At 36.9% G+C, this 288,358-nt stretch overlaps 11 protein-coding genes, 2 long non-coding RNA genes and 1 other non-coding gene across 31 annotated transcripts; 7 read left to right on the top strand and 7 right to left on the bottom strand.

Moving 5' to 3' along the window:
* The first annotated feature begins 45,228 nt into the window (after nucleotides 1-45,228).
* On the top strand, nucleotides 45,229-45,864 carry LOC124642813 (phospholipid scramblase 2-like). Its single transcript, XM_047181478.1, has one exon. The coding sequence runs from the start codon at nucleotides 45,229-45,231 to the stop codon at nucleotides 45,862-45,864; it is 636 nt and encodes a 211-aa protein (XP_047037434.1).
* An 801-nt stretch (nucleotides 45,865-46,665) lies between these two features.
* Nucleotides 46,666-47,592, bottom strand: LOC124642780 (protein lethal(2)essential for life-like). The gene is made up of 2 exons (XM_047181418.1): nucleotides 46,850-47,592; nucleotides 46,666-46,747 (listed from the first exon to the last, which is right to left on the bottom strand). The coding sequence occupies exon 1, from the start codon at nucleotides 47,469-47,471 to the stop codon at nucleotides 46,896-46,898; it is 576 nt and encodes a 191-aa protein (XP_047037374.1). The 5' UTR covers nucleotides 47,472-47,592; the 3' UTR covers nucleotides 46,666-46,747; nucleotides 46,850-46,895.
* A 3,535-nt stretch (nucleotides 47,593-51,127) lies between these two features.
* On the top strand, nucleotides 51,128-53,589 carry LOC124642625 (heat shock protein 83). The gene has a single exon (XM_047181141.1). The coding sequence runs from the start codon at nucleotides 51,300-51,302 to the stop codon at nucleotides 53,451-53,453; it is 2,154 nt and encodes a 717-aa protein (XP_047037097.1). The 5' UTR covers nucleotides 51,128-51,299; the 3' UTR covers nucleotides 53,454-53,589.
* A 1,335-nt stretch (nucleotides 53,590-54,924) lies between these two features.
* Nucleotides 54,925-56,284, top strand: LOC124642630. Its single transcript, XR_006985797.1, has 2 exons — nucleotides 54,925-55,030; nucleotides 56,156-56,284. It is a non-coding gene; the product is annotated as an uncharacterized LOC124642630 (long non-coding RNA).
* On the bottom strand, nucleotides 56,000-57,742 carry LOC124642629. Of its 2 annotated transcripts, XM_047181144.1 has the most exons (3): nucleotides 57,434-57,742; nucleotides 57,164-57,214; nucleotides 56,000-57,067 (listed from the first exon to the last, which is right to left on the bottom strand). In XM_047181144.1, exons 1-3 carry the CDS (start codon nucleotides 57,612-57,614, stop codon nucleotides 56,004-56,006), a joined length of 1,296 nt encoding a protein of 431 aa, XP_047037100.1. In that variant the 5' UTR covers nucleotides 57,615-57,742; the 3' UTR covers nucleotides 56,000-56,003. The 2 variants fall into 2 exon arrangements, with proteins under 2 accessions (XP_047037100.1, XP_047037101.1); XM_047181145.1 differs by lacking the exon at nucleotides 57,164-57,214.
* Nucleotides 57,743-61,411: 3,669 nt separating this feature from the next.
* LOC124642627 (major heat shock 70 kDa protein Ba-like) lies at nucleotides 61,412-81,638 on the top strand. Its single transcript, XM_047181143.1, has 2 exons — nucleotides 61,412-61,449; nucleotides 79,476-81,638. The coding sequence occupies exon 2, from the start codon at nucleotides 79,554-79,556 to the stop codon at nucleotides 81,471-81,473; it is 1,920 nt and encodes a 639-aa protein (XP_047037099.1). The 5' UTR covers nucleotides 61,412-61,449; nucleotides 79,476-79,553; the 3' UTR covers nucleotides 81,474-81,638.
* On the top strand, nucleotides 61,437-63,633 carry LOC124642626 (major heat shock 70 kDa protein Ba-like). Its single transcript, XM_047181142.1, has one exon. It carries the CDS (start codon nucleotides 61,530-61,532, stop codon nucleotides 63,447-63,449), a length of 1,920 nt encoding a protein of 639 aa, XP_047037098.1. The 5' UTR covers nucleotides 61,437-61,529; the 3' UTR covers nucleotides 63,450-63,633.
* A 6,824-nt stretch (nucleotides 81,639-88,462) lies between the features above and the next one.
* Nucleotides 88,463-88,624, bottom strand: LOC124642838. Its single transcript, XR_006985827.1, has one exon. It is a non-coding gene; the product is annotated as a U1 spliceosomal RNA (small nuclear RNA).
* Nucleotides 88,625-88,970: 346 nt separating this feature from the next.
* LOC124642619 (facilitated trehalose transporter Tret1-like) lies at nucleotides 88,971-99,518 on the top strand. The gene is made up of 3 exons (XM_047181129.1): nucleotides 88,971-89,647; nucleotides 97,458-97,593; nucleotides 97,985-99,518. The coding sequence occupies exons 1-3, from the start codon at nucleotides 89,591-89,593 to the stop codon at nucleotides 99,307-99,309; spliced, it is 1,518 nt and encodes a 505-aa protein (XP_047037085.1). The 5' UTR covers nucleotides 88,971-89,590; the 3' UTR covers nucleotides 99,310-99,518.
* LOC124642620 (facilitated trehalose transporter Tret1-like) lies at nucleotides 99,509-134,860 on the bottom strand. The gene is made up of 5 exons (XM_047181130.1): nucleotides 134,697-134,860; nucleotides 110,143-110,244; nucleotides 105,950-106,085; nucleotides 101,639-101,811; nucleotides 99,509-100,909 (listed from the first exon to the last, which is right to left on the bottom strand). The coding sequence occupies exons 2-5, from the start codon at nucleotides 110,185-110,187 to the stop codon at nucleotides 99,800-99,802; spliced, it is 1,464 nt and encodes a 487-aa protein (XP_047037086.1). The 5' UTR covers nucleotides 110,188-110,244; nucleotides 134,697-134,860; the 3' UTR covers nucleotides 99,509-99,799.
* A 3,180-nt stretch (nucleotides 134,861-138,040) lies between these two features.
* Nucleotides 138,041-158,055, bottom strand: LOC124642653. Of its 11 annotated transcripts, none has more exons than XM_047181216.1 (6): nucleotides 157,997-158,055; nucleotides 152,496-152,787; nucleotides 143,311-143,367; nucleotides 142,206-142,320; nucleotides 140,042-140,224; nucleotides 138,041-139,216 (listed from the first exon to the last, which is right to left on the bottom strand). In XM_047181216.1, the coding sequence occupies exons 2-6, from the start codon at nucleotides 152,718-152,720 to the stop codon at nucleotides 138,843-138,845; spliced, it is 954 nt and encodes a 317-aa protein (XP_047037172.1). In that variant the 5' UTR covers nucleotides 152,721-152,787; nucleotides 157,997-158,055; the 3' UTR covers nucleotides 138,041-138,842. The 11 variants fall into 11 exon arrangements, with proteins under 11 accessions (XP_047037172.1, XP_047037174.1, XP_047037169.1 ...); XM_047181218.1 differs by having other exon boundaries at nucleotides 157,950-158,054; XM_047181213.1 differs by having other exon boundaries at nucleotides 152,496-153,154; nucleotides 157,997-158,047.
* Nucleotides 158,056-165,629: 7,574 nt separating this feature from the next.
* On the bottom strand, nucleotides 165,630-198,606 carry LOC124642820 (guanine nucleotide-binding protein G(I)/G(S)/G(T) subunit beta-1). 3 transcript variants are annotated; one of them, XR_006985824.1, is made up of 9 exons: nucleotides 198,366-198,606; nucleotides 179,748-179,887; nucleotides 179,101-179,246; nucleotides 173,483-173,653; nucleotides 172,043-172,165; nucleotides 168,845-169,046; nucleotides 168,066-168,282; nucleotides 166,494-167,548; nucleotides 165,630-166,070 (listed from the first exon to the last, which is right to left on the bottom strand). XR_006985824.1 is itself a non-coding variant. In XM_047181487.1 (8 exons), exons 2-8 carry the CDS (start codon nucleotides 179,802-179,804, stop codon nucleotides 167,442-167,444), a joined length of 1,023 nt encoding a protein of 340 aa, XP_047037443.1. In that variant the 5' UTR covers nucleotides 179,805-179,887; nucleotides 198,336-198,606; the 3' UTR covers nucleotides 165,630-167,441. The 3 variants fall into 3 exon arrangements, 2 of the variants coding, with proteins under 2 accessions (XP_047037443.1, XP_047037442.1); XM_047181487.1 differs by having other exon boundaries at nucleotides 165,630-167,548; nucleotides 198,336-198,606; XM_047181486.1 differs by having other exon boundaries at nucleotides 165,630-167,548.
* A 992-nt stretch (nucleotides 198,607-199,598) lies between these two features.
* On the top strand, nucleotides 199,599-275,417 carry LOC124642591 (ATP-binding cassette sub-family D member). Of its 5 annotated transcripts, XM_047181051.1 has the most exons (17): nucleotides 199,599-199,811; nucleotides 225,014-225,044; nucleotides 245,334-245,390; nucleotides 262,845-263,147; nucleotides 263,579-263,710; nucleotides 264,227-264,428; nucleotides 264,915-265,146; nucleotides 265,982-266,121; nucleotides 266,595-266,767; nucleotides 267,533-267,713; nucleotides 268,166-268,263; nucleotides 268,585-268,741; nucleotides 269,238-269,391; nucleotides 269,896-270,048; nucleotides 270,385-270,609; nucleotides 271,533-271,658; nucleotides 272,903-275,417. In XM_047181051.1, exons 4-17 carry the CDS (start codon nucleotides 262,989-262,991, stop codon nucleotides 273,048-273,050), a joined length of 2,280 nt encoding a protein of 759 aa, XP_047037007.1. In that variant the 5' UTR covers nucleotides 199,599-199,811; nucleotides 225,014-225,044; nucleotides 245,334-245,390; nucleotides 262,845-262,988; the 3' UTR covers nucleotides 273,051-275,417. The 5 variants fall into 5 exon arrangements, 2 of the variants coding, with proteins under 2 accessions (XP_047037007.1, XP_047037006.1); XR_006985789.1 differs by lacking the exons at nucleotides 199,599-199,811; nucleotides 225,014-225,044; nucleotides 272,903-275,417 and adding exons at nucleotides 236,989-237,122; nucleotides 270,684-271,025 and having other exon boundaries at nucleotides 270,385-270,579; nucleotides 271,533-271,663; XM_047181050.1 differs by lacking the exons at nucleotides 199,599-199,811; nucleotides 225,014-225,044 and adding an exon at nucleotides 236,989-237,122.
* Nucleotides 263,358-264,300, bottom strand: LOC124642592. The gene is made up of 2 exons (XR_006985791.1): nucleotides 264,211-264,300; nucleotides 263,358-263,690 (listed from the first exon to the last, which is right to left on the bottom strand). It is a non-coding gene; the product is annotated as an uncharacterized LOC124642592 (long non-coding RNA).
* Nucleotides 275,418-288,358: the final 12,941 nt, after the last annotated feature.

Here is a 288,358-nt window from a genome sequence, read left to right as displayed (position 1 = left end):
CATCATCAAATACAAAGATCAGCCGGTATCAGAGCGACTGAAAAGTTTGATCAGAATCACGTTATTGCCTACACCCTAGAAGGCTATAATTATGATGATATTAAAAAGTTGAGTAATCAGTCCTCATTAGCATAACTAATGTGTATAATTAGTACCTAAAAAATACAAACCACTGAATGGACCGCCAAAAGTTTGTTACTTTCCTTCCCTGAAGCATTGTGAATAGTGCAAAATAAAGGGGACATCGAAAGGTCGAGGACGTAGGAAAATGGGTACTTTTACAAATAACGGGATAGGAAATATAGGTAATTAGTCACTGGTTTTACAGTTACCTAACTGATTAAACAGTCATAGATACCTACCTACTCACTATCATGTGTACAAATACATTATGCTCATTGTTATATAGTAAAATTACGTACAAAGAAGTCCATCAGTGACAAAATAGTCTGTTTTATGTCGGTGTTGAAAATGACACTTAGCTCGTTGAAAATGACAGTTCTGGTTTTTGCATTTGTCAATGTCAACATTGTAAGTTCTGTAAAAGCGTTCCCAGAAAAGACAGCCCCTGAAATAGTACTTTAAAAAAATAATAAGAAGTGTGGATCAATGCATATTTTTTTTTCTAACTTCTAAACAACAAAGTAACGAACCAATCTAATCTCAAAGTAAAATTTCCTGGTTTTCCCGTCAAAACCATAAAAAACACACTCATTATTGAAAGTCATACAAAAGGCAACAATTTACCTTTTTACCATATCTTCCCGATCACAAGGAAATCGTTTGCAGGATGTCAACACACATATATACCATTAAATGTCCAATTACGTCACCATGGTTATGGAGGAAAACCCATAGATGTTCAATGTTCATGGGTGCCATCGATAAAAAGCAGCAACTTATGTAATAGGACAGGTACTATTTTGATGACGAAGAATTTGATTTCAAAATCAAATTCTTGGAAAATAATTGAAGAATGGATTGTACTTGTTTGACCATGTTAAGTGTGTTTTTCTAACATGCAATAGAAAGGTTAAAAATTATTGAAACAGTTATAGTTCGGCCATTCAGAGAATGCGTTCCTGACACGTCGCGATTGAACTGACGACGTAACTACATTCATTGATTATTGATATAATAATGTTGTTTTAATGCTCCTCAATTGTTAAAACGGTAAACAACCAGCAAAAATATTTTTATCGTAACTGCAACGCCATTGCAAAGTTACGTCGTCAGTTCAATCGCGACGTGTCAGGAACGCATTCTCTGAATGGCCGAACTATAAAAGAACCACCATTAGCAAATAAACTTAGTTTTAACCAATATAACAAAGAATTCTTCTTATTCAGGAACTACACATTATATTGTTCTTTAGGAGACATTTATTTCTTAATATTCAATACATGTATCTAAATGGTATTCCAGAGAAATACATAGGTCCCAAAAATCCCAAAAAATACACTTTCGAGAAAATCCACGAATCGTCACTGTAAATCTCCTCCGTGCCTCGGTATCTATCTACGTTGATTTTGTTCCATCCTGATCATAAATCCAAAGATACTAAAATACTAATGAGCCTAATAGAAGCTACTTGACTTGAAACTTTACTGTAACGAGAGCATATCGCCGCATGTGAGTGATACGTACGTGTTTGTCATACATAAGCGTGTACTACGTAAGCACTGTCGACTAAATACAAATGGCTATTTTCCCCAATTTTCCTGGATATTTTCCCAATAGTTGGCACACACACATCTGTATCCTCGTGTGTGTTCCAATGAGGGTGTTTGGGGGAGTTTGGGCCCGGGTGGGGGAGAACGAACACTGTTAAACTAATTATTGTGAGCGAAGGGGGAGCCACTAAGATTTTTCTACAGAGATGTGACTGTGTGCGTGCTGTATATACATGTATGTAATCGAGATTAATATTTTGCAATAAAGCGAGTGCTGGTAAGTTATTGATTAACTGGTGGTCATTGGTTTCCTTGTTGGAAAATGAATCCTGAAACGATGATTGAAGATTCTGAAATCATCTTGGCTAGCTGTATAATGTATGGTCAGCTATTGTCATGAATAAGAAACTAATGCCACCTTACCAAACGCGGTATTAATAAAAAGTTCCGACATTAGTACCAGGATCAAAACATCATAGCACTAAAGAATGTACTTTCCTAGCTTTTGCCAACTGGACAGTAGTCACTACAGTATTAAAGCTAAGGCTCAGCTGTAGACTTTTTTGGAATTTGAGGCAAACAGAGGTTTAGAACATGTTTGAACATTTCAGCTTCCTTCACATAGAGCTACAGAAAAAAAACGTCCACCAGCTTTAAGACTACTGGACTAAACCTTTGTCTTCTCCCTATCTATGGATGCCCTTGTAGATACTCCTATGTCTCGAGTATCTCTCGCGTCTGAAAGAGCCCTTATTGTATGTTGATTGCTTTTCTTCTTCTGTGTGAATTAAACACTTAGGAATAGTCCGAGGTTCGATTGAAGTATCGGTCAGTACGGCAATTTAAAAAACAGTTTTATTTTTATTTATTTGAAGTAGTGTACTTACGTATATATTATACTAATCGGTACAAGATTCATGAGCTTTTATAAGTCTTATACTAAAATTAGGGACTTTTGTGTTTTCTATTCAAAAGCACTGTATTGCTTGAAATTCTCTACACATTTGAACAAGTTATTACAAAAAAAAAGTATTAAAAGATTTTACCAACCGAAGCGTATAAAATCTAATATCACACTAGGTACAAGTAATTTAGTCAAAGAATTAGGCACAATTTCAATGAAATTACAATAAGTTGAAATATTTAGTAGTAATAACGAGTGGCTAGATGTAAACCCATGTTCATTGGTCGATATTATGTCAATCACCGACACGCAAACTTAATGAAACCACTGAAGAACTAAATTCCTGAAAACATGAATTTATGTTTTCATTTTTTATAGTCACCAACATTAATTCAGTACGTTAAACTGTGGTTACTGGTGGTTATTTTAACAGAAGCTATAAAGTCTGTCAACCAGCCCTACCAAGGGGTCTCGGGTCGTGAAGGTAACCGGTGTTACTAAAACGTGTGGAATCGTGGCATCCGGCAGATTTTTGGTAATGATAGATGGCAATGTATGTCCGGAATAAATCGTATTTTTTGTAATAAAAACTATCCTATGTCCTTCTACTGGCTCTAAACTACCTCCCTGCCAATTTTCAGCTAAATCGGTTCAGCCGTTCTTGAGTTATAAGTGGAGTAACTAACACGACTTTCTTTTATATATATAGATACTTAGATTATATTCGTCGTTGTCCCGCGAAATGGACCAAGATTTGGGACTAGTCGTCATAGTAAAAAAAAAATGCCTTGTCAAGACCTACGCAATGGTAATATACACTGTTGGAGAGGGTACCAAAACGCACATCGTCCTTAAACTATTTTCACCTTTATAGAGTTTTCCTGCTTTCTTTCTCCTTAATTTCACACAAACAGACATGTTTTTAAAATAAACACGAAAAATAAATGACGGGAAAAGTAAAATTATATGTACGATTCGTTATCGACTAATTATAGTAATGGATAGGTAAAAATCACCTGAAATCTGAAAACCCATAGTTATTAACATACACAGTTTTATGAAATCCCCACCACGATAAGGCACGTGCCTATAATTCTTTGTTACATAATATTAAGTCAATAAATTATGATTGTAATATTTTTAGGGTTCCTTACAGGTAAAAGGGCCTATACTGAGACTTATCGCTGTCCGTCTGATCGTCCGTCTATCACCAAGCAGAGTTAGACAGTTAAAATTTTCACAGATGGTGTATTATGCTTGCCTATACTACAACAATTAGTGAAAACTACAATAAAATAAATATTTTGCAGGGTTACTATAGACCTTTTGGTAGACCATTATGGTACGGGACCCTTCGTACACGACCGCACTTGACCGGATTTTTGGTCAAGGAAGGAAGGAAACTTTAGTCTTTTTAATGTAGTTACGATATTATATTTTATAAAATATTACAAATACTGTTACTTAATGGCTTTATGAAAAAAACTTGCTATTTTCTGTGGATTCACTTGCATAAACAAAAACGTATTTTACGGCGTTTCTCGACATAATATGAAATATGTTACCCATAGTTCTTGAACTGCTGGCGCAGTATTACCTTTACCAATATTGGCTATAAAATAGCATGAACCAACTACCTATTTAGTAAGAAATCCGTAATATTATTAATTTCAATGATTCAAATGGCTAATTTCAGAGAGACACAATTATTTAACTAGAACAGACACAAAATGAATTATTTATTAATAAGGGAGCGAAACAGATGAACGAATTTTAGTAAAAGATATGGATATAAATAATTATTAATACATACTAACTGTAGTACATTTTACCACCACATTCGTCGCGAAGTACCGCGACTTCAATTGAATTTTCCCTATACAAGTCTTCCCCGTTCGTAGGGGAAATCTCTGTAGTCTTATCGTCGTCTGCGCAGGCGCCGCTCAAATGGCGCGCGTCACATTTGACCCGTATGCAAGAGTTGAATCATTTACAACGTAACAATTACGTGCGTTGATTAATCAATTACTGAGTATGAAGGAGTATTTTTAACAAGTTTAGTAGAAGTCTAAATTAAGTCACGAATTCGTGGTTATCTATTTGTTGTATTAAATAGACTTTTTGGTTTAAGGAAAATATTTAAGACAAATAATTTAGGAAGAAGAAGTGATTTTGTGTTTTTTTTTTTTTTAAGTTATGTCTCCTATGCAATTTACAATTAGTATATATTGAAAGATTAGACAGTTAGTAACAAAAAAATCAGACTAAACGAAATATAGGAAAGTCTAGTATTAATTTAAAATAAAGAAAATTCATAACTGGAAAACCTAACATATCGCGTCTGGATTTTCCTTAAGATAACAGAGCCAGATATCGAAATTTAAATAGTAAATATTAGAAAGTAAAACATTACAACTAATAATATTTTGTTTGTTTGTGTGTGTTTAAGTTATCTACTTGTCTGACCTATTAACAAGAATGACTGTCCGGTTCAATTAAATAAACTGCACTTATATTAGATTATAGTTGTTACTAATTATAATGTTTATGCATTTACTTTTCCTCGATAAATGCAATGCATTCCGGTATTTCCCTTTTTTAATCTGAAGTATTCACGTGCTTACAGCCTAATCTGTGAATACCTATAAAATTGTCCTTTTGGAAAAATAGCTACTTGTGCTGGGGAGTACTTATTGTAGTATGATTGAGCTTTAAATAAAATAAAACCAGATTACTACAGTAATTTTACACGCGTCCCGTAAGACCTATTTCGTGCACGTGGATAAAAAGTGTAGTCTTAGAGCCTACCTCGATAAATGGGTTATTTATCTAAAACTTAAATAATTTGCCAAATCGGACCTTCTTCTTTGAGGTGTTCCTGAGAAAATTGCATTCAAGCGAACAATATATTCTCCGACTTTTAATATTGACGTAAATTGCAACGCAAAAAATACATGTCCTACTTACTATAGTAACATTCGGTACAGACTACAATCCTTTTTCCTATCCTAAACAAAAAAAAAAAACAACATCCAAAGTCCTAAAGGTCAAAACTACAGTTTTTGTCTCTAGTCAGGGGGTAAGGACCCAGTAATAACCGGGACCTATCGTAAATATTAATACCCCGTCATTATACCTCACACATCATAGCTAGGCTACTATAAATAAACTACAGCTGATACCCTGCTCCGCCTGTTTTTGAAACCTGTTTTATAAACTTACGTCAAGCCTCGTGGTAATACAGATAAGTCTAGGTCTGACTATTTAAAATAAAAACCAGGAGTATAATTATAGTATTTTATCTTTAGTAACAAATAACTGAAAGAACTACATTTCCTTTGAACATAGATGGTCCAGTAACATCAACCAAGCTCCCCAATGCCAGAAAAAAAAAATTAAATAAACAAACCGACACATCTTTTAACAATACCTTTACATTCTTCCAATATACACGAAAACCTTACCAAATAAAAATAGATTAAAAAAAAAGATACCTAACTATCATACAAAAAAAAACTTGTATCTATAGTCTATAGTAGCCTAAACCCCCCCCCTCCTCCCCGTGATGACGTCAGTAACCCCCTCCGTCGCCCAATTTCCTGGCTTGCCAAGCCTCACACAATAAACTAGAATTGCACTTTTATAGGTTTACCATTCAAGTGATAACCGAGTTCTATTTACTTAATTTTTATTGCCCCATCATTGGCCGTGTCAAATTCTACCGAATTGGTAGCTATCAAAATTATAGTTTTGTAGTTCTGTAGGTACCTCTAACCCTCGTATTTTAAACTACGCGAGAACAAAAATGTCTGACGATCTGACTGTCTTTTGCTGTCTCTTGAATTCTGACTTAAACTAATACAAACAAAACAAGCTTTAGTATTGTCCTGCCCAACGTAACACAATTTAGATAATTATTTGTAATATGTCTTTATTTTTTTTATTATTTTTTTTACAGCACACCGTTATTAAGAAAGGGGATGCCCAAAGAAAGGATAAAAACATTGTGCAAAAACGATATACTTAACTAGAAAGAATCTAACATGCTAGATGACATCAGATGGAGGAGTATGAAAGAAGAAATGAATGCGGGTGAAGAAAAGAAGAAAGAAGAATGAAGAAAAGAAGAAGTGAATGCGGGTGGCTGAAGATCGAGCAAAGTAGCGAACCTTGGGGGAGGCAGCAGACCAGCAGTGGACGTCCTTCAGCTGACACGGCCACGACGTGTAACCGACTGGAGGATGATGAGTAAATGACAAAATAACCATGTGTCACACTACAATTTCCCAGCAAGAACACATAGGAAGTGGTGAAGGGTGGGCGTTTTGGGGGCTGTCTTTTGTAAATTGACTTTTCAAAAGTGTTATTTTGCAGCCAAGTTTGAATAAATGTTTTTTTTTATTTCAACTTCTACATATTCCATAGGCAGACAAACTTGACTTGTTATCTAGTTAAACAAACCAGTTTTCTATAAATAAAGTTAATCTTATAGACTTTAACGTAATCTCTCACTGTAGACAACTACTATTAGTAACTGTTTTAAATATTCATCACACGTGTTCAATCTCGGTACCTACTTTCCGCACCTGGAGATGCAACGTAAGTAGATCACGAAAATTCCATGTTAGGTATTAACATTATTATCTGCCAAGCCTTGTCCCATCTATGTTGGGGTCGGCTTCTAGTCTAACTAGATGCAGTGATTTACAAGGAGCGATGGGTTTGTTAGTTATACAAATGTGGTAAGTATAAAATCCCACCCAAAACAAAAATGTAAAATCCTTCGCCTATAAAAGAAGTGAGATCTGAATAAGTACCAAGTTCCATACACATACCACAGTTAAAAATAGTTACTTTTTAATGATGTTACTTGGCAAGTTTTCACACACCTTCTTATAAACCTACTAAACGCAATGAATCAAGTATTTAATTTTCTATTAAAACTTGTCGTGTCTAGATTAGTTTTAAATAATTGCCATCATAGATTTTTAATAACAGACTGCCCATAAAGAAGGAGGATTTCAATTGAAACGCGTATTTTATTTATTTATAATTTATGTACCATACATTGGCGGACTTAATACCACAAAGCATTCTCTATCAGCCTACCATCGGGTTAAAGGGAAATTAAAAACAGGTTTTTTTACTTTTATTCCTAACTATTTAAAGCGTTAGTAGAATAAACACAATGGTCCATTTTGCATGGAATTCTCAAACCTGAAAGTCCCTTGACCACAAAATGATCTCAAAAAAGGTCCAAAACCAAAAACTATGGAAAGAATGGCACATACTGCAAACTAAACAGTCGGCCGACTGTTCACCCGGTTGGTAGGAAAAAAACTTTTTTTTGGAAAATCCTGAATTGAATCAAAGTTTTAAGTCGGTCTGATGTGGTCGGTCGGACAAATACCTGATCGTTGTTACGTATGTACTTCCATTCGTCTTCATACTGATTCCTGAGCCCAAACTAACTAGCGGCCGACTATAAGTTTTTAGTATGCGTGTACTCTGACAATCAAAATGCATGCAGTTCTCGAAACTGGCCAAAACTAAATTAGGTCGGATATTAAGGTTTTCGAAATGCATTTTGGAAGACCTGTTTCTTATTTGGGATCAGAAATCTTTGGCGTTAGTCATTTCCTGAAACCCGAATACCTGGTCAATTTTGAATATTTCTGTAAAATTTGTATTTTTAAGACGTATGTTTAACTTTGGAAACTTTCAGGCAACACATGTTTTTGTCAATTGATAACCGAGACCTTTTTCACAGCATTTTCGTTTATGAAACTTGTAAAGAACCTATAAACCTAGAAAAAAATACACACAGGAACGAGTTGTACACCAAAAATTATTCAAATGTCAAAGTTCACACAACTTGGTTCTGCCGTATTACAGTTTGGTTTACAAATGTGGTGCAATGGAAGTATATCAGACTTATATAGATAATTTAAAAGACAGTTGAGGCTTTATAATTTAATCAAATCAGATTTAAAAGCTCTGATTGTTTTATTGGGAATTAAGAAATGTTAAGAAACTAGACGACTACCACGACGAAAAGATAAGCATTTCAAACCGTATTTTACAGATCGAAAACTGAAATATTAACAGATTATTTTTAAACAGTATCCTTACTAAAAATAAGCTTAGCAACAAAAAAAAATATTCTAAAAAAATAACCTGAGCAAAATCGAGACACAAATAAAATAATGTGACATATTATGTACTAGCAATACCTATACATAATTATACAAAATATTGATTTGTACTAGTCGCCATAATGTAACAAATTCAGAGTTACTGGCATATTTCGGAGAAATATTTTGATATCATTAGATGAACGGGTCTGTATAAGAAATAATTTAATATAATTTGTCTTGCCGGCAGGAGGCGGCAATTTGTAAAAAAATATATCAATACAAAATATTTTCTCTTTTTATCGTAGGTACTATATGAGAACACTCCGGCGATTCTCGACTTCTTTTATTAGTATAACAACAAAAATCTGATTTCTGATAAAACAAAAATGTTTCTCAAAATATATTTGTTATTTACAGCGCGTAACCACAATTCAGCACCGCAAAAACAACTTTTGACTAGCCCAACAACAAATCACTTGAACTATGAAAAACCGAATAATTCTAAGTAAGTCGTACATTAAAATTAAACTTACAATTGTACAAACCAGTCAATGACGTATTCCAATTAAATATAAACAATATTACCGAACGCACAAACTACTTTGATAACTGAGCCGTCGTGACTCAGTAGTACGTATATAAGAGCGCGCCTATAGGATTTCAACCATTCCAGTAGCGAGCTTCGCATCGTCAAGTCAACATGGCCGGCAAACTCTTCTGTCTCCTCGCCCTCCTCGCCGTCGCCGCAGTCGCGAGCGCAGACAACGACTGCAACTGTGAACCCCTCAGTGAGCTCGAGAACTCAGCCCTATGGGAGTTCTTCACCAAGCTATCTAAAGAAGTCGACCCTAACGACAAGACGAACCAGGACCTACACGCCGTCCTCCCTGGAGAACTGTCGCCACTACTAGACTGCAACTGCTTAGAGAAGAACAGGAAGAAGCGCAGGATCTTGCCAGAGTCTGCTGAAGAGGCTAAAGAGATTGCTGACTTCCTGGACGAAGCTGATGACTCCCTGGTCGGTCTCCGCACCCCCAAGTGTCCTCAAGGCCGCGTCTGGATGGGCATCATGTGCGTCGACGAGAAATATGTGTCCGACAAGTGAGGGGTGGGAACTTCGCCCTTACATGATCTCCTAATGTGAACTCCCACTGGCAATTCAGGGTATTATAGTTTTTAGTTCAACACTGTTTTAAGTGTTCAAAGAATCGCATTTAATTTGTGTATGTGAAGTGCATTAGAAAATTAACTGTTTTATGTGGAATCGGTGCAATGACAAAATGTTGTAGGTATTGTAAATTAATTTGTTGATGCAATTTTTTATCCAAATATTGAGTTAATTTATGACAACAGTACTAGTCGCTTTAATTAATGTAAGACTGCCCTCTGGGGTTGTGGCAATCCAAGTATTCTAGTTAATTTTAGAAAATAAATGTTTTTAAGAATATGAAAATGACCTTTTGAAATTATTTATTTCCTTACAAACACGAACACACATTATGTAAGCAAACACAAATGTGTTTATTGACAATCACATCCATTGTTTCGAATAATTTAACTGTAACTACAATAACCAAGATAACGTTAATATTAGATCAAACAAAACTACAAAATACCAAGGGTTTGTATTAGCATTCCAGACGGCATTTAGTGCTGGCATAGAGTTGATGAGTCAACCTTAATGGCCATACGTCACAAATTAATGGCGCCTTCTATCACATAGACAAGAATCTATGACACACTAACTTTTGTTTTTTGACGCATTCGCAACTGAACTTTTAAAAAATATTTACGTAGGTATATGGGTACGTAAAGATAAATATTTTTATAGGTTAATCAATTATATTATTCGTCTTTTCATAATTGATGTAACAGACTTAATTTAATTGGCAAATAAACGGTTACATGGGTAATAATTCTAATATATTTGTTAGTAATTCTAGTATTTTTGTTAGACTTCAATTTTTTTATATACCTACATACCTACATTTTGGGGTCAACTAGATGGTTCGTGTACCTATGTGGGTAGAATGTTGGTGAAACCTCAGAAATGGCTTGACCGTTATTATGCTGGTCACATACGTACTCATCTTTTTCTAATATGCGTCATGATTACAATGCAAATAAAGTTTTCATGTAATTTCATCATCTAAAAGCCTATGGAATCATCTTTACTAATGTCTAAAATAAATAACAGTTGTATTTATGTAAAAAGAGAGATACTATTTGTAATAATCTCTTATTTACATATAATGCATGCAATTGCATAATTACATGCAATTTGCAAATTACTTCATTATACTCAATGATGGGGGTGATAAAACCACCAGTCTTACCGAGGGTATTGGGTTGCCCGGGTAACTGGGTTGAAGAGGTCAGATAGGCAGTCGCTACTTGTACCTGGTACCCAGCTGCATCCGGTTAGACCCCAACATACATAGTTAGGAAAGGATGACGAAAAAGCTAACTTCTTTTTGAAGCCTAATTTTCTATAACACTCATCAATTATTATGAAAAGCTTCACTATTTAACTCATTTTCTTTTAAAATATCCATATATACAGTTTTGTGACTAGGATATGTTCAGTACGTTAACTTACCTTACGAAACACAACAAATGGTTACTTCATACAACACTCATAGTTTTGGGAAATACCAACCAAATGAGCGTCTACGAAAAATATTCGGAACTTATGAGTCATTTCGTTTTGCTATAATTTTTTGAATTGCCACTTAATTTGTAACGAAGATTTTCCCAGACCTTGATGGTGTTACAATATAAGGAAAATATGTATATTCTAATACATAATATATTGTAAATACGCAAATGTACCGTTTTGCGTCGGTGTAACAGGAAAAAGGGGTCAGCAGAGATGTAAGGTACCTTTATGGGGATTCCAAGAACTAGTAACGCGCGGGAAATAAATAATATAAAAATATTATATTGTAATAATAGATAAACAAAGTTATTTAGGGAACTTAGCTGGATCTTTGTTCAGCTAATTTATTCGCCTATTTGACAAATGAGGTAGTACTATTTTTTTTTAATATTTTGTGCAATTATTTATTTAGTACATAGTCCAGTAAAAATAATTCGATCATGGAATCTTTATTGAATACGTAAATACGATTCCCACTTAAATAGTGGGTAATTTCTGTAGTATTTACATAGTAAGGGACTTTTTTTATTCTCATTACGCATTGCAATATGATATATGCATAAAATATCTATAACAATAAATGTATGTTATCAGTAGCCCGTATGTTATACTTTTTTAATTGTTCATATACCCTCGACACTGATAGTGTCAAGCCAAGTGGGGCTGATAGACGGAACCGGTCCGTAGACGAGTGACCATCTTGTCCACCGCCTTGCTATGGACGGCACGTTAAATTAATATGGTAGTCAAAGCCAGAAAGAATATCTGACATCCACGAGGTGACAATCAAGGAGTTGCCGAGGTTTAGAATTTAAGAGTTTAAATCGTTTATTTCTTCACTTTGTATAATTTTTCTTTTTTACAATACTTTTGCTTAATTCTGAAGAAGTGCAGATGCATGATTTTTTTCTTGCCTTTTAGTTGCCGAGGTGACTAGGTTCAGGAGGTCAAATAGGCATCCGATTACACGGGAAGCTGATTAACTGAGAGTTAGTTGGGAAAAGGCTAGGCAGATGATCATGTTGCTTTGACATTTTAAAGTTCTAAAATCATTTTATATTCACACAATTGAATTCAACCCTGAACCAAGTATTTCTATCACTCAGCCGGTAGTTTAACAATAATCATATGAATCACCTACTTGAGAACAATTAAAAGTGGTGGTCTTCAGTGAAATAATTACATCAATCATCATTAATTAGTACGGGATGCTGACTATTAGCGAAACGCGATGTACTAACCTAGTGTAACTAGTTTGTTTGTTAAGGTCTTTATTTATCATAATCATCTTCTTCTTGATTTATCATTAGCCTTTTTATCGTCCAACAGACCTCCTCTCATACGGAGAAGGATTGAGGTTAATCACCACGCGTGATTTCTGACTTTATAGTCCAGGCTTCCACGATATTTATTCCTTCACCCTTAATTAGGCACTGGTGTCCAAGATATGCTTACTTATAAGGCGAGCTGTCTTTACCCCCATTTTATTTTACACTCCTCTAACTGACGGCATCTCACAAGTAAGTTTTTCTAGCCATATCCTAACCCTTCCTCTTTTTATATACACATTCATACTTCTTCATTACAAACATAATGTTTTTGAATTATTTATATAGAACCACAGACATGATGACCAAGATTTGATGGAAAGACAATAAGAAAAAAAAAGTAAATAAGCTCATCATTTATGTAACCTTGTCCACACATGTAAGGGTCAACTTTTGACCGGATGCAGATGAAATTCCATATAATAATAGAGCGTCTACCTGACCTCTACAAACTTAAACATTATATGTATAAAAAATACGTAAGCTCTCATAATACTTAAGTCTAGTTGTACCTACAACCTTCAGTAAGTTTTTTTTTGAGCATTATAACAGTCCAAAGTTCATGATGATATTAATAGACTAAAGTACTCTTGCTACGGTGCAACATAGGCAATAAATATTCAAATTCAATCATTCAATTATGTTGTACTCAAATGCTGTACACCCATTTGCGATTTTCAGGCATCCCGGGAAACTACTTCAAGATGTTTCAATGTAAACCTCTAAGTTTTAACCACTTAACAATAACTTACAGATTTCGTCAAATAACTTTACCTCTCTGAAGTAAGCAATTTGATGCCTTGCGCATACGCACAGATTATAGAATAGTTACTACGTAACAGATAAATCACTCCATACAAAAAAGTCCATACCTACTGTTATAAGCACCTTCAAGTTCCCCAACTACCTACAAATTCCTAGCTGCGTTATAAAATGAACCTTAAAAGCTCGAGCGCTTGAGTGTTATTCCAATGCGATAGCGCACAGTTCAGTGACCGCAACCGTGCCGTGGCCGTGCTTAGGGTTGCTTCTTACAATTTATTAATATTTAAGTAGGAAAACAAAGTTGCGCTTATTTTAAGATAGCCTTTTTTAAAACTGAGTTTTTAAATAAAAATTAATATCAAGAATATTTTTCTTTAGTTAACTATTGTATTGCCTTCTAAAATGGAGTATGAGTACATATTACAAAATATTACCTAATACATAAGCATAGGGTAAGTACTTAAGTAAAGCTTTCGTCAAAATCAAAGGCGGTTTTCAACTATTTTTCGAGCACAAGTGCCCCATATGGTACAACAACTCCGTCGAGTGTTGATACATGGTACCTAAAATTGGTTTCTGCGTAGCGACACGCGTAATGTTCCGAGTCGGCATTAAGTTGGACCAGAACTATACCTACTTACACTCGAGATGTGTTTTGAGCTACAAAACTCACAATACAGTTCATATAACTAAGTAGGTATCTAAAGTAAAATAAGTACCTAATGATCTCTGTTGTTAAAATCATAAAGTAGATAAGTATTAATATATTAAAAAAAATAGAATTAGGTACTAGATAAGTTCATAAATATAAAATGTTTCTAAATCTTACAATAGTCGCATATAAACCAACACAATTCAATATAATCCATCAGTTTGTTAGGTAGCTTAAAAAACCTAATAAAAACCAACAGCAAAACAGGTCACGAAATAAAAATAATAATATTGGAACGCGCGCGGCGCGTGTGACTGTTGAAAGCCCTGAGCCGCGTGGGGTTACCGGTAACCCAGCGAGCGGTAGGCATTTATCGCGCGCAAGTACGTCGAGTGACAGAGGCCTGGCATACGCATATATGAACTACCGTGAAGTTACTACAAGCCAGCTTAGTAGTAGCAAAGTTAAGAGTAGAACTATAAGTTTAAAATTGTTTAAAATTACGTAAAGCTTTTGGTGTCGGTGACCTTGCAAGGTCACGTTTTGTAGCTTTTCGTCACGACAATACGTCGGTAGCTATCCTTGCGACTAAATTCTAGAGAAGGCCTATGTATTCATTATTTTCGTGTCCAAGATTTTTTTCGCAATGTCAGCAATTGCTACAAATATTATCTAATGTTTGTAATAGTTCGCGACACTTTTAATCGTGATATAAATAGATACTTAGTTAAAACTGCAAAATTAAAGGGTCAAAATAAAGTATTTAAGTGTGTAAAGACATATGGGAATTAATAAAAAAGTGTATTATTAAGTCTCATAAATTCTTGTAGTGATTTCTTGAGAAAGTATAAAGGAAATACTTCAAATAAATAACTAAAAAAAGTATGTTTAACTATCTCCAAGAACTCGCGTTCCGGTTTGAAGGGCTCGGGGAAATACTGTAGAAAGGTGAGATGACGGTGTCAGTTTATGGGAAAACTGCATTGAAAGTATAGTTTCATAACTTAAAAAAAAAGTATAATTTTAAACAAAAATTATCATGTACCTCCCCACTCAGAGTCATTTAATGGTAACTTAAGCCATTCCTTAGTGAAGGATTTGTATGATATTCCGTCACTAAGGAGTGACTTAAGTAATCATTAAGTAGTCTCTGAGTGGGGAGGTTAGACCTTTGGGAAAACATTTTATCAAGTGAGAGCAGACTGCAGACTAAACAGTCGGCCGACAGTTGACCCAATAGTTGGCAATTTTTAGGGTTCCGTACCTCAAAAGGAAAAAACGGAACCCTTATAGGATCACTTTGTTGTCCGTCTGTCTGTCTGTCTGTCAAGACCCTTTATCTCAAGAACGCGTGGACGTATCAAGATGAAATTCACATGAAATGCTCAGGTCTGTTGTCCCTTTAAGCTGTGAAAATATCAAACATCTTAGCCAAGCCAATCCAAAGATACAGCCGATTATGTCGATATTTTCAACAAATGACAATGGGCACTTTGTATGGGATTTGGTACCCACTCCAACAGTAACGTATGATATATCATTAGAAAGGTATTTACGTGAAGAATAATAAAAACTATGGGGCTTGCCTCAATTAGCTGTCCGATCCGAGTAACGATAAAAATTGAATCGACATAGAAACAATTATGTCATCCATATATGCAAATTCACTAAGAGGCATATGTCGTCAGTGTAATAATTTTAAACTCAGTTATTAGACATCTTACATTGTTTGAGATACACTCTATTATAATCTAAAAGTTGTGATAGTCTATGGGGTCATACTACGGAAACACAATCGTCATCTGATTTGACAAAAGTTCAAAACATTTCTATTCATCTTTTTTTAAAAAGAAATTCATCATTATCTCAGCACCTCTTGAGGAGCAAGATTAAGTGGTAATATGTACTATGTTAACATCGTCCCCTGACTTTGCAACCTTAATTGATTGTAAATACTGAAAGACTTTCATCAAATACATAATCTAGTTCTGCGTGAACTGCAAAGGATTGCACAGTCTTTTTTTAAAGCAGTGGGCAGGCAAACATTTTAAGAAGGCCAAATTCCTGTTTTTTTGTTGCTTTACCAGTTTTTATTCAATACAGTTGGATTTAAGAACTACATCTACGTTGACGATTTATGAACATTACACATTCTGTTAGTCGATGTCACGTGAAATGGACAAGGATTTGGAACTAGTCCTCATAGTAATTTTTTTTTGTCTTGCCAAGACCTACGCAACGGTACTAGAATCAGTACTGTTGGACAGGGTACCAAAACGCCCATCGTCCTTTTCGACACTCGCAAAGGAATCAAAACCTGCAGGATACTTCCCGTAAACTCAGAGTCTTGAAATTTGGCATGAAGCATTGTCATGTAATGCAAATACAAGCTGTTGATTTGCATCCGTGCCATATTCAAGGAGGTAATTATGCTAATGATTCTCGACCCAAATCAATAAAAAAATTGGTACGTAATTTTTTTTCTTTAATTTTTTTTCCGAATTCTGCAAATGTCATCTAGCCTTATTTAAACTTGGCGCGTGTGTTAATGACCTTAAAACCGTGCTGCGCCCTCACACAAACGCAAACACAAAGCATACGCAACGATCACTCATAAATTTCATTCATAAAATTGGATTACTTCTGAAATACCACGACATTACAATGACAAAAAAAGCAGTGCATATTAGTTATTTCCCATCTACTGTAATTCCAATCGATTATTTACGTATTGTATGTCCTCCTCCTGAACTATGGCACAAATGCAAATCAACAGCTTGTATAGGAAAAATTACGAAAATCTCATTTTTTTAGTTAAATAATATAAAAAAAATATTTTAATAAAATGAAACTTACTACCTTATTTCTCACGAACGAATAAAGGTATCAAATTGAAATTTATACCAAATACCTAGGTCTATTGTCCCTTTAGGCAGTGAAAAAATCAAACTTCTAAGTTAACGCGATCAAAAGATACAGCAGTTATACCGACACCTTAGACGAATTTCCGTCACACGCTAGGGAATCAAAACCTACAAGGTACTTCCCGTGAACTCAGAATCCTGAAATTCGGCACGAAGCAACGTTATATAGTACAGATAAAGGAAAAATTGCGAAAATGATAAATTTGAAGTTACATAAAATATTAAAATATTATTTTGCGCTTACATGACATAAAATATTTTTTTAATAATTATAAACTTACTACCTACCCTTTTTCACATGAACGCGTAGAGATATTAAAGTTGAAATTCATATCAAACACTTCCTAAATATAATTGCCTCTAAACTGTGAAAAATTTTAAATCATTCAAAGGTCATTGGGCTCCTTAGTATGGAAACCATACCCACGGCGAATACGAACGAAATATAGCACAGTATAATGATAAAGGCTTTGATTTACTATGGCATTAGTCGCATCAATGTGAACCATGGGAATCTAGAGAAAATCAGGTGTAAACATCAAATATTTTCCTCATTAATAATGGGGAATTTAAACGATCAAGTTTGACGGATTTGAGAAATCATTTCTTTGTAGTGAAAGAGTATACTCTTCGTTTATTTCCATTGTTATCAGGTCAGGATCTGATGATGGAAATCCTGAGAAATCGAGGGCAACTATCAGAAATTGTAGGCATGCTTAGGATTACAACTTGATTCTCAGATGTATGTCTGGTAATACTATTAAACAGTGAAGGTTTAGAGCTTACCTGATGATGGAGACGTGAGAAAATCGAGAGAACTCCTCAACGGTATGTTTTAGTTACGTCGTGTTTGGGCTTATATTATTCGTATTGACGAGAACTTTTCACAAAAGTTAAAAATAAAAACAACTTCTAAAAACAACAAGAAAACTGTTTATATGCATCGGTCTAGATCTCGGTGATTAAATAAATATAGATGCATCCTCTAGACACCGACTTCTAGACCGATGCACCTAACATCTTTTTAATTTCTTTCTTGCTTTTTTATATGTTTGAAGTTGGATTTGTTTGTAAAATGCTACAAAATAAAATAAAGCCGACTTTATAAAACAAAGAAAGGGACAGAACTACACTTTTGTCAAGGCTCTAGAAACGTAAAGCCAGCAGCCCCGAATCCTACTCTCTAGCAGTCGTTGTTACAATTCGACAGTTACAAGTCGTCAGGCAGTTTCGAACAAAACCTGAAACTGGGGCTCATTAGGTGATTAATCCCTCAAAAATAAAAGATCCCATTAGTAGTGAATTCTCATCACCTAAAATAAAATAAGCTCCAACACAAGGTTACGTTATAAATTGTAAAGGAGTTCCCATAACTATATCTGATCTTTGCTATCGATCCCACAATGGCAGTCAAACCTATCTATGTGGAAAGTCTTCGCCAATACCTACGAATACGAATAAAATAAGCCCAAACACATGGTAGTTGCAACATACCGTTCAGGAGTTCCCTCGACTCTCTGTAGTCTCCATAATCAAATCAGCTCCAAACCTTCACTGTTTACCAGTACCCTCAAAAACACACTCACATGTCTGGTTTTAACTCGATGCGTGCCTACAATATTCAAGAGTTGCCCTCGATTTCTCAGGGTTTCCAGATCCTCATCAGATCCTGGTCATTCGATTTGGCATCTTCCTTCTTTATGAAAAGTCTTTAACAATAAAAACTAGCATTGCAACCTGTACAATCCTCTGAAACTGCCTGTCTTTTATATTTTTCAAACGATCCTGGACATTCGTCTCCATGGAATTTTAATAAAATATTTATATTCAAAAAAACGTCATACCATTCTCCACGATTTAAAACTACTTTGATTCATGTCCGCCACTTTTTACAAAGCGGGTCAGATATGCCCAATAACCTTTAAGACATAATTAGTTATTTTCAATCAGATTTCTGAATGATGACTATAAAATGTTGTATATTGTTGTATATGTTGTATAACTTTAATAAAATAACTTTTACAAGGTACTGGCCTACTATTTTAGTTATATTATAAAATAAAAAATATTAACTATTTTGACTCTCACGAAATTACCATAACTATGATTGTTCTAAACTGAACGGTTGGCGCGAGACTCACTTTTTATCCATACAGGATTTGTACGGAACCCTTGGTGCGCGAGTCCGACTCGCACTTGGCCGGTTTTTTATTTTCAAAGAAAATGTTGATTCCAACCAAGGTTTTCAGTCGGTCTGATAGGGGCTAAGTACCTGATCTTTGTAATGTGCGTGCTACCATTCATCTTCATACTGATTTATAATCCCGAACAAACTATCAGCCGTTTAAAAGTTTGCAATGTACTCTTATTTAATAAAATATGTTTGACGTTTTAGCAGAGAAATCAGCCCTAAAACGACTTCTAAATACATAAATGCTATATAATAATTAAATAAATTAACGGTTCGGTGGAGACATACAGAATTAAATAACAGTAAAATTCAAATTAAATGTCAACAACTAAATTCTTATTAGAACAATTACTTCTGGCTACGACAAACTATAGTCATCAATGAGTAACAACTTTATGAATGAAAACCTCTTATTTGGCCCTTGACCATAATAAATTGTAAGAGAATCGAATGAGTCACTTCTAAGATCACAAACAATTCCAGTAGGAATATTTTCTCATAGTACGCGTAATATTTGCAATGAAATGGGCTGAATTTTAAATAACTCGGTAATCTTTGTGATTTTCTACAGTTTCACTAAAATTTCTAGTACATTACCGCAGTTTATATATATTCTCTTGTAAACAGTTGTGAACGTACCTACCTACTATATAACGTTTGTAAAAATGTCACTCACTCACGCATGTGCATCGGCGAGCTTACAAGATAAAAAATATACTGTGGTATTACTGAACCCATTTCAAGAAACGCTTAGGGACAAATTGAAAATGAAATAATTGATAGTAGTGGGCCTCCAGATCTCGTTAGGGAAACCAGGGAACTATTAGCAACGGAAAACCAACCAACTGATTCAAATTTTAAAGGAAAATATCTAAAATTCTTACAATTGGGAAGGAAAAATTCTGTAAATTTCCCACCATATGACTGCTATTAAAATGATTAAGACAACGGTGAAACCAGGTATGAATCATCGAATAACTTTGATAGATTTTTCCCCATCTTCATCTTCCTTAAACTACATGCTTGCCCAAAATCGTTGATATGTTTGTCACACCATGTCATGTAGATTTTAGTCACCATTGACGAAGAAACCCAGAGTACAACACTTTTCTTTATTGTGCTATGTGAGTTGGTGCACGTAAGTATTGTATAGGTATACTGAGTAACACTTATTAAGTAATCAAGTGTAAACAAATTCATCATCATCTGCCGAGCCTTTGCCCAACTATGTTGGGGTCGGCTTCCAGTCTAAAGGGATGCAGCTGACTACCAGTGTTTTACAAGGAGCGACTGCCTATCTTATCTCCTATGTTAATGCATGACAATTATAATTATAGAGTACAATTCTCAGAAAGAAAAATGTTTAATAAATCCTTCCCTCTTATGATGTAGAGGAAAATACTGTATTGGCTGTGTCAGAGGTCCTAAATTTTTAGGATGCAACACTTTAAGCGATTTTGACAAAAGGTATGGGGAAAGCTTGAAACCTAGGTAAATGACTGAATGAAAACCTAATAACAATGTTATAACCTATAAAAAACCAATAACCTTATATGTACCATATTTTTTTGATAAAATGAAGATCTTGTAAAGGCCTAGGCGGATCCTTGACATTCAAACTCCAGGCACGTCCGTTACTGATCAATTAACCTATTGCCATCAACCGGACACTGTCTACATATCGAGTTCTAAGAAATCATTATTTCAATAATGTCAAATGCAAGCAGTATCCGTTTCCCAAACCATTTCGAAATCTTACTAACGTCACGACACCCATAGACGATCTGACATTTCATCTTAGACTCAATACCGGTCCAGCATCCGATCTCGCAATATAACCGCAAACATACGTCATATATTATAATGTAATATATTATACGAGTATTATAATATATTGTAGTGCTTTTTCCTCCACCATTGACGCTTGAACTTAACGTGATAAGAATTTATATAAGTCATTTATTTACGTCAGAATTCGTCTATTATTGAGACGGTTTAACCAACTTCTCAAAAAGGAGCTAGGTTCTCAATTGTTCAGATTTTAGTTTCTTAAAGGGCTAGAAATATCTTTAATATACTTATTAGTGTTTAGAATTTCTTAATGTATTAACGGAGAAAGGTCAGGTAACTGAATTAATTATTTGGCTAGTCCACGTGTGACATTGTTAAAAATTAGTCCGATTTAGTCTGACCTGTCAAACTGCTCCGACCACTAACTTTAGTTAACACGTCTGACAAGTATTCTTGGGCTGACACAGTTCGTCTGTATATATTTCTCACCGATTAACATTCTTAAGACTCACTGATAATTAATAAATAAACAAAATAAATGTTGCTGTTAAGTGGGGCAGCACCTTTGGTTTTTATTAATTGCCATGTAATTGAGCACCGTGATTTCCAAGATAAATAATTCAAAATTGTTACTGACGGGCATTTTTCATCTCAGAAATGGCACCAGGCTCAGGATTATCCAACAAAATGGGAGAAGAACCTTATTACTGGATGTTAGTGTAGGAGGCTAGCTCGTGGTAGGAATTATATAGTGGAAAATGCTAGGGGAGGTCAAAATCCAGAGACACACTGAGTTAAACATCTTTTATTTATTTATTTATTTATCTATAGGAACATACACCTTGACCTTCCTTCTTTAATTCAATCCCCATAAATAACTAAAAGAAAACCCCAAAATAAATATTCTCATCACTACTACGAAGTATTTCTTATTAAACTTTGGACTTCTTCACAAGATCTTTTAAAAAGCAAAACACTTTTAAAACCACTTGTACCGCGAATCAAAGGTTACCAAAAAAAATTCAAAGACACCCACAGCTTCCCCGTCATACATAGATCTCGTAATACTCACAAACCCACGGTTACTACACTATAGTAAATGATACCGGTTTCGATGTCGACCTTGACGGCCGTATGACACAGTACTGAATGAGTTGTGATAAGTAGGCAACTCAACGTTATACAATATATGAGTAATCTTTGATCTTTGAGCATAGAAGTTTGCTTTAAAAAAATCATCCTGACCTACGGAAATAATATGTACTTAAGTAGAGATCTGTGTTAGGTAAATATTCTGTAGAAACTCTTGTGCAATTACATTTTTAAGTTTTCTATATTATCTAGCTCGTGGATATATAACAGCCACATACGGATCGATCAATCAAAAGGTTAAGCAATGATTGGTGCCGTCGTTTTGTAAATGGGTGAAACTCTTGGTGTGGTCGGTCTGTGAATGGTTGACCATCTTGTCATGACGAGTTCATTTCCGTTCAGTTTAGGAAAGCACTTTAAATCTCGGTCTCAACTATCATATGAATATCTTTGGCAGTCGTTACGAGTACTCGGAAGCCCGAAACTCTGAAAACCAGTCTTACCGAGCCTTGTTGGGTTGCCCAGATAACAGGGTTGAGAAGTTCGGATAGGCAGTCGCTTCTTGTAATACACTGGTATTTAGGTGCATCAGGTTAGACTGGAAGCCGACTCCAACGTAGTTGGGAAAAGGCTACGTAGACTGACTATGTTAGTAGCTATAGCAACATATATTTTAAAAAGCAACATTACTTTAAAAAAGCGCACAAGATAATAAATTACTTTTGCAAGATTTACAAGATATTTCATGTGTGTAAAAACGGGAGACGTTATTCTTGTATACATATCTATCTTTACAATCAAGGACATGAAAATTTCAGTTACGAAGGCTGGAGCATAAAAAATAGTCTGAGGGAGTGTACAATACAAATGTATGAGGGTCGTTCAGAGTTCAACGACCCGTAGGTTTGAACTTCATTTGTTCAAAATAGTTTTTATATCACTAGGTTTATTCTAATAATAAATGTATTTTTTTATGTTTTAAAATACGTCTAATTTTGAAACTGATTACATTAGGAATTAAAAAAAAAACAATTAAATACAGAAAATACCCCGTTTACTTTGTATGTATAATTTGCTTCTTATTTGTAACATTGGGGCAGATTTTTTTTACACAAAAAATATTTATTATCTGAATTAACACGTTATATAGCCTACTTTTTACCAAAATATCTAGGTATCCAGCGATGTCACGATCAAAAAATTGATGCAATATTTTTTCATTTAAAAGTAGGTAATAGAAAAATACAAATTATTGATTAATTGCAAGCAATTATGATATATTTTTATAATCAGTTCCATTCGTAGTGTGGGAAGCCCCCAGCCTCGAGCCGAGCGTCTGTCGTTTGTCACAGTGACCTCGGGAAATACTCGGTCACGCATCGTATGCTTTCACCGACTCACAGTTCATTGTTTTGCGAAAATATTTCTTTTAGTTTGTCTTTTGTTTGAGTACTCGTTATGTAATTTAAAATTATCTAAGTACAAAATTATGAGTAGGTAAGCATTTACTCCGAGGTTTTTTTACTTTCTTTAATATGAAATAATAAAATATATATTTTATTTTTATGCGAGTTTAAAATAAAGATCTATTTTTATTAAGGTTAAGTGTTTTACAGGTTTTATAAGTTTTTACATAGGTATGCGATTTATGCACGAGCAATATCTAATATTTTGACTACCAGGTAGATCAAAACAAATTGGCTCATTAAATCACACTAGAATCATAAAGGTTCCAACAATATACTACGGTAGACAGATGTCAACAACACACTCATTCCAATTTCAAACGAAGTCGATGACGTCACAATTGACTCCCATCGTGCAGAATTTCTTAATGAGTTCATTTAGCACCTACTTATAAATAAAAAAACACATGCTGAAACAAGCCAGCCCTTGAAATAGCGGACAAACCCGCATTAGTAGAAGTTTGCGCACGCGCAGGGATACGACAGAAGATATGGGCAGAAGGACCACTTTCTATGACGTGCTGTATTGGTAAGAGCGAAATGTGTACATTTTGTCCAGCTTTTTAAATAGAAATTAGAGGGTTTATGACTGTCTTTTTTTACTTTTTCAAGAACTGGTAATTTTTTTTAAGAATCCATAGATAATTGAAAATTACTGCGACAAAAATTATCACAACTAAAGTTTCCGTTTTCATCTACATTCGTAAATTTTACTTCATTTATGAACATTAATTTCTATAGATACATTTTCTTACGATTTTTTCGCCAATTTCTTAATAAATTGTGCAAACCTACAAATAAATATTAATATTTTTTTTGGTACTATAAAGTATAATAGGCCTTGTAAACTTGAACTTCTGCACATTCCCACATACAACACAACAGTGACGTATTTCCCGCATGCCATAACGAAGTGCCTATGTCTCCTTCGTCACAACTCCGTCATTGATCATTTACTATGGTTTCGGTCATCAGTGACGTTCACAATGATGATCACCTTTTGGGGATCAAAGGTTTGTTTCTGTCATTATAGTTAAATGTTTTAAAATTAGTTAGGTTTTGTCATGATGATGTTCGAACTTTGTATTTGTGTGTACGTTTTGTAATTTTGCGCAAGATTGTTTTTTTTTTTTTGTTTTGTAATAATTATTTGTTGCAGTTGTGTAATCTTTGGTCATAAGTAAAAAAATAACTTACTAACTAATAATAATAAATGAATTGTGAATCTTGGATTGAAGTCTAAACTGGAAAGTCTTTAGAATAAGAAGATTGTCATGGACGAATATAAAATCACTGTATTTATCTCAAAAATTATAAAAGAATCTTAAGGGAGTATGTATTTTATTAGCTATTCCCTGCTTACAACCGTGACCCAAGAGAACTGCTTCCTGCGCCTAGATAGTCTAGTCTAGACCGTGAGAAGTAACATCTCTTCTCATGCTTTGGACTATCTGTATTTTTAATTTTAATCGTATAATAAATAAAGCAATATGCACTTGTTAGGTGACCACATTAATTAAAATGACCGCAACTTGTACGAAAGTGTGCCAAGCAATCGGATGTAGGAGCAAGCACAGACTTGTCTATGCCTCGACATTTAGTCATCTGTGAGCTTGTCTAAAGGGCAGGCCGTGTGGGTATATCGACCTCGAGTTAGGACATCAGTATAAGAACTAGGTATAGTGCCCAATGCGCCCGCGCCGCGTAAAAAAATAATATAATAGCAGCTAATTTTAGGCAAAAACTGAAATACATTATTTTCAGTTTTAGGGATTCATTAGAAATATTTGATAAGTTCTAGATGGTTTAGTATCTTTTCATAAATACGTAATGACGTAGGTACTTGGTAACATTGAGAACATCTTTTGCACACACCTGAGAACATTTTTTTGATTCTGAATTATGGCAGTTATATTTTACTAGATTTTACTATCAAGTTTATTTTACTAGATCAAGAACACATTAGATATTTTCCCAAGAAAAATTATCATTAGGTTACATAAATCCAAAGCCATTACTAGCAGGTGACAACGCACTGGCAACACACACCTATAAATCATTCTGTCTGCAAAAGGACAGCAGACGTATTATGGCAACACAAAAGGCATGTCGGTCGTGACCACGACTGCACTGTATGCATGCTTTGCTAATGCAAGTACATCATGCATTCAGAGCTAGGTATAAGTTTACAAGATGGGATCTTCACTTTCAAGTGTAGACTGGAACAAAACGTAATTACATTAAAGTATTTTTTGCCCTTTTCTTTGTAAATGTGTATGTAGATTTAATTTGTAACATAGGTTGTAGGAATGTAAATACCATTTTTTTTGCTCTCAATACGCAATACTCATTTTTCTAATTCTTGTCCTGATGCTGGCGTTGGAATCGGATTTTTATAATAGATCAACTGCCTAGCTATCTCAACCCATTTGCAGATAAAAACCGTGGTAGGACTGGTCCGAATTTCTCGCTTTACACTACCATCTGCCTAGTCCTTTCCCAACTATGTTGGTGTCGGCTTCCAGTCTAAACGGATGCATCTGAGTATACCGATACTTTACAAGGAGCTGAAGGAGCGACTGACCTGCTCAACCCAGTTAGTCGGGAAACCCGATACTCCTTGGTAAGATTGGTTGGTTGATTGATTGGTTACCCGTAACGACTGCCAAAGATGTTCATATGACAGCCGGGACCTACATTTCATCGTGCCTTCCGAAACAATCATACTTATAGACGAAAACTCACCCTTTATACAGTCGCTTAAAAACCAAAGAATTAAACAAAAAGTTACTAATTTGTATGTTTGCCTGTAATTACAAAAAACTTGGATTATCGCTTAACACAAGTTAGCTTTGTAATTTTCCTGTCAATGGAACCAGAGAAAGACGGTTGAACTTTGAAAAGTTTATTTTAGGGTTACGTTATAAATATTTTAAACCTGAACTTAGTTTTAGAGTGGGTAGGAACAACATTACACCCACACTTCTAGTAAATCTAATCAGTTTGTACAGGTACACTAGGTATTCATATTCATAAGTTTCCAAATAATTTAACGTTTCATATTAATTCCTGTTTCCTACAAAAGGATAGCAGTAGTTTCCTTAGTCCTTACACATTGATTTTCTAAATTAATATTATGAAGAAGAATATTTTTATTTGCACATACTCCAAAAATGCTGAACCAATATGTAAAAATATTTCACATACACTAAGTGACATAGGCTGTATTGTGTTCGGGTACCTACGGTAAAAATATTCCCCAAGGGTGAAAAAGCGAGAAACAAATGTTAAATATACTGTTTTGAATTGCACTTTACTTCAAGCTATGACTGAAACCTAAAATCTACGCAGAAATCCATAACCGTCAGACTCAAATTCGCTCGTAAAATTGACGAAAAAACTACATACGTAATAAAACTTATGTAAAATCAATGATTAGTCATAAGATATCCCAGACGGGACGGATGTCTGTCTGCACGTGTCCACCGAACCTGAAATACTATGCTCACCAAATATATTTTTTTAGGGTTCCGAGTTTAGTATAGAGAAGCCGCCATTGCTACATTATTTTTTATTTATTCATTTGGTTTCTGTATATTTTTCACACCTACTCGTTAGGGGCTACAGTAAATTTTCACGTTATAATTTACTTATTCTTCAGTGGTTACAATGAGATTTTATTAAACAAAAACTTGAACTTCCTGGATTGAAAGAAAATATTTAATATCAGTCATGAAACTTCATATTTATATCCTTAGGGACTTCTCTGTCTGAAAATATTTTGTTATTTATTTATATGCGCGTAACTAAAATTAAATACGGAACCCGTGACATAAGGTTTGTGCTCGTGCTTAAAATTTAGAATGAGCAATAAGCTAGCACTTGCAGCTAGATCCGTTTGTGTTTCTACGAATGCCCAATACTCGTGGGAATTAGAACAGATGCAGTGCTCATGATAAGATAGTGCAATTTGAAGGTTTCTATGTTGTTGTACTATGTACCCAATTATTATTCGTCTGCCTTTTATAATGTATCCTTTTATTTCTCGCCCGTATTTTATGTATTTGTATTCCATTTAATTAATTATATTTCCAATATAGTATTTTAAGAAAAAACTACTGAACCCAAAAAATAAAATGTTAATTTTTAGGATAAAAAAAAATAATGAAAGTTCCTAATCAATGTGGTAAACATTAAGGCACTTAAAAATAGTGAGATGTTCACTCACAACAGACGGACATATATTGTCTTTAATTATAGAGGCTGACTTTGTAGTCTAAAGCGCCTGCATTGACCCGAGTCAATCTATTATGTATTTTTGTTAGAGAAGTATTTTGAACATTTTGTATAAAATTATAAAATGGTCAATTACATGATAAATTATAAAGTGGTTTGTTGGTTTGTTTAATTATTTTTTTAAATCTAGTAAGAGACGCATGTGTGCTATTGTTGTATTGATATTATATTGATATAGGTTTTCTTTATTACAAGATTACAATATGTCAGCTTTCATCCTTTGGAACTGTAGAAGACCGAGGAACTGTAGGTGGATGATGGTGATACAAAAACCTCTTAAGAAACTACTTCTGAAGGATGCATTAATATACTTATACATACATTTCAGATAGAGAAGCAATAAAGTACAAGTAAATATGTATATGTTTCCTGTACAGAACCTTCGGTGCGTCAGTCCGACTCACACATGACCGTTTTATAAATGTATGCAGAATTAATATATTAATATATATGCAGTAATCGGTAAAGAGTTAAGGATTTCAGTAATTACAGCTAATTATAAATATATAAATGATGTAATTAACGGCAACTTGATGCAAGTCCGCTAAGCTAATTTTGATTAAAAAAATATATATTTTAAATTATCTGTATAAAAATAATAATTGTATCTGGTATTTATAAACAATAAATTCTCGTTTGTAAAAGTTTTGGTTTAAAGAGAGTTATTTTTGATAAAGTTACCAAAATTACTATTGGCGCCCAACAAGGACCTTGTGCTTATTTATACCTAAAGGTTGATTTTATTTTGAAATGATAAAATGTAGATTTGAATTAAGCGCAGATTGGTATCATATATATATTCGCAGATGTTCAAAGTTCCTAGGACCAATTAATCAAGCTTGCGGTTATGCAAAATTAAAAAAAATATATGTGTGACAGGAGAATTCCTAGATGCTAAAAAAATATACCTATAAAAAATACAATGAACAATTTAAAGCAAGTTATCTCAAACATTTTGAAATGATTGTTCAACTTTTCAAAATCTTAGAATAACATCTCAATACTTTGTCGGTCATTAACAGCCACACTCAGAAATGTCACTTAAATATAAAAAGGGATACCTTTAAAGGGCCGAATATATTGCGAAAGTTTAGAAATAACTTTCTTTGTGACTATAATTTTATAGTGACATCTCTGTGTGCGGCAGTAAGAATGACCAACAAAAATACTACTCATAAGGGCGCCGTCATAAATGCCAGTCGTGACGTCACAGTGGTCAATCAATACTAACTTGTACATCTTTAAACATATAGATCAAGTATCTTTACCTTTTCCCCACAAATAGGAGCCGCAGTATCTAATGACCAAGCAGTACTCGTTACCAAAAATAAAACTTTATTTTAGCAATAAAACATGTGGTCGCTACCCGGAAGTGACGAACAATTACTGTACTACAAATTCAAAACTACCCTCGGGTACAAATTGAATTCCACACACTTCCGGGTGCGTCACACATCGCTGCATTTCGTCGAACATGGCCAAACCACGCCGTACTAACAAGGCAATCGAACGCAAACTATTACAAAAGTTCGTAGATAAAGTAGAGTTTCTTAGCTCCACAATGGGTGTCGCGGGCATTCGCACACGTCATCGCGCCGTGTCCGGTCTCTCCCCCAATAAATGAAATTTAACAGAATGAGGGAAAAAAATCAATACGAACACTAGTCAGTGGATATCGGCCACTATCGCAGCCCCTCTAATTTACTACCTCCGATAAAAACAATCCGGTGCTGTGTGCGTGCGGCGCCCTCGCAACCTATCATATTAACTGCTACAATATTCATGCGACATTATGAACGCGCCCTTATGTAATATATCGCACATCAATAATTCTAGACGCGATTGATCCACAACATGTAGTACTCACGGATACAGCAGCCGTCAAATGTTATGGAAGTTGAGCATCCTACTGGCCGGCGAGGTCGTCGAACTCGCCCCGCACGATGACAAACACACAGTCCGCCATGTTGTTTCTCAAAAACGTTATTTTTTAAATTTTCCAATCGGCGAACTGTCAAACTCGGGCCGGCCGAAACTTGCTCGAACTTCAACCGCCTAATACGCGAACAATTCCCTCCGTTTAATTTTGTCTCTCGTTTGGTGTACAAACTTTATGTTTACGTTGTAATTACGCCTATCTATAAACACTTTATTATTGTATAAAACGGTATAAAAATATTAAAATTATGAACGATGGAAAACTTGTAAATTAAAACGAAATATAAATATATATTAATAATAATATAAACGTACTAGCGGCTCAGAGTGCGAGCGCCTACTGACTTAAAATTTTTGGGTATAAAAACATGCTACAATAGCCTCCTACAGGACCCAACTGCCTTGATACTTTCCCCGCCCGGAAAAATCGCACGCGTGAGGGACACGCGCAAACTATGAACCACTGCGAGACAATTTGAGCCTTAAGAATTGCGACTTAAGATATATTGTATTCACTTGAGGAAGTTCGTTTCAATTTCAACCAAGAAAAAAAAATAAGGTTAATTTTCTTGCAATTTATGTAATATCAATTCAAATACAATTTCCCAGAAAAGATTTTTTGTTTTTTTTATAACTCAAGTTAAAGCTCTTGCTAAACTTCAAAAAAATTTAACATCTGTTTATAACTTTGTATATTTTTCATATGCAGAATGAATACGCACAAAGCTTTAATCAACACAATTAAACGTTTCAATAAAAAAAAATCAAATGAAAAAATTATTTTTTCTGGAGCTTTTTTATTTTTTATGAAATAACCGTAAACGATAGCATTTTAAAATAAAACTATTTACAACCCTATTCATTCAAATGGTTACTTCACCTTCACAGAACACTACACCAAAAATAAAACACTGAAAACAGACCACTTTTAATTTCATCCAAAACGAAAAAGAAAGCAAAACTGATAGTGAAAGTACAACGAATCAAGACTCGTCGAGCGCACTATAGACTCGCGTGTGTGCGTGTGAGGGGGCTCGCGGGGGTTGCGGGCGGCGCCGCGGGGAGAGGGGGGGGCGAAATTTTTCGTTTTTCGCCCACTTTTCCGTCCCGCTCTAGTTTTTCGTCTCCCTCATTTTTTCTTCGCCCGCTTTCTTCTTCCTTGTGCCCCACCACATGTGTGCGTCGCAGAACACGCGAAACTTTCAGATAAAACTAAGAACATTTCCGGTTTCATCTGGTTGTTGTTTTTGAGTTTTTGTTCTTGTTATCTCTGCTGTTGTATGCTGGTGCGTGATTGCTGTTATCTTTATAATCTCCAGCCTAACTGCTGACGGTTTTGGACTAATATGTGTTGTTTTTCTCGTGTCGAAATTACAGGAGTTTTTGTTGATTGAATGTAATTTACAACATTTCTATCACGCCTAAAAATGAACGCTTAGAAATGATTACTTACTCACGACCCTAAATAAATAGGTTAACCTATTCACGCGTAAAATAGTTACTCAAGACATCGGACTACGACGTTGCTTCTTTTAGAGAGCTTTTGAAAACGTAAAATTTTATTTAAGGAACTCTATTTTTCAGTACAAACCCCAGTAACAATACTACCAAACACCCACATTAATTACCAATTCTACACAAAAAAATCCCTTAACATTATTATTTCACTTCCTACTTAGAAACTCGCACATTTGTTCTGTTTTCCTTCCATATACGTGAGCGAGTTCGCGGGCGCCCAACCTCCTTCCTCCGCGGCGCCTTACGAATATACATCGTGTTGCCTACACGAGCCATTTTTATTTTAATTAATTGTAATTTATTGCTTCTCTTGTCATGGCTGAATGTTGGAAGTAGAGATAGGATTTGTAGTTCGATATGTTTGATAGAAATTGGCAGTAGTTTCGTGGTAATGAGATGCAACTTACAATGTTCCAGGGAAATTTTGATGGAAGTCTAAATTCATGTCAGTATCTTAATCTCATTTGCCATATTCGTACACCTACATTAACTACCAGCATGTTACATTATAAGAGATGAAATCTGCAGTACCCAACATCATTTCTCAATTACCAAAATAGGACTCAAAAACCATATATAAGCATCTCAAAACCTACCATCACAAGACAATCTACAATCGTCATCTTTATCAGGCACGCTCACAAATCACTAAGCAACAACGTTCTCACACAGCACACCCTGTATCCCCAGCAGAACTAGGAAACGAGGGAGTAAGTACACACTCCCCCTCCCCCCTGGGGGAGTACATGGCAAATACGCGAAAGCAATAGGACTTTTAAAAATTCTCCAGAAATATGATTTATGTGTTGACGGCAACGCGTTTCCCCCTCTCAAGGCCGGGGGACTGATTCGATTTTTAAACCACCCTGTGTAAGCTGTAGGTTTTTGAATAAAAAAAAAATTATATTGTTTTTTTTCGGCGTCTTTTTTAAAATTGAATTCGGATTGGTTCCGTTTTGTGTGGTACTAACTTTAAGGGTAGGCTGTATTCCAAGTAAAACATTCAAATTCCTTAAACATCAATATATCATAGTGCATCGGTAATACTCAAAAGACACATCTTTAAACGTGCCTATAAGTCATAGTACACAAATACATATGAACAAAGCATTTTCTTGTTCTTCCCACATAATACTCGCACATTTCGCGCAATAAAACATGATTTGACATTCCTCGCCTAAACTATATAATGTACTCGTAAATATTGAAAAATTCTTCAATATTCTGTTTACGAGATCTTTCATGAATTCGTTATTTGACGTTGACCATAGTATAGAAAATGTGATGTCACACAATCTCTTTTCTCAGTATTATTTTTATCATAACCCAACTTCATAACATGAAGCTCAAATATCTACATAGTACCTTCACTAGCAAAACACGTTATGTATACACATAAAAACGTTCTGTGAAGAAACATCAATTGTAAGGTATTTTTATTGACACCACACTCAAATTATTCTTGTGACAAGTGTAACATAACATAAAAAACTATTTATCAATACAAAAATCTTTTTATGTACAATCAATCTCGAAAAGAAACTAATTCAGGATGTTGACAATACTGCAAATTATGGTTTTTGACCGCTAATTAGTTAGGACTTATCACATAAAACGACAAATATTTAATCAATAATCATCTATAAAAACACTCAGATATTTATAAAACAATCGGGATTTAAAATATTTATAATACTACCCGTATCTATAAAGGTCGATACCTTTATCCGAAGTTCCGGCCGAATTGCACCGACCGTGGTCAAAAGGTACCACTAGCCGTTTTCCCACGGTTTCACTCACGTCCCGTGGGCACTACTGCCTGTACTGGGATAAAATATAGCCTTCTGTTACTCGGGAAGAGTGTAGCGCCCCAACAGTGAAAGAATTTTTGGAATCGGTTCTGGAGTTCCGGAACCTTTAGGATACAAAGAAAAATAGAAAACATGTTTCCTCTTTATTACATTAGTATAAAATGATATCGTGTTTAAATCCCGATTGTTTTATAAATATGTGTATGGTCTTAAAAAAAATAATTTTATTGTGCTTTTGGGCACGATCCCCACTGACAACGATGCGGATGAATTTTTGATGCGTAGTTTTAATTTTTCCTTTGTTTATTTGTAAATGTGCAGATAAAATTTCTAAATAAAATTACAAAAATAAATGTATAAAGTAACTTTTTACATTAAAAACATTTTACGTAAGTTCCACAGTGGCGTAGCATCGCGTAGCGCTACGAGATCGCTACGCTCACTATCTCCGCTCGTGTACAACAAGCCTATACACGTAAAAAGGTTCCATTGTAACATCACAGATCAAACGAAGCCTTTTTATGTACAACTTGTCATTTTAATTGTTATGTTATATGTAAGAGATTTATTTAATAACATGTTTTTGAAATAATACATTTTTTGCGGTTCTTCGAAAAAAGATATGGTCCAGTTTCAAGTCATCATGATGGGCTCTGTAGTTTAAGCCTGAAATTGTAACATCCGTGACAGAAATATATATCTCACAGACAGAAACATTGTATATTATAAATTCACATTTACATAATTGCTTGTCTTCCCTAACATAAGGAGCCTCTAAAATTAACTTTAAATTTCATATTAAGTTTGTATGAACGTTAAGAAAATTACCAAAAAAAAAATAGTTGATATTTTCATATCCTTTAAAATACGGCATAAACGTACAAAATTAACACTAAGTATAAACTATAGTCAACTTTTAGTTTAAAAAACGAACAATAAAAACGAAAACATAGTAATTATTTATCGATTCGGTTAAAGAACTGAATATTTGACCCATGCACGTGGTTACTGATTATAATCATCAGTTTATTTTTACATCACACGTGTAACATGTAGGTATATAATAGTAAGTACTTATTACTTAAATTAAAATACTGATTTATTTTTATTGTTTTACTAGGATAGTTTTTTTTTTGTGTTGTAAATAACTATGTAAATAAAAAATTTTGTCCACTAGACAGATAAAAAATACTGATTATATCTTACACATAAGTTTTAACATGTATACAACAGATTTTGAAACGAATATATTTTTTAAATTCATTTATCAGCAAATCGTCTCTATTCGTCAACATACATACTTTATAAGATTTCAGAAATCAATCATATTTCTTCCCAAATCTTCAAATTGCTCTATTTTGCCATGTATAAGAATAGTGTGTGTTGTTTGTGTGTTGTCATTGCATGTAACGCGTTACCTCAACCGATGCTGACCTTGTTACAGATAAAAAGCGTGAAAATAAGTGTAATACGACGAGCCACGAGAACAGCGGAGAGTACTATACAAGAATATTAATGACAACTATGTAGAAGTACAGGATAAAAAGAAAATTAAAATCGTTTCCAGTATTATCTATCTCTATGCTAAATTGGTTCAGCCGTTTTACGTACAGTAACAAATGTACCTACTTTCGCATTTATGAAGGTTTTGTATGGATAAATCCTACTTCCTACTTATATTATAAATGTGAAAGTTTGTGAGAATGTATGGATGTATGTTTGTTATTCAATCACGCAAAAACGGCTGGACCGATTTAATTGAAATTTGGTATTTAGATAGGTGATACCCTGGATTAACACATAGGCTACTTTTATCAACACACCATGCGGGCGAAGCCGCTGGCGGAAGCTAGTGGTAAATAATGGCAAGCAAATATTTTTTGTGTCATCTTTCAGTGCTACTGTCAAATATAGATTTTATAATACATATGTCTATCAATTAATGTTCCAATGGGCTAGTTAGTGATAATAAAAGAATTCTCAATCAATAACTATAGTACATTACATTCATTCGGAAATTCAGAAAAATCTATCTCAAACTAAAAAATAAACTTTAAACTAAAAAAGATCTATATCTCTTTGACACTCACTATCACTGCCGCTTAAATAAACTTTAAATTGTTTACCACTTCTTCCGCAGTATTCGTGGCCACTCCGGGCTAGGGGCAGCCCCTTACAAAACGCGACCCTTTCGCTCCCAAGACGCTTATTTGACTCACTTTAAAAAATTCCTACTGGCCTATATTTTTTGGTGTACAGTCGACCCCAATTTTTTTTTTCGAAAGTTCCGATCGTCGTGGGGTGCGTTTTCTTTATGTTGCGATTTAATTTTATTTTTATTGAACTTTATTGATGGCTATAGTTCGGCCATTCAGAGAATGCGTTCCTGACACGTCGCGATTGAACTGACGACGTAATAACATTCATTGATTATTGATATAATAATGTTGTTTTAATGCTCCTCAATTGTTAAAACGGTAAACAACCAGCAAAAATATTTTTATCGTAACTGCAACGCCATTGCAAAGTTACGTCGTCAGTTCAATCGCGACGTGTCAGGAACGCATTCTCTGAATGGCCGAACTATAATTTGGGTTTTTATAGTGATTATTATTGATCGGTAAAGTTTGCGTGTTTTAATTTGGAAAAATGCTGAATTATTTTGTGTTTAACTCGCCAATTCCCCGCAGTTTCACCGCATTCCGTGGGAACTACTATACCGAGCCTGTACCGAGTTAAAATATAGATTATGTTACTCGGGAAAAGTGTAGCTTTTCAACAGTGAAAGAACTTTTCAAATCGTTTCAGTAGTTTCGGAGCCTTTGGAGCACAAACCAACAAAAATGTGTTACCTATTTACAGGACAGATTAACGTTTGTTTATACCAAAACTTATTTGATAGTTAAATAGTGTATTTTGAATATGCTTACTTCAAAAATATTTTATTACTCACCTCTTGCCTAAAATCTTTAGCATTTTTTCTATCCCAAAGCTATCAGTGTTACCAACGTTTAAAACGCAATCTAACTTCCTTGAAAAAAATCATGTAGTGTTAAGCTAACGTTGCTGACTGTACTTTTGGCGCCTGTCCGCCTACATTGGACTGTTAACTCATAAATATGTATGTGAATATTTGTTAAATGTATTAAATGTTTATTTCCTTACTGTTTTAGGAAGAGTAAACAAAACTGTGCTATTTTGTTTATCATGTACGAGCTATCTACGAATCTTGCTGAGTAGCTCGTTCTTTCATGAGATGAGATGCCATGATTATATCTGCTAATATTATTTACATATTTCAAGATAAACTACATAATAATGTTACTTTTAAAATACATATTCTTTGAATAAATTATCATTTTTTCCTATAGGAAAGTATAAAAGCGTAGCCGGATCGCGTAGTAACTCGTAGACGTACTACGATTTCGTAGCACGAATGTATCAAATTGATTTTACAAGGTTCTATCTATTTATCCTGATATGTTTTCAGGTATGCGAGTTTTCTAGGAATATCCGACTAATAATTTTAAGCTGGGTATTCTTTGATTTACCTAGTATGATTTCGAAAATTGGCGTGAATTTCATATGTGTTTTTTCGTTACTCAGTTACATCACCAAACTGTTGAATTATGATTTGAATTTAACATATAATATTATTTATTAACACAACTGTACATTTTTATCTTGATTTATATATCAGCTGTCCCCGCGGTTTCTCCCGGGCCAAGGAAACTATGATCTTCACGCACCCGGAAAAAAATAGCCTGTCTTTTCTTAGTTAGACTATCTGTGTAACTATGTACATTATATTATTTTGTCGTTTTACCGTAAAAGCTAAACAGACAGACAGAATTACTTTCTCGTTTATAATAATAGTAAAAATCAAGTCACAATCGTTTTGCGTAGTAAAACAAATCGATAAAGCAATTCTTTCTTTCATTGTTCAATATGAAATATACAAATCTACGTGTTCACCCTTCGTTCAACGACCCTTCTTCATATTCCCGTGTTTTGGACAAACACTTGTATGAGAAGTCGGACGACTTGTCCGGGCGGTGTCGCGCGATGTCTGACGGAATTAATCTGTGTTGCATCATTGTGAATTTCATCGTCTTTTATGGGTCATTGATATATATTTAATAAGTATTGTCAACAATAAATAAAAAATAATCTTTTTCAATCTCGTCATGTTGTTCGAGAAATATTATGTAGAATAGAGTTTATGTTGTATGTGTGATATCTGCAAATGCTACGCTAACTGTTTTACAGCGAAAACACCTGGAAAATTTAAACGCGAACAAAGTCAGGACGCTTGTTATTTTACGGCTTCTAATGTACTTCTGTAGTTGTTTATTCAAATAAATCCAATGCTTATGCATTATTATTTATGTTGGCAATATTGCGTTTTCAAATAAAAATAAGTGCATATTATTTCTACGTACTTGCGTACTAATACGCACTGGACAATAAAAATACGTTATCAAACCGCAAATTAAGTTGTTATTAAACAATTAAAGTTGTTTACGAATCGTGACATATAAAACACTGTTTACACTTTGTAAATATATGTCAATAGGAATAATAGTTTGTTGTGTAAAATATTCTAAGAAGACTTTTGAGCATAATCATTTAAAAATCGAATACAATGTCCATTGGATCTCTATGGATAAATAGAATCACGTAGGAAACACACAGGTTCACATCATTGCTAAGTTTTTCTTTATCATAATACCCTAACTTTCCTCGTACCTGTAGAAATCTTCATTCTGTGAATATCTGTAAACTTTGTTATAATATTGTATGTAGGTATGTAAATAATTTAATTCTGTTTTAATTCTGTATTCAGCTGCAAACTTAAAACGTTATTCTTTCATTGTTTGTTTAGCATAATTAAGTTGAAATTCAGTATTTTTTTGCGATTATGGGTACACGGAGATCTTATAGCTAAGTATATAACAAAATCTGCAGTGACCATATCCTACCATGAGGCATGCAAAAACTTAGGTAAGTTCTAAATGCTCAGTATAGAATAAAGTATTTCCATTTACATGTCTTCGCTTTACCTCTTCAATCACCAATTAAGCCTTACATAAGTACACAACCCACCCCTTTCTTACAACAACAAATGTCATTTTTTATTTCATTTAGATAAACCGTTTGTCATACAAACTACGGTTAGCGGCGGAGTCAAATGAGCCATTAACTTAACGACGACTACTTGACTGTCGTTAAAACCGCCGGTTACGTGTTCTCTATGTGATTCCCTTTGATTTGAACCGCATTCGAGTAAGTAATAAAATAAACATGAGCCAACATTTCTGGGGTTAAAAGTGGAACTTTTATGGTGGTTTTCGTAACGCGATTTCGTTCAAGTTTTCAGAATGTCAAATCAATAATGTGTTATATCTTCGTCATTTTTTTCAGCTGGTTTCGTAAGGAAAATCATCCATAGCTTTAAAATATATTACATTAAAGTTCTTCAGTTCTGCTAAAAGTTTGTATACTATCAAACTCTTCTTGAATCTGTAATAATCAGTGACGTATAGTATCATACCGTGCCCTCGCGACAACTGGTCGAAGTATAGGCATGAGCTCGACTCGTTTCAGCCGAACGTCTTCACAATTAACAATAACGCCAAATGAAGTGTACCAGCAAATTCATCGCAACAAACATATATAATATTTTCTTTCTCTAAAACTATCTACTATCTCATCCCCCCTAGAACCCCCTCTAATACGTCTGTGTGTGTGGAAAAATTCGTACTTGCTACCCTTATAGGGCCACCCCTCCCCCCGCCGCTTTCACGGTTCTAATTTTTGGGGAATTTGGGGCATATTCGTAAATATGAAATGGAAAAAATATTTCGCATGTATACGCAATTTGGACTTTTCGTGTAGGGTGTTAAGGTTGAATTTCCGGTGTTGCGGAGTTGGAAAAAAAATTACTTCATATGTCGTCCTTAAGACGGAGCGCGGCGCGCTTCGTATGTGTGTTGCGAACATAGGAGGCGTGGAGTCGCTCTTAATTATTGTAGCTGTACTATTTCTTTTAAATAATTAAATATTTTGTTGTTTAGTGTAGTGGCAGTTCAGGTGTCTGGTACAAAAGGAAAGCCACTTGACTTGTCACTGATTTTAATTAGTAACTATCTTTATCTAAAGATCGAGAGGTGTGGAGACAAAATGAAGGCCTTTGCCCAGCAGTGGGACAATTCAGGTAAAGAAAAAAAACTACCTTGTACCCGTGATATCATCCACTGCCTTCACGCGAAAAGTAGCATACCTATGTACCTTTGTGTTATTTTGATGTATAACCTCGTGTTCAGTAATTAAACCGTTATTGATGAACCAACACCCAAATCCACAAACTTTCTCATTTACAAATTTTAAAAAGTCCGATCCTCATAAAAACGTGAAGCCTATAACGTAAAAAATTAAATGTATTCCTATGTCTTTTTCTAGGCAAACAAGAGAGCTGAAATTGAATCCAAATATTCTTATGATACACTTTTCACCAGCTTTTAGACAATGTGATAATAAAATTGGTGAGCAGCCCTAATTCTAATCAGTTGCCAGATGCACCCTGCATCAAAATATCATGAAAATCTGAAACTTTAAGAACAGAATATATTCGTGAGCTACCAACTACCCGTTTCAAAAGGGCACTACGTAGATGGCTAATTGATAATCCTTTTTACTCAATAAAAGAATTTTTACAATATAAATTTCCAAAATATAAATAGTACCTAAACTTTATCACTTGCATGTTTATGTGTGTGTATAAACTAATTTGCATGTCATTATATAATAATAAGCCCCGCAGGGCATCTGAGGCGGATGACGGGGAGTAGCGACCCCGCGGGGCTATATATCCGAGTGCTCCAGGGAGAGTATACTGTCCCCCATCTCCGGCCTGCCGGAGTGAAGCATGACGTCTCATAGGTCTCCCTCCTCTTGGCTTGCCTTCATCGGCCGGTCAGAGTGGAGTCGCTAGAGTAGGGTTAGCAGCCCGCTCGGAGGGTAGGTGCCTCGTGGTAAGTGGCGAGTGGGCCGGTGATGCTGGACGCACAGGGAGCGCGTGATCTGCGTTTAAAGTCAGCCGAGGTATCCTCACCCTTCAGCCGCTCATGTACCTGTTGCCCCCTTGTTGCGATTTAGCGACTGATTCCCGGGGGCCCCAGTAAGTGAGTTGGCGAGTCTCCACCTGCCATTTTTACGTGTATTTATTACATTGTTATCGGCAGGTGCCATAGTTCCCGTAGTTTCCCCATTCCTAGTCCACTAGTATCCCATCACAATAGCCCAAGTAGTTTTCATCCATAGTTAGCAATAGTTTAGCACAGAACCGAGGATTGTCCTTGGGTAGTGTTGCCCAAATTCAGTCTTGGTCTTGCAGTCTTGGTCTTGTTCTTGCGTTTTTGCAAGACCAAGACCAAGAACAAGACCGCGTATTTTTAGCAAGACCAAGACCAAGACTGACCGTGCAAGACTTGAGCAAGAACAAGACTTAGCCTGCAAGACTCTTGCGTCTTGCAGCTAGGACTTAGCGCTATTTCACTGAGTAGTTAGGTGTAACAGTTCGGTGTATAGGTAGGTACGCTTAGGAATTCTATGAGACGCTAAAAACTGTATCAAAGAATATGAAAAACTGGACCTATGCGCATTACCACTAATACCATAAACATAGCGAATAAAAAAATATCTAAGTATTAAAATCAAACTGAGTGCATGCCTAGTTATGTTTTAACCATCGGCACTTTGATAATGCGGCATCAAAGGTTTTGTACTTACTTCTCAAAGAAATTTGCCGCTTTTCGGAAGTACATGGTTATGATACACGCGCCGGCGGCTTCTTTTGAAATCTACAACAATCGTTGCCGCCACGCCGAAATCATAACATTTGACACTATTTGATTGCCGCCATAGGGCGTACGTAATACGTATACTCATGCAAAATAATTTCCTAGTAGAGTACATACAGGTGTTCCAAAGAATAAATAAGTTTCAGAGTGCTTAGAATGAAAATGAATACATTATACTGATCAAGCAAGTAGTATTATGATTAGGATAAAATGGTAAGGATAGGTAGTAGATGTCATATTAATTCATTCTAGTAAGTATATATTATAATATTGATTACTTATATGGTTTTAAACTAATTACTTAGGTACTATTATTGTACATTTAGTCATTATATTTCTTAAGTTTTTACAAGAAAAAATAGCAAAAGTGTTCAAATATCACCCGTTTAATAAATATTGTAGCCACTTTTAAATACACCGCGACTTTTTAGTCGTCTTACAAAGGTGGTCCACTCAATGTATCCGACATAAAATACCACTAGGCACGATTATTATTTTTACAGCATTAATTAAGATAATAGGTGCAAAGAAAAATAATTAATACATTAGAAATAAGAAACATTCTGTTAATAATGTACGTATCAAACGGTAGAAAGTAGGTACCTTCCCAGCGCTCGAGTCGAGTGATCGTTCCATCTCCATTTTTTACGAGACAAAATATCGTAAGCCAATCTAGCACAGTCCACGTGGACTGTCATCCAATGAGATTCATTCCACGAGCGGCACGACGGCACCGCCAAAGACGACGACGGCACTTTTCAAAGAGTCCACGTGGACTTTGATAAATGCCGCCTTTTACTTAAAAATAGGTTTTAAAACGTCTTGCATGATGAGTGATAGGAACCGTCGCTACTCGAATATCGAGTACCTACAAATGGTACGCGTGTACGCAATAGCTGGTGACAATTTAAGGGTAGCAAGAAGATTGTACGCTGCGCCTAACAATCTAATAATGTTACGCAACCGAGGAGTGATCAACCCGCACGAAATAAAAATATTGTGTTGCGCGCGGCGCGTGTGACTGTTGTGCGCCCTGAGCCGCGTGGGGCTGCCGGTAACCCAGCGAGTGGTAGGCATTTATCGCGCGCAAGTACAGAGAGTGACAGAGGCCTGATAATACGTCATTGTCAACTTACATCACTTTGTTTCGGTTTTATTACGAAAAATGTTTCTGACGGTCCTAAGCCCGTAAAAGTATGAAGGAAGAATTGGAATTAAGTGTTTTCTTTTTTTTCTTAATTGGAATTAATTCTACAAAACTAATAAAATAATATAAAACGCGTAGGTACTTACCTACTATATAATAAAATAAAAAGCCTGCGATAAGAGTTTTGTATTACTTACCAGCCCGAATATCTATGAGAGAGATGATGAGAGTAAGTATTTCCTAGCTGTGCCCGCGACTTCGTCCACGAGGAATAGTAACTTTGGAGGTATGTGACGTTCAGGACTTATTTATTTATTTTAAAACTTCTGTCATCAAACATACAAACGAACTCTTCAGCTTTATAATATTAGTATAGATGTACTCCCAAACATTCACTTATATGTAAAAAATAAATGATAAATCGTAAAACACTTTTATTAAATTTCTTATAAGTCGAGGGTTCAATCTCTTTCTAGACAGATAAGTATTGTTCTTTAAAATACAGTCAAGTTATTGTAATTAATTTGTTTTTTTACATGTTTTAGCAAATGTAAGCTTATAAATCATAAATGTTTATTAAGAAACAGTTACTTCCATGGAAAACGACATGTAGGTCAGTTGATTTTTCGAATTTCTTATCAAATCTTCAGTTATTTAATAATCTGCTTGATCTTTACTATGGCTATGTTAATTCAAGCTCACAATGTTCCAATTCTAATAAGTTTTTCTAAGATTTAAAGTAAACTTTAATAAATAGTAATAGACTAATAGGTATTTGCAAGACTTGCAAGACTCTTGCTGCAAGACCAAGACCAAGACCAAGACTGGGAGCGCAAGACCAAGACCAAGACCAAGACCAGGTGTATTGGCGCAAGACCAAGACCAAGACTGGCTAAGTCTCGTCTTGTTCTTGCATTTGGGCAACACTATCCTTGGGTACATTTCTATAGTGTATACAGGGATAATCGTCGGTTTTGTGTCACCATTTCATTAAAGTTGTCTCAAAAGGGCTTCAGCGTGTTGGCTTCGGCCCCACGTTCGCCTCCCAAAAATCCGGGACTCTATAGTCCCGAGGTCTGGTAGAGACATACAAAATATAATAATTATTATTAATATGTGTGTGTTTAAACTAATTTGCATGTCATTATATTATGATTGAATACCGAACACACTGAAATTTTGTAACACCTTATGAACCTACTGTATTCATGTGCAAATAAATACTTTGACTTTGACTTTTCCTCAAAAATAAAAGACATCTGGGAAAAAATATTTAAAAAACTGCGTGCGACACTGCGACTCCACAGCCGTCGTATTCCATCACCGAGCAATATATATAGCTCAGGCCGTAGCTATACGAACAAATATATTATATTTTCCTATATGTTAGTTCCATCATTTATACTTTATTACTATACTACATATATACTAACTATTTATACATATACGCTATTGTGTTAGTGTGCGCACAATGGGGAGGAAACTCAATTAAACATTTCCTTAATAAGATTCTTGAAGATTTGCTAACGGTATTATTATTATTTTTTTTTGTCTTAGTGATGCAGGATTTCTGTCATATCTGGCCTTATGTGGAGCATTTGGTCGATTGAAACTTGAAACGTATTTGTGTTGGGTACTATTGCAGGTTTAGAAGTTTCAATTTCATAGAAATCTGGCATCCTTTCTGGTGAAAACTTAAGCATATCTAATACATGTTTGTAGGAGTGTACATGTATTTTCACTAAGCCGTGAAGGAGTAGATACAATTCTTGCCTGCAAAGATGAAGTGCTTCTTAGAAAGCAATTATATTCAAGGTAGCATTTTTTTAATCCCATTCTTCAAATTAAATTCAAATCGTTGCAAAACAGGTGAGAGAACCATATGTAAGCAACTTATTCAAATTAAGGATCAATAAAATAAATTGAAACATTAATCTACTCAAGTACCACCAACCTGTCTACAACAAAAGCACGTCCGGGAATCGAACTCCCGACCTATCCAGTGGCGATCTGAGAAACCGTCTTAATGTCAAATTCTAACTAAACTTAATGTCAGTCAGAATCTCCCCTTAGTTTCCGTACAATGGTGTTCCTGTGGGACCCCCTAGCTAAGGGGTCTTCATATCGCGTATTTGTTCATTAGAACAGTAAGATTACTGCCTGCCCTAGTCTGTAAGGAATGCTTTAAGTTTCATATTTGTATGGTTTCGAAAACCAATTGTCTATGGATTGTACTTTGGTTTATAAGTCTCTGTAGATACCTACTACTTCTAATAAAAATATTATTTTTTAATTCTATAATAACAGTGTAGGTAAATATGAATAATAAAATGTAAACATGAAAAGGTTTTATGAAAATAGATTATATGTATTTAAAAATTACTGGAGTACAGTAATTACTAAATGTACTAAGCTTCTACACATTAAATTCACTACATTATGTAGGAACGTATTAATGCGTAAGTAAACAAAGTACTTTTTAAAATATATGATAAAAGTATTCCCAGAGAGACAAACAAATACATATCAGATCAAATAATGCCTAAGTAAAAATAAAAATGAATTCTTCATCCTGTTTCTTTTCTTGAGGGGTCGAGCACAGTTCGAGGTCTTCGACTATAAAATTCAACTGGTAACCTAACGCCATCTAACGGTGAGTATCAGTAACACTAACAAACCGACATGTCATAGTGATAGCCATGTTTCACTACGGAGGAATCTGACGTTGTTCGAATTATATCCAAGAGATGGCGCTATTTAAAGAAAATAATAGGAAAATAAGTAAAATAAGCAATAACTATTCCTTTGGCTCAGAAAGAGTAATATAAATGTAGTAAATTGTTTTTTTTTTATTGCACTTTCCAAGAAAAAAACCGTAATGTCTTTGGTTATTTAATCAAAAAGAATACAAATTGTTGGTCATGAATGTCAATAGTAACGTCAATGTACATTCACCGAATTTGTAAAGAAAATGTAAATAAAAAATCATGAATGCCGTTTTAATGAACGACAGGCATATCAACCATTATAACGTATCATGAAGCCAGAACACATCGACGTAAAGACCAATGTAAATGCCAATAACGAATATTCAGAAAAACGAGGTCGAAGACATAACGCCTTGGATGACCTGTCCTAATGTCCCAGACGAAACTATCCCAGGACTAGCATTTGTCTATCCCCTGGACCAGCTCATCATTGCTGAGAAGAGAGATGTCCTACACGACTTGATAGGCACGAGCGGCATAGCATACACTATCTTCAACCGCGGAGGACAAAAAGTTTTCTTGGCAGTCCTAACAAAACGCTTCCAAGCCTTTAACGTAAAAATATTCAACAACTATGGCAACGAAGTAATTAACGTAGAAAAGCCTTTCAAGATATTTGCGAATAAAGTGTTAGTTTGGGCACCGCCGGGGAACTTCGTGGGGTCGGTTCAAAAATGTCTGTCTTGCATCGATACTTACAGCGTTAAGAACCAAGTCGGGAAAAAGGTTTTGAAGATTCGTGCTGAGGGCATGTTTCATTATGCTTACAAAGTGTTCTTGGTGTATGGCAATCGTTCCATAGGCGTGGTGCAAGATAAGTTACCCACAACCATGGTTTTTGACGTCAAAAACTTCGGAGTAACCTTCCCTCCCGAACTAGACGTTAAAGATAAAACAGTGTTGCTTGGAGCGAGTTTCCTAATAGCTTGTTCGAAATATTGAAAGAAATAACAATTGTTTACAGCTATTGCATTCTGAATTGTAACTTGAACGACCAATAAATCAATAATTTCGCTACATATATGTATTTTGTTTTAATATATCAAGCTCCTGTTTAAAACGCGTGAGCAATGAAACGATGGTTCGCGTTTCAGAATTCGGCGCGACGACGATAGGCGTACAATAATTCCAATTATTTATACAAATGTTGAAATTGTTGATAGTTGAAATATTTTTTTTGTCATCAGAAGTAGGTAACCATTTCTAGCAAAATTTAGCAATGGTCAGTACCTACATTGCAGCAGCATCTGGACTTCAGAACTCACTTCGAATTCATATTATAAGTAAATGAGGTCTACAGGCACTTAGTTAAAGCAGTAAATACTTTTTTGATATCTGACCTACAGCATACAGGCTACCAGAGTAAATTGCATTGCTTTGTCCTATTCAGATTGTGCTGGTAAATAATAAGCTTTCTTAGGGTCAATTCTCACTGAAAGAGCAGCGGCCGGCAGCGGCCGTAAGAGCACGGAAAATGTAAGAGCGCGGCGCCGCGCTGCCCGCCGCGCTCGCGCTCAATCCCTTGCAATTACGGCCGCTGCCGGCCGCTGCTCTTTCAGTGGGAATTGACCCTTAAAATAAATCTGATTGACATTCTCACAATTATCTACAGAATGTATTTTGAAAAAAAAAAAAAAAAAAAAGAAAACTATAGCGCCTGCTAAATCTTACTAAGCAATGTTTGTTTTACGAGTGTTTACCTACTGTAATTTTTTGCTAGGAGTTTGAAATAAAACAATGCAATTTTAGAGAAAAAAGTAAAAGGTATTTATTCAAATAATCTTAGAAATACTGAAATCAGTCTTATTTTAACTAACGGAGGTACAGTCAACTTCAGGTCAGTGGTAACAGTTTTATTGGAAAATCGTACTTATTACTATCGAGTTAAGGTGCATGACAGTTACCACTGATGTGCGGTCTACCGTACGTAGCGGTTACTTAACTATTTAAACTTAAACGAAATTTCTGATATTCTACTTCTTGCGTTTCTTTTGCGGGGTTTTCTCTATTGCTTCTTCTTCAGCACTGCCATTGATTTCTTGTTCTTCATGAGCCTTTCTTCTCACTGGTCCCGTCTGAGTGATGGGGATGGCCCTCTCATTCTTGCTCTCAGACACCTTCGGAGCCACTACAGTCAGCACACCATCGGAAGACAGCCTGGACTCCACAGTCTCTGGGTTACAACCTTCAGGCAGGGCATACCGACGCGTAAAGTGGCGGGACACATATCCATGCTCATCTTTCCTCTCCTCGTGTTTTCCTTCAATCACCACATAACCATCCGAAGTCTTGACAGAAATCTCCTCTGGGTCAAAGTGCTGAACATCCAAATTCACTTGGAACTTGTCCTTATCAGACTTGATGGTTGAACCAACGTCCCGGGCGACTGCGGCCAAATTCCTCCACGGACGAATGTACTTGCGCACGGAGAGCATCGGCCGGTCAACTATGTCAGCCAAGAAGTCGTCCGGAGACAGATCTAATCCAAACAGCTGATCTCGAATACGACGTGGGCGTAGATCGTCAAACAAATATGGTAGAAGCGCCATTTTTCAGTTTATAAATTATCGAAGTACCTACTTTTAAACTCACTCTTAGTTTTCTTGAAAGCAAATCTCACTTGAAATTCCGCTTGGAATCTCTCTCGCTATTCACTCGGAATCGCTTGCGTTTAGTTCAATACTGACGCCGATAGAGGCGCGCGCAACTTTTATATTTCCTGTCGACGAAAAAGACATTTTCGAGTAGCTTCGACAAGATTCCATTTAATTCTAGAACATGTGAACAGCGACATCTGTTAGGGAGTAGCGTAAATGTATTACAATGGAATGAAACTTTTAGTATCCATTCGACAATAGATGGCGCTTTGATAAAAATTATTATTTATTCTTGATTTAGATAAAATTACTTATCTTTTCAGATTCATTAGCCATTCTTTTAATTGTAAATCTAATTTGTGTTATTGTTAAAAGCACAAGATTAATTTTGTGCCCTAGAATCCTTGGGCACCAAAAAATATTATCTCTATATTCCGCTAGAGGGCAAACAATGATTCCACAACTTGCAAAACAGGATCTCCCGGTGCCAGAACATTGTGGAAAGATGCAATGGCTTGGGGGAATGATCGAGAAACTACAGATAATATGCATTAAAATACAAAATATATTCTATTCTATTTTTAGTTACTGAAATTGCACGGCATCAATATTTAACAAGTTGACTCATAGGTACTGCGTTAGAAAATGGTATTGTCATCGTTAGACTGATCTAAACAAAGGAAGAAAGGATAGCACAAGTATAGAATAAATTAACAAAAGTAACACTTTAATTACATTACACGCAGAATTATTGATTGATCCTTGCTAATTGACATTGATTTTATTCTATTAAAGTCATGTCATTGACCCGTCCGTCGCCTCGCACTATCAGCCCGTAGAAACTACCGACTACCGACTTCCGTAATTTTCTTGCAAGTTAAACCTATCTACCTAATGTAATGCAAAGTATTCTTGAATTAAAATGATATTAATCATTTCCACGTTATCATCTCGTGACTATTTTAAAAGCTTAAACATTTATTTTTTGTAAATTAACCTACAAATTATCACCACGTGTATGTCTGCTTAATCATCGGAACGCAGAGCGCGCGAATTTTTTTAGTCATCAATCTGACGACACACTATCGTATGTTGTAAAAGAGTTAACTGTGTATGTATAGGTAGGTATTACTTGTAAGTAGATTCATAGATTTACAAGACTCTGTTCAAACATCAATGAAATGCATTAATGTAGGTACCTAATTTGTAAATTGTAAGTCAGCCGTACTATTTTCCTACAATGTTGCAGGAATGCGAGCTGTGTACTTTTGAATGAACTAGGTAGATGAAAGTAGCTAGCAGAAAATATATTATAATTTTAAACATTGTATTCGCAAAACTCAATCATGCGGTACTTGATATTCATTTAAAATCTCTTATCACATTCCTAGTAGTGGGTTCGTATTAGTCATCTAATTTCAAGTACCTTACAAGAATGAAATTGAATCACGCCCTAGCAAGCGAGGCTTGAAAACGTTCTAGAAAACGCCGGCATCATATTGATTTTATGGAACCGACAGATGCAGACAATGCAAGTTAGCATGCGAGCTAAAAGGTGCATTTGAATAGGTACTTTTTTTTAACACCACGCTGCGTTAACTTTACAAATTGCATTAAGAACTTGTTATGTACAAAGTTACGCAGGTACCACGCACAGTGAGCTATGATTACGAACGAAAGAAATGGGTAACCCTACGTTAGTTTCTGCATGCGCTACTTGGGTAAAAATAAACGCTCAATAAGACAAGAACACGTGTAGGTCCATAACAATAAATCAGGTTATAATAAAGTTTATTAATATTCTTTGTTTCCCGTTTGTACAAAGAACTGTCTAGATAGAACCAAAACCGCATTGTTTCCGGCAGATACCGGCGTATCATTTACCCGGCAAATCTATGTAAGTTATAAACTGCATGTTATTTTGGAAAAGGTCAATTAGTATAAAATGCTATATATTTGGTGCATTCACATCATTGTGTTCTTGTATAGGGCGTAGATCTAAAATAAAACACCTGCAGAGTACCTAAAGTCATAATCAATACAGTTTCTAGACCTTGTGTTGCCAACATCTATAGAACGGAAAACGTAGATTTTTTATTTTATACTAATGCAATCTAGACTTTGAAATGAACTGCGAAATAAACAAAAAACGATGAAACATAAGTTAATAAAATAATATAATTAACACCTCAAAAGTAAACAAATGTGACGAGACTACTAGGTAACTATTACAGTAATCTCTGCTACTAGCACTGTGTTGTGAATTGAACTTTTTACTCGTTTTTTTATTTGCTAGAAATGCATCATTTTATAAAGGTAAGTATTCACTGGATTAGTTAGTGAGGATAATTAAACCTAAAGCTAATTAAAGCTAACAAGTAAAAAAAATCATTAAACACAGAATTTAGGATTTATTTTATAAACATTGAGAACTAATTAAGATTTAGATATAATACTTTTCTATGTATAAAATATCTCGTTAGATGCAAATCGCAGTAAAAGTTGTCCACTTGAAGATTCTGTCTGATAGAAAAAGACCAGTAAATGACAATATGTATAATAAAACAAATACGATTATTTTATTTTCTGGTATCACCAGACATTTCATTGAACTTGACATATATGTTACGGCGGATGACACTAGCGCTGACGGCGGGCAAAAGTCGAACTACACGCCGGATAAGGTTCGAAGGTTCTAGTAGAAACCAGCAAAGTAGTGAAAAATATATGTTCATCAATGTAACTAACAGAGATGTTGTTTGCTATAGGAATATTTCGATGTAAACTTCTAGTTTCGACTTATTTTGCCTGTACTTTCATACAAAATTATAAAGATTTCACTAAATTTTTGGAAGGATCTCGAAGTTTCTAGAATGTTCCACAGAAAATCTTTACCACGATACTAGCGCCGCCGCTCGACAAATAGAGAATTCATAAAACTCGTGGCAGATGCTGCAAACATTTTGTATATTCAAGTTTTGCATTTCATGCTTCCAGTGAGTGAAATAGTTAGATTTGGTATAAAATATTTATACAAAACAACAAACATAAAAAATATGATTCTGCTTTTGATGACGAGAACTTTATAGTTTTCTTATCCTACTTTACCTAAGATATTAATAATTTTAATTCGGTTATTTCTCTTTATCGACATATATTATTTACGGAATTTGGCGAATAGTGATAGAGTTTAATATAATGGAGAGTCCATTATATTAAACTGAAGAAGTCATGTCATAATTTTAAAGTATGGCTTCTTAGACTATAGTTTTTTTTTGTGGCCTAATGTGAATCATTATTATTAGTTAATGGTGAAGGCGGCCTGTTGACATTCAAATCAAGATATATTTGAAGGCGTATGGTGTATAACTATTTAAAAAAAAAACATTTAAATGTTTTGCTCCTCTCCTTAAAACTTTTTTCATCCCAATAACACTTTAGAATATCGACTTTCTTGCACAAACATGTACTTTCTGATAAATGTAAATATTCTTAAAGAAATATGTTCCTACTGTATTGAACCCCTGATGAGTAGCGCGCCAAATCTAGATATTTCCACTCGCTAACAGATGGCGCTTGCGTGTGGAGTCTATATAAGCAATCTGACATGCTGCCCGGCGTCATTTAAATCAAGAAACGCGAAGTGAGAGATACGCTGCGATTCCACGCGATCTTATAACACGTGTATAATATAACCGCGCTAGTCAAGTCAAGAAGTATTCTGTGCTACAAACGTTACTTTTAACCTGAGAACTCTTTATATTAAGTGAAACAGTTAAAATGCCCGAAGAAATGCAGACCGATGTCGCGGAGGTGGAGACCTTCGCCTTCCAGGCGGAGATCGCCCAGCTCATGTCCCTGATCATCAACACATTCTACTCCAACAAAGAAATCTTCCTCCGTGAGCTGATTTCCAACTCTTCTGACGCCTTGGACAAGATCCGGTATGAGTCACTCACCGACCCATCGAAGCTGGACAGCGGCAAGGAGCTGTACATCAAGATCATCCCCAACAAGAGCGAAGGTACACTTACAATTATTGATACCGGTATTGGTATGACCAAGGCTGACCTCGTCAATAACCTTGGTACCATCGCCAAGTCGGGAACCAAGGCCTTCATGGAGGCTCTTCAGGCAGGCGCTGACATCAGCATGATTGGTCAGTTCGGTGTGGGTTTCTACTCATGCTACTTGGTGGCTGACCGCGTGACTGTTCACTCGAAGCACAATGATGACGAGCAGTACATGTGGGAGTCATCAGCGGGAGGCTCATTCACAGTCCGCCCCGACCACGGCGAGCCCCTCGGTCGCGGTACCATGATCGTACTACACATCAAGGAAGACCTCACTGAGTATCTTGAAGAGCACAAGATCAAGGAAATCGTTAAGAAGCACTCACAGTTCATCGGCTACCCCATCAAACTGATGGTGGAGAAGGAACGCGAGAAGGAATTGTCTGATGACGAGGCCGAGGAGGAGAAGAAAGAGGACGAGAAGGAGGACGACAAACCCAAGATTGAGGATGTCGGCGAGGATGAGGAGGAGGACAAGAAGGATAAGAAGAAGAAGAAGACCATCAAGGAGAAGTACACGGAGGATGAGGAGCTTAACAAGACCAAGCCCATCTGGACCCGCAACGCTGATGACATCACACAGGAGGAGTATGGTGACTTCTACAAATCCCTCACCAACGACTGGGAAGACCACCTGGCCGTCAAGCACTTCTCTGTTGAAGGTCAGCTAGAGTTCAGAGCACTTCTGTTTGTGCCCCGCCGTGCTCCCTTCGACTTGTTTGAAAACAAGAAGCGCAAGAACAACATCAAGCTGTACGTGCGCAGGGTGTTCATCATGGACAACTGTGAGGACCTCATCCCTGAGTACCTGAACTTCATCAAGGGTGTGGTCGACAGTGAGGACCTGCCCCTCAACATCTCTCGTGAGATGCTCCAACAAAACAAAATCCTCAAAGTAATTAGGAAGAACTTAGTTAAGAAATGCTTAGAACTCTTCGAGGAGTTAGCTGAGGACAAGGAGAACTACAAGAAGTATTACGAACAGTTCAGCAAGAACCTGAAGCTTGGCATCCACGAGGACTCTCAGAACAGGTCCAAACTGGCTGACTTGCTCCGCTACCACACATCTGCCTCCGGTGATGAGGCATGCTCCCTCAAGGAGTATGTATCCCGCATGAAGGAGAACCAGAAACACATCTACTACATCACTGGTGAGAACCGTGACCAGGTAGCCAACTCTTCATTTGTTGAGCGAGTCAAGAAGCGTGGTTATGAAGTTGTCTACATGACTGAGCCCATTGATGAGTATGTAGTACAACAGATGAGGGAGTACGATGGCAAGACTCTTGTCTCAGTCACAAAGGAGGGACTGGAACTCCCTGAGGATGAGGAGGAAAAGAAGAAGCGTGAGGAAGACAAGGTCAAGTTCGAAGGCCTCTGCAAGGTGATGAAGAACATCCTTGACAACAAAGTCGAGAAGGTTGTTGTGTCCAACCGTCTGGTTGAGTCACCCTGCTGCATCGTCACTGCTCAGTATGGTTGGTCAGCCAACATGGAGCGTATTATGAAGGCCCAGGCTCTCCGTGACACATCCACCATGGGTTACATGGCAGCTAAGAAGCACCTTGAGATCAACCCTGACCATTCCATTGTCGAGACTCTGAGGCAGAAGGCGGAGGCTGACAAGAACGACAAGGCTGTGAAGGACTTGGTCATCCTGTTGTATGAGACTGCGTTGCTGTCGTCTGGCTTCACCCTGGACGAGCCACAAGTGCACGCGTCCCGCATCTACCGCATGATCAAGCTTGGTCTGGGCATCGACGAGGATGAGCCTATCCAGGTGGAGGAGTCGAGCGCCGGCGATGTGCCCCCGCTAGAGGGTGACGCTGATGACGCGTCGCGCATGGAGGAAGTAGATTAAATCTCAGCTTAGCCATGTTGTAATGGTGTTTCTTATGTGATTGTATCGCGAAGTTATTTTGTGCACTGGTGTACAGCCAAAGACTGATTTAGTTCAAATTCCATTATTCAAAATAAATGGTAACATTAACAAATTATTTACTTGTTTTATTCCCTTCCTCCTAGGACTTAAGATTAGGTACACACAAGAGACTGACACACACAGATACACCTACCTATCTACTTGGTAATATGAAGATATTGCACATAGTCCTTCATGTACAATCTTAATTAAATAGCTTGTGTAATAACATGTAACTTCAAAGGACATTGCAATATCTTTCATAGGGTTGGGTAGGTACCTAGTAATAGTTCTCACTGGGTAGGCCTATTCAACTAATTATATAATACTCTTATCACAAGTATGTCCATAATAGTAGGTATCTAACAGAGTAGATACATACTTTGTATTCTGAGTACACACACACAGATCTTTCCTATTCATGGTTATTTAGGTATTACTCGATCACGAGTTCATATCTCACGTATATAATTATACAATACATAGGTAGGTACTGTGCTATAATGCAACAAAGGTGTTGAATGCAGGGCCCTACTTAGCTATTTCTTAAGTAGGTTCATATAAATATGTACTTGCACATCCCACACAGCAGCTTATTTTGCTGAAATGCAGCGAAGATGCTGGATGCTGCACCCTGCATAAGATCTTTCACAAGTAGGTTCATAAATATGTAGGTACCTACTTGCACATCCCATACAGCATCTGATTTTTGTGCTGTTAGATAATGCATTGGAGATGTTGGCTGCTGTACCTTTCTGAGGACCCACTGTCTACAGTGCACCCACATCATTTTTCTATAATACTTAATCCTTGTATAGGCAGGTACTTAATTTTAGAACTAAATGAAGTAGGTACCTCCTTATAATACAAAATCAAACAATAGCTTTGTTTAAAGTTTCCACATTCAGGGGGTTTCCCAGACAGAGTAAAATAGTATGTTCTCCACTACATAAACCTTCCTTACTAATAAAATAAAGAGAAAACATTTATTTGTTTGTACCCTAAAATCTCTGAAGCTGAACCGTTAGAAAAATTATTTCATTGTTGGGAAGTTGCACTATCCCCCAGCAACCGGAATTTTTTTTATCCGGGTACAGGAAGTTCGCCCTGGACATAGGGAAACAGCTAAAAATATAATAAATCGTGTTTTGTTTGTTTAACCATGTCAAACAATCCAAATCGGTTCAGCCTTTATCCATCTCTTAGATTGAAAGATAAGTAAACAGAGTTACTTTCTCATCTATTCTGAATTAATTCGAAAGTTTGCTTGTATAAATAAATTGGTAAAACAAAGCCAGGGGAAATAGCTTATCTGGCTAATTTTATTTCGTTCCTATACATTTTTGGGGTATTCCCCAATCAATGTTAACCATGCCATATTTAGCTATAACATAATTCTGTTATCAAAACCGATAACAGCAGTTTTGAGCCTTCAACTAACAATCATTTAATTCAAAGACATGAAACACTATTCCCATTCTTCATCTTCCAAGGGAGATAGATACACTTAATAGACTGTAGGTAATGCTTGAGTACTTAGTCTTTATAGGTGTAAAACTGTGTGCTAGCCTACTTGTGTTAAGTTTGTATTGTTTTTTTCTTTCTTAATTTTTTATAATGGTTATCATGTGATAATGATATTTTTATTTCACTTGTTTTGTATACATTCTGGTTCTTCAAACCTTACAGACAGACATGTGTTGCTGGGGAGTTTGTTGCGCCACTTCTTCCCAGCAAAAACACATAGGAAGTGGTGAAGGGCGGGCGTTTTGGGGGCTGTCTTTTGTTTTTGACGTTCGAAAAGTGCTGATTTATCAGCCTAATTTGAATAAACGATTTTGAGTTTGAGTTTTTAACAGGTCATCGCCCTTTGAAATAACTAGGTACACACCTAATTAGTGTCAAAACATTACTTGGCGGTCTGCCCAGTAGGTGAAACTAATATTTCTGAGTTTAGGGTTCCGTGCCCAAAGGGTAAAACTGAGTCCGTCTGTCTGTTTGTCACCAGTGTTTGTATCTAATGAACTGCGATAGACAGTGCTCGTGAAGGGTTCCTTAACATTAACTTTAAACCATACAAACTTTATTTTGTTGATTGGCAGCCCTCGCACACCTATCTTAATTTTCAGTATTTGTTTTTGTAGTGGTAACATAGGTATCTGCGCGATAAACTGCCTGGCTAACATGGTTCATGAGATACAGCCTGGTGAAAGACGGACAGCAGTCTTAGAAATGTAGGTAGGTACTAGATTCGATTCCTGGTATGGTGATGATAGCGTTATGTGATGTTTGTTGGCTGGTAGGTCTGGTTGGTAGGTATAGTTAACAGTTATGTAGTAGTACAACAGTTGTGTTAGCACCCCTAGCAAGCTAATCAATACTTTGTTTCAAAAATAGTTGTACATGAGCATGCAGAGGCTTATTTATTTTTTGCTGGCACTAATTCTGATTGCTTCTCTACGTCTACTAGAAAGAAAACACATAGGTGATTTATGCAGTATTTTTACCAACAAAACCTTCCTTGAATCTACAAAGCATAACACAAATACAAAATATTTTTACAGACAAAGGGTTATAAGTCTGGTTTAGTGCACATGCTAATATTTTATATGTTTTTGTCATATCTATTAGTTTGTCCACAGGAACAGTCTTAGCAGCTTCATGGTTGACACTCTTCAATAAACCTTCTTCTTTACCCTCACCCGGTGTCAGGGACACAGGAGGCTCCAGTTGAGTGCAATAAATGGAGAGGCCCTCCGCAGAACATCCTACCAGGAACTTTAACTTATCCTTGAACCTGTATTGGCTAAATGATACCTTCACTGCATTATGTTGACTCTCCATTGTTATAGGAATCTCACTGGTCTTGCTGTCCACAATGCCAGTAGGACAACTGCCTCTAAACACAGAAGGCAAGTGTGTACTAGCCAAATGATGGCTAGGCCAGAAGCTAATTCTTCTCCAGTTATCACAAACAAAATTCACCCAAGTAATAAAGACATTACAGACATCACATTTGTTTACACCAAACATTTTACCTATTTCAAAGTCAGGCTTGCTACGCCTCAACTTAATAAGTAATATTAAAAATTGATCTTCAATGGACAAATTACATAAGTCACTTGACCTATACTTGATGTCACAGGCCATTGGCACAAGAGTTGACAGAAGAAGTGTGAATTGTGCATATGTGTCTAGCCCCGTGTAGAAATATACAGATTCATCATCGGTGACTAAATCTTTTGCAGAAAATAATCTCAAGCTGTTTGAGGTCTGCGTGCATTGAGCTCGCACCAGATATTTAGAGCAGCCGTGGCAGTGATGACTCTGTGCATGCGATCTAGTGCTGTTGCTACATTTGTCATGAGAATCATCAGCATCCATAGAGTCACGTTTTTGGCTATCACTGGAGATTCTTTCACGATATTTCCTGTGTCTGCGACCTTTTCGTCGCTTCAGCCTTGCGAGATTCAGTCTTGATAATGAACTTGAATTCCATTCGAAAATCGATGGCACCGCATTCTTCTTCAGGAACCTGTGGAGTGGCGCTCGCCCTGAAATATACAAATCGTAATTACAAATGTGCTCAGCGCTAGGCCTCACTTTAGGGCTGATTTATCTCAGTGTGGCGAATATTATCAACTTATTACCTGTGTAGATGCCCGCATTGTCGAATTCCTTCTTATTACCTGCGTATATGCCTGCATTGATAAATTCCTTCTTAGTACTTAGTCAGTGGGTCATTCCTAGAGCATTCTAGGTACTACTCTACATACATTAGGGCCTCCAGTAGACGTCTACGAGAGGTCAGGTCAAACCTCACCACCATTTGAAGGATATTCACCCATTATACCTTGTCGCAAGAGGCCGGACCCTGCTGCTCTAGGCAGCATTATAAGATTGAAATTACCGTTACTAACCAGGAAAGCCAACAGGCCTCATGTAGTCGGAATCATGAAAATGCTTTCGACAGACTCTTGCTCCTTTTGGAACAAAATCAACGCGCTTTATAGCCTCGAGCCATCGTCTTCTTAGTTCTGCGTCTTTCGGGAAACTATGGTTTGCCTTTTCCCTACACAGAGGAACGCTACATCGCGTCATTATTAAAATTTTTGTTATATCGTGTATTAATAATAACAATGGGTCACAAAAAACTCATAATATTATTTTAGAATTTTGGAAATAAAAATTTTTGATCCGTACCCTGAGCTAATTTGGCATTACTTTGACATTTCATCAGTGTTCGTTTGGTTCATTTATTTTGAATGAAAAACAAAATAGTAACTATAAGATATTTTATGAAAACGCCATCTAGTATCCAATAGCTAAGGTGAAATACTTGGACTAAGGAGTCTGCAATGTTCGAGAAATAACTTGAAAACGGAAGGTACGCCTACTTGCTTCGATTCTCTTTACTAACATTTTACTAAATGCTTTATATGATTTCCTTTTTGATGTTTCTAATAGTTATTATGGACACTATTCCGAGGTGCCTATGGCTAAAAACAGATACTCAAATCAATTACGTGAAACGTTAACTTTGCCCTGTTTATTTAGTTAGGAGTAGGAGACAATCCTTAGTTTTGATTCGAAACGAATTATTTCACACCTTCAAAAATAATCTGCCATCCTAATAATTTGCCCTTTAACGGCTTGCGCATCTAGGTTAGATAATATTGATTTCAGATGCATCTAGAAAAATGTTCGAGCTACAATCTGACGTCAGCCGCATCTGAATGACGTCAATATTGAAGAACAGAGAATGATGCGACAACTACATAGATACGTAGCTAGGTAGATCTAGATATGTCTGAAATATTTCCAGTTCTAGAGTTCTAGAAACACCTGTCTGTTACGTCAATTGGAAGCTAAGAGAACTATGCAAGTGAGAGAAGTAATTAAGATCAAGTCTATACTATGAGGATAAAAAGCTACACTCTTACGCCTATGATCCACAAAGTACTTCTCTCATGAAATAAGTATTTAAAGAATATTAGTCCAAAGCTACCGTTATTTACAGGCAGTCCAAGTTAAAAAAAGTTTATATTGTAAATAGGTAGGCTTAAATTAGCACTTTATTCAAGTCAAAATATTACAATTCCTAGTGTTACTGTTATTAGTTGCTAGTCTAGTTAGGTAATTCTCTTTTATCTAAGATTACAAGGTCTAGGTATTACCTATTATAAGACTATAAGCTCAGATCCAAGAAAAAGACTATAAGTAAGTACTTATTCAATCCCTAACCCTTATCTTTCAAAAAATTAAAAACGTAATTTATACATTCGTAAAAATTATATTGTAGAACAAAAATGCATTGTTAGAGCATACGAGAAGGTTCGTCGGTGACCAAGTTTCTCCGGGGCCGAGAGCAGGGCAGGGTGACTTTTCTCGAATGTTCGGGCAAAGCCCACACGTTGAGAAAGTACCTCATCATAAGAATGGAAGAGAAAGTTCTTTATTATAAACTGATTTCATAAGTACCTAGTAAGTTCTATTAGTTAAAATATTTCTATGGAGTGAATTCAAGTCTGAAAGAGAATGCTGAACATGAAAGCTGGTACAACCTGGCTGGTAACCTAATATATCGTAGAAATTATTAGTGATTTAAATTATTAGGTTCATTTTTTCAAGAAATCAATCGTTTGCGAGAATTTTGATCATATTGTACCTAGTTGTAGGTATGTATTTTAGAGTCTATAGGTTGATGTATGAGCATACAGCGCAATGTATCGAAAATTGGAACTAAGCATTACCCTTTTTTGTTTCACTTGCTCCTGCTCCACCTGCGTCTTAACGCGTAAAATTTTGGCGTTACACAGATGTGGCCAACGTTTTAATGGCATTTTATACAAATGGCATTATTAATAGCATTAAACGTTAATGCTACTGCTCCATCTGCGTTAGCGTTAACGTTAATTTCAATGGCCAACTACACGTTACATAGGGCATTAAAAATGCGTGTTGGCTACACTTAGGTTACAATTCCGCAAAGAGTTAATCCCTCATGAAGTCACGCGTTAACACACATTAAAGAGGTTAAACTCAGACACACAAAATAATTCTAAACACTAAAGCTTTCTCATTTGACCATTCCATTATCGTCAATATCGTGCTCGTAAAATGCAGTTACCGCTTAAACAAAGTATCTACACTCGTCCTTGCATGCGTGCAATGAGATGGCATTAATGTAGCCAACATCACTTAGTGCGCTAAGCTACGCACTAAAACCCTTTGATGTGTCCAAAAAACCGACACCCGAGTTATCGCTTATGCTCCTGCTCCACCTGCGTCTTAACGCGTAAAATTTTGGCGTTACACAGATGTGGCCAACGTTTTAATGGCATTTTATACAAATGGCATTATTAATAGCATTAAACGTTAAGCGATAACTCGGGTGTCGGTTTTTTGGACACATCAAAGGGTTTTAGTGCGTAGCTTAGAGCGCTAAGTGATGTTGGCTACATTAATGCCATCTCATTGCACGCATGCAAGGACGAGTGTAGATACTTTGTTTAAGCGGTAACTGCATTTTACGAGCACGATATTGACGATAATGGAATGGTCAAATGAGAAAGCTTTAGTGTTTAGAATTATTTTGTGTGTCTGAGTTTAACCTCTTTAATGTGTGTTAACGCGTGACTTCATGAGGGATTAACTCTTTGCGGAATTGTAACCTAAGTGTAGCCAACACGCATTTTTAATGCCCTATGTAACGTGTAGTTGGCCATTGAAATTAACGTTAACGCTAACGCAGATGGAGCAGTAGCAACTAAAATACTTCTAGAGTCCTGTTATAAGAATAACGTTATCGTCTCAGATCGAAGAATTGATCTGAGGTTATCGTATGACGCATTCTTAAAATTCTGTAAATAGTTGCAAATTAAAATATATGAAAGAGACGAGAATTTTATTTATCCCAGCACCCATATTCAAATGTAAACACATTTATCATTTTAAAATTCTAAAAATAAGTTATAAAAAGTAATAAATAAATAAAGGCAAAGCAATTTAGTCCAACCGTTATTTTCGCACGTAAACATGAGGGGTAGAAAATTCTAGGCGACCTTTTCTGGGCTTCGAGGGCGAGCCCCCGCAAAACAGCTGTGTTTGCATGTAAACAAACAAAATAGTACATAAATCTATTGCCATCTCTGTCACGCTTTGCGTCATTCATTGATTCATAGAACGGAATGGTACGCGCCGAATTCCCGCGCGTTTTCTAGAAAATTTTGTCTATTATTGCCAGTAGGTAAACTTCAATGTACCCATTTTTTACAATTTGCATGAACTAAGTTGTTTTTATTTTTTAGAAATATAACTCACTGACTTGAATGATTTATCTAAGGATAAAATGATATATTACCTAAAATATTTACAAGATTGTGTAATAAACATATATTTTTTTAATACCAAATCAATAATAAGCGTTTTTTTCTTATTTAATTATAATTGTTGTTTTAAAATGAAGTGTGTACATCTATATTTAAATAATAGTTTTTTTTATTAATTTCGCTAAACAATAAATAATACCGTAACGATATTAAAAACTGCAGTCAACTTCTTACTACATACAATCTTTTTTATTTTTATTTGTGATGTACGTTAAAAATATACGTATGCATAAAATTTTTACCAACATTGTTACTCTCACCACTGTGTCGGGGAGAATTTCTACAGTGACCATCCTTTTGAGATGGAAGATTGTTAGCTATCTCTTTCACACGAGCGCTGTGATTGGTCGGACAGCCGTGACCCTCTAGAACGTTCGCCCTATTCTGTTCATTGATTGGCTGTTTCCAGTGTCGTCTAGCGAGGAGTAGAAATATCTCGAATCCCATTTGTTGACTATATAAGCGGCGAGCGCTCGGCGCGAAGTCAGAATTAATTCAAAAGCGAAATAAAGCAGACGAAGAGAGTTCGGTGCAAACCGGAGGAGTTTACTAGACTCGCAAGCTACAAGTTCATTCAACGATCGTTATCAAGTGTGAAAGTAGATCGTTTGAGAAGAAAGACACAATGGCAGCTATTGGAATCGACCTCGGCACGACGTACTCGTGCGTCGGAGTGTGGCAGCACGGGAACGTGGAGATCATCGCCAACGACCAGGGCAACCGCACCACGCCATCGTATGTGGCGTTCACGGACACGGAGCGCCTCATCGGAGACGCAGCCAAGAACCAGGTGGCCCTGAACCCCAGCAACACAGTGTTCGACGCCAAGCGACTCATCGGCAGGAAGTTCGACGACCCCAAGATCCAGCAAGACATGAAGCACTGGCCCTTCAAGGTGGTGAGCGACTGCGGCAAGCCCAAGATCCAGGTGGAGTTCAAGGGTGAGACGAAGCGGTTCGCGCCCGAGGAGATCAGCAGCATGGTGCTGACTAAAATGAAGGAGACGGCGGAGGCGTACCTCGGCACGGGCGTCCGCGACGCGGTCATCACCGTGCCGGCGTACTTCAACGACTCGCAGCGCCAGGCCACCAAGGACGCGGGCGCCATCGCCGGGCTGAACGTGCTCAGGATCATCAACGAGCCCACGGCCGCCGCGCTCGCGTACGGCCTCGACAAGAACCTCAAGGGCGAGAGGAACGTGCTCATCTTCGACCTCGGCGGCGGCACGTTCGACGTGTCGATCCTCACCATCGACGAGGGCTCCCTGTTCGAGGTGCGCGCGACGGCGGGCGACACGCACCTCGGCGGCGAGGACTTCGACAACCGGCTGGTGAACCACCTCGCCGACGAGTTCCGGCGCAAGTACAAGAAGGACATGCGCGCCAACCCGCGCGCGCTGCGCCGCCTGCGCACGGCCGCCGAGCGCGCCAAGCGCACGCTGTCCTCCAGCACGGAGGCCAGCATCGAGATCGACGCGCTCTACGAGGGCATCGACTTCTACACGCGCGTGTCCCGCGCGCGCTTCGAGGAGCTCAACGCAGACCTGTTCCGCGGCACCCTCGAGCCCGTCGAGAAGGCGCTGCACGACGCCAAGATGGACAAGAGCCAGATCCACGACGTGGTGCTCGTCGGCGGCTCCACCAGGATCCCCAAGGTGCAGAGCCTGCTGCAGAACTTCTTCTGCGGCAAGAAGCTGAACCTGTCCATCAACCCCGACGAGGCGGTGGCGTACGGCGCGGCGGTGCAGGCCGCCATCCTGAGCGGCGCGCAGGACGCCAAGATCCAGGACGTGCTGCTGGTGGACGTGACGCCGCTGTCGCTCGGCATCGAGACCGCCGGCGGCGTCATGACCAAGATCATCGAGCGCAACTGCAAGATCCCGTGCAAGCAGTCGCAGACGTTCACCACGTACTCGGACAACCAGCCGGCGGTCACCATCCAGGTGTACGAGGGCGAGCGCGCGATGACCAAGGACAACAACCTGCTGGGCACCTTCGACCTGACCGGCATCCCGCCCGCGCCGCGCGGCGTGCCCAAGATCGACGTGACCTTCGACCTGGACGCGAACGGCATCCTGAACGTGTCCGCCAAGGAGAACAGCACCGGCCGCAGCAAGAACATCGTCATCAAGAACGACAAGGGCCGGCTGTCGCAGGCGGAGATCGAGCGCATGCTGGCCGAGGCGGAGCGCTACAAGGAGCAGGACGAGCAGCAGAGGCAGCGCGTGGCGGCGCGCAACCAGCTCGAGGCGTACGTGTTCAGCGTGAGGCAGGCGCTGGACGAGGCCGGCGACCGGCTCTCGGAGCAGGACAAGAGCGCGGGGCGCAGCGCGTGCGACGAGGCGCTGCGCTGGCTCGACAACAACGCGCTGGCCGAGCGCGACGAGTTCGAGCACCGGCTGCAGGAGCTGCAGCGCGCGTGCCAGCCGCTCATGACCAAGCTGCACCAGGGCGCCGGTGCCACCCCGGGTGGTGGCACCATGCCCGGCGGCATGCCTGGCGGCTACCAGCAAAGCAGCGGACCCACCGTCGAAGAAGTCGACTAAATCCAGGAATTCCTTAAAACTTCAGTTATTATCTGAATCCCTGATATTGTTTTATAAGACTGATTGTACTAATTTATTTTGCTAGCTAGCACATGATTTTCTGTAAAATCGTGTATATTTTAAGTTCCTACTTATTTGATCAGTTTTTGTAAATAACTGTAAATAAATGATCTCTATAGTGAAATGATATCTTTTATTTCATCTTAGAATCTAAGTTGTCCCTACACAAATTGTACCATAGTCTTCACATGGAATCACTCTCACTCCATAATTCTGAATCTACACCTTACATATTACTGATTGAGAGCAGCAGACTCACAAATCATGTAAATAATGTATAGTAACCCAGTCCAACCAATTTAGTTAACCCAGTCAATTAAGAAAATAAAATGGAGCTCAAATAACCAAAGAGTGATTTTTTTTGGAGATTTTATCGAGAGCGAGCTTCCGAAGATTTTCACGATCAGGTAACACGCTTATATTAGCTTCACTTATAATTATGTATAATCTTGGAATCTTAATTTGACCCCACTTCCCGGAATCCCGGCCTCCGATTAGTGTGAAATTTTGCCCATGCTCGGAGTGTTGATGACAAATAGGTACATGACTAGCTAAAAAACTAACAAACACGCTTTTGAAAAATAATTCGAACATTTTGTAAAATATTACAAAATAATAAGCTTGATCGAAGACAACGCTCCACGCTTTCTTTGATCAAATTTTGTAATTTTTAAAGCGTGCTTAAAAACGTAAAAACGTGTTTTTTTTATCCTAGCTCTGATTGTGCCAGTTGAAAGACCTATGAAGCACCTATCCGCCCATTTCCGTATGTATGTGGGTTTGTAACTTTCTGCCACTATTTAGACCAAAAACCTGCATCAATATCGATAAATAACAACGTCGTTTGATTTTTGAAAATCAAAATGGTCGATTTCGGTAACTATCAATCACGCCCCATAAAGGTACTAGATCGAGGGCCAGCGGCCGCTAGACGTATGAACTACCAGACGTAGGTATGTGTACTTTATAAAGGCTGAAACTTTGTGTGCACCAGCAATCGTTTATTTCGTACAGGAGAAAAGACATAGTAGAACATCAAAGTACGTATGTTCAAAGGCTAGCTCATATCTTTTCTCTCGTATAAGATGAATACCTAATTGCTGTCATACAAAAAGTGGTCTGTACTGATACAATATGTAATCTTTGATATAAAGGATATGACAGTAAAAAATCATATTGAGTTAGGTAAAGTATTTTTTTTAATATTTTCCAAAGCCACCGTCAGTCCAATTTCGTAATAGTCTATCGTTTATAGTGTAAGAGAGATACGTGACACACACCATCTTTTATGAAATAACGTACCAGGTCTGTTGGTCGCTGGTTCCTGGGCTATATGTATTCCCTCGAAATACATATAGAGATATGCTATCTAATTGCTATCAGGCTACCACTGTTGCTACCAATTGCTGCCCTCATGGTTTCGAGGTAACAGGGCGTAGAATATTAATATTATGCCTTGTTTAACTTCCGGTGACATATAATATAAACTTAGACAATGGCTCCTATTTGTATAAGTATTCCTGGCCTTGTGGAGTCCGCCACAAGGAGACACAAATTTATGCTATAGGAACTATTTGTCTGACATTCCAGCCGTTATCCAGCTGGCCAGCTTCAGCCAATGTGTTTGGCAACATTAGAATATTGGCGTTGACTCATTTATGAAAATAGCATTCCAAATCACGATCATAAACATTAAATTTTATTTCAACTAAGTATTAGAATTCCAGACGACGATGTGTGAAAGGATAAACTACACATTAGATGAAATCTGTAGATGAAAAAAAAACTACATTATTTTAAGCTTTCGAGAACTTTACTCAATGCGTTTGTATGGAATTGGAGAACCCTTCTGTCATTTTCGTTCACTAGCCCTACCAGACACCTCTCTTTTAATAATACAAGTAAGTAGGTACCGATTTTTTTAGTCGACCGGTACAGCCAAGTATAAAGATACACAATAATAACACTGGTTAACAAAATTAGACCAACTTCCAGCCACAGAAATGAGACTTCACTTTTTAGGAAGTTTTCAGTGCGCTCAATCCAAATTTGGCTTCAGAATTGTCCTGTTAGCTCGGGATTTTGAGATATTCTAACCTAAAAGTGCGAAAAACACTGTTTTTACCATTTTAAGGCCTATGTAGAGCGGCGAGTTCTTTCTTTAACCTGAAAAAGTATTCAAGGGGTCTCAAAGAACAAGTCTTTTTCTTTCAAATGGCGTTGAGCTTGCTCAAATATCATTTTTTTTTCACTGAGATATTGCGATTTGAAGTAAACAAGTTTTTATCTAGGTATATATTGAGTATTTCCAATTATATGGGATTTTTACTTGTATACTTACTTCAAATTGTAATATCTCAGTGAAAAAAATTGATATTTGAGCAAGTTCAACGCCATTTGAAAGAGAAAGACTTGTTCTTTGAGACCCCTTGAATACTTTTTCAGGTAAAAAAAAACTTGCCGGTCTACATAGACCTTAAGTGTCTAAACACACTATGCCGAGAATACGCGACGGAAGTTCGGCATGATTACGCCTGCAATGCTATTTGAATTACTGGCGACACATTATGCCGAAATTACGTTGCGTTATAGCGTACAGCCGAACTTTAGTCGGGCGTTCAGCGGAAATTCGGTGGCAACGTATTCTGTAGAACACACATTATACGCGACCGAAGTTCGGTTCGACTGTCGACGGAGATCGGGAGCGGGGAGCAGCGGGAGGCAGGCATGCCCCCGCCCGCGCCCCGCGTGTCCGCCCGTAGTGTTTATTTCGCCTTTGTTTGCGCACGAGATGCACATGCTTTCTTTTGTCATTAAAACGTAGACCGTGGAGTACCACGTTTGATTCAGAAAAATTAATTATCGCGACGACACGACAGCGCTCGAAACACTGAATATACACACAAAATTGCGCAACTGAATTTCTGCCGCTTAAGTTCGGCACTTATGGTGTGTCATATCAGGCGATTACGTTGGAACGTAAAATCAGCCGCGGAACTTCGGTCGCGTACGTTCGGCATAGTGTGTTTAGACACTAAAAATCCTCAAAATCAGTGTATTTCGCACTTTTAGGTTAGAATATCTCAAAATCCTGAGCTAATAGAACAATTCTGCAGTCAGATTTAGATTCAGCCAACCGAAATCTTTCAAAAAGTGTAGTCTGGTTTATGTGGCAAAAAACTTGTTGACCAGTGTAATCTGTTGAGAAGGTTCGCTACATTATGGTAACGGTGTCGAACAGTGAGGGGGAAGATTCTAGAACCGTGTAGATTTTAAGTTGCTGTAAATGGTGTCTCGTCGACTCTTGTTTCATAAAGAGATGGTTATGTATGTGTTATAGTCATCTGGTTGATTGAACGACTTGCACCTTTATTGAAACTGACTAGTGTGTCTCCCGAAGCCCGAGACACGTTACTCACACACATCATAAATTAGTAGGTATGTTATGTTCGATTGATGACACTTTAGTTGACCAATCGCCGGTAGCACATGATAGCGTTTTTTTCCTCCAATTCTTAGGTACTAATTGTATGGTCAGCGTTTTTTGAACAAAATTTTCAAAAGGGGCTAGCTACTTACGTCGAGGGCCATCATTTCAACAACACAAACGTAAAAATTAAATAAACATCCTAAACATTACAAAAATTGATGAATACTCTGGTATGTTATCGAGGACCCGGTATTAAGCAATTTTGAAAGTTTTTAGTTGAGCTATTTATGAAGCTGACTGTACCAACTATTAATTTTGTTGGTTACTTACTAAATTTAATGTACCTACCTCAAAAAGTGAATATCTAAATCATATATCTCAATCATGCGAGCATCTAAATCTTCGTAATTTGATACGGCTCAATCGGGCTCAACCACAAAAGAACCCTCAAATCGAGTCACATTTTAGGGCCAGACCATTGCAATAAGGGAAATGTTAAAACCGCTAGAATTATTTTTCTAACTTAGGTAGATATTTATTTAGTTTGTAGGGTCATTTCGCCTGTTCGCGTCCATTTAGTGCAGTTGGCAAGTTTGACGGCGATAATAAAAATGCCCCAGCACTCATTTCTGTGACAAATTCATTATATATATACTCTATTTTAAGATTAACTTTCAGTTGTATTAGAAATATCTTTCGTTTTCTATTTAAATAGGTAAACCTCAGAATTAGGCGTTTTACACGTAGTAACTATTATATAATCTGTGGTTTTACCCAGTTTGCGTCCACAAAATCCAAATCGCGTCCACCCATGGTCCAGTTCGCGTCCAGTAGCTTAGAAAAGGAATATAGGGGTGACATTTTTAAGAATTAATAAAGAAAGATTGTATTTGATCAATTTCTTCATTTAACAATAAACTTAATTATTAAAAATCAACATTATCATCATTTAAAATTCACTTTAAAAAATAAAAATAATTCTTCTCAACATTGGTTTAAGTAACTTAAAATAAGATTAAACAGTACATTTTTTATTAAGATATATCATCATCATCCCATCATCATCCTATCGCAGTCCACTGCTGGACATAGGCCTCTCCAAGTGCACGCCACTGAGATCGATTTTCGGCTTCTCGCATCCAGCTCCTGCCAGCCGCCTTGCGCAAGTCATCACTCCACCGTGCCTGAGGACGTCCTACACTACGTTTGCCGAGGCGTGGTCTCCACTCTAGGTTAAGATATATACGTGGTTATAATTAAATTATAATTATAATTTAAATATAATTTAATTATATATATAATTTAAATATTTAATTATAATTTCATTATAACCACGTATATAAGGTGCTTTATTATTACCTGCCAGGACTTAAATGGAGGGTAGTATTGCGTTTATAGATTACAATAGTAAATATAAATTATTGATTATTTGTCATTTTTTTTTCATACAAAAAATACGTATAAATTTGACTTAGTTTATTAGTTTAAAACCATCCAGTAGAGTTGCGCGTTGCCATTCGTGCAGAAAAGATAGAAAGAGATAGCAGTTGTTTTCATTAACGAAGCGACACTAAGCGCGTAATTTGTGAACCACGTTATGCAGAGTACAGCCAATGTTAATTTAACTTGTTTACTGTCTCAAATTGAATTGACTGTTCCGGGGAACGAAATTTCTTCACTATTGTAATCTATAAACGCAATACTACCCCCCATTCAAGTCCTGGCAGGTAATAATAAAGCACCTTATATATCTTAATAAAAAATAGAAAAAATATAATTTAATTAGAACCACGTATATATCTTCATAAAAAAAATATAATTTAATTATAACCACGTTTATATCTTAATAAAAAATGTACTGTTTAATCTTAATATATTAAATTCTTGACCGTTATTTGAAGCTTACTAGTTTGAGATAGGCACCTACGTGTTTTCCGCTTTTATCTCTGTCCTTTTCTACCCCATATCTTGCATCTCTCTCGCACACCGACCAGTTTCACTCCCCACCAGGCAGGAGGCGACGAGTGTTCTCGGCGGCCACAGTTCGTCATTGGCGTCTTGTTTTCCGCCCGAGAAGGTTGGTCTAACCAACCGCTGTAGTATTTCGTTGAAAAATAAACTCAGTGCTCTCGCAGAACACAGGTGAGTTTATAATATTTTATACAATTTGTTAACGGTTTTACCGTTCGATATTCGATTTTGCGAAATCAAGTGTTAATATTTTGTACATCTACCCCTTTTTTGTCACGAGTTTCTTCCGTGTACTTTTTTTTTTTTCAGTAATTTGTTTTCAGAATGAGTGACTTATAAAGCAGTAAATAATAAAGCTACCACAGCCCGTGCACGTGACTATGGAAAAGAAAGCAAGCCCGAAGTTCCTAAGGCACCTGTGGCCCTAGTTCAATCCTGCAAGGCGTTCAACTTTTTGACAAAAAAGAATGGTGTGAGGTGCGGTCCAACCAGCATCTCCTTAGTTCGGACTGGTCACTACCGCACTTGAAGAGGGCTGGTGGTGTCAAGAAAGCTTTTCGGCCTTGAAAGACTTGGTACGCTCCCCTCGGACTGCCAGTAAGTCTGTTAGCCACCCCCCATGGGGGTCGGCTCATTATCACGGCGTGTGATGGTTTTCGGCCTTGAAAGACTTGGTACGCTCCCCTCGGACTGCCAGTAAGTCTGTTAGCCACCCCCCATGGGGGTCGGCTCATTATCACGGCGTGTGATGGTTTTCGGCCTTGAAAGACTTGGTACGCTCCCCTCGGACTGCCAGTAAGTCTGTTAGCCACCCCCCGTAGGGGTCGGCTCATTATCACGGCGTGTGATGGTTTTCGGCCTTGAAAGACTTGGTACGCTCCGCCTAGGACTGCCAGTAAGTATACTAGCCACCCCCCGCAGGGGTCGGTTCATTATCACGGACCCGCGCAGGGTACCAATCTTGCATTTTGCGAGTCGCAGCATCATTACAAAGCAGGGACCAGTAAGTATACTAGCCACCCCCCGCAGGGGTCGGTTCATTATCACGGACCCGCGCAGGGTACCAATCTTGCATTTTGCGAGTCGCAGCATCATTACAAAGCAGGGACCAGTAAGTATACTAGCCACCCCCCGCAGGGGTCGGTTCATTATCACGGACCCGCGCAGGGTACCAATCTTGCATGTTGCGAGTAGCAGCATCATTACAAAGCAGGGACCAGTAAGTATACTAGCCATCCCCCGCAGGGGTCGGCTCATTATCACGGACCCTCGCAGGGTACCAATCATGCATGTTGCGGGTCGTACCATCATTGCAATCTACCCTCGCAGGGTGGCTTTTTGGATCGACTTTCGAAGAGTCGCCATTATAACCTTCCCTCGAAGGGAAATGGTAATCACACTCACGCTGAATGGCGTGTGACGCAAAACTCTAAAAGCTCCCTTGGGATATCACGAGTAAATTACAATAGGAACCATGTCCAACAGAGGAAACAGAAAGCGTCCAGGACCGCAGGCGGACTTTGATGCGTCCAACAAGGCACGTAAGTTATGACTTTCCAGGCGGGTTGCCTAACATTATATCAAGACCAATGGAAAGAAATGGGAGCTCCGCCTTTCTTGTTAAAAATAATAACTGGGTATCGCATACCATTGGCCAAAAGCCACCTTTGATAGATAATGCCAGATTTGACCAGAGAGTCCAAAGAGATGGATGTCGTCATATCCCAAATGATAAAACAAAAAGTTCTATTGATAGCTGCAAATTCTGCCAGCTTTCTTTCCAATATGTTTCTTGTGCCCAAAAGGCGACGGAAAGAACCGTCCAATACTCAATCTCAAGGTTCTCAACAAGTTCATAATTACGGAACCCTTCAGTTTAATAAATGTTTTTCGGGTGCTAGAGTTTCTTCAGAAAGACGAATGGCTGTGCAAGTGGATCTCGCCCAGGCTTACTTCTACCTTCCGGTAGCCGAAGGTCACAGATATGTTCTTCGACTAGTATACAGAAGAAGACTGCTTCAGATTACGTGCCTACCATTTGGCTTAAGCACGGCACCCAAGGCCTTCGCCACAGTGACCAATTTGGGTGGCTCAAACTTTGAAAACTCAAGGGTTACTTATAATTGTGTATCTCGATTTTCTGGTGGCTCACCAAGATATATTCGCCTACTTTGGGATCATTTGCACCATGTTTTGGATGGCAAGTGAATAAATCGCAAGCATTATCAACACGATAATGACAAAACGCACTACGTGACAAACAGCACGACAAACTTAGAAGACCTGCATAGCTTGATAGGACTTTTAAACTTCGCAAGTTTTCGTTGTTCCATACGGCAGACTGCATTACCGGGCTCTCCTCACTTTCCTCAATGCAGTGTTGAACAGCAATCTATACCTACCCTATTCATGGAACCGTGAGCCAAACGGTGAACAAACCATAAAAAGGGTTCTTATAAGTTCCGATTGAAGTAATGATCATATTTTATAAAAATAACTACGAAAGTAATATACTGACAACATTAGAAATGATATTTTAGAACGATGTCTGTGGAACTTATGCAATCTTTTCAAACTTAATTGAAATCAAATATGTATAATAAATGCCGTAAATTATTTTCTTAATTTTAATGAAATATGTAGTAAATCGTTTACATGTAAAATGAACCTAGAAGTCTTGACTGTCATACATAGAACCCTACTTAATTGAAGACCACAGATACTAAGAACATTTTACATAAAAATGTGACGTTTTTGTCATCGGTCGGGTTATACCCACCATTTTGAAAAAGTGTCATTCTTTGGTTACATTGTGGGCTCACGGCTCAGTGAATGGAGTATAGCAATGTTGAACCTACCAGCAGATACCTTAGCAGATCTAAAGTGGTGGCTGGTCAGCTGCCACCAAACCTTGGATATTCATTCGCCACTTCCCTGTCACCTTATAACCACGGACGCCTCCGATGTAGGATGGGGGCACAACTGAACGGAACTCCCGTAATGGGTTCATGGAACGAGAGAGAAAAAGGCTTTCACTGCGATCTGAAAGAGATGCTTGCAGTATTAACTGGAAAATCACGGCAAGTTGCTAAAGAGATCAACAGCCATTTTTCAATGCAGAAATGGGACTGTGGTGTCATATCTAAGAAATCAAGGTGGCACCCGATCAAGGAGCCTACCGAACTTGACGTACAGAGTATTCAGTTATCTTGAGCTGTATCAAATCTATCACGTCGTGAATCATATACCAGCCCTATTCAACAGTCAGGCAGACCATCTCTCCCGACACAAACCTCCACCGGAGTGGCATCTTGTATCAGCAGTGGACCTATTTGCCTCGAAGCGAGCCCAGGGACACATAGTTGTGTACTACGTGCCCCTAGATCTGAAGGACCCGAAAGCGGGGTTCCACGATGCATTTTTCTCAAGTTTTGACTTACCCGCTAGCATGGGTATTACCGCCACCTTACCTTATACCGTAGGTCCTCAGTCATCTCAATTCAGGAACGGGAGTTAATCTCATAGTAGTTCCTTCGGTGGCACCAGGTATTTTGGCGAGCAGATTTGAAGTCCCGATCATTAGCAGTACCCTACACACTGATGAACCTCGAGCAGAAACCGATAGACACAACAACGGGGATACCCCCTGCCAAGGTCAAGGAAATGGGGGGGGGGGAGGGACAAGGAGTCTCTCCGACTGAAGTCTTCTTCAATCCACACGCAACACTTATCAATCAGCTTGGAGTCGATGGTTAAATTGGGGCGAAAAGTATGAAATTGGATCCTATGAATCCTTGAATCCCTATTTGGACCTATACTTACCCAATTTTTAGCGGACTTACACATAGTAAATAAACTAGCATACAATACTATTTTATTACACAAGTCAGTTATAGCTACACTATGCAATGCAGAAACCACTCTAGAGCTAGGTTCACACGTTCTAGTCGGACACATTTTAAAATCAATAGCGCTGAGCAAACCTGTTCCCCGGGAAGCCGTCCATCTGGAATATTGACCAATTGGTAACCTACTTAAGTGCAGTAAACGTAGACGAGAATAATCCATTTGCAACTTCCAGGCACACTGCTGCTCTTTCTTTTGCTAGCTTGTTTCGGAAAGGCGAGTCCATGATCTTTCCTTGCTTGCAATAGACCCAGAACATTTCAAAAACAACAAAGATAATTTAATCTTATGGCCAGTCTTTGGCTCTAAGACCGACAGTTCTAGTCATAGGCAGTCGGGTTGTTGTTTGATGGATAATCAGGAAAATATAAATCTAAGTCCAGTGTATTGGGTCAGAAAGACTAAAGCCTTGTTAGAAGATAGACGGACATCGGCTAATTCCTTAAATTTATTTATATCCGTTAGAGGCCAACCAAATGCAGGCACCCGAACGATGATGCGGGTGGATTAAGACATTGTTAAAAGAGGCAGGAATAACTACAACCCCAGGAAGCTTCCACTCGGCGGTAGCGTCAAAATCTGTGTTGACAATATACCTTTGGACGATATATTAGCAAAGGGTAATTGGCGATCAGGCAATACATTTGCCCATTTTTACAGAAGGGAAAGATACCCACTAAATAGAAGTAGCAAGTTATCTCGATTATTTAATTAATCCAGCTGATTAATGTCTATATTTTTGTTACTATTGTTATTAAGAAGTATCGCAATGTTTTTGTTAATTACTATTAGAAAATGAAATCAATTTTTGCTTTTGTTCTTGCATCTCTCTTTTAATTTTTATTACTCATCCTTCGAGCCCCTTTCCCAACTATGTTGGGGTCGGCTTCCAGTCTAACAGGATGTAGCTGAGTACCAGTACCAGTTAACTTTGATTACATTAGTATTCCAGGACGCAATACACATACTTACATGTGATTACTCGTGTACCTAAGTACCTATTTACATACACAATTTCATTGTGCTTTTGCTCACATTGGCGTCCACTTCCACCAGGCGATAACAAACACGTCTCAAACTAGTAAGCTTCAAATAACGGTCAAGAATTTAATAGCAGCGTTTTACCTGAAATAAAACGCATATTAAATACTTACCTTATTTGAAGCTTACATTTTAATTTCTGCCTGGTGTTTTCGACTCAATGACGAACTGTGGCCGCCGAGAACACTCGTCGCCTCCTGCCTGGTGGGGAGTGAAACTGGTCGGTGTGCGAGAGAGATGCAAGATATGGGGTAGAAAAGGACAGAGATAAAAGCGGAAAACACGTAGGTGCCTATCTCAAACTAGTAAGCTTCAAATAAGGTAAGTATTTAATATGCGTTTTATTTCAGGTAAAACGCTGCTATTAAGTAATTTCATTTAAGATAAGTTCTTCGGATACAGGAAAAAAGAAGGAAAAGACAACATACACAGAAGAAGATTTAAAGAAAGCATTAAATGATATTCGAGAGAAGAATAAATCGATAAAAAAAATATGCAAAGAATATACTACCTTGTCTGATAATTTATTGACTCAACAATACTTTTAGTTGTATGTTTAGACAAAATTGTTATATTGTTTTGTTAATTTAATATGGCCAAAAACTTACTATAATCAACGCGGGTCTTTCCCTGTGATTTTAGGGTAAAATTAACAGAACTGATTACTGTTTATTTTTTAAGTTGCAAAATTAATTGCCTAATTTTAAGTTATTTAAACCAATGTTGAGAAGAATTATTTTTATTTTTTAAAGTGAATTTTAAATGATGATAATGTTGATTTTTAATTTAAAATGATAAAAAAATAAAAAAATGTACTGTTTAATCTTAATATATTAAACAGTACCTATGTTTTAATTATTTTTTATAAGCAAGTATTTAACGAAAACAGTGGACGCAATTTGATTTATTATTATAGAGGATAGTTTTAGTTCGCGTCCGTTGTGGACGCAAAGTGGAAGTTTTGTAAAATTCGATGTAGTAATTCGCGTCCACCTTATTTTATTCGTTAAATATAAAAAACATTACCAAATTCATAAAAAACATTATACCTTTATTCACCATTAAACTGTAGAAATAGCTATCTATCCTAAAATTCACATAAAACAATATAAAACTTACCATCAAACACGCCGCTGCACACTAATTTTTGGGTATGATTTAAGCTGTCACCAATTTAATTCATTTTGTGTTTCTTAAATAATAGGGTTTGCCCTCAAAATAGTAGATTTGTCACCAAATGTAGTCACCAAACAATATAAAATCATTTCCACAATAAATTACCGAAAATCATGGAGATATGGGGTCAAGTACCAAATAAATGATTTTGTATGTATTATAATAGGTTTGTCCTAATAGTATTTAAGCAAACTAATTTAAAGAGATCACCAATAAATCATATATTATATCACTAGAAAATTTCATGAAGGTCTAAAAATGTAGGGTGGTCGTCATCATCATTTCAACCAAAAGAGTCTACTACTTAACTGGCCATGTGCCTCCCCCCAAGGGCTTTAGTTTCCACAGGTAGTATAAATATATTTAAATTAAATTTCTAGCTGAATAGTAAATAAAACAATTAATCAAAGTCAAAATAATCAATATTTATTGTTAAAAATCTCACTGCCCGCGCCCCGCATCGTATGATCGTACCTACAACCAACCTACAACCCATTCGTTGAGGCCCGAAAGCGCGCCAATTTGTCTCCCTTCCCTTCCTCTTCCCTTTGAACATATTTTTATTAAAATTATAAACTGATGTATTAAATTGGTAACGAATACATTATTTTAATAACTGAACGAAATAAAATGTAGCTACTGTATTGGTGACAAAATAACAAATAAAAAGGAGTCGCAGTCAGGGATCGATTAATCGATTTATTTGGTGACAGATCTACCATTTTGAGCACCAAGCTATTATTTAAGTAATAAAACTATTATTATAAGAACGAAGTTTATATTCATGTAATGCACTACAATTTTATTGGTAATCCATCTCATATTTTACACATTATATTAACAATAATTTGCTAATTCATACCTGGGAACACTCTTTGTTTATCTGAGAACGAAAATATTTCGTGGCGATAGATCTATTTATTAGGTGATACAACTTGATGACAAATATAAATTTTGGTGACAAAAAATATAGTTCCCCTAATTTTTATCTAAAATTCAGCGTGTTTCTTGTTGAAGAGCCTAGACTAATTATTTTTTCTAAAAGGATTGGTTGGACGCACAGAACTTTTGTCTATCTGTGCGTGCCTCTTATACATTAACGTATTAGCGGTAAGGATCTTTCGTTTGATTGGTGTGTTAATTATCTTGTTTTCGAAGTTTTTTAAAAGGAGATCGGCAAAATGGACGCGAACTGGGCGATGGGCGCGAACAGGCGAACTGACCCTATTTAATTTAAGTACCTAACTGGTTAGCGTGGCATTATGTATATATATTATAATCGTTTATTGACAAACAATTAAATGTTCCTTTACAATCCGGGTCTTCCTTCAAATTCAATAGGTAATAATAATATGTTTACTCCTTCCTACAACTTAAGTCATTACAATTCAGTCAGCTGTTGTATGTTTACAAACTACAAAATCCGTAAGGACTAAGGACACAAAAGTACGCCATTGAATCCCCCTTGTCACTCGTGGCACAGATCTACAATCTACTAGAATTATCTCGAACTTTACGATCACACACACACAGCTCCTCTTGTTTGACCCATTTCTATAGCTGTCTATGGTCGAGATAGCTCTAGATTTTTCCCCGAAATTGCCAGCCTGTAGACTAAATCTCCTATTATCAAAATATTTTTTGGTTGATGATTACTCAAAATAATAATTATGATTAAAAAATTACTTAAACAACTTCTACACATTTTTTTGTAATTGTAACTCCAATTTGATTTACATTTTAGGTCAGCCGCTGAACAGAAAAAAGGGGTATACCTACTTATGATTATTTTAAATAGAAGTTTACATGTTTAATATTTAGTTTAAAAAGTCATAGCAAGATTGTTAACTCTAGTTACATCATGTAGGTTTATATAGTTAGTTAGTTATATAGTTTATACATATAGTGAAATATGGCTAGCTGCTGTGGTCAATGGCGCTGTGTCGAAGCGGTATGTAGTCCCCTCAGGAGTTCCCCAGGGATCACTTCTTGGGCCCTTATTTTTTAATATCTTCATAAACGACATCCATACGTGTTTTCAAAATTCGTTATTCCTACTTTACGCAGACGACATGAAGATCTTTAAATGCATAAACAACCTCGGAGACTGCTACTGTTTGCAACAGGATCTCGATAGGCTTGAAAATTATTGTCGGTCCAATAATTTGGAACTCAACGTGTCGAAATGTTACTCAATAACATTTACTCGCAAGCCCAACTTTATGTCCTACACATATACGCTAAAGAATGACCAGCTAAAACGAGTAGATTCCATTCGAGATTTAGGTGTGATACATGATTCCAAACTTACCTATGAGAGGCACGTTGATCATATAGTAAGTAAAGCTAACAAAGCCATGGGATTCTTAAAAAGGTCTTGTTCCCAGTTTACGGATCTCAAAATAATCAAAATCTTGTATTGTTCCTTCGTCCGTAGTTCACTTGAGTACTGTTCGCAGGTCTGGAATCCCATGTATGACATCTATATCTCAAGACTGGAATCTGTTCAGCGAAACTTTACGCGATTCCTTCAGTATAAGTGTAAAACACGCGACCATAACTATGAATTGAGATGCAAAAGATACCATTTACTACCACTTAAGGCGAGAAGGAAAATATCGGATATCTCTTTCCTCGTTAAGTTAACACAATCCTATATCGATGCCCCGCAACTTCTTTCCAAGATTAACTTACGCGTTCCCACTAGATCTTCCTCCCTCCCCCTTCCTTCTTCTTAACGTTCCCCGTTGTTATACTAATTACAGATAGAATTCGTTCTTTATAAGATGCGCAAAGTTCTACAACAATCTGGTTGACTTTTCTGAACTTGACTTATTCGTTACTAAACCACATGTATTCAATAGATTACTGACAAAACATTGGTTCGATAGCTGTTCTATTTAGTACAGCAAGACTTACTATGTTACAGTGTAGTAATGTAGTTTTGTTTAAGTTTAGTTTCTTTTTACATTATTCCTAATTTTCCTATTATATTTCCTTTTGTATTTACTTTTCTTCCTCAAGCATGCTCTTCATAAATAACTAAATGCGAAAACATGTTATTGGTTAATAGTTGCATATTTTGTTTTTTTTCTTTAGATGTTAATACTGTATGTTTTCCGACTATAATAAAATAAAAATAAATAAAAATAAAATAACAAAAAATATATTATTAAATCTAATTTCAAGTACATCTATACATCAGTAATTGTTTTATTTAATTAGTTACCTACAAAAACCACAGTTAAAGTGCTGGCCATAAATCAACATATTTAATGAAGTTCAAAAATAACATATAAAAATAATTATATCAGTTCTAAGCATTTCCCCGCTTATGGGGAAAAATGTCTATAGTGTCATCCCTGATGAGATGCATGACATGCTATCTCATTCACACGGACGCGCACCCTGATTGGCTACAGCAAGGACGACATTTAACCCTGTTATTGCCAGTACTCAAAGTTGAATCTCCTCATTTGTACGCGATGCGCAGAATAGATTGCAAACATTTTTCTTCTCAATTAATTAAACCAAACGAAAAAAAAGTTTATTTATATGTATCTGAAAAATACACATTTTCAGATATGACTTGTTGTATAAATAATGATGATTCATCTGAACAACTATAAACTTTGGCCTGATTGTTTAAGAATTATTTTAGTAGTCTACAATTTTTATTTAATACATCCTTATGTATAATTCTTGAAATGAAACAAATTCAAATTAAATAGGAATTGCTAGCTATTGAATTTAAAACCATTGTAATAAAAAGTTAAACTGTAGTTATGTATGGTATTATAGAAATTTTTCAAAATGACATGATCCAACCTGAGGATTAAAATACAAAGCTTTCTTTATATCGTCACTTTCACGGTCAGTTTCTTCATCAAAAGTAAAAGTCAAAGTAATGTCTAAAGTAAAAGTAACGGTCAAATTCGTTTTTTCAAGGCTAAAGTGACAGCAAAACTAATAGAAAAAATGAATTTGACCGTTACTTTTACTTTAGACATTACTTTGACTTTTACTTTGGCTTTTACTTTTGATGAAGAAACTGGCTGTAAATCGTATATATTTATACAAAAGATAACTGGCTTTCTGTGTTTTGTTTGTGACATTTTGTGAAATGTCTTGCTTTCAACCTTTTATTTGTAGTTACATAGTTACATTTTACCCCAGTGTCCGGGAGATTTTCTACAGTGATAACCCTTTTGAGATGGAAGATGTTAGCTATCTCTTTCACACGCGCGCTCTGATTGGTCGGACAGCCGTGACCCTCTGGAACCTTCGCCCTATTCTGTTCTGTGATTGGCTGCTTCCAGTGACGTCTAGCGAGGAGTAGAAATATCTCGAATCCCATTTGTTGACTATATAAGCGGCGAGCGCTCGGCGCGAAGTCAGAATTAATTCAAACGCGAAACGAAGCAGACGAAGAGAGTTCGGAGTTTACTAGACTCGCAAGCTACAAGTTCATTCAACGAACGTTATCAAGTGTGAAAGTAGATCGTTTGAGAAGAAAGACAATGGCAGCTATTGGAATCGACCTCGGCACCACGTACTCGTGCGTCGGAGTGTGGCAGCACGGGAACGTGGAGATCATCGCCAACGACCAGGGCAACCGCACCACGCCATCGTATGTGGCGTTCACGGACACGGAGCGCCTCATCGGAGACGCAGCCAAGAACCAGGTGGCCCTGAACCCCAGCAACACAGTGTTCGACGCCAAGCGACTCATCGGCAGGAAGTTCGACGACCCCAAGATCCAGCAAGACATGAAGCACTGGCCCTTCAAGGTAGTGAGCGACTGCGGCAAGCCCAAGATCCAGGTGGAGTTCAAGGGTGAGACGAAGCGGTTCGCGCCCGAGGAGATCAGCAGCATGGTGCTGACTAAAATGAAGGAGACGGCGGAGGCGTACCTCGGCACGGGCGTCCGCGACGCGGTCATCACCGTGCCGGCGTACTTCAACGACTCGCAGCGCCAGGCCACCAAGGACGCGGGCGCCATCGCCGGGCTGAACGTGCTCAGGATCATCAACGAGCCCACGGCCGCCGCACTCGCGTACGGCCTCGACAAGAACCTCAAGGGCGAGAGGAACGTGCTCATCTTCGACCTCGGCGGCGGCACGTTCGACGTGTCGATCCTCACCATCGACGAGGGCTCCCTGTTCGAGGTGCGCGCGACGGCGGGCGACACGCACCTCGGCGGCGAGGACTTCGACAACCGGCTGGTGAACCACCTCGCCGACGAGTTCCGGCGCAAGTACAAGAAGGACATGCGCGCCAACCCGCGCGCGCTGCGCCGCCTGCGCACGGCCGCCGAGCGCGCCAAGCGCACGCTGTCCTCCAGCACGGAGGCCAGCATCGAGATCGACGCGCTCTACGAGGGCATCGACTTCTACACGCGCGTGTCCCGCGCGCGCTTCGAGGAGCTCAACGCAGACCTGTTCCGCGGCACCCTCGAGCCCGTCGAGAAGGCGCTGCACGACGCCAAGATGGACAAGAGCCAGATCCACGACGTGGTGCTCGTCGGCGGCTCCACCAGGATCCCCAAGGTGCAGAGCCTGCTGCAGAACTTCTTCTGCGGCAAGAAGCTGAACCTGTCCATCAACCCCGACGAGGCGGTGGCGTACGGCGCGGCGGTGCAGGCCGCCATCCTGAGCGGCGCGCAGGACGCCAAGATCCAGGACGTGCTGCTGGTGGACGTGACGCCGCTGTCGCTCGGCATCGAGACCGCCGGCGGCGTCATGACCAAGATCATCGAGCGCAACTGCAAGATCCCGTGCAAGCAGTCGCAGACGTTCACCACGTACTCGGACAACCAGCCGGCGGTCACCATCCAGGTGTACGAGGGCGAGCGCGCGATGACCAAGGACAACAACCTGCTGGGCACCTTCGACCTGACCGGCATCCCGCCCGCGCCGCGCGGCGTGCCCAAGATCGACGTGACCTTCGACCTGGACGCGAACGGCATCCTGAACGTGTCCGCCAAGGAGAACAGCACCGGCCGCAGCAAGAACATCGTCATCAAGAACGACAAGGGCCGGCTGTCGCAGGCGGAGATCGAGCGCATGCTGGCCGAGGCGGAGCGCTACAAGGAGCAGGACGAACAGCAGAGGCAGCGCGTGGCGGCGCGCAACCAGCTCGAGGCGTACGTGTTCAGCGTGAGGCAGGCGCTGGACGAGGCCGGCGACCGGCTCTCGGAGCAGGACAAGAGCGCGGGGCGCAGCGCGTGCGACGAGGCGCTGCGCTGGCTCGACAACAACGCGCTGGCCGAGCGCGACGAGTTCCAGCACCGGCTGCAGGAGCTGCAGCGCGCGTGCCAGCCGCTCATGACCAAGCTGCACCAGGGCGCCGATGCCGCCCCGGGTGGTGGCACCATGCCCGGCGGCATGCCTGGCGGCTACCAGCAAAGCAGCGGACCCACCGTCGAAGAAGTCGACTAAAACAAGTCTCAAGTATCTAAACACTATGTGATATTATTTTCAAGACTGATTGTTCCTATGTATTTATTTTGTCAGCACTAAATCTTCTGTTGAATTATGTTTAAGTGGCCAGTATTAATTTAATCAATAATGTAAATAATGTTAATAAAAATAGATTTATTGAAACTTCACTTGTTTTATTCAATGTAAAAATAACCTCGTAGAAACGTAAACAAACTACATCATTCCTGAAATAGCGAACATGATTCATACTATTTTCATATCGGATAGGTCTCATTTGAGCAGTCTTATTTTAGAAACGATTATACACCCACCTATGACTTCCAATGTCATCTAATTATCACAAAAAACTTATAGAATGCCGCAGCTTGTTATTAGTTTTATCACGGATATAATTGTATTTCACCCTTCCTAAACTCGTTTATTTTGACATAACGAGTTAATACATGCATATTGCATTATGCAGATAAACAAAAGAAAAGGATCCTGGGGCCCGATTCTCCTAAGTTAATAATGTCAAAATCTAATAGAAATCGAATCGCAATATGATCGTAATAGCAGTTTTAACCATATCGGGCATTCTGCTACTAATAAAAGACCAATCGTATTCGATTGACATTTGATTGGTTTGCGATTGGTCTGCTATTTTGGTGATTTTGGTTTATTCGGTAGTTTGCTCTATAATCATATTGCAATAGTTAATCATTTGCAGACAAAATGATTCATTATTGAATGACAGAAAAGGATAAAAACGTTTATTTCAAAGAAAAAATAGCGGAATGCCACTTACGTTTCAATCGTAATCGAGTCGGGATTGGATCGCAGTCGAACGTAAATCGAATGTTTTTAAGTAAAATTAGGAGAATCGTACCCCTGTCAGTCACAGTCTCTTGGACAAGGAGTACATCCATTGTCGCTGTACCTTTAAGTCGACATCCTTGACACGAACAAGCTTCGTAATATGGGTATTGTTATAAGGTATAAATATAAGTTCATAGGTAGATATGTGTCAAATATCTGAGCAAATAAATTATCTTACAGGTACATGACCTGTCCAAAAAATTAACTTCATATACCTATAGCACGTAAGCACCTACTAAAATATTCTGAGTGATGCGATGCGTTTTGACGTAATTTTACTCCTAAGTTTATACGCAATTCACATTAAATGTGGTTCAGGTTCTGAATATAACGTGAATAATATACTTAAGTGAAATTATAGATAGATAGATATATTCTTTATTATGCACACCAATTAAAAATCAACAAGAACATTATATTATTATATTTAGGATAACATAATTTAGTAAAAAACTGCGTGGAAAAATCAGAAAAAGCATAAGACATTTGTTGGCTTGAAGCGTAGTACATGAATCAGAATATAGATGGCGCTGTGAGTAGAATTGTCAACGTATGAGCGTGCCCTTCCTATCTCATATTTGTGAAATAAGAGTCTAAAAATTGTTAATATCGGTGTGTTGTTTTTTTTTTTTCAATTTTATGAGGGCAAGCTTAGTTCCAAATCCATTTCAAATCACGCTGATAAACATTCCCCAGTGTTACACTGGCAGTGTATGGGGAACATGAATATAACGTAATTTCACAGGTGTGCATGCATAATTTTCGTGTGATTACAAAGATTATGCCAACATAGTGACAGCCTGCAAATAAACTCTATAAATGACGTGTGTTATCATGGTCTGCCTCAAAAAAATACCAATATTCAGTCGTGCCTACTGATGTCATCGTTTTACTGCAGTAAAATAATAAACGATTATCAGCAGTGGCGGATTTACCAATAGGCCAAGTAGGCCAGTGCCTAGAGCGGCAGATTTAGAGGGGCGGCAAATTTTGCGAATTTTTTTACAGTTTTTTTTTTTATAATTATACGAGTACACAATCCATATATAAATAAACGATTAATAAACTCACTGTAATATATGCTTAGGTTTATGTGATCATGAATTTTAAAATATTCCAATAGCGTTTCAATAAAAATAAATTGAAAAATCCGCTCGCTGCGCTCGCGGTTTCTTCATCTTTTCTGGTTTATTCTGCGCTCTTTGAGTCCAATCTAACAAAAAGTTAAAGCACCGAAGTAGCAAAAACAACTGACGCTCTACGCTGACGATTTCTAAGCTGTTCAGGAGGTGGAGGACTTTTGTGTCCCAAATAATTTCGCTTTTGTGTCCTCAAAACTCAACAAATTAAAAATTAAAATTCCTCCAAAACAGGAAATATGGTCTATAGTGCAAGCTTACTCACCAACAGAGCAGTCATCTACTTTAGAAATCGATGCATTTTACTCAACTCTCAACATCGCCCTAAAAAAGTACACATACAAACACTGCATAGTAATGGGAGATTTCAATGCTCAGATTGGAAGTCCACGAAATGGAGAAGATATTGTACTTGGCCCTTACATCAGAGGGAAAAGAACAAGGAACGGACAAAAACTAATAGAAATGGCGATGGAAAATAACATGAGGATAATGAACAGCCTATTCAAGAAAAGAACTTCAAAAAGATGGACTTGGGAATCGCCAGGCGGCAGTTTCAAAAACGAAATTGATTACATCTTAACAAATAGACCAAAATTAATTGACGACTGCGGCACCATTTATCTAAATTTTAATAGCGACCACCGAGTCCTCAGAGCACGTCTGAGCAGGTCAATGGGCACTATTAAAAGTCGACCCTTCAAAGTCAGAAGACCAACACCAAATAACAAACAAATGTTAAACACCATCAAAGACAAACTGAAATTAGTGACAGAATCATCCTTTGAGGGTATAAATACTCAGCAGAAGTACAACATACTACATGAAATATTGACATTGAGACCAGAACCTGATACTAAATATAATACGAAGGATAAGAAAAACTTGTCAGAGAAAGTAATTACACTCCTAGAAGCAAGATCAAAACTGTTAAATACTACAAAGAAAACAAAAATTATCAGAAACAAAATAAGCGAAATAAGTAAAGAAATCAAAAACCAAATAAGAAAAGACAGAGAACGCACTAGGCGTGAAACTTTTGAAAAATACATAAGCAAAACCGGAGGTATTAAAAAGCTCTAAAAACTTTAAAAGAAAAGAAAAACTGGATACCCAATATGAAAGACCGACTTTCGAAAACGAAAACAAAAAGATATGATATACTGTCAATAGCAACTACATTCTACGAAAACCTTTACTCCAGCAAGAACCAAATAGTAAACACCGACTTAAATAACACCGACGCGGTTCCACCTATACTAATAGAAGAAATATACAAGGCAATAGAAACACAGAAGAAGGATAAAGCTCCCGGCCCTGATAATATCAGCAACGAATTACTTACAGATTGTAAAAACGAGCTAGTACCACTACTTAAACACATTTTCAACGACATATTGCACACCGAGGAAATTCCTGCACAGTGGACTACATCAACAATAATCCTACTCCATAAAAAGGGGGACAAAGGAGAAATTAACAACTACAGACCAATAAGCCTAATGTCGAACATTACAAAATTTTTGCAAAAATTGTCCTAAGGCGAATAACCAAAACTCTTGATGAAAACCAGCCCAAGGAACAGGCTGGCTTCCGGTCAGGCTATTCAACATTGGACCATATACTAACGGTAAGACAACTTTTTGAAAAAGCCAAAGAGTTTAAAGTGCCCTTCTACTGTTGCTTCATCGATTTCAACAAGGCATTTGACTCAATAGAACACAACAGTATCTGGCAATGTCTGAAGAAACAATGAGTCGACCAGAAATACATTAAGATTTTTAAAAAAGCATATACACTAACAGTACAGCAAGAATAAAACTAGAGAAACAAGGGAAACAAATAAACATAAACAGAGGCGTACGCCAGGGAGATCCACTGTCACCTAAATTATTCACAGCTGTACTGGAAGATATCTTTCGGAGACTGGAATGGGACCACTACGGACTTAACATAAATGGCGAAAATCTTACACACTTGAGGTTCGCTGATGACATATAATACTGGCAAGGAGCAAAGACCAACTACAATACATGATCACTGATCTGGATAGAGAAAGCCGCAAGGTAGGTCTGACGATGAACACTTCAAAAACCAAAGCTATGACAAACGCATTGGAAGACAATATTCTTTTAAACGGCGAACCAGTAGAGTTTGTAAAAGAATACACTTACTTGGGCCAACAAATCTCGGTCACTGATATAATGACAAAAGAAATCGACACAAGGATTGGAAATGCATGGAAATGCTACTGGGGGTTTAAGGAAATAATGAAGAATACAGAAATCAAAACGTACGTGAAAACAAAACTGTATAACACTTGTATACTCCCAGTCTTGACATATGGCTGCGAGACATGGGCTCTCACCAAAGCGCAATATAAGAAACTTGAAACGTGTCAGACGGCAATGCAAAGAAGCATGCTAAATATAAGAAAATCTGATAGAATAAGAAACACCACTATCCGAAGGCGCATGAAAATTGAGAATGTCACAACTAGAATAAGGAAACTAAAGTGGAAATGGTCCGGCCACATAGTCAGAGGCAATGACAAGTGGAACAAAAACATAATATCTTGGTACCCTAGGGACAAGAAAAGAAATCCAGGAAGACAGTACCGAAGATGGGATGACGAAATTAAAAGCATAGCAGGGAATATATGGACTAGAAGAGCCCAATGCAGAGCAGAGTGGAAGGAAATGGAGGAGGCCTTTGCCAAAGTTGGGCAAACAGACCAGGTCGTTGGTGTCATCAACTCGTCAGAGTTGTTAGATTAAGATTGTATACTGTAAACAAGGTCTGAATAAAGGCTATTTTTATTTTTATTTTATTTTTTATTTTATTTAATATATGCTTAGGTTTATGTGATCATGAATTTTAAAATATTCCAATAGCGTTTCAATAAAAATAAATTGAAAAATCCGCTCGCTTCGCTCGCGGTTTCTTCATCTTTTCTGGTTTATTCTGCGCTCTTTGAGTCCAATCTAACAAAAAGTTAAAGCACCGAAGTAGCAAAAACAACTGACGCTCTACGCTGACGATTTCTAAGCTGTTCAGGAGGTGGAGGACTTTTGTGTCCCAAATAATTTCGCTTTTGTGTCCTCAAAACTCAAAAAATTTGGCGCTCGCTACGCTCGCGACTTTTTCACTTTAGGCCGGTTTTATAAACTCGTTTTGGTACTTTACTGTTCTAAATCTTAAAAATTTTGCGCTCGCTGCGCTCGCGGCTTTTTTACTTGACACTGGTTTCTATAAAACTAGTTAGCGCTTTATAACTTTGCAGTGGTATGACTCCGGTTTCTTTATGTTAAACCTAGCAAAAAGCACCATGAATGATTTCTACACAATTTTTAAGTACTTCAATTACAATTTTAGTCCGTGATTATATTGTGTCGTTTTTTTGGGGGGGTGCCACCCGATGGGTGCGCCTCTGATATAGTACCTACCCGAACAAATTTTTTTTGTATTACAGGTGTTTTACGGGCGAGTTTCATGAAAATCAATTGAGCCGTTTAAAAGTTACAGAGGTTTTACGCTTTAAAGTCGCTGTCAGATAAACTTGTTAGGTCAACATTAAACTCTTCGGTACATAGCGGGTTGCAAAAATAATCTAGTAACTGACAGAAATATCATTAAGTTCACAATCATTAGGGGCGGCAAAAATTGAATGGCCTACTAGCGGCAAATTTGTAAATCCGCCACTGATTATCAGATTACCGTGCTTAGTAACTGATTTTAATTTGCTATCGGAGTTTCACGATTTGATATGTGACGTAGAAAATAACATGAGTTGGCATCGTTCAGACATTGTGAGGCACATAATTTACGAAAAAACAACTTTAATTGAAGACCTCCTTCTATATATTTCGAAAAGTACGTAATTATATACCTACCTATGTATTTCATATTTCTTAATTTATTATGAAAGATAAAATGAAAAAAAAGTTTATACTTCATTTTAAGTGAAGCATACAACCTTTGTTGATAAAAACTTAAATTATAAAAAAAACTGCTGGCTGATTCCGTTGGAAAAATAAAATGAAGGCCATAAACTAAATTAAAAGTAAAAAAGATTATTTTCTTTTCTATTATATGGCTACTTAAAATTTTTTTGAACAGTATCAGCCAGTCATACCTGGACTTATTTTTTTACAATTACAAATAATAAACACTTAATATCTTTAAATAAATAATAACATAAAAAATATTTTTTGCTTAGTTACAATTGAACTTCAAGTTGCTAGTTTTAATATTTTTGCAGCAACAACGAAATAGTTTATAGCATCTGTGAAAATTTGTAATATCTGTTGTTCATTTTACTAATAGACAGACAAAACCATTAATTTTATTTTAATTTATTGTTTTTCTTACATTAGGGAGAATAATTCGGTGGCATACAACTAAAACGAAATTATTAAACAGTGACTTGTCTTTGCCAGTAAAAAAATACGCAAATAATGAAGAACGTAAAACTTTAATTCGATGTCAATGAACTGAAGAAAGTACGCTTGTAAAATAGTGACAGAACAAGGGCGTTTTCAATATTAAATGCAGTTTATTAAGACTTTATCTTTATTGGTAAGTAAGTTGATTTTAATAGACGTTGTAAATTAATTGAAAGTGAATTGCAATCTTTTTGAATATTGCTATAAACATTTGGTTAACAACGACTATGTATGTGAATGTGAAATCAACGTGATATTGTTTTTTTATCGATTATAAATATGGCGTGTTTTAGTTGTTCACTTAGGTATTTGCTTTAAATAATATATTTTTTGAGAAATCAACAACTTCTAGGTTTATGGTGAGCCGAGTAAATGGTACTCAAACTCGAATATTTCGTTACTTTAAATGAAGAATCGAAAGCATTCTTTCAGAAGATGTCAGGAATTTTGCCTCAGAAGAGTAATCTGCTGAAAAAATACATGACACGTGACAGCTTACTGTTAAGACTTAAAGTAATAAAATATATTTTTTTAAGGATTTCTGAGGGGACGGCGCGTACGCAGTCCCCACTACCAAAAATTACGCGTCCGAGTTATCCACATTAGGGATAATCGCAGGGGTCAACCCATCCGCAGTGCAATGGATGGACCTCGCCCTGGGGGAACCGCCTTCTTGATCACGGTATCCCCTACGCCAGGTAAGTATGAGTTCACGACTGTACGGCGCGGGGGTCGTTCGACCGCGGAGAATCTTAACACCGCGATGTAGAAACGGGACGTAAATGTACAGCGCCATCTAGTTATGAAGTTGGAAACTTTATGGCGGGCCTGAAATCCTTTGATAATTAATCTGTGTTTGCTAAGATTTCTGTAGTAGGTACATATCAACGAGATAATTCTACATAATATGCATTTTTCTAGCGAACCTTTTCCTGATATTACAATAATTGTTATGAATTGCTTTAATTACATAGCTAGGTAATAATTAAGTTCTGTAAAATATGTGATTAGATTTACAAAGTAGTTCCTGTATGTAATAAAAAACGTGGAAGTGAAGTACTTATAGATAACTAGAAATTGTAATAGATATCAATATGTACGAATACAACTACAATTGTTTTATTCTGATTCTTTATATAACAATAATGAAGGTAAACCTTAATCAGAAAATTAACAAAATATAGTGTGCGGGTAGAAAAATTAACCAGTTCAATTTCACTTAACTTCATAAAAGGAGATCTTTTAAAAAAAAACACAGTTGAAATTTTGTTAAAAAAAAATTAAGGCGTCAATAGCCATTACAAAAAAAAAAAAAAACAAAAGAGTCTCGATCGATTCTGCGTTCAGAAACCTACCTATAAATCATTTTCGCAAACACCTCACAATTAGTAACAAGTCTACTGTCCAGCCAGCTACACAGTTCATTTCTGATCAAAAAGTTCAGTTTATACTTTACAAACAAACGTACAGGCCGTGCTACCTAGCAATAGGTTTTCAACAATTAATCACTCGGCTACAATAAGATTTATCTAATCTACTATCAGCAGTTAATATCGGTTCGCTTACCACCTTTGTCCGACCGTCTGTGCAGTGAAGTGAACGTGTGACAATATGAAATTCTCAATTTTTGACCAGTTGTAGTTAGAAGGGTGTTTGTAAATTATTTTTGAAAATGGGTGAATTACAGAATAGTAGCAGTGAGAAGAAGGGGTCGCCGTTTTTGAGGCAGGTTTGTGTCTTTTCTTTTAATAAAAATGTAGCCTAAAGTGCAATAAGATGCGAATCGATCTTTAAATGTATTTACACAAATTCAGTGTTTTCTGTTATTACCTTTTTAAGTTCATATTGTGTTGAGTAATTAAGTGAAAACATGGTGTCAAGATATTTCACTACTTCTTTATATCACTTTTCATCAATAATTTATTGATCTTAATTATGGGTATACTTTCCTTGTAGCAATTTCTTAAGAAAGGAAAGATATCCTTATTGTTATATAGCTGAGAGAAGGTATCCATTATAAATATGCAAGTGCTAAATCCAGTTGGAATTTTAGTTTTTTTATTAAAACCTCACATATTTTCCGCGCTACTTTTACAGCTACCCTCAAATTGTATTACTATCTTAACAACAGTCAAATTACGGCTATAAACCTATAGAAAACTTGTGAAAATCCCACTAATATCACGTTAGCTACAAGACGGTCTGTTTGTCTGTGCTAATCAAACTAATTAGTCTTATCACTGTGATATTGCTGATCGTCATTAGTTTTCAATGGCAAAAGTAATCTCAATTATGTTCTACCTACCTGTAGACCACATTTTTACTTTGCATAAACACTAATTATACCTAATTACAATTATCATGAAATACAATTAAAAAGCATCTAGAATGGTCATGTATTATCCACCATTTCTTCTTCCCAGCAAAAACACATACGAAGTGGTCAAGGGTGCTTGCTTTTGAGGGCTGTCTTTCGTAAACTTGACATTTAAGTGATTTTGTTTCGAGATTTTGATTTATTTTTTGCCTAAATAAAAAATCTAATATACAGTTTTCAGGGTTAAATAAATGTGGTAGGTATATTGGAATAATGACTTCCTGACTGAAGTAACGAAACTGAATATATTTCAAGTTACCATTAACATATTCATTATTTCCACCAGATTCTAGTGGTTGTTTTCTTAGCAGAAATGCTTTAATCTATTCAGGAATGATTTTCCTTACGGGCACTCCAACAAGCGCAAATGACATCTACAGTGATAGAAAATCGTATCAAAACAATCCTGTTTTCCCGCGATTTCATCCGCGTCCCGTTCAAACTACTGCCCGTATCGGGATAATACCTCTATATATAGCCAATGTTACTCGGGAATAGTGTAGCTTTCCAACAGTGAAATATATTTCAAATCGATGTAGCAGTTTTGTAGCCTTTCGGGTAGAAACAAACATAAACAATCCTCTGTATTATATCAGCATAGAAAGTATAGATGGACAAAGCAGACATCTTTACAAAATGTCACAAAGGCAACATTACTCATGTCATATTATCCTTCTAAGTAGCTATATATATATACCTACATTCAGAACTGGCAACACGAGTGACTGCCCCATTGTCTTACTGTTTTATTTATCGACACACCGAGGATTATTTCAACAGAACTAATCAGTTTGATCGCTCAATAGCACTCGTTACAAAGTCAATGTTTGTGAAACACCTTATTGTTGACTTTGTACGAGTTTTCAACGGGAAAATTCTGTAAAAAACTAGTAGTTAAGTTCAGAATATTTATGTAGGAAGTATGTGAGAGAAAATTTTTGAATGTTTTCACAGCCTTTGGTAGTCTACTTCTGGATATACACAGAGTCCTCTGGTATACACAATTATACCCTAATACTTAATTCTTTTTGTATTCAGAACAATGAATTTACCTAAATGAATTTTGATACAGAATACGATTGCAGTGATATAATGTATTATAATAATATAATAATAAATTATTTATTTCAGACCAAAGATCCATACAAGTGTTAGTAATTCCTTATCCTAATGTTAGTAACAAAACAACAGCAATTGTAATGTATTAATTATTGACATGGACGTCAGCACGCACATGTCTACTTGCCCAGTGTCTTATAAACGGACCGTCAATTTTGTCTGCCAGTGTAGCAAGGATACTGTTGGGACTGTCCCTGAAGCGTCTCATCATGGACGCACATCTCTTGCGTATAATGGCATAGAAGTCATCAACTCTAGCCTCCGCAAACATGCCAGACGCGCTACACCATCGAGGCAGTCCCAACAGCATCCTCAGCGCATTATTATATTGAACGCGCAGAGCGTTGTAAGCCTTCTGCGTATACCTTACCCACAAGCTGCACGAGTAGAACGACTGGCAATATGCTCTAAATAAGGTCAGTTTTACTTGATTAGTGCATCGTGCAAACCTGCGGGCAAGCATGTTACATCGGGCTGCCAACGCTCTACGCTCCCTATCAATATCCTGATCGTCTGTCAGAGAATCCGTAACTACATGGCCGAGGTATTTAAATTGAGTCACAACTTTAAGAGGAGAATCGCAGAGCTTTACAGGTGGAATATAAGCAGGTGTATTGTTACGTACCTTAAACACAATTACTTCACTCTTGGTGGCGTTATACCTCAGGCCATGAGCCTCCGCATATCTCTCGCAGACAGCCAGCAATTTCCTCAGACCACAGATGGAAGGGCTGAGCAGCACCATGTCATCAGCGTAACTAATATTGTTTAGCATCTTGCCATCAATCGAGCACCCAACCATGGTGCTGCTCAGCTCCCCCACCAAACGATCTATGTAAAGATTAAACAGGGTAGGTGAAGTTATCCCCCCTGCCTAACTCCACATTCCAGACTATAAGTCTCAGATTTAGTATCCGCCCACTTAACATAATTTTTCTGGTTCTTATACCAATGTTGGAAAACATTAATTAACTCAGCGGGTAAGTCTGTGTCATCCGACAACTTTTGCCACAAGATGTCATAATTTACCAGGTCAAAGGCTTTTGACAGATCAAGAAAACAACCATACACCGGTGTCTTCCTATCCGTGTAGTACCGGACAGTCTGCTTGAGACACAAGATTGCACTTTCAGTGGACAGTTGGGGTCTGAAACCAAACTGCCCATCATTTAATTTGATATTACCTTACACCTAGTGTATTACCTTATACCTAGTGTTTATCTGTTTGAGAGGTTTTTTGCCGTGGTTTTTCGGGTGAAACCACTTGAAAAAGAAATACAAATTACCTAATTACAGTTACAGTTCATTTTATAAGCTACTTTTGGCTTTGTCATCTTTGTTATATGTCCGGGATTAAACTTATCTTTCGTCAAAATATCATGATCCGTTGCTAAGCAGAATCATAAACAATGTGTGATGGATTAGCATGGATTACACTTCTTTAGTACGAAAACATTTGCCTAGCCTTTTCTCTTCTACATATACTTATTATGTTGGGGTCGGCTTTCAGATGCAGCTAAGAACAATGTTTTTCGAAATTATTTTGCGTATTGTGATATAATAGTTTTTAAATTTCATGCTGACCATTGACACGGTAATAATTTTAGTTAATTTCCACAGTGTTGTGTATATTTCCGTTATAGCTAAGAACATAATATACTTAGCATGTTATCGGCAATCGGTACTTATACATATACGAAATTGGTAAATGTACTTAATTTTATATGGCATGTGAAGTGGTAGACAGAGTAATCATTTTTATGGTATATAATAGATTGCCTGTCTACACGGAAATGATATGAAAAATACCTTTATTTATATCGGTGAAACATTATACATAGTATTCCTATCTGTACGTTTTACTTAATTTAAAGCGACTTTCATCCTTCCCAATTCACGTTCTAGTTATCAATTTCAAGATAAATACCAAAAACTTGACCTTAATTGTAATCTTTGCTATTTCTGTAATCAACTATAATTTACGCATTACATAAGTACGAAACAAAAAAATCACATGTTTGAATGAGTAATCTGATGAATCAAAATTAATAGATGTATAGATAAGATGTATGATGTGTGTACTAAGTGATAACACTATCAGTTATATCCCAAGGCAGGATCATTGAATAGTTTTATCAGGGCTGATGATCGGTTGATCGATATTCTGCTAGTAATAATTACTAGTCGTAGGCAGTTTATCTACTACTTATTAGGTAGGTAAGTAGGTCCTGCCGGGGCTGCGGGATTGTTCGAAAAGTTACCGCGGCCATGTTATATAAAGGGTTTAAGAAGGAACATGGTGGGTTTTAGTCAGTAAGAGTCTGAGACTCCCTCACGGTGCACCCACAGTGGGAGAATCATTTGATGATTTCCTACCAAAAAAGGTACGTAAGTAGGTATACTGCCTGCCTACGGTGTATTTGAAAATGGTACTAACATTCTCATTCATTTGGTAACGAATGTTACGTATTTCTTTAAAAAATATATTATCTGGACTAGCATAAATTGATAATATTTTACATTGGTTTATCTTTAAAGAGCATTCAAATAATTAGCATTTTTCTAGAAAATCTAGTGATAAAAAATGTTTAGGTTCTACAAGGTGTTGATTTGCATTTGCGCCATAGTTCAGGAGGAGGACATACAATACGTAAATAATCGATTGGAATTACACTAGATGGGAAATAACTAATATGCACTGCTTTTTTTGTCATTGTAATGTCGTGGTATTTCCGAAGTAATCCAATTTTATGAATGAAATTTATGAGTGATCGTTGCGTATGCTTTGTGTTTGCGTTTGTGTGAGGGTGCAGCACGGTTTTAACGCCAGTAACATACGCGCCAAGTTTAAATAAGGCTAGATGACATTTACGGAATTCCGAAAAAAAAAATAAAGAAAAAAAATTACGTACCAATTTTTTTATTGATTTGGGTCGTGAATCATTAGCATAATTACCTCCCTGAATATGGCACGGATGCAAATCAACAGCTTGTATATCAAGTGGCAGAAATTACGCTGAAATTTTATCACTTAGATCTAAACGAGCACGTAATAGGCTTTACATTCTGATAACCAAAAATATCTTGACCGAGTATAAACATTCAGAAATTTCAAGTTTCAGATAACTTTCAAGTGCCACACGCGTAATAGAAATAATACGCATTTAGTAGCACTTTAATTACAAAATCAATAGATAAGGCAATATATCTAATCAATTACTAATTACAAATATAAAACAGCGCTTTTGTTAAAGTAAGCATAATTCATGGCGAAATCTTTTTAATCCTCGTATCTTATCGGATATGCACTTGTAATGAAACAGCACTTCACCTTTGTAAGTCGGTTAAGGTTAATTTATTGCTTGTTTTTCTTAAATTTATTACGCATTGACTGTAGGTAATTTCTTTATCGACATTTGTAACATTTTTCAATCATGTTTTCATCGCGGAAGTATACAAAAGTATCGAAATTGTTTGTATTATTTCATAGGTAGCGGAAACTGAAATGTCAACTTTAGTCAGTTTTCAGTCTGTAGTATTGTTGAAACTAGATATGGCTATTCCTACTTATGTACAAACTTTGATACTTGCTTGTGATTATACCCGCGTCCTGTAGAAACTACTGCTCATACCTGGATAAATCATAGCTTAGGGTAAAGGCGGGATAGATGCCCCACTTTTTGAAATATGCTTATAATTTAATAAATATTGGTTCTACATTAATAACACCTATGAATGTAACTAGTTTAATCCTTTATGTTTATTTGTGATTTGTCTTTTTGGACCTATATACTACACGTTTTGCAGATTTTAGCTTTTTGTAGACCTCAATTTTTGGGGATAGATGCCTACCCCTATGGATAGTTGCCCCACCTTGAAAATACTAGCGAGGATAGATGCCTACGGTGCGGGATAGATGCCCTTCATACTGTTTAAGTATATTATATTAATAATATTTATTTATTTTTTGACTTTAATTTATTTGAAATGAAAAGTATTTTGCAGTTTTTAAAATCTTTTTATATTCATTATCAGATTAATTAAAATTAACACAATAATATTCTAAAAGTATTTGTTCAACAAAAATAATGTATTTTATATTTGAAACACTTATTATAAAATATTAATTATTTAGTTTCAACATGCAAAATCATAAAAATCATTCTTTCTTAAAAACTAAAATAACACAATATACTTAGCATTATAATATTTAACCGTACAGTGCTTTAAGTTTTCTACATCTCGAGCAAAAATTTCTGAAAAGTATAGAGGTTTCATGTAACGAGCACTGACACATTACACATTGAATCCAGTCGGATTTAGACTTTGTTTATTCATAGTTTTCAAAGCATTATATGCAGTTATTTTTATTTGTATCTTTAGGCTCATCCTGCCCATCTCTTTTAGTCTTCTTCACCGGCAAACCTTTAGTTTTCTATTCCTTAACTTTGTTCTTAAGTAAATTGTCTTCATCTTCACTGTTTGAACTGTCAATCATTCGTAATCAATAAAAAGTGTAAATACCTATACATAAACACATGAAAAATATATATTCAAAGCACTTATAATACATTCAGGGTACACGTGGTGTATGGAGGGATAGATGCCCCTAGGGGCACCTATACCGTAAAAAATCAGGGCAACTATCCTTTTTGACAGGGTTAGATGCCCTAGTATTTTTTTAAATAAATTAATACAATAGAGCAACTATTTACATCAAAATGTATACTTCATGAAACAATATACATACGTAATAAAAAAATTGATGGAATTAATATCTACTTATAAAGTTATACAACAGCAAATACGCACCTTTAAAAATTTTACGCTCGCTGTAAGTTCGCCGCGGAGATGAATTCACACACGAGCGAAACGCGACCTCATCCCTCGATGGCGCGTGGCTAATTTAGGTGCGGGGTGCTTGTGGCTTCTAGTTAAACGGTTGTTTCTTAATCGCGAGCATGGGAAGTTAGGTTTTTTAAAAATGGGGCATCTATCCCACTGCGGCATCTATCCCGCCTTTACCCTATGTCACTTGGAAGTAGTGTAGCTTCCCGACAGTAAAATATTTTTCAAATCGAAAATGTTCAGTAATTGCGGAGCTTTTTGAGTACAAACAAAGAAAAGTCCCCTCTATAATATTAGTCATCACCACCTCAGATCAAAGAAATAGATCACCACTAACATTGTAAGTAAAAGTGCACAGATAGCATAATAAGTGCAAGTATATTAATTCTGAAGAGGATAGGTACTTTATTATATACATATAATAAACATTACATCATTATGCTTACACAAGTTTTCAATCATCAACAAAAACTATGACAAATAGCGAACTAGGAACTGCATGTGTAAACTTCAATATCATCAGAAATGGTTGCTACTACACAGCTGTATGCTAATCAGTTTGTTTATATTAGATTCTATATCTTCAGACACGTGCGTCTGACCGGGCTAGGTGTTATCAGACCTGCACATTGAACTAACGTATTAGCTCGTGACTGAATAATCCATTTCTCATATAGTTAAGTTGTGCGGTCGGTTCGTGGATGGGTGACCATTTGTGTCATAACGAGTTAATCTCGGTTTTCAGTCAAAGGTATATTTGGCAGCCGTTACAGGTAGTCAAAATCCAGAAATTCTGACAACCAGTCTCACCGATTTGTATCGGGTTGCTCGGGTAACTGGGTTGTTGAGGTTATACATGCAATTGCTCCATGAACCTAAAACACTGGAAATCCATTGATTAGACTGAGAGACACCCCAATATTTGGGAGAAGGCTTAGCAGATGATGACATTTTATTAGTACCTAACTGTACATACTTTTAGTTCTACATAAACCTACCTATGTGCTATTATACCGATAGTCATTTAAGGGCTAAGGCTATAATTGGACAGAGATTCTAAATATAAAAAATAATTATAGAAAATAATCCAACTTAAACAATTGCGCTAAAAAAATTAATGCTTGTTGTCCTTTAATTCAAAAGTTATGTTTGACGTTTATTGCACCAAAGTAACCCTGTCCCACTTGACTTCCAGGCGTTCGTGACGGCCAGCGTGTCGACGAACATCATCGCTCACGGCTGCGTGATCGGTCTCTCCGCTATCCTCATCCCCAGCCTTCGTCTGCCGCAGTCTCAGATACACGCCACGCCTAGTGAGGAGTCATGGATAGGTAAGAACCAGCATAATCACCAGTTAAGTGCCCGTATGTACCAAACCAAGGATGACCCGCGCCAAGCCTTGGTTAACCTTTAATAGGTGAATCCGTGTAGCCTATACCTCTAACCACGACGTGAATTCTGACGACGTGGCTAACTAAGCGTACCTTCGCCTGATCTTCAATATATAGGGATTCCCGCAAATACACTTTCTCATTTTTGAGGGTGAACCAATACGGAAGATATTTTGTAAGGCGACAAATTGAAACTGGGGAAAGAACCTAATAAAGTTTTGAAAGAATGAAAATGTTACCCCTGGATATACCTACTTACAGCTGTAAATAGTATGTAATATTTTGCCATACTGAAAGTAAAAGCTAATTTGAAAATATTATTTAATTCCAGCATCAATCATCGGCTTCGGGCTAATTGCGGGCAACATCATCATCACACCTCTCATGGACATCCTCGGGAGGAAGAAGTCACATCTACTGACCATCCTACCAGTCCTGGCGGGCTGGTTCCTCCTGCTTCTGGTGAAGAACGTCGCGGGCCTCATCGCAGCCAGGTTCATACAAGGCATAGCTATGGGCATGCTCGGACCTCTTGGCTCCATCATCATCGGTGAAATGACGGACCCAGTGAATAGAGGAGCGTTCCTGACATGCGTCTCCCTATCCTTAACAATAGGAGTGATGTTCTGCCACTCTTTGGGCACTTACTGTAGCTGGGAGCAAAGTGCTTTGATATGCTCTTTCATTACCTTCACTAGTCTCCTTCTCATCATATACAACCCTGAGTCTCCGGCGTGGCTGATCTCAAAAGGAAGGATAGGAGAAGCGAGGGAAGTCTTCATCTGGCTCCGAGGAGATGATGAACAACAAATTGATGAATTAGAAAAAACTATAACAGCTCAGAGAATGACACGCAAATCTAGCGTGATAGACATAAATTTGTCGTTTGGTGCGAAGACGAAACGATACTTCAGATATTTAAAAGAGACTATGAAGAAGCCGGAGTTTTACAAGCCTATTATTATAATGGTGTTTTTGTATGTGATGTTCCAATTCGCTGGTATCAACGTCATCAGCTCATACGCCACTGATATTATCAGGCAGGTTGTGGGGCCTGAAGCTAACGCTAATGTCATTATGGTAGCTTTGGACATCGAAAGGCTGGTCTGCAACCTCCTGGCTGTGTACCTGATGAAGACTATGAATAGAAGAACTTTGCTGTTCAGCACTGGGGCGATCTGTATTTTGTCTTACGTGGCGAAGGGTCTGTACGTTCACGCGAAGCAGAATGATAAGCTGCCATTCGACAACCAGTGGGTACCAATAGCATTGATAGGTATTTACATGTTCTCATTAACAGTCGGTATATCTTCGATTCCTTTTGCTTTGTCTGGGGAAATTTTCCCATTGGAATACCGTGGATTGGGCAGTGGTATTAGTATCTTAGGTTTATCATTGAACTTCTTCGTTGCTCTCAAGTGTTTCCCGGTGCTGACCACTGCTATTGGTCTCCCGTGCACTTACTATTTGTACGCGGGCGTGGTGACGCTGTGCTTGAGCGTCGTGTGGTTCATGTTACCCGAGACAAAGGGCAGGACTCTACAAGAAATTGAAGACAGTTTCCGAGGTCTTTCTGCCGGAGACAAGAGCTTGGAACCCCTGAACAAGCAAAATGGAGAAATGATGCGGCGAGTTAGTTCAGTTATTATTTATTAATAGTACGGAAGGTATTACTTACTAAGACTTTGAGAGACAATCGGAATATTTTAGAATATAGCAGTGTATCTGTACTGGTTACGTATTACGTGTTACGGCTGATTGAATGAATATGAATGAGACCTAATATTAAGTTTATCTAACTTATAGGTAATTTATGAATTGTACATTTCAATCTCAGATAAGTGAATAAAACTAATTTTATTTTGAATCTGTTTATTTCTCTCATAACTAATTTTGTAACATTTTCAATGCTCTAGAAATGCTCGAGATCAGTCTTTTTTCGTCTTCTGTAACCTTGACGTATTTGTCTTTTTTCGATTTGCAACAGTAAACTTGTACCCACTCTATCGTGACTCAGCCACGGAGATCACATTTTTCCATCGACTTGGAGCTGCCACACCAGAGCACTGAAACTGTTCATTAAAGCTACTCCTCCCTACAACTGCGCCGAAGCAGTAAAGCACATCCTGTGGTCTCTCGTACCTCTTCATCCACATTCCACTTTCTTGAGCTCCAGCATCTTCTCACCTTCATGTAGCTCGGTCTGACCAATGTCACCTTTGATTCCTTTGAAATGGCACTCGATCTCATAAAGGGTCTTGCCCTTAGTTTCTGGCAGTAAGAAGTATAAGAACATCCCACAGATAGCAACTGACGTACCATACACACAGAAGGTTCCACTTACACCTATCTGTTCGAAGGAGAACGGAGCTGTCTTGACCACAACGAAGAACATGATGGATAGGAACATTCCAGAGATTCCACTTCCTAAACTCCTGTACTCTAGAGGGAAGATCTCGCCAGCGATAGCCCATGGGATGGGTAATATACCTAAAGTCTTTCCGAAGATGTATACAAGGGTTGGTATGACTGGGGTCCATTTGTATTCATCAGGTATGCAGCCGTCATCTCTTAGGTATAGGAGAAGTGAAGCGAGCAGTAGTGCGGCTACACTTATGTTGATACCGAGGAATAGAACAGTTCTCCTGTTCAGTTTATTGACCACGAAGCAGGAGAGCACGGCAGTGACGAACCTCACCACATCCACCATCAGCATGCTGACGTTAGCGTCAATAGTTCCAGCACTGACTTCCTCCATCATCGGGACGGTATAAGACGGTACAACAGTCATGCCAGATATTTGGAACAGAATGAACATGAACATCATGATCAAAGTAGGTTTATAGAACTCTGGTTTCCTGACTGTCTGTCTGTATGCTTGCCATCTTGATCCTCGTCTAGTGCCCGTTATTTGCTTCTGACTGTTGAGAAGGATTTCTAATTCTTTCTCAGAACTAGGGTCGTAGCCTCTGAACCAGTGGAAGGACTTCCTGCATTGGTCTGTTAAGCCTTTTGAGGCGAGGAAAGGAGGAGTTTCTGGTGAAAGGGTGACGAGGATCAGCGATAGGACGTAGACACTGCCGCAGGCTAAAGCAGCTGATCTCCAGTAAAGCAGGGTTCCGAAGACATGTGCGATGAGCATGCCCGTCGCGAAAGAGAAGGCGATGGTTGCCAGGAAAGCGCCTCGGTGCTTGGGAGCCGAGTATTCAGCAATGGAGACCGGTGCAGCCGCTGCCTGGATACCCATGCCAAAGCCCTGGAATTTAAAAAATTACCTCTTAGTTGGAACAACATAGCTATTGAATTTAGACTTTCTTCATGCATGATATGTATTTTGTAATAATGGTAACACATATTGAAAATTGATATCAGAAGTTTAGTAACAAATAGATTCTTTATACTGCGATTGACGAGACTTCATGAATATCAATAATATCATGTGTAAACAATAAATCGATAACATCTACTTCGTCAGATTCAACTGGGTCAATTTGTAGCTCATCAAAGTTAACTTCAACATATTGTTAGCAATTGATTTTATTGGCGCGCGTTTGTTACATTGCTAATGTTTATTTTGCTAACAACAGAAATACGTGTAACCAAACGTGTGTCTGGACCAATAACAATGTTTTCATGTTGCCTCTTTTAAAAATTACGCTTGAAGAGACACATTATTAAGCAGGAGTAAGTAAGGGTCTGGTTCTGAAATCGACAACAATTCACACCCACACCATTTCTGTTTTACGGATCATCAAAGCTGAAATAAGCACTACACTACTGTATTCAAGTACAAACGCAAAGCAATGCCTCTTTCATTAATTGGACATTCAGCGATATAGTTCCGAGTCAAACCCACAACTGAATAACCAAATCAAAGGCATTTTTTGTGTATTTTATTGTTTGTGTGCATAGATGTGGTAGAGGGGCGGAAGGGGAGATTAACCCCTATTACAGAACAAAAAAAAAGACGATAAACTACAATTACCTGTAGTGATCGACTAATAAGCAAGGCAGTGGGTCCCCTGGCCGCAGCCAGCAGTGCCCACCCCCCGAGGGTCGGCAGTGTGCTGAGCTGGTTGGTCAGCTTGCGGCCCAGCTTCTGCAGGCTGAATGGCGCTACCACGATGCCCAGGATCAGTGCCAGACCCAGGATTGAAGCTGGAATCAGACATATAGGAGCATTAGGAAAGACTGTAAAAGGTCAGGTAGGAAGAACGGACTGTCAAGTAAGGTCCTCTAAACATTTAAAATGAAATTTTGAAGTAACATGCTTTGCTACATTTCAAACTTAGTACATCTGAGCTCAATATTTAAAGGTAACACAGTTTATTATATATTTTGGCGTAAATATCTGAGATAAGAGCTTTATATTTTTTTCTATTCTAGGAATCGACGAGAGAACGGTTTGCAAACATAAGATATTTGCACACAATCCTAATAATATTTGCTCTAGACTCAATTGTTGTGCCACGTAGGTCTGTACGTACCGTAATCGCATGGAATACTCCTCAACATCTTATCCTAAAGATTGATTTCGACGGAATAAGATTGATTGCAATTACATATTGTTATTTAAGGCTGTATTTCTACAGTATAAAGAGATCGGTCATCTGGGTGGGAACATCCATCCAACATCCAGTTCACTAAAACTTTTACCGGTTCAGTCATATCGGTAGACATATTTATTCTTTTCTCGATAGTCCTTACATTCCTGGGGCCCGATTCTCCTAATTTTACTTAAGCGCCATTCGATTCACGTTCGACTGCGATCCAATCCCGACTCGATTACTATTGAAGCGTATGTAGCATTCCGCCATTTTTTCTTTGAAATAAACGTTTTTATCCAACGTTTTTATTCAATAATGAATCATTTTGTCTGCAAATGATTTACGATTGCAATATGATTGTATAACAAACTACCGTATATACCAAAATCACCAAAATAGCAGACCAATCGCAAACCAATCGAATGTTGTTGGAATACGATTGGTCTTATATTAGTAGCAGACTGCTCGATATGGTTAAAATTGCTATTGCGATCATATTGCGATTCGATTTCTATTCGATTTTGACATTATTAACTAAGGAGAATCGGGCCCCTGTATGTAGCATTTGTAACATCATTTGTTCAAAGCATCAGTGTTGTAAGTTACAAACAGTCACGTGCTTAAAGCCACTCGGGAGAGGAGAGTAAAGAAACCTTGAAGAGTCGTGAGCTCGTGACTACCGAGTGCCGATATCTCAATCCTTTGACTGTAGACGATATAGGCTTGTATGTACGTAATAATATAAAGAAAGTACAACTTAGATTGGTTCCTAGCTTATGGAGTTGCCTACAAATAAAAAAAAATGCCTACTTATAAAAATACAAACAATGAATATAGATAGCATGGATGGAAGCAGCTCATCACAATCGGATTTCGAAGTGCTTGAAATAATTTCTAATATATCATATTAGTGTCACGGAATATAATGGACAGGAGAAATTCTATCGAAATGTTTACCTACATAGAATTTGAAAAAGATATCGTTTTACATATTGATTTCTGACACTTACGCGATTATTAGACATTAATTTTACGGATTTTATCGCAAAAGTACGTAAAATCCGTGAAAGTAGTTTTATTTAAGAGATATCGGTTTGAAAAAAACATCGTAATACATCTGGATGATATTCATCACCCCTACTCTACCTCCTGTTGCGCTCCTTCAATGCACATGGTCTGAGTTGGAACAACTTTTTATTGCGTTTTTTATATAATTTTAAACGTACATTTGTAAAAGAGCCATCTATCGACAGATTAAGTAAGTACGTATCGGTTCCTTAACTATTTATCTGGCAGTTTGGTGCTCGGAAACGCAGCAAAAGTTAAACAGTGTTTATCAATTCAATAACTTTGTCGAATCGATAACTAACGAAGAGATATCCAGAGACTTCAGAAACCGGGCATAAGTCTGAAATCATAGAGCTACACTAAGTACAGTAAGGAATGGTAAAACCGCAGATAGCTTATTATTTCGGTTTGACCTTATCACGCACAACAGACAACTTACATAGATATAAGTAGGCAAAATAAACATCAAATAGGTACATAATATTTAAAAAAATATGTCTAGTAGGTAAGTACCTAATATGTTTTTTGTTTTGACCATCACATGACGCAAATTAATTAACCCAATAAATAGGTAAACAATTTTCAAAAAAAAAATGAATGAAAATATTGGGTGCCAAAGTTTATCGTGCATATAGGTAAAGTTATTTTAAGATACTTATATATTATTTAATTAATTTTAGCAACATAGGTATTTTAATCTATTTTGGGTTACAATAAATATGGTAATATTTATATGAAATGACGTCAATGGTGGTATAAAATGATTTCACAATGATTTTACCATACAGTGTACGTACACTGTACAGCCATACCGACATGATTTGCAATATAGTGCGAGGTCAGTTTAATTTATATTGTGTCTAAAATTATTATAATTTGTGATAATCTTTAACATTTTGTGACACTATCCTGTTACGTGAACATTGTCGTCATAAGCACGATCTATTTTTAGAAGCGAGACCGAACTTACAAATGCTTATCAGACTGAAAAAAATAATATTACACGTAACAAAATTTTTTGACGTACGCCAACACTAGTAACTCATTGCCACTATAGCCAGGTTGTTTTTTATGAAGCTCCTATTGTTATTCTGATAGAATATTAGATATCATTCATGGAATTCCTACTTCGATTCGTTCTAGGAACTTATTTGGTGACGACTAGGCTAGCCAGTCATAACGTGACCATTGTTTCAAACTGGTCCTATGATTGGGTACCTAGCTCTGGTTATAGTCATATAAATACTCTTCTACCATTCCTAATATTATGTATCATAGACTTTACGAATACCAAGTAAATCAGTGCAAGTTTAAATCAGTGTTTTCAATTATTATTACTTGAGTGGTTTCCAGATGCAGATTCAACCAGATGTTATAACTGTTAGATAACATAAGGAGATATCTAGAAACTGAAAATGTTCAAATCAAATCAAATCAAATCAAAACGTTTATTCGCGTTCGTATGTTGTATTCAATTACTTATTTAAATCATCTTAATTAAAATACTGCATGTACCGTTATAACGGTGCGCCAGACAGTCTAGGTATGACACCAGACACACAATGTATCATTCGCTCACTTTCACACACATAATTTAATTCTATTAAAGAACAAGGGACACCTAATAAATGTACGAGCAAAACCAGTTTTAAAATAAATAAAAATGTGTGTTCATTCATAAGATACAAGATGTATATTATTTAAATTAAACAAGGAAACTATGACGCATGCAGTGTTGGAGGATAATCTACCATATAATAACTGTAATCGGTTAATCTTGGGCACGGAGAATAAAATGACTAGCGGCGGAGATGTCATAACGCAGAATCTTCTAAGAATCTTCTTAGAAGTAGCGCGTCAAAATGCGGATGTTCGAGGAAGAGGAACGTTAGTAGCTCCATCTTTACACGCCAATCTATTAAGAACAATCTTTGTTAGATTGGTTTTGATTTGACAAGGAACACGAACGTCTCGTTAGTTCTAGTACCTGATCACGCCTGTCGTACGTTGCTTCACCTACAAGAAGGCGCCTGACCTATCTTCCTTATGGTATCTCCGCTATCATCCCTTCCTCCGTGATCTTAGCAATTCTCTATTCACTCGCACACACGCACGTGGTATTCAGCTGCTATTTTATAAGCACGTGAACTAAATTATACATTTTATACTCCAGTGACGTGACTGTGAATAATTTGAAGTTTTTTTCTGTATTATATGTAGATTTTTTTACGTCGGCAGGGCTCCACCGCGAATTTGGTTTTAGTCACGCATGGCTAAGTTCGGTTATGTTGCGACATTGTCGCTTGTTGTATCAAATTGATTTTGTGTAGAAAAATACTTATTTAGCATCTCATTGACAGGTTACCGTTGATTTGTTTCTAATTTCTGGATTTCATCATCAGCCCTTTTTATCGTCCCACTGCTGAGCAGAGACTTCCTCTCACACAGAGAAGGATTGAGCGGTAATCACGTCAATACTCCAACTTGCTGTGCCCGACGAGGTATATAATTGTTTTTGTTTAATTTTACCGTTTTTTACCTTTGCCTTGCAACACATTATGGTATGCAATAAAGTTATCGAGTATTGAGGGTTGATGATTTCAGACTTTATAGACCAGGTTACCTCAAGATGTTTTCCTTCACCTTCAATCAGTCATTGATATCCAAGAACTTCAACCTACCTATCCAAGACTCATGGTCAGGTGTGAGCCGCAACGCCGAGGCTGGTTCCCTCAGCTGCTGCAGCAGAACTCCTGGGAAGGCGATGTTGGCGCCCGTGCCGATCATGTACATCACCACTCCGCTTACTGCCAGCAGCTGGAAGGTAGATTCGAAGAGTTAGTGATCATGCCGTTTTGGATATAGGATGTGTGATAGTTTCTGAGTTGGAGAAATAATATTGTAAGATGGGCGTGAAGCCTCACAAAGCCAAGGCTATTTAGTAATCTGTGCTTTAGGTTAGGTCTAAGTGGGTTTAAAATATTTGTGACTATTTTTTCATTTGCGCTTTTAGTTGCTAAGACTCATTTCTTGTTAAAACTAAAGTTATAGCTCAAGTGTAGTTTATGATTAAAATGGAAGAAAATCAAAATGACTAATACATATTTATAAGTTGTTTATTGTTGCTCACCGGCAATTGCATTTTTGAGCCGTTTGGGGTTGAAACCCTGGGACCATGGGGCCCAAGTGCCCACAGACTCTTTCGAGAAATTAGTAAGCGATTAGTGGAGTCCACTCGTGACCAAAGGGCTGGCCTATACTTCGGTCAAAGGATATGCATTGCCATCCAGCGTGGCAATGCAGCCAGCCTTTTGGGCACGATCCCAGCTGACAGCGATGCGGATGAATATTTTGATACTTAGTTTTAATATTTCCCTATAATAAGATCATTTTGTAAAACTATTGTAAAGTAAATGTGTGTTCTTATAAAAACCGCTAAACGTTTGTAAACAGGCTAAATTTATTCATATTAGAAATAAAATATTTATAAGTAAATATTGTTTTGTTTGAACCAAAAAGCTAATTCGTTTATGTTTTAGGTTTTACTATCTCTTCCTTGTTTAGTTTAATATCGTCTTATTTTCCGGCTAGCTTAAGTCACTGTAAAAAAATTTACAACCTTTAAAAAATTGCAATTTATTAAACTTGACTTTGACAATAAAGTTCGAGATGTAAATAAGCTTCTCTCCACAGAATTTTGCGAACCATAATATGGGTTTATAGATCATAGACCTTCCGCTGGTACATCAACGCTCACCAAACATCATGTGATGAGGTATAGTTACCGGCACGGATATTGAGCTCTCGGCGGAAGAGTAGGGATCGCTTTGCGCACTGTACACATAAGGCAATCTATACATATAATAAATCTGTAAAAAAACTGTGTCTGTACATTGAATATATTTAAAAAATAATAATTGGGTGGGGTTTAGAAACAGTAATGGAGCACAAATCCAAAAAAAAAATTCTGTCTGTTTGTCTGTATGTCTGTATGTCTGTATGTCTGTTTGTTTGTACACGCTAATCTTCCGAACTACTGAACGGATTTCAATGATTTTTTCTTTGTTGTATCAGTATTAAGCCTGGTCAACATATAGGCTATAATATATCTTCGAAACTTGAAGACCTGATGCAGAACTCCAACAGACCAACAAAACTATAAGAGATATAAAAATGGTGCCATGGCAAAAATTGTTTCATGTGATGAGCATTTTTAGTTGAGATAATAAATTTGAAGATCTGGAACACCTGATGTGGAACCCCAAGAGCCCAGCTTCTCTGTACCATATACAGGTATGGCGTTTTAGCAAAAGTTGTTCAATTTGATAAGCACTTTCTATTGACTTATACAAATTGAAGATCTAAAACACCTGATGTGGAACTCCAGGTGCCCAGCTAGACTATAGCATATAGAGGTATGACGTTTTAGCAAAAGTTGTTCAATCTGATAAGCACTCTCTGTTGACTTATACAAATTGAAGGTGTAAAACACCTGATGTGGAACTCCAGGAGTCCAGCTAGACTATAGCATATGAAGATATGACGTTTTAGCAAAAGTGGTTCAATCTGATAAGCACTCTCTATTGATGTATAAACATCGAAGATCTGGAACACCTGATATGAAACTTCAAGAGCAATACTACACTTGAAATGTATAGAAATGAATGTTATGAAATAGGTATGGTGAATCCTATCCTAAAATAATGGACACGTATTTTTCTTTTCTCTCTCTCTCACAAACAAATAATAACGAAGATACAACAACGCTTCGTTAAGTCACTGCTTAGTACAAATTTTACATACTTAGACGTGGCGTCACGAGCCCTCACTCTCCGACTTTGTTGCGTTATATCTCATTATTATTTTGTATGTCTCTTCCAGACCTCGGGACTACAGAGTTCCGAATTTTTGGGAGGCAAACGTGGGGCCGAAGCCAACACGCTGAAGCCCTTTTGAGACAACTTTAATGAAATGGTGACACAATACCGTCGATTATCCCTTTATACACTATAGAAATGAACCCAAGGACATTCACCGGTGGACGTCGTTAAAAAAAAGACAATCCCCGGTTCTGTGCTAAACTATTGCTAACTATTGAGGGAAACTACTTGGGCTATTTGTGATGGGATGTTAGTGGATGTCAATGGTACATGTAAAAATGGCAGGTGGAGACTCGCCACCTCACTTACTGGGCCCCCGGGAACCTGAAGCGTGAGGATACCTCGGCGGACTTTAAACACAGATTACGCGCTCCCTGTGCTTACCATGAGGCACCTACCCTCCGAGCAGGGCTACTAATCCTGCTCTAGCGACTCCACTCTGGACGGCCAAGCCAAGCCAGAGGCGTGAGACCTACCCCCGTCATGGTTCACTCCGACCGGCCGGAGATGGGGGATACTCTCCCTGGAGAACTCAGCATATAGTATAGCCCCGCGGGGTTGCTACTCCCCGTCATCAGCCTCAGATGTCCTGCGGTGCCTATATCTCATTATTATTGTCGTTATTATCTCAAGAGCCTTTGTCCCAATTATGTTATGGTCGACTTCCAGTCACGATGCAACTGAGTACCAGTGTTTTACAAGGAGCGACTGCCTATCTGACCTCCACAACCTGGTTACCCGCTCAACCCAACATACCTTGGTAAGACTTACTGGCTTCTGACTACCCATAACGACTGCCAAGAATGTTCAATGACAGCCGGAACCTACAGTTTAACATCCCCTCCAAATAACGGTTATTGGTATCCAAAATATACGTAGAAAGTACATACGAACTTAGAAAAGTTGCATTGGCAGGCACTTGCCAGACCTGGAATCAAAGACGCACGCTCATACTTGAGAGATTGGTTCTCTACCCACTAAACCACCACGACTTCCACTAAGTCACCACGACTTTGTCATCTATTTAATGTTTTTTTACGTAATAATACGTGTAACATTTTTGCCACATAACTTAAATGCAGACTTATTAGAATCACTACTTTTATCCCTATGATCACGCCTATTGCGGTTCAGTTCTCAGCGTTTTGTTTAGTCCAATTTAATTAAATATATGGAACGTTTCTAATGTTTATCCGTATTCCGTTGTTTTCAAGTCAACGGGCCCTTAAAATTCAATATCAGACGGTTCAGATCTTTGATTTTGCTGACCCCGTAGTCGCTGGCATAAGGGACAGGATCCGCGTACGAAGTCTCGGGCAGAAGCTAGTAAACCAATAAATCGCTTCTGCGCAGGTGAAGGTCAGTGCTCAATATCCGTGCCGATAACTATATTTGTAGTATTATTAAATAACAGCCTTGTGATCAACCTTATTAATTTCACCTTACAAGAGATAAACATTTTCCTAGCCTGCATACATTTGCTAGAAATCGGTTCCTGATAAAATACCTATATTACTGCTTTAATAATATTTCAGATCGCAGTTTTTACTGGTTACTTGTACATACTTATATGAAACTGGTAACTAAGTAAAATGATTAAAGTTTTTGCGATGCAATCGTGCACAATGTTTGTTTTAGTTCATAAAGATAAATTTATAAGGATAAAACTTACTTTTGGTTTGGGTTACCGTACGTAATAAATATCAGGTTTTTGACCGAAGAAATAAAACCCGTTTCGTTCGCGGATGCTGATATAAAATCGCACTTAGCTCAATAAGGGCAAAAAATATGCATTAGGAAGTTTGAAGCTTAGCAAATACATATGATAAAGAACTTAGAAACAATCAAGCACCGGTCATTGATTGAGTTTGCCCTTTTGACGAGTTAATAGATACATAGTTGGCTATTTACTGAAACTGCATCTAGGAAATTTCATTCGAACAATACCCACAGACTACAACTTAACTTATTATGTTAACTGAAAAATGACAAACCTGGCGCACGAAGGGCGAGATCCACTCGTAATTTTCTGTCATCATGTGAAGGTGCTGAACGAAGTCCAAAATTTACTTCATTGATCTTCAAGTTGTGGGCATCTGGTAACAAAAGAGAACAGATATTATTATTTACTTTACAAAGATCATTTAGACATTAGCTGTTTTTATTGCCACAAACAGTGAAGTACCTAGTTAGTTCTAAAAAAGCTAAGTTAACTGTAGCCATTCAATTACAAATGTAGGAAAGCCTACTTTGGAAATATCTGCATTACATCTTTTCGTAACATCTAACTTCCAGTCTAAACAGATGCAGCTCAGTACTAGTGTTTTGCAAGGAGCGACTGCCTATCTGACCTCCTCAACCCAGTTACCCGGGAAATACATTACCCCTTGGTAAGACTGGTGTATCATATGAGTATGAAGAATTCTTAATGATGCGAGTAACTGCAGTTATTATTGTATCTGTCGGGTTAGTTGCTCGAGCACAGATGTCAGAGTTTATAAACATTTAAGTAGTACTTATTCAACAATTATATCCGACATGATTAACATAGGTGACATACTACATTCATTATGTATCAACGATTCTATAAGAAAATGGGAGCAAAGGGTATTTTATTTTTATATTTCATGAACTCTCTTGTAAAAGTCAAGTAAGTATACTTTTTTTTAACGACGGAAAAAATGACTCCTCCCGCTGTGGGTTAGTAGCAGTGAGGGAGTGTCAGACTTTTAGCTCCTTATATTCAAGGATTTCACTTTTATCTGTTTCATGTGCTTTGTTTGTTCAGTACATACTTTTCTAGTCATTTATTATTCAAAAATAATAACGAAATCTTATTATATGCCTCCATATATTATTTAGTACTTAAATAACAAGATTTCCCTTGCAATAGTAAGTTAGTGATACCTAGAACCAATCGGTCTAGTCACATGATGGCAGTTACATTAGACATGTAGTTAGACAGGCCGAGTGAAAGTCGCAGTATATAAGCTCGCAGATAGATCATTTATACACAGAGTTGTAGGTATTACTTAATCTTATTAGGTCCTAAGTAATCTATTTGATGTAGTTGAAAAAGGAAGAAAAACACTGTGATAAACTATGTCGCTGTTAGGCCTCATTTACGGAGACGCGGGGCGTTGCGCGTTGCGTTGAGTAGCGCGGCCCGCACTGAATTCAAATATATGGCGTTGTATGAGTGCGTTTACGGAGAAGCGATTTTAGACGCGTTTGTTTGAATTAGGGCGTTTTTTGCGGCCGAGCTCGCGGATGGCACCGACGCGTCCCACGCGGCGTTTATCGCGGCGGCGCACGCAGCGGCAATTCTCGATGAAGCTATGTCGCTAGATCGATAAAAACTAGTCGATTTGATCAAGGCGTGCGCCGCTGCGTTGCCCGCCGCGTGCTTCGCTACACGCTAGACTGCTAGAGGATACGCCGCGGGCGCCGCGGCGGGCACCGCCACGCTTCCCGTCTCGCTTCTCTATGAACATGGTCATATATTGCTATAAGTTTGTGTTTACGCGTGCGATGATGCGTGCCGCTTCACGCGCCGCCCCACCGTAAACAGTAAAAACGTCTGACGCGCCGCGAGACGCCACGCCACTCGCGACGCGAGACGCCCCGCGTCCCCGTAATTGAGGCCTTATTGTAAGATTTCACTATGTGTATATTTACCAATGTTTAATATTTATTGTCTTTCAAATGTTTCACGAAAAACTATTCCTCAGACCTAAAAATCATCATCATCCTCTTATTTCAATTTTATTTGGGGTCGGCGCAGCATGATTCCTTCCTCCATACTCTTTTATCTGCCATCATCACATTCTTGCCATATAAGCAAAAACTACTATATACAATAAAAATTTATATGAAGTGTTAACATAATGATAGTATTTTCTAGAAATACAAGCCTATGCACGAGGAAAGTTAAGTGCTTGCTAAGTGACAGATAGAGAGAAAATGCATTAAAGCGAAAGAGACAACATATAGGTATATTACGTGTATTTAGCACACTAGAACATAGCTTAGTTATATCTATGAAAGCATAATATCTATTAGTCATGGAGAACAAAATGACTAGCGGAGATGTCATAACTGCAAAATGTCCTAAGAAAGTAGCACGTCAAAATGCGGGTGTTCGAGGGACGACGAACATCACTAGCTCCACCCTTACACGCCTTCTATGGAACACGCGGATTAATTTCAAAATTATATCACAAAAACATCAAGACCATTCTTCGATAGATTGGTATTGATTTGACAAGGAACCCGAACACCTCGTTAGTTCTAGTAACTCATACTATCGTACGTTACTAGAACTTCAAGAAGGAGCCTGACTTATTTCCCGTATATCATCTCCGCTATCTTTCCTTGCTCCGTTGACACACGGGGAAATCCGCATTGCTATCTCTCCTAGCTATTTGATTAAGAGCTAACAGTGGCTGAGTGTTTGTATTGATTAGTTTGGATGACTGACTTTAATGTGTGGCATTATCATACTATCCTACTGCATGACTCACACATGCATATGTTACAGCCATAGTGATTAATTAAATATTATACACTAGCTTCTGCCCGCGACTTCGTACGCGGATCCTGTCCCTTAAGTATGCCAGCGACTACGGGGTCAGCAAAATCAAAGATCTGAATAGTCGCAATAGACGTGAACATAGGGATAAAAGTAGTGATTCTAATTAGTCCGCATTTAAGTTGTGTGTGGCAAAAATACTACGTAAAAAAACATTAAATAGATGACAAAGTCGTGGTAACTTAGTGGAATTCGTGGTGGTTTAGTTCGTATGTACTTTCTACGTATATTTTGGATACCAATGACCGTTATTTGGAGGGGATGTTAAACTGTAGGTTCCGACTGTCATTGAACATTCCATTCTTGGCAGTCGTTATGGGTAGTCAGAAGCCAGTAAGTCTTACCAAGGGGTGTTGGGTTGAGCGGGTAACCGGGTTGTGGAGGTCAGATAGGCAGTCGCTCCTTGTAAAACACTGGTACTCAGTTGCATCGTGACTGGAAGTCGACCCTAACATAATTGGGACAAAGGCTCTTGAGATAATAACGACAATAATAATGAGATATAGGCACCGCAGGACATCTGAGGCTGATGACGGGGAGTAGCGACCCCGCGGGGCTATATATACTGAGTTCTCCAGGGAGTGTATACTGTCCCCCATCTCCGGCCGGTCGGAGTGAACCATGACGGGGGTAGGTTTCACGCCTCTGGCTTGACTTGGCCGTCCAGAGTGGAGTCGCTAGAGCAGGATTAGTAGCCCTGCTCGGAGGATAGGTGCCTCATGTTAAGCACAGGGAGCGCGTAATCTGCGTTTAAAGTCCGCCGAGGTATCCTCACCCTTCAGCCGCTCATGTCCCTGTTGCCCTCTTGTTGCTATTCAGTGACTGGTTCCCGGGGGCCCAGTAAGTGAGGTGGCGAGTCTCCACCTGCCGTTTTTACATGTACCTAATACATTGTCATCCACTAACATCCCATCACAATAGCCCAAGTAGTTTTCCTCCATAGTTAGCAATAGTTTAGCACAGAACCGGGGATTGTCTTTTTTTTAACGACGTCCACCGGGGATTGTCCTTGGATTCATTTCTATAGTGTATAAAGGGATAATCGTCGGTTTTGTGTCACCATTTCATTAAAGTTGTCTCAAAAGGACTTCAGCGTGTTGGCTTTGGCCTCACGTTTGCCTCCCAAAAATTCGGAACTCTGTAGTCCCGAGGTCTGGAAGAGACATACAAAATAATAATGAGATATAACGTAACAAAGTTAGAGAGTGGGGGCTCGTGACGCCACGTCTAGGTATGTAAAATTTGTACTAAGCAGTGACTTAACACGAAATTCAAGCGTTGTTGTATCTTCGTTATTATTTGTTTGTGTGAGAGAGAAAAGAAAAATGCGTCAATAGAGAGTGCTTATCAGATTGAACCACTTTTGCTAAAACATCATATCTTCATATGCTTCATATAGTCTAGCAGGGCTCCTGGAGTTCCACATCAGGTGTTTTACATCTTCAATTTTTATAAGTCAACAGAGAGTGCTTATCAGATTGAACAACTTTTGCTAAAACGTCATACCTCTATATGCTATAGTCTAGCTGGGCCCCTGGAGTTCCACATCAGATGTTTTAGATCTTCAATTTGTATAAGTCAATAGAAAGTGCTTATCAAATTGAACAACTTTTGCTAAAACGTCATACCTGTATATGGTACAGAGAAGCTGGGCTCTTGGGATTCCACATCAGGTGTTCCAGATCTTAAAATTTATTATCTCAGCTGAAAATGCTCATCAAATGAAACAATTTTTGCCACGGCACCATGTTTGTATCTCTTATAGTTTTATTGGTCTGTTGGTGTTCTGCATCAGGTCTTCAAGTTTCGAAGATAAATTATAGCCTATATGTTGACCAGGCTTAATACTGATACAACAAAGAAAAAATCATTGAAATCCGTTCAGTAGTTCGGAAGATTAGCGTGTACAAACAAACAGACATACAGACATACAGACATACAGACATACAGACATACAGACAGAATTTTTTTTTGGATTTGTGCTCCATTACTGTTTCTGAACCCCACCCAATTATTATTTTTTTAATATATTCAATGTACAGACACAGTTTTTTTACAGATTTATTATATGTATAGATAATCACTGATCACTGTACATAATACCCAAATTGACTTGACAATGTGATAAATTAATCACTTTATCTGCATGTCGATTCTATAAAATATCACAACTCACTTCGACATCACTCTCACTTCGACTTCGATCTAAAGGTAGAATTCCGTGGACGCGACAATAGTCAACCTTTGAAAATGTATGGCACCGTTGTCGAGGCCCGTGACAGTCGCGCGCGGCCGACGAATTTCGTAAGCTGCTCGCGGCATTGTCAAAAATTTAATTCTGGTTTTACTAAAATTCTATAGATGTTATTAAGCGCTAGACCATGTTGAGAAGCGTACGGCCGCGAGCGGCTCACGAAATTCGTCGTCCGCGCGCGACTGTCGCAGCCCTCGGCAGCGGTGCCATACATTTTCATAGGTTGACTTTTGTCGCGCGCGGCTGCGACAATCGCGACCCACGGAATTCTACCTTAAAGTTTCGTGATTGACATTGTCAAACTACACTAGCGCTTCACTATCGAGCGTGTTGACAAGTTGAACTAAATCAAAGTCGAGATTTTGACAGATTTGTCAAAATCTGTCTATCTATAGGGGAGGTAGGGGAGAGATGGGCAGTTGGGAGACATGATCAAATCAGAATAAAAGGGGGGTCCTTTTATTCTGATTTCTGATCATAGTTTTGTTTTTTTTTAATTGGGTAGTTTACGTTACCGACTGGTAACGGTGTTCATCCATAGACTATCTGTCATTTCTGTGAGTTGTCAAGAACAAACACTCGTAAAAGTACTTAAATATTTTGTTGCGGTTTCGGATCGTTATAAAGAGAAAACTAATGAAAGGTATGTGTATTTTCTATTATTAATTATTGATTGTCAAAATCTCCAGTTACAATTATAGTAAGTCGATGCAATCCACACCTATTATACCTTTAGAAAAGAGTACTACAGCAATAGTTAATGGGCCCCACGTTTTTATTTTAGTCTAATATGACCGGGACCACCTACGTAGGTTGACAGGTAAGTAACTATTTTTTATTTTCTAGTTTTCAGTGCACATAAGATAAAACCGTTTAACTTAAAAGTTTTTTTACCGATTTTTTTTTCATAAACTAAGTCAAAAGTGTCCAATGCTCTCTATGGTAGGGAGGCTTTTCTTCGTCAGTGAAAATTTGTGAGGTTATAAATCTGCGCGAAAAATCCTTTATAGAATCTTGTTTCAGGTACCGTTGCCAACTTGATCTAGAGACTATTATATTTAAAATAGTGTTTAAATAAAGTTCTAAGTGTTTTAAAGTGATTAAGTGCCTACATTTAACGATGGCTAGAATGTTTTTGCTTAAATCTTTATTAGAAGAAGCTCATGCTTTAGATAATTTAGAAAAGCGTCAACAATCTGCTAGAATTCGTAGTTTACCTTTATTAACTCGCGATGATGACTATGTGAGCATATATAGATTGTCAAAGGAGCTAATTGACCAACTGGAGTCTGATTTACTGCCCCTGATAAAGCCCACAAAACGTCGAGGCAAAGGACTTACAACTCGTGTAAAAGTAAGTATTGACACAGTTTATAGTTGAAAAATTGTAATCAAGCACACAATAATAAGAAAAACACTTAGTTCTTAATAAGGAGTATTCCCTTTATGTGGTTTCCCCGCCAGCTGATATGTTTTCAAAAGCCTCTGTACTTCAGTTATAATATTGGTATTCTCTTAAGCATGAAAATAACCAAATTGGTCTCAATTTTGTTTTCACTAAATCCAGATAAAGTAGGTATTACATTTTTTATTGATTTATTGTTTCACAGATACTATGTACTTTATCATTCTTGGCTAGTGGCAGTTACCAGAAGGTTATTAAAGAGGGCATCAGAACTTATTTATCGCAACCGTCTGCATCTCGTTGCATAAATGAAGTAGTGGAAGCTCTGAACAATCCGGCCGTAGTAAAAAAATATATAAGGTTTCCTCAAAATCAGCAAGAAAGGCAAATTTTAAAAGAAAGGTTAGTACCTAGATATAATATAATTTTAATATTATTATAATTAAACTGACCCTTTTATTTTTACAGTTGATCATGTTAGTGATTATTGTAAATTACAGGTTCTACAAAAGGTTTGGGTTTCCAGCCACCATAGGCTGTATTGATGGCACTCTGGTGGCAATGAAGAGACCAGCAGAGAACGAAGAACGGTTTTACTGCCGCAAAGGCTACCATGCAAGAAATGTGCAATTGGTAAAATGGATTTCAATGTTGTAATCAATTATAATTAGGTATAATAGAGTCATTGTAATTTATTTCTTTTTCAGATAACAGATGCAGATTTAAATATTTTACACGTGGATCCCACATATGGAGGAGCTACTCACGATAGCTTCATTTTTAATTATAGTGCTGTCAGTATTTTTTTTCGTAGGGTAAGCATAGATTATATTCACAGCACGAATTTAGAGATTTCTGTTTATTTTATACTTAAAAGCTGCCTCAAATTCCTTACAATAACAAATTATAACTAAAACATCATATTTAGCTAAAATTCTGTGTCAAAACTGATAAAATTAAAAACTGATTAATCTCGGTTGACATTTTGTCGAGTGGGGAAGTCACTAGCACAGCATTGGTCGATGTCGAGCTCACTTCACTTCGCAAGTGATTAGGTGATGTTTACAGAATGCAAAATCAAGGTCGTTCTGAATCGAATGCGAAGTGAGAGTGAATAGCGAAGTGAAATGCGAGTTGTTGTTCGAATTTTATAGAATCGACGTGCAGGCAGGCCTTGGCCCTGTTGCGCCCCGCTGGGGTTGCTGACAGTATTCTACTTGTGTAGCCCTTTCATTTGATACCCATATTGAGGGGGCTGTGCCATTTTGTGCCGGCGGCCATATTGGATTTAATTAAAGGTGTATACAAAATTTCAGACCAATCGGTTGACAGGAAGAGGGTGAAATTTGAATTACTAAATTTGATCCAAGAATAAATAATAAAACAAACGGGGTGAGCTAAATAAAACCGTTTAAATATCTCGTAATGTTGAAACTGATTGTAATTTTTAGGAAAGCTCTTTCATTATATCTAGCCGAATATAAGAAATGGCAATAAAAGTTGATAATGATCTGTAAAATCTGATTTTTTATGCAATAAATTGTGAAAAAGTGCCCATCCCTCCCCTACCTCCCCTAAAGTATGAAATGACATTACGAATCGAAGTGAAATGCGAGTTGTTGATCGAGTTTTATAGAATCCCAGTACTGGATATTATTCATAATAGCTACTCAAAGTTAGCCAAAGTAATAAATATATATAATATATTTGGTATAATATAATATACGGTACAACCAACTTACCACTGACTAATTCTTAAAAACGGTTTAAGTTATTGTCGACTTTTTTATGATAAATCATCAAATGATTCCTCCCGCTGTGGGTTAGCAGCATGAAGGAGTGTCAGACTGTTAGTGACTTAAACCCACTGGGGTTTGCTGAATCTCTTCCTGGAGCTCGTGGAACAACGCGCGCTGCCGAGACGGGCCCATGTCTTCTAAGAGACAGAAGGTGAGCCACCCGAAACTCAACGCCCACAGATCCACGCCTACGATGGCTGGGAGAAGTCACTCGACATTCGGGGCGCCCTGGTGTCTTCCACGTCCATGGCAGCAGCTCGGATGAGAGGTGTTAACTTCTCTAGCGTCTGCATGAGATGACGGCATCCCATTACCTCTCACCCCGGACCATGGCTTGAACCAGGGCCGGGCACGTGAGGTCGCCGCTGCCTATTGCCTCGACGAGGGCACGGCGGTGCCCTTCCCAGGCAGGGCACACCTAGACTGTGTTGTTCACCGTGTCCTCCGGGCCGTCCGTATAGTGACCCGAGTCACAAATCAAAGAGGGGGCGAAAGTAGTAGCGGGCTGGCACTGGGCTAACTAGCTTTTTTCGACTTATATTAAGCTCAGCTACCAGACACTTTAGTTAGTTAATATGTAATAATAATATTTACCTACTTGTTTTATTACATTATATCCAAGTCTATGGAGTTGCTGATGTAGGCCGAAAGGCGGCAACATTGAAGTGGAACTGGGCCGGACACGTTAGCCGTATGCATCCGGAAAGATGGGCCACTATTGTCACCCAGTGGACACCCCAGGATGGACACCGCAGGCGGGAAAGGCCCCGGAAGAGATGGCGTGACGAACTAGACGCCTACTGTCGAGACTGGTGGACTCGGTCGAAGGATCGGGAAGTGTGGAAGCGAGATGGGGAGGCCTTTGCCCAGCAGTGGGACATTATAGGCTAGTAATAATAATATTGCCCCGCAGGACATCTGAGGCGGATGACGGGGAGTAGCGACCCCGCGGGGCTATATATCCGAGTGCTCCAGGGAGAGTATACTGTCCCCCATCTCCGGCCTGTCGGAGTGAAGCATGACGGGGGATAGGTCTCCCGCCTCTTGGCTTGCCTTCATCGGCCGGTCAGAGTGGAGTCGCTAGAGTAGGGTTAGCAGCCCGCTTGGAGGGTAGGTGCCTCGTGGTAAGTGGCGAGTGGGCCGGTGATGCTGGACCCACAGGGAGCGCGTGATCTGCGTTTAAAGTCCGCCGAGGTATCCTCACCCTTCAGCCGCTCATGTACCTGTTGCCCCCTTGTTGCGAGTTAGCGACTGATTCCCGGGGGCCCAGTAAGTGAGTCGGCGAGTCTCCACCTGCCATTTTTACGTGTATTTATTACATTGTTATCGGCAGGTGCCATAGTTCCCGTAGTTTCCCCATTCCTAGTCCACTAGTATCCCATCACAATAGCCCAAGTAGTTTTCATCCATAGTTAGCAATAGTTTAGCACAGAACCGGGGATTGTCCTTGGGTACATTTTTATAGTGTATACATGGATAATCGTCGGTTTTGTGTCACCATTTCATTAAAGTTGTCTCAAAAGGGCTTCAGCGTGTTGGCTTCGGCCCCACGTTCGCCTCCCAAAAATCCGGGACTCTATTGTCCCGAGGTCTGGTAGAGACATACATATAATAATAATATAACTTTATCCAAATTGAGTAGATATTATAAATAATAGCTAGATAATATATATAATATTCAGACTTATTACTTTGGCTGTAACACATACATTTATACTATTTAAAAACTGAAGTGTTTGTTTGCTTGGACGCGCTTATCTCAATAACTTTCAGTGTTAGATAGCCCATTTACTAGGAGGAAGGTTTATCCGATTGCGCGATGTGGCTGCTACAGGACCCGGGCGAAACCACAGGCGGAAGCTATTATTATAATAAGAATAAAATTTGGAGAGGTCTAGGTAAAAATCCAATACTCTGAAATACAACCTAGTAAACCCATCGAGACTTCTCTCCATTTAATTTCAGCCTAATATGTGTTCAAAATCTGCACTTTCATGCATACAATTTTTCAGCTTCTATGCTATAATATTCATTATATAAATATGTAAATATATTGCGTGATAGTTCTATAGCTATGGTCACATGAATCAGTTTCGCGCACTTGACTCAAACAATTGACCCTCTATTTACTAGAGTGATATGCGGTTTTTATTGTTTTATTTCCGTGTGTATAAGTATAGGTTTGTCATACATTTGTATTATTGTTAATTTATCTAAGTGGTGTGAAGAATAAAACTTAAGAATAAGTTAAATAAGTCAGTTAAGTTGATATTATATAGATTCCTAAATTCATTAAGTTATCGAATGTATGATTAGGTACATTATGACTATTGAGTTTTCTACTAGCCAATTTCAGAGATGCCAAGTTATGAAACGAGAGCTGAATTGTCAGGTAATAATATATCTAACAGGAAAACCTCAAGTTTAAGCTTTAAATGTACACGAGGAGTGCGTATAACACTCTTCGTGAGTGTATTACCTGAAATAAACAATATTTAATTTTAATTTAATTTAAAATGTCATCCAACAATATCTTGAAAATTATGTGCTACTTAATGCCTATTTTTACCAACAGTCTAAACGTCCGTTTTTCTTAAAACTACTGGGGTGCGATTCTACTAATTTTACTTAAGCAACACACGATTCACATCCGACTGAGATCCAAGCCCTGGACCCGACAAAATCGGTGTGAGACTTCTGAAAAAGATACAAAACTCCATTATAGCTCCCTTAACACACATAATCAACCTCAGCTTAGAAACAGGTGTATTTCCTGAACATTGGAAAGTCGTTGCAGTGAGTCCAATTCACAAAGGAGGACCCACAGATAAACCTGAAAACTACAGGCCGATTGCAGTCCTTAGTAAACTGTAAAAAATCCTCGAAAAAGTTGTAAATACACGTTTGGTAAATTTCCTAGAAAAGAACCACCTCATCTCAAATCGCTATTAATACCTAAAATATCAGATTGCGTCGAAGGGGGGGACCCATGCATGGCGGTTTTCTTAGATCTAACCAAATTTCAACGTTTATATGTATTATCACGTCACATTTTCGCGTGATATGCCACATTTCCACTTAGACTCGCTTTGTCAGACAAGTTAACCTAGGGACGGACAATCCATAACACCTAAAACATTAGCATGAAGTTGTGTGTCTGTAAATAAATATGTACATATATGACCGCTAGGTATGACGCACACAAATCTTTGCATATTACTTACGTCAAGGTATTGTGTACTCTCTGCTTTCTCTTACTTTCTCTGTCACTTGCAATTCTTTGCATAATGTATTATGAATGGACTTTTGTGTTTATTGAAATATATGTATAAATAGCTTAAAAAATATTCTATTTACTTTGTTTGTTGTGTTGAAAAATTCTTTTTTTTTACGTATTTTATGTTTTCTTTGTTCTAATCGAAATATATTAACCAGTATATTATATTAACGTATTTAATTTAATGTGATTAGGTACGCCACACCCCGTTTCTATAAGGAAGTACATAAGGGGAGTACATTACGGGTGTACATAATGGGAGTATATAAGGAACTTCATAAGGTAAGTACATAAAGGAAGGCCATAAGGGGAGTACATAAGGAAGTATATAAGGGGAGTAAATAAGGGGAGTACATAAGGGGAGTAAATAAGGGGAGTACATAAAGGAAGTACATAAGGGGAGTACATAATGGGGGTTTATAAGGGGAGGCCCCCTGAAAAGGTTGTTTTTTTATCTAGGCCAAATGAATGTCAGTAGGCCTATACCTACATACATAGCAAAGTCAATCAATAAAATCTTTTTTTTTTCATCAAAATTTTAAATGGTTGTGTAACTTAGTTATAACTTAGAGACAACTTCACCTTGAAAGCGATATATTACCACACGCTCTTACATAATGACTATACTACTTAATTACGAACTTTGCTATTTAGACTATACTTAATTAAATATACAAGGTCACCTATAAGTACTAATATTATAAAAGGAAACTTTTTTATTTGTTTGTACCCTAAAGGCTCCAAAACTACTGAACCGATTTCAAAAAATCTTTCATTGTCGGAGAGCTACACTCCTCCCGAGTAACATAGGCTATATTTTATCCCGGCACGGGCGGTAGTTCCCACGGGACGCGGGTTAAACCGCGGGAAAACGGCTAGTAAGTAGATTCGTCAATGGTTCTACAATTATTTGCAAAGTGAAAGGCTTATGTATTGCGTTTCTGTAGGAAATATTACACACTCAGTACTATTAAGATAGATATTAGATATTAAAGATAATAGGTACTACTGGTTCAATTTACAGGTGCTTGCAAAATATCAGACCTATACTAAATTATAAGACCCGCACATTGCTATCTTTTGGTCGGGCGTTTGTTTGGGCTCATAAATCAGTATGAAGATGGATGGCAGTACGCACATTAGAAAGATCAGGTATTGAGCTGGTATCTGACTGAAAACTTTGATTAGAATCAAGATTTTCTTAAAAAGAAATAGTTCAGTCGGATTTTTGCGCGAACATTTGAATGGCATTAATTCATGTCAATCAGTATTAAAATTTATTCACATTAGGTAACTGTTTTGTATTTTTTTACGAATTTGTAGGTAATATATTCCAATACAATAAAAACATAATAGTATGAAAGTGTGGGAGAAAGTTATTGAAAGGAGGCTGAGAGAAGAGAGTGATATCGCACGAAATCAATTCGGTTTTATGCCTGGTCGGAGTACAACGGACGCTATATTCTGTATTCGCCAATTGTGCGAAAAGTACAGGGGTGCACACAAAAACTTGCATATGGTGTTCGTTGACCTCGAGAAGGCATATGACCGGGTGCCTCGTGAGGTTTTGTGGTGGGCCCTTGAGGAGAAAGGTATACCAGGGAAGTATGTGCAGTTGATCCGAGCGATGTACGGCAGATGCCGTACAGAAGTCCGGTCCGCAGCGGGCACTACCACCAGCTTCAATGTAGGTGTTGGCTTACATCAGGGGTCGGCCCTCAGCCCGTATCTCTTCCTGCTTGTAATGGACGCGCTTACGGCAGATATACGGGAGGAGGCACCCTGGTGTATGCTTTTCGCCGATGACATTGTTCTGGTGGGGGAGAGTGGGCCAGAGGTCCAGAGTAGACTGGAGGCATGGCGGCTGAGACTGGAGACAGTGGGTTTAAAGGTGAGCAGGAGTAAAACCGAATACCTTCATTGTGATTTTGGCGGTATTTCGGGACCCATGACCATAACCCTAGCCGGCATGCCCCTACCAGTTTGCTCCGACTTCCGGTACCTTGGTTCACTCGTCCAAAGTGACGGTGAGGTGAACAGGGACGTTACGCATCGGATCAATACTGGATGGATGAAGTGGCGACAGGTAACTAGCGCTATTTGTGACCCGCGGATGCCCCTCAAACTGAAGGGCAAAATTTACAAATCCGTCATTAGACCTGTCGTCCTGTATGGATCGGAATGTTGGGCATTGAAAAAGACGGACGAGAAGAGAGTGCATGTAACAGAAATGAGAATGCTGAGATGGATGTGTGGTGTTACAAGAATGGATAAAGTGAGGAATGATTACATTAGAGGAAGTCTGAAAGTAGCGCCAGTTACAGAAAAGATGAGAAGTAGAAGATTGTCGTGGTATGGACATGTAATGAGGAGGGATGATACGCATGCAACAAAGTGTGTGCTAAGTATGAATGTAGATGGATGGAGAGGAAGAGGAAGACCTAAGAAAAGATGGATGGATTGCCTGAAAGATGATATGAATAGGAAGGGAGTGAGTGTCAGTATGACGAGTGACAGGGGAAAATGGAAGAAAATGACATATTGCGCCGACCCCAAGTAATATTTGGGAACAGGGCAGGAGAAAGAAGACAATAAAAACATATACATCTATACCTACTTATAATAAATCTGTAGAGGTCAATTCTGTACATTGAATATATTTCCAAAATAACTATCAGGGGGTGATTAGTGATCGATACTGATGCCAAAAATGCAATCAGTAAAATTTTTGTCTGTCTGTCTGTCTGTCTGTCTGTATGTTCGTTATAGAAACAAAAACTAATCGACGGATTTTGACGAAACTTGGTACAATTATTCTTCAAACTCCTGGGCAGGTTATAGAATACTTTTCATCACGCTAAGATCCATAGGAGCAGAGTAGTGAAGGAAAATGTTGGGAAAACGGGAGAAGTTTCTCTATTTTTTAAGCTTGCATCGCATGTGTAGCCCTTATGGTTAATGCTACTTAGAAACCATGTATGACGGAAATGTTCTCCTTAAAATTATGTAAAAAATATCTTAAGACAGCATATGTCTATCTTTTATGGTTGACTCACAATAACACATGTAAGTCTCGATAGCTTAGCAGTTCGGAGCTTTCTGATTATATTTGTCTACTCTTACGTTTATAATACTCTCACTCATCCCTAATTTAAAAATGTTAACATTATTACCTATTCAATAAAAAAAGAATCATATAAATCGGTAAAGAAATAACAAAGTTATACATGAAATACCATAACATATCATGATTATACCATACCATAGCATGATTCAGTATTCACGCGCTATGGCTTACCATAGCGCGTGAATACTGAATCATGCTATAAGGATTATTTTTGTGTAACATCGTCGCGCTCGACGCGGCTCGCGACGCGGCGACTGCGCGATCTTCATACATTCGGCTGTTGATGCGAATAGACGTTCAGAGTGTTCGACCTTATTGACAATAATTGATTTGATGACTTTAAGTCTTTAAATATTATTTTTATATTTCTTTTGTCGTTATTTCAAAAAATATGTAAGTATTAGTTATTTTGGTATTGTTTAAATATTCGTTAAATTACAAATTATTAGTAGTTTGGTTAAGGCTAGGTGAAGTAGGTAGTAGTAGGTATGCATAGATTTAATAATTTGACTGGGCTGGTGTTTATTATTTCTTCCTCTCTTTGCACAAAGTCCGAATCTAACGCGGACGAAGTCGCTGGCAGAAGCTAGTTTATATAATAAAATATATACCATCTACGTACATTACTTATTAATATTTTAGTAGTTATCTAATGAAATAAGTTTGCAGTGTTCTTCTCGAACACCCAAACCCAAATAAAACGTAATGAAAAACCCTAGTACTCATAAATCTCAGTAGTTTGATATGAAATGCATAAAATGCTGCACGTTTACATTCGTATGCACGTGAATTGCAATCACCATAGCGATAGCTGTATTTCATTCTCGTTAGAATTTATTCAAGCGTTTTGAGAACAAAATGCTAAACAAAACTTAATTTTCTTATTTCATATGATGAAAAGATCACATTTTTGTAATTTAAGCAATTTATTATACTAAGATAACCGTTCCTTATTTTAGTTACACGATATTGATGAGAAAAAATAAGTATTTTTCTAATTGCATTCTAAGCTAGTTTTTTCGATGCATTTATAGTCTTCCTGCAAATACTAATTAATATATGTATACTAATTAAGATTAATGCCCACGATCCCTAGTTTATCCCTATCCCTAAAGAATAATCGTTAAGATTTATCCATAGTGTCCGTGTTTGCCATAGATATTAGCAACGTTTTCTCAAATCCAAGAAAGTTGTCACTACACGGAAAGTAAGTAGGATCTAATTTGCCTGACAAACTGCGACATAAAATGGCATGATATAAATGCTAAATAATAATAGGGCTTATAATCTCTTAACACTGACCTAGAACTTTTAACAAAAAATCGGTATAATTTGCTGAATAAAATGAAACGTTTGATAAGAGATAACATGTCAGTCTATTGCTGATATTAGTTCAAGGGCGTCGCACTTTAGGTAACATATATGGCCCATTATACTGATAACGATATTATAGTTAGACATGACAAAACTGTCAAAATATTAGCCTAAGTTGACGATAAGTATAGCAATTTGTGGCTAAGTCAAATCGTTTTATCCCTGGGGGTGTGTGAGAGGGTTGAAACAGCGGGTGAAAGATAGACACCTATATCGGGTGTGTCATTCACAATCACATTAAATGAAATGCGTTAATACACTGGTTAATTAATATATGTCGATTAACACAAAGAAAAATACGCAATAATAAAAAAAATGATTTTTTCAAACAAAGTAAATAGAATAAAAATGTGCGAAAATTAGAACACCATATAAAAGTCAGTCATTACTGTTACAGCCTTTTTATCGTCCCACTGCTGGGCACAGGCCTCCTCTCATATGGAGAAGGATCGCTTGCTCAGTGCGGGTTGGTGATTTCAGACTTTATAGTCCAGGTTTCCTCAAGATGTTTTCCTTCACCTTTTTATCAGCCATTGGTGTCTAAGTATACTTAGAAAGTACATACAAACTTAGAAAAGTTGCATTGGTACTTGCCTGACCCTGGAATCGAACCCACACCCTCATACTCGAAAGGTTGGTTCTTTACCCACTGGGCCACCATGACTGTTTTTTTTTTTATCTCTGCTTTACACATAATGTTGTAAATTATAAAAACGAAAAATGACTCCTGTGGTTAAACCACTGAATGGATTAGGTTATTTTTTTACAATTCGCTATAGAATATCATGAAGTATATGCGGTAGGATTTAATGTGATTGTGAACGACACACCCTGTATAACAAGATGTTTTTTACTATTGTTGCTTCGTTGTAATTACAGCCGAAAATCATCCACTGCTAGACAAGGGCCTCCCAAAAGCTATTTTGCTCGATCTTCTACAACCCGTATCCATTGTTGAACGTTACTTCCGCGGAAAACTGACCATAATACTTCTAATTAATACAAATAGAACAAACCTATCTTTCCTGTCTATCTAAATATATTGTGGTTCCATATCGATCTAGTTATTTCCTAGACTGAGAGCAAGGATTTCCTACAAAGAACCAGTAACTGACAGACATCAGATACTTACGATTTCTGCCTGACCTCTAAATGAGAAGCTTACAAGTACCTAATTCATCATTTTTAATTGAGAATAATTTACTGTATTTACTGTATGTAGAGCTATGCCTTATAAGTGTAGAAGGAAGTCATATTTCCTTTTTGTTATTTTTTGAGCCTAGATTGAGCATCTTAGGCATTAAGAATAAACCAGTCTAGTAAATAATGACCCTAAGCTTTAAAATTCTTACCTTATGTACGATTTTTTTACCTATATCGATTTTTTTTTTCATGAGCAGTGAAGTGCATGAAACTGTAGACTTCCTTTATAGTGAGAAATTCATCAAATGACCCCTCCCGCTGTGGGTGCAGCATGAGGGAGCGTCAGATTCTCTGACTAAACCCCTCCATATTCCTTCTTAAGCCCTTTATGTACCAGGGCCGCGGTAACTCTTTAGTACAATACCGCAGCCCCAAGAATAAATAAAACTTAATAGATAACTTTGTTGCTTTTAAAGTCACTTCTTCAAAGTTTCCAATACTTTAACCAAAACTAGCTTCTGCCAGCGGTTTCACCCGCATCCCGTGGGAACTACTTCCCGTACCGGGATAAAAAGTAGCCTTCCTCGATAAATGGGCTATCTAACACTGAAAGAAATTTTCAAATCGGACCAGTAGTTCCTGAGATTAGCGCGTTCAAACAAACAAACTCTTCAGCTTTATAATATTAGTATAGATACAAACTATACAAAGTCATTAAATCTTGACTCCCCTTTCTACTAAGATCTGTGAACCTTTGATTCAATCTGGTCAAACATTGACCTGTGATTTTATCTAGGTCACTGCTCCATAAAGATTTACCACTATCAGTTTGATAGCAGCTTAGAATGTAGATGCACTGAACAAATGAACAGATACATTACCTTCACTGACAGTAAAGGTTCATTTTTATTAAAGTTTGCGTCTTGGAGAACTACTTCTTGCTTTCGTATAGAAAGTAGACTCTGTCTCTCTGCCGAGCCTTTTCCCAACTATGTCGGAGTCGGCTTCCAGTCTAACCAGATGCAGCTGAATACCAGTGTTTTAGAAGGAGCGACTGCCTATCTGACCTTTTCAACCGCGCAACTCAGAAAGTTAGTAAGACTGGTTGTTACTTTTTCGAATACATAATTGTGTTTTTTAATAAAAAAAACTGCTGTGTAGGTACTTTAAAACGCTGGAATGAGCACAAATAAGCGACCACACATTACACAAAGTGTGATTGTCACAAAAAAAAACAATCACAACACACACGTATGTACAGTTTACAAAATTACATAATAATCTAAAATCTTGATTGATGTCTGTCATTTCGTTTTTATTTAACTTTGTAGACAAAACAATGAGGACTCATCATCAGTCATATTTGGCCTTTGAAAAATATACCTTACATTCTATATTTACGGTTTATTTTACAATGTGTTATGCTTATTGCTTATGCTGATGTAATTCAACAGAGTTAACAAAAAGGTTAAGTCTAACAAAAAACGTAACTTATTGTTAAGCACATATGGAATGCCATTTGAAAATCTTTGGCAATCGTTACTGGCAGTCGAAGCCAGTAAATCTGACAACCAGTCTTCTCAAGGAGTATTGGGTTGCCCGGGTAACTGGGTTGAGGAGGTCAGATAGGCAGTCGCACCTTGTAAAACACTGGCGTTCAGCTAAATCCGGTGAGACTGGACGCCGTCCCAAGCATAGTTGGGAAAAGGCTAGGCAGATGATGATAATTTCCAAGAGAGATTATAATTAGCACATAAAATTGTAAGGTAAATTGGAACAGAACATAATAAAAGTGGTACATAATTAAATATTTCTTCAATGATACGCAATATAATTACAGAGTGAATGCAATGTAATTGAAATGTCAAATAGAATTTCAATCTACGTGATTATAGTGCGCTTACACCTACACACAAACCCATTAGCGAATGTGTGCGTGAGTGCTAAATAAGTAGGTATTTTCTTATTTTCTTGCATATGCTTTTTGTAAAATTGCTTATAATATATACTTGCATAGTAGTTGATCTTGTAACACGTACTTAATCGTATTATTATATCTCGCCATGCGTCATCGATCAGTACCTAAGTATTTCTGACTATAAGATAGGTACCATGGTGAATAAAATGACTAGCGGAGATGTCATAACGCTCCTAAGAAAGTAAAAAAGATTAATTCAATGATTGATCATAAAATATTTTAAATACCATTGCCTGGTTCAAGGTTACACAGTTGATTGAGGTCTCAAATGGCATAATGATGAACTTGGAATAAGTAAGTAGTAACCTTGGTATTTACGTTTGACAGTGAGTGATATGAATATGAAAGTTACATTTTCATATGATAGATTTGAAAAAGCCGGTAAGTTTTTCCGAAACACCAATTCAAAAACCTTTATCTCTCTTTGTCGCTTTTGTCTGTCCGTAGAACTCAAAAGCTAATACTCGGCTTTTCATATGCTGTTCACTAATATACATATAGATAAAGTTATAAATAGATAGATGAGTTATAGAGATAGTGTATAGTTGATAGAGGAATTATTATCAGTTCAGTGGGATGGTGAGTCAGACTCTTACTGAGTTAATTCCGCTATGTTCCTTCTGAAGTCCTTTGTGTTCGAGATCTGCGGTAACTCTTAAGAACGATTCCCACAGATCTGGCAGTCAATGATGTCTTCAGTTATAGAATTAAAGGATATTAAATAAGTGGTGGAGTAATTTCAGGCCACAAGATATTTTCAGCATTGTCTTATGGCTGGGCAATTTGTTCCATCATTTTTTATTCCAAGGAATAAAATACGTAGGAAGTGGTGAAGGCGTTTTGAGGCTGTCTTTTGTAAACCTTCAAAAAGTGCTGAATTTCAGCCTACTTTGAATAAACGACTTTTTACCTTTATCTGTGATATCTTTGTTATTTCAGCTGTTCGTAAGTGACAGAGAGTATTTTGTCTATGCTTATAGTTTGCTTGTTGCCATCTATATAAATAAAACACGATCTATTTTCAGTAATAAAGTGTGAGTGAAAATGGAAACAAGTAAATATTTGTTTTCTTTACCGAGTTAGGATCCTAGTATTTACTGTCGTATGGTACCTAATTAGTATTAATGTCCCTTTAATTTCACTTTGCGTTTTTTTTTTCAAAATGAAACCCAAGAGATGACTATCCACACTTGAACAAACTATTTTTTTTATAGGAAACGTTAAGTTTCCTATACAAAATTCAAATGTGTAATTCATATGGAGCAGGGTATACTAAGAATTTGTCATTGGTAACTCAAGCACGACCCGCGCTACTCGGATTGAATGTCAAATAATATAGTTATATCTTAATTCCATTTTATATTTGCAATAAAGAAGATTTTACTTTTAGTTAAATATATTTTGATCATTTTGTTTTGTTGTTTTATGTATAAGTTATAGACTAACGAATCCTACGGGATATTCACAAAGGATTTAAGCTTGAAGTCAGTATGTTTGTGTAAGTTGCAAGTTTTTGCTGAAAAAATCGCCGTTTTGTCATTTTTATCTGTCTTTCCTAACCGACGCCAAGGGCTGAGTTTGTTTCAGGCCCAGCACTGGCATATTCCTGCACCGGGAATAACGCGTACTTCCGGTCAATTGTTTTTTAAATTCTGTTGAATGCAGTAGGCTAAGGGCCTTTTTTTTTTTTAACGACGTCAAAAATCATCAAATGACCCCTGCCGCTGTGGGTTAGCAGCGATGAGGGAGTGTCTCTTACTGACTAAAAACCGTCGTGTTCCGTCATAGGCCTTTTATGTACCAGGGCCGCGGTATCTCTTTCGAACAACCCGCAGCCCCGGCAGGCCTTGGCCCTGCTGGGCCCCGCTGGGGTTGCTGACATCTCTTTGAGGAGCACGTGGAACAACGCGCGCCGTCGACACGGGTCTGTCGTCTAAGTAGACAGAGGGACGATGAGCCACCCGAACTCACCGCCCACAGACCCACGCCTCCGGTGGCCGGGAGTCATCTCGCGACACCCGGCGCCCATGGTGTCTACCTGGTCCAGCGCGCGTTCCGCCTCCTCCTTCTCGAGCATGAACGCTTCGCAGAAGGAGGCGACGGCATCCCATTCCCTCTCGCCCCGGACCATGGCCTGAACCAGGGCCGGACGCGAGAGGTCGCCGCCGCCCAGAGCCTCGACGAGGACCCGGCGGTGCCCTTTCCATGCGGTGCACACCTGGACTGTGTGGTCCACCGTGTCATCACACTATATATGGGCGATTCTCTGTAAGCTCGTAATCGGCTGTCCGGACCGATTTTTTCAATAAATAGTTTAATTCTTATTTAAAAAATCACATTTTATGAAACTTTAACCCTGAAGCTTCACGGGCCCTTTGTTTTTATAAACATAATTACTTTAATTTTTTTTCTATACGTTTTAAAAGCTCGAAAAATACAGTCCCCTGGCTGTCCCTTTCACTGCATTTACACCTAGAAATGCGATTTCCGAAAAACTTGATGAAACTACATTCACTTGGCAGTTAATATCACAAACAAAAATAATGAAATTATATTATTTTCGTAAAACAAGCACTCATTACAACTTTATTCATTTTAATAAACTCCTGTAAACTTTGTCCTGAGAATTTTAATACAGTCCCCTGCCAAAAATTTAAATCAATATTTAAAAAAAACTATAATATTTTACAATCGTTTTATTAGTGCAACGAAATGCAATTGTTGTGAAGTTGGCAAACTAATCAAATGCGGTAACGATACGCCATTCTGTTTAATGTTAGAGCGTCATTTGTGAGGTGAACAAGCGTTTGGGCCGCTACCTCACACAGGCCTCTGGTAAATAATTGTATGTAATTTAATTACTTAAATTATCTCTATTTATAGTTAATTGTTACATTATTTGTGCCTTAATTGATCGGTAGGTTCTTAAAAAACTATAAGACATCGGTTTCATAAATATTGTGAAATCTAACTGAAATACACAGTCCTCTGGCAACAGTCCTTTGCCAAAAAACGCAACAGGGGACTGTTTAACAAAACAGGGGACTGTGTATTCTGCGTATTGGTTTAATAGTTTTCATGAATTGTTTGTGTAAATGTATTCGCTAGTCTCTTTTAATAATTTAAGAATCAAACTATCATTGCATCGCATTATTTTTTTCCTTTATGAACTTGAAATATATTACACAGGCTGATCGAACGCACGTGATATGGCCCCTAAAAAGAAGAAGCTATCCCGAGAGGAATTACTACAAAAAAAGAGAGAAGCAGCGCGGCAGGAGCGACTGCCCTATCTGACCTCCACAACTCAGTTACCCGTGCAACCGACTTTTTTTAACGACGCTAAAAATCATCAAATGACCCCTCCCGCTGCGGGTCAGAAGCGGTGAGGGAGTGTCAGACTTTTACTGACTAAAAATCCGTCGTGTTCCGTCGTAGGCCTTTAATGTACCAGGGCCGTGGTAACTCTTTCGTACAGCCCCGCAGCCCCAGCGGCCCTATGCCCTGCTGGGCCTAGCTAGGGTTGCTGACATCAACTTGAGGAGCGCGTGGAACTACGCACGCCACCAACACGGGTCTGTTGTCTAAAAAGACGCAGGAACGATGAACCATCCGAACTCATCGCCCACAGACCCACGCCTACGGTGGCCGGGAGTCGTCTCGCGCAACCCGGCGCCCGTGGTGACTACCTGGTCCAGCCGGGATGAGAGATGCGAACTCTGTCGTTCCGCCGCCTACTTCTCGAGCATGACTGCTTCGCAGAAGGAGGCGACGGCATCCCATTCCTCTCGCCCCGGACCATGGCCTGAACCAGGGCCGGACGCCCTCGACGAGGATCCGGCGGTGTCCTTCCCATGCAGGGCACTCCTGGACTGTGAGGTCCACCGTGTCCTCGAAACTGTCCGCACAGTGGTGACACCCGGGCGCCACCTCACGACCGATTCGATACTTCCCAAAACAACCGTGTCCGGTGAGGACCTGCGTCATGCGGTAAATGAGGGCGCCGTGACTCCTCCCGAGCCACTCCTCAAAGAGGTCCCCGCTATGGTGGCGTGCCCTAACCCTGTACCCCTTAGTTCGACTGGTGTTAGACTTACTGGCGTCTGACTACCCGTAACGACTGTCAAGGATGTTAAATAACAGCCGAGACCTACAGTCTAACGTGCCATCCGAAACACAGTCTCTGGTGAAAGTACATACAGAAAAGTTGCATTGGTACTTGCCTGACCTGGAATCGAAGCCGCGCCCTCATAATTGACAAGTTGGTTCTTTACCCACGAGGTCTACCACGACTTTTTGGCCGGCGACGTCATTGGTAAGCAGTTGAAAGAAATGGGTTATCAAACCAAACGCTCAAAATGGCGAAACACGTCTTTGTATAGTTCACAGCCACATAGACATGAAGCTCAGCGCTCTTCATACTGCTAACATATTAACTTACAACAATCACCAGGAGTTGCTGGAATATCTATGTTGCGACGTATCTAGATCTATGTCGTGTCATGCTTGCGGTAATAAAACCCCAAAATATATGGCTTTTGATCATAGAAAAGTCATAAAATGTGGGTTTCTGTTCACATTCAAAACAGTCCCCTGATGCCTCAAACAGTCCCCTGTCATGATTTTTTGGAAAATCGCTAATAACTCGGAAAATAGGTACAAATTCAGTGGGCCTCCTTGTCTAACTAAATGAATAGTTAATTTTCTTTGGCATAGGACTAGGTTTTTTGTCAAATTTAAAAATAAATTGCCAGGACAGAAATTGTATGGAGCTGAACGAGCTTACAGAGAATCGCCCATATTTCAGTTTTCTTAAAACAACGTTTATGTTGTCGGTGAACTTAGCCTAAGTTGAGTTTGGGTTTAACCATTCTGTTATTAAGCTTAGTTACGTAATGTTAGAATTAGATATTAATAAAACACATTGTATCCTCATATGGAATTATTCTTTATCAGTATCAGTCGACACTGTTTCAGATTATTAATGTGGGTTAGTATTATCAAATTAACTAAATCATCTGCCTAGCCTTTTCCCAACTATGTTGGGGTCGGCTTCCAGTCTAACCGGATGCAACTGAGAACCGGTATTTTACAAGGAGCGACTGCCTCTCTGACCTCCTCAACAAAGTTACCCGGGCAACCCTTTGGTAAGACTGGCTTCTGACTACCCATAGCAACTGTCAAAGATGTTCAAATAACAGTATCAAATTAACTTAAAACTGCAGGTATAATATAGCCATTAATAAGTCCTATAAAATTCTTATAAACAAAAGTTTATTTTAACTTGAAATTTTATCAAAAATATGTAATATTATCAAATACATATTTTCGGAATAAAAGAGAACCAATTAGAATTACTAACACGATCATATCATAAACCTTTAGTTAGCATAATAATTAGTACCTATTAAAGTTTATAAAAATACCAAAAAACTTTAATTTAACTCAAACAATCCAAAAGTTGGACCACTGTGTACTGGGCTCACAAACGATCGCGCACCACGAAACATATGATGCATTACAACCTCTTTCACCAAACGACAGAAAAAAAAAACAAAATCTTGACAGAAAACTTAAAAAAAATATACAATGACACTTACATTTTTTGTTTTTGACACTGTTAGTAAAGTTTTTTGTGAATAATGTTGTATTTTAATCGTATTTTTCGCGATTGATAATTTGAAACTGTGAACACGCGTGGTGCGTTCGCGGATTCGCGGTGACTACTGGCAGACAGTACTGGCGGATAGTGCTAGCGTGAGTAGGAACGTGAACGCTCACTTGTCTGTGCTTATGTATTGTTTTCGTGCCCCGACCGGTCTTGGGGGCAAACTGATGACACTATGTAGACTTCTAATGCAGTTCTGGAACTGATTTCTTTAAGACCTATTTTGATTTTTTAAACTTCCTACCTTTTTTATCACCTTTTTGAAGTCGTTGAAAAAACTTTCACTTAAAACCATTACCGACTATATTATCTACATTTACCTACCTATCTATACTAATTTAATAAAGAGGAAATATTTTTTTTTTCCAAGTGCCGGAGTCCGAAACTACTGATAATTTAAAGGTTGGGTTTATTGTAGGAAGCTACACTATTTCCGAGTAACTAAGGATATGCTTTGTCCGGGTACCTACTAGACGAAATTACCTCAGGACGCGGGAGAAAAGGCGGGAAAACATCTAGTAGAAAATATTCCTATAGCTTTTAGTGGCCTCCCTTAGCTAACACCCATAACCATAACTTGATCATAACCGTTGGGTGAAACAAGTCAAACGGTAGTTTGGACTGTGTTGCTTTACTGACGTAAAACTGGTTCTATTTTTATCATTTTTTTTGTATAATTGTATTTCAGTCGGTTGTGGATAAGATAATAAAATACACATTGGTACATGTACCTATTTCGGGTAATTTTACTGTGAACTTTTTCCTTGTCCTATTACCATATCATATACCATACAGTGTTTCGGAAGACACGATAAACTAAAGAATAACAGCCAGCAGGAACCACTCCGCAGGCTGTTATTCTTACAGCTTGGGCAGTCACTACGAGTACCTAGTCAGAAGCTAGAAGGTCTGAAAATCAGTCTTCAAGATAAATAAGTTGGGCAGGTAAGACAGACAGTCGCTCCTTGTAAAACGCTGATACTCAGCTGCCTGCACTTACACTGGAAGCCGACCTCAACATAGTTGGGAAAAGGCTCGGAAGATCCATAATTAAACTTTCATAGGTATATTTACAAAAAATATATTAATATTCCACTGTGATAGGGGTCGCTATGATACCAGGCAAGACAATGATGTCACTAGTTATATTATACGTCAATAGTATCTATTGCACCATATTTATTTAATTTAAAAGTTCATTTACTGGGTGACTTTGAAGTTTATACAATGTAGGTAAAACTATTAGGTACCATTTCGGTATCACCAAAGACCTATTGAATAGATAATGTTATTCAGTTGCTAGAGAAGATTTTAAATGAAAAAATGAAATCAAATGGTTAAAAACTTCTGTGCTTCAATGAAAAAGATTAGAAACTCCAAATGAAGTACAGAAGCCATATTTGTGTTAATCTGAAAAACCCACTCCTTGGAACCGTGGAACTAGCTTGATGTTTCGAAACGGCTTTATAGGCCCAATTAAAAATTTGAGTTTGAATAAGCTAAGGACAACTAACCAACATAGCCTGAAGAATTGCAAAGCTGAACTGACAACGGGCAGGGCACATAACTCGCAGAACCGAAGGCCGATGAGGTAGAAAAGTTCTCGAGTGGCGACCACGACCTAAAAGAAGCAGCGTGGGCAGACCTCCCAATAGATGGACGGACGATCTAGCCAAGATTGCCGGGAAGCAGTGGATGCGGGTTGCTGAAGATCGAGCAAAGTGGCTAACCTTGGGGGAGGCAGCAGTTCAGCAGTGGTCGTCTTTCGGCTGACACGACGACGACGTACTAAATACAAATAAACAATTAAACACCTAGCTCTATTTAGCTCCAATTAAGAAATACCAATAACTAAAAGCTAACCAATTCAAGGTTAAAAATAAACTAAGTAATCCGAATCTTAGGGCTAGTACACACGTTTTCAATTGTCGTCAATTGATCGGGTACTCGTTAACGACTCGCGTCATACGTGACCAGCAATTATTGCGATTAATTCATCCTCGTGCTGGTATTTATAGATCCAGGAGTTGATGGGGAACAGCCATGAGACGGGTCAAGTTTTTAAATAGACCACTTTAAGAATACCGCGGCCTGATATCATTTTATACCGATTTCGCGATATGACGAGTTCCCTGGCAGTTCTAAATTTTCCCTGCCACGCTTAGGGGTCCCGACGAATTGAAATCCTCCCGCTTTTTGGAAAGTCGGTTTTTTAAACAGTAGTCGTGGAGTTTCTTGCATCTGCCATAGGAAGCTACTTTTGAAATAGGCAACAAAATTCACAAATAATTAATTCCATAAATGCTTGAAAAGACTCGGATGTTGACTGACGGCGTGCAAAAATTAACTGTAGTCGTAGTCTTCGCAAAAACTACAAATTGTGTATAAGGAAGTACGGTTCTAATTAAGATGACTTCCTTATTTTATAATTAACGTCAAAGTTTTCAATGGCGGAGATGATTAGGCAGTAGGTACCTGGTAGTCAAGTCTTTTTGTTATCGTTATTTAGGCAAAAGTGAAACAAATACGCAGATTTGCAAATACTATACTTACTTACAAAGACGTTATACCTACTTAAATAGCTTCCAGTATATCGAGCACATTCTGTTATTTGAATTTTGGAAACATTTTTCCGTAACCGGATAAAACATAGCCCATGTTCAGCGCAGAGAGTGTAGCTTCCTAACAGTGAAAGAATCATGCAAATCGGTCAAGTGGTTCCGAACCCTATTCGCGTGAAACGGACAAACAATTAAATCTTTCCTCTTCATACATTAATAGACTAGCCGTTTCCCTGCGGTTACGCCCGTGTCCCGGAGAAGCTGCTGCCCGTACCGGGATAAAACATAGGCTATGTTACTCAGGAAGTGTGTACATACTTACTTACCATACATTTTGATTGTTTGCGTCATCCATCAAAACTGATGTGGACAAATATTGTGCAAACCTTTTGTCATGATGAATCGTCACGTCACGAGGAATATATTGGCCATGAATCTACTTACACAGGTACATGACTATGCAAAAAACTAAGCTTTGAGGGATAAATGATGGATTGTTGCAAAAACAATGTTGCTTACCTATATGTGTTTTCTTAAAATAATACGAAAAAAAAGCATGTTAAATGCTTTTTTTTTGGACTGTATAAACAAAATCGAAAAAAATGTAGAATCAATCTACATAGGTAATATTGTATGAAAAAATGAGCTCTCATTAGAAAAAATATCCATTTGATAATTTTCAGCGTCTCGTGAGCGGAAAAATTAAAAACGAGCAGAAGTTTTTGAACGTACTTTATTGATCTTCACGAACAACAGTCGTACACATCAAATAAATACAACTTTCCATAAAAATAAGTTATTTTAAATTAAGTACTAACTTATCGTACGTTATTATTATTCATAAAGTTAATTCATTTTTCTCGACTAGCAAAATTAGTCAATTTTTATCATTTCGAAAATACAATGTTTTTTTTTTGTTTATAAAAGTATACAAATAGAGTAATTATAGTTTTAATAGGAAACATTTTTACTGACTATGTAAGTAATAGATATAAGTAATATTTATTTTTTCTTAGATACTACAACAGATCTTTGGTTAGATACTTTACGTAACAGACACTATGAGTATTAAATACTTATTTTAATTAATAACCTTCTTAAGTATGACTAGGACTCGACTAATTTTTTTTTCAATAAACATTAAAGTTCTATATTAAACGTAAAACTAAAAACTAGTCATATATAGTCATTATTCAAGATGTATAAATCAAAATGCTAATTTTAAATTACATTAAAATTATCCATAAGTTCTGCTCGATGTTTCCGATGTGATGTTCAATATAAAACACAGTACCTATACCTACAATGGAAAGTCATTGTTCTTTAGATGACTGTTTTAATTAACATTATTTGGATTTCAGTATGACATTCTTTACTTTGATCTAAAACAAATCCCAGAACGCTGACATTTGAAAAATAATAACTTCGCAAAGTAAAGAGAATTTCAATATAAATGTCACTTATATTACATACATTAAGTCTTAAAATTATTTAACAAGAATTTAAATTAAATAATTTTAAAAATCTGTGTAATGCGTCGAAGCGCCAGCGCCATCTAGTACGACTGGCCGGTAATAGTCCTTCATTTCGCCCCAACCGCGCGGCGCTACGTTGAAATTAGGTCCCGAAACTAGTGGCAATCGCGGGCTTTTAGGTGAAGCATATACATCGTTTAACTTCGTAGGTGCCATAGGCACTGGTACATCAATATTCTGTACTGTAATCGTCGGAGGAGAGATGGGAAACGGCTCCATTTTGGGTAAGTTACTGGAGTGTTTGAGCGCCGATTTCGGGTAAGTTTTCTGGTTGCGTAAACTAGATGGCGGGCGGTACGGTGTGTCATGGTTCGCTACGGGGGTCGGCGTGGAGCAGGCATTCGATGTGTTTCGACCTGCAAATGTAATACATAATTTATTTACTGAAATTTATTTACTTAAAATTTCCTTAAAGAACTCTCAATCTATGAGAACACATATATCTAGTTCTCTCTCTAATCAGATAAATCTTTCATCGCCACATTTTCAAACAACTTTGACAATAATTAACATTTTGCATCCTATAAATAACGTGGCATAACCCGAGGCCGGCCGCCTGGCTGCCGACCAATCTGTCAATATCAGCTGTTGCCATTAATATCAGCTCGGCCGACAGATCATAATAATTTCATAATTAATACGACATGGAAGATAGCTTGTAGCTTTGTTTATAGTGTCGGATTTGACATTTAAGAACACAGAAATAAAGAATCTTCAAAAGCACTTTGCACTGAAAGGGTAGGTAAGTATGCTGTTGTAACAAAGTGAAACTCCTGAACAAAAAAGTATCAGATGGGTATCTGGTGACACTGTGCTAAATCAATCAAATTCTTTCACTTATAAAATAATGTGAGGAAATTTCATGATTTCGTTCAAATTAGCAGACCCAAGAAAACTTATTAAGTAGGTAATGGTTTTACAAATGTTGCCTTTGTGCCATGCGGTGATATTAGTCCTCATAAACCTTCAAACAACATTAAATAATAATCATCATCATCCCCCGAGCCTTTTTCCAACTATCTTTGGGTCGGCCACCAGTCTAACCGGATGCAGCTGAGTTGAGTACCAGTGTTTTACAATGAGCGACTGCCTATCTGACCTCCTCAACCTAGTTACCCGATCGACCCAATACACCTTAGTAAGACTGGTTCCTCTTCAAATAAAAGTTCAAAAGCACTCACCTCGTCCCTCATGCACCCACTTGACGGATCTCTTCTTCCTGTTGACGTACATGCTCTGTCCTCGGCTCATGTGGTTGCTGGAGTCGCTCAAGGACTTGGAGATGGCTCTGGCAAGGTCCATCTGTTCCTTCACGGTCGGGTGCACTCCTGGCACGTAGAATGCTGAAGATGCGAAGGTTTTTTCTGGAATGAGAGGTTTTGAGATTAGCGCCATCTATTGGTCAATTTTTTAAATTAGGAAAATAGGAGTGTTAAAAACAATATTATTATATATTTATCTTTGATCCCTTTTCCCAATTTTATGGGGTCGGCGCAATATGTTTTTCGCTTCCATTTCTCCCTGTCAGCCGTCATGCTAATTTTGAAACCCTTTTTATCAGTTATTCGTATCGTCAGAAAGTAAGTGAGTTTTTTTCTTCAGTCTGCCTCTCGATCTATATATTTTTTAAAAGGTGATTTTGAGCAACACTATTATTATGATCACTAAGGGCATTAACTTTGCAGCTTTTTTTTTCCGACGTCAAAAATCATCAAATGACCCCTCCCGCTGTGGGTTAGCAGCAGTGAGGGAGTGTCAGACTCTTACTGACTAAAAACCGTCGTGTTCCGTCATAGGCCGTTTATGTACCAGGGCCGCGGTATCTCTTTCGAACAACCCGCAGCCCCGGCAGGCCTTGGCCCTGCTGGGCCCCGCTGGGGTTGCTGACATCTCTTTGAGGAGCGCTTGGCACAACGCGCACCGTCGACACGGGTCTGTCGTCTAAGCAGACAGAGGGACGATGAGCCACCCGAACTCACCGCCCACAGACCCACGCCTACGGTGGCCGGGAGTCATCACGCGACACCCGGCGCCCATGGTGTCTACCTGGTCCAGCGCGGCGGCCGGGATGAGAGGTGCGTACTCTCTGGCGTTCCGCCTCCTCCTTCTCGAGCATGACCGCTTCGCAGAAGGAGGCGACGGCATCCCATTCCCTCTCGCCCCGGACCATGGCCTGAACCAGGGCCGGACGCGAGAGGTCGCCAGCGCCCAAAGCCTCGACGAGGACCCGGCGGTGCCCTTGCCACGCAGGGCACTCCTGGACTGTGTGGTCCACCGTGTCCTCGGGGCTGTCCGCACAGTGGTGACACCCGGGCGCCTCCTCACGACCGATTCGATGCAGGTACCTCCCGAAACAACCGTGTCCGGTGAGGACCTGCGTCATGCGGTACGTGAGGGCGCCATGACTCCTCCCGAGCCACTCCTCAAAGAGGTGACTTACCGCCACGATGGTGGCGTGCCCTATTAACTTTGCAGCTGGCAAGGACATTGACTACTGACTCTGCCAGATAGATTAATGAAAACTTCAAAACATTCATGTTATTTTGAGACGCTAATCCAGCTTTATTTGCTTACTAATTCAAACTCATACTCAAAATCATTTATTGATACTGCAAAACAGCACTTTTTTAAAAGCCAAATCTCAGATTGATCTGAGCGTCAAATATTTACAAAAGGCTGTCCCCAAAACGCCCACCTTTCACCACTTCCTATGTGTTTTTGCTGGGAAGAAGAATTGGCGCAACAAACTCCCCAGCAACACATGTCTGTCTATCTATAGGTTAAAAGAACCTTTCAACAATGATTTTAATAGGTATACACTCATTTTATAATTTTAGCAATCTTTTACAGCCGATCGGATTTATAACAATGTTTTGTTTAAATTCCGATAGATGGTGTTAGTGACATTGTGTAGTAAGATAGCCTAAGAATAGGCAGTAAATAGGCCACTAATGTCTAAGAATACGTTTCTTCAGGTGAGTGGGCAGTATTCAATTGTATCGGTGTTCGTTGATAACAGGGGTTAAATTAATTGTCACTGTGATTTCTTTAATCATATTTTTATGTTTTGAAAACAGCAATATTAGGAAAGGATTGAGGATATATCATATTTAAGAGTTTCAATTTTATGGTTTGTGATATTAAGTTCGGGTAATTTATCATTCGGACAGATTATGATTAGGACAGAAAAAGTTAATGCACTTTCAATTATGGATAAAAAAGAAAACCAATGTGACGTCATTGGAATACGATTGGTCTATATTAGCAGCAGAATGCCCGCTAAGGTTAAAACTGTGGTAAAGCCGCCGCCGTGGCCTTTATCTTAAGGTCAATGTAGTTACTTACCAAACTTGCGGTCTTTCTTGATGATATGCTCTTCAGCATCGGGCGCCGGCGTGAAGATCTTGTTTAGGTCCACCTCCTTCTCCCCCACTAGCACTGGCTTGTTCTCCATGTCCTCCTGAAAGACCAGGGTCGAAGGATTACTGTCATGTCTCGGCTTTTGTACGTCGATGATGTTACGACGGGTTTTGTGGGAACTATGGTGATATTACTAATCAGGCTATGTAGGTGTTTGCTAACTAAATTGTAAGTCTAAGTTTGTTACTAACTGTTTGATAAGAACACCCGAGTATAATGTATGAGCACATAGATCTGCTTGCCAAGATTAAGGAACATTAACTGTTAAATTAAAATAAAACTAATGAGTTTAATGACAATGTCAAAATCAATTGATAATCTTGGATATTTTAAGAAAGGCGTGATAGACAGATGAAATGAAAATATGGACATAATAGGATGTTTTTACACTTTTCAGTAACTTTCAGTTTTAGTTACGTAGAATATACCTAACTATTTAATGATCTGTGGTTTTAGCCACATTGGATACACACACAATACTATACAAAAGCTTATGAGTTTTTTTTCATAGATGAAAGAAGGAACTTATAGATTTTAAGTTTTCAGATTTCTATGGGTTTTCTCTACATTCTAGTAATCTAGTGGTAAACAAATTTTTTTTGTCTGATTAGCTAGGTATAGGTACATATATCTACATATATTATGTAGGTAGATACTTACAATAGATAGGTAATTGAAAATGATGAAAAACATTTTTACATATAAAGAATGATTCTTATTTTCTAGGTTTACTTTGAAAATGTAGACAGATAATAAAAAGGCAATGACTTTTTAAGTGTGAGTTTTTTAATAATCAAATATTTCGCTATAAATAAATACATTAATCATGTGAAAAAAAGAGACAGATAAAGCAAAAGCAAGAACTTATACATAAAATTAGTCAAAAATAAATAATTTAGTGATAAACCTTTTTTTATATAAATATGAACGTAAAGTGTGCCTACTCATGAAAGAAAACCGCGGAATGGTATTTATTTACACTGGCAATATTTATGAGACTAGTGTTGCGATTCGGGTGCGTCTGCCTTACGGTAAGCGAGTCGAGTGGCTCCTGAAGCGCGGGCTCGCGGGATAGATCCGCATCATTCTGTGTATACCAGGGTTTATCTATTAATTCCTTTGGAAAACCAATTATTAGGGATGATTTATATTAGGCCGGGACGTGGCCGGGGCGTGCCGTGGACGTGGCTCGAACGGGGCACGGTCGTGAAACGTTACATACATTTTGTATGACGAGCGCCGTTTGTGCCCCGTTCGAGCCACGTCCACGGCACCCCCGGCCACGTCCCGGCCTAATATAAATCATCCCTTAAATAATCTACCACTTATGTGTCTACTTTTTGTTTATTGTATTTTTTTTTAGTTTTTATGTACACGTCTTTTTTAAAGATATTGTTTGAAACTTGTTATGGTTACTTTTTCATTTATTTTTTTGGTTTTATTTTGATAGGAGTTGATATGATGGCTGGACGAACTTTTTTTAAGATATCAGGCAAGTATCTACTTACATATTTTAATGCTTTACCACGTGCCTTAGGTCCTACCTTTTTATCTAGAGAGTTATTAAGTTTAAAAGTTTGTAAAAATTAACTAATAGTTATCCTCATTTATGTTAATTACTTATTGTTTAAAATACCGATAGTTCCCGGTACCCAGATTCACCCAGTTTTTTTAGAGAATATTTCTAGACTAGAAATAAATTAGTAAGTAGGCTTGACGCATGCGCAGTAGACGTAGAACTCGCGTTTGATGCCAACTATTGTAAAGCTCGAATGTTTCAACTATTGAACAAACTAATTGTTCATATTTTTATGTATTTATATATTTTGGACAGTGATTGGCTGATTGACGATTCAAGGACATTCCCAATATTGTAACTATTGTGCTTTTCCTTACCTACTAGAGATACGAATTTGACATTACTTGTATAGGGCTAATGTCAAAATTCTATCTCTAGTAAGCAAATCAACTGATAGTTACAAGATTAGGAACAGCTGTTATTCTAGGTAACAGATAGTATCTATAGAATTTTATTTTGCACAATCTAATTGTAGAAATCGGCCGGAAGTAGGAAATTTTCAAAAATATTTTATATTTCAATTTGTTTTTTTTTAAGAATAATTACTTTCGTCTGGCTACCAAACCATTGGTATGGTTTATTATACCATACCTTTATTAATTAGGTAACTTTTTCAGTAAAATCTGCGTCATAATTAAACGTCAAAAACAAGGACCTAACTCCTCACCCGTCGCATCCAATTTTACACCTATTAACAATAGCAGTAAAGTGTAAAATCGATTGTTTGTAAATGTTTATATTATGCACTCTGATGGGACAGAAATGATGGTTGGCAAGGAGCCAGGTCTCTCGCCAGTTGAACCGCTATGAAAATTTATAATAGAACGATTTTTTGAACGAATCGAGGCCAATGTATTTTAATAAGAGTTTAATTGTTAAAAGAATCTTGGATTTCGGAATCTTCGGTTGTCGGTTGTTCGGAAGTCTTTTTGTTGCTTCACTGCAGAACACCAGCTTCTCTACTTAGGAAAAGAGAAGGAATGAACGGTGATCACCTTTGAAATAATTTTAGACTGAATTTTACATTATCTATTACTGCTAAGCGGCTAAAAGATATAATGTATAATGATGATCTCCTCCTAGCTGATTATCGGCCACGGCGTCTGCTTCATATAAGGAGCTTGCTGATCAAGCTGCACAGATACAGGTGCACTCAACTCACTATTCCTTCACTCTCATAGCCCGATGGGACAGTAATCCGACACAACCGGAGAGAGACATAAGCATAACTTGTAATTGGTAGGTAACACTATTAGAAACCTGATAAAAATTACAGATACCTTGATCGAAGTGTATTAGATGACATTCATGTTTAATTTAGTAATTCCTGGGTCCGTAAATCACTCTTCCATTATTTATCTTTATGTGTCTTCAGCTTGTTTATAAATAATGTTTTCTACATCAGATGATCATGACGATCTTGAATTTGTTATTAAAAGGCGGAAAATATAAATTATTTGCATTTCAAAGCATTCCTTGGAAACTAACTTCCCGGATTTAATATTCGTCAATGACAAAAACTAAGTACCTAACCACATAAAATTAGAGGCCTGTGACTATGAGTTATGCAGTGCATTTATTATTTTATAAACCTTCATAAAACAATAACTTCATTTAAAATAACATCTCCGTTTCCCTACAGTTTGCTGTATACTTAATTCGGTTTTATCTTTTATATAAAACTTAATGTGCCAAATATTTACTTACACGACAAGATATCCAATGTCCAAAGAAAAACAAAACCCACCAAATACAAATTAAATATTTCTTTTAAAAATCTTGGAAATGTCTTATGACCATCAATATAACTTTTTCTTATCTATCACTTTGCACAAACTTCATCACGGGCAAACTCTTTAACACTTGGAATATATCTATCTGTCTGATCAACTACGGATAGACGTTAGCAATATATAATGTGTTCACAATGTCATGTCAAACGTATTATATTTCTGTATGACAATTAAAATATTTGGCAACATATACTGTTGTAGCAGAGACGGATTATAGCCATGAATAATAATAATTAAACGTCTATACTAATATTATAATACTGAAGAGTTTGTTTACTAGAACTCGCTAATCTCAGAAAGCACTGGTCCGATTTGAAAAATACTTTCAGTGTTAGATAGCACATTTATCGAGTAAGGCTACAGATTATTTTTTGTCCAGTTTCGTGCACAAGTTCCCATGGGATGCAGGTGAAACCGCTGGCAGATGCTAGTTAAGACAAATAATCACTAACAACGGTTGTGTTTGCAAGTCTGTGTTTAAGGCTCTTTGGATCTGCTGGATTAGTTTCAAGAATCCTTTGCCAATGTGTAGTCATCAAAACAGATGTTTAGGTATCTGTTTGGGGCGATACAGCGGGTACAATATAGTATGTTATGTTATAAACCATAGGCGTAAAGACCTGTGGTTCCCTCTGATTTCAGGGTTCAACTGGTTTGCTCTCTACATGTCAGGCTCTTAATATGACATTTAACGATGTTTATTTGTGACCACTCTTGCGCAGTTGGTATCGATGGATTGCCCAACCTGATCCAGGTCAGATGCTCTGCCTCAATGGAAGCTTCAACTCCCTTTGAAGTCACCAATTAAGATTTAATACATCGTTAACAAAAGCCAGACACGCCAACCAGTGTAACTGAGAGGAGTCACACTAACACAGTCTTTTGACTGCGCGTGCGCTGGTGATGTGTAAATGGGCCCTAAATAACGCAGAGGCCAAGACCAGAGGTGCGGAGTGACGGGTTCGATGCCCGACTCGTGCAAATTCGGATCACGGCTATTTGTAGCGTGTTCCTATCGTATGTTGGCTTTTGATAGTGCTTTCTAGTTTTCTTTTGAGCTAGGTTTTAGTTGCAATAATTGTTTGAATTTTTCTTTGGTCGGGTAATAAATAGATAGGTAAATCATACAGATCATAAGAGCTTTTCGGTTATTAATGAACTTATTTAGATGTAGTAGGTAGATTTTCTACCTGTTTTCCAGAACCGAAACTCAGCAATTAGACACCGGTGGTTTTCCACTAATTTGTGAGGTGTTATAAACAGCCTAAAACATACATCTCATCTGCTTAGCCTAGCCTTTTCCCAATAATGTTGGGGTCGACTTCCAGTCTAATCAGTGTTGTACAAGGAGCGACTACCTATTTGACCTCCCCAACCCAGTTACCCCCCTTGGGAACACTGGCTGAACGTTTGGCCTTAAGTGCCTCGTAAAATAGCCTTCAGCCACAGAACTATTTACTAGCTACCATTGGATCTAATAATTCCAGCACTTTGGTATAGATCAGATCTAAAATTGTACCGAAGTGAGGTCGGTGTTCTAATGATCGGGTCAAGAGTTATTATTGAAAGATGGCCTTTTTGAAGGTTTGTTAGCAGAACGCAAGTAGGAATGTTGGCATTCATTACTGCTGTATATTTATGATCAGTATTTTTAGACGATGCAGATCAAACGGACGTATTACACCAGTAAAGTTTAAAAGAATAATTGTTTAAATAATGAGTTTATTCCCAACGCGTTCTAAAACGAAATCGTACTAAGTATAAAAAGTGATTAAATGTCTCCATCTTTCTCGATGTATTAAGTTTAAGTCTACAATTTGTCACAGATCTCCCTAATCGCGAGGTTGTTGTCCGGTCACTCAATTTGACACTCACAACTTCTGCGCTGTTTCCAAAGCTTTCTTAGATTTATTTCTCTTGCTGAAGAGCTTATTTTGGGAACCTCTCGATTATTTATTTTTTAATCGTGAATCTGTTTACCGAAAACTATTTCCACTGGGCAATTTGATTGTACAGCTAATCACTCCAATATTTCAAGACGAAGGATATTTTAATAGGAACTTTTGTTTTCTTTATCTGAAGGAATAGGTAGGAAGGCTCTAATTCAATTTGTTTGTCTGTCCTCTTCCAGAAACCGGGTCGATGTAGCAAAACAGTAGTCTACTTTTACCTATTTTACTTCGTTCATTAATGGTAATACATTGCTGACAAAAAGAATTACACTATGAAGAAAAATATACGAAATGATTTATTATAAAAAAATTATAAGATTTTTCTACTACATTTGTTTATTTTTCAAGAAGTATTTTCCAAGGCCTATGGAAATATGTTATGGGATTTCTTACGTAAACAATGAACCTATGATATTTCTATGCGAACATTTCTAACATAAATATAGTATTGAAAGCAAAAGAAAGCAGCCCGTCTGTTACCAACCCGTAGTTTGTATATTTAGCTGAGAACATGTGGACGCAAATATAGGTTAATCTGTTTGTCCGTCCGTCTTCAAATAATCCACTCTAAACGTTTCACCAGTTTCAACATACTTCATATTGTTTTTTTGAAAGTTTAAAGAACTTCTTTGCAGAGGAAATAGAGTATATTGACCTGTTCACAGTGCCAACATTTCATTTCAATAGATGTGTTATTGATACCTAATTATTGTTTCCGAATCAAAGTGATGTGATAAATATAGCCCGATGTTATTGTTATTTTGGTATAATAGAACCCGCGGCTTATGTTGATAACTGATACTAACTTTAGTTTAAAGTTTTGTGCCTAAAATTAAACTACAACAAAATACCACACAATTAAAATTCTTAAAACTGGATACCTACAAAGTTTTCTCTTCATTAAATCGATTAATTAATAAAGCATTATATGCAACCGTGATACTTTGATTGGAGCATTTTGCCAGTCAACAAATAATTAGGGACGTTAGAAAATAATGATTTAGGTATCCTATTTCTAATAGTTCATTTAACACTTAATAAAAAGGATAATTAATTTCAGTATCCGCTGAGACAATAGCTGAATATAAATAATATTTTTCAGGTATGTAGGTATAGGTATTTCGCTGAAACAATATGAATATTACAATAGTTCAATGTCTTTTGTCAAAGATCTACTACGTCGGCCATCTTTAAAAAGAATGTATTGTTATTTAAATTATTAATATCTTCTAATATTATTTTATTAGTCTTTCGTAATATCATTATCCTCCTGCCCTTATCTCAATTTTATTTGGGGTCGGCGCAGCATGTTTTCTTTTTTCTTTTGTAATATCTATTGTATTTTTATTTGGATTATAGCCAAACTAATATTTTAGCGGTTTGTAGTTTATTTATGACTAGCTTCTGCCCGCGACTTCGTACGCGGATCCTGTCCCTTATGCCAGCGACTACGGGGTCAGCAAAATCAAAGATCTGAATAGTCTGATATTGAATTTTAAGGGCCCGTTGACTTGAAAACAACGGAATACGCATAACCATTAGAAACGTTCCATATATTTAATTTTTGTACTTTAACGGCAAAAGCACAGCAGACTAAACAAAACGCTGAGAACTGAACCGCAATAGACGTGACCATAGGGATAAAAGTAGTGATTCTAATTAGTCCGCATTTAAGTTGTGTGTGGCAAAAATATTACACGTATTATTACGTAAAAAAACATTAAATAGATGACAAAGTCGTGGTTATTTAGTGGAAGTCGTGGTGGTTTTGTGGGTAGAAAACCAATCTCTCAAGTATGAGCGTGCGTCTTTGATTCCAGGTCTGGCAAGTGCCTGCCAATGCAACTTTTCTAAGTTCGTATATACTTTCTACGTATATTTTGGATACCAATGACCGTTATTTGGAGGGGATGTTAAACTGTAGGTTCCGGCTGTCATTGAACATTCTTGGCAGTCGTTATGGGTAGTCAGAAGCCAGTAAGTCTTACCAAGGGGTGTTGGTTTGAGCGGGTAACCGGGTTGTGGAGGTCAGATAGGCAGTCGCTCCTTGTAAAACACTGGTACTCAGTTGCATCGTGACTGGAAGTCGACCCTAACATAATTGGGACAAAGGCTCTTGAGATAATAACGACAATAATAATGAGATATAGGCACCGCAGGACATCTGAGGCTGATGACGGGGAGTAGCGACCCCGCGGGGCTATATATACTGAGTTCTCCAGGGAGAGTATAATGTCCCCCATCTCCGGCCGGTCGGAGTGAACCATGACGGGGGTAGGTCTCACGCCTCTGGCTTGGCTTGGCCGTCCAGAGTGGAGTCGCTAGAGCAGGATTAGTAGCCCTGCTCGGAGGGTAGGTGCGTAATCTGCGTTTAAAGTCCGACGAGGTATCCTCACCCTTCAGCCGCTCATGTCCCTGTTGCCCTCTTGTTGCTATTCAGTGACTGGTTCCCGGGGGCCCAGTAAGTGAGGTGGCGAGTCTCCACCTGCCATTTTTACATGTACCTAATACATTGTCATCCACTAACATCCCATCACAATAGCCCAAGTAGTTTTCCTCCATAGTTAGCAATAGTTTGGCACAGAACCGGGGATTGTCTTTTTTTTTAACGACGTCCACCGGGGATTGTCCTTGGGTTCATTTCTATAGTGTATAAAGGGATAATCGTCGGTGTTGTGTCACCATTTCATTAAAGTTGTCTCAAAAGGGCTTCAGCGTGTTGGCTTCGGCCCCACGTTTGCCTCCCAAAAATTCGGAACTCTGTAGTCCCGAGGTCTGAAGAGACATACAAAATAATAATGAGATATAATGCAACAAAGTCGGAGAGTGGGGGCTCGTGACGCCACGTCTAGGTATGTAAAATTTGTACTAAGTAGTGACTTAACACGAAATTCAAGCTTTGTTGTATCTTCGTTATTATTTGTTTGTGTGAGAGAGAAAAGAAAAATACGTGTCCATTATTTTAGGGTTATCTAAAAGACGGACTAATTACTTTTTTTGATTCACCATACCTATTTCATAACATTCATTTCTATACATTCCAAGTGTAGTATTGCTCTTGAAGTTCCACATCAGGTGTTCCAGATCTTCAATGTTTATACGTCAATAGAGAGTCCTTATCAGATAGAACCACTTTTGCTAAAACTTCATATCTTCATATGCTATAGTCTAGCTGGGCCCCTGGAGTTCCACATCAGGTGTTTTAGATCTTCAATTTGTATAAGTCAATAGAAAGTGCTTATCAAATTGAACAACTTTTGCTAAAACGTCATACCTGTATATGGTACAGAGAAGCTGGGCTCTTGGGGTTCCACATCAGGTGTTCCAGATCTTAAAATTTATTATCTCAGCTGAAAATGCTCATCACATGAAACAATTTTTGCTATGGCACCATTTTTGTATCTCTTATAGTTTTGTTGGTCTGTTGGAGTTCTGCATCAGGTCTTCAAGTTTCGAAGATAAATTATAGCCTATATGTTGACCAGGTTTAATACTGATACAACAAAGAAAAAATCATTGAAATCCGTTCAGTAGTTCGGAAGATTAGCGTGTACAAACAAACAGACATACAGACATACAGACATACAGACAAACAGACAGAATTTTTTTTTTGGATTTGTGCTCCATTACTGTTTCTAAACCCCGCCCAATTATTATTTTTTTAATATATTCAATGTACAGACACAGTTTTTTTACAGATTTATTATATGTATAGATAGATGATTTTATTTAAGAATTTTTAATTTCATTTTACATTTTTCTAGTTAGTGAAGTCAGTATTCTATCTACTTTGTATATAAAAAAAATCAATATATAAAATAAATAAATAATACTTGAATATAATAAAATGGGAAACAAAATTGTGTTTTTAATACAGTAGGTATTCACTAATATATTTGATTTATTTAAGGTCTAAACTGTATACTGATACTTATAGGAATAAAGAGGAAACATTTGTTTGTTTGTTTGTTAGTACCCTGAAAATATATTTCGCTGTGGGAAAGCTACACTATTCCCGAGTAACATAAGCTATATTTTATCCCGGCACGGGCAGTACTTCACACGGAACACGGGTAAAACTGCAGGAAAACAGCTAGTACATACAGGAATAGAAACCTACTATGAAAGTTTTCAAAACGCAAGTATTGAATGAAAACAACAAATATGTTGGCAAAAGCTTTGCACGAAGCAACTGTATGACTTTCAGCCTTGAAATTACGTCTATAGCAAGATGTTTGACTTTTATGTTTCTGTTATGAATTTGCGTATTTCTTTGAACATCGTTGACTCACGACTGATTCAGAAATGTTATCAATATAGTTCATCTGTAATTCTTGAAACATTGTCTTATGAAATGAGTAGGTAGGTACACTATAGTTCGGCCATTCAGAGAATGCGTTCCTGACACGTCGCGATTGAACTGACGACGTAATAACATTCATTGATTATTGATATAATAATGTTGTTTTAATGCTCCTCAATTGTTAAAACGGTAAACAACCAGCAAAAATATTTTTATCGTAACTGCAACGCCATTGCAAAGTTACGTCGTCAGTTCAATCGCGACGTGTCAGGAACGCATTCTCTGAATGGCCGAACTATAATCCCATGTTTGAATATATTAATTATTTATTTCGAAAATAAAACACAATTTTGTTTCGATGAAAAGTACAGTCAGCGTCGTCAATTAGTTGCCATTTGTTTTTAAATAAAGTTCTTTAACAAAATTAAAAATATTTTATCAATTTATAAGATCATGGGAACTTATTGACAACGAGACCTTAAATATAAATAAATAATATAAAATAAATTATATTACTCCAATATACTTGTGCACCTCCATACGCGTGTGTTAGAAGCACGAGCCACTAATCAGAAAACATACACTTACCCAACTTACAGGGAACAACTTATAACTGAGGTTCGTGAGGAACTCCTTCTTCTGAGGGTCGTACATGTCCGAAGGCTTGAAGCCCCTCTTCGTAATGAGTGTGCTATTGACGCTCGAAGAACTCTTGGTGTCGTCGAAGCTGTCTCTGTGGACGATCCTGTCGTTTATCTTGTGGATGCTCGACATTTTGTTCGATGAGAACTGACTTTCGCTTATCGTCATCATTTTGACAAGTTTTTTTATTTCACTGCACTGTCACTTTTTTATTAACTTTTTTATATTTTTCACGTGGCTGTGGACAAATTAAGATTTGTTGTCTCGTTGACTGTACTTTTAAATTTATTTTGTTAGCGCGACAGTCTTGTAATTCATAACACGGTATTTACGTGCATACTAATAGCTCGCGACAGATAGAATGACGGCGATATGCGCAGGAGTTGAAGTAATTACACCGCGTAGCACGGCTACGTGAGCTACGTCATTGCTACGAGTTTTTTGAGTAATAGTTAATTTTCTCTTGTATTAGTAATCATTGTAATTATTGAAAATATTGCGTAGTATTGACGTTTTTTATGATAAATCAAAAAAATTACTTTATGGTCTTGGTGATTTACCTAGATAGGTACTTAATTTGTGATTGACTTGTTGACTCCTTGTGACTGTATAGTTGTAATGTTCATTCGTTAAAAAAAAAATTAAAATTAATTAAATGTTTTTCCGTATAGTGCTTGTGAGTTTTTAGCGCCATTTCTTCTTGAACGTGTTAATAATAATAATGAAATATTGTTTGCATTTCTAACCGCATTAATGAACTATGATATGAAGATAAATTAATAATAATAATACATTGAATTATGATAAGAATTTAGTAAATGCAGAAGTTAGCCATATAGGAGGCACATTGTTTCTTTAAACTTAAAATACTTCATTCAAGATTACGAGAGATAGAAGATTTTTCAAGTATATTTTTGTATTCTTAGGCTCTTAGTTTCTAGCTATGTATATTATACTGATAAATAAAGTAAAGATTAATTCACGCTTTCAGACTACAGGTTTAATGGTTTATTTTAAAAGAAACAGACGATTGAGTGGTCTAGTTAGATACACTTACGGTATGACCTGAAAAATCTTGCTATTTTTAACCATCAGCTATGTTTCTCATCGCCTCACTTTTTAGACTTCTAACAACTATAATGCACTGCTTTTACAGTTCACTATAACAGTTTTTAAGATTGATTTATTTAACCTTTCTGTTTTTGAAGATTGTATGTACTTGATAAAAATAACTATTCTTAGCAATCTTGCAATAATTAGGTACAATATTGAACTTTAAAGAAAGAGCCATGTCCCACCCGCCTTCATCATCAGGAAAAGACTCATCGCTTTTCTCAACCTGTGCTATCTTTCTAGAAAGATTCTCAAGAAAATTCAGATGCGTGAAATAATCACATATATTTAGCCTTTCCCCTGCAACAATATGTTAGATTCTAGCCAAAAGAAATCACCAAGGTTTTTTCGAACTATTCATCATTCCATCAATGCAACGCAACTGGCCCAAACATCACCCACCATGCCAAACTCAAATACAACATTCTAACGCTCTTATTACAAAGGAATAAAGCTCAATTTTGCCTGCACAATAGTTTTGACGCAAGTAAAATGTAAAGAGAACGATGTACAGAAATAATTTCGTGAAAAATTCAGTTGCTGGCCGCTTTACAGATGTTTTTTAGCTTTCTGTTTACGTCGCTTTTATCCTGCTTGTAGATATTTGTTTCAGAGTTCTTTGATTTCAGAAATATTTTAGGGAAACTAGTTTTTGAATATGTTTTCCTTTATGTAATAAAATACTAGGTATTGATGCCTAGGTCAATAGTAGGTACGAACGTTCATCAGACATGACAATGAAAATAGTCGCACTTTCGCCTATGTAATGTTTTGTTCAGCTTCTAGTCATCAGTCAATGTTTTGAATTTATAACTGAACCCTCGAGTAAAAACTTTCCCAGACAACACTTAATGTATTTGCTTTCGTACCTAATGGCATTATATTACAGTCTCGAAAGCAAAAAAAAAAATCACTCATGTCCAGTAAAATATCACAAAAGTTCACATTTCATGTTATGATAAAGCGTTTTTTACAATTTGTCAGTTTGTGCTGAAAAAAATACTCGAATGTCGTTTATGTCATATATTTATGTGTGTGACTGTACCCGTCATTCGTACGTATTTTTACTCGATGAGGTTATGTTTTTAGGGTTTTAGCTATCTCTCTGGAATCTGAAATCGATTGTAAAATTTTCAAAGATATGTGTAGTTATATGTGTCTTCTACTTATGCCTATTGCCTTCTCTGCAATTACATTTTAAATATTAGCATCATAACAAGAATGCATTGTTCCTAGCTATTCTCTCAGCGGGTCACAACAGCAACCTGATAGAATAGTTGTTCGCTTACCTACCTATATTTATGAGTAAGTATACAACATATATCTATAATTAAGTTTAAGATGATTTAAAGAATGTTTTAATACGTTTCATTTTCGATGAAATGAGCATGCAATTTTATTTATCTAGCGCCAACAATATACCTAGCTACCTAAGTACGAAAGCGTCCTTCGTAACTCCTCGTAATCCAAGCGACTATAACTTATTCCCAGCACAAATGTACTACAAAATGTTAAATTAATAACTCACACAGCATTAAACATAAATGTATCTAAACCTCTTCAAATCCGGCCGAATCTAGGTCAGTTCTCGTTAGCAAAATATTTGTATAAATATGCGAATGAAATACAAACAAATGAATCATCTCTAACTGGGATTTTTTCAAGCATTATGTACGACTTAACTTTGTATTTGTTTATATTGATTGATCAATTAGGTACTTCAAATCATACCTATTACCTATTGTTTGAGGAAGGAAACCCAGTTGATTAAATATGTTTTTTTGTGGTTATTTAATTAGGTGTCTACGTACCTACTTCTGTGTACGAAAAACTTTTGAAATTGGGCTAATCGCAATTTGTAAACCTCAAAATTACAAAAAGTTTATTATGGATCGCAAATGGCGCAACAAACTCCACAAGCAATAACTAATGAAAGGTGTTTGAATAAAATGACGAAAGCCTATGGTACCTACTATTCAAAAAAAACTCTTTATAGATTTAACCTTCAAGGAAATCATATATCATGTCGTTTATTTAAGGTTTTCAGGGTCTAGTAAGAAAGTGTTTTTTTTCCAATGAATTCGTATAGGAACCTACCTAGCGGTGGTCAGGCGAGAGTGTCCCTGATAGTACTTACTACCTAAGTTTTAATAAGTGGTTTCATAAGTAGTGTTTGATAAACTAGCATTATGCAGAGTAACAGACAATGTTTACCGTGGTTATTCATCATTCTCTAAGCATGAGATATTAAAACAATATCACAAACATCTAACGTCGATAATAAAAATATTATGATTTCCGTAATAAATACATAATACTTCGACAAAGTAAGGCTTTTCTTTTGAATTCCGCCATTCATAATAATCGGCCAAGTGCGAGGCGGACTCGCGCATGAAGGGTTCAGTACAAACAGTCACCTTTAGGTATTTAAATATAAATACAAAAAGTATTTACTATAGTTTACGCTAGTCTTTTCCTAGCTATGTTGGGGATGGCTTCCAGTCTAACCAGATGCAGCTGAGTACCAGTGTTTTACAAGGAGCGACTGCCTAATAGTTTAAGTATTTGTTGCTAAAGCGGCAACAGAAATACATCATCTGTGAAAATTTCAGCTATTCTAGCTAACATGGTTCATGGTATACAGCCTGGTGTCCGACGGACAGCGAAGTCCTAGTAACATAGGGTCCCATTTTACCCTTCATGTACGGAACCCTGTCTGTAAGGCGATGTACCTACTCTTTCATCAAGAGTGCAAAGTGCACACTGAATGGCATACTTGGAATACCCAGATGTGCATACCACGGCAGGTTGCAAGACCACAGACAGATAAATCTAACCAGCATTAATTAAAAGTGAAACGTTCGTAGGAAATCATTTGGCGAGGACACTAATGAATCATTTGTTGAGAATCTGTCTGCACTTCTTATAAGTCGTTACACTGGCAACTATGTCTTGTGTGGTAATGACTGATGGAATTTGTCAGCTGGTCTCTATCTACTGATTATATGTTTAAACTTTACCGAATTAAGTGTTATCTGTACTTCCATGATAGTGCTACCATGTTTAAAACCTTTTGATTTTCTTATTTTGTACTGCAATCTCTGTGCTGGAAAAACCGTTCACCCCAATGATTCACGATAAGTAGGCATAGGCATTTTTTTCTAGGAACAAAGTAAAAGCTTGTCAAACAAGCAAGAAACTTGACTAAGTAGTTAGTCAAATAATGACTGTATTCATACTGGCTAAGAATTTTCAGGATGTTCTTAGACTTTTGTTTCTAACGTATTGACCGAATTTCTAAGAATTAGCGCTTAATAATTGTTTAATATTTCAACATAAACAATATTTTGGCAACCGTAGTAATTAGTAACAAGGACCAAATAAGGCCAGAGTTGAGCGAAACAATCCGAATCAACAAGTATGTGAGTCACAATCGAAAACAGCTCCGAAATAGTATTGTGAAAATCTATATTCATTATGAAAGTTTCCTTTTAAGGACGAAGTATACTTGTATGTGTTAATAGTAGGTAATATTGTGGTTTCTAAGTGATAGACTCAGAACAGTTTTGATATTTATGTAGCGTAAGAATATGTACACACTGCAGACTAAATAGTCGACCAACAATTGAGCTGACGACTGAAAAAAAAACTCTTAAAGAAAATCTTGATTCCAATCAAAGTTTTCAGTCGTTCTATACCAGCTTAATACCTGATCGTTGTTATTTGGCACTTCCATTCATCTTCATACTGATTTATGAGCCCAAACAAACTATCGGCCGACTAAAAGTTTGTACTGTGCGCTTGCTCTATCAGATGACGTTGTGTTTTGTTTAGGTAATGTTGTGGGAAAACCAGGTTTGAAATGTATATGAGTAAAAGTAGAAGAGTTGCTGAAATTCCTTCATTTACGCACTCGCTCTAATTAATGTGTAAATGTAAATTAAGTATCTAATTAAATAGGTATTTACGAAAAGACCCAGAATTTGATTTACACCGGTTTACCATTAAAGGCAATTTTCACGTTTTTAAAACACGGCAAATATTAGTAACAGAATTTCTAGCTACGTTTTCTTAAAATGTAAGTAGGTATATTTAGAGCTCTTAGTTTTTTGTTCCTCTTTAGTGATACGCCACTAATACGCCTGTCAGTAATATGTGTCATCCCGGAACAGCTCGCTACACGACAAAACAATACAAAAAACAATATGGCCGATATTCACTACACCCACGCGGGAAAACGCTAATAAAATACACTTTTGGTATCAAAACCACTGGTTTTACACTGACGATTTTGTGCACGCAATTGCAATTCTTATATTTAGTTGAATAAAGACCGTATTTGTATGAATTTGCGACGCGGTGTCTGCCTCGCGGGGAGATTTCTCACAAACTAAAATAAGTTCTGAAACATCATTGCATAATACGTAGAAAAGCTCCAGTGTGGGGGCACCACGCTTCACAGATTTTCACGGACAGTCCTGAAAAGAAAGTACTTATGTACCTACTAGTAAATTGCTATTCCGACTAAAGTAAAGTTGTTTACTCAAAATTATTTAATTCTTTAACTCTCAGACAAACTTTGACCATCGCGTAAGATACGAAAATCATGATATATATGATAAATATGATATATATGATAGGCATGATAAATATGGCGACAAAGAACAAATTGTAGAAAAAACGGTCATATTTAGTCTTATTTAGTTCAATCATTATATAAACCTTAAGAACACTTATCCTTTAAAAAATAGGTATTTTAGGTATGCATATAATGAGGATGAATAAGTAGGTACATAGGTACTCATGACTTGCGACCGGCAAAGACAATTGACGTCAGTGAAGTGAATATTCAGTTGACAAACAATGAAAAACGTGCAGCTGCAGCAGTTTATCTCTAGGTACTAACAAAGATCCTTAGTCATAATAAGGTACGTATCTTCGTAAAACAATAGGTAGGTAGATATGTAGGGAATCATTTCTTACAGAGAGGAACAACTTAGAATAACTTTTTTTACCTGCCAACCTAATGATGAAATATATTAGTGACGCGGAAGCCCGAAAGCCTGACAAGCAGTCGCTCCATGTAAAATACTGTAAAGCCGTTACGGGTACTTTAGGTTTAAGTTTAGATATGAGGTCGATCTAACCTGGGCTGCGGGTTGTTCGAAAGAGATACCGCGGCCCTGGTACATAAAAGGCCTATGACGGAACACGACGGTTTTTAGTCAGTAAGAGTCTGACACTCCCTCACCGCTGCTAACCCACAGCGGGAGAGGTCATTTGATGATTTTTGACGTCGTTAAAAAAAAAGGTCGATCTAACCTTTTCAACCCAGTTACCCGGGCAACTAAATGCACCTAGATAGGACTGGTTGTCAGGCTTACTGGCTTCTGGCTACCAATAACGACTGCCAAAGATGTTCAATGAAGCCGACCCTAACATAGCTGCAGAATAGCATATTTTTCCTTTTAAACAAAAAACTGCGCTTGTCAGGACAGTCCTCCAAAGCTCCAAATATCTGGTGCCCGTAGTTGGACCAGTCCACTGCCAGCATCTAATTTGGTCCGTCGGACGGCGCGCCGCAGTTTCGACATCCAAACACACGCCCGGCATTATTTACAATTCAAACGTTGTTCATTTAATTCATGCATCAACACAAAGATGAGCAGGTTAGCTGTTAATGCATGGATCTTTCCATGGTTTTCGGTATTGAATGGAATCTTGAATAGTGTATTTCAGATAGATGTTCTATCCTATGTACCTAACTACATTATATAGGTTTAGTAATAAAGCAAAGAGAATGAGATCAACAGAAATGCATACGTAGATACTCAATTTCTAATGTACATTTACTGTTAAAAAAAAGAGAAACTAAAGGAACATCCATGGTGTACAACGCTAAAAACGACCGTGCTCTCGCTGTGGCGGCATATTGGGCTGACAAAGTGTAGTCATATAAGACATGTCATCGACACGAAAGAAGAAGAAGAACGCTAAAAACGAGGTTGGACAAATAACGCGTTTTCTCAACCCCTTTTGTCCTCAAAAAGACAGGTCAACTCATTCACCTCCGTTTGATCATCTGAAAAAATCTTTTCTAAAATTTTATAATTTGTAAAAGTAACGTTCACTATGTGTTACTCTGTCACGCATAAACGGCTGACCAATTCAAATGGATACAGAGACCAAAAAGTGAGGGTCCCACGCTACTTTTTATCCGGATAATGGGAGGAGGACCCAAGATTCGGGTGAAGCGAGTATTAGATTCAAGAAGATATAACATAAACATAAAAACTGATTCCATTAAAAATGAAAATAAATAAACTGAAATTCAAGACGAAATATATGTTACAGAGTATTAACAAACTCCAACTATTAGCTAGCGAACGTGACCTTTATTTACACCAAATGCTGAGTGCATTTCCGTGCAAGTGTGATGCATAAGGTGTAGGTATTGTGCACCGATATCGTCATACTTCAAACTTACGCTGTTCTCAGAAGGTTATACAACAATACACAATATAGTTTGTATAACTATCTACCTAGCTGTTGGCTAAACACAAGTTTGTAACGCAAAGTAAATACAGAATGGTTCGAAAATGGTTTTCATGGGGTCTGTAGATGGGAGCTACGGGATTGTTCGCGCGAGTCACCGCGCGCCCTGCAACACAAAGGGCTCCAGAAGAAACATAGGCAGGTTTTACTTAGTATACGTTTGAAACTCCTTCCCGCTGCATCCACATAGGAAGGGGTCCCACCTGAAAAGTAGGGGTCAATAGATCAAAATTCTGTTGCAAAGATTCAATATCCCATAATACCTTTGTCTTGGCGTTATCTTTTCGACTTATTCATCAATGCAGCTGCGGCGGTAATCAGCACAAGTTGACTCCTTATTCATACACTCACCTGTGTCAGTATGTATGTCAAACAGTAGGTAACTAATTCATACAAAAACAATCGCGACTCACTATTGTCATAATAATAGTCAGAGCACATTGGTGCTTTGACCAATTTTATGGTCAGTTACGCGATAAGACGAACGTGCGTATGCGCACGTATTCTTAGAAATAAGTAGGTGAAACTACAGCCATGTTATTCAGCAATGTAAACAAACTATATTATTACTGTAATCTTGATGAAAAGGAGCATTTTCGAAAAGATAGGAATTAAAAACTATGCCTGTAAAGGTGAAAGGCGAGATTTTCTACACCTTAATCATCTGTAACGACCCTTGCTCAAGATTTTAAAACTAATTTTATAACTAATAAAAACGATTAAGTACTTGCTTAGGACTTGCTAAAGATCATCTTGTATGTATCCAGTCAACGACTCAGCAACCGCTAACTGATTCTGAGCTTCCAAGATTATTTTAATGTTTTGCGCGAAGCATGGAGATCATTTTCAGTTTTTTCTTCCCGTTTCATGTCACGGGCAGACGACTATCTTTGAATACCCAAACACTACCAATCACATCAGAATTTAACATATATTTTTTTATAACAGAAACATATGGCATCTGTATCTGAAACTCGTGTGCTCTTATGCCATCAACATTAAATGGGTTAAATAAATAAGACTTTAAAACGATTTCTCTGAATTTCTGAAACACGTTGAGACATTGATTTTTAATTTCCGCCGTTCTTTAAATTAGATTATAATGGATCTCTCTAATATGTATTTTAATGTATGTGTTTCCTCGTTGAATGTGTAACAAGGTCGGTTTTGGGACAGTCAGACGGATTGACGACATGAAAGCAAGTGATTGTGTAGATATCTTTGGCAATATTGCTGCGTGCCTCACTAAGAATAAATCGGCTTGTCGTTTTACGTGGGTGTTGAGTTACATCAGGTGTGTTGCTCACCTGTAAATATGACGTAGGTACTAGCTGTTCTTGTGGTTCCCCACGACACAGCCGTTCCCAATATTCTATCTGACTGTAGTTTCGCTTACTAAATAGGGATTTGACATTGTATTGTATGGAATGGAGCTAATGTCTAAATGCAGATCAGATGGATAGAATATTGGGAACGGCCGTTAGAATGAATAAAAAGTTAAGTGCAGTTTTAGTAAAATTCGATCAATGGTACACCTCATCAAGTTTTGTGTGAGAACTTTTGGTTGCCGGATTGCCATAATTTCGATAGCCATGCCTACGCGTACGCGCATGTGTTACCTCTCCTCCATCCCTGTCACTAGCTGATACTTAAAATTGGCTCGCAGTTGGTGCGCAGCAACTCGCGCAATTTTCCCTGACGGCAAAAAGCTTGACGAAAACTATTACCATGATCTTGATCTAGAATTACTTAGGACTAGATTTTCTGTTAGTATCACAAACTAGATACATAGGTGACGATGGTTGCGCAAATGTAAGCAATATAACACTTCAGTATAACGTTAATCACCGCAACTAAACTGCATCAAAATAACCCAGTTCACAGTTATCCAGTGGCGCACAAAATGCGCAGTTGATGCCAACTGGTGTGCGCGTACGCACTTTACCAATAAAGTAAGGTACAGAAGGCATATTATTATAGTACATAGTTGACTGACGGAAAGAAAAGCTATTTATGATCGGATTTCTTATTAATTTCGTTCTATGACCGCTCTCCTCTTAAGGCTGCCCACTCACGTTGGATAAATCAGTGACCGATTTTTTGTAGGAGAAAAATAAAACACATTGAATACAGTAGCTCCTTGAAAAAGTCAGTCAGAAACCCTAGTTCGTCAAAAAATCGTCCCGATTAATTTGTCCCACAACCCACCTACGTCAGACTTTTTGTAGGAGCTGGGCACTACTAGGCAGCCTTTCAAAAAAAACGAGACTAAAGAAATCAGGTGCGGAAAATTAAAACTACAAAAGCCTGTATATTACATGTATACCTTCTTGTTAAAAATAGAACTTCTGCATGATTCTATGAAGTGCTTGTAGTACCTAGTTATTTTCATAACCCAATAAAATACACAAGGTTGGCGCCCAAATATTTTATATCCTTACCTAAATATAAGTGCCAAGTTTACGGGTTCGTTCAAGTGTGCGTGTGATATAATAGCGTCATTTGTGTGTGTTACTTTTTGCAATTAATATTTTATCCTGTAGAGTGTATTTTGTTATTTAGAAATATCTCCCCTACAGAGGAATAAAAGAGGTAATTAAAATAAACAAATTTTAATTTATTGATATAATAACTAAAAAAAATATTTTACACAATACATTATAATTAGTATTATACCACTAAGAATAATTATTTTCATTAAACATATTAAAGACGCGGACTAGCAAATAAAAAGTTAACTAAGGTATACGAATCCTTTAAGTTTTCAAAGGAATATGGTATACAATCCAGGGATATTCAGCTTTCAAACAAATTCGAGGATTTAGCGTCACGTTCCGGTATCTCATACTAGATTAGGCTTAATCCCTGATAACCATACCATCTGTTATCCCTCGTTTTTAAGTATATTTATAGTTTACAGGTTAAAATATGGCAGTCCATTCCAATAATATGATGTAAAAGTGAGAAAAATTGGTCTGAATAGACAAAAAACCGAATATGAGCCATCAAAACTATCCATTAAATATCATACATATCATATAATGCTATATTATAGTTATCGTACATTGATCTGAAAAGAAGCCGTTACAGTAGAAAACAATTTTTATTATTATTTAAAAAAGAGTCTTATCCTAGGCGTAAAACTAGCAGACCGGAGCTAACTTCAGATTACATCGTATTTATTTGTCCAACGCGTGCTGCGGGCTGCGGGAGCCGCATGCGAGCCCACACGCGGCCGGTCCGGGCGTTGGACAAACAATCCCCATCATGCAACATGACTTACGTATAGACAAAGAGATGCATGCGTGGACATAGATATTGAATATTCTCAAAACGTGTTTAATCAACATAATAGTTCACACACAATATGATATAACCGATGATTGCCTTGCAATACAAAATGGCGAAGCAACTGTTTGATATGCCATTTTTTAATAAATTACATTCACCTGTTTGTCTTTAGAGCTTTTATTGTTAAATTATTCAATCTGTTTACAGTTTTGCGCCGCCTTTGTGCAATATAAATATTATGATAATTGAGCACGACAAACTATAGAAATGAACTTTATTATATCAACATTGTTTCCGAAAGCAAATCATACTATTAGCTCTCACAGTCGCCGCGTCTGACTTCGTCTGCCTAATACAAACATCTATATTATAACCTATCTAAGACAAAAAGGCTTAATTTAAACAAAAAAATAATAAAAAAACAAATAGCGCGACAACCATCCATCGATTGTATAATTAAAAAAGCCGACAAACAATAATTAAAATATATTTTGTGCTTAAAATCCCAACAAATACTGCAACGAATATAACTAAGTGTTACAAAGAAATATATTGGCATCAAATTTTTGCAGTTAGCAACACAGAATGTTCGAGTTACAAATGCCTAGTTTTTATTCATGTATATTAATCCTTACGTACCTAAAGCTAGCTTAGTCTAGTAAAATGAACGTTAGGGGACGACGTTGATGTTCGTCCCTCGTGTAATAGTAAAGGGATAACATATCATGTTTGCGTGAATACGAGCCGAACTTGTACGAAACATTTAACATGGTAACCCTTACATGACATTAAAAACGCTACCGTTTATGCTTATTTTAAAATTAATCATCTATGATTGAAAATGTTTCAACTTTAAACGTTTCAAAATGTATCGAAGACGGACTAAGTACTATCATGACTGTGATGTTAGAACATATTTAGCTTACATTTGTATAACTCCACCTGGACAAAAAATATTCGTTACAAATCTACGCCTTGTTTTATAACGTAAGCGCAGTATGTTTAGCTAGTAAATTCTGTGGGTAGTCGTAATACAATGTAAGTTAAATATGGTATAACGTTAATAATCATAGTGAAAGCGGTATAAACATATAAAATAGGTGCGTGATGATAATGATGATAGTCCTGTTTGTTCACGCGAGAACTAACAATACAACTTTATATTTAAAATGTTGGAACTTCACAGACTTGCTAACATAAACAAATAAATATTTCCTCAAATCGAAAGATGTAAAATTCTTTAATTGATTTTGGAAATAAAGTATATAATCCGCCCTCTGACTAACATACTGTTTTATAGGAAAATTAGAAAAATATTAAACTTATTACGATTAAATATCAATACACAAAACGCCTGAGAAGTTCCTCAAATTAACTGGTATTTCACGCCGAAAATACTGTTGAATGACGGCCATATTATAGCCCCTTCGAAAGTATACCCCTTACATTTTTAAAGATCAAAATTTTCGCTCCAAAATCCCATCTTCCCAAAGTTAAACTTTCCTTCTTTACATATTTAAAGACTAGAATTCACTATGTTGGATATAGTAGTCCTTTTCCATGATAATAAATAGTTCGATAATTTTTTGATCTGTTCAAATTTTTTCCAAATTTCTAAGTGTTAGTTCCGCGCAAATAAACTGATGATTTTATCATAGGTTTTGCGAATATCCATTTTAAATAGTTTTTATTTAATAATGGTTATTTATGCAGCCCTTGTGTGGCTTTACAACCCCACTATATCATTAGGGCTTTTAATATTTAGACGTACTTTATAAACAATTTTTACACGAGAAATAAATAGTTACTACGCCAAATAAGGAATGAAGAAAGAAGAAATGCATCTATTTGACGGTGTTGCACACTGCACTATGCCATATTGGAAATTTCAGCAATTTGACTGTTCAGCTGAACTGTAGAATTTAAAATTCAGTATGAATGTCGGTGAAAGTTACGATACTGAATAGATTTATACAAATTTCGCTTTTTTGGTTATTCCAGCCACAATTTACGTCAACACACAGCGACACAAGTTTACAGGTTTAAAAAAAAGCGATATTTGTATGAATCTAACGAGTATGTAACTGGTGTGCGCTCAAGGGGTAATGATACGAAATAATATTGGATATAGATAAATTATATTGCATGTCAAAGTATAAATCATTGTAATTGTACGCTTAAAGCCTAGATTAAGATTTAGATCTCATTTTACAATTCGTGAATGTCTTGTAAAGGCGTTTGCACATGAGAGTAAGTAATTTCGCGATGTAGTGCGTCTTGTTACGCTCATGTACTAACGCCCTTACGTTGGTACAAAAAATGATTGATTTTCGTCAATAGAGATCATTAGAATCTCGCTTTACTAATAACAAACCGGTGTGTTGACTAATCTAAAACATATATTAAATATATAGCTCACCCACGATAGGATTACATTAAAGTGACGAGAAACGAAAATAATGTTCTCATTCAATAAGTTATGCATAGATACATTTATAATTAATATTTGGTTCTTTAATTATAGTTTTTTATAGATAGTATTCTGTTGTGCGATGTTGTCACCTGAAACGCAAAGAGTTACGAGTCAGACATTGTGTTGAACTAATCATCACTAATATACAATTAATAGAATTTAACTTATGGCTATTTCTTTCCTATTTCTGGTAATCAGCGACACACAAATTCACATCCAATGTAGAAAGAATTTACGACAGATATTGTAAAGAAAATATAGTAACGCGCTGAATTAACAGTAATAGAAAACAAAGATAGAAGAAGCTATTTCACATCGACTTCTAATACACTTAAATGTGCAATATTATATTTGCAACAAAATAAAGTACACCCCTACATTTCTCCAATATTTTAAGACTTTATCATCCAAAAAGTTTTTTGTTACAAATTCTGATCTTGGTTTGGACTTCGGAACCCTACATTTGGCCTGACAAATACTTGAAATTGGTGCAAAACATGAATTCTACTTACCAATAAACAGAAAATGTTTCCGGCAGCTAAGAACCCCTCCTTGGAAAGGTGTCCAGCGTCTATCGTTAATTATATATCAATCATTACATTATATTATAATTATATACGTTATGCAGTGAACAATGGATCCGTAGTGACGCTCACACACTCGCACATCTAACGCACACATACATACAAATGTAAACTACATACCTCCCTAAAAGTTGTTTAAATGCTTTTAATATTGTTAGAAATTATAATTATAAATAAATAAAGCGAGTTTTTTGTACGGGTTTGTTCCCGTGAGACGCGGCCGAGTCGTATTGTATTGTGTATTTGCGCAGTTTCGAAGCATGTGCGTTGTTTTGTGCGCTGTAATGTACGAACATACTGCGCTGTACATTGTGCCTTCCAGTGTAACAACACAATACGACATTATATACACGAAGTCCTCTGTGCATCAGATCAGAAATTATTGTTTAATGATAATAAACTACAAGATGACTGGACAAGTCTTTATACAGGTGTAGAGTTTAGTAAATAAACCGTTACAGCCGCCCCTTTACAATAAAGACCAAAGTTCTTGAGGTCTCACAAAATCGAATTTCGTTAATCATTGAGCCTCCTCAATGCCTGCGATGGCCGAACCGAACGAGGAAATACAGACCATCGTCAGCGTTACGATATCAAAATTAGAAGCTAACACATTCACACACCGCATTTGATATCGAATATATAAAACTAGAAACTGACATCACCGGCTAAACTGGGGCTAACCATCGAGAAATTCATTCAAGTTATGACCATCCACTCGCTACCGACGGCGACGATGCCGTCACACGTTCTGGAAGCATCTATAAGCTTCTAGAACGCGTTACGTCATCGTAGGTGAATAGTATAGCAAGTGAGTGAGTAGACGAGTGGTGGGGTGGAGCGGGGTGTCCGGGGTGGGGCAGGTGGGGGGGGGGCTTAGTTCCAGATGCGCAGGAACGAGTCCCAGGAGCCGGTGGCGACGGCCATGCCGTTCTCGGTGACGCCCAGGCATGATACGCGGTTGTCGTGGCCGGCCAGGATACCTGCAATGGAAAAACAACATTTAGTACATTTTAACAAGTAAATTATTGGCTTTTAAGGTGGTTCAGGAACCTTTTTAGAGTTCCTCTGTGTCTTGTTAGGCAGTGATTGTGGGGATGGCTTTTCTTGATGTGATTAGGCCGTGCTGTTGTGGCAATGGCAACTATGTTGAAAGTTCAGTAAAACATTACATATTATATCAAGTAAACAAAAAAAATGCAATATAGTCAAGAAGACAAACAGATTAAAAATTAATTTGGGCATTTTAGTTTGATCAGGAAGTTGATGATGAGGTTGAAGTCAAGATGCTATTTAAGTCGTATATAGATTTTAGTCACCAGACAGTATGACAACCAACCTTACCAAAGGGTGTTGGTTTGCCTGGGTAACTGGGAACTGAGATAGGCAGTAGGTAGCTCCTTGTAAAACACTGGGACTCAGCTGTATCTGGTTAGACTGGAAGCCAACCCCAACATAGCAGGGAAAAAGGGCAGGAGGATGTTATAAATGAATACTAACCAGCGCGTTCACTCTTCATAGAGTCCCACACATTGCAGTTGAAGTCGTCGTAGCCGGCCAGCAGCAGGCGGCCGGACTTGCTGAAGGCGACGGACGTGATGCCGCAGATGATGTTGTCGTGCGAGTACATGGCGAGCTCCTGGTCGGCGCGGATGTCGAACATGCGGCACGTCGCGTCGTCCGACCCCGTCGCGAACGCGAACCCGGATGGGAAGAACTGCAATTGAAAGGTCAAAATATGTAAGTTATTTGGTCGCGACTTGGAAAGTAGTAGGTAAGACTTTGATGAAAGTTGTAGTATGTGCTGCTTAAAGCATGCCAAAAATATTAAGTGACATTAATAAAAATAATGTTACATAAGTTCCCGATGATTTGTAACCAGCGAATTTGGTAACAGTACTTACTAAAATCTGAAATAATTCTGGCTCATACATTATTGCAAACGTGGGTATAGGGGTCTAATGGACACACTCAGAGACATTTAATGGTTTAAGCCGTTCCTTAGTGCAGAATTTCTATGAGAATCTGTCACTAAGGAGTGACTTAAGTAATCATTAAATGTCTCTGAGTGCGAGGTCTACACTCATGGAATGCTGCTACCTTGTAACCCAGCGTCAGTTTTACCACAAATCTGCTGATGCTAAACTAGAACCTTCCACAACTTTCCTCTTCTGTTGCTGGACACTGCTGTGACAGAGTCTCTTGAATACATGGCAACTCCTTGCATAGCGAGGAACCATGTGCTATGTGCATGAGCTACATGCAGCAGACACACGTACCGTGACGGCATTGATGTCGCTCTCGTGGCCGGGGAAGGTCTGCTTGCAGGCGCAGTCGCGGATGTCCCACAGCTTGGCGGACGCGTCGCAGGCGCCCGACACGAAGGTGCGCTGGTCGGGCGCCAGCGACAGCGACATCACGTCGCCCGTGTGCCCCGTGAACTGCCCGCACTGCTGGCCCGTCTCGATGTCCCACAGGGCGCTGGTAATGCGGAACACATGGATTAATACACTATCTTAACACAGCTTCTTACTTATAGTTGTCCTCAAATTGATTATCCATTACAAAGGTTGGCAACTTTATTACAGTGATGATTGAACATAACGCTATTGCGAATGTTCAAGGCATTAACTTCGGAAAGGCAAAGTTATTTGGCGGCACCTATGTACATGTTTGCATAACAGAGTGAACTACGTATATTCACAATAGGTACATATTTCTTGTTAAAAAACGGAACAAATTAGAGTGTAGTAAAAAAATGGAAATAGTGACGGATTCAATAACAAACTGTGAATAATTAGGAATCTTTCTCATATCAACCTTTACTAATCAAGAATTTTCAATAAATAAGTTTTATCCGGATATGGTAATTATTGTCTGTTTTTTAATCTCGTAGACTAAATTGACACTTGCAAAATGTCAAAATTACAAATAATGTTGCTAGCTCTTTTGTGCAGTGTTGTACTTACGATACCGGTTTGTTGAATCGTAACTTTTTATCTATAATAGACGATTTTAACATTAATTCAAAGTTTTATACTTAAAATTCACGTACGTACACACTGCTGTACGACGTACTACAAACTGCCAGGGATATCTGACCACGCAAAACCATGCGTAATCATCAAGGATAAGCCCATTATTTCAGGATGACTTATTGTAAAAAACGATACTTGATTTTATTAACGCTAAGTTTCGGTCGTGCCACATCACTATTTAAGAATTTGCAATAAACTGACAACACTCGTTATGTTAGTTTAGTCTACGAGATTAAAAAACAGACTATAGTTTATAGCGGGTGAAACGACATGGTACAGCCAGTCTCAAATGCATTGGGTTTGGCTAGGTAGATAAAGTGCCAGCTGAGGGGGCTCTTCACGGCTTGTCTCGAGCAGGGTCAGTTTCCCAATGTGTGGAAGGAGGGGAGGCTGGTGCTGCTCAGGAAGGAGGGGCGCCCCGCGGACTCGCCGTCCGCGTATCGGCCCATAGTGCTGCTCGACGAGGCGGGAAAACTCTTTGAGCGCATCATAGCAGATCGCCTCGTCAGCCACTTGTGCAGAGAGGGGCCGGATCTGGACGACAACCAATTCGGTTTTCGTCGGGGGCGCTCCACCATAGACGCCATCATGCGCGTGAGGGCCCTGGCGGAGGAGACTGTGTCCCGGGGTGGGGTGGTGCTGGCGGTGTCCTTAGACATCTCCAACGCATTTAACACCCTTCCCTGGAGTTGCATTCGGGAGGCTCTCAAATACCATCGAGTTCCTCCCTATCTCCGCCGTATAGTAGGGGCTTACCTGGAGGGCAGATGCGTCAGTTTTCGGGGACGTGACGGTGCCGGTCGGCACCTTATGTCGTGCGGTGTTCCGCAGGGATCGGTCTTGGGACCCCTCCTGTGGAACATCGGCTACGACTGGGTGCTAAGGGGTGAGCTCACACCGGGCGCCGACATGACGTGTTATGCGGACGACACGCTTGTCACTGCCCGGGGGAGCTCGCACAGGGAAGCGACGTTGATAGCCACAGCTGCGGTATCACAGGTGGTGAACCGCATCCGGCGCCTGGGCCTGGAGGTGGCCCTAAACAAGTCGGAGGCCATCGTGTTCCATGGTCCCCGACGTGCGCCGCCGCCGGGATCACACATCGTGGTCAGCGGGGCCCGGATCGCTGTCGGCCCCACCATGAAGTACCTGGGCTTGGTGCTCGACAGCCGATGGGAATTCGGGCCTCACTTCCGTCGGCTGACGCCCAAGCTGATGGGCGCTGCGGGCGCGCTATCATCGTTGCTTCCCAACTTGGGGGGACCGAGCGCCGCCTGTAGGCGGTTGTACGTGGGAATCGTGCGGTCCATGGCCCTATATGGGGCCCCCGTGTGGGCGATGGACATGACGGCCGGCACGCTCGCCATCCTGCGCAAACCGTAGAGGGCGATGGCCGTCAGAGTCATCAGAGGGTACCGCACGATTTCCTACGAGGCGGCTTGTGTCCTGGCCGGATCCCCGCCCTGGGACCTAGAGGCGAAAGTACTCGCGTCATTATACCGATGGCGCGAGGAAGAGCGGGTACGGGGCTCGATGCCGGTGCAGCGGGAGATCGAGCTGCGCCGAGAGGAGCTCCGTCAAGTCCTAGTGGCGGAGTGGCGGCAAAGGCTGATGCGCCCTACCGCCGGTCTTGCTACCGTCGAGGCGATCCGGCCAGTACTCGACGACTGGCTCGGGAGAGGGCACGGCTCCCTGTCATTCAGGGTGACGCAGGTACTGTCGGGGCATGGGTGCTTCGGCAAGTTTCTGTGTCGCTTAGACAGGGAGCCGGACGCTCGGTGTCACCACTGCGTCCATTGCGGGGAGGACACGGCGCAACACACGCTCGCTGAGTGTGTAGCTTGGGAGGAGCAGCGCCGTGTCCTCACAAACGAAATCGGAGACGATCTGTCGCTGCCGGCTGTGGTGCGGAGGATGGTCGGCAGTGCAGAGTCGTGGGACGCGGTGGTTTCCTTTTGCGAGGACGTGATGTCGCAGAAGGAATCTGCGGAACGGGAGAGGGAGATTTTGACTCCCTTCCCCGGTCGCAGAAGGCGCACCGGGCGCAGGAGAAGGGCGGACAACGCCCTCTTCCGCCCCCCATGAATGGGTTCAAGGGCGAGGGACTTGGGGAAGTTCCCGCCCCTACTCAGTGGACCCGAGGCGGTGGCACGCGCGTGTGTCGGCGCGTGCCCCTGAGATGATGCACGGGGTAGGCGAACACCTCTCTACCCCGTGCAAGAGACGAGGCCCGTGCGAGGGCCAGCACTAGTGTGGGGCTGCGGAAGAATCTGGATTCCCGCGGCCCCGCGCACACGTGCAAGGAGGACACAAGGGGGTTTTAGCCGGTAGGAGTCCGGCATACCCCTCCGCCTTTCCCCAGGCGGAGGAAGTCCATGAGGATTTCCCCCTCCCAAAAAAAAAAAAAAAAAAAAGGTAGATAAAGTGCATGCGACTGACCATGTCATATCGCCGGAGCTGGTGAGGATCTGGTTGTCGTCGAGGAACCGGCAGCAGGAGAGGTAGCCCGAGTGGCCCGGCAGCTCGCGGGACACGCGCACGTTGCCCTCGCGCGTCTTCAAACTGAAATAACATTAGAGTTCACTGTTAGTAGAGATACATAGAATTAATGATTTTGGATGACATGTGAGGGCTAGTATTAAATAGTGTCATCAATTACCAGTTACTGATAGTGTCTTGTAGAGCCTTTATCTAGCAGATAGCAGAATCGCCTTATGGCGGATTTCAATAACATTTTATTTATTTATGTCTCTCTGTTGATTCGCCTACTATAGTTCGGCCATTCAGAGAATGCGTTCCTGACACGTCGCGATTGAACTGACGACGTAACTTTGCAATGGCGTTGCAGTTACGATAAAAATATTTTTGCTGGTTGTTTACCGTTTTAACAATTGAGGAGCATTAAAACAACATTATTATATCAATAATCAATGAATGTAGTTACGTCGTCAGTTCAATCGCGACGTGTCAGGAACGCATTCTCTGAATGGCCGAACTATAGTGATAGGAATTTGAGATTGCTTGTACATGGCTTATGTCAAAATTTATCTATAGCAAGCAAATCAGCAGAAAGTTATCGAAATTCCGCAGTTACTATGGTTTTGAAAAGGGCCAGTACCATGACACTGCATAATCCTATCATTGGGTTTCAAGTGGTTTTTCTTTTGATAAATAAATACCACGCTACATCTCATATATTTAGACATATAGATTCAACTAAATACTTATACAACCATCAACAATAAGATGATTCTATTGTTTGTTTCCCTCTATTTTTTATTTATTTATTTGGTGTGTCAAAAATAAATATTATTTAAATGTTACATCTATCAATCGGTTATGCATCCAAGCCTGATAAGATGTAAACTTTGTCTCGCTTGCCTTATCAGTAGATTATTATCATCGAGGTCAACAGAAGTATAGAAGCATTGTTGTTGTTCAGTATAAAGTAGGGTAAGTATTTTATCTGCGTATCGCGACGCGGCGGTTCGTGTGAAGGGTCAAATACCTTATACTTGTAGGTAATATTGTGTGTAATGTGCGATATTGCAAAATTAATTGACTAATTAGAGACGGTTTTGAAACGGCCTAAAATCTTATCTAACAAACCGTTGTTAGACTTTCTTCAAATTCGTCTGAAAGCCTCTGAGATGTAATATTGTAAAAATGACTGCTACTGATTAGCATTCGGCAAATAAATATTGTTAAGCAATTTCATGACATAAAAAAGTCAAAAACTTGAAGTTTTAATGTTGGTCATACCCAGTTAACCCGGGACTTTTTCTTGGTGGCAAATCATCAAATGATGTTGCAGCGGATGCCAGACTTTTACTGCCTTGTTCCTTCTGGAGCCCTTAACCTATTACCCACAACACTCACCTATAAATGGAGCATATATTGTCTAGACCGCCGCACGCGACGTACGAGCCGGAGGGTGCGTACGCGCACGTCATCACCCAGCTGGAGCGCAGCGGTATCGCGTGCACCTTGTTCGTGGTGTGGCTGTCCCACACTATCAGCTTGCCGTCCTGACTCGCCGATACCAGGTTCCTGGTGAAGAAGAAACATATATAGAACATTGGAAATTAGGAAACAATAATGCTAGTAATAGGTAGTTGCAAGTGGGTCACCTGTAAACCACAGAAAGTTCTTACACGCTAGGAATTTCTAAGCAAAGGTTTATAACGTAATACGGCGGTTTCACCCGCGTCAAGGGAACTTCAAAGTCAAAGTCAAAGTCAAAGTCAAATCATTTATTTCACTTCTTCCCGTACCCATATAAAATATAGGTTATTTTTGTTTGTTAATTAGTAAGCTTGTTTTTATTTTGGAGCCTGAAGTGTACAGACAAGCAAACAAGCAAAAAATAATTCCTCTTTATTTAATTAGTATAAAAGTATAGATTCCACCGGGCCTATATTAAAAGCAAAAGCCATCTTAAAACTCAAGTTTTTAATTCTAGGATTTTTAAGCAAAGTAGGCAACAACTAATTTCTCACTGTAAAAATAAATATATAAGTAACATTTAATATCCTGAACAGTTTTCCCGTCTTGTTTTTTCATGGTCTACGCATCAACAATTTGCAATCCGATACACGCTGTTCAAAACATAAACATGACTCCTACGCGAAGAGTAAATAAATACACTAATTAACAATGATATCTAGACACACGGCAGTGTGTCCGCCAAGTTCGAGCAAAAAAGGCGACACACCGGCCGTGGGTTATATTACACGAACCATTTCGGGCCAAATTCGACCCCCCTGTAACTCAAAATCTATTTTATTTACGCATATCAAATTTCTAGTATCTGTTGAGACCCCCTCACTTATCTAAAATACAAAATTTCATTAATATACCTATTGTAGGTCTTGAGATATTGACGTCAGAAAATCGCTATTTTTACTATACACTCACTGACTGACTCACTCATCAAAAACCTAGACCACTTCCAATGGTCGTATTGACTTGAAATTTGGCATGGAGGTAGGTCTTTATGTCAAGGTAAAGGAAAAAATCTGAAAATGGCCAAGTGTGAGTCGGTTTCAAAATAATGAAGGTGTTTTATACCCGGTGTAAATTTATACCCCTAAGGAACTAAAACGAACTAAATTTATCTATATTTATATAATATATCTTCGAATGGTACAAAGGTTTGTATTTAGTCAAAGTAAAGTAAAAATCTGAAAACGGCCAAGTGTGAATCACTTTAGAAAATAACGAATGTGTAACTTTGATCCACGAACATAATATATGATAACACAGCGGTTCCCGAATTCTTTTGGCTTCGGAACCCTTTTCGTTTCACCATTTTTCGGCGGAACCTTAGCTTAAGTAAGAAGTAAACTAAAGACGTAAATACACTTAGGTACGGCTCGTAGCGTGTGGTAGCACACCGGTTATATGGTTAGAGACATATTCAGTATATTTAGGCATGGCTATCTGCCACACGGGCCAGAAAACAATTTAGCCGCCCTTGACTTTGTGTATTATGTGATTAGTTTTCAGTTTGAATACTGACAAAGTAAACGCAAAAAGAAATAGATTGTGTTTGTACAGGTGCGAGGCGAGCGAGCGCGATTTTTTTTAACTAAAGGAAGAAGTTCCAAGCACCCGTTAGCATTGAAAGACATTTCGTGGTAGCCGGTATCGCGAGCGAAGCGAGCGCGAATTTTTTTTAGTTAAGTACCTACACAAAATAAACAAAACCACTGTAAATTAATAAGGTCTCAAAAAGTACAATATCCACACAAAAAAGCAAATGCAAATGAATAAGAAGCAGCTAGCGAAGAAAGCGCTATTGCTTTTTCTGAACCATCCATAAACATGCTTAACATAAACAAAGGAAACCTCGACGGAAGAGCGTGAAATTTTTTCGGTGTTGGATACCTGAGCAATTAAACGAACATAAAAGCATCACACGTAACATGGAGTCGCGAGCGAAGCGAGCGTGAAATTTTCGGATTCGTGGAGGTGCAAAAATTGGAAATAATGTCACATTTTGATTCATGGTAAAAATAACCACTAGAAATACTCGTATGCCGTGTTATTTCACGTCCTGTCAAATGTATGAAAACGTATAATCCTGGCGATGAAATAAGCCCAAAAATGCGGTGATTTTTGGCTGACTCGCTACCTATTTTTGCCGATTGCCGAAGAGCTGGAGTTATTAAGTTAATCTACAATTTGTAAAAAAACGAAACTAAATTATCTGCTGCCGTGGCCTTCCCCCGCCACTTGTCGCGAATTCGTACTTACACTCCCGAGTAGTACCCACCTACATGGTGCCTAAATGGAATTTTGGAATGCAATATTTAAAACAATTTAATTGAAAATGAATAATAATTTAATATTGCCAAAAGTGTAACGATTTACCATATGGAAATCTTGAATTTTTCCACGGAACCCCTGAGGGCCTATCACGGAACCTCAGGGTTCCGCGGAACCCCATTTGGGAACCGCTGTGATAACATGTCATGTCAGTCAGTTGGTAAATCTAGTCATAGTTAATCTAGTTCATTTCTTTGTAAGAAACATAGTGCATATTAAAAAATCTAAAAGATAGTATAAATGAGACATTTCTTTAACTAACTTCATCATAAGAAAAAAATAAAATAAACAACCTTACAAAAATAAATGAAATCCCACCCAAAACAAAAATGTGAAAGACTGCCAAGTTCGATAATATGGGAATGCTTTGCCTATAAAAGAAGTGAGATCTGAATAAGTACCAAGTTCCATACACATACCTCAGTTAAAAATAGTTACTTTTTAATGATGATTACTTGGCAAGTTTTAATAGAAAATTAAATACTTGATTCATTGCGTTTAGTAGGTTTATAACAAGGTGTATGAAAACTTGCCAAGTAACATCATAAAAAGTAACTATTTTTAACTGAGGTATGTGTATGGAACTTGGTACTTATTCAGATCTCACTTCTTTTATAGGCAAAGCATTCCCATATTATCGAACTTGGCAGTCTTTCACATTTTTGTTTTGGGTGGGATTTAGTATACGACAACTACCTAATATTACTAATCAGCTAAGTCATTAAACCCTTCTTATTATTACGATTCACAAAGTCAAAACATAGTGACGATTTCAAGATAAACCACATCATTAAATTTCACTAATGACTAAACAAATAATTAATAAATCAATTAGTGATTTCTTAAGAACCTTTTTTCATTTACCGATTGACGTCATATTGTCAGGTTAGATATTAAAACCGTGGTTAGAATGACTGAGCTATCCTTAAGTTAAAGCAAAGTGTAATTTTCGACTTTATCACTAGGAAATAAGGTTTATATTTGTTGAATGAATTGTTGTTTAGTAGAGGAAAATGAATGTTGGTCATTGGCTGCTAATATCAGCAGGAAAAGTGAGTAACATATGTTTAGTAATGATTTTATGTCGGTCCTATTGTTTGGTTTATGGCAAAGTGTACATGTCGTTAATTAATCGACCTTACGAATGATAGATCATACAAATGTCACTTACTAATAAAATTAACGACCTATCTAATATGTATATTAATGGCAGATAAAGTAACAATGGCAATATGTAATCCTGCTTCCTACTTATATCATATACGCGAAGGATTGTAGGTTGCGTATTATTATTTCACGCTATAATTGCTGGATGGATTTTGCTAAAACATGAAAATAAAATAGCCAGAACACCATATAGACAAGCTACTTTTTATCACGTGTGGGAAGCAGTTAGTTCAGAACAATTTACTTAAAATCTTCAAAATATAATTATCATGTAACATTTAAAATCAAGAATCTAGACTAAAACTCCGGTGACTTTTATTAAGAAATAGCTAAAGTTTGGCGACAAAACAAACAGATGGACTATAAATTTAGCATTTTATTATCGTTGGCGTTGGCGAGGCGGCGTCACAGATGTCCAAATATGATGTATGTATTATCGACCCGTTTACGTTTCACTGGGATGATATTTCTATTTAATTGGAGCAAATTAACTTGATTTTAAAGCTGAGATTTTACTGCGAATCAGGACGAGAGCTTTAAGATTTATGAAGTTTAAAAATTATGTATGTGTCTTTAGTTTATTTGCAAACTGAACTAAACTAAATCCTGTTCTAGATCGGTTAATTTAAGCTAAAGAAAGGAGGAATAGAAACTTTTCAGTTTTAAGTTCTATCTATTAACTCCACATTTAAAGGGTGTCCACATATGTATCTTAAAGGTCCAAATATTAACCCGAAAACAACGGACCCAAACTAGCATGTATGGACAAAAATTGATGACGTATTCCCACGTGACAGAGACAAGTATTTCCCCAATAAATAGATCATTTTACGATACCATCGGCTCGTAAACACAATGACATCTTGACAGTACAGTTTCGGTCACGAAGGCACGTCACTGCAAGTTATGTGACTCATAGACTTTGTGCCTGGAGAAACAATTTGTTTTGCAAAGGTAATGTGGATTCCCCTTGGTTGAAATTATTGCTTAATCATTCATTAGCTAAGTATTCAGCTGTTGTTTTGTTGTCCAGAGGATCTGCTTGCCCCGCAACAGGATAAAAATCCCACTTTCTCAAGCTAAAGACTATGTTTTACAAAATTACTTTTAAATTGGTTTTGGCGTGAAATCCAAAAAATATAGGGGAAATGTCCATGGCAAAGATGTTGTCAACACAACAAAAAATATAATTTTAAAGGGACAGCAAATCATTTCAAGGAATTAATTTTTAAGACAAGCTGACGCACAGAAAATCAAGTTTTACTCCAATAACAAAATTAACATATTTTTTGCTCATCTACGCACATACCGGTCTTTGAACTGAGCCTACATTTATAGCTTTTGCTTCAAAGGATTCTGTACATTTTGTTTTGGAGATAGAGTTCATTTTGTAAGTTCTAGGTCATCTAAAGGATATTATGTAACATATAGTTCGGCCATTCAGAGAATGCGTTCCTGACACGTCGCGATTGAACTGACGACGTAACTTTGCAATGGCGTTGCAGTTACGATAAAAATATTTTTGCTGGTTGTTTACCGTTTTAACAATTGAGGAGCATTAAAACAACATTATTATATCAATAATCAATGAATGTAGTTACGTCGTCAGTTCAATCGCGACGTGTCAGGAACGCATTCTCTGAATGGCCGAACTTATAATAACAAGTATTACCTAACTTATAACATTTTAAATGATTACTATTCCATATATCACGATACGTGGCATCTAAAAGTTAACTTTTTCTACACTATAAAATTATGAAGAGGAAGGATTCGATTTTTTGTTTGTCGCCTATTCAATATGGCTCCAACCAGCAGCTAAAGAATATAAAGCATAGCAAGCTACGCTAGTTATTGTCGACACTGGATTCCTTGTTAATACGAGTTTACTCCTTCCAGTATAAATTCTTTTGGCATTCTTTCGGGTTCTCAATTAGGACGTTTGTATCTTTTTTTTTTATCATTTCAACATCCTCAAAGTTCGCATGATCATGTGTTACCTGGAATCGCTGCCCCAATGCATGGCGTAGATCTTGGCGAGGTGACCGCGCAGCGTGCGTCGCGTGCGCATCTGTATGCGCCCGATGGGCTCCAGGTTGGCGGTCGCCTGCGCCAGCGACGTGTCGCATGCCGCCTTCCTAGCATCCTGGACAAGGACATTGTAAGCTGGTTAGTAGCGGACAAAGTGCATGATATTTATGAAGATTAACTTTAGTAAAACAGTGAGAGTAAATCATAAAGAGCTTTTATTCTTTGCTGGATTGGAATTCTTAATTACCATATGGACACAAAAGGCACAAAAGGCGAAGAGGAATTCGAAAAATTTAATTAGGAATCAGTTTCTTATCCCTAGCTTGATGAACAACTTTTAAGGCCATTTAACATTGGGCGTAGTCTTAGGTGACTTGCTAACCTGAATTTCAGGCTCTACCACCAGTAGGGCTTTTGGACTGTTCGAAATAATTATCGCGGCCCCTGTACACACAGGGCTCAAGAGGGAACATGGTGACTTTTGGTCAGTAAGAATCTGACTACCTCACGCACGCTCCACCAACAGCGGGAAGGGTCATTTTATGATATCACAAGGCCCTTTACCAGCAATTTTGTGTTTGAATTCAAAATGTAAAGTGTATTGTGAAGTACTCACTCTGATAGCATTCTTGAGCGTCTCCGCCTCCTGTCGCAGGCTGTCCAATTCATTCATGGTGGGTGCTTAGCCACTGGCCTCTTAATGTACGACCGCTCGACAACCGCGCGCGCGTCCGATAATGCGCTACGCTACGACCTCTGAAACAAACAACATAATTATAAAACAATTTGTTAAGGAAACAAACATTGTCTTAAAAATATAATCCGCTTTGAAACTCCCAGGAACTTAGCAACAGTAAAATTCGCGCCAATTAGTGTACCACTCAAAGATTCTGATCAATACTACCGTCCATGTTTTATAAACATTTATCAGTCGATCTTCCTAAACAATTACAGGCGATACCGACTTCAAAATAAAGAAAAACATCTTTCTAATTCGCGATGGGCCTATCGGTAAATATATGACTAATAACCGATGACAAATCAATGAGGAAACAGCAAATACCGTCCCTTCAATAGACAGGACATTTTAGGCGTAGGCGGAGCAACAAGACCTGCTGTTTGGTGGCAAAAAAACAACAATGTCACATAATAACTGAATCAGAAACCAAATATTACAACAATCAAGAAACAAAGTGAGTATATTAACCTTCTATCCTCGTTAGATCATAAATTAGATTGGATCTGATATCGCCGTGTCAGCCAGGCCGGGGTCAAGGATCTCCTACTTCGTAGTATATGCAGTTTCGTCAAACAATGCACACGGCAACCGGGCCGCCGGTGCTACCACGCATGCGCGGGTTTGACAGAAGCCCAGCGGTTCTACGCATGTGTGAGATGCACGGCTAAGGGCGGTCAGCTATCTGCGCGAGTTGTAATCATCGAAACACGTTTTCCTAGGGGAAGTAATCGATTTGGGTAATAGGAAACCGCGTGTTCTGGGTACATCACTAGCTACTTTCTGGTAGTCTAAACTCTAAATTCGCCAGCACAATTCGCAATGTATGGATGTACAACTAGGTTATGAAAAATGGGTGTGTTACGTACGCATCTATGTTTTTTGCTTCACCACGCTTTCCTTACCATGTTATATTTTTTATATACTTGTTTAAATAACAAGTTAAGCATATTAGTATTGCTACTAGGTAAGGAATAAAGAAATTCCGATAAATATCACCAACTACCTTGTATAACTAGTGTAACAAAATTTGAACCAAAAGCTAGTTTTCTCGTCCTTCAATTCTCAAAACAGAAAATAAACTAACAGAACATCTAATTTGTCGAGGAAATACTGAAATTTCCCCTGTCGATACGTTTGTTGTTAATTTTCCGCGGCCAATACAGTTTATTACTTAGAAGAACCAGCGTTTCTTGGCACACCGTGTTACGGACTCGTAAAGTTAAATACTTTCTTATGGAGTATTTCACGAATTCATGAACTGCAAGTAGGTATGTCATGATTTGTTATCGCCTTTGGCACTTCAATATAATAACAAATACATATTTGAAGCCGCGAAACCTTTACCCCAAAAGAATCTTGACGATATTAACCTCAAGGTCGCGGACCCTCTTCAAATTACCCGAGGTTCTTTTGGGACACCTTTCTCAAAACCTATTTAACCTCCCTTTTCTAGAGTATTAGTGTTCTATCTCTATCTGTTTAATAAAATATCCACGCGATTGCAAGCATATGTTTGCTACTGAAGATTTTTTTATTGGAATTCATCTAATGCCCCTTAACGTCATGGGTTAGCAGCGTGAGGGAGTGTCAGACTCTTACTGAATAACACCCATAATTTTCCTTCATAAGCCCTTTATGTACTAGGCCCAAGTTAACTCTTTTGAACAATCTCGCAGCCCTTCTACTGAAGATCTTAGACCTAAATGGCGAATGAAAAAAATACGAAGGACTATCTTTTGTGTTTCAGTACAGTCATTATCTCCGTCCATTGTTCAGCTGCGATTGTCCTGCGTTGCGTCAACGTTGCACAACGACACAGACGTGCAAACGAGACGACGGCATCATTACGTGTGTAATTGTGGAGTTTCACGGAAAATTATATGTTGCGGATCATGTTAGGCCGTTTGTTACTTTGATGAGTGATTGCAAGGCTTCTGTTTCTTCTAGAATAATCTAGAACTTCGTTTTACCTTGGTCAAAAAAATCTTGAAAGTAAAGTTTTTAGGGAGACCAACCAATGGACCCCTCGAGATAAAAATAGCTTCAGATGCCTTTATAATGAAGTTCAACAGGTAAATACATAGCAGAAACATTCTTAGCACACTCTTACGTCTACCCAACGAAAAGTGAAAAGTATTAGCACCTCAATCAAGCACGCAATCAAAAGCAGACAAACACGGTGGGTTAGTTTGTTTGATAACACTCCGTATGAAGTAAAACAATTTGCGAAGGTCCTCGGGCGTAATGAAAACCAACCTCATGTGGACACGCCCGCCCCTTGACAGGGTTACATAACCTCATAGGAAAGACTAAAACGTGCTAGCCTTTCGTACTTGGTAACAGCCTTTTTTTGGAATGTAATTAATGTTGTAGTGTAAGAAATGGATGGTATATGCCTAAAGTTAGAATCACAAGCCATTGGGTTTTGGCTATCTTTAAGAGCGCTTTGAATGATATGGAAAATAGCATATACAAGCGACTTATCCCTTATGGTCCTCGTTGTTGCACCAAAGGGAATAAATTTCCAAAAATCCATTCTTAAACGCTTCTATTTTCTATTGCAGTAAACTATATAGTTACCCAGCTGTTATTACAAAGATTGCAGTAGTAAAAGTTAAAACCAACACGACATAGTTAAGAGGAATTTTCTTTGTATTTCCACAGTACATAAATCAAGTAAGAGTTTTGTAACTATTCAGTGAGTGTCTAAAATTAGTGAGTGTTATTGTTATAAGTGTTTTCGTTCAATGTGTTTACGTTATCGCTAGGATTAGCAAGTTCGTTACGAATAACATTACTTCATGCTGTGCTAGTTTTGTTCAGGGATAGATGTGATTGATTATCAGATTACAACTTACTATATTGTTTCAAACTTTCTCTGTATCTGAAGGATGTATCGTAAAGAAATATCCTTGTGTATCGATATAGTAAAGCACAATTATCGGCTTTTCAATCCATCACGCTCGTCCATCATTTTAGTTCTCCAAACTGAAGCACAACACATATTACGGAATAGTGAAGATTTTAGCCAAAAACGGTAACCGACCAACCTTATTACGACTCAGCTCTCCTAATTAACATTACAATGTAATGCAACCCTAGCAATTTCATAATAGGATGCGTTCACACTATTAGGACAGGATAAAACAAAATTAGGTAAGCCCAAACACACAGCACTGCAATAAAAACAATTGGGATAAACGCTTATGGTAATTCTGCTACGAAACGGGGAAAAAGATCCAAAATGGCGGCTTATCAGCACGAACAATAGGTATATTGTGTAATTGTTATTGTTTTTGGAAAGCATGCAGTGCGACCTCGGATGATATTTTGTAAGAGGAATATAAATGGGGTTTTCTATATTTATCCTAAATAGGTCATGTAGTTGTTTTGTCTATTGCCTGACTGTATATTACGTCAACCTACACACGAAACTGTTGAGTTACAAGTTTTTGGTTCAATTTTCGAGTAAGTTGGACATAACCATGTAAATTCCATAGGAGAATCCTAACTAATATTATAAATGTGAAAGTAACTCTGTCTGTCTGTCTGTCTTTTCTTCACGCCTAGACTACTGAACCGATTTGTGTGAAATTTGGTACAGACACAGTTTGGAACTTGAGAAAGGACATAGGATAGTTTATATTACAAAAAATGTAAAAATATTTTTTTTCCGGACATGTAGCGCCATCTATTGGTCAAACCAAAAATCTGCAGGTCACTTTTCCACGCAAACGAAGTCGCAGGCAAAAGCTTGTACAAAATAACTAAGGTAAAGCTATCTTGTACCTACATAGAAAAGACCAATGAAGGCATACTGACTATAAAATTTATATACGCCAAGACACCAGCATGTATCCCGTTTTACCAACATATCCACATAGTTTTTACATGGCAAGTCACCCACGCAATGCAACGGTACGACAAACCACCCCAGACAGTTCCGGGTAATCTATTCTAGGCTAGACTGCATGCATAATTAACTGAACACCATTATACCACCCACGGGCAAGACAGGTGCAAATTCTTACTGCCCATATCTCGTCTCTCACCTCTGGTAGATTAAAATTTATAATAGATAGTAATAATTCTTCTCTTACTTAGTTAATATAACCATATTTGTTGTTCTTATATCCACTATAAACTACAAATTATGACTTAAAAGCGAAGTTGCAATCCTCCCAAAAGCATATTTGCTTCCCAAACTGACAGATTAGCGTTCATTCTATTGTTGCGAGATTTCACTCGACATCTTAAACCAGCTAATCTTGACTGAACTCCAGTATTACCCCCATTGGGCAGTCTTGTTCTGGTCTGTACGTTCCTGTAGAACTGCGTTTGCTAAATGACGTGGTACAGTATTCATGACGTAATTATCGGTACGATGGAGTGTAGTCATCATTACCTGTAGGAAGGTTTCCTTGAAACCTAGGTACTAAATCTTGTAATAAGAGAAAAGAGAAATAATCTCCGAAATTGTTTGAAACTTGAAAGCCCATTAATCATAAGATCCTTCAATCCTAAGGCCGATGTCATAAGAAAGGCAAAGCACTTATGACGATCTACACTTGATGACTAATCCCAAACAACAACAGATTGAAAACGAAACAGTCGAAGTGGCTGGTTGAAATAAAACCCGACTGGCATATTTCCGCTTCGTTTAGAGCTAGTAATGCGTTGCGGTTACGTGCTAACACACGCTGCGAACAACTCGTGACGTCACTCAAATTAATACATCGTAACACGATCATAGTAAAAGTCGATGATTTGTTTTAGAGACCAAAATAGTGAAGAAGGCGAAGTAGTGGAGTAAGTGGTGGAGTAGGAGTGAAAAGCTTCATCAAATCACTGAAACAATTAGAAACAAGCTTTACGAACTTAACAACATAATATTGAGAAGCTAGCTACATGATAAATAAATCAGAAATTTTAGAGCACATCTAATAAAAGATATGACACCACTTGCGATTCAAATAGCCATAAAACATTACGAACGCAAGCATAGTAAACAAGAAAGTCAATTTAGCATCCCTGAAATAACTTTGTTCTGAACACCAATTCATCACAGGCAAGACGTATTTATCCTCCGTCGGAAAGTCGAAAGACAGGAAAAAGACATTAGTAGAAGTCGTAAAGACGAACGCTGGAGTATTTGCTACACGCTGCTTGTGTGAAACGATACAGGGCAGTAATGTGTAAGGAATCATGCACGTTAATTACAGTTTTTCGGATCAGAGCATTGACTTCTCCCCCAGATTCCTGAAAGCATGACTTGAATTTTAGAGATGGTTTCCGTAAAGTGCAGGATTATTCTGGATCTTGGAACAATTACGTGTTTCTCAGCAACTAAGATACAAACCAGCCCTGCAATTCAGGTGAATTCATTACATTCCTACAACTGCAAAGGAACATTATTCACGCGCGAAGGAGCATATTTCACTGATACCATCACAGGAGCTAGGGTTTCCCAGGATCGATAAGTCTGTCCATGGGTAGCCCTCTGTGTTAAGCAGACGTAAACTGCCTGTTGTTTATGAGACAGCTAGGCGATCGATAGTCTAGGCTGGGTTAACGACCTATGCGCCGGCCTTATTAGCGCGCATTTCATGTCCGCCATATCTGAATTTATTACATTTGTTGCATTTTCAGTACGGTTTATATTCGAAGGCATCGCACGCATTAAAATGGTGAAATCTGCGTGCGTCACGATGTTAGTCGAATTTCTGTATGACACATCAACAGGTAATATTTATGCATGCTTATACGGTTCTACCCTTAGTTTACTTTAAATTTAGCTGTCGAATGGTTTGGATACTTGTATCTAAAGCTTTAAACACCGTAGGCGGTCCATGTGTATACGCCTTAGTGGTCTGAAGTTTATTGCTATCGTCCCATTTATAATACGAGAGCAAATAGATTACAGTGAACATCCGACGAGCCAGCAACAATATTGAGATTTGGTAACAACTGTGAAAATATATTTTTATGTAATAATGGATGGCGAGATTGAAGTGATTTTTTTAGATCTGAAGAGTGTTTTGATGAGCTTGGAAAAGTTTGTATACGCATGACATTAAATATTGGCAAATACATAGTTTTATAGATAACGTTTGAAAAGTACCTTGACATGACCAAACGCTGAAAGTTAAAATGACATCCTAAGTCCTTAAGGTATACCTTCACAATTTGAAAGTAACATCTAACTTGCAAAGGAAATTGAAGATTACAGGATAAACATATGAAGATTAGCACTCACATTTTCCGGAACCGATAAACAAACAATTCGTGAGGAAAAACACGAGGAAACCCGGTGCTAGTCGGAATTACTAAAAATATGTTTTGATAGCTTCCATTCCAGTTATACGTGGAATCTTGGAACGATATACGAGAGTTAGGTAAATAAGATTTTCGAAGATAATTTATTGTGATACTTGTAGTTGATTGACGCCTTTGTGTGGGGGAGCTTCAGCAGAACACGAAGTACTGATCTAATATAGAATTGTACTCTTGGCCAACAATAGAAGTGTTTTTGAGAAATGAAGACTTGGAAGACCAACAAGAGTTTAATACCAATTCTTACGAATATAGAACATGGCTTGCAATATCCTCATCGCAACTTAATTATATAAAATGGAATAGCATAGTATTAATTATAACAAGAGACTTTTCAAACTGAAAAGCATTGAGACTAATTGATTCATTAACGTAATTAAAATTAGCGAATGCACATAGTATTCGTTACGTGCTGAAATGGTAAATACATGATGGTGGGTATAAACCCATAGTTTGTGGTACTTTTGTTTATAAAGTTCTATGACGACTGGTCGCGGGAAATACGGCCATGATGACGTCACCAGGTGGAAATAGAAACTAGACTATTCCAACTTTTATTGTTTGAGTTCAGAAGTTTGTAATTGCGGGTAGTCACGAATAAAGTGGAAGTAGCTCGTGGGTGTATTTTATTTAGTGTAACGAAATTTTCGTGCACGTTATTTATAATGAATGAAAAATGAATTCCTAAAAGTGGTATTTATGATGCAGTTCCAGTTTTAATAACCTTAAATATTTGGGTTAGTTTAATTAACATTTGAAAATAATACCGTTATTTCTTGTTTTAATTAGTGTAAGTACGCTACATAATCACTTATCGTTTTGTCTGTGAAAACAAATCGATAAAAAAAACACAACATGCCCTGATTAGCGTCATTTCCAATAAACAAAGATGGCGACAGCTTTAATCGCTTAATCATATCCATTAGACTGCTAAACAATTAACTTTAATAACCTTGTTCACAACTAACTATCGCAATTAACTACTAATTTCACACAGCATTGATTTTAGAAGTACATACATACTATGGTGTCTCCATGTTTCTAGGACCTAGATCATTATCTCGCCTCAAGAAAAGAGCACCTTAAAGAAAACATTTAGGATAGCTTTTCCATAAAATAATATTATATCCCACAAGACACTTCTAAGTTCTTGACATCATTCTCACAAATCACTCCTTCTCGTCAAAATTGGCAAATATGTACACGGCACCCATCATCACCTAGGCACCAATTAGTTCTACATGAGAAGTGCATCCTATTGCATACAAGTTTATCCAGCCCAGTGGACCGTGCCAGTTGCACGAACAGTTTCCAGTTATTCCAGCTGTTATTTAAGCAATCAACACCACGTTTGCCGGAAATATTACTGAAATGGAAGGTGCATGCAACTGTTGAGTAGGTATAATCGTCAGGTGAATGACTGGTGAGGGTTAGAGACAAGTAGGTTTGTTACAAAAAAATCGAAAATCATAGAGGTCTTCATTATCTCTGTAAATTCTTTAACTAAGGCTTCAAGTTAATATTCCAAGAAGAAACTTCTTAGAAGAATATTGCAGTTTCTTGTTAGTAGTCACTACCTTTCTTTACTTATTTTTTTTACTTAAATATATTTTGATAACTTGAGAACACAAACAGTACTGGCACAGGCTTTTATTAGCCGTGCAAATCTCGGTTACAGCATGCGTTGCTTTAATCGAGATTTGCACGGCCTGTGAGGCTGTGAGGGCGAGCAGTGCTTTTTGCCAGATCCACGCCAATCTTAAGAGCATTGTAATGTGTATCATCCAAACTATGCAATGTATAATTACTGCTCTTTAAAGCAGATACAACTGTCTGCTTGACAATGGCAGTGTTTGTTAGTGCGTGAAGGCGCTTTCTAAATATTTCCATAGGAATATGGCGATCAAAGGAAAAGAACTAGTTACTTGTTTTGCGTATTGGCAATATTGTCATCACTATGCTAATTATTTGGACATACTGCACACGATAAGACTTCACCATCGCTATTTGTAGCTTATTTTAACTAAAGTTTAATAAGACTACATCTTCAATCTTGAACAATCTTTGTGACAATAATAACAGATGCAAGATAATCAAATCAAATTCGTCCAAACAACAAAATTGACAGCTCTACAAACTTTAAATAATGCAATGTTACTGTCAATACACAGTTTGAAACAATGTAACTTGATTCCAAACATTCTCAGGGGAGATCACAGATCACAGTACAATATCAACTTTGGAACACATCGCATGAGACTAACCATCTTGCAACAAAAAGAGAAGGGCAAAACATACATCATCATTAAATATAACAAGAGCAAACCCGTAACTAAGTAGTGCAATTAGCACAACAGGATTAGGAAAGACTGGCTGACCCACATGAGAAGATATCAGACGCTCGCCACCCAACGTCCAGCATCTAAACGCCATTGGCAGATATTGCGTGGGTCACGGTGATTGATAGCAGACTTGTATTAGGCGTTTCAATGTCTCCGTTAATCTGAGGCTTAAAGAAAATAAACTTCAAAGCTTGGCTGAACAAGGTAATTTCTGTTTTAGGAGTTCGCAATATTGTATCTTACTAATTAATTACGTGTTTGGGCTATCTAACTAATTAATTACTGTGCCTAATCAATAGATTCGTATTGATTAGACCTCGTACGAAATATAACACTAGGTACAACATATCAATTCCAAGAATACTTCCAACGGAGTTGGATCAAAACCGTTCAGACAAGGAGCTTATAGCTATCATGCACCATAATGGCCTGTCACCCTTAACTGACACTTAAAACTTCGTGAGACAAGCATCGCGTGAGACCTGGCATTATTGCTGTCTCTAGAAATTGGACGAAACTGACAAGCACCTTATAAAATATCCGAAGTTTCCAAACACGATAACTTGAGCAAAACTTATAGCAATTATTCAAGTTCAATCAAGACATTATCATTCTTTTTGTTTCGAGTTTTTGGCAAGAATCCAATTTTTTTTGCCGTCCTCGTAAACAAACTTAGGATCTCAAAATCTCAATTCCAAATGTAATTGTTTATACAAACAAATATCAATGTCGTAGTTTCGTATTTCTTTGAATAATCGAGTCATGTATTTTGTAGTTATTGTATCGGATTCATTTGGCGTTTCCTCCGTATCAAATGTCGATTGCTACTGCAGTTGCGTGGCGTAAAATTACTATCGATCCAGTACAAAGGTGGCTGATGTACGTAGAACACGGTATTTGTATTGAGGCCGTAAGGATATTGGGCTTGTTACCCAGTCATATCATGGATGGAATGGAAAGAACTTAATTTTGTGAATGAGAACACGAGATCAAGTCGAATTGTATATCTTATTGCTAGTTGCAATTTTGTAACATACAAAACAAGTAAAAATCGGAATCTTTCTCTGACACGAGAAAACAATAGCATTTTTGACACGCTATAGCAAAAAATAATGGTCCTTTTTGAAATATACGACGATAATGTCACTAATCAGATAAGATAAACAATAGGTCATTCAAATCAATCAAAAGACTAGTTGACAACGAGGGATATTATTTGTTTATCGGACAAGTTCAAGAAGGGAAGTCCTGGCGTAATGGATGAAGCTCAAATCGATCCGAGTATCTAGACGCGAATATCGTCAATCTAGACTTTAAATGCCGTTCATTTAAAATATCGTTGACAAAAATTAACTGCTGTTCTACCAAAAGTTATTGTTATTGACATGTTTATAAAACCGTGGGCTATTAGCCTGTTGGGCCTGTCAAGCGTTCAATAGGGCACTGGCATATCGACCGGATCCCGCCAATTAGGTTAACGGGGGATTTGCCTACATACAACTTCTGTTCGGTTTTTGTTTGAATCAAAACATTGTGATAATTCGTTGGTGCGTGGGTTTTGTGTTATCCGTGTTTCGAAGTTTATTTGGAAGATGAAAACAATGGCTATTCTTCCTTTTTTAATGTCAACATATCAATAATGAGACAAGCGGAAGAATAAGACTGCGATTGAAATTCAAATACATATTTAACTGAATAAAGGAAGTGCTAGCTAGACTACTTCAAGTGTTTTGTTATGCCATTGAGGTGTTTGTTAAATATTTTCGATAACAGGGCTCTCATTAGATCAATCAATTCTGAAAGTAAACAATACCCAGAACTATTGGTGCAAAGATCCTGTTAAAACTAAACACAAAAGCCCATACTTGGTTGGAACGCAGGAAGAAAGCCAGTTATAATGGCTAGCCTTATTGGAAGGATCCGGTCGATGGCAGTGCCCTGTCCAACGTCACACGACAGGTGTGCTAACGACCTACTAGTTGATACACCCAGTACAGCGAGCGAAGCCGGTGCACGAGTTATTATGAAACTCCAGTTAGCTCAACAGTTACGTTTTCACATGGGATCTTCACTAATTTTCTGCCATTCTCAAACTTTGATTTTTTTAGATTCGACTTAAAGGTGTGTCCGTGTTTTTTTAGGGCGACGCTGATCGACCGTTTCTAAACAATTAGGTTAACGAAGGATTTGCTCCAAAACGGACATCAGGAGATTTTTTGTCGGAAAAATTGCTTCGGAATTGTTTTTTCAAGGAAAATATAGTATGTTGTAAATTAAGTACCTTCATGCCTATAAGCAATGTCAGTCACCATTCCAACGTAAATATATTTGAGGCTTTACAACTATGGTCTTATTTTCCAAGTGTAGTCGTGTCTAACATCCGTGACAAATTCTTTACACCTTTTGTTGTAAGATCGGGCAAGTTCCACTGGCAACTAAGTAGTTGTAAAGGTCAGAAATCGTATTGGAGACAGGTTATTTTTTTCAATGTTTATGTAAATGGAGGAAAAGATCAGATTTCACAATCTTGATTAAATTACTCAAATCATCAGCGCTAGCTGTAGGCATGAGATGCTACTTCTGAAATGAAATTAGAAGAGGATCCTTTCTAGTTGGAAAGAAATTGTACCAGTTATTTATTTTACTTTCCAACCGGGACCCTTCCACGGAAGGCTTATGGCATAGTATCAATTTTGGCGCCATTGCAGGAAGAACCCGTCTTCCCACCGTTTAAACTAAAGAATTATTAACATCTAATTCCACCTGCCCCATAGATGGAACAATAGGACTATTCAAAAGCGCCATACAAACCCATACAATACGATAATGCACCTGCTTTGAATCATTGTTACGCGATCTCAGAGTATTGTTAAATATTGCGAGGAATTCGAAGAGACTATAGATCTTTCTAGGTGTTATAGAAGGAAGAGATACCTGTGAATGATCAGAGGTGAGGAAGCAAGGGATATTACTCAAACCGAAGCTGAGCAAAAAAATAGTAGTAGCTGAAGGGTACGATGAAGTTGAAAACAACGTAAATCACATAGCTTCAGCTAAAGTATGTGGTCTTCGAGAGTAAGACATCTTGAAAGAATGTTCGCTATTTGAGCAGCTTACAGCACATGTATATTAGTCACCCACAACAGTGAGTGCCATAAATTACGGGGTGTTAGGTGCAACAACAAAATAGTGTTATACAACTGAAATAAGCTGACTGAAGATTGTAAGATTACGTAATATTTAAAGTTCTATCAACAAATAAACATGATCTTTCTGATTCTGATCCACAAATTTTGCTCTACATAATCAGATAAAAAAATACTGACTTTCGAGGGGTAAATATGAAGGGTTCGTTTGCAGTCATGTACAAGACATAGGTACTTATATCCTTATTATATCGTCACAGATTGAGAATATATCTTTACAAAAAAAATGAGGATACCTAATCGTTGGCTCCTATTGCGAATCCCACTGTAACGTAGTGTAAACGGAAAACGATGTTACCAGATAGGTACCTAAAAAAAGTATGAGGAAAACAATGAATCTTCTGAATTCAAAAATCTAGCTTCCTAATGGATTCTTTTCCGACATCAACCAAGACTACACGGTTCCAGTATCCCTAAATTACACACAGCTGCCTCTATTTTATTTATACATTGACTACGTGTATCCTCATATTGGAATTTGAATTTCAACAGTACTGTACGTTTGCCCGTCAATCGGTCAATTTTCTGTACCTTTTCACACGTTGAAGTTACGAAAACAAGGTCGCCATACACAGTTCTGATTTCCATTTAGAACCAAATTAGCACTTTCGCTGCCCAGCTCACCTATGCAATTCCTATCCACATGCCCAAAAATATTTTGCATAATTACATAACAACCCGGTATTCGAGTCCAACAGCGCAATTGTATCAAAACGGGACCCTTATGCCCGAAAACCCGGCGTCCGGGTTCACTTAAGCCCCGCCCACCGAGCGTAGGGCTACCCAAAATAATTTACTAGAATATAATTATTGTGCATTTTTGATCAGAATAAAGAAAATAAATCCCGTCTTGTTATTTAATTTATTATGTTGTTAAAGAGACTATTTTTTTAATTTTAACGTACATTATGTTAGAACAGATTTACTTAATATGATTTATCTACATGTTTCTGTAAGCTTTTTTTTTAATCAATACAACGCCGACGTGCTTTGTTTTAACACCTGCATAGGATAACAAAGAAAATAAGTATCTAGTTTTTAGTTTAAATACTCGTAATCTCAAAAAACATGCCGACGCGCTTTGTTTGTCATTTTACGGGCCAGAGATAAAGAACCATAAATCTCGTTATTGCACAAAAGGCGATAGATGCACTTTTGTTGTAACTTTAAAAAAAGTTTTCGGCAAACGATTAATATTTTCAAAGAGATCCCCAAATGAGATACTTTCAAAAACCTTTGAAATCCGTAATTCTTCTCATATTTTGTAAATGATATGTGATTTAGCTGTAAACACTAGTATTTTTATATTACTTTGACCTAATAATAAATTTATTTCCCATTTATATTAGGCAAGGATTATCTTTGCGAATTTAACGTCTCTTGATTTGGACATACATCAATAGATGGCGCGCGTGAGCGCATTATTACTAACATCAAACAAGATCTAACCTAAGTACGCATGTACCAAATTAATACAATACTGGAATGAAGCAATAACTGGATGGAATAATACCAATTTACGTTTTCTAATCCGTTATAAACTAAAACGATGTTTTTTCAATTGATTTCATTTATTTACTTTTGACAACCCTTCAGCTTACTTAGCTATGGACTCGCTATTCGGGTCCTGGGCATGAGCACATGCATCTATAGCTACACATAGCGACGACTCGGTATTCGGGTTGCGGGCATAAGGAATGAACTATGGTTCGACTCGAATCCCGGGTGCTGGGCATCGAAAGTGTTAGTCTTATTTGACGTTGCGTACTACTAGGACTAGGAAGCGGAGAAATTCTATTGTCCGTTAAAAAACTCCGCTTAGCAACCTTTTGGAGATTGTTTGAAGTCTGGATCTAATAGTCTTATTAGTTACTGTCTGATCCTCGCAAGTTTACAATCTGGGGAAACTACCTATTTAAATACCATGCATATTATTCAGCAGATTCACCGTAATGACGTAAAAGACAGACTTGTCATGTCAGTGCAATAAGGATAAGAGTGCAATTTATAATAGTCGCAACCTCTGGTTAACAACTGTCGGGATCGATACACAGGTTGAAAAGTTTCAGAAAGTCGACAGGGTTTTCAGTGAGGAAATTGTCGCTTGTTAGTGCTGCAGACAGGCTGGAAATATTCCCGGGAAATTGCGTTGCAACGTGGCGAGCGAGCACGTACATACCGGGAACTTCGTAGCTTTCAATGTAGGGTACAATTTGCCAAGGGCTTTTGGACGTAAAAGTTATTAACTGCTGTCTATGTGAACATGTACTGAAATGTAAAACTTTTAGTGAGGTATTTGCAACAGAGAAAATAAAGAAATAATATAACTTATTTACTTCTCTTTATACAAGAGGTTATTAATGTACTTTTCATATCAGAAAGGAACCCATGCAGATAATTTTCATGGCTATTTACTTACTACTTACTGTCATCATCATTGTATGTTATTTTCTCATGGTTAGATGACAATGCACTTTGTGATTGCATTTTATTCAGTTTGAATGGAAATGTTTAAAGTTACTATATCAATTTGGCATGCCAGTGCCTACAAGTTTACTACCACAAAAAATAACTAAATAGACTTGGTCAATATAGCTTGTTATTATAACGTTATCTAGTCAGTCTAGTTTACAGAGGTCACACACATATTACAGTGCATGTTACAATATATTCTACAAAACGGTGTGTACAGCAGCTTATTTTCTTTGACTTGATAACAAGGCCAATTAGGTAATTATTAATTAGTTCTGAAAGCTTCCATTCATTGTGCCAACTTAATTTATTAATTACGAGTAGATTAATGTCTTCTTAGTGTTTCCATATCTATGTATGTGTTTCTTTTGTTGTAGTGTAATGATTAATCTGTAGTTAAGCATGTGTTATTGAAAATGATAATGCAGGTTTGCTTATCACTAAAACTTGGTTTAAAAAGAGTGTTGAAAAAACCATGTTTGATTAAAAAGAAAGTGTGAAATTCTTAAGGAAAAGTAAATATATTTTTTTTGAAGTAGATATTATCAGTAAATGAAAGATATATTTTATCTTTCTATTAAGACTGTGACTGTGATATGATGATGATGGCTGGCTTCTGAATTTGTAGATACTAGTAATGCGCGAGATTATACAAAGTGTGAACTTTTGAACTAGAAAATGTGATAGCAAAATGACATCATCTGACTTTTATTTGTCCCTTTCACTTAAGAGTGATCCAACATGATACATATCAACTTATGACAATGTCTGCATAAATTAAAGAAAACCTGCAAAATGTACAGAAGAAATTCACATAGATAACATATTAATATGTCTTAAGATACAAACCTCCATAATCAAGGTAAATAATGGCCGACCTTCAGTCATAAAATACATGAACATAACAAACAATCTATAAGCCACAACATATACAACACTGAATAATAGTGACACATTGAAACTTACCTGGAATCAAGTACATTGACCTCCAATATTTTTTTTTTACGTATTAGTCAAAGAAGTAAGTTTTAATTCACTATGTATGTATACAGGACATTTGCAGGAACATTATAATTATATTTTAAGAACTGGCCTCCACTTACAGTTTACAATCCCCATGCTAAGATCAAAAGTTATGTATCACCATCAAGTTACATCAAAATCTGCTAAGTAGTTTGTGTTTGTAATACGAGCCCTTATAATAATGTGTTTGTTATTTGAGAAATTAAAAAGCTAAGTTTGTTTTTTCTTAATAGTTGATTACTAGTTTTCAAACTTGATCTTTTAGCCTTCAATTATGATGACCTTAATTGTTTATCATTTTGTGTTTTTATTTTGGCTAGCTCGGTTACAACTTTCACTAAGCATTAAATGTTTTAATGTGATATACTTTCTATTTAATTAACTTGGTTACATTGGTAAATGTATGTGTAAAGTGCATCTACATTAAAATGTTAATATTTTTATGTTACATCAGGGTACTTAGTTTTTTATGACATCTTAACACTGTTTCTCATCCAAAAACTAGGTGTAAGAGTAAAAATATTTGAAAAATAGCAATAAGGCTAAGCATAAATAAGCACTCAAAGACAGAATGATTGCACTTGTGATATGCATCTACTGTTGCAGTGATAAATGTACAAAAATAACTTTAATCCGAGATATAGTACAGATTTCTAAGTTGATAGGTATTCATAATCAGCCAATTGTTTCATATGTTTGAATGCATGTTTACAACAATAGTATGAATATTTCTATGTCTGAGTTATTTTCTTTTTAGACAGAAACGTAATTCTACTAACATTATAAAATTTATTAGTTTGCTTGGCTTGAAAACAACTGAACTGAACCGATAAAAAATATTTTTTTGGAAGCTACACAATTTCAGATGACATAGGCTATCCTGTTATGTTCAGAAGGCAGGGCATAGGTAAAATCATGAGAAACCGTTAATTTTACATGACACTAACAGCCAGTTTCTTCATCAAAAGTTAAAGCCAAAGTAAAAGTCAAAGTAATGCCTAAAGTAAAAGTAACGGTCAAATTCAATTTTTCTATTAGTTTTGCTGTCACTTTAGCCTTGAAAAAACGTATTTGACCGTAACTTTTACTTTAGACATTACTCTAACTTTTGATGAAGAAACTGGCCGTAAATATACAACAGGTAAGGAACTGTTTGTCTCATGGTAAAAAGATAAATAATTTATTCAAAGTAGGCTGAAATTCAGCAGGTCAGGTGCCAAACGTGCCCACCCTTCACCACCTCCTATGTGTTTGAGCTGGGAAGAAGAAATGGTGAACACACTCCCCAGCAACACTACAGGTAAGGAACTGTTCGTCACATGGTATTACCCAAAGTAAACTGACAGAATGACTAAGATCATTGGAAACCACTGCAACGTAATGTGAAGGAAAATATTAACTCGAACAATAATTACAGTCAGTAACAAGTGAAACCATGATTCAGTTCAGGTATTGATATAATAAATGTATTCATGTATACTTTATACAAGTCAGATTAAAATATTATGAAACTTGAGTATTGTTTTTGTAATTTTTTTATCAATTTATAATTTGTCATGATTTTAATGCAACTGGTGGATTTCATATGGATTTTTAGAGAGAAACAGATATGTGATAATGATTATTCACATATTATGATTTTACAAGAACTGGATTTGTATGTTAACACTTACAGTCACATTACAGGACTTGACACAACCTATGAAGGTAAAACAAGATTTGCTGTTTTCTTAGAAAAGTATGTATAAGTAGAATACTATACACAAAATCCAAGTCATTTAACTCAAATTGGGTCAATTCTGATGTTCACAACATCAGAATAAAAAAATATCATCTACTTTACCACCCCATGCATTTTACCCAAAAGAGGTAACTCAAGTAAGTCCTCCAGTGAAGTTATTACATTGAACGAACTAGCTATATCAGAGATATAGGAACTAGCTATATCTCTGTGTTACTAGAAATTCATATTAAAGAAATACTTTACAAGTAAAATATTAAAGGAGTTGGCTATATGCTGCTATCAACACCTAGAGGTGCGAAGTTCAGTAAAAGTGCACATTTGGGAGTCAATATTGTTGATTGACAATTCAATTGGTCAAAGTACCTCCATACACGTACCTAATATTCTTAGTTTTCCTTGTAATAGTGCTTATTGGTAGGAAGTTAATGCTTACATTTAATTTTAATGTCTCATAATATGAATAAGGATTAGTTTTGTCAGCCATGGATCATCAAAATCACAGACAACATGGCCACTCCATAGACACAGGTTTCCTGTTTTTACTTCTCATTAGTTGACAGTACAATATGAGCACAGGTCACTAGACTCATAGGGTGTGGTGCCATTGATTATTCACACCAAAGTTCACTTAGTTTATTAATTAATTACATTCATGACATACTGCATTGAGATGTATGGATTTTCACACGAAATACGTGTGTCCTGGTATTCATCAGGTATTTTGCAATACCGGTATTTAATGTGCATCGAAAATATGCAAAATAATATGAAAAGGAAACTGGATATTCGGATCACACACGAACACGGGACACGATTGATTATCCATAATCATCCTTTAAATTAATATCGGTAAAAACTGCTGATGAATCAATTATTTATAGTAAAAACCAAAAATACATATAAAATACACATGGATTGTGCATGAATTACATAAATAACAACATATTGGCGGTCAGTTACAGTAAAAGGCGGATAAAGCAAGGAATCGATGTCGTTTCGTCTAGCAACAGGGCTGTGGCTACATGGCCTCTCATACATACCTATATCTATGTACACACCCCCCACTTTACTCAATAAATGTTCAATTCAATATCCTTTCATCCGGTGGTCCTAATCGGAGTCCTAGCGCTCCACAGGCGGCGTACGTGACACTATCAACCCAATAACACTCACATCTAGACACTAATGCGCGTTTCACGAAACGTTTTAACACCGGCGAAGCTACGCGCATACACCCAAAACGAATAACGACTTCGGTCGACGATTAATTGCTATCATACTAACGAAATAACGGTAATACTATTGCGCATTGAAAACACAGAACATAAGCAACGGAAAAACGTACGATTAGGCAAAAATGATATCAGGATTTTACCCTTCTGTCAGCAATGTCCCTTCGATCGTCGCTCCAGCGGTTTTCGGGCGCGTCCTATACCAACATTAAGACTGGATTCTCACTTTTTGGCACATTTTGTATCTTGCACAGCACCACACTGAATATAGAATTATACACAAGTTTTTATCACGGTACAATCCACCATTAGCCTTTCATACACCCTCGATTCTCGAGTTCAGTCCTTTTCACGGCCATTTGCAAATTGCGTCAAAGTTCCTGGAACGTGATTGGTGTTCACTGCGCTAGTGTAGTTTGATCCAATAGCGCCATCTGCTGATAAAAATATCCACTAAAAACCTTGCTATTGAAAAATAAACCTTCTGCTCACTGCATAGGAGCTACTAATTTCTGTAGTTATTGGACTTGCTACCTTTGGATTGGCATGAAATAGGGTGCGGTGCGGATAGTATGAGAACCCCGTGACGTCAAACTGGGCGTGAAAACCAGAAGGCGGGATTTATAAAATTACGGAGTAATTAATTTGTTTTCTTCAAAAAAGTTTTACAGCAGCATAAATAATATTAACAACTGCTTTTGATTCATAGCTGCTTAAATTATATTATAACATGAACTTACTAAGTGGTCGTGCGACACACCTTGATAAGCAGTAATAATGAGTTTTGGACGATAATGAATCGAATTTTCTTCGATCGCCGCCTACGTTCCTAAATAAGCAGAAAGTATTGGACTAGTTTTTGTTAATTTTACATTCTAATAAGAACAATGATAATGATACCTATCTAAACACACATACTTGTTTCCATTTAATTATAGAAAACTGCCCGTGCTATCAAAGATAATTTCATAGTAAGTTACAGTATAATTAGTAAGATATAAACATTATTACTAAATGACTTTGTAAAACGTTGTTTTAATACTTTTAAATCTTCTTTAATCTTGAGGCTGATAATACAATAAATGTAGAAATGGGTATATAAATTGCTTTGTGATAAATTAGTTTGTTTTGGCAAGCAGTAGTGTGAACTATGCTTAATTAGTTTAATTGCGAAAAGAAAAGTCATTTTACTTCTGACAACACCTTGATACGTCATCTAGTGATTAGCTGTGATTGGCGAAGCGGGGCGCAGGCAACTAATTCTATTTCCTGATTCGTCAACATTCGCGCCTGCGCAGATTGCCAACCGCTGGGGTTGCCTTTGTGTTTTTCTCCATTTTCGTCAGTTCATGTCACTTTGTCTGGCTGTCATATTTTATTTTATTATCAGTGAACACCAATACGCAGTCAGCTGCATTGTTTATTATTGTAAAATAATAAACTCAAATACATTGTGCGTGAGTGTCAATATTGTGTTACCGAAATTAAATTGTGTTAAAATATTCGCTTAATCCTAATAATAGGATTAAGTTGAAGTGTAATCATTTAAAATTTGGTGGGTTTCGCAGTAATTCCCGATCGTTCTATTGGTAAGTATTAAATTACTGTGTTATGTACATTATTTGGTGTTATATAGGGACTTAGAAGGCCTCTGGTACTTTTCCTTTAGGTTTAAATAGTTTTCTTATAAGAATCTGATTGAATGCAGCATTACGCAGTACGATGCCTTTCCCTTTCTACAAAAAGTTTTAAAACATCTGATCAACTTTTGCGTTATTTCATTTTATGTAATGCTATAAAAGTTTTTAGTATTTCAACTTGCGTAATGTATGGCGAAAGAGCTTTTCTTTAACTTCGTTTTGTTGATGACTTGAATAAATATAAAAAACAATGGTAAGTGAACTTTAACTAGTTTTCTGATATTTAACAGCTGATTGTACTGTATTGGTTTATTTCACAATATCCTATATATATATATACTTACATTATGTAGGAATTTGTGATCTATCTATTAGCCCTATTTAATTTAAGTATATAATTAAATTAAAACTTGCCACCATAAATCTCTTATAAACTTCACCATACCACAATATTTTTATACTGCTAACAAAGAAATTATTTCATACATTTTTTTAATAAATAAATACAATTATAAAAATAAGTCACCTAATTTTGATGAAAACAATAACAAAATGCACATGCATACATAAAAAGTTCAAGTTATTCCCCAATGTCAGTTCAACTTATTTTTTAATTCTGCTGATATAAAATATTTTGACTATATAATATCTTTAAGACATGTACAAATTTACCTATTGACAAAGAATAATTTTGATTCTGATAGCCATCAAATTATTACTTATTTTTTTATTTTATATTTTGTATTACCTATTATTTGTATTGTTGTGCTGTCTATATAGATACTCCATTTGAGTAGGTACTCAACAAAATATAAACAATCTTGTTATTACTTTTAATTTAAAGTACAAAGCAGAGCAATGGACTTAGATTTCAAGTTATTTGAAGAAGAGTACACAAACAAACATTCATCTTATTTACACAGATATTATATTACAGTTTGAAAACAAGTAATTGTGTGCTTTCGTGTTTTAATGATAAGATTAAGTAAGCTATTTCTTTGTCTCATTATGTGGGTACACTGTTATACTCATATTTTAATCCAGCGTCTATTTGGATGATTAGAATAAAGAAATGGAGCCAGCACCTTTTTCATGCATGTCAACATCTTTACTTTCCTAATTTATTAATTCACAATCTTATTCCTTACTTCTTAAAACGAGGTGGACGCAGTTAATGGTCATAGGGATCAAGGTACTGACAGTTAGGGATCCGGAGATAGAAACCTCAATCAAACATGCCATATCAAGGAGCACTGCCTTATGACTCTTTCAATCTCCTAACTAGAGCTTGACTTCTTGGGGTTCATAATCTTTATCACTTCCAATGTAAAAGATTTTATTTTCATATAGACCAAGTTCTTACAAAACTATCACAGAAGACCATATAAGCTGTTATTTGCTGGTGCATATTATTTTATCGATCACAATGTCGTCCAATTGTAGGGACCTTCAAACAAAGTCCTTTTTGTCCTTCACAGTTAGTTGCAGCCTAAATGATCTGTCGAGATTAGTCGTGACTGTGATTCGGTCAAAATTACATTCTTGGTAAAACCACAAAACTCAGTTTGGCCATATTAAGCTTTAACAACCACCAAAATTACTTTTTATCTGGTGTCTGTCTTAATCTGACCTAGGCATTAAGTTATCTGATATTATGATATAAATAGAAAGGAAATTACCACTTGGTTTAGGGTACAAAGTTTCGAAAGTCCAAATTTTAGTAGGTGGTTTAGATAGAGGTATTATTTACGGATATTAAATTGCTTATCTTTTGTTGTACGACTTATACTTAAGCCAAAGTCTTTTATGATTATCTTCCGCCCGGATGTAGGTACGTACGTAACTACAATTTAGGGAAGAAACCTTTCCATCAAAATATAAAGTTCTGCCTCTTGGACTGTTTACCTATCAGAATAATGATCCTAATATTTCGTCGCGTCTTTCTTCACGTCTTTATTCACACAGCTTTCTTTTGTGATCTACCCCAGAAATCAACAGAGCTTGTATTAATGAGTACCTACTGGACAACTCATAGACTTTACTTGCCTATACTTTTCTTTGAATAAATACACATTCATACTTAGGAACTGTTGTTACCTGTGATCTGAGGCTTTCGATCATAAGTCTTTGCTTTGAAAGAAAGCAGAAGATGGAAGGATAGATGGAGTGAAAGACGATATGGCTGCAAAGTCTTACTTGTGAGTTTACTTCAGATAGGAAGGTATGAAAGGAGACAATAAATGCTGTTTCGAACCCAAATAATAAGTTGGGATAAGTGTACACTGTGTACAGGCATGTACAAATCGTAAAATACTACAAGAAAAACAGTTACATTTGTAACTAGTGGAAAGTTATTAACAATCATATAATATATAACATAACTAGTCCATTGTTTGTTAGCTGAAACTATATTATAACAGTGTCATGCAATGTTTCCATGGGAACAGAATATAACAGCCATTCAAGTCAGATAATAATTACGTAGGTCATAAACAATTAACTTTAAAGTCATTTAAGTAATCAAGTTCTAGAAGTACTTATGTGTTTTCCATTCAAGGATATTCGGTCATAAGTTTTTAGACGGCTAATGATTTGCTCAATCATATTTTACTAATTATAATCATGAATGTAACTGTGTCTGTTTTTTACGCTTCCACGGTTTTGCTGAACCTATCGATATGTTTGCCATTGAGAATTGAGGCAGGATAGTTTGGAGACGGACTTAAAACTACTTTCGGAAACTGATATTCGAAAATCGATTATACTGATAACTTCATATTCTAGCTAGAGCGTGCATTTTTAACAGACCTGAAAAAAATACAACGCTGAAAACATAGCATAGTATAAGCCAAACTAAGGAGAAAGTTGTAGATAGGTATATTATAGAAATCGTTTTTGTGTTTTTTTTTTACAGTATTATCCCGTCACAAGACGCGATAAACGCTAACAAGAAGAAGAAGAGTATCTTAAACGCTCTCCTAGTGTTTGCAATACTGCAAAATATACCTACGGTTCTCTCACTCACGAGTCACGAGAAACCAGTTACCTGAACAGTTTACATATAACGGTACTTAATTATTTTCAAAATACACCATAAAAGCATTTACGAACGACCCTGTACAGTTAACCTATCCTTTCACCATACTGCGGTTAGATATCCATTTTCGCGTTTACTTAAACCGCATTGCAGAACCGACAAATATTTACCTGGGTTCAAGTGTCGGAACCTTTGAACTTTCGACAATTGGCTACTGTGCTATACTCTATCCACGGAAGCAAGAGCTAAAAGGTAAACAAAGAATGACACTTTTTCAAGATGGCGGTATAACCCGACCGATGACAAAATCACAGATACTGCGAACATTTTACACAAAAATGTGACATTTTGTCATTGGTCGGGTTATACCGCCATCTTGAAAGTGTCATTCTTTGTTTACCTTTTAGCTCTTGCTTCCGTGGATAGAGTATAGTATGGTAGTAACGTTAACACCTGGTTCTCAATTAACTTAATTTCTTTCTAAAGTAACTGTTTTTAGAAGTATCAATCGACAAAAAACTTGGTATAACCAGAGCCCGGTAATTTTAGGTTTTATCTACGGAAAAATCCTAGTGTGTTTGTAATAAAGCTGTTTACAAAAGTTACCTCACTAGGATTTTCCCGCAGTGGTTTAAAATGCCTTACAGAACTATAAAAGGTTTATTGTAAACAGGTGATAGGAAATAGTCATTACTTTTATGTTAAAATATGAGAAAAAAACTTATTAATTACCTTATACTCATGTCAGAGTTACCTAATAAATATAATGCGTATATGACACCAAAAATTCACGTGTCATACCTGTGTGTCATACTTAATTCGTATTTACATTTCACCCACATTTATCCATCAATCAAAGTCACCTATTTTCCTAGACAATAAGGATCGGCTTTCCTGCTTTTGTTTTCAAAGAAATCCCCAACCAAATAAAACGTTATCCTTCCCTCAAGTAAGTTTTATTTTTGGTTCCATACATATTTTTATTTGTTGACTTAAATCCTCATTTTTATTCATATTTACTCAAATCGCGGGAATAATTGAGTAGAACATATTGGGCCTTACTACAAAAACTTTAAACCCTGTTTTATACTTGTCTAATAAAATTGTGGCTGCAAAATGAACCATATGTCAACGTCATAATTTGACATTTTTTTAGACAAGGCATAAACTGACGTTTAAAAGTTTTTGTGGTAAGACGGTGATTGTTCAAATTACCATTACTAGTCGCGTGCTGCTAGAATGTATAAATAATGTAATGTACATTAGTACTAACAAATAATGTTAGCACAAAACAATTTGTTCTATTGTTCCACAGATTTAGAGATTAGGGTGACCATGGTTTTACAATTAACGCCCATTTGCAGTCCATGGCAAAACTAAATCGCGTTAAAAAAATTTCGATACAATTTTGTACTTAAAACACGCACTTTGATTGCTGAATAAAAATGCAATAAAATTAACGACCCGATTTTGCAATTCTAGTTTTATTGGCCATTGATTTAAGTATTACTTAACGGCGAAGTAACTTATTAACTCGTAAAAGAAACGCGAAATTATTTTTTACAGCATAATTATAATTAAACAATGGTCTATCGTTATTATATTCGTTCGCTTCTCATATTCATAATAATAGACAATGTATTGAAACGAAAAGGGAACATATATATGTATAACAAGCGAGGCCCCACATTTTTGCATAAAATATGTAAAGGCCGTCTCTGATAATGTTTTTCTTTATGCTTCCACGAAGACTCGGATATCTTCCGTTTTTTTAATAAAAAACAAGGTTAAAAACTATTTAAGTACCTATTTTGTGTAAAATTTTCGACCTTTGTTGCAAAATTTTATGTTCCGTATTTTTAATCTAACACACAGAGAACACGCGACATACAAGCAATTTCTTACATCATTGCGAAGCCTTATTGCCCTAGCTTGCAAAAAATCTAAACTTCTTTACTACAAAAGAAGAAGCATTTTTTGTTTGTGTCCTAAACTCCGAAACTACTGAACTGACTTTAAAGATTATTTCACTGTTGGGTAGCTGCATTATCCCCGAGTAACGTAGGCTATATTTTATCCGGGTACTCACAGTAGTTCCCATGGGACGCGAGTGAAACCGTAGGAAAATAGTTAGTTGCAAATAAGTTTTAAACATCCGTATAGAATTATTCTAACAATCTAGGAGCTATACAATAGTTTTTCTTCACACAAGTACTAAATTACCATTACAACACCAATATTCTAGAACGCAGTTATCTAGATACACACGTAGTTACAAAGAAGTTTACTTAGTATTGTAGTAGCAATCGTGTATCGTGCGTGTCCTAAATATTCCTTGACGCGTGGTGCCTGTAGCAATGGTAGCTAAGTGTTAGGATCCGGGGCGGGAACATTCTATGTTCATCGTAATATGTAATACTAGGTTCAGCTAGTGGTTTTACCTGCTCGGTGCGCCATGAGCGAACTACTTCATCATCATCTCCCGAGCCTTTTCTCAACTATGTACAGCTAAACGGATTCAGCTGAGTACCAGTGTTTTACAAGAAGCGACTGCCTATCTGAGCGAACTAAAAAGTAACCCATGTCCCTTGTAAAGATATATTATATCTGTTTCATTTAAGATGGTTCAGTAGGTTTGGCGTGAAGACGAGAGAGACAGACCTACTTTCGCATTTATAATTTCCTTAAGGATTCCATTGTCAGTTTTCTTTTTAATAGTATCTGTAGCTATATTCTGACGGACCTTATTTTTAAGCAATTATGTAGTAACCAGTGGTAATCGAATATTGATGTTAAAAGAGTGTTTCAGAGCAAGGACGAAAGGTAATTTGTGGTGACTCCATAATGCAATTTCGTTCAACTTAACCCAGTATTGCAAGAGCATTGGGTCATACACGTATTGAAAGCAGATAATATAATTTTGAAATCTCTCAGTTATGTCCTCTCCATGTTTGTAATAATACAAGTCCATAGTAATGTAAGTAATAAAGAGGAGACATTTCTTTGTATGTTTGTACCCTAAACGCTCTGAAAGTACTGAACCAATTAGAAAAATTTTATCACTGTTGGAAAGCTACACTATCCTCGAGTAACACAGGCTACATTTATCAGGGAAGAAGTTCTCCCGGGACGCTGGTGAAACTGCAGTAAAACACTTAATCGTTTATAAAATGTGCAGCGTACGTGTTCCTTTTAATGAACCGTCATGGTGCATATCATGGTTTTGAATGCCATCAACCATGGCATATGATAGGCTGATAGGCACGCTATCACATGCCATCGATAAATTACCGTTTACATTTCTGATGGCACTAGTGCAATATCAGTATAAGCCGTTAGTGGTATTCCTGAAGAATTTTGTAGATTGGATGATGTCGCAGTTACTAATTTATTGTTTAGAAACAAATTAAATTGTATCAATACATATTTAAATGTTAAATTAGAGAACGACTTAGAGACAGGAAGTGGTTCACTTCCTGAACCAAAATATTTAGCACTAAAGTCGACCAAGAAGAAATAATAGAAAAGGAACAGCTTAGTGCTAAAACGATTGGTGCTTGAAGTGGAATACTTCTGAGGTCCTACAAGTGTGGTCATAGCAATATTTCTTTTTGCTTCCCACAACTTTTAAAGTCACAGGTGATGAAATAAAATTGCCTAACAAGCAACAAGCATTTGAACCTAAGTCAAGCACACACATAATTACCCATACATATAATTAAGTGCTCTCATGAAGTGCTGATCTTTAAACCCTGTGTGTCGGTTAATTGTTCTGTAGTGCAGTTTGTTGCAACTCTCAAGTGTAGGATCATAGTTAAGTGCAAGTAATTATGTTCAAACAGACACAGGTTATTGTGTGTGCAGTCACGCAATGCATCTTGACTCATGGAAGATACAGGATGTGTAATGTGCATGGTTAAGATAACTGTGGCTATTTACTGTCCATTAGGTAGTTTAGTTAGCCCTTTTGGATCCCTTTTAGGACCTTATTGGAAGATCAAAAATATCGTGGGTTTAAGACGTTGTTTCTGAATGAACGTATAAGTAGCTGAGTCTGACCTAACTGCTAAACCACTGCTACTATGACATAGCTGCTACTATTTATTATCTCCCTTTAACCCGATGGTTGACTGGTAGAGAATGTCTTGCGGCATTAAGTCCGCCAATGTACAAATTTTATACATAAAGTATAAATAAATAAATATAGATATTTTTTTCAATACACATGATAATCATGCAAGTATTGCCACACATTTCATTGAATAAACCTATGCAGATTATTCGTCATTGCATAGAAAGTGAGCAGTTTAAAGTAAAAGTACATAAGTGCAGTGGCAATGGACTTAAAACAGTTTAAGCCATTAACCGGTTCTTTGCTGGCTTTCGTAATTTGACTGGTCGACCAGAACTGGTTTCCGCTTTTTTGCTAATGTAGGATTTAGAGAGAATCGTTGAGACTTAGGTTTGTTAACTGTTCCTCTGGTTCGTTTTTGTCAGGGTTTTTGCTGGTGAAAAAGGAACGGGAATTTATGAGATAGTCTATTTTCCTAGCTGATAGATCATGATACTTATTGTAATCAGCTTTCATGGACTTTTGAGGAAGACCCTTACGTAGTCCCTTATTAGACTACCCTATTTAAGTTTATAATAATAATAACATGAATTTTGCAAAGAAAATATCGATTATGTCCTCCTATTGACAGTCAATCGAGTAGAAATACTTGGAGACTTCTAAATTATAATGGACGTTTCCTGAGTAGAGGGATTTACGCATTGAAACAAAGTAGCATCCAAAGATATACATACAGTCTTATTGGAACTCGGATATCAGTGTTATTTGGTCAACAAGCACGTGGCTATAATCCATAAGGCAATTAGCCTACACCGATAACGTGATGGGCCCGTGTATTGGGCTAATGTCTGTTAGACATTTCAAATATTGTTATATTCTGGCAACATTTTCATTTCTGGCAATTTCATTCCGATCTCGTGACAAGTGTCAAAGTCGTTTGTCAAGTGTGATCACTCAACCGCGACGAAAAAGCGCGCGCTCGAGGGATCAGGCGGTGGGGCGGTTCGGCTTTCGAACGCGAACCACGGAGTCGACAACACCTCTCGGTGGTAACTTAGAAGAAAACTTACTGTAAGTGTTTTGATTTGTTATGGATTTGATCTCTAAATACTATACTGCTTACTTATTGAACTGTGGCTGTTATTTTACTTTAAGGTGGTTATTATATTATTGGTGTATATTATTTAATCTGTGTTATGTTATTATATTAACGGTTAAGCACGTGTTAGTTGATTACACTTTACCTACTACTACTATGTTTCATTGGTTATAAGTTCCAAAATATAACCGAATATTTGAATGACCTAATTGTTTTATTGTTCTACCCGTAAGATTGTAGTTACTTTAAAAACATTGGAAATCTAGCTTCTGGTATTGTACTGAACTTCTTACAATTCAGAAGTGGGATATATCAATGCCCACCTTTAAATTAACATTACCTATGCTTCTATTTTTTTTCTCTGTATTTACCAACCACTTAAGTTAAATAACGGCCACAGTCTACATTTTTTTTTGAAAATATTTCGCTGTGTGCATTATTTTTTTACGTAAATTGGCTACTATTGTGATATCTACGTATATTTTCATACCGGTACGTGAAGTGGGGGTGGGTTACGAACAAGTTGTGAGGTGTTTTTGCGCATGCTTTGCCATGGCTACTCTATGGAGGTATGCGCAGATACATCGCAGTGATCCGTACAAATCTCGCTGAAGTTACCACTTCCTGGATGGGTGCGGTCTTTAGTGGGTCACTCACACACGTGCCGTACCCGAGTGTATTTTACTAAACCATTTGTTCGCTTATATATTATTGTTTCGTGATTTACTAGATACATATTAGTTTATAATTAGATACAAGTTATTTATGCTCACGAAGCAGCACACATTTTAATGCCACACAGCGAATGAAAACTGACAATCTTATTATTTGCAATATGTACAAATAGAATCCTTGTGTATGGTATTCAGATGACACCTGATTGAATAATATGTTACTTTATTTTATTCTGTGCTATGCCAGGACCAGATATACAACAATTTGAATTCTATTATAGTCCCGTTACATTTTAGTTACCTGATATTGCATATTTTTTTTTACCTACCATATTTTTATATTGAAACCTGATGTGTTACATTTGTACACGTTCACTAATTACTTCGTTATCTCCTTACCCTACCCCCTTGACTTGACTTCTACCTTTTTTACTGACGTGACTTTAGACGTTACAATAACACGACTGGACTATAGTGATGTCTGATAGGGAAACCTATACACCCCCACGGGCAGATGGGCGTCGGAGTAGGTCTAGGAAAAGGAAGACTCAGAGTCGTTCTCGAAGAGCCAAACGTGCTCGTGCACACACACGGTCTACAACACGTTGTGACACTAGTGATAGCCCAACATCGGTCCCCTCTGAAACATTCTATTCACGAAACAGGCACGTTTCGCGAAAATCTCGTTATCGACGTTCACCATCTATTAGGCAGGCACGCAGTACAGATTCACACTCTTCTGGGTCATACAAAAGACGATCGCGTTCACGTCTTCGTAGGCACAAGAGGCGTTATCGGCGAGAACGGACGCCGCGAAACAATAGAAGACATGATAGCCGAAGTTCTGTCAGAAGTTCTGTCACAACTAGTACAACAGCGTCCGGCTCACCTAGGTCGAATAGAAATAGGGATAGATCACACCGACGCAGTGTACGACGAGCACGAAATGCCGATCAAAGTAAAACAAAGGAAGTCGATGTCATGGTAAAATTAATTGACGCAATTAACAAACGCGATCAGAATTCATTCTTAGGCGCTAAGGATGTTATACCTAACTTTGATCCCGGACAAAAGAACCAAACAATGATATCCTGGATAAAAAAAGGTTAATGAGACTGCTCAAATATATAACTGGAGTGATAAGGAAATTATATATAATGCATTACCTAAACTTGCTGGTCTTGCACGCAAATGGTACGAGGGCTTATCATCTGTTAAACTAAATTGGAGGGAATGGCAGGCTAAGCTATTAAAAAGTTTCCCGGATAACCGAAATTATGCAGACAAACTAACCGAAATGCTAGACAGGAAAAGTAGAAGGGACGAGACTCTAGAAGAATACTTTTATGATAAAGCTAAGCTAGTTAACCATTGCGAAATTAAGGGTAAAAATGCAGTAGACTGTATTGTGCAGGGTATATATGATAATAATATTCGCCTTAATGCGTTAGGTGCTGATTTTAAACGACCGAGTAGACTCCTTAAGTATTTGCGAAGTGTTTCAAGTAAAAATGTAAGAGAAGTTAAAAAAATCCCTGCACAATCAAAAGAGAATACACGGATTATTAGAAATTCTTCGTTTAAAATAAACTGCTATAATTGCTCCGAACCTGGGCATACTGTACCAAAATGTACGAAACCTTTACAAAAATGTGCAAAATGTAATAGAATGGGGCATTTAACAGAGTACTGTAAGCGTGATTCAGAGAAGGACAAGGATAATAAAAGCACCCCTAACGTAAACAAGGTACAGCTGATTGAGTCAAGTAAACCTAGTAAAAATATTTATAATAAGAAAATTATGTTAAATGGCACACAAAAAACTGCATTTGTTGATTTTGGTAGCGAATGCACGCTTATAAAACAGAGTACAGCAATAGAGTTGAGACTAGATATGTTGACAGAGGGATTACCTCTATTAAAAGGTTTTGCAGCAGGTGCGATATTTCCATTAGGTAAAGTATCTGTTGAGATAAGCGTGGATTTTGTTACTGCTGTAGTAGAAGCATTTATTGTAAGCGACGAGTTTATTAATACTGATGTACTTATTGGTCAAAGTCTTACCGAGTTGCCCGAAGTAAAGGCTTACAAAACTAGTAATACCTTGATGCTGTATTCAGAGACGGCCGAAACAAAGAAATCGGGGGTCTATGTGGAGTCTGATATAGAGATTAGCGGAGTAGTAAGCGTTAACGTTTGTTTAGGGAACAACCATACAGGTTTAATATATTTAACAGGTAACACCAGTTTCAAAACTGACGAAGAGATAATAATTCCCCAAGGTCTGTTTTCAGTTACAAAGGGTTTAGGGAAAATATTAGTTATTAATCTTTCGGGAAATAAACATATATTGAATAAGGGGAAGCTTATAGCTAGAGCCAATTTACTTCCAATTTCGCTTGACATGTATGGTGATTTCCAAAAGACTGAAAAGTTAGGGATTCACAAACTGACTATTGAGACACCAATAAAAGACAGTCCTACCCCTCTGACACTAGATATGCTAAAAATTGGCTCTGAGACTACAAGCGAGCAAAAACAACGACTATTAATCCTCTTAAATGAATATCGCGACTGTTTTGCTTTGAATGTTGGTGAACTAGGGACATCCACTATTTCGGAGATGCACATTACACTTAACGATGACTCACCAGTCTCATATAAGCCTTATAGGTTACCATATAGTGAACGAATTGTAGTTCAGAAACTAGTTAACGAGCTTCTTGATAATAAAATTGTTAAAGAGTCTAATTCTTCTTATGCGAGTCCGATTGTTTTGGTTAAAAAGAAAAACAACGACTATCGCTTATGTGTAGACTATAGGGCGCTTAATAAAAAGACTATCAGAGATTCTTACCCTATGCCAGTTATAGATGACCAATTGGATAGACTTAACGGTAAAAGACTATTTACAAGTTTAGACCTAAAATCAGGCTACTATCAAATCCCGATGGCAGAACACTCTATGCATTTGACAGCTTTTGTAACTCCAGACGGACATTTCGAATACACACGAATGCCGTTTGGTTTGGTTAATGCACCAGCAGTTTTTCAGCATATGATCAATAAAGCTTTGGGGAAGGATAGATTTGACTTAGCCCTACCTTACATGGACGACATACTATCTGCCGCAACCGATGTAGACGAAGGTTTGGAAAAATTATCGAAAATCTTAGACTGCCTTCGTAAAGCCGGTCTAACCTTGAACATTGAAAAATGTTATTTTTTTGAAACCAAGCTAGACTATTTAGGCTATGAGATTTCTAAAGATGGCCTCAGGCCTGGTAGTAGGAAAACCGAAGCTGTGACACTATTTCCGACACCTAGTAACGTTCACCAAGTCCGACAATTTGTCGGTCTTGCTAGTTTTTTCAGACGATTTGTCCCTAACTTTGCTAGTATCGCCAAGCCCTTGACTTACCTGACGAAAGCAAATGCCCCTTGGGTTTGGGGTAGCCCTCAAGAAGAAGCCTTTAATATAATTAAAACTAAACTTACCGAACGTCCCATATTGGCACTGTACGACCCAACCTACATAACGGAGGTGCATTGCGATGCCAGCAAGTTAGGAGTAGGCGGCATTCTGTTACAAAGACCAGATGAACGGTCTTTACCTAAACCTGTAGCATACTTCAGCAAACAGACCTCTAAAGATGAAGAATACTTACATTCCTATGAATTAGAGACTCTGGCTGTTGTTTTATCTCTAAAAAAATTTCGTATATATCTGATTGGCATACCCTTCAAAGTTTACACAGACTGTAATGCTCTTAGAACCACCCTAACTAAACGAGATCTCGTACCGCGCATAGCGCGGTGGTGGTTACTCTTGCAGGAGTATGACTACACTATAGAATATAGGCCAGGCGACAATATGAGACATGTCGACGCACTTAGTCGTAACCCTGTCAATAAACCAGATTCTCAGGAACTCTTAGACGCTCGGGAATACGAAATAATGAATATTAGTACGATTGATTGGCTACAAACAGTTCAAATGTCAGACCCAAAGCTGCAACATATCAAGCTGATCTTGCAGAGTAACCAAAAGGAGATCAAAGACATCTTTACGAACTTTATCCTCCAGGATGATAAAGTTTATAGAGTCGTAGGAGATCAAAAGAAATGGGTGGTGCCAAATGGGGCTAGATGGCGTATTTGCCAGTTATGCCATGACGAGATGGGTCACTTCGGGGTGGAGAAGACGCTTGATAAAGTAAAACAAGATTACTGGTTTCCAAAAATGAAACGTTTCGTTCGTAAATATGTGGAAGCATGTATCAATTGTGCTTACAATAAAGCATCGTCTAATAAACCTACCGGCTATCTACACCCAATACCTAAAGGAAATATCCCATTCCACACTCTCCATATGGATCACCTAGGGCCATTTGTGAGAAGTAAGAAGGGAAATTCGTATATACTCGGCATAATCGATGGCTTCAGTAAATTTATTTTTATTCGACCTGTAAAAGATGTAAAGACTAAAACTACTATTAAAATGCTACAAGAAATATTTGATATAATAGGAAGTCCTAGTGTTATCATTACCGATCGAGGCACTAGTTTTACTTCTTCGGCATTCACTAATTTTGTTAAAGCGATAGGTGCTAGACACATACTGAATGCGGTGGCAACACCGCGAGCCAACGGGCAGATTGAACGATATAATCGTACAATCCTTGACTCGTTGGCTGCAACTAATTTTGACCAAGATGAACGTGATTGGGATGTTAGAGTAGGTAAACTGCAGTGGAGCTTAAATAATACTGTCAATAAAACCACGGGCAAATCTCCCTCTGAAATAATATTCGGGCGTCGTACGATATCTCCCGAGGAAGGTCCTATCTTAGTAGAACTAACTGACTCTAGAGATACACCTGAACTGAGCTCGTCCCGAGATGAAATACGGACGACAGCCGCAGAAAACACAGAAAAGAGTCAGGAATACATGAAAAGACGATTTGACAGTAACAGGGCTCCTACGAAATATTTTGTACTAGGTGATTTAGTGATGATACCAAACCATCACAATCCCGCTGACGGCAAAAGTAAAAAGTTATGTCCAAAATTTAGGGGTCCCCTAAAAATTACGGCAGTATTAGACAATGATCGTTACGAGGTATCTAGCATTGATGGTCACTCAAAACGGAAATACAAAAGTATTTATCCAGCAGACCAGCTAAAGCGTTGGATAACTTTTGCACCTGGTAAAGACACTGACGGTGAAGACGATGACGTTCCATTTAATACTAATAAGGATTCTGACGACGAAGGACATGACATTATGAATAACGACTCAGTAAACAGAAATGACTCTAATGACTTAAATTAAATATATTGCAATGACTTAAATTAATTATATTATTATATACTTTTTAAATACCTACATACGATCAATGATCATACGATTCAGGTTATAGGTATATGGACTTCATCATTTAAACAGTTTAGGCAATCCATTAGACTTGTGAAATTGACAATCCTTATCCTCCTTCCCGTACCTCTCCCAGTTTTCATTACAGATCCGACTTGGCATGACTGTCGAGCCGTATCTGAACGTTCTGGACATTATCCGCCAGTAAGTGATCTTATAATATGAACCGAGACCGAAGTGCAAACGGTAGCCAGTAACAGTGGCAGATTCCGGAGTACAAGCGGTGTTCTTACGTTTTTTCTAACTAAGTGAACCGAGACCGAAGTACAAGCGGTAGTCAGTAACAATGACGGATTCCGAAGTACAAGCGGTGTTCACACCTCTTCTATAAAAGTGAACCGAGACCGGAGTGCAAACGGTAGTCAGTAACAGTGACAGATTCCGGAGCACAAACGGTGTTCACCCTTTTCTTTCACTAAGCAATGCTCTAATAGTACATAATAGCGGTTTTGAACTGAATCCCACATTGTCACAGTATTAACTAACATTACAGTTAACTATCTTAAAACGAAAACTTTAATCTTCGCTAATCTTTATATACCTACTGACTATTAGATGATTCTCTTTATCATTTATTTACACTTTAGATTCGTAAATGTGTCTAGGTATAACCTCTTCTTGGAAGCACAAAACAACTTAGTTAATCATGTATTGTGTATGTTTCAGGTCCCTGTGGCAACCATGTAACCACGTCAACTTGCTAATCAAAATAATTCTAAATTAATCTTATTTGAATCGGAATATAATTAAGTTATAGTCTAAGTCACCTTCATTACAAAAAAGAATTGTAATTTCATTCTAATTTATAAATTAATTTAGTATGTACATTAAGAATTAGATTAATAATGAATGTGAATTAGTTTAATACCTACATTAAGAATTAGATTAATAATGAATGTTACTAGCTTACGACTCCATGGTTTTGTATAGGGGCATACAAACGCGTTCGAATGGCCGGAAAGAAATGAGGTCATTTCTTTCTCAGGACGGCCGTCTGTTAGACATTTCAAATATTGTTATATTCTGGCAACATTTTCATTTCTGGCAATTTCATTCCGATCTCGTGACAAGTGTCAAAGTCGTTTGTCAAGTGTGATCACTCAACCGCGACGAAAAAGCGCGCGCTCGAGGGATCAGGCGGTGGGGCGGTTCGGCTTTCGAACGCGAACCACGGAGTCGACAACACCTCTCGGTGGTAACTTAGAAGAAAACTTACTGTAAGTGTTTTGATTTGTTATGGATTTGATCTCTAAATACTATACTGCTTACTTATTGAACTGTGGCTGTTATTTTACTTTAAGGTGGTTATTATATTATTGGTGTATATTATTTAATCTGTGTTATGTTATTATATTAACGGTTAAGCACGTGTTAGTTGATTACACTTTACCTACTACTACTATGTTTCATTGGTTATAAGTTCCAAAATATAACCGAATATTTGAATGACCTAATTGTTTTATTGTTCTACCCGTAAGATTGTAGTTACTTTAAAAACATTGGAAATCTAGCTTCTGGTATTGTACTGAACTTCTTACATGTCTGTTGAGATTTCTGTTATTAATGCTCCCTAGTACAATTGAAGATTATGTTTTTTTTTCTACATAATAAGAAACTGTATTCAGCAAAGTTGCCCAGCAGTTCATAATTTTGCAAGTGATGCTAATGATACTAAAATGGCTATGATAACCAGAAGTTCGAAGACTGTGACGACATCATGACTTAGCGTGAACCGCTTATCCGATTGATCGATGACGTATATTCGAATCCAGTTTGCATTAAACGTGTGAAAAAATTCCACATAACATCAGCGTATTTGGACAATACTTACCAAAATAACAAATCCGAGAAATGGCTGATCATTCTTTTAAAATCAAGTGACCCATCCCTGATATGCGATAAATATTCTAGCAAGAGAGAAAATGATCACAAACCAAGCGTAAATGTCAAAAGTCAAACCAAATGAAGTAATTCCTATAAATAATTTATAGTTCCAAGGCCGCAAGCCAGCACCCAGTTTAACCGGCTTGACAGAAACCACTTTCTAGTAGAAATGGCGGTAACTTAAACACTTATTAGCTCCTCTCTCTTAAGTTTCACTTGAGTCTCATACTTAGGATCGATATGCATGCTAAGTGCACTGTGTGTCAATTGGGTACTCGGTCTTGTAGTTTTGAAAGTAAAAGGAAATGGCTTTTTTTGTTGGTAGTGTTTTAAATTCAAGTCTAGAAAGTCTGACAGCCTGTCCTAAGAGGTGTTTGGTTGCCTAGGTAACTGTACCTAGGCAACCAAACACCTCTAACCGGATGCAGCTGAGTACCAGTAGTTTACAAGGAGCGACTGCCTATCTGACCTCCTCGACCACTGGGTGCTGCTGCTGCTGGGTACTGGCTACTGGTACTCAACTGCATCCGGTTAGACTGGAAACCGACCCTTATGTATTTGGGCAAAGGCTAGGCTGATGATAATGTTTTAAATTCCAGGTACACGTATTTAGTATGTTTCTTTGCCTAAGTGTTTAGTTTTATTATAATGTGTCTCATTTATTTGAAACTGGTTTATGTCTTCTACATTTATATATTTAATTTTCTACAGCATTACTGTTTCCAGCCCTTTATTCCTGTAAAAAGGTCAGGTAATTTTTCCTTCCTGTTGCTTACTGAGGTTAACGTGTTAAAAGGTCAAAAGCTCTCTCAAAAACTTTTTTTTTTTCGCCTTCTTTTTACTCATTGAAAATTAAGATTTTTTTATATAATTTATAATATCCACAAGCAAATAAATGATATTTTATTGTAAAAAGGGTTCTTATATGAGCTTGGTATGTACTTTCATGGCCTACACTACTAGGGCTTTTGCTGATCGGCCAATGTAAATGGTTACGAAAGAAGTGTTATGATTTCCGGCTCTCCAATTTTCATAAGCTGCGTTTGAGGCTATGTTTTATGGGTTTTATATAATCTTATCTAGCTGTGATTTGGCCATTACAAATATTTAAAAAAAAAACGCAAGTCCTCGAAAAAATGGAGATATCAAGTGAATATGAAATTCAAATTCCAAATTCTTATAATTTTATGAGTTTTTTTAATTTTTTCCTTAAACGTTTCCTATTCTATATTTAGTTTTGAGCGGAATATTACCAATATCCATGATATATATTTGGAAGTCCTCGTTATGCAATTACATTAGCATAAATCTATATAATTATTATGTTTGTTTTTTCATTGAATTTATGCAAGTGCTTCAACGAAAAATAGATTGTTTATCTATGATGTGTGTCATATTTAGTTGTAAACCTTGTTTTCGATGTAACTGGATTTACTTTTAAGTAAACATAAATTCATTTTATTTGTTTGAGGCCTCCTCTATCTGTTTCCATTGTTTCAGTATGATTCAACATTGCCTACTCCCTTTGTGTTTCGGATTTCCTAGTAGGTACTTCTTTTATGTATAAATAATCGTAATTTTTCAAAATATACTATCAACAAAAAAAAATTATAATAAATTGTGCCAGTGGTAATCGAGATTGTTTTATTGTAACAGATTAAAACTAACATTATCTCAAACAAACTTATTCCTTTGCACACAATAACAAACTGAGTGCTTGTGTACCTCATTATCGTTACAAACAACGATACAACATAACCTTTGCACTCCAACGACGATAATGTTGACATGAACAAATCATACTTATGAAAAGAAGAATTATTTACACTGTTAGTGTTACAGCCTTTGTATCGTCCCACTGCAGGGCACAAGCCTTCTCTCACACGGAGATGGATTGAGTATTAATCACCACGCTTGCGCAATGCGGGTTGGTGATTTCAGACTTTATAGTCCAGGTTTCCTCAAGATGTATTCCTTCACCTTTTTATCAGCTATTGGTGTTCAAGATATAGGTACTTGCAAACTTAGAAAAGTTGCAATGGTACTTGCCTGACCTGGAATCGAACTCACGCACTAATACTCGAGAGGTCGGTTCTTTACCCACTAGGCCACCACGATTTTTTTTAATGTACACTGCCAATCAATTAACTGGACAAATATAGACTTGTCTAAACAAACAGTTATGTGAGCTAAGCTATAATTAGATCTCTTTGTCCTTGGTTGGTTTTCTTGAACTTGCGGGTAATGAGGAAGTTCTTTTGTTATTCCGATTTTGAAGCATTGGTGTGGTCAAATGTACAAATGTACATCTTTGGCAGTCTTACAAGGTGGTTAGAAGCCAAAAAGTCTGACAAACAGTAATTGTGTTGAGAAGATCACGGTTGGTTAAGTAGTAGCTCCCTGAAAGAAACTGGAAGTCAGTTGCATCCATATGAACTGTAAGCGGACCCCAAAATAAATGGAAAAAGATGCACCAGATGATAGTTTGATCAAATGTAAGTGTCAAAAAAATTCTTAGTATCAAGCACCCAATTTATTTCAACTGTTAATCTGTCATAATTTGGAGTACCAGAGGCTTTACCAATTAAATTACCAATTCCCCAGCTCAATTGAATATAGCGGTTACTTCACACAAAAATGGTCATAAAACATGCCACATTGCACCAACCGCATCGAAACATCCATAGGAAGTACACCTCTCACTCGGAAACCGGCTAACTCCTGAATTATTTATCAGCTTGTGAAATACTGGCTAGCTTCTAAAGTTTAAGATATTTTATTTATAAATTCCCTAGATTAGGCTCTTGGGCAATGGTGAATGGAGCGCCAGAGGTCCTTAAGCCTTTAATGCACTTTAGGAAATAAAACGATTAAGATTGCAACAGGCAGGAAGCAGGTGCGATTTGTGTCATTTACAATGCATGAGTGTGAAACTATACAAATTATAAAGCAATTCGACACGAAAACAATAGTATATCTGATGATCTAGCTACAGAAGACAAAATTGAAAATAAGGAAGATGATGAAAACCAGATTAATTGGGTAGACAAAACTAAATCTGTATAAAATGTTTAGGTGCGATTAGACCAAACGATCATAGTATGTGAACAGGCTCAGAGTATTTTCGGTAATTTTCTCTAAAATAATTGCATCCCCAACTGGTCTAAGTGTATCGTAACACTAGCTATGTAAAGTCTAAAGTAAATTCAATATTTGTTATGAAAGCCTATTTCGCAGTCCCGCCAATTTCTTTAGCCGCGATCTTCACGTTGCGTTAGTAGGATTGTTATGGACTGTTACATTTAGTCACAGTTGACTTTACACAAACGATATGTTTACTTGGTGAAAAGCTATTACCGTGTCAACCTCAGGCTGTTTCTTTGTGGATAGTTTTCGTACATACTATATTTTAAGTATTCATGTTACCAAGTTCTGTATTTGGGTAAAGGTTTGAAGTGCTGTGAAAGGTAATGAGTTACTAGATACCAGTAAGAGTCATCCAGGTTACTTTTAACCGATTGCGTGACTCAAAGAAGATTGTTTATTTATGCTAATCTTCTCATATCCTGTTCCGTTAAAGGGAGTTTTGTCGTCTGATTGCCAATTAAGTTCAAGTGCTGCACTGCACCTTTGTTACGATTTCATGGTACTTCTTTGTTTGATTTTTGGTTCGGTTCTAGATTTATATCTTAAAGTATTTCAAATACGCAATTACTTTATTATACTATCCTTATTTTACATCAGTTTATACAATAACGGTTAATTACTATAAATACCGCAGAGCTTGTAAACCTAGTTAGGCTATAAACCTAACTGGACGTTACAACGTGGATGTTAAGTAGATGTTTGTTAAGCGAAATCGCAATGGGTGGTGGCGAAACTATTAACACGATCCATTAATTTGGTTTAATGAACCCTTAGTTGTTTATGCCAAACCCAAGTAAAGTCGGAAATCTATGAATCTACATTTAAAGCTCGATAAATGCCTGAGAGTCTAATCTCAACATCATAATTACGTTTTGATTTGCCCGCTCTATCCCGGAGCGCATCTGATTTTATTTGGCATATGAGCGGTTAAACAGTTTTGATTTGCTAATCAGGATCACTAGATCAATACAGAATATCTAGTACATATTTGAGTAGAGGCAAGACCTCTATCGAACCTGATAGTAAGCGATGTTCTAAGGCATATCACGCTTGCATAGAAGAACCAAATATATTTACTACACCTTCCTCGATACATCTAGAAATGTGTGCAAAATTTACCAATACTGTAAGCTAGGATGCTAGTGTTATGTCGCAAACGTTGCAGCCAGCTTGGCCTTCCTATGAAAATACAATTTATGTTCTTGTTTTACGTTAAATCAATGTTAATCGATTCTGTAGTTCCTATAATTGTGAGAAAGTAGTTATGAGTAACATTAACTTTGGTTGTTCAATTTGTTTGAATTACTACGCTCTCAGGTTTGTGTACATTTTGTTTGGGAATAAGATGATTGTACCAATCGACGTAACTATGTATGTTACTCGGCATTGAAACTTGCTGTGTATAAATTCCTCGAGTGTTATTTTAAGAATTTATTTAGTTTGACGCGTAATTCGACTAAAAGCAAGTACACCACACTCAAAACCTTATGTTCTAAAAGACTCAGCTAAAATCTCAAAAATACTGTGTATGTAGACGATAGCATGAATTGACCAGAGATTGACCATTGTCGTACCAAAATATGTTTTTTTGACTTTCACGAAAATCTTGACTCAGCTTGAACAGTCATTAACATTACTAAGTTAGCCAATACCTTCCCACTAGAATATACACAAAAAGGGGACGAAACTAAGTTGTCCACAAACAGCCGTAGCGGCCAGAGTGCGCTCGTGCACAACGGGGTCAAGCTGTGCAAGCGCATTGCAAAAGCTGCCGGATAACAGATTGCATTCACTGCAAGTAAACGTATGTGTATTAATATACGATTTGCTATTATTGCAATATTGTCTGCATGTTGCAGGGTTTAGTAGGGATCCTTTGGATGTTGCAATGTGATGGTGAAATTCAAGGGATGGTTTATCTATCTTTGATATCATCACAAGGGGTCATCCCCCATCAAGTGTGATATAGCCCTATCATTAAATCTTCTGGAAAGTTCCGAGATTCGTTTAGCTATCGAATTTTATTTTAGGAAGCACGCCAATTCAGTGACTATGAATTTATATCGCGCTAATTAGATATCTTTCGGATGGTAATATTGATGTATTTTTGTTACTTTAACTTTAAGCTAAGTCACTATGATTTTGATCAGATTTTACTGAAATTATCAAACGTATTTTCCAAAACACTAAATCTCGTACAACACCTGCAGATGCAGTTTTTTACCAAGGATCAAACCTGTCTGCATCTAGAGAAACCAGTTTCTATTCGCGTCTCCAAGATGTGAACTGTCACTAAGCAATTTACTTAACCCAGTTACGAGAAGTTGGTTAAACGTTGTCACGTGCAGAAGTTAAACGTGATAATGCTTGAGGTTTCTTGATGACTTGCTAACTGGTCGTTTTTTTTTATTGAGTTCTTTTATAAAGCTAGTTTTTTTTGTTTATTGAATGAGTTCGTGACCTTGCAGTGGCGAAGGGTGGTTTAATGAAATAGGGAAGCTGCAGCAAAAAAAAACGGGGGGGGGAGTACTCAGGGATGGGGGGGGAGAGGTAATGGAGGTAATTTCTCAGTCCACCTTTTAGCACTGACTGAGAGACTGATAGTTTGAACATGTTTTCTCGAGGAATTCGGCAGATTATTAATAACTATAAAACTTTATTATCTTTAGTTAGGTATATTAACTAGGTACTAGAATCTGAGAAAACTTGGCACTAGAAACAATACATTTTAAGTATTTAATTTACAACGGCCTGTTAGCCATTGATATTTATCGTAGGTATTTATCCGTCAGGACGTTAGTAATTTTAATATAGACGTAATATTGGTAGGTAATTCACCCGAGCGGCGTGCCCGAGTTTTATAACACGTTTTTATTCTCAAAACTTAACCTTGAAAAATAAGTTCCTTCCTAAAGTAAACAATCTGTCGGATCGGAAAATAGTCTAATGCGATAAATGCTATAGGTACATTAAAAAGAAACCTGATGCCAACTGTCTACGTATCAAAATACATCATTTCAACGTAGATATCTCTATTTTCACTAGGTACACACACTGTAGTACTGTACTTGTACTGAGTACCAGGTCACACAGTGCGATCGCGGGAATTAGTAGGGAGTAATGATACTGCCAACTATTTAATCAAAATTATCAAAATTATATACTTGGTGAATTCATAAAAATAAATAAATTCCCAACTAGGGTCATTAAATCGCGGAGAATCTCAACACCGCGATTCAGGATTTGCATAAAAATGCACAACGCCATCTATGTTGACATAATGTAACTAAAACACACACACGAACTATGTTATTTCCAAATGATACACACACTAATAAATTCAATTAAGTAATACAAAGAACAAATTGTTAATGATATTATCTAAAACAAAATAAGAACAATGAGAGTGAATTTGTCTGATTTGTTTGTTTACATATTTGAGAAAGCGCTGTCACTCGCGCGTAGACAGATATAGCTACTCTACTCTTGACGCGTTCTTTCTCGTTCACTCGCGAGTTTTGATTGGTGGAAGCCGCTCCGTGAGCCGGCTTACCGCTCGCCCATATGCCGCGAACATCGCGCGGCGCGGCGTGGATGACGTCACGCAAGCGTAGTTTTGTATGGAGGAGGAAGCCGCGGCTTATTTAGTAGGAGCAAAATGTTTCAAGTAATTTATAGACAATTTTTTTTACGGTGGTAGGCGTTTTGTTATACCTACATATTTAAATTGTGTGGTTTAAATGATTATATTAATTATACCTATACCTATATTATAACTTATACCTATGCTTCTTTCTTGAAATTCGAAAGGGAAGCCGATGGGAATCGGCTTATAAGGACGCCTCGCCACTGTGACCTTGGGTGACGTAGGCTGATCATTCATGTGTAGTGGGAAACTTGCAGTTTTTCTTGCAACCTTGGGAAAGCAATCCTTCCTGAAAGTTTTTATTACCATTGTTATGACTTTCATGCTGAAGTGGGGCTGTTACGCGTCGCGCTTTCGTAGTATTGTCTGGTACCTAAGTTTGGCGATCATGAAGTCAATAATTTACTAATCTTAGAGAGGGAAAGTTATTTAATTAAAATCTTTCATTACCCGTTTCCTTGTATGTCAGTCGATCGATTTTCTTGTGAAATAGTTCTGACGTAAATAGACCTGATATTTTTGATGATCTTTTTAAATATTTATTTATGGTATGACCTATACCACGGGGATTCCTATCACAGTTTTTAACCGATTTTTACTTTGACCTGATTCTAATAATATTCGCCATTTCCGGACAGACAGTAAACAGACGTATCTGCAATGAGTATTACACGTACATACGTATATCGGGCGTGTCGTTCATAATCACATTAAATTGTATCACATGTACTTCATGATATTCTATAGCGAATTGCAAAAAAAATAACATAATCCATTCAGTGGTTTAGCCACAGGACTCATTTTTCGTTTTCATAATTTACAACATCATGTGTAAAGCAGAGATAAAGTTAGGAGTATCGAATGTTTTGATCAGTTGACAGCTGTCAGTTTTCAAGGGAGAATTTCAGCCGTTTGTAATGACCGACTTCTATATGGTGTTCTAATTTTCGCACATTTTTATTCTATTTACTTTGTTTGAAAAATGCATTTTTTTATTTTTACGTGTTTTTCTTTTTTCTTCGTGTTAATCGACATAATATCAACCAGTACATTAACGCATTTCATTTAATGTGATTATGAACGACACACCCGATATATGTATCTGTATAGTGAGTCATTGAATACGTCTCTTTGTTTTGATGTTAAAGTGTTTGCGGTTTTTGGTACATTCCCATCATAAAGTTTTTTCCAGAACTAATTTAATGAAAGAATTGCTTGTATTAATAACTTGGTTAAATGCGGTAAAAATAAAATACCCACTTCAGTATCCTAAATAAAAAACGAAAGACTTACTAAAGTAATTTACTAGATGATACGTAAATAAAACCATGAGGAGTTTTTCGTTTATATCGCGAATAAACATGGAAATAGGTGAATCACAAAATTCTGATGAGTCATCTAAATCCAATTATTTTTCACCTAAATATTTAAGTCACAAAGAACATAAACTTTTCTCCCCCAGTTTTTTAGACGTATAATGTCGTATCTTCATTGAAACCTTTCAACGGTCTTTCTATACTTCCATACTTCTTTATTTAAAAGAACAATGTCGGTAAAGGTCATCGGGCCCAGGTGTGAACCAAAGGTCATGTGACTCATACTTTGGAGTATTTTCAAAGACACGTGTGAAGGCAGGTGGTTCCCATCAGCTGTTCACCATGGTGCAATGACCTTAGGACAAACCTTGATGTGTCCACAGACCATGAAATCGTTGTTGGTGAAACCGCAGGGTAAAAGAAAAGTTTCGGTTTTGAAATTGGAAAATTGATGGATAGAACGGAATTGTGGCTTCTGTAGGAGCATACCTAATAATTATCCTAAGAATATTTGTATATGTTCCTGCCTGGTCCCTAATTTTATTTGGGGTCGGCGCAATATGTCATTCTCTTCCATTTTACCCTGTCACTTGTCATACTGACACTCACTCCCTTCCTATTCATGTCATCTTTCAGGCAATCCATCCATCTTATCTTAGGTCTTCCTCTTCCTCTCCATCCATCTACATTCATACTTAGCGCACTGCACACACTTTTTTGCATGCGTATCATCCCTCCTCATTACATGCCCATACCATGATAATATTATGTACAAGAATATTTGTATTATATACATATATGTGTTTGAAATAATCTAACAACTTTCTTGTTTGTTTCAGGAAAAGAGAACAAACACAGCAGTAAACTATTGTAAGTACACTTACGTTGTTATTCGCCACAGTTCAGTTACAAGACAGAGGCGTAACTTCCTATATACTAACACATGATTATACACAAAATGTTTGCATACATGACTGATAGTTCGGAACTACTGAATATTTATGACTTACTATACTTTAACAAAGAATACCGTGCTAAATGATTCACTTGTATTGATAAAAGTCATAAGTCACCATGTATAAAAATATTGTCTTATAATTTATACCTTGAATTGGCGAAATCTTTTTATGCAAAAACCCCTTGTATGGGTGGTGGATTGCTGATTTAGGAAAAGATTTTATGCAACCTTCTTTATAGTCTTATGCTATACAATGCAAGCTTATAGTTACGCATACTGACGACCCTGTATTCATGCTTAAGTCACGAAATAACAACTGCCTCAACAATTAAATCGCACAGTTCTAAAGCCTTTTTACAGTTAATTAGTCACAAAATTCATACATATTTATTTGCAAGAGCTTGCAACTTTTCGTTCCGAAAATATTTAGGACAGCAGCCCACCACGTATCTAATTTAATTAACTGAGTTTTGAAACAATAAACATATTTCTCATACCTTCACAGAATCCTGTAAAATATTTAATCCGTTTAGTTACTTAATTAATATTTTGCACGTCTATTCGTAATGTTTCGCATTATGTTTAGGCAACGAACGTGTGCTGACGAAATATCATATTAGCAACCTTTTAAGTTTAAAGTACAGATAACAATCTACATATATATGAGATGGATACGACGTCAAATAATCTTTTTTAGCTGTCGGGTAATTAATGACACCTCATATTGTCACAGTTTTTTTGCTCTTTTAGTTTTGCCTTAAGTTGAAATACATGTATGAAGAGTTCGTGGCTAAGTCAAATCTGCGTGGATCGATCGGTCATAAAATTAAGGAACGCTTGCGGCGGTCAGTTCTTGGATGGGTGACCATCTTGTCGACAAGTTATCCCGTGTTTCGGAAAGCACAATAAACTGTACGTCCTGGATGTCATTTGAACATCTTTGGCACTCGTTACGGATAGGCAGTTAGAAGTTAGAAAGTCACAAGACAACCAGTCTTACCATTGGATTGCCCAGGTAACTGGGTTGAGGAGGTCAGATAGGCAGTCGCTCCTTGTAAAACGTAGATACTCAGCTGAATCCGGTTAGACTGGAAGCCGACCCCAACATAGTTAGGAAAAGGCTAGGCTGATGATGATGATGATCAAAATGTATGCAGAGTTATTATTATTGCTCATATACCCCGTTCACTTCAAACGTAATCATAAAATATTTGCTAAGTTATCCGTCAGTAAGTAGAAGCTTCCATGTCCCACATACGGTTATGTCATGGCGGACTGTGTCAACAAAATGACCTGCGACTTGCGTACGCGCACAACACACGCGCTTTCGCTCCGGATAGGGATGGGACAGTGTTTCAATAATATCGAATTATCGATGATTTTCAATTCCCATTTATTTATCTATACTTAATTTTATAAAGCTGAAGAGTTTGTTTGTTTGTTTGAAGGCGCTCAGGAAGTACTGACCCGATTTGAAAAAATCTTTCATTGTTAGATATCCCATTTATCGAGGAAGGTTTTTATAGGCTTTTTATCCGGGTTCGTGCAGACGTTCCCACGGGATGCGGGTGAAACCGCTGGCATAAGCTAGTCATTTACTTATAAGCACAGTTAAGTAATTTGAACAGTTTTAAATCTAAATCGTCGTTAGAATTAATAGACATTGAAAAGATAACATATTTTTAATTGACTATTGTTTCTATGATATACGTAATTCCCATAACTGCCACGTGGACAATTATTATGCGTAGTAAATCGGTGTAATTATGCCAAATCAAATCATTTACAATTTTATCTCTAGATTAGATTTAGTTAGGCATAACAATAATTACGTCGCAATAGATATAAAAAATATTATAGGTATTAGAGAAATGAGGAAAAATCGAACATTATGTCATAGTGTGTCAATTGCACTAGTTATATTTATTTATTTATATCAAAAAACAGCTAATTTTATCTTTACAGGTAGCCTTATACGACAAAATTAGTTATATTACACATACGAAAGTAAACATAACATAGTATATAATATACACAAAAATAACACTACCAAAGTTTTAAATTACTACTAATAATATAGTAATATAGGTTGTCCGACATTTCCAAATTCTGTTACTATATGGTGGAAAAAGTCGCTTTTTAAGGATGACTATTATTTAAGGTACGTCTGCATGAATATTGAAAGAGGATATAGTTATCTTAAGCAAAGATTATGATAAGTTATCATTATGGAATTATATGATAATTTTTCGCGTATTCTTTGACCTTATAATTAAGATATAGACACGTGACCTTAAAAACTACTCTTGTCTACAATACTTAAGTGTTAAATTGCTGCTAAGAGGAAAAGCAACCTTACAACTTAAGTAATAAATACTAATACTCGTATAATAAAGAGATTTTTTTGTTGGTTTGTACCCTAAACGCTCCGACGCTACTATTGCATGTGCCTTTAAATTAAAATACAATCAATACTCAAGTTATCGATATCTATAACTATTATCGCGCCCATCACTACAAGTCTAGGTGTTATGAAATGTCGTTTGAATAGCTTTTGCTTTCTTCAGCTGACGATGTTATAATACCTATATTCATACGTAACACGTGTCTTCTATATGCACGTGTTTTACATCAGTTGCGGATTGTTTTAGAACTAATTAGTAGGTACTAGTATAATAGATATAGTCGTGTATCGGTCTTTCCTTAAACATATACATTAGTCGGTGTTTTGTTCTAGGCAGTTCTGAGAATTTCTTTTACGAAGGATATGGCTACTGTTTTATGATCTTGAGTAGACAGATAAAGACTTCATTGATTCTTGTAGAATCTTGATCTTTGAACAATTTTAATGCACCAAAGATTTGGTCAGAACAAATCATCCAGAAGATATTAGGGGTAAGTAGCACCATTGTCATTCACATTTGGATGTCCTATACACTTCTATATTTTGGTTATTTTAACTTACTTGATGATTCTCGCGGTTTCACCCGCAAACTTCTTCCAATATCACCTGAGGATTCTGTAGCTTCCCAACAGTGAGATAATGTTTCAAATCTGTTCAGTAGTTTTACAGCCTTTCCCAAAAACAAATATATTTTTTTCCTATTTACAATATTAGTTTTGAATATTCTTACGTACTCTTAGGTATAAATAAAACATACCTTCCAATATTTCTATAAAAAGAAATCACGGATCTATATAAATACGGATCCATACAAATTTATCCTATATCGTATATTATAGATAGCAAATGGACATTGTCCTCCGATATAAAACAATCTGCCTGATAGTGGCCGGCCAGTCAATAGCAAACGAAAGTGTCGAACATTACAACGTTCATGCACTTACAATGTTCGGAATATGCTAGAACACTTTATTTTGGGGGGATCTTGTTATCTACATTATCAGGTAATACTAAAATAAATGTTATTTCATTGAGGACTTAGGTACTGAAGATAGTAGTTATTACAGAAGAGTCAATGAAACAGGTACTCAACTATCTGGTAAACATCATCATCATCATCCTCCGAGCCTTTTTCCCAATCATGTTGGGGTCGGCTTCCAGTCTAACCGGATTCAGCTGAGTACCAGTGCTTTACAAGAAGCGACTGCCTATCTGACCTCCTCAACCCAGTTACCCGGGCAACCCGATACCCCTTGGTTAGACTGGTGTCAGACTTACTGGCTTCTGACTACCCGTAACGACTGCCAAGGATGTTCAATGACAGCTGGGACCTACAGTTTAACGTGCCATTGTTTAACTATCTGGTAAACAATGGCTTGTAAAAAGATGAGCTTAAAATAAATTGCTTTATTACACCTACGATATAATGTCTGCAAAAAATCAATCACTTTGCTAAAAGATTGAAAAAACTTATCAATATAATTAAAAGCTCAGTTTTTTCCTCAAACCTAAATCAATCCTCCCTAACTAAACTTTAATCTGATATTTTAACCGAAACCTGATCCAAGTTTGTCAGTAAACCTGACTACAAAAAGGCCTAACCAAAACGAAAAAGGTCGTTAGGGACAAATCCTATAACGTTAGTAAAGCCATCGACCTCGGAACTGCAAAACTTTGGTTCTAATGGAACCGTACAATCTTAGAGCATTGAAAAACGAGAGCTGCCATGAGCAGGGATCTGTATGCGAAAAAGTCCGTGGTCATGGAGAAAGGACTAGCGGAGGTGCCATGACGGAAAATGCCTAAGAAAGCAGCGCGCCAAAATGCGAGTGAGTGGGAGACGAGGTACATTACTACTGTTTTAATACTAAAAATCGATAAATAAAATACTAAAACAGATATCTCAAAGAATCCGAACGCCTCGTTAGTTCACTCGTAACTGACCGTTTTGTCACTCTCACCGTTTGAATTTGACCTAGAAGAAGGCGCCTGACCAACCTGCATTATGGCATCTCCGCTGTTCTTTGCTTACTCCATGTCTGTGGTAGTTGTCGGCACAGCTTTGGCGTCTCCGGTTGGTTTAATGGTCTAAACATACAATGGACATCAGGTGCGGTTCGTGACTGCCGTAATGACGACTTAGGCGTGGTAATGACGATACACTAATGATGAATGATGTGGCCAGTGGTTGTATTTGGTAAGGCTGGTTTGGAAGTTCTTTGTTTGGTCGTGTATGAACTTGTATGACTTTTTTCTCAGCGGAAGCGATGAAAATTCTATGGTATATGGAAAATGAAGTTCTAAAGAAGTGAATAATGATGTTAGAAGTTGGAGTAATGATGTTAAAAGTTTAGTTCTTGAAGAATTTTCTTTGTCTATACTATACTGAGACGTAAAAGTAGCACTATTTAATTAAGGATATTAAATGTTGTTGATGATAATTCGTGATGATTATCACTTGATTGACTATGTAATGTCAAGAAGATTATACATTTATCAGTGCAATATGACAGACAAGATTGTGAGGTAATAATAGTAAAGTCCAGTAATGACATTTTTTATGCAGGCAAAAAATAAATAAACTTGGGTAAAGTAGGTTCTCAAGGAAGTAAACAAAAGTTAGTTTAATGATAAAGGTCAGTGTGAATTAGACGAAAATCACAGTTTGAATTGTTGAAAGGCGTGACTAAGGGTTCAATATTAGGACCATTTTTAGGGTTCCGTACCTCGAAAGGAAAAAACGGAACCCTTATAGGATCACTTTGTTGTCCGTCTGTCTGTCTGTCTGTCTGTCTGTCTGTCTGTCTGTCTGTCTGTCAAGACCCTTTATCTTAAGAACGCGTGGACGTATCAAGCTGAAATTCACATGAAATACTCGGGTCTATTGTCCCTTTAGGCTGTGAAAATATCAAGCTTCTAAGCCAAGCCAATCAAAAGATACAACCGATTATGTCGATATTTTCAACAAATTCTCGACACTCGCAAAGGAATCAAAACCTACAGGGTACTTCCCGTAAACTCAGAATCTTGAAATTTGGCATGAAGCATTGTTATATAATGAAAATATAGGAAAAATTGCGAAAATCTCATTTTTTTTGTTATATAATATAAAAAAAATATTTTAATAAAATGAAACTTACTACCTTATTTCTCACGAACGAATAAAGGTACCAAATTGAAATTTATACCAAATACCTAGGTCTATTGTCCCTTTAAGCAATGAAAAAATCAAACTTCTAAGTTAACGCGATCAAAAGATACAGCAGTTTTACCGACACCTTAGACGAATTTCCGTCACACGCTAGGGAATCAAAACCTACAAGGTACTTCCCGTGAACTCAGAATCTTAAAATTCGGCACGAAGCAACGTTATATAGTACAGATAAAGGAAAAATTGCGAAAATGATAAATTTGAAGTTACATAAAATATTAAAATATTATTTTTGCTTACATGACATAAAATATTTTTTTAATAATTATAAACTTACTACCTACCCTTTTTCACATGAACGCGTAGAGATATTAACGTTTTGAATAAAAAGTGAAATTCATATCAAACACTTCTTAAATATAATGGCCTCTAAACTGTGAAAAATTTTAAATCATTCAATGGTCATTGGGCACCTTAGTATGAAAACCATACCCACGGCGGATACGAACGAAATATAGCACAGTATAATGATAAAGGCTCTGATTTACTATGGCATTAGTCGCATCAATGTGAACCATGGGAATCTAGAGAAAATCAGGTGTAAACATTAAATATTTTCCTCATTTCAATGGGGAATTTAAACGACCAAGTTTGACGGAATTGAGAAATCATTTCTTTGTAGTGAAAGAGTATACTCGCCGTTTATTTCCATTGTCATCAGGTCAGGATCTGATGATGGAAATCCTGAGAAATCGAGGGCAACGATCAGAAATTGTAGGCATGCATAGGATTAAAACTTGATTCTCAGATGTATGTCTGGTGATACTGTCAAACAGTGAAGGTTTAGAGCTTACCTGATGATGGAGACGTGAGAAAGTCGAGAGAACTCCTCAACAGTATGTTTTAGTTACGTCGTGTTTGGGCTTATATTATTCGTATTGACGAGAACTTTTCACAAAAGTTATAAAAATAAAAACTTTTTACAAAAAAAAACAACTTCTAAAACAACAAGAAAACTGTTTATATGCATCGGTCTAGATCTCGGTGGTTAAATAAATATAGATGCATCCTCTAGACACCGACTTCTAGACCGATGCACCTAACATCTTTTTAATTTCTTTCTTGCTTTTGTTTTCTTGTTGCTTTTTTATATGTTTGAAGTTGGATTTGTTTGTAAAATGCTACAAAATAAAATAATGCCGACTTTATAAAACAAAGAAAGGGACAGAATTACACTTTTGTCAAGGCTCTAGAAACCAGGCGGAAAAAAACCTGAAACTGGGGCTCTTTAGGTGATTAATCCCTCAAAAATAAAAGATCCCATTCCTGCAATGGCTGCTTTAACCCAAGTTAGTAGTGAATTCTCATCACCTAAAATAAAATAAGCTCCAACACAAGGTTACGTTATAAATTGTAAAGGAGTTCCCATAACTATATCTGATCTTAGCTGTCGATCCCACAATGGCAGTCAAACCTATCTTTGTGGAAAGTCTTCGCCAATACGAATAAAATAAGCCCAAACACGTGGTAGTTGCAACATACCGTTCGGGAGTTCCCTTGACTCTCTGTAGTCTCCATAATCAAATCAGCTCCAAACCTTCAGTTTACCAGTACCCTCAAAAATACACTCACATGTCTGGTTATGACTCGATGCGTGCCTACAATATTCAAGAGTTGCCCTCGATTTCTCTGGGTTTCCAGATCCTCATCAGATCCTGGTCATCCGGATTGGCACCTTCCTTCTTTATGAAATGTCTTTACCAATAAAAACTAGCATTGCAACCTGTACAATCCTCTGAAACTGCTTGTCTTTTATATTTTTCAAACGATCCTGGACATTCGTCTCCATGGAATTTTAATAAAATATTTATATTCAAAGAAACGTCATACCATTCTCCACGATTTAAAACGACTTTGATTCATGTCCGCCACTTTTTACAAAGCGGGTCAGATATGCCCCATGACCTTTAAGACATAATTAGTTATTTTCAATCAGATTTCTGAATGATGACTATAAAATGTTGTATATAAATAACTTTTACAAGGTACTGGCCTACTATTTTAGTTATATTATAAAATAAAAAATATTAACTATTTTGACTCTCACGAAATTACCATAACTATGATTGTTCTAAACTGAACGGTTGGCGCGAAACTCACTTTTTATCTATACAGCATTTGTACGGAACCCTCGGTGCGCGAGTCCGACTCGCACTTGGCCGGTTTATATTTTTTATCCACGCTACAAACGTGTAGTACATTAAGCTTGACAATTAGCAGATAAATTTATATGAGAATAAAGAAATATATTTATGTTGTTTTCTTAAAAGCTAAATATCATGTTTTATCTATCAAATAAATAAGACTGCAGACTCACTAACTTCATATTTGCGACTTTCGATTTTTGGCCGTTATTTAACGCTACACTGTGAATTATCAGAAGCTTTCTTTTCTCAGATTAACGGTATTTGTGAGTCCCATTGTCCGTCTTTGTGTCTGTTTGATTGACGTAAATGGTCATGCCCTGATGAAGAAGATAGGCAGTTACGAAGGTCGTGGACCGTGGAAGTACAGTTTACTAGTTGTGTGAAGCCAGGTGTAAATAAATGCTAGGTACTGCACCTACATATCATCAGCTTTTAAGACCAACTAGTGGAGTAATAGCATAAGTAATAGGCATGGTTGTTGATAACTAGGCATATTACATATCATCATATTACAGAGCTAGAAGTTTCTATTTTTAGTTGTAATTGATACAAACTTGTTACATCTGATGACTTCAAAGTAAATAAGCATGTAAATAGATATAAAAGCCTTGACACAGTCATTTGGGATACGTTTGTTTTTGTGACATCATCAGCAGATGGAAATTAAGAGAATCATTGCGATGGTCAATGAAAATGTTCTCTATATCTAATCAAAAGAATCGAATGATTGAGTCGAAAATAAAACATAATTGATCATACTACAAAAAAGTGTACAACACGTGTTTAAGGAAAATTCTTCATACAAAATGAAACACGTGACGAACGTCTGTTTATCTTTTTTGTAGTAAGACCATAAGTTACCCGTATATTTATTGCCTGAGTAGCCAATTTAGGCATTGTAAACAAGCTCATTGAGGGTTAATCAACAGATCAAATTAAAAATATTAAAGAGTCAGTCTGTTAATCATTTCCGCAGCAATTTTCATAAGGCCATTCTTTCTAATCTTAATCTGTTAATCTAAATAACTTCGGAAGAATTTGGATTTGTATCCATTCTGCTAATTTGCTTACTTCAAAACAGCTATGACGTCTGTTTACGTCTGACCATATATTCGAAATATAGATACAATCACAACATATTTACGCGAAGGCTAATCTTCAATGCTTACTATAATACTTTGCGGTTCTGCCAAAAAGGGCTTGGAAACGTGACTGTCAGAAGCTTTGGTTAAATCCATACAACGTAATCGCTTGACCGTGACCTGAGTTGGATAATTTTGTTACGGATTTTCATATTAAAGTCTCGTGTTTTGTATTTTTGGATCCTATGCTACTTTATCTTATCTAGACAGTTATGCATCATTTGGTTCATTAAGTCCTTAATTTAAGTTTTCTTTCAATTGATCCAAGTTACCATCGATACGAAAGGTAACGTTATTCTACAATTATAAATCATTTTAATAAGGTTTCGAGCTCAAACCAGATTCCATTCTCGCAATAACACTCTCAAGTGAACTCAATAGCTCGGTTCCAACATAACTGACGCTTCACGTGCCTCTTACATTATCGAGAGAATCAATGACTGAGAAGTAACAGAAGTGTTAACTGTTCTTCCATTAAGTCGTGCAGTTGGATACACCGTTGTAGTGGTTTCATTATGAAATAGTGTGATAGTTAATATTTGTAGAATTACATTTCGTGCAATTAAATATGCCCTATGAATATGAATTGAATTTCACCCATGACCCCAGGGAAGGTTAATTCCCGCTGCCTGATAAAAATAGCCTATTTGACTCCGAAATAAGATTGCTTTCTTTGGTGAAAGCATTTTCAATGCCGGTTCAGAGTTTCAGACCAGATTAACCTTTACTCTTAAAAATATTACTATAGAAGCAGATATTAGTATATCAGATACAGAACTTTGGGTAAAATACTTCTGCGCTTCTTTACGGCTTCTGCCTCGAATTTTGCGGGCAGCGGGGCGGCAGCAGCGGCGGCGCGGGCGGTCACCGCTTGACTGGAGTGCACCGCTCGTTGCCCGCTCCCGCGCCGCTGTATTCGAGGGCCGGTCCATTTGATTATATGCGTAAGATCCGGCCGCTCCCGCGCCGCCGCCGCTGCCGCCCCGCTGCCCGCAAAATTCGAGGCCGAGGCCTACCAAGTGTCACAAAGTGCGTTCAAATCAATCAGTTGTAACTTATAAACATAGTTATCTGTATTCAGCATGCGTTCCGTGTTATCGTCAATTCGACACCCGGCTTTATATCATTACGCTATGACGTCAATGGGACGGTCAGAAGTCGTTTAGAAATAACTGCACTGAACATAGATGACCTGCTTATGTGGTTTTGGTTTTTGAGGTTCTTGAAAATTTGCGTGGTCTTGCATTAATTCAATGGTCGTCTGACTAGTCATTTTTTGTTTTTTTGTCACTTGGTTTCTTTTCTTCGTCTGTGTAATATATCATCGATATCTATTTTGACATAACTTTCTACATCTTATAGATACAAGTATTTGATGTCTGTCTTCTAAATTGTCTCGTAAAAGAAATTGAAAGCTTCGTCAGTATTCTGATTCATGCATTTCAATGCCTTCCTAAGTTTTTGTAGCCTTCAAATAAAAAAATATTTACGCTTGACTCGTCAAAAATTGTTGAACCGTGCGAGTTTTTGCGTTTCAGGTTTGATGTCCGGTAACTGTTTGGACTTTGACGTCAATATAAAGACCTTAATTTCACAAACTGCCTATTTAACAAGGTTTAATGTTTTGGTAATTAAACTACGCTCTACAAACCTGTATATGGAGGCTGGTCGACTAACGGCTTTGAGAAGGTATCATGTGCTTTCTCTAGCGCGACTTAAAATGATTATCAGTTTCGAAGTTTCTTCGTTATTAGAAGATATTCCTACCTCTACTAATTTCAACATCGTGTTAAAATTGCTGGGAGTATAACATTTTATCACGGGAGACATCTTCACAAAGGTACACTGATAATAATATAGTCTTAACTTAGGATCCACTTGTAAATATGTAATGAGTACTAGTTTCCGCCCGCAGATTCACCCGCGTCCCGAGAGGACATAATATTACTGCCAAGTTTAATTTAAATCCATTCAGAATATTTATCGACATCCCCACATATTATACATAAATTATATAAATCCGTGCAAAGATACGCATTTACAAATTAGTAGCGTAGGTTAGTAGGAAAAAGACACTAAGGCCAAACAATCAGATTTTGAGGAATATTTTGACAACCTTCATCGCTATTCCAAACTTTAGTTTTAAAGTTCATTGCCAACTCATTATAGAACTTGTTAACATTGTTAATTAGTGTTATTACCTCCAAAATAATCGCCAGATGGATAATTATTATCAGCTTATTAAGGGGCCTTTGGTTTTAGATCAACGATAGTAATTAATTCAGTTCTATCAACGTTATCTATGCCAAAATAGTTAATTAGTCTTATATCACAAATATGTATAGCAGTCATTACTATAGTTTCTTTATCTTAAGTACTTACGTGTCCCAGATTAGGTTATTTTAATACTATTCATATTTTTTAAATTCAGCAAATCAAAACACAACTACTACACAAAATTGCAATCACCCTTTCTTCTAAATCTTCATTTTGATTCTCAATAAGGTAGTCTAGTCTACGTTTTGCATCATTTACACAAAGGTCTGAACCTTTATAACTTGGTGCAACATACGTTTGTACTGGATTATTCATTTAGCCATATCAAGCTTTGTCAAAATTTTCCCAGATGCTAGATCGTTAGACAAAAATGGTATGGCCTTTGTACAATTAAGTATTTATAAGCTACAAGCTCTGAGGTTCAATTCAGATCCATTTCCATATGCCTTCCGAACACTGTTTACCAATATACCAACATTTTACAAGAAGCGGCTGCCTATCTGACCTCCGCAACCCAGTTGCCCGGACAATTTAAGGTCCAATCAGACTTGCCAAATAATTTGATGTTCTTTTGTTTGTCTAGCGGAATCGTACATATAAAACAAGCAATGTTGATTACTGTACTTAATCAAGTATTTGGAGATTTCTCGATTCCGACCGCTAGTGGGCAGTCGTTCTGCGGTCGCGAGTAGCGACGCACGCGCCGGCAGTGGGTAGACGATCCATTTTTCAAAAATCGAATCTGTCAATAGTGTTGTGTTGTGGTGTTGTATTTGATTGTGTTTTGTTACTCTTTTGGACTGTCCTCTGTAAGTATCAATTTTAATTTTAAAGGTATTATTATACTAGTATTTTTGAAGGTTATTGTAAGTGAGATCAGTTTCGCTGATGAGGATAAAACAACTGTGATTGATAACTTTGTAGACACTTTGTGATGAACTTCGTTGCTATAGAAATCTGAAAATTTTTCTTTTATAAATATCTTACGATTAATATTTTATGCTATAATAACATCGTGTTCGGTAACGGAAACTCAAAAAATATAGGTCAGCTGTTAGCCTTCTCACGTTCTGCTATAATTTAATATAATTACCAACGGACTGGAACAGAAAAACGAGGTTTTTTATACGATGTGTTACTGACCTTCTTTTCTTGCTTAGCTATTGTTTTGTGAAGATGGAAGTTCTAAGTAAAATCGTGTGATTACTTTATCATGCTCTTCTTATTTTAGGTTGGTATCTCTTTGTGTTTAAAGTTTGTGTATTGGTAACTATGTATTTTTGGGGATATTGAAACAAATTCGTAGATAATGTAATTACGTGTAAATATTTAAATACGATATCATTTTCAATGTCATTGATAGGCAATATTGTTTGCAATTAACTTAGTGCTATCTAATTCTAGCCTGTATTTTATAGGCTATATTACTGCAAAAAATCTTCAAAATCCATCGTAGATTTTGGCTATCCAGATCAAACATCCATACATACTGACATTCGCGTTTCTGATGTTAGGAAGACGACGTAAGATTAATTAGGTTACTATTGTACAGGTAACATAATGAAAGGGATCCTAGCGTGGGTAGGTACTTTTATTTAATCTTTTAAAATAGCTTTGTTTAAGTTTTGATGCCATTCAAACACAGAAGGTAAAAGTATAGAAAGAAGAAGGAAATAATAATATCATGATATTATTAGCCTTTTCAGATCAAATTCACTTTTATTTTACTACAGTTATAAAAAACCGGCCAAGTGCGAGTCGGACTCGTGCACGAAGGGTTCCGTAAATTACAGTTAAATCAACCTATCTCAAAAACTATAAGAGATACTTTGATCAAACCAAAAATCGTTGAAAGAGTTAATTAGCATGCATCACCTCTATTTTTTTTAGAATTTTATACCCCGTAGTAATAAAAATAGAGGGGGGGGGACATACTTTTTACGACTTTGAGAGCTGATATCTCAAAAACCGTTCACTTTAAGAAAAATGTTTTTTAGAAAACTTTATATCATTTTAAAAGACCTTTCCATTGATACCCCACACGGGTATGTACATCGAAAAAAAAAATTTCATCCCTCAGTTACATGTATGGGGGGCCCCACCCCCAATTCTTTTTTTTACTATTTAGTGTCATATTTTTGTAGCGGTTCATACAACACATATTCCCATCAAATTTCATCACTGTAGTACTTATAGTTTCCGAGTAAATCGGCTGTGACAGACGGACAGACGGACAGACGGACAGACGGACATGACGAAACTATAAGGGTTCCGTTTTTGCCATTTTGGCTACGGAACCCTAAAAATACGGGTCTTATTTTTGAATGATACATCGCTATTTCCAAATTATACCTTTGAGGGATCGTGTCCATACGCAGACGGTAGAATTGAGAACCTTCTTATTTTGGGAAGTCGGTTAAAAAGTCCTTCTTATCAAGATCATTATAATAAATTCGACACTAGTTTAGACGTAGTATCTATTCCTGTATGGTGAACCTAGTTTAGTTCTCATCATATTACATACAGCAGACATTTACGATTAGTTTGATGATAACCATATGTTAAACTTATAGGTATTTTTGTGCATCCGCCTTGGGATCGCGTGCTATTTATCCTATAGGTATATAAACCGGGTTATTTGCTAGATAAGGCTTATTTATATATACTTGCTAGGGTAATAAATCTCGACTAATATTATTGATGTGTACAGATAATTTGTGTAGGCGTTATCTCTGGAACTACTGTGTTGATCTTAATATATGTAAACGTTGACATGTGTGGTTGTAATACATGTTACTAATTTCAGAAACTAGTGTTTTATCTCTATGAAACACTGGAATGTCTGCATGAGGAACTATCTTCAGTCAGTTTTAGATATTTCGTTTTTGCGATCCCTGGTAACGCTAAACAACTGTCATTTTTCAAGTTTTACATGGCTTTGTCTTGATGACAAGTTCAAACCTATGTATGTACAAACCTACTTGCCTTGTTGGTCTATTAGTTGTCAAGTGCGATTACTGTGCACGGGGCTTCGGGTACGATTTCCAGGTTGGGCCGAAAAATAACAGCCCAAATTCTGGAATTTAGTTGTGATACACCCGTGCATCGGATAGCGCGTAAATGTCGATAGTGTTCCTGATCCCTTTCCGATCTTGTTGGGATTGCCGTCTCATCGAGCTATGAGAGTGAAGGTATAGTGAGTGCACCCGTGTCTGCGCAAATGCTTCTGCACTATAAAATGTCCTGTGCAGCTGGCTGATCTCTCTGGATACCATTATTTACTATTATGTACTTACCCTACTAGATGATGTTGCTATACCATAATGATTTAATGGCTGCATTATGCATTGTCATTAAATGATATTAGCAAACACGTGTCTTACAGATACTTAATATCACGTGAGTCGTAAATCAAATTAATTTAAATTGACGCCATGATTTCATATATTTTTTATGACTCACCTTTGAAGGTCATGTAATATAATCGAAAAATATCTAAAAAAATACCAGTTTATGATGTTAATACTAATTTAAATAAATCCGTTATACCTAATTCTTACAATTATATCGTTATTTTTGTTCTAGAACCTTCTGTTATTATCATCTAAATATTAACAAAACTTTTTAAATATTGTGAAATGTTGTACAGCATAAGGATATGGAACACTGGCATGCCTGGCATGGATATCAGAAAGATGCTTTTTTACATTTCTAAGATGACATGGTAAAATAGGCTTTAAATTAATCAAACTCAGACTAAAGACGATTATTCAATTTAGGCTGATAAAACAGCACTTTTCGAAATACTAAAAGGTCAGAGTGGTATGAAAGGAGTGAAAAAAACTATTACAGTCATTCTGTTTTGTTATATGTATAGTTTTTAAAATTATTTTTGCCGTCTAAAAAATTAAGCATAAATCATTTTAATATGTGCACATTATCAACACTCCAGACTGATATTTCAATTGCAGTAATATGAAATGTTTCAGCAAAAAACTCTTAAAAACGCACAAATTTAATTCTAGTAATTTTACAATTGTGAAACTTAGAAATGCACTGCGCTGCAGTTGGGTAATGTCTCAATTTGCAATCTAGAATGCAGTTATTAAGACTCAAGGTTAGTTTATTCTTGAATTAAAGTTGATGAAATTCAGTTAAAAATATCATCATCATCATCAGCCTATCGCAGTCCACTGCTGGACATAGGCCTCTCCAAGTGCACGCCACTGAGATCGATTTTCAGCTTCAAAAAAAAAACCTAAAAAAAAAAAATATAGCTAATTGAAAATATTGTATGTGTTAGATTACTGATAGAATCTATAAATTAAATACATATTTTATGTGGACAGTAATTTTCTCGAAATGGTTATACGTAATGTAGGACCATGCTTTTATGATTAAACTAGCCGTTTTCCCGCGGTTTCACCCGCGTCCCGTGGGAGCTACTGCCCGCACCGGCATAAAATATAGCCTATGTTACTCGCAGATAATATATGTAGCTTTCTTATAATGAAAGAATATTTAAAATCGGTCCAGTAGTTTTGAGTTTATCCATTACAACCAAACAAACAAAGTTTCTCTCATATTAGTATAGATTAGTGCATAATTAATATTATGGATTAAAAAATATGCATGAATACTAGTTTTTTTCGGAGACGTTATTATATTAGTATAGATAAAACTGTGCTAGTTATCCTTAACCGTGAGAAAACATGCGATCCTACCCTATAAATCATTGCAGTAACAATTAATTGGCATATATTTCCTCAAGATAATTTACATACAAACAGATAAGCTTACATTTCTCTCCTTTTGTTCTCCTGTGACCTTTCAACAAGATCCGGCAGCTATTAATAGTCCTGATGACGTTTTAAGCATTTTTGCAGTGATCCGTCAAAAAGAAGAATATTTACTTGTAGGGTTCAGAACCTAACTTAAGATTGATTAATCGACTTACAAAAGAGGTTCTGATTTTGACCTGCCTGTATATGTGTGATTGCATGATGCGTTCTTCAGCTTAGTGTTTGCCAGATTTAAGAAAGTTTGAGGTATATTTTTAGTCGGTTTTGTTTTTGTAAAAAAGTTTTTTCATCTCATCTCATAGAACAAAATGGAATTGAATTTTTTTACATGGATTTATACTATGTTTATGTACATGTTGTCCTTAAACAATATAAAATTGTAACCAGCCAAAAAAGTTTTATTCTGTGGTAGCATGAAACCCTACATTTCTGTGCCCGTTTCACTCTTAACCGGACTTTATACAAAAATAGTTGACAGGTTTCGAAAAAATTTGTGCGTAATTATCACCAACCAGGATATGCATACAGTATCATGCATATAATATGCATATTGCATTTTCGAAGTAAACGTATGCTATCACCAAACTTTCTATAGCATCACTCGGTGATCTCGAACTCTCGAATGGATCACCAGTGAAAGTTGATTTGGTCGACATTTTTTCTTCTGAAGTATATGATATTATAAATGCAAAGGTATACTGTGATATGCTTGATTCTTTTTGCTTTAAAAGTAAGTGAATATCTTTTGATTTAAATTTAGAAGTAGTTGATTATTCACATTAGATTAATGCTTGTTTATCCTTATTTCTTATGCCTGGTATTATTGAGAACGGTTCTTTTTTAGCTTCCATCTGCGGTTTCACACAACTTCCGGTGCAACTATTTTGCGCACTCCTTTAAAAACACTTACACACACATTAAACACATTTTTTTTTCAAATCGGACCAGTAGTTCTTGACATTAGCTCGTTTGATCAAACAAACAAACTCTTCAGCATTATTTCGATATAGTAAGTTGAGATTATTATCTGCCGAAATCACGACGGCATATATTTAAATAAATATGAAGAAAAGCTAAAAATATACCGAAAGTTATGTAATAAATGCTAATGAGTTCATAACTTGGAATGTGTCGCTAATACAAGTGGGTAGGACGGCAAATACCTAGACTTTCCAATTTTGTGTAACTTTCGCGTAAAGGTTATATACCTTGTTTATCCTAGATAATATCTCCAATACAGTTATACTCAAAAATCCATAAGTTATAATTCATCATCATCATCTTAGCCATAGGACGTCCGCTGCTGAACATAGGCCTCCCCCTTTGATCGCCACGGATACCAGTTGGAAGCGACCTGCATCAATGCGACAAGCTGTAATTGAAATTGCCGAAATACTTTTTAGGGCTAAGTGATAAGATTTTTCAGATCGGACATCTGATAGATCATCCTCTGACAAGCCTTTTTCAAGTACTTACCTACGTTGGTGTTGGCTGTCAGTATAAACGGACGCACCTGAGTCCCAGTGTTTTACAAGGATCGACTGTCTGTTTGACTTCCTAAATCAACTGGGTTGGTGGCCTGTGTAACCCCGTGTTGAGAGACTTGTCATCAGACTTTCTTTCATCTCACCACCCGTAACAACTGCGCTAGCAGTTCAAATGTCAGCCGGGACCCAGCAACTTATCGTGACTCCCGAAACACGGAATTACTCGTCATGATAAGATGGTCACCAATCTACGAACGTACCACGCCAAGCGTTGCATAACCCTTACCATTTGACTAAGCCACGAGATCCTAAAAGCATTACATACATCGTTTAAAGTTATTGTTTCTCAAAGTTTCCACTCCTAGCGGAGTCACGTAGCGCGTATACCTTCAGCCATTTATCCAATTATGTTGGTGCACTTGCAATCTTTAAACTTGTTAAGTTATTACCGGCACGCATTTCTTTACTGTTAGAGATCGCCTGACCCCGTTTTGGGGTAACTAAGAAATTACTATTGTGGGGAAATGTTTGTTATTTCATTGGATAATTACTTATGGCTATTTCCAATATTCTATGTATTTGTTGATTTGCTAAATAGAGATATAATTTTGACTTTTTATTGACATATGCAAGTAAAGTCATATTCCTAACGGCGGTTAGTGATTAGAAAATTTGAAAAAAAAAGCTGCTTATTTGTTTATTACAGGTGCTAAGGTACATTTTATAGTCTTGAGTTCAGGTATGTACTTATTTTTTACATTAATTTTATGATTTATGAAAGGTCATGGTTCCTTACCCCGTGGGTTAAACAGTCATAAAAATTATATGATAGATTGTGCATAATTGGTGTTTGTAATACAAAGTTTTATTTTATATTAAATATATATATTCACACATTATTAATTAATTAATACAGAAAAGTATGTGGTGAAATAGCAATATATCACAGTTTTAACATGTATGCATAAATAATATTTAAACTATGAGCAAAAAATAACATAATTTTTGCAGTTCTGTGTAGTAATATCAACTCTATATATTTTTTGTTACTTTTTTCTATTGCTAAAATGTAAATTGAATTACTCTTTGCTAGTTTTTAACCTTGGCTAATATTAATTGTAGTTAATCAAAGCAGTTTTTTTTGTACATTATGTAAAAAAATATATTGAACAAAAACATTAATTTCAAAGCTTTAACATCAATCTTTTGTTAATATTGTTTTCTTTAATTATTATTTCTTAAGATTATATTATTTTACAAATATCCTTTGATGTGACCAGCAGTATTCGAACTAAAGAAGAATGAACATTGGTTAAAAATTGTTTGATTGCAGTATCAAAACATAAGTTTTATTTTTGTACTAAAGTTTCCTAAATGAGAAGCTATTTTTGGTATGAGTTCAATGATTCTTGCGGTTTTCGACACAAATTTTGGACTTTGATTTTGCAAAGGAAACATTATTTCTTTATATATTTATTACTCTTAATTTGGGCAAATACATACATTGGGTTTTTTGATCTTCTCCTTATTTAATGTCGGAATACATTTGTAAATCATTAATCGTGTGTATTGATTTTCAAATATTGACCAAAGAATACAAATGTTCTTTGTGTGCAGTGCAACATGTGATCCAGTGAGTCAGTGTTATTGAGGTCAATAAAACATACACAAGAATTGTTAAAATCCTTTTTTTTAAAAAAAAGCTTAAAAGCAAAGAAATATGCATGTTGTCTTGTTGTGTTAGGTGCAGATTACCTACAATTTCTGCTATACAAGTACATAGTTCAAAGCTCTTTGAAAGAGGAACGCCTTATAAATCTGGAATGACACAAGCAAATGTCAACCTTATTATAATGACGTCTAATTATGTTTTTGTTCGATACCACAGGCTTACGAAACTTCCAGTCAGAGTACCGTGGTTACGAAATAAACGTCAAGGCAATTGCAAGGTTGCACATAATGCTAACATATCCTATGTTTTTAAATTTCATTTGCATTTTTATTATGATTTATTCGATGAATATTCGTCTTCCGGATTTTGTGATTTACTTATAAATAAGAGACACAGGAGTTCTCAAACTCAAACTCATTTATTCAGTCATGGCTGCAAGCTGGAAATCAGCACTTATTAAATGTCAAAATTAACAAAATGCCCAACCTTCACCACTTTCCATGTGTTTTTGCTAGGACGAAGTGGCGAAACATGTCTGTTTGTAGGTTAGAACAACTGTACATTAAAGTTGGAAGGCTTGGTATATTTCATTTATTTAAACGAACACAGCTTTAAGATTGTGATACTTCTCTCTTTTCACATCGAATAACAAAAAAAAAATCATTTGGTAGGTACCACAAACCTGATCGTAGAAACATTTGAAATTATGTCATCTCTCTGGTATGAGGCATAATTTATCAAAACATTATATTAATTTTATATCTATGTATAATCATACCTTACCGTGTATTGACCTCCTGCAAATTAACTTGCTATTATTTTTTTGAGTTTTAATTTATTGTCGGTGCAATAAATAATATTAGCTATGTCTTGATACCAGTTGAGGTGTTAGTATTTTTATAACAATTAACACCTAGAGTAGTTTAGGAGTTATATGCTTAGTTTCTTAACGAAGTTAAAACTACGTTAAAATGACCTTTCTTCATTTTTTTTTATTTAACTATATAGATGTAAAGTTTTCTGTTATATGCTTGCTGTAATTATGTATTTCTTTCACAGGTACATCATCAACTTAAAGTGAATTGGATATAAGCCTCTCTGAAGCTTCACCATAAGGTATTATAATGTTAATATGATATTATACGTAACTAGTTAGTCGCTCCCCGAGGTTTCACTCACGTGAGGTGTTTGCGAATAAAAGGTCCCAAGATATCCAGCTATGCGGCTTTTATTGAAAAACCAGAATGACAATACATCTATCAAAATCCACAGACACCGATTACCATAGAGTACATCACACCCTCACCCTTAGTCAATAACTCTGGTGTAGCTAACAACATCTAACTAAATAACTATACAAATAACAAATAATAAATAACGAAATAAGACTCAAATTAAATTTTATAATTGACCGGGTTCTGGACTCGGCATTGGCGAGATTGGGTCGGCTCAGGAGAAGGCATGGCGGTGTTTCTCCCTGAACGGGCTGATCAAGGCAATCTTCGAAATGATCATGATCACTGTCCCCGGCCGGATCTTCTGTCCGATGGCTGCCCTGACTGATGTCTGGACTGAACTGGACTGAACTGCGTCGGCCGCATTAGACCCTTCGCCTAGCGGGCTGTAAGGACAGATTAGTGGACTCCGTAATCTTTTCTTCAACTGATCTACATGTCTATGTAATACCCTGCCAGAAGTATCCATGATCTTATAATCCGTGGCTCCCATTCTATCTAACACTCGCCCCGGCAGCCATCTATCCTGTCCTGTAAATTGGCGCAGCCAGATTCATTCACGTATCGTGCAATGTGAATTACTGCTTGTATCAGGATGAAATAAAGCCTATGTTACTGGGAAGAGTGTTGCTTTCTAACAGTGAAAGAATTGTTCTAATGGGTTCAGTAGTTTCTTAAAGCCTTTAGGAACAAACAAATAAAAAAATGATTCTTATACAAGCTGTTGATTTGCATCCGTGCCATATTCAAGGAGGTAATTATGCTAATGATTCTCGACCCAAATCAATAAAAAAATTGGTACGTAATTTTTTTTCTTTAATTCGTTTTTCCTAATTCCGTAAATGTCATCTAGCCTTATTTAAACTTGGCGCGTATGTTACTGGCGTTAAAACCGTGCTGCACCCTCACACAAACGCAAACACAAAGCATACGCAACGATCACTCATAAATTTCATTCATAAAATTGGATTACTTCGGAAATACCACGACATTACAATGACAAAAAAAGCAGTGCATATTAGTTATTTCCCATCTACTGTAATTCCAATCGATTATTTACGTATTGTATGTCCTCCTCCTGAGCTATGGCACAAATGCAAATCAACACCTTGTATTAGTTTAAGTATGTATTTAGGATGTGTACTCAACACCTTTGTTTGCGTAAATATGAAAATTATGTTTACCTAAAAGTATTTTTTTTGTTAAGAAATCACACCTTCTCATAAGATGTTTAAGCCATTATTAGTCAAGCGTAAAACAAATTATTGCTTTATTTAAATCTCCGTCGTGTCAATGTCTACTTAATACTGACACTCATTAATATTACTGACAAAATATATAAATAAACCAAGAATAACAACATTTTGTAACTAAATTGTGCAACGGTTAAAAGTTTACTGAACTTGGTAGTTTTTGTCTTTTGTTCTTAGAATTTTCAAAATGAACGCTGTGAACTTAAAATAAAAGACTTCACTAATCCTTTAGGTGTCTTATGAATGTATTATTAATTCAAGCTTATAATTGGATCTTTTCTTTTTTGATGTGAAATCGTCAAATGACATTCACGCTGTGGGTGCAGCGTGAATGTCACTCTGACTCCGTTCCTTACTGACCATGTTCCCACCATGTTCCTTCTAAAGCCCTTTATGTACCAGGGCCGCGGTAACTTTCGAACAATCCCGCAGCCCTTATAATTGGATTTCAGAAAAGCAATACCAGCCTATGTCGGTTAATATACTCAATGTTCATTATTTCAAGGCTTTTTTATGCCATTGACGAAGTGTCAACAAACTTCTTTATAGTTTTTTATAACATTGTACTCTGGTAAAATGACGCATGGTTTGTTTTGGTTCCGAAATTTTCCTTTGCGCTTTGGACTTTAATATTAACGTACCTGCGTCCACCCGCGGTTTTACCTTCGTCCAGAGGGAACTACTTCCCACATATGGATAAATAGTGTGCCTAGATGTTATTCTGGTATCATCTGCATAGGCTTTCTGCCAACTATGCTCGGGTCGGCTTCCAGTCTAACCAGATGCAGTTGAATAACAGAGTTTTACAAGGACTGACTGCCTACCTGACCTCATCAACCCGGGCAACCGAATACCCCCAGGTAAGACTGGTTGTCAGACTTAGTCGCTCCCTCTTGTATGTTATTCTGATGTTTTTCAACAAGATCCATTCAGTAGTATTTCTGTGAAAGAGGGACAAGGATCCGCGTAGTTATACGAACTTTCCCAATTAAAATATTAGTAGGATCCAATATGTTTCGACTCGACTAGAGGAGAGATACTTTTACTACCTACACTCGTGGTCAAAAAAACTTGACACAAAAATGTTTGAAGGTGAAATTGTTACAACAAAGTGGCACAATTTTTACCACATCTCTCTTACTTTCACTTTTTGTAGTCGAGTAAGCTAGATGATGAATTACATATGGCTGTCAGTTGACTGTTTTTGGCTTTGTTATTTTTTCACAGAATGTGGAGTTTTTGAAGCTCCTGTTTAAGTTAGTAGGATGTAGTCTTTCTCAAGGTTTTTTTTTCTATGGTATGGAGAATAGAAAGCTTTTGTTGTGGTTAAGGCAAATGCCATATGAGGAAACTTGTCTTTAGATGCTTTTGTTAACGTCGTATATTTCATTGAGATATAAATCCGTTTGATTAATGTTTGCCTTTAAAAACAAGCATAATTTAAAATGATAAATTGACATTTATTACAATGGCATTTTCTTCTAAAATTCTGTCAGGGAAATACCTACCTGTAGACAGTTTAAAGTATCTATAAATTATTCAGAAAACCGCGAATTTACAACCGAATGTCTCATCTGTCTAAATAAAATACGTAATCTCATCGATATGTTAATTTATTATATTATTTACTTATTCTACGCACGTGTACCACGGTCAAAAAAGTTACTAGTATAAATTTTCTTATAGTTGAAAAAATATTGGCGCCATTGACGTATGTAGGTACAGGCGCGTACATGAATGGTTGAGTCACTTACTCGTAATTTCGTGATTGGTCAAAATATTTTAAAGTTTGTCATTAAAAGTATTGAATAAACTTCTGGATTTCATAATTGTCAAGTCGTTAGGAACCCTATTAATTATGGAGATCCAGTGGAGCCGCTGGAGTTCCTATTTAATTCAAAATTGCGGAGGCATGAAACTAAGTCAAAGTCTAATTTTAAATAGGCTTATGAAAGCTCTCTTGAAACGTCCAGCTATTTGCACGGTTCTGAAAAATGGGTCTCATGGAGAAGAAACCAGCAAGAAACTCAACAATTATTGTCCGCGGCTGTACCTATAAAGTTAACACAATATTATGTAATATATAGCTCATTAATGTTAATGAGATGTCTCAGTCTGTGAGATTGACTGACAGAAATGACATTTGATTGTCTTTGAAGAGCCGGGATGTCCCGTCTACAGACTAAGTTTTGCCACCGACGCCGACGTCGTTTTCGTCCATAGAATGCAAAGTAAATAATTAAGGCATCAATTCAAATAGGTATTAGTACTATTAATATAATAGGTATATAATTATTTAAAAAGTGGTTTGTTTGACTAAAAGTAAAAAAATCTCGGGAATTATTGGTCCCATTTGAAAAACTCTTTCGATAGGCCACTTTTCATTTGGGACTCTGGGAGTGTATAGTTCCCACGTAAAGGGGGCGAAACCGCGGTCAAAATTTATCTATTATATGTGTACATACTTAAATGTGAGCTTTTACAAATTATTTCGTAAAACGATAAGTTGTGAAATACCGAGCTTTGCGAAGCTGATCCCAAGGTTACAACTATTTTCAGCAATGCAAATCAAGTTCATAAAAACTGCTATTAAGTCGTGTTATTTAATCTATGACGTAAATTAAACAAGCAATGCAGGTTTTTGAACCAACCGGTCGTCGCATTACGCAAAACGCGGGTTTCAACCTCTCATTGTTTACTAGTTTCCGCCCGCGTCTTCGCCCGCATAGAGTTCGGTTATATCGCGTTTCGAAGAGAATTCTTCAAAAGTCCGGGATAAAAACTATCCTATGTTCTTTCTCAAGGTCAACTCTATCTTTGTACCAAATTTTATTAAAACGTGTTCAGTGGTTTAGACGTGAAAGCGTAACAGATAGACAGACAGAGTTACTTTCGCATTTATAATATTAGTAGGGATCTGTGAAACAAATCTGCGCGTTGAGAGTTTTTTGCTAAAGATTAATTAGAACAGGTGGAGGTTAATTATTATATTTTTAATGACATATGTATACTTATGTTTATTTTTGTAATATCCTTATGTGTTACAAGAAATCTGTTCATTAAGATGCATATCTGGTGTCAAATGTTTAGTAGTTCTCTTAAGCTCTTTTTCTATTAGCATTTATGACGATAGATTCCTCTGTCTGAGTATTTTAGTTTGTATGTAGTCTTTCTCCTGCCCTGTTCCCAAATTTTACTTGGGGTCGGCGCAATATGTCATTTTCTTCCATTTCCCCTGTCACTCGTCATACTGACACTCGCTCCCTTCCTATTCATATCATCTTTCAGGCAATCCATCCATCTTTTCTTAGGTCTTCCTCTTCCTCTCCATCCATCTACATTCATACTTAGCACACTTTGTTGCATGCGTATCATCCCTCCTCATTACATGTCCATACCACGACAATCTTCTACTCCTCATCTTTTCTGTAACTGGCGCTACTTTCAGACTTCCTCTAATGTAATCATTCCTCACTTTATCCATTCTTGTAACACCACACATCCATCTCAGCATTCTCATTTCTGTTACATGCACTCTCTTCTCATCCCTCTTTTTCAATGCCCAACACTCCGATCCATACAGGACGACAGGTCTAATGACTGGTTTGAGGGGCATCCGCGGGTCACAGATAGCGCTAGTTACCTGTCGCCACTTCATCCATCCAGTATTGATCCGATGCGTAACGTCCCTGTTCACCTCACCGTCACTTTGGACGAGTGAACCAAGGTACCGGAAGTTTGTATGTAGTATGTCTATATTTATGATGAAATCAAATATGGATACTTCCCAATTGCAGTAACCTCCCCTTTTGAATTATATGTATCTGCCATAGTAAGTATTAAACCTGCTGATAAACAATTTCTATCAATACCTCTAAAAAAGAATAGAAGTTCCCATCAATATCAACGTACACCATCATTATTACTCTCACATAATACCTAAAACTTCTAATCACAATTTATAGTGACATCTGTCAAGTCTGACACTTACAATTAAATGTCAAATGATTATTCCCATTCACGATGTCTACGTGATTCGATTGAAGGATTACTTAGATAAAATCAATTAAAGTTTTTAAGAGCTTTTGGGTTAGTAACAACCGTTCATATTGATCAAGGTGAAGCTGTGATTGCCGCGGTCAAACTTTGATTTATATACCTTGTATGTTGTGCCTGAGACTTCTCTGTGTAGGTGCAGGCATTTTGAATTTACGTTAAATGTGGTTAAATGGCTTTAGGTGATAAAATAGATGACACGATAAAAAGATCAATAATTGTCGCTGTTGGTCGTTTTAGCTAGATTATCCCTACCGGGCATTTTTTTCGGAAATGTCAGTCTTTTACCGATTTAATCCACATTTCTTCTGGATCCTTCTTTGATCCAGGGTCCTTTACCCTGAATTACCAGATATCAACGAAATTCTAATTTTTGACTGGAAAAAATCTGAGAACGATATTTCTATTTAAAAGAAGCTGACGCAAGCTAATTCTTATTAAAAACAGATTATGTATCTAATATTAAGAATATGACATAATTATGCGAATATATTATAATTTTTAATATATTTCTAGCTAACGTAATATCCCTGCTAGATCTTGGAACCGAAAGGTCATGGTTTTTCCAGTTAAGCGAGTTTTTTTTTCTATTTTATGTATTAATTTAGCACGTGAAGTGATGAAAATTAAAATTGCAAATATAAATTTGTATTTTTACGAATGACGAAGCCTATCAGACTGAAAATTAATAAACCACATAATGATATATTACGTGTGAAATAATAAAAAAACTATGAAAATAACATTGGCACTCAGCTGCATCCGGTTAGACTGGAAGCCGACCCCAACATGGTCGGAAAAAGGCTCTTAGGATGATGATGATGTACCTACTTGAGAAATATTTTTCACATGGAATTATCTACTAACAGACATTCATTTAACTCCTTTCGATTGCTTTGAAAACAATCGAATCATATCTTAAAATGTAAATTTATTTATTTTATACAATGTACACACTATACAATTATACAAACTTAAACTACTTATCTTTATACAAAACGTAAAATAAAATACTATATACAAAATATATATAAACATAAAACATAATATAAAAGAGCATCGATCAGGCGTCGAAGTATTCCTCCGCATCACTGTCCTCCGGAAACATGCCCAGAAGACTGGCTGCATTGCCACGTTGAATGGCAATGCTAATTCTTTGTCCAAAGAATAAGCCAGCCCTCTGGTCACGCGAAGCGTCGACAAACCTTTTCGCGATGTTCTTGTAAAGTAACCGCGAACTCGGGCCCCACGGTCCGAGCATTTCGACCCCAAACGGCTCAAAACTATAATTTCCAATAAGGTTATTATATTTGCGCCGCTTGGTGGTCTCTGCAGAAGCTGCAGCCGCCCCAGCGGCTTATCATATCTTATCTTAAAATGCCTATTGCATAGATATCTAGACCAAGTTAAAACTGCTGTTTTTTGCACCTATCAAACACATACAGTCAACTTCAGGTCAGTGGTAACCGTTTTAAAGGAAAATCGTACTTATTACTATTGGGTTAAGGTGCATGACAGTTACCACTGATGTGCGGTCTACCGTACCTAGGTATAAAAATCATTTCCGATCATGCACGTTCTATGTGTCACATAAAGTTATATCACCATGGTTAGTATGTCGACCGACAGACGGACAATGACATAATTAATTATGTATTCTATATAGTGCGAAACATGATACGTACGAGTCTCCTTTACATAAAAATTGTGCATTGATTTTGTTGCTATGGTTGCAAAAAATTGGTTGAATATTCTAGATATGTTTGAGTTTGGAGATCAGGGCGTACTTAGTTACTAGTTTCCGGTCGTGTCAAATTGTCGTTCCATCTTGCCATGAGAGTAGGGGGAATAGTGATTTCACTTGTTTTCTGCATTATACGGGCCTTCTGGAAGAAATTTCATTGTGAGATAAGCTGTGCCCTTGTACAATTTTTATCTATTATTTATTCTTGTCTGTGTTTTTATGTGTACATAAACTGTTAAATAAATACATACATACATACGTGTACACAAAATGTAATATTTCCCACGATGCTGGTAGATCTCCTTTGAGAACAGTCGCTGTCCGAATATCAGCCATTGATAGCTTTATGAGTAGGTTAGAAATTGTGCCACATAAAGTGGACCTATAGGCTACTGGCCATCCATAAGTAATTATGCATATAACTTAGGGCATTAAGAACAACTTATTGTCATTGAGCATCCTAGGCAGTCGTTACGGGTAGTCAGAAACCAGTCTAACCAATTGGTATTGGGTTGCCTGGGTAACTGGGTTGAAGAGGTCAGTTAGGGCAGTCGCTCCTTGTAAAGCACTGGTACTCAGCTACATCTGGTTAGACTGGATGCCGATCCCAATATAGTTGGGAAAAAAGCTCGGAAGAGGATGAAGAACAACTTAGATAAAGAAAAAGTAAAATTCATGAACACTTGTCTGCAATCGAGGACTTTTACAAATAGTCGAATTTTACTAACGAATATTTGTGTGACATTTTTCAAGTAGGTAGGCAAATAAGAGGTTGTTGACGACTATTACATACCACATTATTTATTGATATTTCGTAAGTAATTTCAATAACTACTTTATTAATTATGCATGTGTAATGTCGCAACGTTTGTTTTTGTTTGTTTTAAGCCTTTGGTTAAATAAACAAACTTAACGACGATTTTATTTATTGGATTTGATTGAGAAACTGATTAGGCTTGGGAACTAATGTTTCAAATGTTTAACTATCAAAGCTGTGATATTTTTCCTTACCCACAATTTTTTTTTCTGTATGTTTTAGAGGTTCTGGATTTGAGACTCTTTAATCGTGGTGCTATTATTCTGAGGTAAAAATACGTACGCTCCTAGTTGACTGCGATGGGGATGATTTTTACACGCTTTTTATTAGCTTCACCTGTATGTTTGTATGTTTGTAACCGACTTCTTTGGGCGCGATTTTGACCCACTTTAAACGGCCAGATTTCGTTCAAACTTTGTAGATTTATTGAGGACCGATGACAATACACTAATTTGATAAAATTATTCCATTTTTAACCGACTTCCCAAAAAGGAGGAGGTTACACATACACATCGATTACTCAGAGGTTTATAGACCGATTTACGTGATTCTTTTTTTGTTCGACTCGGAATAGCTGCCAGTTGGTCCCATAGTCATCAGGTCAGGATCTGATGATGGAAACCCTGAGAAATCGAGGGCAACCTTCAAAAGTTGTAGGCATACATAGGGTAAAAACTTGACACTCAGGTGTACGCCTAAAAGCACTATTCAACTGTGAAGATTTGGAGCTGACCTGATGATGGAGACCAGGGAGGGTCGAGGGAACTCGACAACTGAATATGTAAACTACCTCGTGTTTGGGCTTAAATTATTTGTATTGACAAGACCTTTGCAATAATGAAGGTTTGGAGCTGACCTGATGATGGAGACCAGAGAAAATCGAGGAAACTCGACAACTGAATATGTAAACTACCTCGTGTTTGGGCTTAAATTATTCGTATTGACAAGACCTATGCAACAGTGAAGGTTTGGAGCTGACCTGATGATGGAGACCAGAGAAAGTCGAGGGAACGCGACAACTGAATATGTAAAATACCTCGTTTGGACTTATATTCTTTGTATTGATGAGAACTTCCCACTTGTATGGATAGTGACAACTATTCGTATCACTGAAAAGCTTTAAATAAATAACCTTTTTACAAAAAAATTAAACCGACTTCCCAAAACACTAAAAAGCAAAAAAAATACTAATTTTAGGTGCATCGGCCTAGAAGTCGGTGGCAAAATTAACTTAGTAACATCCATTAGACACCGACTTCTAGGCTTTTCAATTTGCAAAATATGATTTTTGTTAATTTATATAATTTTCATCTATAGTCGATAAGGTAAGAAAATTAATTAAAATTTTCTAGAATTTTTCTCTACAGTCGATAAGGCAGGACTCGATGTTAATTTATGTTTCCAATCATTATCTTTAGCCGTTTCCTCTAATATTGACAAATTTTTGTATACTAAAGAGAATTTTAATTCTACAAAACAAATAATAGTTTTAAAACAAACTAAAAAGTAGAAAATAAATAATAGTTTAAAAAAACTAAAAAACACGCTTTTTATAGAAAAACGAACTAAAAAATAGAGAATAAATTTTAATGAATTTAAATTAAGAAAACAGTGTTAAAAATTTCAATGAATATAAATTAATAATAGTGTGAATACAAAAAAAAATATTTAAAAAAAGCGTGGGGTGCTTTTTAAGATATTATCGAAATGAAAATCACTGTACTCATATCTGTCAATAAAAAAACTATTGACACCATGCACCCCACGCATTTTTTTAAATATTTTTTTTTGTATTCACACTATTATTAATTTATATTCATTGAAATTTTTAACACTGTTTTCTTAATTTAAATTCATTAAAATTTATTCTCTATTTTTTAGTTCGTTTTTCTATAAAAAGCGTGTTTTTTAGTTTTTTTAAACTATTATTTTTTTGACGCGTTTAAGTTATAGTGTTTTTTTTTTGTTTTACTGGAATAGTTTTTTTATATGTATTGTAAATATCTATGTAAATAAATAAAAGTTACAAAAAAATGTAAAAAATGGTCGATTGTAGTTAAAGTCGTCAGGTTTTCGTCGTATGCAAAGACGAATCAGCCATTATTTTGTATTATATTGTGTAGATGTGTATCTTTTAAAGGTCGTCTAATCAATACCATCATATATCTATGCCAGTTTAATTAATAACGAATATTGTGAAATACTTGCCTTACTTTTATGGGTGCTGATTACGTACTGATGACGTCTTTATTTTTGCTATAGGACAGAAATTAATTGTTTATAATAGACAACTAGTCAAGTTTTTGTGAGTTGTTACGCATTTTATTGATGAAAAAAATACATAAATCATAATTGACTCCGCCTTTTGACGTCATATTGTAAGTATATTGCAAAATTACAATCCATTTGATTTGGCACTCAAATGTTACAAGATATATTAAATAATTTAATCGTAAAAGTACTCCTTGAAGTGACGGAATAACCTATACTTAGGTAATCATTATTTCAATACCCATTTCATTGTCATCAAATATCAGTAAACAATGTAATTTCGATCTTTGGTCACGAACACTGATAAAGGTACAATTTATCAAAGATTGCATCAAGTAATGACAGGTAGTTTGGCTATAATCACTGATCACTGATTTATTATTAAAGGTACATTTCAGGTACAAGCAATTGTCGCGAACCGAACGTTGTTGCCTACCTTCCTCGCGAACGATCTCATTATCTCGTACATTCCTATAAGTTGACTGCCTCGTTGCTCTAGTTGTCGCATGTCGAGGTGGTCTCTGTGTCGATTCCTGGGTCGGGCTGAAATCGCTTTGTGTGTTTTAGGAACATTCACAAATCAGCCCGTAGTCTTGAATTTGGCGTTGTTATACCCCCGTGCCTATGAAAACACGTAAAGCAGGCGTCTCCGAATGCTACTCTGTAGCAGTCGTTTTTACAATTCCACATCGTCATTCCACACGGCGATTTTGAGAAAACTGACACCAGTGCTTGTCAGGTGATTAAACCTGCAGCAGCTCACTCGATTAAAAGAAGAAGTTGAATATTGTCGCATCGACCGCGAGCGTCTGTGTCCGAAACGTACCTTAAGTAACCGGTTGCCCTGATCGCGTAAATGCGCCTGATGAATGGTATTAATGTCATGACACTTATGTCAGAGATGTTATCTAAATCTAATGGTTGTGGCGACATCCTGTTTTTGTGATTTATAGTAAGGAATTTGTGATTTACGTATCAAGACTTTAAATCGTTTGCAATACTTGAAGTTTCACTTTTAGTAAAGGTCAAGGAGGAATTTTGAAAAAATATGAGTTGGACGAAAAAATCTGTCAGTTTTCGCCCTATATACTTCATTCTATTAATCAAACTGGTTATTTTGTTTATTGATATACCTACCACTTATAAACGTGCACCTACTATAATATAGCCTAGGAGTATTATAACAAGCTCTAAATCGCCTATACTTTTATTATTTAATCTAACATCCTCATTAAATACAAATTGAACAGTAGCACATACACATACTATACTACTATTCACAACTTCCTCTTAACAAATTTAACTAATGACACTGCTTATACCTGTCATGTCTATGATTAATAGCATTGTATTCAAGTAACGTTCAGAGTTTAAAGGAAGCCGTAAGACTTTAGATATTCGTCCTTTGTTGCAAAGGTAATGGAGGATTACCATAGATTTTCACTTGTTTTTTTCCTGGTCTACTTTAGTTCATTGATAAATATAGTTTTTGGTAAAATTGAGCGTACTTGAATGTGAGATCAGATAGGCAGACGCTCCATTTAAAACGCTGGTACCGAGACTGGAAGCCGACCCCAACATGGTTGGGAAAAGGCTAGGCAGATGATATAGGCGTACTTGAAATATATTGTGGCGGTTGGTAGTTGATGATATTGATTGAATTTATAGTATTGACCCCATAATAGGTTAATGGCTACAATAAAAAAAAAAACTTCATGTTAAGATAATAAAATAACTAGGAATAAATTACAGTTTCTTTGAAAATTAACTTTATATTCTGTTTTCAATTAGCATCTCATCTCCATAATGTATTGTTTATTGAATTTACAATGTTAATATAATAACATTGAAGAGGCTAAGTTGCAAAAAATATGACATCAACCTGAACTTATTCTGTTAGGCACTGAACAATATTCCCATTGACGAAGGTTATAAGTGTCACTTTACAAGTTCTAATGATTGACTTAACACATCACTGTTCGCTACCGTTCATGAATAAACAAGTAAGTTAAACACCAATAACATACTTATTTGAATAGTATAATTTGTAAAACAATCACCATTCAAATTAGCCGCGTAATTATACATTTTAATTGGTAATTAATATATGAAATGCTAATAAAGAATGAAAATATAGCTTCTTAGATACTTGCTGTAATAACGGATATTGAGGTCAGCAGATTGCAAATGTTAGATCGCGATGCATAATTGAGATCTAACAAAGGCATTCGATTGAGTGTATCACTAACTTCACGAGCGTCCTCTTGCTTATTTCATTGTTTTTTCCTATTTAAATCCTTAATAGTGGCAGAGGTCGATGCCAAGTATTGTCTGTAGTGTATCTGAGTCACGTCAGGGTCAAGGTTTGGGTGCCGAGTGTAAACACGTGAGGCGTACCGCAAGGCATGTGCTTAGGGCCCGTGTTATTATACACGAGTCTATTGAGTCATTGTTTTGATAAATCTTCTTGCTTGAATAGACTTGAGTTTTGGTTAATTTATATTAAACAGAGTTGTTGTACAAAGGTAAACAGTTGGACTTATTGTTTAGATCGTTAATCTTAATTATTTAATAAATAATTGGGATAAAAAGGTTGAATTATCACTGTGTAAGATAAACATTTAATCATGATTTACAGCTGTATTCCTTATATTTATGTATGCCACCTTAATAAATATAGTTTCCGCGTGAGCTTTGAATAAAATCGATTAATTATCCTTTTTTCTGAGGTCATACATACAAAAAATCTATACGAGAATCACTAAAATGTCCAAAAAATTACCTGTTTCTTTAGTAATTCAAAACCAGTTATTATGTAATCTTAGATAACTTAAATGACAAGCATATTCTTTACTTTAGTTGCGAATATTTAAAGAAACACTTTTATTATTTTTTACTCATAAAGGCATATGTACACACAATATAATTTTTGTAATGGTATCCTAAAAACATTTAAAGGTATTTTTTTTGTTATCAGTTTATTGCGTAAAATTTGTATTCATCGGTCGTTTATGACAACATACAATTTATGTGTAAATGGCGGACATATTGTATTGCATATTCTTTTTGAAATATTATGGTAATGATTATTATTTCGATATTGTTCGGCATAGTGGTATGAAATGGAATAAATTGATTTTATTATTCCAGTATAGTGCTGCTATGTAGCTAGCTAGCTGTATAGTGTTATATAGCTTACCTCAGCTTAGTGGAAAAAAAACTGTAATTCCACATTATTGATACAATAATCAATTTGGTTTTGGTAAGTTTATTGGTTAATACGTTACTTTGCGTACGTTACGTACGTTATTTTGGTACGTAAAATAAACGAATATGATTTATTTTCAAAATGATGGTTACGTTTTTCGAGTTTTTTTTTAATTTCCCGAGAAGCTACGACCTTATGTTATAGCAAAAGGTTCATTTATTTTAAATATTCAGTAATTTGACCTCAGAAGAAACAAGTTGGAGTCAAATACAAGTATGTTTTTAGTTTTATTCTCTGACAATTGGTATTTGTTTTAATTTTTTCTAACAAATTGAGTTAAGTTACTTGAATTAAATAAATTATTATTTTTATTTATCATTTACATCAATGTAATTTTTCCTATCTAACAGTTGTTTGTGACAAATAGACATGAAAACATAGTAATGATAGGAAAACAATTCTGTTGTTGTTTAGTAGAGCAAGGTTACTTGTGTCCACGGCAACAAGAGTTAATTACTTTTGTCCAAGACCCTTTGTTTCTGTCGATATCATCTATAACATCATAATACCATTTTAAAACATTGTTTCACTTAAAAAGTGGTTTCTGAAGATTGTCAGCTTTAGGTCTAATTTATCAATCATCAGTTCATTTCTATCTGAGGAACAAAAATACATAAATATATATTTTTATATATGTAAGCTGTCAAAATGTTAAACATATTCTTCAGAGAAAAGTTATCTAGCGATTGAAAAATCGGCCTTAATGCGTCTGAAAATATTTAACAGACCTATTGTTCTGTTACCTCAGCTACGATTACTTCAAAATTAAATGAGTTGGCAAAAAAATTGAGTTTGCTTATTTTTTTATTTGTATCAGGCATTCAAAATACTATACACAAATATTATATCTTTCTAGAATACCGGTTTAACTTATTCCTTTTGGTAAAGTTACTTTTGATGTATTTATTACAAAAACGATTGATCTCTTGACTTTCATGTCACATTGTTACCTTCTAGGGGTCGTTTTTATCTGTTATCTAACAATGGTTTACCTTGTGTTTTTGTGAGATTCGGTTACAATGACAATATTTGCGGCAAATATACTTTGCCTTCTATTATGTATGTAAAGGTATTTTGTTTTGCTTCCTTTGTTTTTGTTGTAATTGTGAACTATCTTCCGCCTGTGGTTTCATCTGCGTCCCGTGAGAACTAATTCCCAAACAAGGATAAAAAGAGCCTACTTGTATATGTTATTTTTTTTTGTACATATGTTATTTATGTAGTTATTGTTAAAGAGGAGCAAACACCCATCTGTCTATATACTTTACAAATCGCGTTTATAATATTAGATGGATTACTTAAGATTGTACTTCGATTTGGGTTATTTAAGTATTAAAAATACAATCTTATAAGTTATTTTGGGACTGACTTGTTGATTGCGGCTTTCAAAATACTTGATATTGTAAATTTTATTTTTGGAAGTCTACTTTTAGACTTAATATAAGTTTGGCATTGGCAATCCGCTTTCAGCAAATATACTGTTATGCTCATTCATACAGTAAGTCTGGGGTATTGGGTTGCCCCGGTTACTGGGTTGAGGAGGTCAGACAGGCAGTCGCTCCTTGTAAAATACCAGTACTAAGCTACACCCAGTTAAACTGGAAGCCGACCCCAACATAGTTGGGAAAAGGCTCGGGACATGATAATATTCATTTATTCTTTGTATGGGTGAAAGCCTGTTGCTCATCAAATATAATATATATATACAGGGTGGCCCATCCATAGGCGTCCAAAAGAAAAATTTAGAAGCTCTATGCTATGGGGTATCCGAATCACCCCCATGTATGTTCAGCGATTTTTTGTAGTTTAGGAGCTAGAATTGTTTTTATTTTTTTTCCGTAATTTTTATTTCAACATTGTTTTTTCTATTTTATCTTTTTTTTTCCTAACGTTTACAGATGTTTTTTTGTGTAATTAATCATCATGATAGTAGCTAACACATGACAAAAAGCAGTTTGGCTAAACATCCTAGAACTTAAATAAAATTTTATCTGAAGTTCAAAATTAGAAATCTGCTTAGAAACCCTTTATTATTTTTTTTTAAGCCCTTAACATTTTTGGCCACTGAACTCCAACAGTAATTTTGAACTTCAGATAAAATTTTATGTAAGTTCTAGAATGTTTAGCCAAACTGCTTTTTTTCAGGTGTTAGCTATTATCGTGATGATTAATTACAAAAAAAAAAAACATCTGTAAACGTTAGGAAAAAAGGTAAAATAGAAAAAACAATGTTGAAATAAAAATTACGGAAAAAAATTAAAAACAATTCTAGCTCCTAAACTACAAAAAATCGCTGAACATACATGGGGGTGATTCGGATACCCCATAGCATAGAGCTTCTAATTTTTTATTTTGGACGCCTATGGATGGGCCACCCTGTATATATATTGCAATTTGACCTGTTCAATTGTGTCAACAATGCCCAGTATGCATATTGAATGCAGCAAATTGTGCTAGTTGTATCGGCATCAATTGCATAGATGCACTCTGTGTGCAATCTACAAAATATAACACTCCAGTCTAAGATATCCAGTATATTAAACTTATATGTTTTCTGATTTTGTTCTCATATAAATGGTGTTAATTTTCTTTTTTCAATGATATCATATTCAAACGCTGCAATCATAGTCAAAGTTGAATGTCCATTTTTTGTTCAGACATAATTAATCCCACCAAAAACATTACATGTAAAAAAAGCCAAGCCTCTACGCAATTCTTCCACCGTAAAAAGTTTTGAGATCGCATAGAAGCCAAGTCCTGTTCAACTATATTTGTAATAATAAATCAATATTTTGTGACAATTTCAATAGTTTTGTTCACATTACAATAATATTGACTTGGCCATAGCTAATAACCTATCTTGGTGCCAAATTTGAAGGTTCTAAGTTTTCTAGAAGTACCTTAGATTTTTGATGATCGGTCAGTGAGTGAGTCAGTGAGAGACAAAATGGTGTAACTTTGATCGCTCATAACTCGTAAACTATTTATTCAAATGTCTTGTCATTTTGAGACTGAGCTTGTTCTAATATTTACTCTTGGTCATCGAAAACCTAAACTCCTAGCATTGTCCATATGGAAGATACAGGCGGATGAAATAGCCGCGAAACGCTTCGAGAAAAGATGGTACGGCCGTGCCCGCTTTGCTCGAGTCTTGGCGAGGGCACTGCCGTGCCCTCAGATTTCATAAAAAAGTTATCTTAATCATTATATGACAAATGCTAATAAAGTTTTTTGGACATACATCATTTTAAATCAGATTTTTCATATTTAATTAAAACTCGAAATAGATGTTCAGCTATTTTCAGCTAAGTATTCTAATCTTATTTCTTACATAACCACGGAAGTATTATTTAATTATCACACACCTACATAGAAAACAAAGCATTGCAGTGGAAAATTTTGCCCGACATGTCAAATGTCAGTTATTGTTTGAAGTTAATTACTAATAACGAGACGTCGACGGTAAATTGTGCTAGATATTAAAACAGAGCTATTTTTGTACCTAGTATTAAATATATCAGCTTATAAAGGTCACTGCTTATAATTATTATAATTAAAGTAAATTATGTACAATTCTTCTTTCCATTTAGAGGATAAAATCAACACTTCATGTAATTTATTAAGTATTAAAATAAAATTAACCATATAGTTATTTTATTATTTATGGTATGAATATTATTATCTGAAACTGTTAAGGATATTTTCAGATAAAAAAGGGGAAAAGTAGCAAAAAAGTCATACAATGAATAATATAAACATCTCTAACATAATATTTTCAGAAATGAATGTCTATTTAACATTTGAATAAAAGTCATTCACATCTTCAAATAACATAATATTTTTGCAAGTTATTCTAGTATTTTTTTTTATAATCAAGCAACTCTTTTCTATTACCATTACACTTAAAATTATTTTCCTTGTTACAGAACAATGGACGAAGAAACATCACAATAATGACCTGAACACCAACAAATATTAATTCACTGTGATTTAATTTAAATTTAAGTCAAAGATCTCCCTAATTTAAGCATAAATGATCACAGTTATAAAGGAGGGATAATTTACCAAAAATGCCTGCGATTTTGACAAAGATTCGAGAGCAGGCGTCGAGGGTTCAGCCCTCGATAGCTTTGGGGGTGGGAGTGGGGGTGGCGCTAGCTGCCTGCGCTGTCTATGGTACCAGGGATAAGAAACAAACTCCGCCGTGCAACAATAATAATAATTATAAGGTATGTTGTTTTTTTATTTATTTGTTGGATATAAGATAAAATTTTAAATGTTTACTCTATGAGACCAACTCTTTGGAACCGTGCACCTAACTTTGACGTTTCGAAAGAGCTTGGCCTATTTGAAATAAAAAATATTGAGTTTGAGTTTGCGAATTTGAGTTTACTACAAAGAAAAGGGTGTGGTGTTTATAATTAGTAAAAATAGAGTACTTGGTTGTTCAGCCTGTTTTTTAATTAGAAATTCAGATCTTTTTCTGAATAACATGTGCAGCGCTAAGGTCCATTCAGACCAGCACGTAGAGACAATAGTGTTAACAGCTTTGACAATTGAAAAAAATAAAAAAAATATTTCGAATTTCTTGTACATAATATGACGCCAATTCTCTTGTCACGCCTCTCGTGCATTCAATAACAAAACATAATTCCTTCAGGTGACGAAAAACGGCAAGCTTCACTCGCCGGAGAATGGTGCGGCTACCGGCGACACCTGCGGCGGCCGCTGCGGCGCCGAGCAGTGCGCGCTGTGCCGCGGCGACGCCGACACTGATAATAAGCAGAATATTGTAAGTGGCTAGGCAAATAGTTGTTTAGGAAGTCCTCTGATGACATGGGAGGACTATGTCTCCAGCCTACAGTATACAAGCCAGCAAATGGCATGCCAGATGCTGATAAGATGATTTCATGTAGTCAGCCTGCAGGATGGGATGAAAATGTCTGTAACAAGAGTATTCCTCAACCAAATTGACAAATGAGCTGCAATCGACTGGCATGGGAGACACTGGTACAATTTTAATACACATACTAATACCTCACTCTTTTCAATAACTGTGCGATGAGTTTGTTTAACGAGCATTAATGTTACAGGACTTTTGTGTGACTGTTGATCAATAGAACAGGAATCGGTCTTCCAAATAAGTTGGGTAGCAAATCGGTTAACCATGTTACAGAGTACAAAACTGAGGTTTCATGTTTTCCTTGAATATCTTAATAACTTTTGGCTATCGATAAACCTTCTCGTTTACTATCTTACAAGTTAGGTACCAAATAATAAATACTAACTCACTCCAATATATTTACAGGAAGATGCAGATGAAACACAATCAGTGGAGGAATACGTGCCAGGTTTGAACCTGGAGTTCCTCCGGCAGCTGATCTCGTTGGCCAGGATCATGGTGCCAGGAGTGAGGAGTCACGAGGTGGCGCTACTGTCTGCTCACACGCTGTGCCTGTTCACAAGGACCTTCCTGTCTATTTATGTAGCTTCTTTAGAAGGATCTATTGGTAAGTTAACTTATGAAACCCTTGATTTGTTTTATTTTGAAGTTATACACTGATTTAGTGTAAGGGAATGACCAGAGAAACAATGAATTTACTGTGTGTAAGTTGATATAGCTGGAAAGAATGTTACTTGTGTGATGATGGCAGATAGAAGAGTATGGAACTAGAAAGCAAGCTGCGCAGACCTCTATTAAAATTGGGATAAGGATAGGAGGACGATGATCATGAAGTTTTCAGTCTTCAAAGTACCTACATTATTTAATTAAATAAAATTTTACGTAACATTTTTACCGTTTAGGGTCCGTTCCGTTCGGTTTTTGGAAGATATCAAACTAAAACAAACTTGTGTGATCAATAATAGAGATTTATAGGATTAGCGACAACATTTTGAGCTATAAATATTTACTTCTTGTTTCTCGTTAAATTCTAATTTGAAAAATATCCTACTAACAAACATATTTATAATTATCTACAACTTTTCCCTTCCAGTGAAACACATAGTCCAAAAGGACATGCGACGCTTCGCAGCGCTCCTACTCCAATGGTTCGGCATAGCTGTTCCGGCTACCTTCATAAATTCCATGATCAGATACCTGGAGAGCAGACTAGCTCTCGCCTTCAGGACCCGGCTGGTCAACCATGCTTATGACTTGTACTTCAAGAACCAGACTTACTATAGGGTTGCCAATTTAGATGCTAGGATTGAAAATGCTGATCATAGGTAAGTGGTTGGTTCCGATTATTTATTGATAGATCTTATGTACTTTTTAACTTTTGTTTTGTTTTTTTTTTTTTTTTTTTTTTATTGCGGTGCATCAGTAGCTTGTTTTTGCTCTGTACGATTTGTTATTATCTTGTCTTTTTTCTGAACCTAAGGCAAATTTAACAAAGTCAGAGTCATTTATTTTACTCACAAAACTTGTGTAGTACCTATACAAATATGTAGATCTTAAATATGAGTATAGTGCGTTATGTTTTGTCTATGGTGAGAGGTAAAAATATGGTTTGAACTACAACAAGTCGTAAAAAATTCAATTTTGTTATACGGGCATTTAAAGCCTTAATTGATACAAAAAAAGATTTTTATGCAAGTATATGAAACCTTTATTGACACAATAAAAACACATTAAATTAGGTATATGCAAAATAAGCTATTTGTAATGTTTTATTCACAAAGATTTTGACCAACGACTACTTTCATTAACCAACTCAAACTCGTTTATTCAAATTAGGCTGATAACTCAGCCCTGTTCGAACGTCAAAAACAAAAAACAGTCCCCAACACGCCCGCCCTTCACCACTTCCTATGTGTTTTTACTGGGAAGAAGAAGTGGCGCAACAAACATCCCAGCAACTTAGATACATCCTTCGTTAGACCTCTTTATTTATTGAATTAACCATTTATGTACACAGTAAACACATAAAAGAAGTAGAAGTAACATAAAATAGTACAGCTTATTTCTTATGGAATCTCTTCCAGCAGACCCGTAGTAGGAGTCTTTATAATGACTTTTAGTTCTAAACACTCACTAATTTACAATATTTCCATTACCCAGGTTAACAGAAGACGTGTCAGTGTTCACGCAATCGGTGGCACACCTGTACAGCTCGTTGACGAAGCCGTGCTTCGACCTGCTCCTCATCGTGCTGACCCTCGCCACCTACTCCAATAAGATGAAGGGCAATATCTTTATTGGTGAGTACATAGACATGTTGGATGCGGTGATTATGGCGAGATTCTCCCAAAATAGTTCGCCGGAAAAATCGCGTCACCAGTCTACACCTGGCATGTGTTAGCAAAGGTTGCAGCCTTGTGGACATTTTAGAAATGTTCGCACGCAATTTCTACTTCATGATATACCGTTATGGCGCATCCGAATATAAACAGTCGACTGCCTTCCTCGATTAATGAGCCGAAAATGAAAGAATGTTTCAAATTTTGACAGTATATTTCCTGCAATTAGCATTAGCATGTTCAAACAAACTCTTCAGCTTCAGCATTGTAATACTAAAGTATAGGCCTTTTTTAGAATTTTTTGCTGGACTATTAATTATCCCCCATTGAATGTAGTCCTATACTCATATAAAGAATTTACTGGCAACTTATATAAAAATTAAATTAATATCCTTTTATTTTTTATTACATAAATTAATATAATTAATTCCCAGGACCCAGCATAGCCACAGTAGTGATCTGCATGACCGGGCAGCTACTCCGACTACTCAGTCCAAGGTTCGGTGCTTTAGCCGGGGAGGAGGCGCGCATGAAGGCCAACTTGAGGCACGTGCATGCACGATTGATTGCCCATGCTGAGGAGGTGGCTTTCTATGGTGGACATAAGGTCAGTTGTGATGTGCTGCGGGATTGTTCGAAAGAGTTACCGCAGCCCTGGTACATAAAAGGCCTACGACGGAACACGACGGTTTTTAGTCAGTAAGAGTCTGACACTCCCTCACCGCTGCTAACCCACAGCGGGGTCATTTGATAATTTTTGACGTCGTTAAAAAAAAGGTCATAGCATTTATTTGCGGTTATGACGCATATAACACGCAAAACAACAAGCCAAGACACCAATACCAGATACTCTGATAATGTTTGAAAGATGCCTATACCTTTTTGATCTTGATGTGACTTTTAAAAGACATAGGTTAAAAACATTGAGAACTTTTTTGGTTTTTGGAAATAATAAGTCCTTTTTATTTTATTTTTGATGTAGAATCTGAATACGCTTTTTCTTCTTCTGTAGAATATAACGTCAGTAAAATTGACACCAATTTTTCATTTTTTTTTTGTAAATATGTAGATTAGGTAGGATGCACATATATGGAGAATACGTGTGTATAAAAAATAAATAAGATATATTAGGTACAGAAAATTAAATTCAAACCAATGTTGCTATTACCTATACGAATTTTATTAAACATCACAAACGTCTTGAAAAAGGCCGTAATGCTATACATAATATACATATTTTTAATTAATAAACCTTTCTTTCTTCAACTCATCTTTCTTCTTTAGAATAAAAACGACAACACAAATGTTACAAACCCGTCTACCGTTTTTAGTCGTCGTGGTTTCAATAAATACTCTTAATTTCGTCTTCCAGGTGGAACTAGGCCAGCTCCAAGCAGCCTACAAGGAGCTAGTAGCCCAGATGACGTCGGTCTTCAACAAGAAGCTCTGGTACGTGATGCTGGAGCAGTTCTGCATGAAGTACGTCTGGTCAGGGACGGGGATGGTCATGTTGGCACTGCCTATTCTGACGGCCACGCATTCTCAGAGAGATGGTGAGTGTTTTCAGCTGATTTTGAGTTTTATTTTACGAATAGTTTGCGTCACAGTATGATATCACACCACAATAGCAATAGTCTCAAATATTTTTTAAAGTTTTTGCCTATGTTTGTAACTTAAAAGCAAATATAGTACTAATATAGTATTAAGTATACTTAGATGTAAAGCGCCATTTGGGTCTTGAAGAAATCTTTTCTTTGTTTAAAGTATTCGTATCTTTGCAAGCAAAAACACAGAAAGTGGCGTGAGGACTGTCTTTCGTTTTTGACGTTCGAGAACTGCTGATTTATCAGCCTAATTTATATTAGCGATTTTGAGTTTGAGGTTTAGAATTTTCGAGGAAAAACTTTGTAAAAATTATTCTCTTGTTTTTCTATTTTGTAGTTTCTTTAATTACCAATTCTGATTTTACCTCTTACGTCAATGATATGCTTGTATTTATTTTCAGGAAGCAGTATAAGTGACCGCGCGGAGTACATGACGACGTCTAGGAATCTGCTCAACTCGGCCGCCGACGCTATCGAACGGCTCATGTCCAGTTATAAGGTAAGACTTACTTACAGAGTGTTTCTAATGTAGTGTTATATTATAGTTGTCCAATTAAAACAAAAGCTTCGGAATAAAGAAATATAATATTAATGAAACAGATATTTTGGAAAAAAAAATTAACCATGCGAGAACGCACCTTGAGCACGGTGTAACCCTACATCGCGCGCTATACTGCTTTAATAACTCGATATTCACTTTGATTGAATGGAATTCAATTGAATGTGGCATATACAGGATGTTTTCCGTGGTTATTTTCGAGGTTTTGAGTTTGAGATTTTTTTAAAGGGTTAATAGTGTTTTTTTTTCTCGTAATTCCAGGAAATAGTGACACTAGCAGGCTACGCGACCCGAGTATCGGACATGCTGGTGGTGTTCGGCGAAGTGGCGCGAGGCCAGTGCGTGCGCAGCGTGCACGTCACGGCGCCGCACGCCGCCTTCCAGGTCACCTTCCGCGACAACCGACCCGTGCCGCAAGGTAACGTGCTGTGGCTTTAGCCAGTCTCATGATGTCCATCACCATCTCCCGAGCCTTTTCCCAACTATGTTGGAGTTGGCTTACAGTCTAACCGGATGTAGCTGAGTAACAGTGGTTTACAAGGAGCGACTGCCTATCTGACCTCCTCAACCCAGTTACCCGGGCAACCCGATACCCCTTGGTTAGACTGGTGTCAGACTTACTGGCTTCTGACTACCCATAACGACTGCCAAGGATGTTCAATGACAGCCGGGATCTACAGTAACGTGCCATCCGAAACACAGTCATTGATGTCCAAGATATACTTAGAAAGTACATACAAACTTAAAAAAGTTACATTGGTACTTGCCTGACCTGGAATCGAGCCCACACACTCATACATGAGAGGCTTTACCCATTAGGCCGCCACGATTCTTTTTTAGCTAAAAACCTTATAAAAACCCCCATCTTCCCAAAATATTTGCTCAGTAAATAATCTTACTCATCCAAATTGCAGGTAAAATTATCTACACGAGCGACCACTCTATCCGACTGCGCGGAGTGCCCGTGGTGACGCCGGCGTGTGACGTGGTGTGCGGCGGCGTCACGCTCCACATCCAGCCCGGGACACATCTGCTGATAGTGGGGCCTAATGGATGCGGGAAGTCTAGGTAAGAGAGTAGGATGAAAAGGCGTGATGAAATTCATGGGTATACATGATATTGGAATAATCAGTGGTTCTTATTAGTACACCTAGTTTTTTTGAAAAAATATTTTATATGTTTAATATTTTATAATATACAATGCATTCAAGTTCGATAGAATTAGGTCCGTTCATTGACGATGCTTGATAAGTAAATCCGACCCGGCGTAACATTTAAAGTTCGAAAGAGGAAGCATGTGAGAAGTTTGTTAAATTCGCATCTAAATACAGGAAAGATAACAGTACCTATAGGAGTAATTATCACTGACATCGATAGTAAATTAATGACGATGACAGACTTTTCAACACGATAATCAACTGCAAACCGATCAGTTGTCAGTGGATTCTTAAAAAAACTGACAGCTATATTAACAAAATTTAAAAAATCATATTATAGAATTGTCCCACATGTAAATCAGATGTCTAACAAAAACAAAATAACAAATACCTAACTTATTTATTCCGTTCACAGTTTATTCCGCATAATCTCCGGCTTATGGCCGGTGTTCGGCGGCGAGCTGCACGTGCCGCGGCCCTGCGCCTGCGCACACTGCGCAGATGATACCAACTTCAACGATACCGGCTCTTGTACTTCTAGGCCTATCATGTTCTATATACCGCAGAGGTAAGGAAAAGTTATAAAACAAAATATATACAGTGGGCTGAAAATCGTACCTTGAGGAACACCAACTTATGGTGGTGTGAAAGTGTATATTATTTGAAAGATTTTTTTATTGATGACGGATTCTATTTAAAGATTCATCCAATTTTACATCAAAGGTCGTAATATAATTTGATTATGTGAAAACAAATGTAATATTATGCCATACCAGTTTATGATCGACCTTCTCGAAAGCTTTGCTAAAGTTTGTGGTGGCAGGACAAAGTGTCATTTCTTTTTTTTCCTTTTTTATCTATTCTTTGCTCGTAACGTTAATCAACATGTTCTCCTCATTGACAGGCCATACATGTCAATGGGCTCTCTAATAGACCAAGTAACCTACCCCTCGCGGGCCAAAGAAGGCGACGTCGCCGCAGAACGTCGTGCCGCACATATACTGAAGCTCGTCCGCCTCGACGCCGCCGCCGCCAGGCACGGCGGGCTCTGGGCCGTGCGGGACTGGCGGGCCACGCTGTCCGGCGGGGAGAAGCAGAGGATGGCCATGGCCCGGATGTTCTACCACAGGTCAGTGTAGTGCAGCATAGTACTGTGGGCCTGCGGGACTGGCGGGCCACGCTGTCCGGCGGGGAGAAGCAGAGGATGGCCATGGCCCGGATGTTCTACCACAGGTCAGTGTAGTGCAGCATAGTACTGTGGGCCTGCGGGACTGGCGGGCCACGCTGTCCGGCGGGGAGAAGCAGAGGATGGCCATGGCCCGGATGTTCTACCACAGGTCAGTGTAGTGCAGCATAGTACTGTGGGCCTGCGGGACTGGCGGGCCACGCTGTCCGGCGGGGAGAAGCAGAGGATGGCCATGGCCCGGATGTTCTACCACAGGTCAGTGTAGTGCAGCATAGTACTGTGGGCCTGCGGGACTGGCGGGCCACGCTGTCCGGCGGGGAGAAGCAGAGGATGGCCATGGCCCGGATGTTCTACCACAGGTCAGTGTAGTGCAGCATAGTACTGTGGGCCTGCGGGACTGGCGGGCCACGCTGTCCGGCGGGGAGAAGCAGAGGATGGCCATGGCCCGGATGTTCTACCATAGGTCAGTAAGGCCCACAAGGACCAAAGCCTGAACCAGCTACAGGATTGTTCGAAAGAGTTACCGCGGCCTTGGTACACAAAGGACTTAAGAAGGAACGTAATAGGTTTTAGTTGGTAAGAATCTGACACTCCCTCACGCTGCTAATCCACAGCGGGAGTCGGGAGTGGTCATTCAATGATTTCCTCAGAAAAAAGGCAGTGGGATAGTGTAAGGTAATAAAAAAAAACTATAGTTCAGCATGTACGAATACAAATAGCTCAGTTGTAATTAGCAGTAAAATCTTAATAAATATTGATATAGAATATCTTAAAATTCGCATGTCATAAGCCCACTCCAAAAAAAAAAAACATTCCATTACAGACACTTTCCTTTCATTATCTAACCCATATTTCGTACCTTGCAGGCCTGTATACGCGTTACTAGACGAGTGCACTAGCGCCGTCTCCATGGAGACGGAGGTTGTTATGTACGAAGAAGCCGTTAAGGAAGGCATCACGTTGCTCTCCATCACACACAGGCCTAGTGTCTGGTAAGTATTATACAAGCTGTTGATTTGCATCCGTGCCATAGTCAAGGACGTAATTATGCTAATGATTCTCGACCCGAATCAACAAAAAAATTGGTACGTAATTTTTTTTTTTTTTTTTTTTTTTCTGAATTCCGCCAATGTCATCTAGCCGTCTTTGAACTTGGCGCGTGTGTTACTGGCCTTAAAACCGTGCTGTGCCTTCACACAAACGCAAACACAAAGCATACGCAACGATCATTCATAATTTTCATTCATAAAATTGGATTAATTCTGAAATACTACGACATTACAATGACAAAAAAAGCAGTACATATTAGCTATTTCCCGTCCACTGTAATTCCAATCGAGTATTTACGTATTTTATGACCTCCTCCTGAAGTATGGCACAAATGCAAATCAACACCTTGTATCATAATAAAATACAAATTAAAAATATCACACTGACATTATAAATGCGAAAATTTGTGAGTATGTATTTTGTGTAGGTATATTTTTTATTTCTTCATACTCAAAAGGTTGAACGGATTTTGATAAAACTCCTGACAGAAGTTTGTAAAAAATAAATACTCCATCTGCCTCGCTAGCTTAGTCTAATCACTCACTTCGAGTACATCGGGATATATACAACGTTATTTTTTGTTTGTGCGAAACCTGAATATAGTTTGTTCAGAATCAGTAACTGAATCGATTCCAATAGTTTTTACACCATGTTATATTTTTTCCCAAAATTATCTAAAAAACTTTGAATGTTGGACACCACAAATAGGTATTTATTCTCGCACAACGGCGGTCACGGCGAGTTCATAGCGGGCGCGAGCGCACAGTGCTATCGCGTCGCGCGGCATGTGTGCGTTTTGTGGTGATTATGTATTTTTACGGACAGTCCCGTAACTTAACAAGCTTATAACTTTGTGATTTTTCATGATACGGTTTTAAAATTTCGTACATAGATTCTTTACATAAAAATACTAGATAGGTGAATCAGGTTTCGCATAAACAAAAAATAACGTTGTATAATCAAGATTGATGTTTCCCGCAACAAAAATGGTTGGTTGTGAGAATCCTGACTTCCAACTACATAATAATATGTACTTGTAAATGAAGCATGGGTTATACAAGTATCTACAATTTATGTCAAGTAACTAATATTAAATTGGTATTTTTTCCTTTAATATCGCATCTTGTTAAGTAGCCAAAAGATATTTCTTAATAACAAAATCTCACCAAACTCCTTCTTCCCACAGGAAATACCACACTCACGTACTAGAATTCGACGGCGCCGGCAACTGGTCGTACCGCCCCCTGGACAGCGACGCCGCCCCCAGCACTCTGCCCCCGCGAGCGCTGCCCGCCCCCACTACACCCACTGATGGGGAGGCTACTGAACACTGACACATGCCTGCACCCCAGGGGTATGGGTAGTAGAAACTGAAATAATAGAAAACTATATTTAGGGGGGCGTTTAGACCAAACAAACAAAAAAATACAGTATTTTTAGGCCAGGTTTCACTAGTTACTGTTAAATTGTCAGTTAGTTATCCGATAGTTAGTGCTATCTGCCAGATAAGGCCCCTGATAGGCTATCAGGCTATCAATACCCGCCTCTGATGGGGAGGCTACTGAACACTGACACATGCCTGCACCCCAGGGGTAAGGGATCAAGCTCTTTTTAGGGATTTGGACTTGAAAATGGTTAAATAGCTAGTAAGGAGCGCTTTTTGACCAAAATAACTAGATTTTTTTTTCGCAAAATGTTTTCCCTATGATGTTTAAAAGTTCAAGAATGTCATTGTTGTATCAAATTTGCTAACTAGAGATCTCTTGTAAGCAAGACACAATGTTTTATACAGAACATGATTTCGTTGTTCGCTCTAAAATAATTACATAATACAAATAAGAACATAAAGTGAACATTTGCTCGTTTGGTTTAAACGCACCCTTATATAATATGTGCAGGTTTCTGAAACAAATAAGTACTATACGAAAGCTACATAATATATGTAGGTCTTGAAAAGTGGTGTTATACACATAGGTACTTTATATAAGTCACTTGGTATGTAAAAATAATGTGAAGCTTACTGGGATCCAAGCTAGTAAAAAATGTAGGATGAAAATTGAACCTTAAATATTTTGTTTAGAGTCAAAAATTGCATGTATTTGTTTGATCGATTAAATGTAAATTCAACTTATTATAGGTTCTCAGTAAACTAGCTCATATAAGCTATGAAAGTCAGACCAATTTATACTAAACTAAATGCATTTCATTTTCAACCTTATTTCAATAGCATAAATCATACTATACGTTACCACACTACTATATTCTAAACTTATATGATTATGTCTCGATACCTTAAATCTGGCTAGTTATATGACCTAGAAGAAATATAATCTGGGATTAGTAAAACTGTGATTGATGCAATTAATCAATTTATATAAACAAAGGACCTTATAGAAGGCATATTCAATTTCCTTATTTATGCAATAAATGGCAGCTGTTTGAAAAATAATTTATCTCGAAACAAAAAAAAACAACTAAACCATTTGTTTTTATAAATACCAAATAAAGGTTGATTGCAATTTAAATAAAGCACATGAAGTTGATCAGATTAGTATAATAAACCTATCGGACATGAAGAACCATCACTTTTAAAAGTGGCCACTTTTAAAATTTAATAGTATTGGCAACTATTTAGTACATAAGTCTTATTGACCAAATACAGACCACAATTAATATTCTAAATAACTCCGTAGATACACAATAGTAGCTATATTTCAATTTACACTTATATAAAAAACGGTGAAAATTTTGAAAGCACTTTTAGTAGGAAAATACATTTTAAATATTCTGCAGCTAAGATAGGAAAAATTAGACTCGATCCAAGTTTTATAGAATAAAAATAAATAAAAACACTTCCTAATATGTACAGTTTGGGTATAAATACTATATCAAGACTATGGTAAAATCAAGATCAGTACATATGTTTCATCTCAGGAGAACGGGTGATAAAATATTTATAAAAGGGATGTACATAATATGAAGTGTATAAGGGTAGGACTGACATACTACAAAGTACTTTTTAAAGGTTTGTGTAAATACTTACAGCCTTACTACAAAAAATTTAACATCTGTTGAGCACTTTTCAAAAAAAAAGTGTGGCTGCAAAACGGATCGTATTTCAACGTCATAATCTCTAATTTTTTTCAGACAAGTTTTCAACAAACGTTTAAAAGATTTTGTGGTACGACGGTTACAATCGACTACATAAATGTGAAATTTTGTTTTGTCAGTCTCTTTGTCGTACTTTCAAGCTAAAATGGCTCTACTAATAAAGATGAAATTGGTGTGAAGTGCGAGTTAAACTGTTAGAAGCACCTAGTTGTGTGATAACTGTCAATATGTCATTTTAATGGTAAAAAAAGTCTTTAAGACTAATTTGTAATTTAAATACTACTTCTATGGATTACCTATGGTATGAAGAAAGAATTTAAATGGTGATTAGAACACGGCTTTTAAAAATCCGTCTTATAAGGTTTTTTATTTAAACAAAAACCAAGTTTTAAATAATGGCAGACTTTTAAAGCCGTTTTAAAGTATTTTAAATCAATTTTAATTTGATGGATTTGAAAAAATGGTTTTGGAACGTCTGAGATTTTAAACAAATACATTCCTTATTATGAGATTTTAAATTTTATATGAAAATAGTTGTAATATAGCGCATTTTAACTAGTAGTTTAAAGGACAATGCTCATGAAGTATGAGAAAAAAACCCAGGCCCGGCGCAAAAGAAATGTAACTCAAAATATAGGTAAAAATAAGTAATTAAATATTACATAGTGGGCATTATCGAAATCAGTGGCTATATGTGTGAAATTGCTATTCGAATTTTAACTTCTGCGGTACATTGCTACTCTAGATTTTAGAGGTAACATAATGTATTAGTAAAAGGAACAGCAAACAGATACAGTTGTGGTTTAAGAGTGTACATAATGACATGTTTATAGCAACTTCTCCACTATTCTACCTACTTTTACAAGATAATAGGATGATAGAACTAAAACAGGATATGAATGTACTTTTCATTTTAATAATAACGCTTAAAAGTCATCGATTATTTATTTCTAACACGAGGAGATCCAAAAATGTTGCGGGATGCGCGAACTGTTCCTCATGTCTAGCCCACCCTAAGTAATGTAAAACGCTCATGACGCGATGACGTGGGCGCTGCAGCCTGTACTTCGGTATTGATTTATCTTTTTGGAGAAGCTTATTACTTGCCATATTACTTGTTTGTTGTTTCAGATAGCAATTTAATTAAACTATAAGCCCCAGCTGCTCATGTTACCCCTTTAAAAAATAAAATAGCAATTTCATACATTTAGCCATTGATTTCGATGATGCCTAGTACGCAGTATTTCATTACTTATTATTACCTATAATTTGAGTTACTTTTAGTTTGCGCCGGGCTTGGGTTTTTTTTGAGCATTGTCCTTTACCCTATATAATATGTTATACCTATAAGAATCTGTAGTATGTAACCGAATTAAAGTTGTCATAATTCTGACAAAGCAATACTTAAGTCGTCATTAAATTGCAAATAACACACTAAAAGCTTACAATAACAACAAGGAACTAAATATAGACCTCGATAAATAAATTAGACCACTTTGGTTACCCCCAAGGAGAACTATGTCAAGTCATTCTAATTAAACTTATTGCGCATCACTGATTCTTGCATCAGAAAAACAATTAATCTTGAACCATATAATTATAATCATAAATCATTAATTAACTTAAATTACGAAACGCGTTCTTACTGATTAAACCATTTTCTCAATGTCCATCAGTTAAAATAAACACCAGTTTATATAATTAGTTAAATGTTATAATTAATTTCTTATGATTTTTTTATAATATTATTATTGTGAGATTATCAATCATGGCTGTTAGATATTGTTTTTATTTTGGAAAATTTTGTATTATAAATAAAAGTACATTTTGAATGCCAAGTGCCGACCGCACTTGCAGCGACTGCATGAAAACAATTCATATATAAGGGCGACTGCACGTGCTGCAGCCGCTTCGATACAAAACGGTTTCATGTAAATACATACAAACCAGTAGTGCAGCTGCGGCCGACTTCATGCAGTCGCGGCACGTGCGGTCAGCAGCTGGCATTCAAAACCTACCTTAAGGTATAACATATCGAAATTTAAGGACATTATTTTTTGTATATTTATTTTGGTATTGTCAATGTGTGTATATTGTAAATATGATAGTATTACGTTCAGTTACAGAGGTTATTATGGGAGATAGATGAGAAATAAAGTGGGTTTTATATGAGTTTTTGACTTTTATTTTATACCCTAGGTATTCACGATATTCAATTTAAATAGGTAAATGGAGGAGATTAGGAGATTTTAATAAGCAATCTTAAATTAATTGGTTGAAATATCAATCGAGTTCCGATTTTAAAATAAAAATAAGGTTCAAAACGATGTAATTCCAATTACTACAGTAAAACAGACATGGAAGCCTGTAGTAACAAACAGTGGTGGACTCCGGCCTAAGGAAAGGTTGTGAACATCTATCCAACATGGCTAAAACAGATCAGTTACAGGAGTTTATACGGAGAATACGTAAGGTAGTGTATGTCTAAGGGTGTACGTAGAGGGAGTTCATAGGAGTAGTACATAGGGGGTGCGCTTGATCTCTTTCCGGTCGTGTCGGATTGCCGTCCCATCGGGTTATGAGAGTGAAGGAATAGGGAGTGCACCTGTGTCTGCGCAAATGCTTGTGCACCATAATATGTCCTGCGCAGCTGGCTGATCTCCTTAAATGAGAACGGCCGCCGTGGCAGAAATCGGCCGTGGACGCCAATATTACATAGGGGGAGAGTTTATGAAAAGAGCAAGTAAAGGGAGAAGATAAATATGAAGGAGTAGATACTTTAAAAAGTATGACATCACAAGTAGCATGCAATGTGAAAATATCACAGAAAAAGATAAGACAATAATTTTCCGAGAACAAATAGCAATTATAATGTTATTACAACTAAATTACACATGCAAATAAACTGTAAATATGTCATTTTTCAGATGATTCAGATTTATCTCAATTTTACACTAAATAAATACTATGATAAGTATTACAGTGTAAATAAAATGATGGTAAGTAAATAATGAAATGAGTATTTGCCCAAAAATTCACGTGACAACAAAATGACGGGTTTTCGAGAAACTCATTTTCACGAATGAGATAAACGACTGATTAAGGAAAATGGCTCTTTGTTAACCCTAAGTTAGAACTTCCAGTGCTCAAATCAAATCAAAAATCAAAATCATTTATTTGCTCAAATAAGGTACAGAAGGTTGGTAAATTGTTGACAATGGTTCTCTTATTCTGCCTGTAATTTCGGCGTGCAAATATTAGTTACCTACATATTTTATTAATTTTCATTTAATTTCATTCAATCATTAAACATCCATAATGTCAATATAATGTAAAAAAAAAACAAAAGAAAAAAGGTAAACATCATAACCATAACAAAATAAATTAAGATAAACATGTAATTTTCCAAAACCTACAATTTATAATCTAAAAACTCATGTACACTATAAAAGCATTTTTCAATTAAAAACCTTGTCAAATTATTTTTAAATCTAGAAAATGGTAATGTTTTAATGGTATTTGGTATTTTGTTATACAATTTTATGCACATGCTATAGCTGTTATTACCTGTGAATGCGAGATTATTCCTCGGCTTAAATAACTTATTTGTATGCTGAGATCGTGGGGCATAGTAGCTTGTTGCTTGCTGGAAAAGTCTCTTATGTTTGAAAACAAATAAACATGATTCTAATATATAAATAGAAGGTAAAGTTAATATTTTATATTTCCTAAAGAATGGATGCTTGAAAGTAAGTAACATTTTATTTATTTTCCTAAAATGATTGATTCTCAAAGCAAAGTTACACAAAAACTCTGCGGGATGCCTATGAAGGAACATGATGGGGTTTAGTCAGTAAGAACTAAACCATTGCCTGACGCTACAGCCACAGCGGGAGGAGTCATTTGTTGATTTTTCATGATTTTATTTGTGTTTAGTTAGTTTATTTGAGCAACTGAACTTAGTAAATATTGGTCGACCACGATAGTATTATAAAAACTACACGAAATAAATATGACGTTCGAAAAGTGCATGGATTAACACCTGATTCCAGACTATTATACTATATTTACCTACACCCAGAGATGCTAGATAGTCTAAGAACTATGTCTAATCTATCAAACATTTATTGCAAACGATATAGGTTATTGGGAAAACCCAAAATACCTATTTAGTGTCATAGTTTGTAAATAACGGGAATTCTTTGCATGAAGAATATTTACTCAAGTATCTAATGAATTATGTGCTATTAAGGATATATTATGTTTTATCAATCGGGTACTATTAATAAAACGAGCACAAGAGAGATGTTCTCTTGTGCTCGTTTTTTTCCTGTGTTTCCACAGATGCCGATTCACTCTTTTTTTCCTGACCCTTATAGCCTGACTAACGGGACGACAATCCGATATCATAGGGGAGAGATCAGGCGCAGGACAGATAGGCCTCACGTGAATTGAGTACTTAGGTATACCTATAGGAACCATGTAAAACCGTGTGAAAGCACTATTAACAATGATTTGCCAAATTAAAGATAGCAGTCTGACAGTACTACGCAGCGAAAAGTAAGTACTATATAACTAATCACTAAAACAAAGAAACCGAATCTGCACAAATAAAGAATGAAAGAATTAATTTATTGGCCCAATATTGACTTCCAGACATGCTCAAACATCGTGACAGTCACGATGTTACATAAGGAATATATTTCCTACTTCGTGTTTGCTTTTACGCTTTTGGTTATGAAAACCTGTCTATCTACTTAAAGTTGTGTTTACCGTTTCATAGCAAATGGTGCAACGGGGTGGTATTGTTACTAGGGCTTTACAAGGTTGTATCTAAAGAACTGTGAAGTGGGCAAGAATGGACTCATTTGGAGATAATTTACGAACTATTTGACAAGAAAAAATGTAGGTAGGTACGTACCTAAATGAAATGAGAGCAGTGTGGGATAGCTTCGGTAATGCTACTGCCCATCTTCAAGCATTTTAATATACCACTTGGTGCTAAGTGGTGGTTATACCAGCCATCAGTGATCCGATCGCTCTCATCTTGCTCTGAAACAATTAATTCGCATATTTTTGACCTTAAGTGGAAAACCGAAGGCATAATTTTGAGAAGTCGGCAAAAAAATCTTATATTGATTCTTGCGAGCGTAGACCATATTCTAAGTTAATAAGTTGTGTTTTACGTTCAATATAATTTCTTTTTATTTCCTTTAGTCCAAGAAGGTTGTTGCAACAAAGTAGTACCTGGTTTTAGTCTTGTTGTTTTTTTAATAACGAGTATATGTAGTTAGGTACCTGGTTATCCTGCCATTAACTCTAGTCGTACTCAATACTCAATGACTTTATTGCATTCCATAAAGTCATTGAGTATTGAGTATTGATCGTAGTTAACGTCATGCCAATTAAGTTTAATGGGCGTTTATTATTTACTGAGTAAACAAATAAATAAGTTTGTATGCAGGTAAGTAACCCTAGGACAATGAACGCAGGGTCGATAGGTTTGCAAGGAGAACCTTAGGTTAAATGTTTTTTATTAATTTACATTAATTATCAGTTTTATTTTAATAATTATAAGGAAAAAATAAATCTGGCAAGCAAAAAAAAATAGGTAAGTAACTTAAACCGACCATATGAAGAATTTGCTGTCATGTAACATCCTTGGCAGTGGTTACAGGTAGTCAGAAGCTAGTAAGTCTGACACCAGTCTAACCAAGAGGTACTGGTTTGCCCAGGTAAGTAACTGGGTTGAGGAGGTCAGATAGGCAGCCGCACCTTGTAAATCACTGGTACTAGCTGCATCCAGTTAGACTGGAAGCCGACCCCAACATAGTTGGGATAAGGCTCGGGAGATGATGATGAAGAATTTAATGAATTATCTGACAATTTTTTTTTCATTTTTATATGGACTGGTACGAAATCTTAAGCACATGCAGAGGTGAACAACCGAACTACCAGATAAGCTATAAAACAATGACCCATTTATTTTATCATATTTCTTTCTTAACTTCTTTAAGCACACAACAAAGTTACTAACCTCCTCGCTTAATTAATAGTATTGTTTATTTTTCATGTTTTTAGAAAAAAATAATTCCTATCTAAGTTCAGTGTGATGACAATCCGAGGTGAAATTAAAGTTGAACTTCACAATTTCTTGTTTTTGTTTTTACCTTGAAAAATAACTGTTATCAAGCTATTATTTGCTCTAGAATATAGGATGAGTAACAGGATTAATAATAAATCTGGTTGATTATAATTTAACGGTTTCGCACGTGATTGCGGAAAGCACCTGGGTATCAAAAATATTTTTCCGTCATCTATTTGCCGAATAACGGCATTTTGTGATTTTGTTTTTTGAATAACTACTTATAATTCTTTATCCGACCATTTTGGGACAAAAAACTGAATAATTCAAGACTTGAAAACAGGTCATAGGCATGCATAATACTTAGCTGTATTTAGGCTCCGGGGCTGCGGGTTGTTCGAAAGAGATACCGCGGCCCTGGTACATAAAAGGCCTATGACGGAACACGACGGTTTTTAGTCAGTAAGAGTCTGACACTCCCTCACCGCTGCTAACCCACAGCGGGAGGGGTCATTTGATGATTTTTAACGTCGGAAAAAAAAGTAGTTGTACTATTCTTCAGAGGATTTCTTGACAATCATAGCGATAATTATCGCTATAAATGAAAATGCCTATCTCTACAGGTTATAACCTGTACTTTTACTTATATAGAAGAAGTTGGGTAATTAACTTTTTTGATTTCCCTGTTCTACCTACCTATACCTACTGAAAATCAATTCAAACTTTGCTGCAAAACAGCACTTCACCACTTCCTATGTGTTTTTGCTGGGAAGAAGTGGTGCAACAAACTCCCCAGCAACATATGTACTTACCTATAATTTAAATAGAATATCAGTGCCCTGTACAAAGTACATGTTGATATTATTAAAGGAAAAACAGCATGTTTATGCATCAAAGCTTTTGATTAAAACAAAAACCGGTATGACAGAAAAATGAGTACAATTTCGGGTTATGTGTCAGATCGACAACCTTTTGATTGCTTTTAGAGATTATGAGAGTAAGAGAGCATTGTACCCGAGGCTTATAAATATTTATAAGCACCTATGTATAATAATATAATATGTTGGGTTGCTAAGAGGTCGCGTGATTTGCAATAGGCAGGCAAACATGTAAATATTTGCTGGGAATCAGCTGGGGCTTGCGTCATGCGCAATTTTTTTTGCCCAAATGAAAAAAAAGTCTGATGTAAGAGGGGGAGATATTTTATAAGGTAGGAATAGTTTTTCTGGTGTTTATTTAGTGAAGTCACTACAAGCTTTTTTATGGGCAATCCCAAATCCCAGTTATCAGTGCAGCGTGAGGAAGTCTCAGACTCTTACTGACTAAAACCCACCATGTTCCATCTTAAGCCCTTTATGTACCAGGGTCGTGGTAACTTTTTCGAACAATTCCGCAGCCCCAGCAGGCTTGGCCCTGGTGGGGAAGTCACTAAAAGTATTAAGCCATCCGAAAAATGCAACCACTCTTCAGTTGAATAGCATTCTATTTTCCAGATTCTTAACTATTTCTTGTTTGTTTTGTTCGTTTTACTAGATACATCTTGTTACAACTAACTTACGAATAACTAAATGGAAAATACACTAATGAACAGATAAATGTTTAAGTGGGCGGGAATATGATTAATTTAACGGTAATTACTTTTAAGAAATTAAATGTTGTTTGCTTTGAGTTCTTGCATTTGTAGGTACCATTAAGATGTACTTAGGTACCCAATTAATTACGATATTTTTGAAAATATATCTATGTATGTAAGAGATGAAACATACCTAATTGACATATTGGCAGTAATTATCACCAATGATAAAAGCTCAAGTTATGACAATCATAAATGAACAGTTTTATAATTATGGGTACCTATAATAGTAGGTAATTCTTTACCTACTACCTATATGTTTTAAACATTACGTTACCTATACATAGTATAGTCCAAACAAATTCCTTCCAACTATAGACGGCCGGTCCGTACCTACTTATAAGATTTTCACTTTTTAATCATTTTTTACAAAAAATAAAATAAATAACTTTGATTTTTATATGCTTTTGAACTCTGCACAAAATCTAACAGAAAATGCGTTTAGTAAAATCCTACCTTTTTTATCGTGCAAGTCCCGATCACTCGGTGACCGCATGTTAACTTGACCGCTGACTCTCAGATAAACAAAAAATGTTTTAATGAGACCCCGTTTTTATTTATTTACTTAAGATATCTTTACAACTATACAAATAAATACATTTTTAGTTGTCTGTTTGTATTGTTAAATTAATAGCTTTTTGACAAATGTGTTTATTTTGAACGTATCGAGTGTATTAACCATGCTTGCTGAAGGTGAATTACCGATTTTAGAATTCCTAACCTTTGAGTAAGTGCTTAGTCATCGGTGTCCAAGATATGCTTAGATAATATACAAATAAAAAAACAGAAAAAAATCAAAAACTTGTTGATTTTCGATCTACGATAAATAAATTGATTTCGGACAGATTTTCTTTCAAGCGTTTCTCTTCAGACACTGAAGTTAAAATAACAAATGCTTCTTTTATTATAAAATTAAAATAAAGTAAACAGACATCGTTGAAAGAAAAATCTAGTTTGTCTCACAATTGGGTAGTGGCGCCTCCGAACATTAGCCATTATTTCAATTATATCGTATTTCAGTTGTTAAAATGTAGAGCTATCATGCTTCATACGGATGCTTGTAATTATACATGGCAGGTTTTATACCGAATGACTCATATTTCTTTCGCAAACTATCTACGGTATTTATTTGCAAGGCTTGAAGATAATTTAATCTTAATTAATGCTCTCTTTGTACAAGTTTTAACAGGTTAATTGTCATTTTCTTTGGACTTTGAATGATGAATTAGTCAGATTTTCAGAATTACGAATTAGCCTTAGTTAGTTAGGTTATGTAGGTTTTTTTACTAGAATAGTTTTTTAATTTTATTTGTAAAAATAATTAATGCAATAAGAAGATAAAAAGACCATTTGCTAGTTAAATAAACAAAAAACAAAAAAAGAATTAGCCTTATTAGTAGTTTTAAAGCTTTATTGGAGAACATTGCATTCCTAGTATCATTTGTCAATTTTAAAAATGATTTGCTGTTGGAAAGCTACACTCTTCCCGAGTAACATAAGCAATATGTTATACCGGTACGGGCAGTTCCCATAGGATGCGGGTGAAACCGCGGGAAAACAGCTAATTTTAAATAGTGTCCTTCATTCAAGAGTCATGGAATTTTTTCAAAATTTTGTTAACATGTTCCTATTTAACAGAATTTCGTGTAAATTGCGTAAATTTATGCAATATTGACATTACAAAAAGTGTTCGAGACGCGAAGATAATGCAGCAAACATAGGAAAGATAGGCCGTTTTGTCAATATTGCTTCATGAAGTCATTTATTTTATTCTTATCCATTCATTAATTGTTTTTATTTGTTGGAATAGGTCATTTTTTAACCTATTAAAAGAGTGGTATATTGTTTTAACCTGGGATCGAACCTTAGAAAAAATTGAATGGGTAGGTAACTTTGTTTGTTTACTTTATTTAATTACAACAGATAGATTAAGATATTAAAATAAAATACATGTATTTGAATAAACTATTATTAAGTTGAGATATTAAAAAGGTGAAGGGAAACATCTTGAGGAAACCTGGACTTAAATGTATAGTCTGAAATCACCAACCCGCACTGAGCAAGCGTGGTGATTAATGCTCAATCCTTTCCATGTGTGTGCCCAGCAGTGGCACGATAAAAAGGCTGTAACAGTAACAGTAACAACAGTAGGTAAGTTTTAGATACTTACATGATATGCATACATTTAAATATGTTGGATCACGTTGTGAGGAAAGTTTTCTTTTTCCAAACTATCTGCCGTCATCACACAAGCAACATTATTTTCGTAAACGTTCATATCTTTTCGGAATGTAAAACAAAGACTAAAGTAAACAATATAAATAACTATTTCCTTTTGCTGGAAAAAAGCGGTGAATAGTTAAACAAAGTATAAGCTTCTGATTTATGATCTAGAGTTTGAGATATTTATATTCCCTAGTACTTACTCGGCTGTCCGCTTATTTACAAATAGTTTTTGGAGTCTACTGTATGCTGAAAAGGCAAATTATTTATTTTGGTGTAGAAATTATCAAAATGATACCAAGGCTTTAGGTGCTTGCTTTTGTAAATTTGACCTTCAAAAAGTGCTGATTTTCAGCCTGCTTTGAATAAATGACTTATTTCTTTATTTTACTTGATTGATATTGGCGCTTATTTTATCCAAATTAGCTAGCTGTGATATTAATTACAGGTCCACTTTTTTGCCTCCATAAATTTATTTGTCGAAGACTTTCAGCAGGTAATTCTCTCATCAAAACAACAGTTTAATATTACTTAAGTATGTCTGTTTGTATGTCTCGCACACGCCAAGCTTATCGCATGATGTCGGCTGCGGTTATTATAGAGATAACAGATATCTATATTTTGTTAAATCAAAACTACTGCTTACTATACTCTATCCACGGAAGCAAGAGCTAAAAGGCAAACAAAGAATGACACTTTTTCAAGATGGCGGTATAACCCGACCGATGACAAAATCACAGATATGACGTCAAAATCAAAAATGTGACGTTTTGTCATCGGTCGGGTTATACCGCCATCTTGAAAAAGTGTCATTCTTTGTTTACCTCATAGACATAATATTAGTAAACAGGACTGCGCATATAAACCCAAAAAACGAGCCGAGTGAAACAGTTAGTATGGAGGCTGTCTGTCCCTTTCTAATAGGGTGACTATGAGATTAAGCTATGTGAGACAAATCCGAATTTGCTAAGATTATTAAACACAGATTAGTATTGAAGTTTTAACTTACGCAGTTTGTGACCTTAAGATACTAATAAAGGCTTTTAATAATTAGCGGAAATTAGCAGTATAAAGGCAGGATGATTCGAAGTGAAGACTGTTTTTTTTGTATTTCTACTTCATATATAGACTGCTGAGCCATTTATGTCGCCTTTCTTCATTTTTTGGGAAGCTATAACAATAGTACAACAGTTTTAAAATCCATCACCCATATTTTGACTCGTTACAAGAATTCATGGGCACCCTAGTTGTTTGGTTTACGAAAATGTTATTATTAGCTAACCTGTGGAACGATATATTGCAACCACCATAGGATTCACTTTTGCAAGTAGAAACGCAACACTTTTTCACCATTTTAATAGTTTAAATTGATTTAATACAAAAAAATATAAACAAAATTTTAAATGCTGATTACGCGCCAAGAATGTTCAGGGTTACCGCTAGAAAATAAAAAAAAGCAAAATAAAAATTTATGTTGTTTATGTTTTAATAATAAATACGAATAAATTAATGCGATTGTTATTAATTTGTTGACTTACAATTGTTAAAATAAGATAAAAATATAAGTGATTCAATTGTTTTTGGGAAGACAAAACTTTTTTCTGTTTAGTTTGTTTAACATTTTTTTATGCTGGCAAGGTGTTAGAAAGAGACAAACAGCCTCCGTTCGAACTATCCCTCTCGGCTCGGATTTGCCTCTGTGTATTATGCAACCAATTTAGTACCTTATTGCGTTAGAATAGAGTTCATTTTCGTAAATATATATTTTGAGCGTGCGCAATCTTGTTTAGTAATATTATATCTATGGTTTACCTTTTAGCTCTTGCTTCCGTGGATAGAGTATAATTGTGCGTTACTGAAACACGTCATATTGTAAGGCTGGTTTCTTATTTCAGTTATTTGCAATAACGACTTCTTTAAACACAGTTTTCTTCTTGTAAGGGAGAATTTTGCGACCCTTCCAATATTCAAACGTATTTTTTTTTATTGGTTTTTGTACACTTTGTAGTCTAGTCTTCAATATGTAGTTTAATTTCAAATCTATGTAACTCTTGATCATGATCTTTATATACTACTAAATTTCGGGAAAACTAACGACGAGTTACGTTAATTTACTATCTACATGTTTGATTATTCTGACCAAAAAACCTCAAAGTCTTAATTTTCCTATTTTTTTTAATATATACTCGGAATCATCCTCCGAGCCTTTTTCCCAATCATGTTGGGGTCGGCTTCCAGTCTAACCGGATTCAGCTGAGTACCAGTGCTTTACAAGAAGCGACTGCCTATCTGACCTCCTCAACCCAGTTACCCGGGCAACCCGATACCCCTTGGTTAGACTGGTGTCAGACTTACTGGCTTCTGACTACCCGTAACGACTGCCAAGGATGTTCAATGACAGCCGGGACCTACAGTTTAACGTGCCATCCGAAACACAGCCAATGGTGTCTAAGATATACTTAGAAAGTACATACAGACTTAGAAAAGTTGCATTGGTACTTGCCTGACCTGGGATCGAACCCGCGCCCGCATACTTGAGAGATTGGTCCTTTACCCACTAGGCCACTACGACTTACACGATACATATACTCGGAATCGAATAAATTAAAAGTTTCACAAAGAATACGATATTTTAGGACGCAGCTTTAGTTACGGTAGTAAGCATACGTATAGCTGTTGCTTTGGTATTTAAATAAGGGTTGTCACATTTGAATACAACAATTGCCTTTTAATATATTCGACATAGTATATAAAAAAATCGTAGCAACTTTGTATTGCACCATGACTGTTTGAAGTTTTCTCAAAACTGTCTGAAACTGTGACTGTTTGAAACTCAATTATCACACCACATATAATACCATAAAATGGAATATATATTTTAGTACAAAAGGTCTAGGTTCAAGGATATTTCCTAACGCGCTGTGTCTATATTCAAGTTGTTCATAAAGCCTAAATCTCTGTAGTTCGGTGCGCACGCGCATGGGTCGTGATTGTCACGATATAGATCGTGTGGCCGTGAGAAATAGCCATGTAGTAAGTGATTGATTCACGATAGATAAGTGTCAGTGGGCGTGGCGACGCCGCCCTTATCAATTACCTATTAGTACCGTTATGCTATGAATACCGTTACTCTATGAAATGAGAATAAAATATTTTACATAAGCTTAATTAAGAAATTATGTCTTTTTTAGAATTTGTTAAGCACTTATAAAATATATCTTCTGCTAAAGTGAAAGTCAAAAATCATTATCATTTTATTGAAACTTGGCTGCAAAAGAGCACTTTTTGAACGTCAGTAACTTATAAAAGACAGCCCCAAAAACGAACCTACCCTTTCCTTTACCAATATGGTATAAAAAGTGGTGAAGGGTGGGCTCTTTATTTTATTACTTACCTATATACTTTTTTTAACTGCCTCGTTGGTCTAGCTGTCGCAAGTGCGGCTGCTGAGCGCGAGGTCTCGGGTTCGATTCCCGAGTCGGGCCGAAATCGCTTTGTGGGTTTTAGAAGACTTTCACAAAGCAGCCCGGAGCCTGGAAGTTGGTGATTGATACACCCGTGCATCGGAGAGCACGTAAATGTCGGTCCTG

The sequence above is a fragment of the Helicoverpa zea genome, chromosome 25 (genome assembly GCF_022581195.2).
Source record: "Helicoverpa zea isolate HzStark_Cry1AcR chromosome 25, ilHelZeax1.1, whole genome shotgun sequence".
In the NCBI taxonomy this organism is placed as follows: Eukaryota; Metazoa; Arthropoda; class Insecta; order Lepidoptera; family Noctuidae; genus Helicoverpa; species Helicoverpa zea.
Note: the sequence above shows the minus strand (reverse complement) of the source record. Positions and strands in the feature narration are given on the sequence as shown.

Bases quoted from the DNA above. Each gene is read 5' to 3' on its own strand.
- LOC124642627 (XM_047181143.1), top strand. From the start codon at position 79,554: ATGGCAGCTATTGGAATCGACCTCGGCACCACGTACTCGTGCGTCGGA.
- LOC124642619 (XM_047181129.1), top strand. From the start codon at position 89,591: ATGGGTGAATTACAGAATAGTAGCAGTGAGAAGAAGGGGTCGCCGTTT. The intron at 89,648-97,457 runs GTTTGTGTCTTT...CTTGACTTCCAG, and splicing joins GGTCGCCGTTTTTGAGGCAG to GCGTTCGTGACGGCCAGCGT. The intron at 97,594-97,984 runs GTAAGAACCAGC...ATTTAATTCCAG, and splicing joins TAGTGAGGAGTCATGGATAG to CATCAATCATCGGCTTCGGG.
- LOC124642620 (XM_047181130.1), bottom strand. From the start codon at position 110,187: ATGATGACAGAAAATTACGAGTGGATCTCGCCCTTCGTGCGCCAG. The intron at 106,086-110,142 runs GTTTGTCATTTT...TCTACCTTCCAG, and splicing joins TCTCGCCCTTCGTGCGCCAG to CTGCTGGCAGTAAGCGGAGT. The intron at 101,812-105,949 runs GTAGGTTGAAGT...GTCTGATTCCAG, and splicing joins TGACCATGAGTCTTGGATAG to CTTCAATCCTGGGTCTGGCA.
- LOC124642591 (XM_047181051.1), top strand. From the start codon at position 262,989: ATGCCTGCGATTTTGACAAAGATTCGAGAGCAGGCGTCGAGGGTTCAG. The intron at 269,392-269,895 runs GTAAGAGAGTAG...TTCCGTTCACAG, and splicing joins AATGGATGCGGGAAGTCTAG to TTTATTCCGCATAATCTCCG. The intron at 271,659-272,902 runs GTAAGTATTATA...TTCTTCCCACAG, and splicing joins ACACACAGGCCTAGTGTCTG to GAAATACCACACTCACGTAC.
- LOC124642625 (XM_047181141.1), top strand. From the start codon at position 51,300: ATGCCCGAAGAAATGCAGACCGATGTCGCGGAGGTGGAGACCTTCGCC.
- LOC124642813 (XM_047181478.1), top strand. From the start codon at position 45,229: ATGCCAATAACGAATATTCAGAAAAACGAGGTCGAAGACATAACGCCT.
- LOC124642626 (XM_047181142.1), top strand. From the start codon at position 61,530: ATGGCAGCTATTGGAATCGACCTCGGCACGACGTACTCGTGCGTCGGA.
- LOC124642653 (XM_047181216.1), bottom strand. From the start codon at position 152,720: ATGATGACGATAAGCGAAAGTCAGTTCTCATCGAACAAAATGTCGAGC. The intron at 142,321-143,310 runs GTAAGGCAGACG...CTGGTCTTTCAG, and splicing joins AGCCACTCGACTCGCTTACC to GAGGACATGGAGAACAAGCC. The intron at 139,217-140,041 runs GTGAGTGCTTTT...TTACATTTGCAG, and splicing joins GTGGGTGCATGAGGGACGAG to GTCGAAACACATCGAATGCC.
- LOC124642629 (XM_047181144.1), bottom strand. From the start codon at position 57,614: ATGACGCGATGTAGCGTTCCTCTGTGTAGGGAAAAGGCAAACCATAGT. The intron at 57,215-57,433 runs GTTAGTAACGGT...TTATCAATGCAG, and splicing joins GAGGCCTGTTGGCTTTCCTG to GCATATACGCAGGTAATAAG. The intron at 57,068-57,163 runs GTAATAAGTTGA...TGTATATTTCAG, and splicing joins CAATGCGGGCATCTACACAG to GGCGAGCGCCACTCCACAGG.
- LOC124642820 (XM_047181487.1), bottom strand. From the start codon at position 179,804: ATGAATGAATTGGACAGCCTGCGACAGGAGGCGGAGACGCTCAAGAAT. The intron at 179,247-179,747 runs GTGAGTACTTCA...GTCCTTGTCCAG, and splicing joins CGCTCAAGAATGCTATCAGA to GATGCTAGGAAGGCGGCATG. The intron at 173,654-179,100 runs GTAACACATGAT...CTTCTTCACCAG, and splicing joins CATTGGGGCAGCGATTCCAG to GAACCTGGTATCGGCGAGTC.
- LOC124642780 (XM_047181418.1), bottom strand. From the start codon at position 47,471: ATGGCGCTTCTACCATATTTGTTTGACGATCTACGCCCACGTCGTATT.